This window comes from Canis lupus, chromosome X, assembly GCF_048164855.1.
Source record: "Canis lupus baileyi chromosome X, mCanLup2.hap1, whole genome shotgun sequence".
Taxonomy (NCBI): domain Eukaryota; kingdom Metazoa; phylum Chordata; class Mammalia; order Carnivora; family Canidae; genus Canis; species Canis lupus.
The window spans coordinates 72,422,501-72,710,858 of NC_132876.1; the positions used below are offsets into that span (position 1 = coordinate 72,422,501).

Genomic DNA, 288,358 nt, shown 5'->3' on the forward strand with positions numbered 1-288,358 from the left:
GAAGGGAAGTTGTGGCATGAAGAAATGGTGGCAGGAGATTCTGAGAATTTGAATCATCTGCATCTGCCTGTTAACTCAGAAACCTATTTTGTCATATTTTGTCATTTAAAATTTTTCTCGTGGCTTCTACAGTTACTTCTCCAGCTTTCCCAATAATTCTCTCCTTTTCTCATCCCACCCTCAACAATGGCATGAAGAAAACCTCTTGGAGTGGATGGTAGGTGAAGTACGTGCCATGGTTGGAATAGAGATCCCTGAACTGTATACATGGGAAAAACAGATGAGAAGCAGAGGCTCTCTCATCAGGGGTCTGAACCAGTGTGCAAAGGGATGGTAAAGATTCTCAGGTGCCCTGCCACCCAGGCATGCTGCCTGCAGGCATATGAAGAGACGGTAAGCTGGGTGTTTTAGGGCTTGTAACCTTGCCAAGGGTCCTAATTCGCAATAACATTCAATAATTTTTTGGCCTGGCCTCATGTGAAGAATGTTTGGGCTAGTTGCTAAAACCCCTTCTAGTTTTAAAAGGCAGCAATTATCAATGAAAGGTAGCTTAATCTTGTCTGAGGGACGGATGTGAGAAGGCTGGAAGTTAGATGTGATAAGTTAAAGCCCCAGACTGGCCTGGCGTAAGGCACTTAATAGGCTGTAAACTCACTGAAAGCATGGACTGTGGCTTACTTAACTCCTAAGTATCTCTGCTACTTATGAGATCATCTACATGGTAAACAAATTATTTCACTTTTGAGCCCTTTCCCGATCAATCAAGGGGTTGACAGCATCTGTAACACAGGACTCAAATGTTGTTTTGACCCTCTTCTCTCCAGGTGTTCATTAACTTTTTGTTGAGTACAAATATGGGGATTTTAGTTCCCAAACTATGTCTCTTGGGGATAATGAAGAGCCATTCCTTTCCCCTTTTATGTCATGATTAACAAAGGTGTTACTACTGTAGTTTGCAATAAGCACAATTTCGATATTGGAAGGGGCTTCCCATTTCATTCAGTCTTATTCTACATTTTTAGATACACTCATTTCATAGATGAGAAAACTAAGATCTGGAAAAGGGCAAAGAGTTGCTCAGTACCATATAGCAAGTAAATCAGCAGGTCAGAATCCTATCTATACACTAGCTATATGACTATGAGCAAGTCATATATTGGACCATATATTGGAGCCTCTGGGCTCCCTTTAGTACACCAAATATCCTTGTTCCCCTGACCTCTGTGTTCTGCTATCCCTTGGAAAATGTATGGTGGAAGCTAACAACCTTGTTACTTTAGGCAGGAACTGAGTGGTTAATAAAACCAAGTAGGGTGGCTGTTAGACCACTCTCTGTGGGTACAAAAGAAGAGTACCAAACAATGGTGGTCAGAGGGGTCTTATAGAGGCAGGCTCTGACACACATAACCAACCCACAAGCATACACATTCTCTATTACTTAGACACACACATCAGCAAAATCTCTTGTTTTCTTCTTCTCTCCATCAAGCACTGTGTTCAGGAATAATTTGAGAAAGCTATCCACTCTGAGGTGGCCAATGACAAATATATCTCAACTTGGGATCCTGTTCAGGGGTTCTCACATTTTAATAGGGAACAAAGCAAGAGCAATAGTCTCACCAGCTGGGTCACACACATTCTCAGTGAATCCCTAGCCTGGGCCCATTGAGAGACATGGTGACAATCCCTGTTCTAGGGAGGACACTGAGGCACAGGGAGCTTTCATATTATTCCTTAATGCATCTGTCACACCTCATTGATGGTCTATATCTTAAGCTCAGAAATTCAACCTGGGATCTCATTTTGGTATCCAAGCTGGGAGGAGACAGGAGGCCACCTTGCCTAAACCCTTAAAAACATCAAAGAGAGCTGGTTCAGATTTTACTTGGGTGGTCAAGGACGATAGAGCTCTGGAAAAACAGTGAGAATATGAACATGCCCATTCCTTATCTGAAGCTTGGCAAGAACTGGGCAGTGAAGCTCCCAATCATTTTATGTTCCCATAAGGATGAAGATGAGGGTTAACAGCTGGGTTTTGTGTGTATTTCCACTGGTTGACAAGCTCAGGGTTTGATGCAAGGTTGTAATGGGTCATCAGGGTCCGTTTGTGCTTTCTTAGCCCAGACTCTTTGATATTTTGGTGGTCTCAGTTCAACTTATTCTAGGGCCAACTCAGGGCATATTTATAACCCTTGTGCAAAGATTTTTTAAAATATGTGAAAATCAACATAGCATAAAAGGCCACTGGGCATGGTACCAACTCTTGACTTCAATAAAGACAGCCAATAAAAAAGAGCTAATTAAAAATCTCTGATGACATTCCCCTGAAATTTTAGATGGTTTTATGTTTTAACAAATTAACAGTAATGATAAGAGGACATTAGCAGCTTTTCTTGAGTCTCTTTGTTAATAATAACTTGAGCCTGCAGCCACAACAGGGGCCGTGGCCAAGTTTTAACTGGCAGACCAGCAAGCCAGTATTTTACAAATGGATATTATTTCTGAAAGCAGAGACAGAGACAAACCCAGAGTCACACATGTATTCCAACAAACAAGTTTCTGCCATTTTTAATTGTATTTAGAGCCACAAAAGATTCCAAGATTACAAAAAAAGAACAGAGCACTAGAGCTTGGGGCTGGTCCTGCTACCCAGTGGAGGCCAAATGCCGCTCTAAGAACCAGTCAAAAGAACTTTTTAAGCCCCATCAGAACTTTCAAGCAAAATTAATGTTTCTTTTTAAAAACATCTTTATATGATGCTTTCTTTTTTTCTTTATTTTTTTCCCTCAACATTGAAAATTAATTCTTACATCTGGTTACATTGTCTGCTCCCTCTTGCTGCCAAATTAATCTCAAGGACAGCACAAGAATGTCACATCTGAGGCACTCCCTAATCAACGTTCCAGTCTAGGGGAAAGCAGAAAGGTGTCACTGAACGGTGAGGGGACTCTTTTGTTAGCTTGGGTTATCCCAGTGGTGGCTACTTTCAGCACCTGAGGAGCTTATGGGACAGGACAATCCCACAGGCACTTCACTGCAGGACAGTTAGCACCAAGGGCTAAGGTTGGGAAAGACTGCAGGCCTGGCCTGCCTGCAGTGCAGGGGAACAGAGTCCCAAAATGTAAAGCAGCAGCCAGGGAGGGCACCACCCGGGCAGCAACAACATTAGGAACTTCTTTCCTTTGGGGTATGTGTGTGTTTCAGTTTTTGGGGGCCCATGGAATCTGCAGCCATGAGATAGACAGCCTCATCAATTAGTACATGTGGGGACTGTTCTAGCCTAGCAGGACTACTCAGTCCATAGCTTTGCATTTAATTCCATAAAAGGCTAAGAGACAAGTGAGGTAAAGAAAGGGTTCAGTACCCCCACTATACTGAATTGGGGCTGGTAACCCATCAATGCATATTACCTACTTTCTGGCTACATCAAATGGGGATAAATCAAAACTGTGCCAAGGCTGCTTTTCCCTTTAAAATGATGTCTACCTGCTAAATGGGGAAAACTTATCACTAATTTCTGGGGGAAGGAACATTCCAAGTGGCTTGGTACCTCAGCTTAAGCATCTGAAAAGCAGGAGTGACTAATGTAGAGTTTTCTGCCTTCACCTAGAAATGGTTTATGGTTGGGAGGCTCTGGGCAGCAGACCCCAGTGTCAGTTTCTTAATTGAAGCCAAACATCCCTACCCAGGGGCAGAGATGGACCTGCATCTACAGAGATACAACTTCTAGTAAGTACACTGACAGTTTTGTAACAGATAAAAACATATTTTCATTGTCAAAATCTTTACAGAACATATCCAAAACCAAAATTAGAGCACACAGACACCCAGTAGCAAGAGCACCTCAATCATAGGTGAGTGAATTGTGTAAAATTCGGAGCACTTGCTCCAGGTTCCCAAGTGTAGGAAACTGCCCTTTTCTCACAAGGATGTTGAAGAACAAAGAATGTTCTTCCTTCTTCGAACGCTCAGGTCCCATTAGGGGTCTACTGGTTAGTCATTCGGGTGGGCCTTTGGCCCCAAGCCTGGGCCTTCCCTATGGGAAATCCCAGTTGATTCCAATGAATCTTCACCACCCTTTACACATTCATCTGTCTTGGGCTAGTAAAGTGCAGTACATCATGTACCCTATCCTGTCCTCCCCTATGGGTAAGGCCCCAATAGAGGCAGAGATCTCTTAGCTATCTGATCAACCCAGGTATCTTGTCCATTCTGAGAGGGCTTCCAAAGTGTCATTGTAGCCTCTCTCATAAGTACATGGTATCAGTTATGACCTGGAACCAAATATAAAGGTGCAGAGAAAGATAAAGCTGTCAGAACACATTATATCTATACATATATAATTCAATTTTGAAACATGGATACAAATACTAATTTACAATATATTTCAACCTTCTGCCTTAAACCCAAGAGAGCTTTTTGTGTCATCCAAAGTGGGCAGAAATGAGAATTTCTGCCTGCTGTCCCTTTAGTGCAAAATCTAGTCCTTTAAATGCTCCCCTTCTCATCAAGGGCTTCACATCTTCAGATATGCTAACATGGGAACTAGCAAACACAGTGGCCAAGACAGCTCCATTTCCAACCATGCAATAATGGAGCTTTAAGAATTTGCTCAGCAACTACTAGAGAAAAAGAAAGCTAGTTATGCTTATAAAATCACTTAGTGAAGGACCTATAAACTCAGTTTTTTTCAAAATTATCTTTCACTTTGCTAAACATGTATATCGTTTGGGGGAAAACCCACAAACTCTTATAAGTCAATGAACAACAAAGTCCTTTAGTCTGTCTTTGGATAGTTTACCAAAGAGGCACTAATGTTTGCTCCCTCCATGCTCTTAAATTTTGGTATCTTAGCAGATACAGTGTAATCTTTGGTTACATAATGTGATGTTTTCATCTCTTTGTCTTTTTTTTTTAAATGCTTTCAAAGATTTTCAAAGAGATTAGTGGTGAGAAACAGACCTGCCTATAAAAGGCAGCAGGGGTATAAACCTCCTTTTACAAGAAAATGCACATGCTAAATGGCTTATTTTGATTTTCAGTTTGGGATCTGATCCTGTGCTTTAGCATTCCTGGTTCCCATGACCCCTTAAGGGGGTTGAGCACAAAGGCCATTCTTTTGGTCCAGTGCCCTCTCACCTGGGGAACTGGCACAAGATAATTAGTAGTCAGCCTCTTGTTTCCCCAGAGCCACACAGGGATAGTTACAGGGCTGTCTGCAGAGTCTTGTGAAGTGCAATCCTGGCACAGGGATGGGAAGGGGTCGAGGGGAGTGGTTTGGGCTTTGGAGCCCCACAGAATATCAAGAGAGCAAAGAGGGCAAGGCCATGTCTGTACTGTGGCTAATGAAACAAACTCTTAGAAGCTACTCGAAGCTCAAAGTTAGGTCATTCGTGTAGTGTCACTATCATGTGTATGATGAAACTACTTTCTCTTAAAGTGCAAATAGAAATACCTCTTGCTATATATGCATATATGTATTTAGAAGTAGAATATGGACAGGGAGGGACTCTAGCATCAGCACATTATTTCTCAACCTGAAATCACCTCAGCAACTATCCAAAGGACAAAGCAAAGCTTTTTTCTCTTTTTTTTTCATGCCAGTGAACATATATAAAAATATATGTATTACTGATTTTCTTTTTCAAAGATAAATGACAGAATTCTTTGAAAAATTCCATTCTCATTAAAAAAATAACGAACTCTCCAAGAACAATGGTATTGTCTGTGGCACAGATAAGCTATGGAACAAAGAACCCAACCCTCATCTCAGCTCAGAGGCCAGGCCCAGAAGAGCTGCCAAATGAACAAGAGCTGAAACTGCCACAAGACTGTTTTCTTTGACCACAGAGTTTGTGACTCTCTGGCAGCACAGATGGGGCATTCTCCCTGGTGCTCCTTCTTTTTCTCTTCCTCATTCTATCCCCATTGAGCACTGCAGACTTCTTTGGAGATAGTTACCATTACTTGTCTGGGAGGGATCCTCATCTTTCCATTCATCAGGTGAATGGATCTAGGTGGCCAATCCTTCACAGGTGAGTACAGTGTACCAACCACATTAACTCTGTACAGCAGAGTGCATGCAAAATGAGACTTCTGTCAATTACACTGGCTAGAACATCAATGGCCAAAAGGAAAAAAATCCCCTTTTTTCTGTGGGAGAACAAAGCCAAACTAAGATCTCCTTCACTCACTGAAACCCCAGTGCAAAAAAACACTGGGCCTAAACCCTGGTTCAGGCTGTTTTTTCCCTAGTCTCGCCATTTGGAAATTCAGCATAATTTAGTTGTTGCTGCTTTTAATTACACTGCTGTTTCACTGATTTTTGGCTTTCACAAATACAAAACATATATATTCATAAAGACAAGAGTCACAATTGGGAAATCCATAAAGGTGAAAAATTTGGTAGTCAACAGAAATAAAAAGGAGAGCATCCAGTATTTACAAGGAGAGATATTAGAATGATATAATCAAATCCATGTACCATAAAAGATGAAAATCATTTTAAAACAGATGTAAAAGAACTATTAAACTATAACCTAGTGTAACTAAAAACAGTGATGGGTTGTTTTTTCTTTGATTTGTTTTGTTTAAAACAGCCAGAAGTAATCTCATGAGCTTACATAAGCCAAATGATGATGTCCTAAAAAAAAAAAAACAAAAAACAAACAAACAGAATTCATCTATCCTACCTCAGAAAGAGAACCTGTCAGCTTTAGTTTTGTCCAGCAGTCTTGGATTGGTGTATCACCCATCTTAGGTTCCCCTGTCTCTTGTTATTTAAAGAAGCTGTTTTGCAAGTTCATTTTGCTATTAATATCAACACAGAAACCAGGGGAGGAAACCCATGTAGATAGTAACATGTCACTCAGAAACTACCTTCTCAATAAGTAGAGTGAAATGGGCAGCTTGGCAACTGGCCCCTAATTTCTTGTGTTTAGCAGATGAACATAAGAGCTAAGTGAGGAAGCAGTTGCCAAGATGAGAAAGTAGGTGGACATTCCCCCTGAACTCAGGACTGGGGGCGAGGGGCAAAGTCAGCAAAACAGAGGTGTGCCAAAGGACCATATGAAACCAGTGTTCCAGGAGCACACCCTGAGTTCATGGATGGCAGCCCATTGGAGCCATGCCAACCAGACCTTTCCAAAGGAGGTCATGGTTCTGTAGTATAAATGTTTCAGTCTCCCTCTGGCTGAGAGGCAGTAACAAAGGTGGGGGGGGGGGGTCTGAGTGAGTATGGCCAACGTCAGAGCCCAGAATCAGCAGTGGAGGAGAATGATGCATAAACTGACCAGATGGTGCCCATCTGGCTTTAGATTTTGCCTTTGAAGACTTTAGTTTAGTAGTCAGTCTCCTCTTATTTCTTCTCTCTTCTTCCCAGGACTTCTGCAGGTGGACACGCTAGGTGGCAACAACAGCATATACAGGGTTTCTGGTTCTAGCGCCTTCATTCTTCTCACCCTGGTAATTGAGTTTTCTCTTTAACCCTGACCTGCATAGCCCCTTTAGCTGCTCTGAAGGAAGAAGTAAATATTTCTCCACTTGGTGGGAAGGTATCATCTCTAGGGTACAAGGGCAAGATGCCCAGCTTGTCCAATCCCATCGATGCCTTCTTTCCAGTTTGTCTAAGGGCTCCAGAGATCTAAGAGTTGATGAAAGATATCTGGTAAGAAGTCTTTGAGCCTACTGGCATCTAGAGATAGATAAAGACTGCTGGCTTGCTAGCTTTCTTGGTGGTAGCAGCTCTTAGCAGAGTCTGTGAACGTGCCCAAATAAATGGACAAGTATCACCAATATGGCTGTAATACAGTCTGGTGAGGTCCAGGCCCACAAACCACTGAAGGACAGGTAAGAAGGAGCTCTCACAGGTGCATATGGAGTCAAGCGGAAAACATTCAGGTCTTTTAAAGGTAAGAGAAGAGAGTGATCAAATCTTCAGTGTCCTAAGCAGGAAAACAATCAATGTATCGATTCTTTTTCCTCTGACTCCAGCCCCAACCTCTTCCCTGACCCACAAATGGGAAAGCAGACCTGGCTCTGGAAAAGGCCTTCCAAAGGGTCAGATCTCTCCTTTCTTTCTTACTGGTCTGACTCTTCAGTGGAAGTGGCCAAGTTGTGGCAAAAGAGAACATTCAATTCAAAGCTCTTAGAAAAGCTTATTGAAAGTCAATTTGAGGGTGGAGGCAGAGGGTGAGAGAGAAAAAGGCTTGGTTGGAGGGGAGGCGTTCACATGCAGACACATTTTCAAACAAGAAGCACATTTTCAGTAAGATGAACTGGACTGCAGTTAAGCAGTCTAGCCATCAGGGGCCAACGCTGTGGGCAGGTACTGGTGATCCACCTCTCCTCTTAGTCCTCTCTTAAATCTGTCTCTCCCCTCCTAACTCATCTCTGGGGTCATCCTGCCCTCTAACGGCAATAGCCATTGGCAGAAAATAAAGTCTCTCAGGGAGGCTGAGCTGGGGGTGGGGGGCGCGAGAATAGTGACTCCCTATGGGCTTGCGATTTTCACCTTATTCTAGTCACACTGTTGGCCTCTTTGGGGGAATTGTGTTTGTCTCTTTAAGAGGAAAAGAAACCCTACAGGATTTGGGGTTTCAGGATGGTTGTTTGTTTTCATTTTTGTTTTCCCAGATACTCAGCTCTCTAAACTTCCCGTGGCATTAGGTGAGTAAACGTTTGTGTGGCTGGCACACAGTGCAGTGCTATAAACAAGCACAACTTGACACTGGGCCACATGAGGATCATCACAGAATTAAAGAAATACAACACCATTCACAACACAGATAAGAGCCATGGCAGGGAGCAGAGTCTGAAAGTGCCATGGGAGGATCAGACAGGGAGGTAAAAAAAAAAAAAAAAAAAAAAAAAAAAAAAAAAAAAAAAAAAAAAAAAAAAAAAAAGGAAAAAAAGGAAAGGAGGAAAAGAAGGGGGGAAAGTACAGCAAATAGAACTCAAGAACACCTTCATGACAGACTGTACATCAAAAGAGGAAATTCCCCAAGGCACTGCAGAGTAGTAGTGCAGAGTTATAACAGGCAGAAGATATCTGAAAAGAGGAGCGGGGGTGGTGGTGGTGGTGGTGAGAAGACAGGGGCTTCTAAAGCTTCACTGCGTGTGGAAATAGATGGGCTTGACTTTCCCAGAAAGAATCTTGGGCACTTGCACGGAGATGATTTCTGCCATCATTTCTGGAAAGTCCACGCTCACCATGTGGGACTTGATTAGCAGGTCAAAAGTGAACTGATGCAGCTCTCGAGCAATCTGGAGCAATAAAGAGGGAGAAAACAGGCTTGACAAGGAGTTGGCTTCAGTCAGGCTCTTCCCCCCACCTTTAATTTCTTCCTCCTTCCCTGGCCCCGATCCTCCCTATCTCTACGTGTTTGTGTTTGCGCATGCATACACTAAATGGTCCCCAGGGAGTTACTGGGGGCTCCCAAGAGATCTCTTACACAACTGCAAGCTCTCTGACTCAGGACTGTGTGTTCCTCCTTCCCAGCATGTGCATGAGAATGCACACATGTGCACACCTACATTCTCTTCCTCCCTCTCTCACACAGACACACAGACACACACACATACACACACGCGTACAAACATACAAAAGTGATTCAAGGAAGAGGGGAAAAACATTTAGGTCTGTTTTGTCTGCCTAGAGAACTTATCTGCTCTAAGCCCTTTCCCTGAGTCCCAACTGCTCTGTTCTCAATTCCTCCACCTCTTTCACAACATCCAGGGGCATTGTGACCCATGTTCCTTTCTTCTCCATTGCATTTGCTTCCTGGGCCACATTCATATTCAGAGGAGAATGGAAGCACCACCCAACAAGAGGTGCCAGATCCTAGAAGAGTATATGATCACTTAGCTCTATCAAGTTGCTTCTCCCTGACAAAGCACCCTCCATCATTTGCTTACAGGTTGCACAGAGTCCAGGAGCTTGGTGAGCTGGTAGAAGCGCCTTGAGCAGGATGTGGGATTTTTTCTCTTGCAAGCAATGATACGATCAAGTTCCTTGATGTAGTTCATTCGAAGTTCATCAAAGAATTTTTGATTTTTCAGCCCATCCACTGGAACTGATGTGGGATGAAGACAGAATGGGGAGGAGAAGCATGCCCACAAAGAAGCATTAGACAAAGCACCAAGTTTTCTGACCACAAACTTGACCCCCACCCCCACAGGGAGGGAACCATCTACTTGGTTTCCTGTCAGTTGAAGTCTGTACGCCTGGGTCCTTCAGTCAGCCAAGAAGTTCTAGACAAAAGGCTAGCTGGACCCAATTGGAAGGGCATCAAGTAAATACAATTTACTGAGCCTTTCTTTTTTCTAGTCTTCTTATCCACACCTTTCTTTGAATCTGTGGTTTTACAATGTCACAGTCCAGCTCTGACTTAGACAATTAAAATATATAGCTTTGAATATCAAATGTGGCCTATCTTTTTCCTTATGGGGGCTAAGACAGCACTCCGTTTAGAAGAGACAGTAAAGAAAGATTACTTGCCTGCCTAACAAACCCTATCTGGGTTGCTTACATGGAACTCCTACTACTGGCAGAAGAGGACATTCCTTTCAGGAGGCAATACCTTCTGCTCTGCAATAAATTTAAGGTGATCTTTGCCTGTTTCTATGGGAGATGCTATGGAAAATTTCAGAGACCTGCTACAGCCAGCCCCAAAAGCCTTGTTCCAAAGAGAGGCTGGAGGTAGGTAGGGATCTAATAGACGTTGAGTTCTAGCAAAGAAATTAGTCTGTGGTCATGAAATTCATACCTGGTAGGAAAAAAGGATGCTAAGGGAGCATGGAGGAGGGAGGGTGAATGAAGAAAGAAAATGCCTAGGAGCTGGCTTCTCCCCGATAAATCTTTAATGGTAAAAGTGGTTCCCCTTTGAGTGCCTATGACCTCAGGGACATTTTATTTGTATCTCTCCAAGCACTTACTAATGCTGAATAGCAGCAGCGCCTTCATGCACAAAAATTCCTGCGGGGTGATTTGGAGCCATCCAAATTCTTGAGAGAGGTGCCTCATTCGGACACACTGGCTGTACATCCGGGACTTGTGCATGCGGTACCTGAAGAGGAGACATCCAGAGAAAGGAAAGGAGTAAGAAGGAAAGGCTTAACAATAAGCTGTGAGAGAATGTCTTTGGTTGCCCTCCCCTTCCCAGGTTCTCCAAGAAGAGCTAGCAGTTTCTCTGGGTGGTGCTTTATTGACAAGGAATGAGGTTGTTCTTTTTTCCCAAAATCCTGACATCCTGGTAACTACTCATCTTCCCTGGTCAGGATATGGGTTAGCACATGGAATTTCCAGGTCCCTGTGCCCTCTTATTTCCTGAGACAGAGACAGGAAAGCCTAACCAAATGAACACAATGGGCCAGGCACATGGTCTCCCTGACTACAGTTCTAATATCCCAGCTACAGCCAAAGCCAGAACCTGCCTCCCAGGCATCCCAATATGGAGTATTTCTAGGAGATAAGTTTTAGAAATCAAATCCTAACATAAGGACACCAGGATCCCCAACTGGCCACAGTAATTTATCCTGTCAATTCCCCTGTCTTTTGGTATAAGTGTCATTTCCCTTGCTAGAAATTTTGTCACTTAAAAAAAAAACAAAAACAAAAAACCTCCCAGGGAAGAAGATTCCCCACTGTCCCTTCAAAATGAGTTCTAATGCTTATCAAATCAGCCAGGAAGTATTTCTGAATGTCCAATCTAAATGTACCTTGAAGAGGTACTCCTCATATACTGGTGGTTTCTTATCACAGTTCAGGAGTAGTAAACACATGTGAGTTGTTTTTGTTACAGTGGCTTGTCAACAGATCATCACATTAGCACCTATAAATTATAAAGGGAAATGGCCAAGGTTTGAGCAGTTTCTCAGGGGGGAACAATCTTTCTGTCTTATCACTGGCCATGGCAAGCCTCTATGAAGATAACAGCATCTTCCTGCTAGTTGGCCTTCCTGGTTTTCAGCACTTCAGAAATCGTGTGTATGTGTGTGTGTGTGTGTGTGTGTGTGTGAGAGAGAGAGAGAGAGAGAGAGAGAGAGAGAATGAGAGAAAGAAAAAGACCTACAAAAACTGATTTTATATCTTGTGGAGAAAGGAAAGGGAATTTGACATCCACTGAAGTGGTGAGGAGAAAGACCTCCTAGAGCAGTAGGCTTGAAGGCTGTGGTTTGACATTTTGGTCCCCAAGCCACTAGCCTGTTCCCCTGTTCCATAGGCTAAGAAGGCCTGGTACTGGTTGGGTGGAAGGTCAGCATCCTATCTTAGAGAGATCTTGGCTGGCCTGGAGATAAAGGGAAGGCGGGCAGATGGTATATTCAATTCAGGTTGGAGACCAGCTAGAAAGAGGAAGTATTTAAACAGTATCACAAGTCAACTGACCAAAGCAGTGTTGCTCCAAGGTCCTTCACCCTAGAGAATTTTTGAATAAGATCTGCTGACCCTGGGACCTGATCCAGCTCCAGTCTATACTGTACTTGCAAGCCTCTGTTGGTGATAACACTGCAGTATTTTTACAGTTGAAATCACAGCCCTAATATGGAGGATTGATCTAACACTCCTGCAAGTCCCAGGGACAGAGAAATGTGGAAAAAAGAGAAAGAGAGGAGGAAAAGCAAGGGAAGGAATTCAGAGGGGAAGGGAACAAGAAGGAGAAAGGACAAAAAGAGTAGGGAGAGAGTTAGTGGAAAGAGAGAAGAGAGTGGAAGATAGAAAACAAGGAGCAGGAAGGGATCCCTGGGTGGCGCAGCGGTTTGGCGCCTGCCTTTGGCCCAGGGCGCGATCCTGGAGACCCGGGATCGAATCCCACATCAGGCTCCCGGTGCCTGGAGCCTGCTTCTCCCTCTGCCTGTGTCTCTGCCTCTCTCTCTCTCTCTGTGTGACTATCATAAATAAAAAAAAAAAAAAAGAAAACAAGGAGCAGGAGTGGAATTCAGGAAGAGAGCAGAGGTAGGTGAGAATAAAGGAGAGTGGTAAAAGAAGAGATGAACATTGCAAAACACCAAGCACAGTGCTTGGCATATGGTGAGTGTTCAATAAATGACAAGTAGGAAGGTGCCATTATAATGCTACTCATCATTCTACAGACCCGAAGACTGAGGTTCAGAGACATTAGGTAATTTATTCAGGGTCACATAGCTGGGGTCCCACCTATTACCCTCACAACATGAGTTCTCCCCAAAGATGTTGACGAGGAGAGAGGAAAGCAGGCCTGATGACAGGCCTGATGTCAAAGAGATCAGGAAATGGGTTGGCTCAGAGTCCTTCTCTCTCCTTTTGGTCTTCAGCTTCCCTATGAGTATCTTGAGTAGGCTGGCCACAATTAGTGGCTTTCAACTGGAGGGGACTACCTCCCTAGGGAGCACTAGATGTATGTGGGAAAAACTTGGACTATTACAGTGACTGTGATCCTATTTGGTATTTAGTTGGCAGGTGCCAGGCCTGTTGAATATAAACATATTCCCATATGCAAGAACATCCTACACAATGAAGAATTATTCCTCTGAAAATGTCACCAGCATTCCTGTTGAGAAATACTGGTTTAGATGTTTCTAGAGACTTGAAGAGCTCTACCATAGTGGTTCCTACAAGAGGAACGGGAGCACTGTTGTTTCAGGAGCTCTGGGGCTTGATTGGTCTAGGACCCTGCCCATGTTAGGAGTCTTGTGGTGCTTTCTTTATTTTAAAGATTTTATTTATTTATTCATGAGAGACACAGAGAGAGGGGCAGAGATATAGGCAGAGGGAGAAGCAGGCTCCCTCTGGGGAGCCTGATATGGGACTCAGTCCCAGGATCCTGGGATCAGGACCTGAGCCAAAGGTAGACGCTCAACCACTGAACCACCCTGGCACCCCATCCTGTGGTGCCTTCTGAAGAGATACGTGGGAGTGGGCCAGAAAGCTAAGGAGTGCCCAATTACTCATATCGAGGCGGAAAAGGAAATGAGGATTTAGAAAATAATCAACACCTTGCAAAGATTCAAGGGTCTTAGGGCTCTGGATGGGAAGGGTGGTGCAGGATGTTAATTCAATCACTGGAGGGTAGGGGGTAGGAGTGAGAGTTACACACAAAGAGGGCTTTTAGAGGCCTACTACCCCAGAAGATGGCATCATAGGTAACTCTTTGGAAATCTGGAAGCTATAAAGCAAGTTGTGCCAAAAGCCCAATGGTTATTCTTAGCTCCTGGCTACCAGAGTTAGCTGGGTTGGAAGAGGGCAGCTGGGGATACTCATTTTCCCCCATATGGCCCTGCTGTACTGGAAGGAACCAGTAGCCTGTACATTTTATTTTAAGGCTCTTCTGGGTTAGAGGGCTGGAGGGGAAGGAAGGTCAATTCCTGCGCTGACCAAAAGGATTCTCTGTGGTGAGACTGGCTCCAGGTCCTTGGGGAGAATTTTTTGGGCAGCTCCACTCACAATGCTATCAGGGGACCTCAAACAGCAAGCATAGAGAAAATTATCACTATTAGGGAAAGAGTATCAGAAAGGTACTTCTTTTTTATTTCTTGCCTATTATGGGACAGGCATTTCACATCCAGTAGCTTTCATTTTAGTCATCATAACAAACCATTTAAGAAAGTTGTATTTTATTAACAGACCGTGAAATTGAAGGTCAGAGAAGTCAAGTCTTGCCCATAGATAGTGACACAGGAAATTATAGAACAGAGATTTTAGTTGAGAAAAGTGTAATTCCCGAATCTCAGCCCTTGGCCAAATTCATGAAGTATAAATAGAGCTGGTGGGCAGGCAAGCATAAATCAAATCTCTTTTTAGTATTTTTATTTATTTATTAAATTTTATTTAAATTTAATTAATTAACATATAATATATTACTAGTTTCAGAGGTAGAGGGAGGCGATTCATCAGATGCATATAACAACCAGTGTTCATTACATCACGTATCCTTCTTAATGCCCACCATCCAATTACCCCATCCCCCTACCCACCTCCTCTCCAGTAACCCTCAGTCTGTTTCTTTTTTTTTAAAGACTTTATTTATTTATTTATGAGACACACACACACACACACACACACACACACACATACACAGAGACAGAAAGACAGAGAGACAGAGAGACAGGGAGAGGGAGAAGCAGGCTCCATGCAGGGAGCCTGACATGGGACTCCATCCGGGTCTCCAGGACCACACCCTGGGCTGGAAATCTGGAAGCTGGTGGCACTAAACCGCTGAGCCACCCGGGCTGCCCGCCTCAGTCTGTTTCTTGTAGTTAAGAGTCTCTCACAGTTTGTCATCCTCTCTGATTTCATCTCATTTTATTTTTCCCTCCCCTCCCCTATGATCCTCTGTTTTTGAGTTGGATGCTTAACCAAATGAGTCACCTAGGCACCACTTAAACCTTTTTTTAAAGAGAAAGGAAGTGGCTGGGCCAATGTCACATGGCCAGAGAGTGGTAGAGCTGCTCCTCCCTGTCACTTACCACCATGAGGCAGTATAAGAGCTGAGAGTTATACAGACATACTTTGAATTTTGTCACCAACATGCCTTGGGTGAGTCACTTTGTTTTGTTGAGCTTAATTCTTTTTTTTTTCTTTTTTTAAAGATTTTATTTATTTATGCATGAGAGACAATGAGAGAGAGACAGAGACACAGGCAGAGGGAGAAGCAGGCTCCATGCAAGGAGCCCGATGTGGGACTTGATCCCAGGATCACGCCCTGAGCTGAAGGCAGACGCCCAATCGCTGAGCCACCCAGGTGTCCCTGTTGAGCTTAATTCTGAGGGCTCAACGAGAATGGATTTAGAAACTATCTCCTATAGTCCTGGCACAGAGGAGCTACTACAAACTGTGATTGGCAGTAGCCTTCAGTGGTAGCAAAGGGACCACGGGAACTTCAACTTTCATAGCGAGTCTCTTTGTCCATTCCCTACATTGCTTGGAGTGAAGGAAAGGGACCCTGACATGACGTTGAGATAATCTACAAGGCAGGTCAGAAATTGGCTAAAATACTAGGTCTTGGGTGAGAAAGGAATGGCTCAACACCAATCCCCCATTGCTTCCCACCAGGTGGCCTTTCAGCAGGCCAAAGCCACCTCAGGTTGGGAAGTCTGGTTGGCGCCTCTACTGCCTAGAGGTCAAATGGGCTACCCCCCACTGTTGCTCCCATTACCATCACCACCCCCAGTCAGGTCTGGCCAGGGGTTATGTTTATGTGAGTTCTGGGCCCATGAGTACTTACTCATTGAAAACCAGGTCAGGGGCGAAGTAGAGCATCCTGGAGTTGACATTGGTGAAGGATCGCCAGCCCATGGCAAACACCATGAGCCCCATCCAGGAGTACTGAATGACTGCCATCTGGTCATCCACGTGCAGGTTGCGGAAGCCTGAAGATGAGGTACAGGCAGTGGTCAGACTGAGCAATTGATGAGCTGAATGAAGTCCCAGACCTCCACTAGGGTGAGAACCACTGGCACTCAGGCAGCTCCTGAGGAGCCCCAGGGGCCATTAATGCTGAGGAGCAGGGCAAGAACAAACTATATGGTGGGGATAATATTCCTTGCTCTTCCTATTTCAGTGAACTACTTAAATGAGATGATGATGGGAGGCAAAAGATGGTACTGTCAGTTGGAGGAGAGTAATAATCTAACACTGACTGCTTATAATGAATAACTCTTTAACAAGTATATCACTTATATTAACTCATTTAATCTTCCCAACAATCCAATAAAAAGTAGGTACAATTAGTAACCCCATTCTGTGAATCTGTAAAAGTGAATTACAGAAAGGTTAAGTAACTTGTCCAAGATCATAAGGCTAGTAATTGGCAGACCACATTCTAAAGCCAAGTAGTCTGACTCCAAAGAGCACAGGCTCTTGATTACTGGGCCTTCCTGAAGATGCAGTGTAATAATAATTTCTTCTATGTGAACAGCACTTTGCACTTTACAAAGACCTTTTCTAGCTATAATCTTATTTGTCCCTTCTGACAACACTGTGAAATGGATTTTATTACATATCAGCATACGTTGGAATGCCTTTGATAGCCACTGACTTCTCTACACCACCTTTGGGCTCTCTCTCTTTTCTCTGATTCTCTTTCTGACTCTAACTTCCTGTTCATTATTTTCTATTCAACAAATAACCAAGCTCTGCTAGCTTCCTACTCTGCCAATTCTGCCCTACTGCCATTATTATACACAAACAAGTTCTTTATGACCTGCCTTCTTAGACTAATTTCTTGCTACTTCTCAGATTTTAGGTTCTAATTGTTTTGAAATACTTAGTTTGCTGAATACACCATACTTTCTCATGCCTCTATAACTCTGCTATCTCTACACAGGCAGTTGCCTTTGCCTAGAATGCATTCCTCCCTCCTCAGGCTTTCCATCTGATAAATACCAATTCATCTTTCCAATATTCACTGAAAAGCACCTTTCTCTGTGAAGCCTTTACCAACTCATCTAAGCAGAAGATTTAAAGATTCTTCCTTTACCTTCTTACTGAACTTTGTATAGCCCTACCCAATTATAGCACTCATTACACAGTACTGGGGTTTACTTATGTACACATCTGTCTCCTCCATAAGACTTGTCGATTCCCGAAGACAGGAACCATCCCTTCTGTTAACTTTTCCTCCCTAGTACATAGCACAGTTCAGATATTTGAGTACACATCTTTGAAATATTAATTCAGTATTTATAATATTTATTAATTTGATATATTTATTAAATCAAATGGAATAAGAACCCCCAGTTTTTTTCATTTTATAAAATTAGAATTAGATGATATCCAAATTATCTCCCTTAGTCTCAGAGAACAGAGGTTCCTAGATGCTACTTCCACAATACCACACAGGTAGAACAGATGTAGCTATATTTTTCTGGAGGTTTTGAGGCAGCTGAATGTTTGGAGCATCACCTCAGAGCTCATCTCTTAACAGTATCCCATTTCTCCTTTCTCCAAAAGATCCAGAATTATCTGAAACTTTGCTTTGCTATATCTCGTTAGAAATGCTTTCATGAATTTAGGTAAAGCTTCTAACATTCCTTTTGATGACCTAATTTAACTCTCACAATAACCCAAGAGGATAGACAATGTGACATCCATTTTGCCAACAAAGAATCCGAGGGGCAGATAAGTTCACTGACTTCCCCAAGGTCACACAGTCTATATGTGGCTGAATTGGGACTAGAACCTAGGTGTTCTGATTCTCTACTTCAGAGCTTTTTCCACTCTACTGCTGAAGAACACAGCTCAAGCACTACCAAGGTCCTGAGTGTTTCTTAGCCACAGGCCCAGGTCTGAAGTCTACACTATCTAGACACGTTGTTCTGCTGGTTTGGTTCTTGCCTACCCTAAAACTCTATTTCCTCCTTCTTTTCTTTTAGGTCCCAAGCTTATTAGACATCAGGGACCACAGAGTCCCCATATCACCAGCACTGCAGCTCAATGAATTGGCTGCAATCTTAGCTCTCAGACCTGTGCCTCCCTTCTTCACTGTAGTGATATGCTGACAAACTAGCTTAAGTCTCAGACCCCAGAGTATCTCCTGCCAAAAGTCATTCTGTAGCACAGACCTCCTGGTACTGACTCTTCCCGGTAGGACACAAATGCAGGGACCAAGCATAGAACACCTCTTGGAGAAAAGGCCTGGGAGCTTGAAACCTGAACCTCTGAAGCAGAAGCAAGGAAAGACTTGGCTGCTTAGTGTGTGAATATGAGGGTGCGTAGGGAGAACAGGGATTAAACTATACAGGTACCAAAGAAGTCGTCAGTACTGATGATTTTTTTCCCTCCTTGAGATGCCAAGGAACTAACAAAGAAGAGAAAAAAGGGAAAGCTTAGTTTGGTTGTAATACTAGTTGTAATAATACTAATGGTCCTTAGTGAGACCTCCTTTGTGCTCAATCCTAATTACTGTGTACACATCAGCAACATAGCAGGCTAATTTTCCTACAGGTCTAATATGATTACAATACCTAACTCTGTTTTCTAATGCTCAGCCTTTGAAGTCGCCTGCCCAGATAGCATGACTATTAACTAAGGGATGACTTGAGGACAGTAGCCCCAGCCTCCAAGTTTCCTTTAGCACATCTTCACTTAACACCTACTTACTACTGTTCTGGAGAAATAAAGAGGAGTCATCGTCAGGTTCTGAAACACACCAAACAGGTTAGGGAGCAGAGAAAGTTTCACTGAGATTCTGTTTTCTCAATAAAATGTAGTCAACTATAATTTCTTAGCAATCTGCAGTGGAAACCTGTAGTCTCATATGTAGTCTGGAGCACACGTCCAAAGAAAGGCCAGTAGAGAAATTCTTTAGTGTTATAGTGCATCAGACAGCTAAGGTCTTCAAATAAGATAAATCATCCTTGGGATCTATGCATGAGCTTCTAGGCAAGGCTGGTGGCAGCTTAAACTGATTTTAGTGAAAGCAGTGGCTTAGCATTCAAGCCTCATAATAATGACCCATCATTTACACAGCATCTACTATTGTGTCCTCTTTCTATATAATCTCAATGTTACTAACAATTAGCAAGTTACTGATTGTTCTACCACCTCTGCAAATGTAAAAAACAGAAGTACGTGTAGACATGTGATTTGCTCAAGGTTGCACAACTAGTAGTATATAGCTAAGATTCCAAATCAGAAGCATCTGATTATAAATACACTGTATATAATCTACTCATACACCCTCAAGTGGTAGTTATTATTTATTAATGTCCAGGTACTATCCTAGGTGATTTACATATATCATAACCATCACAGAAAACTTCTGACAAAATTTATTTAAGTAGATGTCTAGCATAGTGGCTTGCAAAGGACAGGCAGTCAATCTGCTGAATGAGCAAATAACGTGAACTAGTAGGTAATTACTGATGATATGAAAAACAGTTCTTATGAATGTGGTAACTGGCTTTCTTTTGAAGCTACCATTTTAAATGACTCAGGGTCAGAGATCATCTCCTCTGATGAGCTAGATGGTGAACTGATACTGATTTGCAGACTTGTTAATATAGAAAGAGGGTTTCTCGGTTTGGGTGATGGGCTGAGGAAAGCCAGTGACCCCCAGGCATACAAACGTTGCCATAATGATTTACAGTAGGTTACTGTAAAGACCACCAAATTAGAAACCAGGCAACGTAAGCTCAAATTCTGGCTCCATTTGTTAAGTAACCCAAATGGAATGAGTTAGTTAACCTCTTCTCTCTGAGCCTTGTCATTTGAAATGGAAATCATAGCTCCTATGATTAACAGGGCTGCTGTGAGGATTAAGTGGAATCGGATCTACAAAAAGGTTCTCTATTCAAAAATAGGATGATTTAAGTGGTTAGCAACAGCTAGGAAGATTAAACGGATTCTCACACATGGCATTAAGACATCCAGCTGAATAAGTGATAAGAATTAAAGCAACTTTCTCTTTTTTGTGGTTTTTCCTCCCTCTGTGAACCCTCTGTTTTGTCACACTGCACACACAACCAGTCTGTGGGCCTTCTTCCCAGTGATCTTATTGTCTAACCAACCTCAGCTTCTCAAGCAAGGAAGGTGTTAGGATGGTCTGCTGGATGCCTGGGCCTTTTGAGTTAGAAAGAAAAAATAAAGGCTTGATAGCCAACATGCAATGTCTTAAAGGCAACAAGATCATATTATGATCCAGGTAGGCTCAGATGAAGCTCTGGCCCCTCACTGGAAACCCCAGGGCTCCGGAACTATAGGGGAACCACACAGACTATGGGTAGAGTGGGATGAGGAAGGGATTTGGAATCAGGAGGGGACCTGGGCTTAAGTTCTGCCCCTGCTACTTTCAGACAATGTAACTGTAGCCAAGTACATCACTTCTTAGAGCCTGAGTGTATTTCTCTCTTAAATAGGAAAAAGAATCCCTACTTTATAGTACTGTTATGAAGATCAAATCAAGTAATACAAATGAAACTGCTCTGTTCACTATCAATTTCCATCTGAATGGCAGCAATTCTTAGAAGGCAGGTTAATCTTTAACTCTGTAACAGGTTTAGGTTGCTGATGTTCCAAAAGAATCTTTGAGTCACAGAATTTTAGGATTAAGGCAACCCTTATAGAGTTTATGCTTCACTTGTCTCCAAACTGTGTTCTTTGAAGCCCTAAGATTCTGGAAGAGTGACCCAAGGCTTCTCTCAGGGTAGTGAGGGAGAGGTACTGGCTTAATTTTTTTTTTTTTTTTAGAGGTACTGGCTTTAAATCAACCAGCTCCACTTGGATCTGTATACAATGTTTTTAAGAAATAAAGACTTTGGCTACTCAAGGAAAGTTTGTGAATCCTTGGAGAGAGGAGCTCTAAGGCTTCCTCAAGCTCTAATATTCTAATAATGCAACTTGTTCAAACAACAGATAGCCTTAGGGAGAGACTGAGTTCTCTATTACTGGAAGTAACCAAGCAGAAGTTAGACAAACACTTTGTATTTCTTTCATTATCACCTAATATTTCTTCCCACTATAATTCCCAAGGCAGTTTTAAAGAGCACTAAAAGAGTTTCTTGAGGCAAAATTTGACAACCATCAATTTAGGCCCAACTATTCCTCACATAGTATAGGTGAAGAAACTGAGACCCAGAAAAGGGAAGGGGTCACACAATAAGGCACCAGTAGAGCTAAGACTAGAATCTAAGTATTCTGACTCCCAACTTTTTCTTTCTACCATACTGTATTCTTTAGATCTCCCATGGTATGAGGGTAATACTGAAGACAGAATATCAGTCAGGCTCAAGACTATCTTTGCAGGTATACCTGTGTGTGCACATATAGAAGAGTACCTTAAAGCATAGAAGGGTATGTCCGTGTGATCTCTGATTATGGGGAAATGTGCTATGTCTGTGGCTTAAACATCCAAACGTGATCACTGTGTACTGATTTGAGGGACATGGGATACTCTATAATGCTGCTCTTCTCTTTGATTTATGAACTTCCTTATTTTTAAAGTGGGCATTATACCAATCCCTCCCCTTCATAGGGTTATGGTGAGGACTGCATAAGTTAAGACATGGTGCGGGCCCATAGGAACAATTCACTAAATACGCTCTCCCTTATCCCATGCCCACACTTCTGATTTCCTTACCCGGCAAGGCCTTGGCCCACTTGACCACATGTACAAGCTGCCTTTCACCCAATTCATTAAGGCTAGAGAGCAAGGCTGCAAAGGAGTCGGGCTGGTTGTTGTCATGTCCAGCACACACCACGCCTGGCTCGATGGCTTCAAGGACATTCAGAAAGATGGGCTGACACTCATAGCCTTCAATGTGTGACACCGTCAGCTTCTGGGTTGGCTCCTCAGTGGGGCTGGTGACATTGGAAGCCTCTCCTTCCTCTTGCAGTTTCAGATTCCCCAGTTTCTTTAGCTTCCGGGCTATTGGGAAGGAAAGGAAACTTGGATTCATTTATCAATGGCCAAACACACAAATCACCTACCCTGTGAGAAAGGTTGCCTAAGCTAAGAAAATAAGGATATTCCTTCTCTCTGGTCACAGAATCTAAACTCCTTAAGGACAAGTGCTCAGTTTAAACACTGGCTGAATGAATGATTTATCGTTCTAAAATCCTACTAAACCCAAACTGTCATATCTTGCTTTCTCCTCAGTCCCACCTTGGATTTAAGAAATGGGAATTTCCTCGTGTTACTTTTTCTACTGAATACAGATAATTGTCAGACATTATGCCCATAGTTGAACATACGCCATAACACACATACTGATCTTATTCTTTAGAAAAGGGGAGATTGAGAAGCTAAAGAGCTGAAATCCTCAATATTATCAAGGGAGTAACAGAATATCCCTGACTCTGTCTGTAAAATGGGAACCATACTAAGAGGCAGCTATGAGAAAGGATGATAGAAATCACATCTTTTAAAAACTATAATAATCCCAAACTTAAACATTAAGAATCATCCTCACCCTATCCGCCCCATTCTTGCACACGCACAATTTAGAGGTACCTGGGTATCCTGATATTTACTTTGTGTTATTTTCCCTAGCATTTATATTGGCAGAAATATAAATAATTGAAAAGGTCATAACTTTGAGGCCTAGCACAGGCAGTTGCACTAGGGAGAACCATAAACCACTTTATATCTAATCCCTTTAAAATAATAAATAAATAAATAAATAAATAAATAAATAAATAAATAAAACAAAGAGATAAGTTTATTGCTCAATTTAAATGGATAATTACAACAAAATCTGTTGCTGATATGTTTCTGGGTCCTATAGAAAAAGATACTTTTCTGGAACTGATTTGCAGCTCTAATTAGAAAAATAAGTCCTGCAAACTCCAGTCATAGTGCAACTCAGTAAGTTAATGCAAAAATGGATCACATGTTGGATCAACTACTAGGATAGAGGAAGAGAAAATGGTGGTGTGTAAGAGGAGCACAGAGAACTCAGGACAAAGTAACAGGGGAGACTGGAAAATCAACCTGAGTGCAAGATGACACTGTTTAGCCACCATTTCTGTAGGGCTTGCACATTCTGTGATGAAGAGATATGCACACATGCTGTCAACTCCCACCTCCCACCTTCCATCAAGGGCATGGGATGGAAGGTATGGGCCCATCTACTACCAGATTTAGAGGCTTGGCCCCCAAAATATCATCTGGTGAACCCATGTCAGCAAGGGTTCCATAGACTGGCAGTGCCTCCTGGGTCTATTCCCTTGGTACAGTTTCTAAAGGTAGACCCCATCTTTCTCATCACTAGCAGTTTCTGGCCTTGAGCTCAGGAACTGAAAGACCATGTAGTTCCCCATTCCAGCCTGAAAGAGGACAGAGATGTAATTAGCCCTATGCCCAAAGCAACTAAGAAAAAGAAGGGTAACTATTTTCCAGGGTCTTCCATATGCCTCACTTCGTGAACACATTGCATCATTTAATTCCACAATGATTTTAGATCAGGAATAAATCCTATCCCTGTTTTACATGTGAATAAACTCAGGAAACACAGCTATCAAGAAAGAGAACCCAATATTCTAAACAAGTCTGTTCATTACAAAGGCTATGTTCTTTCTACTATATCATGCTGCCTCCTCAAGGTCTCTGAAGCCCTGAACCCTACTTCTAGCCAAACAGCAGAGCTGAGGAGTGGGGCTAGGGTTATATCTTCCCTGATTTCCATCCTCACCCTTGATTCCAAACTTCAGTAACTAGCATCAGATCCAGAAGACAAGAGGCAGGAAACTATGAACATACTCTAGTCATGTGCCCAAAGTAGAAACAGGTTTAGAGCATTATAGTGGCCTAAAAATTCACAGCATGACAAAGTAGAAAGGGTCTTTAGAAACCACCTCATCCAAGGGTCACAGATTCAATATACCTTCAGGGTGTACATAGATAATGCAGTGGTGTGTGCATGCGTGCATGTGTGTGTGTGTGTGTGTGTGTGTAGGTGAATGGCAGAAACTCTGGTGAACCAGAGTAAATGACTACTGGCCTTCCTGGCTTTGCCATACACATGCATGTGCACACACACATACACAGAACCCTAGAAGGCAACTGTGTAATATTTAAAAATTTTCCTGGAACTCATCTGTATTTCAAAGTTAAATTCAGTCCTTAGCTACCATTTTGGGACTTCTGACATTAATCCACCCTTTCAAGTCAAAGATGGGGATGCGGAGGCCAGAAAGAGTGAGGTCACCTAGTGGCAGAGCTAAGAGTAAAACCCTGGGGTTTTATTCCTTTTTTTTTTTTTTAAAGATTTTATTTATTTATGAGAGACACACAGAAAGAGAGGCAGAGACACAGGCAGAGGGAAAAGCAGGCTTTATGCAGGGAGCCTGATGTGGGACTCAATCCCAGGACTCCAGGATCACGCCCTGGGCTGAAGGCAGACGCTCGACTGCTGAGCCACCCAGGCATCCCTTATCCCTTTTTTAAAAAAGATTATTTATTTATTTATTTATTTATTTACTTATTTATTTATTTATCTATTTATTTATTTATTCATGAGAAACACACAGAGGTAGAGATATTGAAAGAGGGAGAAGCAGGCTCCCCGTGGGGAGCCCAATGTGGGATTCCATCCCAGGACCCCAGGATCACAACCTGAGCCAAAGGCAGATGCACAACCACTGAGCCACCCAGGTGCCCCGGGGGTTTCTATTCCTAACCCAGAGTTCCCTGTGCTACATCAGCTCTCTTTTAGTTAACTTGTTTTTTGTCTATCACAGTACTTACCTTTCTGAGCTCCTTCTAGATATACACTGTCCAACACACTAACTACTGGCCACATGTGGCTACTTTAATTTAAATTAATTAAAATTAAAGAAAATTAAGAATCTAATTCCTTAGTCTGGCCACATTCAAGTGCTCAGCAATACAGATAGAACATTTCCATCATCTCAGAAAGTTCTATGGAATAATGCTGTGAATCTAGACTATTCTCTGGGGCAGTTGTCTCATTCGTCATGCCCTACTCATGCTATTGATAAAAAAGAAAAGAATCTAAATAAATTTTATACAGATGAATCCATGGGCTTTTCTGAAAGGTACGGGGACAAAGCAATTGGTGCTGGTGCAATCAGTGCAGTGCACTCTGTCACCTCGACTCTCCCACCAATGACTCAGATCTCACTGGGGTGATGACTCGTGGACCTAAGCAAATTCATTACAAGCAAAATCAATATGTGTAGAGACTGTGGGGAGAGTCCATCAACATGAAATCACTCCCCCTTTTCTGCATAGTGCTAATGAGAACTTTGCTGATATTTTCACATCCTCCTCCTCTAGATATATATGATACCAGCTTAAGGCAAAGAAGCTGCATTCACACTTGACTCTAGGACCCAGGTAATGTGCTGTCCCTGCAGTCACAGTGGCCCAAGCTGCACCAGGTGTTCTGGCCTCTCTGCCTGAAGAGGGTGACTATACTGGACGTAATTGAAATCAGATTCCATTCATTCTACCAGGGGATCCTCTGTTCTCTTTCTGCAGCAGAGGCCAGCATGTTGCTAGACTACTTGGAATGCTGGACAATGAGGCTTGCTAGTCTCAGCTGTTACTCAATGCCCAAGGCCTTGTTTTCTTCCATGAAGGCCACCCCCACACCCCTCTTTCCTCCTGCACCTGAGCCCCAGAGTCAGATCTAACTCTTTCATGTGAGGCACAGGCCTGTCAGTTCCTCTTATAGGAGAGACCCATTGGTTTACATAAAATGAGTGGTGAAACCAGGAGAAAAGGGAGTAAAGGTGGATACTCTAAAGGTGTTTGAGTTGCTCTGCAGCTCTTCCCTGTCTTTCAGTCTCAGGTCAGATCAGTGACAACAAAGGGCCCCTGTCAAGTTCCTTCCCTTTCCCTACCTGTCCCCCCTCTTTAAGGGACCAGAGCACCTGACATGATGTCTGGATCCTGCTGCCTGGATCCTATGGAGAACTCACTTTTCAGCCTGGTGGCATTAGATTCCTTTGAGGGCTGTCTCTATAGTACCAGAGAAAGATTTTTCAATTCAGGTTCCATGGTGTATCCCTAAGGAGAGGTAGATGTGATTTATATGTAGCTTCTATAGCCACTGTGACCTTTAGGTACTATTCTAGCCTCATTTCTTGCCACCTCAAGATAAGAGGCCTTCTCATCCATGGACAGGGAAGAGGCAAGTGAGGTGAATCTCCCCAAGTTTTAGAAAACTTGAATCAGGGACACCTGGGTAGTTCATATTGTTAAGCATCTGCCTTTGGCTCAAGTCATCATCTCCAGGTCCTGGGATAGGGTCCCATGTCAGAACTCTCTCCCCCTTCTCCCTCTCCCTCTCTGCCTCCTCACTGCTGCCCCTCCTACCATGCTCATGTTCTCTCTGTCTCAAATGAATAAATAAAATCCTAAAAAAAAAGTAAACTTGAATCATTCTCCCTATGTCAAAGATGTTTCTCTTCTTCATATCTCACCTTAAAATTGGGAGCATAAAAGAATCGCTTTCTCTGGTAGGTGGACTGCTGAGATGGCAGCCAAGAGTCCTGATCCCTGGTTATTCACACATCTTCTTCCACTTAGTCAAACACTAATCTACTTGTGGCTGTGAAAGCACTGGATAGATGTAATTAAAGTCATAATTCAACTGAATTTTAAGGTTGGTTATCATCAATGGGCCTCGGCTAATCAGATGAACCCTTAAAAGGGACTGGGCTCTTTCTGGAAAGACATTTATGGAGTCAGGGGGTACTCAATATAAGGCAGATTCTCTGTCACTGGCTTGGAAGGTGGAGGGATCAATGTGCCAAGGAATGAGGACAGCCTCTAGGGGCTGAGAGCAGCCTCTGGATGGTAGCCAGAAAGAAAATGGGAACCTTAATCCTACAACTGCAAGGAACTGAATCCTGTCATAATCACATGAACTTGGACGAGAACCTTGAGCTCCAGATTAAAATGCAGGCTGGCCAATACCTTGATTTCATACTTGTGAAACCCTGACCTGAGAAACCAGTCAGGCTTTGTCAGACTTTTGACTTATAGAACTGTGAACTGATAAATAGGTACTGTTTGGAGTTGCCAAATTCGTGGTCATTTGTCATGCAGCAATAAAAAATAAATACAGTCCTCTTACAGAAGTGTGGCATTGGGCAAGATAACAGGCTTCAGAGTCAGATGATCTTAAGGTCAAATACAGCTATGTCAATTACTTGCTTAATATCTTTGAACTCTTTGCTCTCACAGCTTTTCTGAGATTCCGTTTCCTCATTTGTAAAATGGGGGTTCCATCACCTAGTTCTTGGGACACTCATGAAAACTAAATGAGAGAGAATGCCTGGCACATAATGAGCCTCCCAAAATGATTCCTTCCCTCTCCATCCATTTCTAATGAGTAGAGAGTGAATGGTTTGCAGGTGACCAAATTCAGGCACAGGGAAGAAGGAACAGCAGGATTAAGAAAGCCAGATACAGCAGAGAAGAGAAGAGTAACACATTATAAAATGAAAAACAATGACTGAGTTTCTTCTGCACATAACTGCCTGTAAAACTGAATTCAGTTCTTAAGTGTAATTCTAAATGCTAAGTAAACATAAAGACATGTTTGCTGCAGGGCTGCAAATTCTTTGTGAAACCAGCCTAGGCCATACTTCTATGCACGTATAGGAGTAAGTGTGTCTGCACAGGTGCCTGGGTATTCCAGTGCTTAAATAAAGGGATCATGAACTCAAATATCTTCACTAGTCAGGCACATATGTAAATAAGTAAAACTGCCTAGCACACAAAAATAAGGTAGGCTGGGGACAGTGAAAGTGATTGATACCCTGGCTGGGGGCAGTCTACGACAATTTTCTAAACAAAGGCTGTGCTGGGCAAACAGAATGTTGTCAGTGAATACTGGCCTGGGGAAAGCTAGTTTGTGGCCTCTCGCTTACATCACCCTGGCAGACCATCTTTTCACCCACTGAGACTGTAGTCAGGGGATCTAATTGTGCAACTTCAGGCTTAGAAGATCAGATGGACATTGCATTGGGATCCAGGGGAGCTCAGTGTATGACCTTGGGAACATCTTTTTCCTTCTTTTGCACTTGGTTTTCTCATATGTGCATAAAAGGCAGTAGTGAAGAGCAAAGAACGTGGAGCCAGACCATCTGATGTAGAAAGCCTGGCTCTATACTTACTGGCTGTGTGACTTTGGATAAGACCTAGCCTCTCTGTGCCTCAATTTACTCATCTGTAAAATGGGGATATCATTAATACCTAAATAATGAAGTTTTTAATGAGGAATATATAGATACTGTGGCGGCACCTGTGAGTAAAGAGATGATTCTACACCACTAGAAGGACCCTCCAAGACTGAAGCATGATGAAAAAATGCACTGAACTTAAGGAGACACAATGGAATGAGGACATCAAAGTTCTAAAACATTATTTACAATTAAGGGCTTTTTATTATTGTGGTGGTTAATTCAGAGTCTTATGGGATACATGACCTCTAACATATCTTTTGACTTCTCTTGTACTTCAGTTTTCTCATCTGTATATTGGCTCCAATCTCACCTGACTACAGCGTAGGACAATTATTAGGAAGAAATAAAATGATCTCAGTGAAAGTGTTATACTGGTAAAAGTATATGCCAATGGGCAGGCTATGATGCTTTCCAAGAGTGGATCTTTGTTTTCCAATAGTGGATCTTCCAATAGTGGATCAATAGTTCTGAAAAACTACTTAGGGTGGCAACGTATAAGAAGCATTGCCTCCCACCTTGGGCATCTGGTCTCAGGCCAGAGGTTGAGGGCCAACCTGACAGGTTTTGGAATCCTAAAAGAATAATAGGATCATCTCACAGGGTTGTTGTAATTTGCCCCAAGAGAAAGCATGCTAAGACAAAGGTGCTTAGAACTGAGTAAATTCTGTAAGTCAATAGATTATGCCTTTTGCTAGCTCCTAGGCCCCACACTGCTCTGTTTCATCCCCTTTATTGGAATCAGGTAAACTTCTTTCTGAATAAGATAACTGATGAAACATACAGAGTTTCCACAGGGATTGAAATCAATTAGGAGTGAGAATCAGAATTATAAGACCCCCAGACATCAACTCTACTATGAAAGTGGAGCCTCAAGAGGTCTACAAATTCCACTAGGGCCCCCAAGAGGATGCAAAGTGAGTGTAAGCATCTGGCTTCTTCTTTCAAATCAGAATGCCAGTGCTTTATTCCGTATCTACATTTGGGCCTCTTCATCAGATTTTGAAGAAAAGGTTACATTGCCAAGAAAATGCTTGAGGGCCCCAGCTCTTATCTATCCCTTCCTCTCCCATTCAAACCAATCCCTGTTTTAAAGAGGAGTAGACTGAAGGCCAAAGCCGTTTTGCCCCAGGTCACACAGCTAGATAGTAGCAGATCACAAAACAGACACAAGTATCCTGACTTCCAGTTGGAGATGAGTGGGGAAGAAGTAGGACAGGGACAAAAGACAGGGAACAGAGCCAGTCTCTGGCAAGCATGGAATGAAAGATGAGTAAGGGGTGCATACAAATATAAGTGTACACTAATAAGTATAGGCCAAACTTTCTCAGGCAAGACGCCCTCTTGGTCCTCTCCCCCATGCCTCCATTCTCCTCCCGGTCCCATTTCTGAGTCAGAGAAATAGCCTGCAAAAGGAATATCAAATTTTATCTTTCAAGGTTTATTGTTGGACTATTTAGTCTAATGGTTTTTAGTTCATGGAGGGGTAAACGTAATTAATAATAAAATGATATGCAATGCTGCATAGCCTTGCCAAAGCAAAGGATCTGGCAGAAACTATTTCCAAGTCTCTTTATGACTAGTGAGCCAAAAGAAAGGGGGTCACTGTCCAGATGCCATCCTGGGTGAGGGGCACAGAGTCATTACCAAAAATCTGCTCATGTGAAATTGTAGAGCCTGGAAACGCTTTCACATACCAGGCTTTTCCACTGGAAAAAGTAACTACATGAATTTAGAGCATACATGCTTTTACAATTACATTTAAACTGACATTAAAAACAAATGTGAAACAGCCCAAGCTGAACAGGTCAGCATGACCTGGAAAGCAAACGAGAAAAAAAAAAAAAAGAAAAAGTAAAAAAGGCTCAAAGTTAACAGCATTAATTCTGTCAGTCTGTTGTAAATAAGAAAATACCACTGATATATTATTAGTGGCTTTATTAAGGAAAATTCACTAGCAGAAATATGCAACTTTCAAACAAATAGAAAGCAGTTAAAAAATAAACTACATTAGCCTTTCAATCCACATTAGGGAACCTCTTGTTGGCCTGGAGATTAAAATTCTGTCCCAAGGAGTGGGAAACTCCCCTCCCTCCTGAAGTCCTTCTTTGGCTTTTCTCCAGAATGTTGCTGAGTCAGGAGAAAGAAAGAGAGAGAGAGAGAGAGAGAGAGAGAGAGTGAGAGTAGGTGGAGACAGGAGAAAGAAGAGGGTGGAAATGCAGGCTCCAGGCAAGCCACAGACAGTGCTCTGACTCTCATATTTGTCTGCCTCTAGTCTCAGGACTCCACATCCACCAGAAGGAAACTGGATTCAACATGGAGCCTTTGGGGCAGAGACCAAGAACAGTAAGATATTACCAACTCCAAGCACTTCTCCTCTTAGAATAATGCAAAGTTTGAGGCTGGCTTGAGAGAAGAACAAGACCTCATACCTGATGGAGAGGCAAGTGGATGAGGAGTACTGGGGTACTGTGGGGGAACTAAGGCTAGAAGTAAGGGGTGGAGTCTGATCTACTTTCCCCCTTCATTCTAACCTAACTCTGGGAAACTAGGGGTGGTAGAAAGGGAGGTGGGTGGGGGGTAGGGGTGACTGGGTGACGGGCACTGAGGGGGGCACTTGATGGGATGAGCACTGGGTGTTATTCTATTTGTTGGTAAATTGAACACCAATAAAAAAATAAATTTATAAAAAAAACAGGAAATAAGAGAAGTTGGCGCTGTTTTTTTTTTTTCAATTTTGAGTTCCTCCCTCTTTATGAAAGGGCTAAGAGTATGTGTTTCTACAAACAGAATCGCCTTGACTTTGGGAATAAGGCAAAAATAACTTACTCTGGTCTCTTGTTCTGTTTGGAGAGAGGGGCCAGCTGGCTTCTTAGGGCTGCTCCTCCAGGAGAAGCAGAAATCTGGTCCTTGTTCACTGCACTTATGTGGATCAACTACTGCCTTCATCTAGGTGATGGGGCCTGAGGTTAAAATCTAGGTCCTTGGCAATGGTCCAGCAAAATGGAGGTAAGGGAAAACTCACAAGTTGAAAAGCAAGTAAAAATGGCCACAGAAGCTGCAGATAGGCATAGTGGCTTCCTGTTCCAGGTAGCACTTGGAGTCCCATCAGCAAAGCTTCTTCCTGGCAGCACACTGTAGAAAGCCAGCAATCAAGCCAGAGCTTCACTTCATCCAACCACCTGAGTGCCATCACATATGATCAAGAATAATCAAAGGGCACAGTGCTAATGCCAAGTCGTATTACAGAAACTGACAACTGTGATAGTACTGCATGAATGATAATTGATTATTCTAGAGCTAGTCCTCACAACATCCCTGTGAGGTAGGGAAATGATTGGTCCCACTGTGGGGAGTCGTTAACCAAGAGGGCGGCCCCCAGCTCCAATGTTGACATCTGCAATTGAGGAGCAAACACTTGACACCCTAAGTCTCATGTTCCAAGGTGTTTTCAAGTTATCCATTGGAACCCACTAGAATCCTTTTTCTGAATGAAGCTGGTCAGCCTTCCTTCAGTGTCTGGTTGTTTTGAGATGTTTGCATTTGCCAACCCGGAATTTTTCTAATATGAAAATAAAGAGACAGGGTGAAATGTGGCAACTTAAAGATGGCTTGTACCCAGCAGTCTCCATAATCAGATGCCTGAGTGAGGTCCTCTGATTTAAGAGGCAGCATGCAAAACTGGGCAAAGGGAGTGGCTGCCATTTTAGACTGGGGCTTCTTTTCTCTTTTCCTACCTCCCTGTAAGACAGGCAAGGGGGAGAAAATGGAAAATTCTTTCCTTAGATTTGTTTTCTTCCTCCTTTCTTTTCTGCCTTATTGACAAATATACTAAGGAGCTTATGTATATGCTTGTGTGTGCCTCCTTGTACACAGCGGGCAATAATTAGTTTGTGGGGGTGGGGGATGTGGAGGAAAAGAAGAAGGTAGAATTTAACAGTCTCATTACAGCTACTCAGAGCCCAGCAGAGCCTCCCTATTTGGTCTTCTGAATTTCTTGCAGCAGCGAAAAAATCCCATGATATTAAGAGCATTATTACTCAGCCTGGAGATGGGAATGCTTCGAAACTAATGTCTCTGTGCCTAACAGCTCACTAATCAAAGTGTCTATGCCTCATTTTCCACCCTGGGAAGAGTCCTCAGTCTCACTGTGGCCAGCATGACACACCACCCTGTGCAGGCCTGGGCTGGTGACCTTTTTATCTTGGTCAAGATCCAGATTTTCTTCTTAGTTCTAAATGCCAGTCCAAGTTTTGTGCAGGTGATTTCTTCAGGATTTGTGCTTACATTTTTAAAACTGCTGGCTGCTAGAAGGCTGAAATATCCCTCAACAATCAATTTTCACTTCAACCACAGAACCATTGGTCCAATGGTGTACTCAGCAGGGGAAAGAAACCCATTTCTATGCCTGGCTTAAGAGATCTAAAAAGTACAGCTAAGATTGAGTAGACTGAGGAAAGTGGAACCTGATTTTAGAAAAGGTGATCTAGAGTAGTGATGCCATTTTGTTTACTTCTAAATACTTGTTGTCATGGAAACCTTTTCAATAAAAGACAATCTGAAGGCTCTACTGATTTCTGGGTGGCCATGTACTTTTCCCCTTAGTTCTATTCCATATACATATGATCTCAAAGGATGTGCAAAATGCTCTAAAAAAGCATCTTGCTCAAGTAAATTGTATGTATAGGTTGAGTTCAATAAGAAACTATTTTAAACACTTTTTTATCTTAAGGCTACATCCTATAATTTGTAAAAACAGGTGGCTATCTTTTTAAATCAAAAGTTTTCAAACAAGCAGTTATTTCAAATAATTTGTTTCTGAATTGTTATATTTAGAAAATACTTGCCTTTGTATATATGACCTATTGTGTTCTGTGTACTCTTAGCTTTCTGCCTACTGCCTTTGAAAAATATTGCCTATGACATCATTTTACTCTCTCAAGAGCAACTGAGGGATTTTAGAGCACTTACAGCAAAAGTAAACAACAATAAAATCTTTCTGCTCCTATTACACTTTAAAAACTCAAGCATTTTAAGTGGAAATTTTACAAGTAAGATACTCATTCAAGTACCAGACACGGGTATCATCAATTTTCATGACTTGAAAAAATTATTTACTTCTAACCATAGTTCTCTAAAAGCAAAGACTCAAAGATAGACTACAACATATATGTGCTGTCCCAGATAATTTGGTTTGAAGGAATTATGAGACACAGACTCTGGTTTCTCTACACACAAGTTCTCTTGGGAACTATAATTAGAGAGAAGTATATACCCTCTTCCCTACAATGTGTCACCAAATATGTATGTAATCAACAGGAGCACGGTGATCTAGACTACAGAGAACAGATTTCAGAGTTGATTCGAAGGTGATACTGAGAACAAAGAACCAGGGAACTAGTACCAAAAGCTACACTGTAATAACAGTGGTGACTGGGAGCACATAGGCTAATTCTCATTGATAAAAGGAGTGGAGGGTACAGTGATAAACGTTCTGTGCCTACTATGTACCAGTTTTTTTTTAAACAAACTTACAACATTTCTGTAAGGACAGTTTTATTATTCCCATGGTACAGTTGGGAGAAAGTTAGGTTCGAAAATATCTACTGATTTGTCCAAGGCCATTAAGATAGTAAGTGGCAGAGCCAGGACTAGAAATGAGTCCTGTCTATATCTGAGTGCCTTACACTATTTCCACTATATTACAGGATCTCTCAAAACAAAACCATGCAAAAGAAAGAAAAACAGAGGTTGTAAGTACTGAGTCACACGTTGTGCATATTGATATCAAAGTCTGTAGGGCAATTCTGCTTCTTAGTTATGCAGACGTGTAGGAGCACTCCGGTCTCTGAGAATTGTGTGTGGGAGCAGCATCCTTCTTAGAATTGAGACCTACAATTTGTATCTCCAACCTGGAGACTTTTAGGGCTCTAATTAGAGTCAAAGGAGAAGGGAGAAGTTCCCAGTGACTGAGTTCCACATTATTGATTCTTTATGATACTCTGTAGCTGCTGAACAGGGGGTAGAGGGGAATGAATCACTGGGTGCAAAGTGGGACTCAAATTCTACAACTCTGTGATTTCTAGGCCTCTTACTTTATCAAAGAGGTTATGTGGTAGCACCATAATGAAGGTCTGGGTAGATGTTGAAATGCTGGTTAGAGAGTGCACAAAAGGATTATTAAAATTTTTAGGAAATAATATCTGGATATTCTTCACCAAAATATTTAGTGATAATTCTGTACAATGCTGGAAATCCTTATATTTGTCAGAAATAACTGGTCTAGCATCTATCTTTCTTGAGTCAGGAATTTCTACCTGTGGCCATTAGATGACTTTGACAATAATGCTACTTTGGCCTGGATTACATCCTGACCTTTATGTATGACAATAATGTTACAGACCCCACATGGTTTACTTCAGTGATTTTAAAGGCCTCTGGTGTGTCCTCTTGAGACGTGGTGAGGATGGTCTACCTTTGGTCATGAAGCCATTTATGATTGATTATCCTGGTGAGCAATGGCATACATATCTACAAAATGGAAGAACTGGGCTAGAGGTATTGTCTGCCTATCTGTACCCAAGTTTTCCAAAGTTTATTCCACAAAACAGTGCTTAACAGGTATTAAATGAAAAAAAGTGCTTCTGTGGTTGAATTAAATCTAGGAATCCTGAGTTACCAAGCTCCTCATGTTACTTTATTGCAGTACTTGCCAAAGTCTGTGTTATGCTAACATACAATAAATCTTCCTGAACAGAACCATAATATGTAGGTTTACATAAATTATTTGACCATAAAAATCATTTTTCATGGACCATGTCATGGAACTAATTTTCTCAGAACCCATGCCAGGAAACACTAGGCTAGACAAAGGCAAGAAGTTTGTTTAGGGGACAGACTTATGTACATACATGGCTAGTACTTGCAGGTATCAATCTTTTTTTTTTTTTTTTTTTTTTAATTTTTATTTATTTATGATAGTCACAGAGAGAGAGAGGGGCGCAGAGACACAGGCAGAGGGAGAAGCAGGCTCCATGCATCGGGAGCCCGATGTGGGATTCGATCCCGGGTCTCCAGGATCGCGCCCTGGGCCAAAGGCAGGCGCCAAACCGCTGCGCCACCCAGGGATCCCCTGCAGGTATCAATCTTAATGGAGGCAACTAACCCCAGGAATCAAGGCTGTAATCTTAGGTGTTAAGCAAAATTTGGTGCTAGACTTTTTTCCCCCTCCCTCTCTCCCTGGCCTACTATGTATTTTTCTAAAGTTTAGGTCTTCCCCTCTACCACACTCATGCTGCCAGTAATTGTCTTAAAAAGACCAAATGTAAAAATGCAAAAAATGATATATGAATATGTCTAGCCCATGTCATAGATCCTTCACTGCCTGAAATCCAAACATTTTAGCCATAATAACTAAGTCTGTTTTCCATGCAGTTTTAACTTACCTTTCCCATTTCCCCAAATCTGGTCATTTTAATGACTTGCCATTCCTCAAACCCTCCATACATGTTTACTTATGTCTCTGTGCCTTTATTCTAACTGTGCCCTGTGCGTTGAATGCCCCCTTCCCTTCTGTCTCACTCAACTTCTTCCCAGTCATTTCCTCTTTATCCTTTAAGATTAAGATGTATTCATTATCACTGTCTGTCTCCTAATGTTTAACCTTTTGAGGTCAAGGATTTCATTTTATTCATCACTGCTCCCCCACAATGCCTACCAGAGTGTCTGGTGCATAGCTGGTACTCAATAGATATTTGCCAAATGAATAAATAGATGAGTGAATGGATGGAAAGATAAAAGGACTAGCTAGTTGACTGGTTGGAAGGATGAACAGATAAATACATGGATGGATAAATGCTATGAAACTCGTCTCCTGAAGAATCATGCTGTGAATAGTGTTTCAGCATTGGAATCACCCTCTTGCATCTGGACATGTGTGGACATGTGATCCAAAAGTACCAATGCAGGGCTGCTCTTGAGCATGGAGAATGGTAAAAGAGCTGGCATCAAGACAGTCTTCAACACTGGAAACCACAAGGATATTCATAGCATCCATGGTGATATCAGATCGTGGCCATGGGCTCTCTGAGCCATCCTCCCAACTAAAGAATCCTGGAGGTTAAAACCTGCAGATCTGGGGCAGCCCCGGTGGCTCAGCGGTTTAGCGCGGCCTTCAGCCCAGGGCCTGATCCTGGAGACCCGGGATTGGGTCCCATGTCGGGCTCCCTGCATGGAGCCCGCTTCTCCCTCTGTCTGTGTCTCTGCTTCTCTGTCTCTAATAAATAAATAAAATCTTTAAAAAAAAAAACCCTGCAGATATGCTAACAGTTTTGAGTCTCAGGTGTAAAGCTCAGTCTCGTAGTAGGACAGAGATTTCTCAAATATGTTAAAGTAAACCACTGAGGAAAACGCTGAACATTTTAAACTCTCACATGTTCTAGGTTTCTTTTCCTTTTCTGGGGTTTGGCTGCTACATGAAATTCCTGAAAGGCCTACCATCTTCCATGGTCCAGGAAAGGCAAGAGTAAAAGCAGGGACTAATGTCATTTATTAAAAGCTAAGAACTCAAGAGTTGCTTAATGCAAAAATAAAACAAACAAACAAACAAACAAACAAATAAATAAATGTTTGGGGAGTAATAGGAGGGAAAGTGAGAAGGAGGAAAAGGTTAGAAGAGAAGATGACAGCTCAGGGCAATTCTTTCTTTCTTATTACATCTTGGAAACTGGAAGTATATCCTTGGGAAATACAGAGAAAAGTGAGAGATGGCTGTGCACTTATATTAAAATTATAGGCTGTTGAAAAAGCCATAGTTAATTCACCAGACGGAAGGTCCTTTTTTGGATATATTTGTAAGTGTGTTTTTACATTAAAATTAGGCAAGGGGTGGTATATATATACAATGGAATATTATTCTGCCATTAGAAACGACAAATACCACCATTTGCTTCAACGTGGATGGAACTGGAGGGTATTATGCTAAGTGAAGTAAGTCAATTGGAGAAGGGCAACCATTATATGGTCTCTTTCATCTGGGGAATATAAAAAATAGTGAAAGGGAATAAAAGGGAAAGGAGAGAAAATGAGTGGGAAATATTAGTGAGGGTGACAGAACATGAGAGACTCCTAACTCTGGGAAATGAACAAGGGGTAGTGGAAAGGAGGAGGGCGGGGGGATGGGTGACTGGGTGACGGGCACTGAGGGGGGCACTTGACGGGATGAGCACTGGGTGTTATGCTATATGCTGGCAAATCGAACTCCAATAAAAAAACATACAAAAAGAAAGAAGAAAGAAAGAAAGAAAGAAAGAAAGAAAGAAAGAAAGAAAGAAAGAAAGAAAGAAAGAAAGAAAGAAATAATTAGGCAAGAGGTTCAGATTCCTGAAGCAATTAGCAATGTGTTTTTCAAAAGCAGCCAGAAATGAACTGTGTATAAAGAAAGGCCTATCCCTGTTGTGAATGGGCAGTTCATAGCCTGAAGGTAGTCTGTAAGTGATCCACTCCGAGACTCCAACCACCCTTAGAAACACCAAAAAACACCAAGAGCTGCTAAGAAAACAAGCAGTGAGCATGTAGATAGGGCTAGAAGCACAAAGGTAAAAAGTTCTGTGTTTTAAATATCTCTGAGTTAAGGTGATCCCATCACCCAACAGTAGACGGAACACTACAGACGAAGCCAGTTAGAAATCTTGAGGCCTCAACACTAAGCAAGCATCAGCTGTAGAGTACCAGTTCTTAGAGAACTAAGATACAAGGATAACCCTTCTGCCCTCTACTCCCTCAATAATCTGTGCATCCAGTCTACTTTTAGACACATAATATATCTTACTTCATTGTAACTGAGATAGCTAAAATTATTATGCAAGTCAAAACACTCAATTCTAGACTGTTTAAACTTCTGAAGGCAGTGGATACATAATCAAAAGAAAGCTGGTAAGCTTTTTCTGTGACTTTAGACCCAGAATCACAAAATGAGAGTGTCAGAAAGGTCCTTGGTAAATCTCACTGTCCCAATTTTATGATGGAAAATTGCCATTTTAGAATATATTATACTGTTTTGAGTGACAGAAAGAATAAAACAAAATTATAAGAATTCTCCTTCGGTATGATCAGAATGTCTATGTTAAACCCAAATCTTATGAAAAGGGAAGTCTACTACTAGAAGAAGTACATTCTTCTAATGTAGAAGGGCCACTCTACATTTATGTTTTCTTTCCATTGTTTTGAGTAAAGGTGTGATGTACACTGAATTTGCAAGTTAATCATAAACTTGAGAAGGGTTTGCAGCAGAGAATCGGGAAATGTGGAGATAAGTTTAGCAAAATGAAAAAGTTTGTTTTTCAAACAATGGTTTTTAAGTGGGCATATACTTGGGATGCTATTGACATGGTACTTGAATACAATATATGATTCCCTTAACTACTAGAATCAGCTTCTTTAAGTTTGAGGTGATCAAGAGTGATTTCTGGTGATGTTCTCCCTGCCTGTTAGAATAGTTAAATATTATAGGGCACGCAAGTAACTCAGTGCAAAAGCCAACTGGGAAGTGCTTTAACAGCTTACCATTTAAATTACTAGTGACTTCACTGTCATAGTAAGCCCTCACATTTGTCTAGCACTTTGTCATTTACTAAGGATGTTCATGTTCATCATGCCTCTGTGAAAGTGATATCACTAAATTATAAATGAAGAAATTGAGGCTTAGAAGGGGCACAGTAAATAATGGATCTGGGCCTTTAACTTAGATCTGTCTGACTCCAAAGGCAAGGCCACATACACAGTATCAAGAATCGTTGTATCTTGTAGACATTTCTTCAAGTTTGCCAGCCTGAGCTCTATTGCCCAGTATGGTGCCTTTGTACACAATTGACATTCAATAAATATCACAGAAGTGAAACTGAAACAAAAGCCATTCACAGTGCTTCTCACCTTCTTTTCATTGTGTTGACTAAGCCCATTTAAACTTGAGCATTCTATCCAATAAATCAATTTGAAAACCTACTGTACCACTCTCTCCATGAAATTAAGTGACAGATTTATGCTGGACTAATATATGAAGTAGTGAAATTACTCCTTTTGAAAAGGGGTTCACTATAACCATGTCATGAGTGTTTTATAATGGAAGATATTGGGGCACCTGGGTTTCTCAGTGGTTGAGCATCTGCCTCTGGCACAGGTCATGATCTGGGGGTCCTGGGATCCAGTCCTGGATCAGGCTCCCTGCTAGGAGCCTGCTTCTCCCTCTGCCTATGTCTCTGCCTCTCTCTGCGTGTCTCTCATGAATAAATAAAATCTTGTTTTTTAAAAAAGAAAGATGTTGGCTAAAACGTGAAACTAATTTTTAAGATTTGAACTCAAACTTTATAAGGACTTTTTTGTTTTACCATAAATCTTCACCTATGTTAAAGCAGGCTTATAATTCATATCAACAGATGGAAAGCCGAGGGGCTTCTGTACCTGGGAGCCCCCATCACTAAATAATTGAGGGCTAAATAATTGAGACCTGAGTGCATCAGAACTCTCACCATAGGGTTGTAATATTCATATGAAGAAAACTCCCTCCTATCAGTCCCTTGTCACCTTTCTTGGCTTCCCTTCTGCATTTCACCCCAGTCCTCCTCCTTCCTCCCAACAGTAGACCATAATTGTAGGATTTCTCCATAGTACACCAAGCAAATAAGAGCATGGTTGGTCTTTGAGTCAGAAATTTGAGTCTCATTTAATGCGGCTGCCTGGGAAACTACTCACAGAGCATCTGCCTGCAAGGTCTGGGAGTACTAGACACTACTTGAGATGGCTCTGTTGCAACTGTCTCAAATTGAACCTGAGTCAATTCATCTGTAGTACTTTGGTCTGTTTAAAGACTATTATTGCCCTGTAAGGAGGGGCAGACACAGTTATCAGCATGAATACCCACACAGAGTTAGGAAACAAGTTTGTTTCTGTAACCATGTACACAGGCAGACAAGGTACTGAGCACCCTAAAAAAACCAGAGATGCACAAGTGCTCTAAATTAGCCTTGAGAAAATAAATAAAAAATAAATAAATAAATAAATAAATAAATAAATAAGCCTTGAGATGTGGAGGAGAAATGGCAGGATTCCAGGAACTCAGGTTTTCCAGGCTGATAATGAATAATCAGTTAGGAGGCTATAGTTTCAAACATTCAGAAAAGGGCTTTTTTCAAGTTCCATTTTCAAATCAAAGTAGACTGATGAGCCTGCTTTTCTCATGAAAGATGCCTCTTTTTGGAAGCTGCAAGAAACACCCTGCCACTGAGCAGATGTGAACATGAAGAAGTGAGGAATTTGGAAGGGGAAAATATACAAGTAAGCCAAGCCTTTCTGGAATGGTGACAGTGCTCACGGTAGACACAGGGTAGGGGACAGAGAGCTTATGATGAATGGCTGCCCTCAAAAAAGCTGTATCTTCCCTCTGTCAAGCTATTGTGCTCCTGAAAAAATGCTTTTGGAAGTTATCAATGGATTTGCAAAGAAAAGAAAATGATTAAAAGGCCTGCTCAACCCTGGGGAGAGATGCAATAGGAAACTGGTTCTGCTTGGCAGCCTAGTCATAGCCTCCAAAGAGAAGCAGCTTCTCATTCCAGGTGGCCTGCCCTACAATATAGAAATAGTTAACTGAGATTATTCCTGGGTGTTCAGGGCCAGCCTGTGCCTGGGTCATCCTGCACCTGTGATTATTCTGGATTCTGTAGTTCTTTCATCCTAGCTATCATTCAACACATAAGGCCAGTATCACTGTGTCCTCTGGGGACTCCAGAGTCCACTCCACACTCACTCACCACCCCCTGATGGGTCCTGATCCCTGCTTCACACCTTCTGTTCCTATGCTGAGCCCCAGAGTGGGGTGTGACATGCTTAAGGATAAAGAAAGCCATTAGCTGGGTGATGGCCACATAGGATATGAAGGAGTCAGTCTGTATCTAGAGCAGAGCTGGCCACCTCAGAAGTACCAAAGAGGAAAATCTGGTTTAAAGAGAGAATGAGAGAATGAAAGAGGGAGAGGGAGGAGAAGGAGGAAAAGTATCATACCTCCCAGAGTCATCCCTGCTTCATAGCATTTCCGGAGGCGACAAGATGGACAATTTTTCCTTCGGAATTTATCGATGGTACAATCATTTCTGCTGGCACACAGGTACTTCTGTTTCCCTGGAAGAACAAACAGAATAGGAGATGCCCCATTAATGCACTTCCAGACTCTCTCTCCTTTAGTACTTCTAGGCAGAAAGGGCATAAGGATATATCCTGCCAGATGACAGAAGTGAACAGAGAATGGCCATTAACAATTTGATCACACAGAATCACACAACCTGGGTTAATTCGATGCTTTTTTGTTTGGTTTTCATAGGTGTTTTTATAGAGATGCACAACTGAGGTCCTGCTGATACTTCCTTTATAAGGACCACTCACTGGTTTTTAAAAATAAGATATTCTACCTGTACTAAAAGCCATGAATGTCCATGGGAAAGTGATCAATGACAGAAATTACTGCTCCCTTAGCATAACACAGCAGAGACTTGGACTTAGGCAATGTTTCTAACTCCTGACCTCTGTAATCATGCAAAGGATCATACTCAAGCTAAGATGGTGCCTGTTTTTCACAATAAAATTATGGGTAAGAATTCTATGAAAGAGAACTCCACAAGATTTCTCATTGTTTTTAAATTGTTAGTGATTTAGAGGGAAGGGCAAGATGGCAGAAGAGTAGGGGTCATCAACTCATCTGGTCCCACAAACTTACCTAGATAACTTTCAAAACAATCTGAACACCTACGAATTCGACCTGAGCTTTAAAGAGAGAACAGCTGGAATGCTACAGAGAGAAAAGTTTTAGATTCTAACAAGGTAAGAAGGCAAAAAAAAAAAAATTAAAAAGAATAAGGTGGGGGAGGGGAAGTGCAACTAGCAGGGCTAAAGCAGAGCGGCAAAAGCCTCCAAGGCAGGAAAGCCCAGCCCTGGAGAAGCGGGAACTTTAAAAATCCATGCCGGAGTTTTCTCTGACATAAAAGTGCTTAGCAGGGAACCTGGGCAGAATCGCAGGAGGGACAGTGAAGCCTCAAGATTCCTGGAGGGGCACCGGGGGTAAGCTCACTGCAAAGCGCAGTCCCATCATGGTAAAGGGCTGGAGCACCACCGCCCTTGGGGCATCTGGGAGAAGCCAGTTAAGTGGGCCAGCTCTGGAGCTGCCTTTACCCTAGAGCCAGGCAATGGACCGGAGGTGGCTGTACTCCATTTCCTTCGGGAGAGGCAGTCCCCGGGAGTGTGGGTCAAGCAGCACAGCTCCCCGGATCCCAGGGCGCCCAAGCAGACAAAGCCAGAGATCCTTTGTTCCCCCTAGGACAGGCAGAAGTGTGGAGGGCACAGAAAAGTGAGAACTCTCCTGCCACTGGGCACCCGGGGAGGCTGTGCAGATCAGTGCACCTGCGCCTGCCCCCAGGAGCATCTAAGGCCAGTGCAGACTGGGAGACTGCGGTTAGTTACTTGCCGGGAGCTCAACTCCAGAGCTGAAAATCTGGCCACTGGCCATTTTTGTTTTTCCTCGTGCCTGGGAGAGGCAAGGCCTCTAGGGAACAAAGGCCTCACAGGATAAACCGCTCACACTGAGCCTGGCACCTGGCAAGGGGCAGGGCATCTCAAGCCAGGCACAGATACCTGAGAATCAGCACAGCAGACCCCTCCCCCAGAAGACCAGCTGGAAGAACAAGGGAAAAGCAAGTTTACTGAACAAGCAGTGCTGGAAAGCTCCAGGACCGAGGGAAAATAGTATATAGAACTAGAGGTTCCTTTTTTCACCTTTTTTTCCCATTATGACTCATTTTTATATCAAACTAAAAATTCCCAGTATTTTTTTCTTTTCCCACCTTAACTACAATATTTTACCAACTCTTCATTTATGTTTTTTCCTTTTTGACTTTCATATCTCTACAATTACATGTCTTAGATATATTTTTCACTTCTGGATTCCCTTCAACGTATTCAATTTAATTTGGTAGATATAAGAGACATGTGTATTTGCTTTTTATTTTTTTCTGCCTCAGTTTGTTTTACAACGGTGGAAATTAGTACCTTCTAAAACACGACCAACATACACCCAGAACCAAGTAGAATACAGTGTTGGTTCATTCTCTCTTCCTTCCAATTTTTCCCCCCTCTTTTATCTTGTTTATGTTTCTGTGGTCTATGTTGGGGCTTTCTAGAAGTACTGCTGGTTTATATAAATTTGGGATTGAACATCTTCTAACATACAGAACAAAATACACTCAGAACCAAGAGGATCACCCTCTAGGACCCCTCAGGTAGATTACATTCTTTCTTCTCTACCACTTCACATCCCCCCATTTTTTCTTTTTTCTTTACTTTTTTTTCTTTTTTCTTCTTCTTTGTTTTTGGCTTTTTATTTTTACTACTTTGTTTTAAAATTTGTTTTTCACTGTAGTGGTCCTTTTGTTTTATTTTGTTCTGTTCTTCTTTTTCTTTTATTTTCTGGTCTCTGACCTCTTCGGAATCATTTAGGGAGTATCTTACTTAGGTCGTGGATATTTTTGACTCAGCTCACTCATATAGCCACTCTGCACTGGACAAAATGACCACAAAAGAAAGAACCAGAAACAATACTCTCTGCCACAGAGTTACAGAATTTGGATTTAAATACAATGTCAGAAATTCAATTCAGAAGTACAATTATAAAGCTACTGGTGGCTCTGTAAAAAATGAATAAAGCACTGTAGAGACTTTATAGACAGAGTTGAGTGCTCATTTCTGGGTCCCTATTCTGTTCCATTGATCTATCTACCTGTTTTTGTGCCAGTACCATACTGTCTTGATGATAAAGAAGATGTGGTGTATATATATATATATTTATACACACACACACACACACACACACAATGGAATATTACTCAGCCATCAGAAAGAATGAAGACCCACCATTTGCTCTGACGTGGATGGAACTGGAGGGTATAATGCTGAGTGAAATAAACCAATCGGAAGAAAATCATCATATGGTTTCACTCATATGTGGAATATAAGAAATAGTGAAAGGGGTTTTAAGGGAAAGGAGGGGAACTGAGTGGGAAAAATTAGAGAGGGAGACAAATCATGAGAGACCCCTAACTCTGGGAAACAAAAGGTTTCAGAAGGGGAGGTGGACAGGGTGTTGGGGTAACTGGGTAACAGGCACTGAGGAGAGCACTTGATGGGATGAGCATTGCGTGTTATACTATATGTTGGCAAATCGGACTTAAATAAAAACAAATGTAACAAAATTAAAAAATTAAAAAATAAATTGTTACTGGTTACATCCCCAATCCTACAGGTTATAAAAATCAAATGGAGATAAAGCTCACTCTTTCTGAAGTGAATCACACCAGGTGAAAGGAAGTCTTCTGCAGCCAGCAGAAGAAAAACAATTGCTGTCATGCATGTCTGTGGAGTTTTTACAGATACACAGACACATACTCACACATGTACACACATGCTCAGACCCAGAGATTCTCAGGATCACAGCTGCTCAAGAAAGGCATGAAGGTCCACTCAAATCACTGATTTTACTCAATATTTTGCCTCCATGCTCCTAACACAGGCCTGGCATACAGGTATACAGCAGGCCCTCAATAAACACTGATGAAATGAATACACTAGTGGAACAGGGATATCCACAAGCACACAGAGTCAGCACCAGATGTAAGCAGACACACACACCCTGCTGCTCTGAAACATGCAGAACTTCTCATGCTTGGGCCCTGTGACAGACTAAGCTTGTGCATCCCCTTGCTCCACCCCTTTTTCTATTCAAGTCCCTCTTATTTACTGCTGCACTTTAGTTTATGGGAGACAGTGGGATTATAGGGAGACTTCTTTTGGCAGAGGAGGCATATCTGTGGTAGGGAAAAGGAAGAAAAATTGAAGAGCAATTGCTGTTGGGTAAACAGGGAGAAAAACACATACATTTAGCTATAGCTTGTCTCTTCTCTCCCTTTTCAGCCTAACATGTACAGATGAAGCACGGAAAACACACGGATATTTTATGTAGGAGATTCAGTAGTAGCCAGGTCAGCAAAACCTTTGTTTTTCTCCCTTCCTCTCTTCCTTCCTCCTTTTCTCCCTTCCTCACCCTGCTCCTTCCCCTCTCGTTCCCTTCTCTTTGTCAAAGAATTCCAAAATGCTAGGCTTAAAGAACTGTTAAAAACCATACAACATAACCTTTTCATTCCAAGAATGAGTTCTGGGACAGTGACTTGCCTGTAGAACACTCAATTGGAGCCCATGATGGAAGAATATTACTACTTAATAGGTACCTAGTATGAACTAAGCCTCTGTTGGCAAGTTTACACATGTCATTTAAATTAATAATCTCAGCAGTGTTTTGAGGCAGACACTACTATTACTTTTACTTAACAGACAAGAAAACCAAGGCCTCTAAGCCAGTACTCCTTCTACCATCCCACAAGATTTTTTAACGATTTTATTTATTTATTTATTTATTTATTTATTTATTTATTTATTTATGAGAGACACAGAGAGGCAGAGACATAGGCAGAGGGAGAAGCAGGCTTCCTGCAGGGAGTCTGATGTAGGACTCGATCCCAGGACCTTGGGATCAAGACTTGAGCCGAAGGTAGACACTCAACAACTGAGCCACCCAGGTGCCCCAATACCACAGGATTTTACTTTTATAAACAGAACACATAATTTACTAACAGTCTTTTTTTTAAAGTAGGCTCCACATTCAGCATGGAGCCCAGTTTGGGGCTCAGACTCATGACCCTTAGATCAAGACCTGAGCTGAGTTCAAGAGTTAGACAGTTAACCAAATGAGCCACCCAGTGCCCCATGAACTGCCTTTTCCTGCTGCAAACTGAGGATTGTTATATGTACACAGAAAGGAGAGCTTATGAGTGTCATTCAGTTTAGGAGTATCAACTCCCAGAAGGGAGGCTCTGTATCTAATTTCAGTGGGTTCACATCTAGTGCCATGGGTACTCTAGAACAGGCACATCCCCAAAGTTTTGGTGCTTCTGCAACCCTCCGAACTTGTTTTCACATTAATTAGTTATATAGGATCATTACGAATACTTCATTGAAGAATCTCTTCTTCCACAAGAAAATACTCGCTCCTGAACCCTAGTTCACAAAGGAATTGTTGCAGAGCCACTGGATTAGGGCTTCCAGAGGAGTTCTAGATTCCACTGCTAAAAGTAAATCACCCTCTGAATGAGGAAAGTTACTGTCGAAAAAGTATGAAAAAAAAAGTATGAAAGCACTAGCTATAGTTTTTACTTAGTCCCAGAGTGTCTTTTGGCCTAAATCAATGTGACCTAAAACACAGATAACCTTTATAATTTACTCAGGAACAAGGGCAAAGCTCAGCACAACCAATGCCACCGTACATTTAACATTCATTGAGCATTTATTATGGGCCAGACCTGGTATTAGCTGTTGAGGTTACAGGGGAAAATCTCTGTTAAACAAAAATGTTTCAGTCCCTGATAACAGATAGAACACTAGGCTGGAAGTCACAAGATTAGAATCCTTGTTCAATCTTATTACTAACTCACTATATGACCTTGGACAAGTCCTTTATCCTCTCTGAGCTCTATTGATAACATGTAATGGTTGAACTGGAAAATCACTAAAACTTTTTCCCAGCTCAAGAGTCTTTATTATTTTATTTTATTTTATTTCTAGTGTAGTTAACATACAGTATTATAGTAGTTTCAGGCATACAATACAATTCAACAATTCCATATCCAGCTCAAGAAGTCTCAAATGATACCTGGATTTTAACCATAATATATTTGTGGAGGCTTTCATATAAAGGTCACAAGTATTACCAATAAGTAAGACATTAAGCAAAACAATGGTCTCTTATCCCTCAACTCTCTTTTTCTAGGATAGTAACTTAATGTAACACTGCCTCTTATATCTACAGTTATTCGGTCTTTTCTCTTTGTTTTCTACAGTCCTTCAAGAAATCAAGGCATTTAACAGTATCAGAGAGGCACTGTTATTGCAAGTCATATGCAACATTATGTAAAAATAACATGCTTATACATGTGTGTACCGATGTATGTGTGAATGCACATGTGTATGGGTATACACTCACAATGGGGTTCCTGAATTCTATCTTTGTATATATGTGTATGTGTGATCACATGAAGTATATAACATATTAAATCATATGAATGCATATATATGACACCTGTGTTTCTTTTCATCAGAATAGTAACTTTAAAGTTTTAAGTGACACTGAATGTTGACAGAGTAGTTGAGGGTCCCAAAGATAGATATGGAAGGAATCTCCTGAAAGTGGAATTGTGACTCATCTGTACAGTTTGGATTAGGAACAAAAACAGATGGAACAACCTCTCAAGTTTGCTTCCAAACCATTTCTCCTGCCTGAATTACCAACTTCCCCAAATGATGGCAGAGCCAATGTACAATCACTGGGTTGCTGTTACTTCTTTTCTATTTATTCTACCTCTCCAATATGGCTGAAGTTAACAACTTTCTTAATTATAGCAGTTAATTAAAATATAATACATATTAACATAATTATACATATTTATTTATATATAGTAACTATAAAACACATAACATTTAGTAACAATAAGTGAAAAGTAGGATATAAAATATAATAATATAAGGTTAAAAATGTCTCCCATTAGCTTACAAAAGTTAATCTTGTACAAAGTGGTATAATAAGGATTATTGTACACCCTATTATATAACTAACGAAAACGATGCTAAAACAAAACTGATCTTCCTGGCATCACACTTAGTTTGCTCCAAATCACAGTCCATAAGGCTAAACATCTCCCAGATTGGAAAGAATTTTAAATAGTATTTCGTCACAATACATCCACTCCTCTGTACAAGGCTTGAATCCCCTTTGTAACATCCCTGTAAAGGGTTGCCCCACCCTTTCATGAATTGCAGCCCATTCCATTTCTGGACTCTGTCATAAGGCTGCTCCTTCCAGGAAACTCAGTATTTGCCTCCTGGTAGCCAGAACCCCACTGGGTCTAATTAGAACTACAACATCTTTGGACTGTAAAAGATATTAAAAGTCTTATAACAAAATGCTACAGTGTGATGCCTGACTCTTCGTTTATGAAAATGGACACTAAATATTGAAATGATATGTCCCAAGACATAGGAAGTTGGTGACACAGCTAGAGAAAAATCTGGCAACTGCATTCAATGGAAATGTAGTATGGGTGGGTGTAGCCTCAAGACAGAGCACTCTGTTGGTGTTAGGTATCTTTGTTCATTGTCTAGTAAGTATATGGCCCTGTGAATGCCTTCTCAGTATTCAGTTGACAGAAGTATAAGTGACATCTGCACCTGCCTGCTCCAGGTTGGCCCTAGAAAATCCTCTATTCCCATGCGGTAGCCTAGGTGACTGAATAATTAACACAGACAACACAAACTCTTATCTATCTCCTCCTTCTCAGATTCTACAAATATTGTACCTAGCTCTTTGACACTGTTGACCTCCAACAGCAAGGTTATATCAACAACCTATAATCAGTCTCACAAGAAATGTCATTGTGAAATTTTTGGCAAAATACAAAAATCTCCTCTTGCATTGAAGGAAGTAAGTCTACACTCTAGAATTGCAAACAAGTTGCACATTTAATGCTTGACAAATCTCCTATTAGAACAGCTGCAAACCCTTGACTACCCTTGATTACGAATGATCACATAATGGGATAGCATGAGGTCCTCTGCATGTCAGCTGGCTCTGAAATCCTTGACTGCCTGATGGTGTTCTGCATGTTTCTTCGTTGTCCTATTCTTCCATCATAAAGCTTAAGTAAGATCCAAAACTCCAGCAGTAACAGAGGTCATGAGACCAACTTCAGATATTTTTTCCATAGACTTCCCACTTCTATTGGTTTTTGTCATCCCCATTGGTGCTGCCATGCAGTATGAATTGAGGTCAATGTTTGACTAGGCTTCTTTTAATACGTTCATTTTGAAAAATCCTACTTAAAGTAGATCAAGTAAGGCAAGGGAGTTACCCACCACCTGCAGTATCATATTATGCAAATGAGAAGATCAAATCACCATGTTCATCATGAAGCTACAGAAAAGACTGAAGAACATAGGACTTCTCACACTTAGCATCAGGTTAGTGTGAATGTGGGACTTACATGAACAAAACTAAAAAAATATTGAGGAATATAATATAAGATCTGAATTAAATGGAAAGATGTACAGTATTCCTAGATAGGAAGATATAATATTGTAAATATGTTGGTTCCCTCCCCCTCAATGAAATATACAAATTAAAAACAAGTAAAACAAAATCTCAACAAAATAGTCTCAAAGTTTACCTGAAGAAGTAATATGTGCAGTATTGCCAAGACGCTTTTGATAAGGAAGAGTAGTAAGACTTTTCCTATCGAACATTTGAAGTATTATAATGCCATAGTAATTACAGCAGCTTGATAATGGCTCCAGTATAGATTGATCAGTGGAAGTGACCAGAAAAGACAGAAACAGACTCCATATATATGTTATTTGAATCAGTGAAGAAAAGATGACTTATTCACTAAATGGTGTCAGAACAACTGGCTAACCATTTAGGAAAGAGAATAAACTTAAATTACTAGTTGAAACCAAAATAACTCCATGTAGATTAAGTATGTCAATGAAAACAAAAACAAAAGGAAATCATTAAAGTACTATTAGAAAATATAGGTATTTTTTAACTTTTAAAGGTAAAAAAAGGCCTTTTAAAGGACAGCAATAATGAAACATAAATGAACATTTTAATAGACTTGACTCGAAAACATTTAAACTTTCTTATAAAACTTAAAGACAACCACAAACTAAGGAAAACATATTGACATCAGATATGCAAAAACAGCGGTCAATTTCCTCGGATATATAAAGATGAACAGTGCAATAGAAAATGGACAACAGACATGAAAAATAAAAGAAGAAATATAAATGATCAATAAAATATGAAAATTGATTTCAACTTCGCTAGAAACCACAGGAATGCAAATTAAATAAGATATCACTTTCATAAGTCAGATTGGTAAAGAATAAATAACAAATATTGGCACAGAAATACTACTGGTGGGAGTATAAACTTTTAAGAGAGTGATTTTGAAACATATCCAAAAAAAAGGTTAAATACACATAGCCTTTAAACAGTAATCCCATTTCTTGGAATCTTTTTATAAGAAAAGCACAAAATAGAAGTTCAATATAGCATTATGTAAATAGGGACTATTGGAAAAATTCAAATGTCCAACATTAAGGGGATGACTAAATTATTCCATATTTATGAAGTAGAATGCTGTGCAGTTACTTTTTTTTTTTAACTTGGAAAGGTGTTAACAATATTCTGTTTTGTAAAAACAAAAACAGAAATGAAGTTACCAAACAAGCTATTTTATTGAATCCCACCTTTAATACCTAAGGCTTCAAAGCACATCTATTCAAGTTTTTAAAAATTTTATTTATTTATTTATTTATTTATTTATTTATTTATTTATTTATTTATGAGAGAGAGAGAGAGAGAGAGAGAGAGGCAGAGACATAGACAGAGGGAGAAGCAGGGTCCCTGCAAGGAGCCTGATGTGGGACTCGATCCCAGACCCTGGGATCACGCCCTGAGCTGAAAGCAGATGCTCAACCACTGAGACACCCAGGTGTCCCACGGTTTTTTTTTCTTTTTTCTATTGCAGTAAAATCTTTTTACAAGTGAAATATTACATAAAGGCACTCTACACAGAAAACAGATAAAATTAAACTTCAGCTGCCTGAAGAAGGCATAGGAAAAACTTAGAACTCATCCTGCTACACACACCTCTCCTTTTCTCTCCTCTGCAGCCTTAGCATTGTGGTATACCTTAGAGAAACTCTGTAGGAGTCCCCAGAACTTTGAGAAAAAGTTAACCCATCCCCCAAGTCTCCTATTTTATGGATTAAGAAACTGAGACTCAGAGAAGGAGGAGGGGGAAACCTTGCTTAAGTCTATAGCATGAGTCAATGTCAAAATAGGGACAAGAATCCAGGCTTTCGTATTCCTAGTCCAACAGTTTAATGCTATTCTCATATGAGATAATACATGTGAAAATAGCATAAAAAGCATAAAGCATTATACAGATCTTATCTATCATTATTTGAATAATGAACTCCTTGAATGTCAGAAGAGACAAGGACCTCTGCAGAGATCATCTAGTCCAACATTCTCATTTTGCAGATGGGGAAACCAAGATTCAGAAAGCAGAATGGACAAGACCAAGATTAAGTAATCAGTCAATGACAGTGATGAGATTAAAACTCAAGCCTCTTGCCTACTATATTCTCTGCACATTTGCTTTATTATTTCAAAATAATTTTCATATTCATTATCTTGCTGAGCCTTTCTTCAAAGGAGGGAGGGTACAAACTATTACCCTCAATTTATATATGAGGAAACACGAGATACGAAGCGCTTACTGATACCAAAGAACATAGATCAGTTTCAATCTAGGGTACATATACTTTCTATTTAACCACTATAACTGAGAAAATATCTTATTTGTCTCTGTCCTCACTTATGTGACCCGAATGTTCTACATCTACCCATACTACCTCTTCAAAGTGTGAAGAATGAGTAACACTTGACTTCTTGGGGAGAGTAATGGAAAGAAGGGGGGAATCCCACTGTGTTTTGGTTGGGTACTATTCAAGGTACCTTCAAAGATGCCACTTCATTTAATTCTCATCAAAACTCTCTTTCTTGTAGCTACTATTCCTATTTTAGAATTGAGGAAAGTAAGTCTCAGAGATGCGGAGTGACTCACCTACAGTCACCACCTAGTAAGTGGCAGAAGCAAGATCAGAAACCAGGTCTGTATGACTTGTGATGTTGATGTTTGCTCTTGTCAATGCATTATCTCTTCTCAGATGGATCCTGACACTATGCTTCAAAGACAGAGGCAGGGCAGAATAGTAAAAAAAAGAGGAGGAAAGAGGAAGAACTGAGGACTAGCCTTTCTGTTACACTGAATCACTATGTAACTTGGTGCATTATCTCTACTTCTCTCTTGACCTTGGTTCCCTTAGTTTTGAAGGGAATGTGGTAGGCACTAAGAAAATAGTAGCAACCTAAGGAAGGGTGGGTTCAGAAGTCTTCTACTCATAGTGGAATTTATGATGCGTTTCTCAGAGTTCTCTTCAGTGTGATACAAGGAAGACTGGAGTCAGTCTGCATTCTTATCTTGTTTTTTTAATCTCAACTCTTGACTTTAAGGGCTTCCCCTGAAAAACAACACTACTCTATAGAAAAAAGGAGCTAAGTGCTTTCTCCCCTGAGTGACCTACATAGACTGGAATAAGCCCAAGTCCTGTTTAGGGTCATGCATCCTATAGATATAACTTTTTCTGGAGCCAGGACAGCCTAGAACCGCTGGCCTAATCATCCAAGGACTTCTCTTCTTTGAAAAGCAATTTCAAGCATTGTTAATGCCTTGTAAATTTTTCCCCCAAGATACTGCTTTTGGGCCTGTGGAACTGGCTAGACAACACCAGGCACACAGTCTGGACCTGCCAAAAGGAAATTCTTCTGTGAAAAGGACTTGAAAGGTAGCAGAGTCCCTTTGATTCCATGGATGTGACCATCTTCCCACCTGCCCTACCCACTCAGAAACACGGTATCAGTTAACCCAGTACCATGGATGGGCTCTCAGCCAACGCTTTATAGGGAGGTTTCTTAGGAATGTTTATAAATAATAAAACTTCTTATTTTTTTGAACTAATGGTTAACTCTAGTGATGGGGAACAGGAATCAGGCCCAGATTTATCTCCTTTGCCCAGATTGCTCTCCTTTGCATAATCTGTCCCTAACTCCCTAAAATGGAAGTGTACAGACCTGTGGACTGACAATCAGAAGAGCAGGAGTCAGGGCATCTGCCTGGCTCAGTTGGCTGAGCCTCCAACTCTTAGTATCGGCTCATGTCATGGTCTCAAGCCCTGTTTGGGGCTCTGTGCTTGGCACAAAGTCTTCTTGTCCTGCTCTGCTCCTCCTCCTATGTTTGCTCTCTCTCTCTCTCTCAAAAAAAAAAAAAAAGGATCTTAAAAAACATAAGAAGAGCAGGTGTCAAATCCTGGCTCCAACTGCCCCCAACAAGTCCGAGCTTTGTATTCTCATCTAAAAAATGAGAATAGGGATGCCTGGGTGGCTCAGCAGTTAAGCATCTGCCTTTGGCTCAGGACGTGATCCTGGAGTTCTGGATCGAGTCTCACATTGGGCTCCCTGCAGAGAGCCTGCTTCTCCCTCTGCCTATGTCTCGCCTCTCTCTCTCTCTCTCTCTCTCTCTCTCTCTCTCACACACACACACACACACATAAATAAATAAAATCTTAAAAAAAATAAAAATAAAAATTGAGAATAAACATAATGGCATTATCTACTTCATAAAGTTATGCAAAACAAATGGTACAGAATACACGTTCAAGTGATCTGTAAAAGGAAGAATGTTAGATACATTAGAAGAGTTATAGGTCATGTTACTGAACTTGTCTTCTATTTCCCTCCATCAGCAGCCATCTTTTGATCACGCTGCTCTCTTCACTGGCCCCTGCCATGGTCACAAACATTCCAGCTTCTCCCTGCTCTGAACACACACACACTCTCCTCTGCTAAAATGAACCTTTTAGTGTTCAGTTCCAAGCCATCTTCCCTAACTGCTGCCATTAACATGGGCCTCCTGCTTAAAGAAGACCGGAAGCCGAAAAAGGAAAAGCTGACAAGTTAGATGGTGGCTAGATCATGAATAGGCCTCAATGCCATGCTATACAGTTTATATTTTCACATAAGGAAGTATTTGAATCTATCCAGTGAGTTCATCCATAGAAGGTATTTAATAACTATCCTCTGATGGTCAAATAATTTTTGAGTGTACACTTACTATGTTCTAGGCACTATCCTAGGCAACCAGGGAAACAACAATGCATAATACAGTCAAAGGCCTTGCCTGCAAGGTAGGTGATATTTTGGTGAAAACAGACAAATATTGAATAAATGGTAAATAGTAAATCAAATATTCTCCAATGGTGATACATGCAATGAAGGAAATAAAACAGGGTACTGTGATAGAATGGAAAAATTAATTGAGGTAGAGTGGGGAAAGATTCAATGAGGATGTGGCATTTGAGCTGACAGCTGAATAATTTAAGGAGCCAGACATGCAAAGAGCCAGAGGAGGAACAGTCTCAGAAGAAGGAGCAGCAAACGCAAAGCCTTACTGCCATAAATGAATTTGGTGTGTTCTTGGAATAGCAAGGTGGCCAGTGCAGCTGGCATATGATAAGGGAAGGGATGTGGTAGTTGATGGGTGGCAAAACCAAGTTGCACGGGGTAGTAATTCTCAGCCTTGAAATACCTGCAGAGATTTCAGTCAGAAATACCTGCAGAGATTTTACAGAGTATTGATGCCTGGTTTCACTCCCAGCTGTTCTAATGCAATTGACTGGGGGGAAGGGTGGGCACTATGATTTTTTAAGATGTCCCCCCACTGCTTGTAACATGCAGCTAGGGGAGGAAACTGCTGATGTTGGACCCTGCAAGTGAGTTAATACCTTATGCATTTTTTTTAAGGTAAAGGTCCAATGTTATTCTTTTTTTTACATTTTAAATTAATTAATTAACGTATAGTGTATTGTTAGTTTCAGAGGTAGAGTTTAGGGATTCATCAGTTGCATATAATATTCAGTGCTCATTACATCAAGTGCCTCTTTAATGACCATTACCCAAGCTGCCCCATTCCCCCCACCAACCTCCCCTCCAGTAAACTTCAGTTTGTTTCCTATAGTTAAGAGTTTCTTGAGGCACCTGGGTGGCTCAGTGATTGAGCGTCTGCCATCAGCTCAGGGCGTGATCCCAGGGTTCTGGGATCGAGTCCTGCATCGGGCTCCCTGTGGGGAGCCTGATTCTCCCTCTGCCTATGTCTCTGCCTCTCTCTCAGTGTGTGTCTCACGAATAAAATCTTTTTGAAAAAGTCTCTTATGGTTTGTCTCCTCTGATTTTGTCTTCTTTTTCCCTCCTTTCCCTTCCCCCATGTTCATCTGTATTGTTTCTTAAATTCCATATAGGAGTGAAATCATATGGCATTTATTCTTTCTCTGACTTATTTTGCTTAGCATTAATACCCTGTTAGTTCTATCCACGTCATTGCAAACAGCAAGATTTCATTCTTTTTGATGGCTGAGTAATATTCCATTATATACAGAATTATGTATATAATGGAATATACATGTATGATTATATATAATATATATTTATGTTATATATATAAAAGCAATGTCCACAACAGCTAAAATATGGCTTATGGATTTTTATAGCTAATGCCAGATTAACAACAGGACAAATGCTTGACACTGGAATAACATTTGACAGTTTACAAAGCCCCTTGCTGTTTTTGTTCCACTGGAGACTACTAAGAGGTTCAGGCCACTCAGATAAGTACTTTGGGGAGCCCAAACAGATGATGATCTTCAGATGGGATTTGGAAAGATCATCTGGGAGAAGTACAGGCTCCAAACTCACCAAAGAAAACACACCACAAGGAATAGCCAGCTCACTTCTGCCAAGGTCATTTGACATTTGGTCAGACCCAAGTTTTATGTTCTCAAGCTGTCTTCCCTTGAGCTCTGTCCAGTGTTGTGCTGGAGTTGGCTTATCATGACTCATAAAAACCGAGTCTGAACATCTCTTCCCAATTTCACATTCAGTGCTATAATATTGGTGGCTTTAAATCAGCCCTGATAGAGGAGTATCTACAGCATGGAAATTAGCAACCACTACAAAATCAAGGCTCCCCACTGACCTTTACCCCTTCCAGGCAAAAATCCAGTTAACTGACACACAACTGGTTCTGCCCTAGTGGTAGTTTCACTTTGTTCTAGTTGGATCTGAACCCCTTGTGCTTTTCTCCTGATACTTTTACCTGAGCACACCTCTGGGGTTTGGTAATATAACTGCAACCACAGCTTGTATAGATTCATTTGCATTTCAGAGAAATTTTGCCAGCTTCACAGGCTTTACCCAATAGATGTGTATAAATAACATTTCTTTAAATGGAATTCACATTTAAATGTAAAGATTGAACATTCTTAAAAAAACTCTGTATTGAACAACTTAAGGTCAATAGAATAACTTTTTTGGAAGATGAACAGTAACTATTTCATTTATAAATTTTATCAGATCCGAATTTTGCAAAATGGTCATCTTACAACATTTGTGGAGGAAAATTTGGCAAAAGCCTTCAAAATTAAAATATACACATGCTTTGACCCAGCGCATGTTTACACGTGTGAGATAACATTTATACAGGAACATACACTACAATATTGTTTATAATAGCAGAAGACTGGAAACAACATAAATACCCATCAATATAGTCATACAATACAGCCATTAAAAAACAAAGCAATTAAATATGTATACTGATGTGGAGCAATCTCCAAGATACATTATAAAGTGAAAAAAAAAACAAAGATGCAAAACAATAGAGAGCACTAGTTCTGTGAGGAATACTGACATACTGACTGATATATTGATACACTTAACATCCATATTTATATGTTTATAAGTACACATACTATGTCTACAAGGGTACACAAGAAACTAATGAATAGCGGTTATCCCTCAGAAAGAGAACTGCATCCACAACAGCCAAACTGTGGAAGGAGCCTCGGTGTCCATTGAAAGATGAATGGATAAAGAAGATGTGGTCTATGTATACAATGGAATATTACTCAGCCATTAGAAATGACAGATACCCACCATTTGCTTCAAGGTGGATGGACCTGGAGGGTATTATGCTGAGTGAAGTAAGACAATCAGAGAAGGACAAACATTATATGGTCTCATTCATTTGGGGAATATAAAAAAATAGTGAAAGGGGAAAGGAGAGAAAATGAGTGAACATATCAGTGAGGGTGACAGAACATGAGAGACTCCTAACTCTGGGAAACGAACAAGGGGTAGTGGAAAGGGAGGTGGGCGGGGGGTTGAGGTGACTGGGTGATGGGCACTGAAGGGTGCACACGGGATGAGCACTGGGTGTTACGCTATATGTTGGCAAATTGAACTCCAATAAAAAAAAAAAGAAAGAGAACTGCATATCTGAAGGATGGGGGTTCAGAATTATCTGTCACTCTTTAACCTCTTCTGATTTTAAAATTTTGTATCATGTACATGTATTTCCCATTCCAAATATACATTTAAAATCAGCACAGCTCTGTTATGAATTTCCCTATGACCTTGAGACAAATCATTTCTCCTATTCGGGCTTCAATATCCCTAACTGCAAAAGGGAATCATATTCCATAATACTTCAGACAGAAAACCAAAAAGGGTTCCCAGCACATTATACTTCCCAGTTTTAGTGTTACCATTCACAACAGGTGTGTTGCCTGTCATGACACTCACACTGTGTAATTAGGGAAGCTGCACTTCTAATAAGGTCAGAGAAAGTACATCTGTCATTAACAACAACAAAATTGGTCAGTTAACAAATGCCCATTGAAAACTCAGTTGTTCAGCCCTGTGCTGACTCTGTAGAAGAGAAACAGAAATCACAGCTCCTGACTTTTAGAAACATTAAATAAATACATAAAATGAATACACATGAAGCAGCAATAATACAAAAGAATATAAAGGAATTCTGGAATGGGGCAAAAAGGTAGGTCATGTCTTAATTTAAGTGACTCACTGTGATGTGTTGGGCAAATCACTACTTTCTTTTGAGCTTCAGTTTCTTCATATATAAAATGATGGGGGAGGATTATCAGGATTCAATACTTTCAATAAATTAATATTCAGCTCAGACATTCAGAGACCATTTGGCATAGACTGTGAAGCTTCTTCTATTACATGTTCTTGGCTACTTGTTAAGTGGCAAAGAAGTATGGTGTTGTGGCAGGATCATGGACTTAGGAGTCAGAATGACTGGATTATGAATCCCAACAATGTCATTTAGTAGTTAGAGCAAATAGCATAATCTTGGGTAAATAGCATATTCTCTCTTTATCTGCTTCCTCCTTTGTAAAATGGGGATCATATTATCCATTTTTGCAGAGCAATGACAGTTCAAAATAATGTATATGAAACATCTGGCAAATTTTAGTTACTCAGTAAACAAGAGCTGTTTGAATTGTGGGCATTCTCACGCAATAAAGTGGAACACAGGAAGAAATGTTTAAGTCTGAAGTTACTGCTGAAATCTTTATTGCATAGCATTCAAGGACTGTGCTTAATGGCCTTTCTTTATCAAGTGTTCCACAATAAAGAGTTTTAATCACAATATTTATATTTTCTTTCCTATATAGTTTTTAAAAAAGGGGTCATCCAAGATCAAATTTGAAACCTGAAATATGATCATCTATAGCTCAGACACACATCTGCACTGTGCTTTCCTTCTGGGTGCTATTCTGATTTGATGTCCTGAAAATTCCAAAGCTACATATCAAGATGCTTATCATGGTAGGTGTCAAAATATTTACATGCTTCTTGACAAGACTAAAAATGAGAGCAAGAGAATAGGAGAAGAAGGAGGAGAGGAGAGGGAGGAGGGAGGGGTAGGGGTGGGAAGGAGTAAGGAAGGAGGTGATGAGGAGGAGAAAAGATGAAAGGAAAATAATACAAAAAGTAAAAGGAAAGGAAAAGGTACATAGAAAGAAAAATCCAAGCTTGGACTGCATTATGGACTAACTGAACTGTATGACAGCTTTTAACCTGGATAAGCTTTGAGTGCTTCCCCTATGTGCTGCCTCACTGAGGGTCAAGGTTGCCTGTGGTATCACTGCCATGACTACTGAGGGCTGATGCATTACTGATTGGAGGAGGGGAGACATAAGCCTGCATCCCAATTACTTCACGGCCACCTTCTCCATCCAAGTCTCTCTCCAGGACTGTTTGTGAGTGCCTTCCCCTTAGGGGAGCCATGCTGTGATGGACTCATAGTACTAAGAAGACAAAATTTCTTTCTGACTGTAGGAAAGCCCCACAAAGGCGCTGAAGGTTTGAGATGGGGCACTCATAGAGGAGTTAGTGGAAACTACAAAGAAAGGAGCCTGTGTAGTACAGTAGGGGAAAAATGGGGCAGTATAGTTCCACAGACTGCACTCAGGTCCTTGCACTGCCTCTTACTAGCTGGAGCCTGGAGCAAGTCACTAGGCTTCTCTGGATCTCAATTTAGCTTACTGTAAAATGGAAGTAATAACTCATAGGTCTGCTATGACATTTAGATGAAATAATGTGTGCAAGACAACTAACACAAGGTCTGGACCTCGTGGAAGTCTATAAATATTGAAAGAAAAAGAGAAACAGAGTGGAATAAATAAGTAGGATTTTACAAATAAGACCCAGGAGGGGTGCCTGGATAGCTCAGTTGGTTAAGTCTGACTCTTGATCTCGCTCAGGTCATGATCTCAGGGTCATGAGATTGAGTCCTGCTTGGTCTCTATGCTCAACAAGGTGTTTACTTAAGATTCTCTCTCCCTCTCCCTCTGCCCCTCTCCATGCACTCACTCTCTCTCTAAAATAAATAAATAAATGGATGGATGGATGGATGGATGGATGGATGAATCAATCAATCAATCAATCAAGCAAGCAAGCATTAAAAATAGGACCCAGGAGAAGACATACAATGAAGTGAACAAAAGATAATATCATCAGGAGAAAAAATGATAGTATGATAATAATTTGTATAGCAAGAGAAATGCTGACAGCCTACAAATGTTAAGTCCAATTCCAAAGATGGCAGGTAGAGCATGTCAGGCAGAGGAATGACATATTTGAAAAGGCAGAGAGGTTGGAAAGAGCCACAATTGATGAATTTAACCAGCTGTAAAACTGATGATTTCTTGGCCATCAACATCTAAAATATCACAAACACATTGACTCCATCTATTTTTCTCTCCCTTTGTACCAAAAACAAAGGTTTTTCTTTTTACAACTACCTTAAGACAGCCAAACAGGTTTGACTGTTCATACCCCCAACCTCTGTTTTGGTCTGCTCTTCAGTGATTAATATCTGAAAGAACAGTTACTGTAACTGACCAATAGGCATGGCTAGGAAAAGGACTTCTGGAGGCTAGTGGGGTGGTAGAATGAACTAACTGTTGGCATGTTGGCTGCTTAGTTAAAGTGCTCCTAGGCTTTACCTTCCAACCATCAGAGAATGAGGCAGGGAAACTGCATCCACTGAGAAAGGCCCACCCATACCATCCATTTGCCATAAAGATAACATATTGTCCTGTTATACATTTGAATTCCCCAAAGGAATGCTCACCAAAAATGTTTAAACCACTGAATTATGAACAGGAATAACGGTTACTGACAAAATGAGAAATCAATCATTAATCTTACAATTCCTCTATAATGTAGAATCCAAAAAAGTGAATAAATTACTCCTTTCCATTTGTGATTAGGAAAGTCAGGAAAACTCAAAAGTACATGTTGCTAGGCTTTCCTTAATGAAAAACAAAACAAAACCAAAAAAACACCCAGGCCAACTGGAGGAACATCAGCTGACAAACAGGTCTAACTTCATCTGTTCTTTTTTCACTGTCCCAAGGGTCCCTAGGTATTTGGGTGTCTATGCACTTTGGAGCACATTTCTAGCACTAAGGGGCAAAATAAATTTTCCTAAAAACACAAGAGTCATCCTTGGATCTAAACCATGTAAAACATCAATAATTATTAGTAATCCAGGACCACAAGACTTGCAAAATTCCAGTTTTGAAAGAGATTCACTTTGGAACATGAGGAATATAAAATTGTCTTCAACAAATGACAGGCAACGCCAACATTATTCAAGCTTAGCAATTCTCACATTGAAGGTACCCCTTCTTTGTTCCCTAAACACCCACCAGGAGGAATCTGCTCATATATATCCAGCATCATCCCAAATCATAAACATTTATATAACTTCGATCTTGCATTTGTAGGCAGTTTTACAATTTACAGATAGTGTTCCCATACACTGTCTTCTCTGAACCTCACAACAATACATGAGTGATTCAAGGCAGTTATTATCATATTACAAACGATAAAACTGAAAAAAAAAATAAAAAAACAACAACAACAACAAAAAATGATAAAACTGAGGTTCAGAATGTTAACAGAATTGTCCAAGCTTGTGCAGTTAAGAAATGATCATTGCCACAATCGAGTATTTTAACTCTTACTCTGGCACTTTTCTTCAGTTTTCCAAATGGCAACATTTCCAAAAAATGTTAAATTATAGTCACTGTGCTATGTTTTGGAAGGCATGCAAACTACTTTACTTATTCTATTAAGAGATATATAAAAAAATAGTAAAACTTAGACTTGCTGAAGATCAGTTATCTGGAAAGTTCATTTAGGTGGAACATTTCATTTACCTGATATACTGCATAAACAAGGGCTGGTAATGGGGCATAATATTCATTATGTCATTCAGCAAAAAATTATTAAAGGCCTATTAAGTGCCAGAATCTATACTAGGCACTGGCTTCTATTCCATAAAAACAGATAAAATATTAAGAAAAATCTGAGCAGAATTAAGAAATTAATTAATTAATTTTTTAAAGATTTATTTTATTTTATTTTATTATTTTTTTTAATTTATTTTTTATTGGTGTTCAATTTACTAACATACAGAATAACCCCCAGTGCCCGTCACCCATTCACTCCCACCCCCCGCCTTCCTCCCCTTCTACCACCCCTAGTTCGTTTCCCAGAGTTAGCAGTCTTTACGTTCTGTCTCCCTTTCTGATATTTCCCATTCATTTGGGAATATAAATAATAGTGAAAGGGAATATAAGGGAAGGGAGAAGAAATTAATTAATTTAATACATATTTATTACATATATATTCCTTGGATGTTTAGAATATGTAAGTGAACAAATAATAAAAAAATCATTACCTTGACTAATATTCATTTTAATGTGTGTAAGGAAGTGCAGGAGGGAAGGAAGTAGACAGTAAACAATAGACTCGATCAATTAAAAAATTAAGTAGTATGTTAGGAAAAGCAACAAGTGCTGTGGACAAAAAGCATGGTAAAGGGGATGAAGAATGCTGGGACAGACTGATTTTAAATTGAGTGGTGGAAGCAGGCTTCATTGAGCTGATATTTGGGAAAAAAACTTGAAGCAAGTGAGTGACTAACCCACCCATATCTCAGGGAAGAGCTTTCAAGACAGAGGGAATAGCTGATGTAAAGGCCCTGACGTGGGAGAAAGCCTATCACGTTTGGAGACTGGCAAAGAAGCCCGTGTAGCTATAGCAGGAGGCAATGTGGTGGAATATGAGGTCTTAGAGGTAATAGCAGTACAGATCATATATGAACTTACAGGCTAATAACTTTTAGGTCAAGGACTTTAATTCTGAATGAGATGGAGAGAGGCTAGAGAACTTTGAGTAGAGGGGGAAACATGGCCTGGCCTACAGCTTTATAGGAGTCACATGTGAAAACAACATTTTTCCTCTTGCTTATCGGAAACAACACTGGGGTAAGTGACCTTAGGAATGACTAAAAGGGGATGCCTGGGTGGCTCAGTGGTTGAGCATCTGCCTTTGGCTCAGTGTGTGAACCTAGAGCCCTGGGATCGAGTCCCACATTGGGCTCCCTGCATGGAGCCTGCTTCTCCCTCTGCCTATGTCACTACCTCTCTGTGTGTGTGTCTCTCATGAATGAATAAATAAAATCTTTTAAAAAAAGGAGTAACTAAAGGATCCTGAAAATTCAATTAACTTTCAGGATCATTTTTCCTGGACACTTTAGATGTGCACTTTTTTGAAGGTTGGGAAGTTCTGAATCAAAACATCTTAGATTGGGGTAATGTCAGAGAAAATGATGGAATGAGGAATGCCTAGAATTCTCTACTCCATAAAGGAAATTATAAAACTGGCAAAAAAAAGAGGTCAGAATAAACATTTTAAGAACTCTAGAAATTAACCAAACACTTGTAGCTAGGAAGCATTTATTCAAAACTTTGCAATGTTTAAATTTACCCTTATTCCCTATCACTCCTTCCCCAGTCCCATAGTAACCATGAAAAATAGCCTGAAGTAATGGTGAAAACCACTCATGGTGAAAACCAGCCTGGTAACCACCAGAGGAGACAAAATGGTGTTGGGACACCTACAAAGACTCTTAAAGAACTGCAATCATTTGACCTGTCTGGGGGTTCCCTGAAACACTACTCTCAAGACCGTTTATTTAACATGACTTACAGCCTGCTCAGTATAAATAGCTTTTTCCTTGGGGGTGATTTCTAGAAAATAAACAGAGGCAAATGCTGGACATCAGCCTGGCTAGGTTGGTAGATAACAACTGTGGCAACCAATGAGCTAACTAAAAAGCTTTAAAAAAGTGGGGAAATTATGGGATTCCTGGCAGGTTCAGCTGGTGGAGTGTGCAACTCTTGATCTTGAGGTTGTGGAGTCAAGCCCCAAGTTGGGTGCAGAGATTAAAAACAAGACCTTAAGGGGCCACAAAGTGGCCCAGTCTGTTAAGTATCTGACTCATGATCTCAGCTCATGTCTTAATCTCAGGGTCCTGAGCTCAAGCCCCATGTTGGGCTGCACTTAAAAATAAACACACAAATAAATAAAACCTTTTTTTAAAAAGTGGAGAAATGAGATGTTCACAGGAGGCTTTGAAAAGCTTCAGAATATTCCCAGGCATCTAGAATGAGTTCTAAAATGTCACTAAACAAGCAACAACAGAAGCAACAACAAATACCAGCAACAATAAACCATGACATTTGGCAGGTGTAAATTCTACCTTATAAGTTAATTATGTTAAATGTAATTGGAGTAAATATTGCCATTAAAAAACAGATATTTGCAGAATGGATGGAAGAAACAAGATGTAACTATGCTGTTTAAAGGAAACACTTTAAATCTTGAGACAGAAATAGGGGCACCTGGGTGGCTCAGTTGGTTGAACGTTCAACTCTTGATTTCGGCTCATCTTGATCTCAGGGTCATGAGATTGTGCCCCGTGTGGAGCACCATGCTCAGCATGAAGTCTGCTTTTCTTCTTGTCTCTCTCCCTCCTTTGCTCCTTCCCCTGCTCATGTTCTCTCTCTCTCTCTCTCATAAATAAAAAAAAATCTTTAAAAAATAAATTCAGAGGCAAAAACAGATTGAAAACAAAGGGACTAAAAAAATATTTCATGTAAACAGTAACCAAAAGAGAGTTGGAGTGGCTATACTAGTATCAGGCAAAATAGACATTGAGACAAAAAAAATGTACTAGAGACAAGAATGGACATGTTATAATGGTAACATGTTGAATCCACTAGGAAGACATACAATTGTAAACATATGCATCTAATAACAGAATCCTCCCACCAACATAAAGTGAAAACTGGCAAAATTAAATGGAAAAATAGATGATTCAACAATAAAAGTTGGAGACTTAAATACCACACTTTCAATAAAGCATAGAATAAATAAGAAGAAGATAAGAAAAGGAAAGTCATGAACAACCTAAACAAATTAGACCTAATAGGCATCTATATAGCACTCCACTCCAAAACACCACAATACATATTCTTTTCAAGTATACATGAAACATCCTCCAGGAAAGACCACATTCAAGGCCATAAAATAAGTCTCAATAAATTTAAATTGATTGAAGTTATACCAAGAATGTTCTCTGATCAAAATAAAATAAAATTATAAACCAATAACAAAAGAGAGTTTCAGAAATTCATAAATATATAAAAATAAAACAATGCCGTATAAGTAATGAGTCAAAGAAGAAAACGTAAGGAAAGTAAGAAAATATAAAATGAATTGAAATGAAAAGACAACATGCCAAAATTTATGAAATTCAATGAAAGCAATGGTTAGAGGGAAATTTATAGCTGTAAATGCCTACATGAAAAAAAATCTCAAATAAACAGTCTCACTTATCTTAAGATGCTAGAAAAGGGAGAACAAACTAAAAGAAAGCAGGAGGAAAAAGTGATAAATATAGGACAGAAGGGGCACCAAGGTGGCTCAGTTGGTTAAGCATCTACCTTCAGCTCAGTCCAAAAAGGACTCCCTGTTCAGTGGGGTGTTTACTCCTCCCTAAGCCCCCCCATCCCTGGCTTGTGCTTTCTCTCTCAAATAAAGAAATAAAATCTTTCTTAAAAAAAGATTAGAACAGAAATAAATGAAGTAGGGGTGCCTGGCTGGCTCAGTTGCAAGAACATACAACTCTTGACCTTGGGGTAATGAGTCTGAGCCCCACACTGGGTGTAGAGATTACTAAAAGAATAAATTATTTAAAAAAAATAGAGAATGTAAAACAAAAAAGAAAATTAACAAAACCAAATCTTGGTCTGTTGGAAAGATCAACAAATGGATAAACCCTTTATTTATTTTTTTTTAAATCTTTATTTATTTATGATAGTCACAGAGAGAGAAAGAGAGAGAGGCAGAGACATAGGCAGAGGGAGAAGCAGGCTCCATGCACCGGGAGCCCGACGTGGGACTCGATCCTGGGTCTCCAGGATCGCGCCCTGGGCCAAAGGCAGGCGCCAAACCGCTGCGCCACCCAGGGATCCCCAAAACCCTTTAATAAATTAACCAATATGAAAAAGAAAGAGAGCTCAAATTATGAAAATCAGTAATGAAAGAAAAGACAATACTACTGAAATAAAAACAATTTATTAAATCATCTTAACTGAAATAAATCTTACTGAAATAAAGATTATCAGGAAATACTACAAACAATTGTATTCCAACACTGATGAAATGAAGAAATTACTGGAAAGATAGAAACCACCAAAACTGACTCAGATGTAAAAAGAAAATCTGAATATAACTGTAACAAGTAAAGATATTGGGCAGCCCGGGTGGCTCAGCGGTTTAGCGCCGCCTTCAGCCCAGGACATGATCCTGGAGACCTGGGATGGAGTCCCACATCAGGTTCTCTGCATGGAGCCTGCTTCTCCCTCTGCCTGTGTCTCTGCCTCTCTCTCTCTCTCTCTCTCTCTTTCATGAATAAATAAATAAAATAAATAAAAAACAAGTAAAGATATTGAACTAGCCATAGTAGTAATAATTACTACTACTAATAATTATTATTTCCCACAAAGAAAAGCTGAGGAACACATGGTTTTACCAGAGAGTTTTACCAAATGTTTAAAGAAGAACTAATACTTATTGTTTACAAACACTTCCAAAAAAGAAAAAGATATGGGAATGCTTTCCAGTTCATTTTATGAAACTATTATTACCCCAATAACAAAACAAGACAAGACAGTGCAAAAAGAAAACTAAAGACCACTATATCTCATGAATATGAAGATACAATCTGAACAAAATACTTGCAAACCAAATCCGGCAATGCATAAAAAGGATTATACCCCATAATCAAGTGAGATTTATCCCAGGAATGAAAAGCTGGTTCAACAAACAAAAATCAATCAATGTAATATTACAGTTTAATGAATAAAATACAAAAACATGGTGATCTGAATAGACACAGGAAAATCATTTGACAAAATCCAAAAAGTTTTCATGATAAAAATACCAGGACTACATAGAAACTTCCTCAACCTGATAATAGGTACCAATGAAAAGCCCACAGCTGGTGGTAAAAGACTCAAAGCTTCCTCATTTCCTCCCTAAGACCAGGAAAAATGTCTGATCTCATTCATCACTACGATTCAACATTGTAGCAGACGTTTTAGTTGGGACAATTAGACAAGAAAAAGAAATAAAGGCATATAGATTGAAAAGGGAGATGTTAAACCGCTTCTTTTCACAAATGATATCTTGTATGAAGAAAATTCTAAAAAATACACAAAATAACTATTAGAGGTAGTAAATGAATTCAGCAATGATGCAGTATAATAGGTCACTATCCAAATATTACTGTATTTCTATAGAGTAGCAATTAATAATCCAAAATGAAATTAAGAAGAAAACCTCCATCTACAAAAACATCAAAAAGAATAAAATATTTAGGGGTAAATTTGACAAAAGAACTGTCAAGACTTATACACTGAAAACTATAAAACATAACTGAAGTAAATTAAAGTTCAATTGAATAAATGGAAAGTCATTTTGTGTTGATGAATTTAAACACTTAATTATTATTAACATGATAGTGTTACCCACATTGATCTATAGATTCAATATCATATGTGTCAAGAAACCCAGCTAGCACTTTTCTTTAAACTGAAAAGTGATCCAAAAATGTATACGGAAATGCAAGTGTCCTAGAACAGACACAACTATCTTGAAAATGAAGCACACATTTGGAGCACTCACTCTTCCCAACTTCAGACCTTACTACAAAGCCACAGTAATCAAGATAGTATGGTAGTTGCAAAAGGTTAGACAGAGAGTTCAGTAGATTACAACTAGGAGTCCAGATATAAGTTCACATTTATGATTAATAGTTTTTCAACAAAGATAATAAGACAACTCTATGGAGAAAGATATTCTTTGCAATAAATGATGCTAGGACAGCAGGATATCTATATGGGAAAGAATGAGATCAGACTCCACAAAAATCAATAATAAAAAAGGAATAATCCTATTAAAACATGGATAAATAATATGAATAGTCATCTAAAGAAGATATGCAGATGCTGGACGACCACATGAGAAAATGCACATCATAAGTCATTAGCAAAATGCTAATTAAAACCCCAATGAAATACCATTTCATATCAACTAGGATAGAAATAATAATAATAATAATAATAATAATAGTAACAATAAAGTAACAGATAGTAAGGTGTTGGCAAGTATGTAGAGAAATCTGAGCCCTCATCCACTGCTGATAGGAATGTACAACAGTGCAGTGTCTAAAAAAAAAAGAACTCTGTCAGTTAAACATGGAATTACCATAAAACCAAGCAATTATTACTTGGCCAGAAAATTAAATGACGTACTGATACATACTAAAACATGGATTAACCTTGAAAATACTATGCTAAATGAAAGGATCCAGATTAAAAAGCCACATACTGTATGATTCCACTCATAAAAAATGTCCAGAATTGATAAATCCACAGACAGAAAGTATTTTAGTGGTTGCCTAAGTCTGAGAAAAGAGAAAATTGTGAGTAGGTGCTAATGGGTACAGAGTATCTTTTCAAGATGATGAAAATCTGGAATTAGCATCACTGAAGTAATTGCAAGTATCACTACTATCTGGAATTAGATAGTACTGATGCTTGCACATGACTTCTTGAACATACTAAAAACCATAGAATGGCACACTTACAAAAGGTAAATGTAATACATTAAATATATAATAATATATAATATATAAAATATATAAATTCTACCATGCCTTTTGTTGTAATTCTTAGTCTCTGAGAGAGGAGTCCAGAAAGGAAATCAAGAGTACCCTGTAAGTTGTAGCACAAATGATTTAATTTAAAAGCATGCAAAGGTCTTTAAAGACTCCAAGTCCCTAATAAAGAAAGGTCTACCTACATAAGATCTCAATAACAATCTTTGTAAGATATGTTAACATTAGTAAATCCCTTCACACACATCATCTCACAACATACCCATGAAGTAGAAAGGACAAAAACCATTAACGTCTTTGCAGATGCAGAAGCAAAATTCCAAAGAGTTTCAGTGACTTCTCTTGGGTCACATGCTAGCTTTCTCTTTTCTAGCATGGTTTTGCTCTGCCATGATGCATGAGTAAAGTAGACTCTTTTATAAAAGGAAATGAACTCTCTTTCCAATTTCTAATCTCATTCATCTTCTTCTGTCACCCATTTTCTTGCCTCCGGTGACAGCAAGCTTCTATTGTCTGCAATGTCATGGGGTAAGATTACAAAACAGTTCTTTGAAACAGCAATCCCAGTATTTCAAAATGGAGCCTTGAGAGTAGGTAGATTCACACTCAGTTCTTCCCTATCCTCTCTCCACTTTTCAATCATTCCCTTGAGTCATTACCACATGAAAATATCCAGCAATGATGTAGGATACAAAGTCAGAAGGAAATGTCGATAAAATTAAATGTCCTATATATAACCGACAGCCCATTGACAAATACTTGAGGCAGGCAGAAGATGTTCCTCCAGGAAGCTCCTGTCTTTTTTTTTTTTTTTTTTTGGAAGCTCCTGTCTTAATGTTAATGTCTTACTAGAGGAAAAAACAACCTTGGTTTGACAATAGCAAGACCTCTGGTATCCTGTGTCTTCTTTAGCATATTAAGATCCTTTTGGATTCTCCCTCATCTTTACTTCCTCCAATCCCAAAGTATATAATCTATATAATCATTTGATCCTCATTACCCCAGGGGAGCAGAAGCAGCAGGCAGCAGCAGCTCTTTCTGCCCATGGGTCCTATCCCCATGCTTTTTTTTTCTTCCCGTGCTTTAATGAAACCACCATTTTGCACTGAAGACTTCTCAAGAATTCTTTCTTGGCTGTTGGCTCCAGACCCCACAGAACCTCACATGTATATTCCAAAACTACATCAGCAGTATATTAAATGTGATAGATCATTATAAAAATGAAATAACAGATATCTTCCTCATTAGATTATGAGGGAGACAAGGATAAAACTTACTCTTGTTTGTCATTCCAGACTGGAGTGAATGGAAAAATCTCCTTATACATTAGTTGAATGCATAAATGAATAAATGATTGATTTTTAAGTTGGCCAAGAGAGTTCCCTGTAATATGCTTCTTAAGGAAGCAGTCCAGGCCATAGAAGATTGTAAGGGTTCCTTTCTTTTTTTAAAATTGTATTTATTTATTCACGAGAGGCAGAGACATAGGCAGAGGGAGAAGCAGGCTCCTCACAGGGAGCCCGATGTAGGGACTCGATCTCTGGACCCGGGATTACACCCTGAGCCAAAGGCAAACACTCAACCGCTGAGCCACCCGGGCATCCCAGATGGTAAGGTTTCGATTGCTTCCTAAAGAAGAGTAATATCTTTCTGGAATGGAAATAATCAACAAAGAGAGTACCATAATTTTACAAATGTTAAGTCTCATTCCTTCTTTCTGTAATGACTGTTTGAAACCATGGTTCCCCTTCAGTATCAGTGAGTTTCGTGAGGCTGCTCTGTGGAATGCTGGCTTACAGCCCTCTGGATGATGGATGGAATGGGTCAAGGGAGACCAGAGGACAAAGCTCAGCTTACTGCCACATTATTGTCAGCCCACCACAGACACTACTGACCCTGGCAGTTTGAGCATCAAGAGAAAGGGGAAAAAAAAGAAAGAAAAAAGAAAAGGATCTTGGAATCAGTTTCACAAGGTTCATGTGTTAGCCAGGCAAGAACACCCAGCACAAAGCAAGTATATTAAAGGCAGAGAAACAGCTCCATTGGGGAAAACAGACACAATTTTGAGGGTGATGGAACTAAAAAGCCTATATATTTATAATTTACAACAAATAAATTTGTTTCAATAATATCACTTCTTTTCCCAAATTTGTATACAGCTTAGGAAGTTGCCCTGTTGCCAAATGCCAGATCAAAACTATGTCTGCTGGGAATTAAGAACATTAGTAAAGAAACAAGGGCTTGCTCTTGGAGCAAGTTTTCTATAAACCCTGCAACTTATCTGCACAGGATTTTAGTAACGTTGCAACTAAGGCTGAAAGCTGAGCTCTGATGGGAAGGCACTCTTGGCCTTTCTTGGCTATTTTCTGGCTAATGCTCACTTGCTGGGAGACAGTATCTCCATAAATAAAACTATATAACTGCCTATCCCTGTATCATGCAAAAGTGCTTGGACATATTGTCAATCAATTTATAGGCTATCTTTATAATAGACTATTTTGAGGGAGTAGGTAATTTCATTTGAGAAGCCCTGATTCACAAGTAATTGTGATGTGACTGCAGATTGGAGGAGATATGCTTTATCTGTTAATAACCTATGTGCCTAAAAAACATGCAAGCCAAAAAGAAAGAAAGAAAGAAAGAAAGAAAGAAAGAAAGAAAGAAAGAAAGAAAGAAAGAAAGAAAGAAAACAGGCAAGCCATGAGGTGATCTGCAAGTAAAGCTGTTTCCCCTACAGGTAACTAACTCTCTTTACATAAGGTTCCAGGGTGGTCAGAGGCAAGTATCTATTTAACAATAGCCATGATTGTCCTGAACAATGGTAAGGAAATCCCCTAGAAAATATAAACTCATACTCATATGACACTTTACAAATTTATAGAATGATTTTATAAGCATCAATTTGTTTGGCTTTTCAGCCACTGTGTTATCTCCATTCTATAGATGAAGAAATTGAGCTTAGAGAGATATCAAATAAATTTCCTAGGGCCTACTCTACCATATCCTAGCTCATTTAAAATCTCTAAAGCTAAACAGAGGAAGGCTTATCTGCAGGATTGTTTGTACATATTCCCTGATGTGAGTCAGCAAACTCTGGATTATATTTCCTAGAACACTGAGGGTCTCCTTGAAGCAATAGTCAGGTCACTCACTAGTGTTCCCATCAACATAGGTGTCAAGTACTCACAGCATCATATAAGGGCTTGCTATGAGAAAGTGACCTCCCTCTTGCTAGGTATGTGTTTAAGTTTTTGGCATTTCCCTAGGACATTTAGGAGCATAGTAGATGGGTTAACAAACAAGGAAGAATGTTACCAAGGAAAGATTGGGCCAAAGTGACATGGCTTAAGGGAGAGCCACTTTATGAAAAAACATCTAATGGCCAAAGAATTTTCTTTACTGTTTTAGATGGGATTCCAAGGACCAGATTCCTACCTTTATTTTCTATACTGGATATCCAGTTTGTTCTCCCTAAGTATTGACTAATATGCATTGTGACAAGTATGAGCTCATTTTTTTTGTTTTGTGGGAACCCAAAGAATGTGATCTATACTTATACTCAGGGTGAAGAGGCCAAGAACCGTGAGTGGTAGCACCAGGAACTAAAGTAAGAGAAGCTGAGTCCCAAGGGGGGGCAAAAAAAATGCTGGGGGATAAAACTGGAAAATGCAGTTTGACTTCATATAGAGCCCCTCTATCCTCAAACACAGAGGGTGCCATATTCTACTATAACTTGGGGAGCCTGTTTTTTTCCATATAGAATTTATAGTTTGCAACAGACTTTGCAGTCTCCACCAAAAAAGAAAACTGGAGTTATCTGAAAGCCAGAACCCCCAAACCACATCAGTGATGTCAACTGATTGGTGACTATAGCCACCTGCCTCCCTCCAAATCCTCAAAGGCATCCATCATTTCTAAAGATTTTCCTATCACAAAAGGTAGTGACAGCTGGCCTCTAGCACACATTAGTAGTTGTAATCGTGTGTGATGGCTGGTTTGAACTTACTTGCATGTATTGAGTCTGCCCTGAGTTGCATGTATTGAGTCTGCCCCGAGTTTTCTTGCCCTGCTGCTTTTCCGATGTCCAAAATCCTCATGGTTTTCTAATGTTTAAAGATGTTAATTTGGGCCTGGATATCTCCTCAGGCCATCACCCCTACAATTATATCTAAAGGCAGATACTGGCTGCTCAGAACTCATTCATCTCTCTCAAGTATAAAGTGATTTCACTGCTTCTGTTGTACTCACAAATCTAACATAGTTCCAAGCCCTGTTAAAGTGAAACATATTTATCTCTCTCCACAACCCTTCCTCTGTTTCCCTCTTCCCCTTCAGTTCTTTCACCCTACCAAATGCTCAATGCCTTCATTTGACCCTTGGCTCCTCAGAGCTTGCCACTCTTGATGCCTTATCTAAGCCTTCCTGTTCCATAATAAAAGATAACAGAATCTGTTCTGAATCCCCTACGCCTTTCAAAATATATGAGACTGGTGTTTTATGCTTCCAGAGTCCTGTCAATGATATACTGATAACCTAATTCCCAATAGTATTTCCTGATAATAGCTAAATGTGTCCCAGAGAGTAAAGTCTTCCAAAACAGATCATGGGGGTATCAGACATGGTAATAGATCATGCATGGCAAGATACTTTTAAGCAGAGGGGCCTTTCATAATTTTTTAACACATAACACATGATTTTTGATGTTTTTATAGCCACCTGCCTCCCTCCGACTCCTACAATGAGTCTACCACTCCTAAAGATCTGCCTATCACATGCTCCCACTTCCCAAACCCTGCTTTTCTTTTTTTTTAATTTTAATTTATTTATGATAGTCACACAGAGAGAGAGAGAGAGAGAGAGAGAGAGAGAGAGGCAGAGACACAGGCAGAGGGAGAAGCAGGCTCCATGCACCAGGAGCCCGACGTGGGATTCAATCCCGGGTCTCCAGGATCGCGCCCTGGGCCAAAGGCAGGCGCCAAACTGCTGCGCCACCCAGGGATCCCCCAAACCCTGCTTTTCACCCAGTATTTCCACTGGTAGAAAGAGGTGCCAAAGGAATTTTATTTTTTAAAGATTTTATTTATTTATTCATGAGAAAGGCAGAGGGAGAAGCATACTCCATGCAGGGTGCCCTATGTGAGACTCGATCCCGGAACTCTGGGATCACACCCTGAGCCAAAGGCAGACGCTCAACTGCTGAGTCACCCAGGTGTCCCCCAAGGGAATTTTAAAAAGAAAAAATGTAATGCGTGTGAATTACAACCTAAGTATATGTAAACAATGTAAATATCTAACAGTAGATGCATAAGGAAAAAAACCTTTTATTCTAGAAATTATGCATACATGAGGACAAGGCCTAAAAGAATGGGATACATTTTAGTCCATTGTTGTGTAAAGGTGGTGGGCATTTAAAAAAGCCATGAGTAGAAAGTATAAATCTCCAGATAGGTGATATAATTTCACATGTTTAAGATTGAAGTCTAAAGCCTATGAGGCACAAGACAACCCAAAAGAGGTTTCCAGTGCATCTATAATAAAATCATGGTTTCATCAACGTGAACCTTCTATCAAGGAAATCAGTCTAGCAGAGGGAAAAATATCGATAAGTACATCACTGAAAGGTAAAGAAAAAAGTGGTAAGAACCACAAGAGACTCATGAAGTGCCGTGGGAGTACAGACAAGGGTTTGGTGTCTTTTGATGGGGTGGAGGCTTCATGGAGGGGGAGGCATTTGAGTGAGGCTTTAAAGGAATGTAGGATTTAAGGATATGGAGATGCAGAGAAAAAGCACTTGTGGCAGAGGGAGTAGCCTGAGTAAAAGTGAGGAAGAAGAAAGTGTGGGTATGCAATGGAATAACAGAATAGTTTAACTACATACATTGTGAGTGCAGCCTCCTGCAGTATTTTGTTATCCTTGGAAGCAGAACAAATACTGATCATCCATTTTAGGAATAGAATGAAAAAATGGAACACAAATGACCAACCTGGAATAAAATTAGATTAACATTCTTTGGGAGGGGGTTTGATTTAAATCAATTGGTTTCTCTTTAATTCTTTTTTTTTAAAGATTTTATTTATTCATGAGAGACATAGGGGGAGGGAGGGAGGGAGAGAGAGAGAGAGAGAGAGAGAGAGAGGCAGAGATACAGGCAGAGGGAGAAGCAGGCCCCATGCAGGATGCCTGATGTGGGACTTGATCCCGGGTCTCCAGGATCACGCCCTGGGCTGAAGGCGGTGCTAAACCGCTGAGCCACCCGGGCTGCCCTCTTCAATTCTTTTTTTAAAGAATAAATAATTCTTTAAAAGAATTTTAAATTCTTTAAAATTAAATATTTTTAAATTAATTAAATTAAATTCTATTAAATATTCTTTAATTTTTTTAAAGAATAAATAATTCTTTAATATTCACGAGGGATGCCTGGGTGGCTCAGTGGTTGAGTGCCTGCCTTTGGCTCAGGTCTTGATCCCAGGGTCCTAGGATCACATATCGGGCTCCCAGCAGGGAGCCTGCTTCTCCCTCTGCCTGTCTCTGCCTCTTTCTCTCTGTGTCTCTCATTAATAAATAAATAAAATCTTTTTTTAAAAAGAATTATTTATGAAAGAAAGAGAGAGAGAGAGAATCTGAGTGAGGGTGAGGGGCAGAGAGAGAGAAAGAGAAACCCATGCAAGCCTCATGTCCACTGATCCCATGACCCCAAGATCATGACCTGAGCCCAAACCCTCTCCATAATTCTTAATAACTTGGTTTCTTTTGGCCTTTGATTTAAAACAACCATTGCTGTATAATCTATCCCATTTTTTACTTATTCTCTCTTATGACATTTATCAGAGCAGTATTGAATTTTTGTTTCTACATTGCTATCCCCTACTAAACTTCGAGATATTTGAAAGGAGGACTGTGTCTCATTCACCACTGAGTTTCCAGTACCAAGTAGAAGGCCTAGAATATGCTTGCTGTATGCTTATCTGCTGCTCCTGTTGGACTGAGATGTTTTACTCATCTCTCTATCCATACTTCTTAGCACAAGGCCTGACACATAATAGAGGCTGAATGTATGTGGAACTGAGATGAATTAGTTCCCTTCCTACTCTCTTAGTCCTCTCTACGTCAGTTTCCTCATTTGCAAGTATCTACTACCACACAGAGGGGTTGTAAAGATTAGGTAAGCACTTAGGGTAATGCCTAACACAGAGAAAATGTTCAGTAAATATTAACTGCTATGATTATCATCACCATTATTGTTTGTTGCTGTTGATAAGGCTTCCAGACCCACTGATGGGGGATAAGGCCCCTCTTGTTTAGAGTTGTCTTAAAACTTAGCTGACCTTGGAGGGCATGTCCACCAGATTAGGAACTCCCTGACAGCAAGGCCAACTCACACTCATCTCTGGGCCCACACAGAGCCTGATACAATACATGTTTTTTGAAAAAATGAATGAGTATAAGCTGCTCACCTCCAGCCCTTCTTCTCTAGCCACTCAATCATGAGAATACAAACGCCTAAAATCTAGTTCCATCTAACTAGGAGACAGGACCCAGGGAACTCTGTGCTGCCCACCATTGCTCTAGCCAATTCCTTTTGGGTCCTTGATATTTAGGAATGTACACATCTGAAAAACTATTATATTCTGAATTTTGTCTGAAATATGCCATCTGTGTGAAAATAATTACTACCAAATTATCAATGTAAATAGCAACAGGTGAATTAGTTAGTTCATACTAGCATTTCTACAGTGAAATCATGGGACCCCTAGAAACATTCTATAATTTGATATGGGGCTGATTTTTCACTCATGTGCTAGGAGGCATTGTCCACAGTGTTTGGTTCATTTTATTTTTGAAAGTCTGGCACTATGCAAGGAAACTTCTAATTGTCTTACCTCATGTAATTCCTTTTTTTATTTACTTATTTATTTATTTGAAAGAGAGTGAGAAAGAGGAAGAGGGAGAGAAACCCAAGCAGACTCCACACTGAGCACAGAATCAGACGGGGGGCTTGATCTCATAATCCTGAGATCATGACCTGTGCCAAAATCGAGTTGGATGCTCAACCAACTGAGCAACTCAGGTGCCCCCCAACCTCATGTAATTCTTATAATTACTCTGAGGATGGTCATTTTACCATCATTATCCTCATTTTATAGGTGAGAAGACTAAAGCTCAGGGAGGTGATGTCATTTTCGCAAGGTCACGCAGTTAACAAATGTTGAACTTAAATCAAGTAGTTTACCTGTATATCATCAGGGCTTCTAGGTAAAGAGCATTTTAGTATCTTTGTAGGGCTCTTAGGTAGATGAGAAGTCGTTCCACATATCCAAACCCCTTTCTTTTGCTTTCTGCATCTATTTCTGCTCCCATGTAATCATAATCTGAACCGAAATTTGCTGGCTAGTCCTCATCAAGTTGTAAAATGAACAAAGAAAAATATTTTCTAAGTAATGTGGGCTACAGAGGTGTTTCTGGGGAGTCATGGAGGCTACACAAGTGGGGTGGCAGAAGAGGCCTTTGTAGGACAGTGGGAAGTAGGAAGACTTTAGTCATAATCAACCCAAATAAAGGACCAACCCTGTCTGTATTTGGAAGATGAGCAGAGCTAAGGAACCTCAAGGAATGGATATGTACCTACTGATGGGCACTGGGGGCCCTTGGTAGGATACTAACCATCCCCCAAAAACATAGGCTTTCTGATAAGATCTGAAGGTGATTCAGGTAGGAGTTAAAGATAGGCAGTATGCTACACATTGGTTTTGGTTGGATCATTTTTAAAAGGATCAGCACTGAAGAGTGAGCGGAGGTGGAGGGATGTACAGCCAATCTATGGGAAGCAGACAGTGAATTTCAGCATATCACCAGTGTTTCATTTTAAACACAGTAGAGTCAGAGGTCATACTAAAGCATTATCCTGTTTTTGAAAGAAATGCTCCTTACCTCAAACAAAGACAACAACAGCAACAATAACACCACAACTAAACCACATTCCTCCAAGAGGTCCAAAGCACCAATAATATAGAAGGCAGTACTCTACATAAAAGACATTCTGGCTTGGTATCAAAAAATATCCATCTAGCTTCAGGAAAAGAAGCCTTAAAATTTATTTACACAGGTGCTGGCTCAGGTTTCTATTGAATCTGGCCTCAACATACTTTAAAACATGCCTCTGGCAGGACAAGGGAAACCAATGGCTGAAGAGCATGAAGGATAATTTATGACCTTTGTTAGCTTTTCTCCTGGACTGTGGCTGTGGACTTGCTTACCAGGGAGGTCAGACAATTCTTGGGGCTGAAGACACACAGAAAGCTCTGACACCTTCAAGTCCAAAGCCTGGAAACCAGGAAAGGCAATGACACATATGCTTGCTGAGCTGTCTGGGGAATGTTACACACAGTGCCCTGGAAGGCAAAGAAGGAAAAGGAAGAGACTGACCTTTGCTATATTCTTATACAAATACTACTGGCCCTGCTGATCAGTAACATTAACTAAGTAACACTGAAGAGGGGTGTGTGTGTGTGTGTGTGTGTGTGTGTGTGAGAGAGAGAGAGAGAGAGAGAGAGAGAGAAAATTACATTAACCAGGGGACTGTCACATATACCATTTCACATCTTTCCTTTCTGTCTATGCAGGGGACACCCTAAGTCTATGTGTGCCAATGACTAAGACTTCACTCCAGGAGAAGGAATCAAAAAACTTACTGGGCATCAGGAGCAGTGTCACACATCATTTATTTCTTACAACAGCCATGTGAGCTATTACTGTCCCCACAGAAACACAGAGAAGTTAGGTGACTTGGGATTGAACTCAGGTCTACCTATTTCCCATGGCCAATGCATAATAAAGTGAACCACTGGCAAATGGAGACACATCTGAAATATCCATAAAACTTCAGAGATTCATTGTTAAATATTTAGATTGTTATAGACTTACTGCTAAATTCTGCAAAACCATATAGCCCAGCTACTTTATTATTCAGATGGAGGTTTTGTGGTGCAAAGGTGGAATGAGACATGCTTATGGCCACATGTTAAGTCAATGGCAGAACCAGAGCCCTCTTTGGTGCTCTTGCATTACATTTTGTTCCACTATCTGGACAGCAGCCTACTTCCAAAAAGCCCAGAGATTAGAGTAGGACAGGACTGCAAAGCTCAGCATGGGGTAGGGCAGGCACAAAGACAAGCACTGCATGTGATAAGGGGAACTCAACCATCTCTGCACTGCATAATGTTTCCCAAACAAGCCTCTTGCATTCATGAATCCCTTGTCTTTGGTTGGTCTGTCCCCTCTTCCTGAAGTTCCCTTCCTACCTTTTTGTACCTAGCAAATTATCATACATCCCTCAAGACCCAAAGCAACCCTTAACTTTTCTCCGGAGCCTTCTCAAACTTCCCAGGTAAAACAACTCATCTTATTCTATATATGTTCAGGGGACTGTGTACTTTTTTCTAGTACAGCACTAATCTCTTTGTTATATTGAGAACTCTGTGTCATATTCACTCCACAGCCACTAAATAGTTGTATGACTTTGAGCAAGTCACTTTAACTCTTCTGTGCCTTGGTTCCCGTTGCAAATTGGGGATAATATACCCTATGTCATAGGGTTACTGTGAGGATGGAATGAAAAAAGTCTATCAAGCAGTATTGGGCCTACTGAATGCCCAATTAATCGTTTTTGTTATTATCTCTTATCCCAGTGCCTGGTAGAGATCTGGTGTCCACATTAAGTAAGCACCTATTGTTGAATAAATAGACACCACATGAGGAAAGTGCCAGTCATCAGCCATTTTGGATATCCACACAGTCAGGCTACTACTTTGTGAGTCCATAAATTCCTTATCAAAGACTAGACTAGACTAGTGTTCTGTAAACTTTTCTGTGTTATAGAACCTCTGACTATCACGTGAAAGCTATGAAACTCTCCCTAAAAAATCCATACATGTTTATACACATGAAACCTTGCAGAATCTTCATATCATTAAAAGTCTCATAGAGCCCTTCAACTATAGATTAGCATTAGTATCCATTCCCCTGCTAAAGAGAAAAACTACACTTACGGAAGATGCACTCACACATGGTGGAAGCAGAGGGGATTCAGATAGGTTGAGCACGTTTTAGGAGCCAAAGGCTGCTCTAAATGTTTATTATGCTGTCTCACATAATTCTTGGGGGTTTCAAGGTAACAATCTCTGTGGTTCTGGTTGCTAATTGGCAGTGAGGCCAGAGGCTCCTCAGACAAGAAGTAAGAAATTTTTAGCAAGCCCTAATTTCTACCAGTTATATGTTCTGTGAACATGGAAAAGCCATTTCCTTTCTCTGAGCCTCAGTTTCCTTATCCATAAAATGGCTTGGTCAGATTTTTAGATTTATAGGTTTTAAAAGATCCAAGTTTTGAAAGATTAGCATTTTAAGAGCCTGAGACTCCAACCACTGCAAATCTTTTGTCTTTTCATTAAACAACTCCTGGCTGAATTAGCTGTCCACAAAGTGAAAGGCTGTAGGAATGCATTTATGTAACTTATGGAACTGTAAGAAGCCCAGCATCCAGGGCCCACAAGCAGATACTACAATGAAATCAAGGTCTGTCCACAATATGATGCATCTCAGGAGAGAAAGGAAGATCAAAATTTTAAAAGACAACAAGACGTTGTAACTTTTTACCTCCATCCTAAAATACAATATTTTCTGTTATTGACATCAAAGAGGAGAAAAATACATTTCTCTAGCTCCTAGCCCCATGGAAATCATTCTGTGATAAACTTTGAGAAGGCTCAAAGCCAAGGGTCAAGGAACCAAGGTTGTACCATTTGTATGCATTTGCTATGTCTCTGAGCTCTTACATTAGCTTGGTAATGAGCAAAATTTGCTTGAGAAAAAGTGTTAAATTATGCTTCTGTTCTGTGACTATATGAAGAGAGCGAATTAAAAGCCAGCAAGGCTGGCTGTATCAGAATCAGAATTTTCCCTATGGAGAGTAGGAAGTGGTGGAAAGACTATGGCTCACATGTCCCTGGCCCTACCTAATGAAGAAATTGCTGATGAACCACCAGCTCTTTTTTTTTTTAAAGATTTTATTTATTCATGAGAGACACAGAGAGAGAGGCAGAGACACAGGCAGAGGGAGAAGCAAGCTCCATGCAGGTAGCCTGACATGGGACTCAATCCCAGGTCTCCAAGATCACACCCTGGGCTAAAGGCAGCGCTAAACCACTGAGCCACCTGGGCTGCCCGAACCACCAGCTCTTAAGTATTTGGGGCTTTCTTAGGAAGACAAACTTCCTGTCAAATGAGTGCTACTCAGTGGCTTCTTGGTTTATCCCATAGTACCTGTGTCTTTCTTAACTTCTGTCATTTCTGACTCTATTGTTCCTCTTCACTATTTTTCTTGTTTGCCTAAGCATAACTCTTTTTTTCTACTTTGGTTAGTATATTTATATATTTGAGAGGCAGCTGTGCTATACCAGAGTGACTATTACTTTCAAATCAGAACACCCGGGTTCAAATTCCAGCTATTCCATTTACAATCTGTTGATTAACTGGCAAAACCCTTGATCTACTTATGTGGAAAACCACAAGGATGACTTTGCCTTCTGTCCCAGATGATTGTGAAATTCAAATGAGCAGTGGATATAGTGGCCCTGCATTCACTGAAGATATTTAAAGATGTCCAGGATTGGGGCACTTGGGTGGCTCAGTCGGTTAAGCATCAGACTCTTCATTTCGGTTCAGGTCATGATCTCAGGGTGATGAGATGGAGCACCATGGCAGGCTCTGGGCCAGATGAGGAGACTGCTTAAGATTCCCCCCCTCTCTCTGGCCCTCCCCCCACTTACACACATGCTCTCTCTCTCTAAAAAAAAAAGTGTCCAGGATTATGATCGCCAAGCTCCTTGAGGCAAGCTCTTTATCTTGAGAATGTGAGCCCAATACCCCACATGTAGTAATAAGCAACCAGTAAATATTTATTGGCTGAATGGATGTGCAGATTACTACCAGGCCTGTTCTTGTGAGGTATTCAGTAGAGGACAGTGCCTAGTCTAGCCAGGAGCTAAGGAGATTCCATTGGGGGGTGCCCCAGGAATTGCAACAAAGACTGGAAGCAAAGCGACTGAGAAATCTAATCCTTATTCCCTTTATAAAGACTCATTCACCTCTAAATCTCAGGTTTTTCTTTTGTATAAGAGGAAGTTTCCTATTCTGTACACTCTTTTGGCAGGTACAAAGCTCACCTGCCTCTATGGAATACTGAGAGCAGTTGCTTAGCCATGAAAAGGAGTATGAACACCTGAATAATTGGTTCCAGAAGTATGCACACATAGTTACTATAACTGAAGAGACTATTTTTTGAAATAATGGCTCATCTCAGAGTCCGATCATTCTGAAGGATAGTGTGTTTCTTGCTATGGGACTAGAGCCCACAGAAGTAAGAAATCACTCCTGCCTTTGGAGAAAAGATGGTTCTGACATTTACCCTTACAATAGAAGCCAGCTGCAAAGATCTATGAAACAGAGTCGCACAATTACCAATAGATTCTTTGAAGGACTGAAAAAAAGTTCTGGCTGCAGTATATGGCTTTAAAAATTTAAATTTGGGTACTAGTAACACAAGGTGGAAGCAGGCAACAGACTCAGAAGATCTTGCAAGTGACATGGCAACTTCTTTTTAATCATTGCTTCATAAAATGTACATGCTAAAACTAAGCAGGCAGAGAGCACTATACAGCAGCAATGGCAAATTCTTGACATGGTTCCCAAATTGGGCACTAACAAGAGACTTTAGTGGGTATCAAATACAATGGGTTACAGAGCTAAATTATTTATTCTGAAGGCCTGTGGTCTAGTCTCCTTATGGGGATAACCAGAATTAAGCCAGCAAATGTGTAAAGAAACAGAATTATGGGCAGATTCATAACTCAGCTGGCCACCTGGGACCTGCTTTCTATGAATAGAGTTTTTCCATATCACTTAGTACCAGATATTCCCCAAAGTCCTTTCTCTTTACCATCTGGGTTATACATGGCATCAAGCAAAACTCATTCACATATATTTCATAGTTATCCACATGCTTACAGTGCAAAAGTCTACAAAACATATAAAATGTTTTCAATTTTTCTGGATATTGCAAAGGGGAATGAACTATTAGATCATTAGAAAAAATGTGCCCTCTTCTAGCATTCTTCTATTAATTTACTTTTTCCTGTTTACTAAAAAGGCACCAGACCAGGCATTCTGGACAAGCAAGACATGCAAACTTTGGCCACTGAAGAAGAATGTTTAAAATTAAATAATCTAAAGAGTTACTAAAATACCAGGAGACTGGAAAAGGTGAAATTTACTATGCCGATTTGCAAGCACAGGAGTGATCATCTAAAGGGGGAGTCCACAAGCTAAATCCAGTGTGCCATTTGTTTCTGTGTGGCTTAAGAGCTGAGATGATTTTTTTTTTAATTTTTTGAGATGATTTTTAAATTTTAAATGGCTAAAAAGAGAGAAAAGAAAAATACACTGAATGGCATGTGAAAATTAAATGAAATACAAATTTCAGTGTCAAAGTTTTACTGTAATACAGCCACACCCATTAGCTTATGTTATGTATAGTCTAGGGCTGCTTTCAGGCTACAAAAGCAGAGTTGAGTAGTCAAGTCAGAGACCATATGGCCCACAAAACCTAAAATATTTACTACCTGGTCCTTTATAGGAAAATTTGGCTGACCCCCTGATCTAAAGTTTGACATTTAGAAAAACCAGAGACAGATAAAAAGATAAGAGGAACTTTCGGAAAAGCTATTTAGGATCAGTGCAATCAGGATCAGTCAATTCCTTGGCCAAAGATACCTATCAAGGCTCTGTTGAAGCTGCAAGCAGAACCTCCTAACATTGTTAACTTGCCCTTGGGAAATGTTACTCAAAAAGCCAGGGAGTGAAGAGGACACTGAAAAGCACGAAAAACTCTCTGCAAGACTCCAAACAAGAAGTAATATTCAATTCCACATGAGTCGAGGTGGGAAAGAGTGGATTTAAAGGACAGAAAGAGTTCAATTTGGGTTCACTTAGATTTCTTCCCTCACAAAAACCTGGGGTGAGAGAGGGAATCAAAGCCATACTTATTTAAAATTTGCCAGGAATACTAAATTGGGACATATTGTAAACATCAGTGACGATGCTGTAATTCTTTGAGTCCAGAATGTAAACTACAGTTTCAATTTTATGATGTGTACCAAACAGCACTCCATGTGTACAAAACAAATGGATGTACAATCTCCAATGTTTTACTAGAAAATGTCTGAAAAATAGTAAATTCTTGAGCACACAGTGCACATGATGAACTAATTAACCCTCTTTGAAACATGATGTGATAGAGATGGAGATTTACGTCCTGATTTTCCAGATGAGAAAATGGAAAAGAAAGGAAGTTATCCAACTATGGTCACAATGCTGGGGGAAGGGAGAATCTCAGAGTCCTGAATTTTTAACCTAGCCCATCCACCATGCATTTTCTCAGCTAGCTCTATCCTTATCTGAAAATTGATTTTTAAAATACGATCTAGGATTCACCAATCATTAGGAAGGCAAAACCAAAAGTGCATATAGGTATGTATAAATGCATGTTTGTTTGCTGACAACATAATAGTTTTGACAGTGATGATATTTGTAATTTGTAGAACCATCATAAAAAGTCAAAGCCAGAAAAGCATATTAAAAATACATAGGGGTGCCTGGGTGGCTCAGTCTATTAAGTGTCGGAGTCTTGGTTTTGGCTCAGGTCATGATCTCGGGGTCATGAGATCAAGCCCAGCATTAGGCTCTGCACTGGGTATGGAACCTGCTTGGGATTCTCTCTCTCTCCCTCTCTCTCTCTCTCTGAAAAAACTCTAGTTTAAGTCCCTTATTTTACAGACAGAGAAAATTGAAATCCAAAGAGGAGAATTGATTATTCAAAGCCAGACAACTAAAACCCCTTGGAGCCCCTGCTCCTGTGTATGGGCATCACCTTCCTTTGACTTCCTGGTCTTTTAGATAGCATTCAATATGCCTTCCCCATTACTTCCCTGCTCATTCCAACACCCCGCCAGCTAGCTGATTCTCCTTGTGCCTGTTTCTTGCCCATAGATCATCCCCCAACTGCATGTGCCCACATGCACACTCGCACGTACATGCACTCATACACACACAAAGTTTTTATCAACCAGATTTTAGTGATTTTATCCCTATGGCCTACCACGATTACTCTTTTAATCTCACAATATATAGATACTTCCCTAACTAGCCTAATTCTCACCCCAAACTCCCAGAATTACTGACAATGAGAAAATATGAAGATCCTTCCTCTTCTTCCTCCTCAATAGCAAAACCTGGCTAGATTACAATTGACTCTGTGCTGAGCCTTGCACCAATGACAGCATTAAAGTCTCATGCTTTATGAACTACCAAAGCTAGAAATGGATTTCTGTCTGACATGCCAGGCTTTTAAGTTTTGTACCTGTGCCCAGTCCAGAGATTTCTGAAACCATGAATAAAGTGGTAATCAACACTCTGAATACTCAGTCTGACTTAACTGACAATGACAAACAAATGAGGAAAAGAAAGATTTGTGCTCCCACTCTCTCCAAAACAGGTGGAATTTCAAGTTTCAACAAGGCAGATTCAGAAACACTTTCATGAAGGCCATTCGGGCAATAAGGACACATTGTAAAAATGAGGGAAAAAAATCCAAATCAATAAATGTTCTCTGTGGGTAATAAGACAGCCCCCTGCCTTCAAATAGAGATAATGACAGCAGTAAACTCCAGCCAACAAGCTTTATAGATGGGAGAAGAAAGAAAATGCCTTTTTTTTGGCTTTGTTTTTTGTGTGTGTGTGTGTGTGTGTGTGTGTGTGTGTGTGTGTGTTTTAACCACTTTCTTCTATCCCTCAAAGGACTCAGGACTGGAATGTGGGGTTCATATCCTAAAGGAGCCAAGGGGCTCCACAGCTTTCTAAGAAATCCATTTGTGATTTTCCATACTTCAACAGTCAAGAGTATTTGGTTCCATGAGCTGATGGAGGCTCATTTTCTCAATATTACCAAGTTTCCCTAACTTATGTGATTCTAGGGTCTAGAGCATTTTGAGACCTTCCTGGATTTCCAAGTGTTCTGTAAGTTGAGTGATTAGCCATCTCTGCTTCCTTGTTCTCAAACAGCCCAAGATCCACATCATAGCACAGCTCTTTCCAGGTAGCCCCTGCCAGTTGCCACTGTGCCTTTCTCCCTCTTTCAGCCCTAACTTCTGCAGAAAGCTCCTATGTGGAGTATGTTATGACAGCAAATTTTCCCTTTTACAATATGTCTTATCACTTTCCCTGTTTTCTAAAAATAGCAATATTGTGACCCAGATTTAGAAAACCCAGAGGTAGCATCATATAAAATCTAATCTATTGAATTTGCTTGTTCAGTTGCTTACTTAAACTCTTTCCTCATCTGATCACACCATCTCTACATGAGTGCTTGGTTTATTCTATGCTCTACAGACAAAGCCTACAGGATAATGGGGTAGGGGAGGAAGCAAATTCTCACTGAGGAAACTGGGGGTGATCTGATGTCTTTGGGCTGTTCCCCACTTTCGTTTCTGACAGCCATCCTTCTGTAAGTATCTTAAGAAAGGCAAGAACTGCTCTCTGTGTCTCTTCCTAAACTGCCTAGGTCTAGGTACTGGGGCTCTGGACCTTCTACTAGCCCAGCACAGGCAGTAGCAATAGTCTACTTGGGGGTATGGACGGAACATGCAGCATATTTTCAGTAATACTGAAAGCTAGCTATCTATTGCTTTGGGGACTGGAAGAAAACAAGGTAACAGTTTTCTGTTTTATAAGTATTCCTGCCACCTGCCTAAAATTATAAAAATGCAATCATCATTTCAATTGACGGTCAATTGGAAAACCAGTAAAGGACACCTGCTTTGCATCTTTTCTCTAGATGCCAAGAATTCTCTGGTGCTTCTGCTGTCCTCTGGTGGGTGCCATCACATTTCTAGTGAAAGGGGTGGCTTATATACCTGCCACTTTTAAGACTGTCCTCAGGGGTTTTAGTCTTTACCTAAGGCAAGACTGTTTTGGTTCCAACTTGGACCTCAACACTTCTAGGCCAGTGAGAGCAAAGGAAAAGTCTGGCAGGAAGTACTTCCTTTGTGGAAAATGGAGATAGGAGTAGATACTGGTGTTCAGCAACTGGGTCCACCTCCAGAGCAGAGCATTTTGGTCTAGAGGCTGCTTATCAGTGTCCCTTTGAGAAAAGAAGCCATTAGTACAGGATGAGGAATGAAGTGGATGAGTAGGAGGTTTGAGCCCAGGTCAATTGGGAAGAAAGGAGTCACTAGCATCTATAGGAGGTCTGGAAATGGGAGTTCTTGCTGTAGGATGTGGGCTGAGTACCTCTGAGACTTGATCAGACATGAACTGTTCTAAGCTCAATAAGACTAAGAAGCCAGGGTGTAGCCCACTTAGCCAAATGTAAGATGCAATTTAGCGTGAGTGCTATACCAATGGACTGGCCCTGAGGGCAAGTCTATGGAGAAAATAAAAGTGTTTTATCACTCTGTATCCCTATTTACCTAGAGGCCATTAATATAAAAGGCGCCCCATGAAGGCAGCAGCAGGAGGGAGTAGGAGCAGGGAACTGATGGTCTGCTGAACAGCAAAGAACACTACTTTTCTGGGGCTGAGGCCAAGGAGACTTTGTGAAGAGCAGTCCCATATACACTATAGTGAATGGGTGGGGAACACAGTTGGGGTTTCTCCATTCATAACTTCTCTAATAAAGACAATTTTTCCCTCACTACACAGCAGAGTGGAACACAAGCACAGAAGAAATTAGATCTTTTCAAATCATTAACTATCTTCTATCCCTAGGACTGCCCCAGGCTCTAAGCACCAGACAGAACCACCTTCATCGACTACATTGCCTGTACTACCAAGGTGGCAAAAGCCAGGGGACCAGCAAATATAAAAACTTTCTTCTTTAGGTTCTTAGGTTCTTTGAGAGGGTCCTACCAGTGACCTTGCCTCCAAGATTATAAAGTCCTGGGCTCTGAAAGACTGGTGTCCCTATATATAAGATAAAGGAGAAAGGGAGAAAGTAGTGTGTAAGACCCCTTACCTTCAGCGGCTCTTTTAAAGAAGACTTTGCAGCTTCCACAAGTGAGAGCTCCATAGTGACAGCCAGAAGCTTCATCACCGCAGATCAGACAGGTCTTCTGAGGTGGAAAGTAATAGTCAATGGGTAGAACATGGTCCCTGGCAGTCTCCAAACTGGAAAGACACATGAGAAACAATGCAATACATGTCAGTGGCTGGCAGAGATAAGAGGACAGAAGTCTGAGGTCTTCAGGAGCAAACTTACACGTGTAAATTATTGTTTTTTATAAAATAAAATTACTCCTTACTTAATTGAGTGTGAATCTGATTTCCTGTCATGCGGGCAGAGCCTTTTTGGATCCTGATAAGGAATTCGAGAAGTTCTCTGGAACCAGCCACTCTCATGGGCTAAGTTTATATGAGGGAAGGATGAAGACAGAAACCCGAGGTTAAGGTATCTAACTTAAAGTGGTTCTGGCAACAATTTCAGAGCAGTTAAGTGGTATGAACACAGCTCTATGGCTTTACCTTATCCAAAGGGAGATCTAAGGCAAAAAAGTCTAAACAAAGCAGTCTGGTATGCTTTGCTCGAGTTCTCTGAGCCTCACTCTCACCTGTCAATAATATTGCTCATCCTATTGAGCTGTTGAGAGTGGCAGTATGAATTATATAAAAGGATAAAAAGCCTTTAAAATGAATACACAAGTGAGGGATCATGATTAGTGTCATCATACCAGTCTTAATTGTTCTATATTTCCCCCACTCCTTGACTTTCCTTAGTCATCTCTGTAGATCACATGGGCATCCTCTCACCTCCATTCTACAACACTGAGTAGCAGAATCCTTATGCCTGAGGGTTTTGTTGGGAAATGATACACAGTGATGCTGGAAATTTCTCAGATACCATCCCAACATGTGGCCATTAAAATACTCATAAGGTCCTTAGGCTAGGATGGAGCCTCAGGGGTCACCTAGTCTAAACTTCCTATCTCTAAGAAGGTCTGTGTCTGAGTCCTATCAGATGGATATGAAGGAGAGGGTCAGAAAAGCCAATCCTGTTTCATTTGAAACAAATGAAACATGGTTCTTCTAACCCAAGGTCAAATTTTTTTCTCTCCTATGCTCTCTGTCTCAGCATTCAGCAAAACCCAAGTGACATCCTGGGTTAATCTTCCAAAAGTAGATGACAATTGCCCATATTCTCATCTACAGGAATGCAGCCATACTTTTTATGAGCACTTCTTCCTTACTAAGAAAGGAAGGAAGGAAGGAAAATAAGCCTTAATGGCAGCCTATTTGCTGTGTTGGGTGATTTCTACACTTCAAAACAACTCTGGGAAATATTTTTTCCTCATTATTATATCATATGAAGAAAGACTCAGAGAGGTGAAGCCCAAAATGATTTGACAGCAAACCCAGGATATCTGGCTCCAAATCCAACACAGTTTCCATTACCCTATCATCTTCCTGCTACTCTTTCACTTTCTACACATGTCTCTTTGATTACCATGCTAAGCATAGTCATCAGAATTCAAACAAGCATGAAATGTTATCCTCCCTTGAATAATCATGGATCAGCCCTGGCAGGGCAAGAGCAAAGAAAATTTTCGCTTAGGCTATAGTTGACAAGTACTTTACCTCTAAGACACAAATATTAGCATTTATTCAAGTCCCCCCAAGTACAACAGAAGTCACTCAAAAAGTCTGGCTGATATGCAAACCCAGCAGCTGGCTATGGTGGCCTATCTTTTTCCTTCACAAGCTCTCCAGTTCCTAACTTGACTTTGGAAAGCCAGCAAGACTAGCAGAACCACAAGTTCCCCAGGAAAATAGCTCACTTCCCATATGTAAATGGGCCAAATGCTAAGAGCATCATTCCTTTGGCTAAAAATGTCATTTCCTCGGGTAAAAAATGTATCATTCATGAAGCAAGGAGAAGCAGCAGAAGTTTTTTGTTTTTATTTTTGTAAGTGTATTCATATTTTTCTTTTTTTGACTTCTGAAACTAATGTAAGCCATTCAAATAAAATAAAAAAGACATGTATTTAGGCACATTATGTGCCAGGCCATTTCATATGTATCAGGTTATTTAATCTCCCCCAAAGCCTTGCCAGGTAACTCCGTATCATCTCTGTATTGTAGGAAAGGAATTGATGTTAGGAAAATTGAGCTGGTTCAAGATCACTCATCTCCTAAGTGGAAATGCCAGATTCCATCCTAGGTAAGTCTGACTCCAAAGTGCCTATGACTAACCATGTTATAAAATTAAAGGTTGAAATTAGATAGACTCAACTCAACTCCTAGCACCTAGCCCTATGAACCAAGCAAAGGGCTAGGTGCTGGGAATATCATGATAATCAATATATTATTCTTGCCTCTAAGAAACCTACTATCTACCAGAGAAGACAGGAAGCAAGAAACTGTAAAATAACATAGTAGATAAAATAATAAAGCAGAATATAGGCTGCTACAGATGAGAAAGCACCTCAAAGACAAGAATGTTTTTTTAAAGGTATGAAGGTATATATGGGTAAATGAAATGATGATGATAATGACAGTAATTTTTATCATATAGCTGGAAAATAAACACTAGATATACAGTATAGAAACCTGCCTAAACAAGAGGTAGTTTTGAAAAGAGCCTTGAAGGAACAGAAATTTTCATCCATATTAAAATTTAAAATACAGTTCAAATTGTACAAACTAATTCAATTAATCAAATTTATGATCAATGCTTAAAGACTGAAAAAAGTCATCAATATTTTGGTTATAGATATGTTTAATAAAATGCACCATTTATGGAAATAACTATAGAAAAGGAGAAAGAAGGGGAGAAATAATAAAGACAGTTTGAGAATCTGAACTTTTCCTAATTACAACCCACTTTTTAAAAAAAGATTTTATTTATCAATGAGAGACAGAGAGAGAGAGAGAGGCAGAGGGAGAAGCAGGCTCCATGCAGGGAGCCCAACGTGGGACTCGATCCCGGGACTCCAGTATCACGCCCCCGGCCAAAGGCAGGCGCCAAACCGCCGAGCCACCCAGGGATCCCCACCACCCACTTTGACTAAAGGCCTGAGTACTTGCTAAGTTCTCCAGGCTGGTCTCCACCCGCCTGCCCCTCTTCTTTCTGGAAAAATATGTTGGATAGCGCTCTTACTGACTCTGACCTAGTGTAGACAAAAGGCACATTTCAATTCTGCCTCATGGGCTGACCTCTGGGCATTGGTAATGAAAATTGCAACAAGTGTCCCTATCCAGGTGTATATCCTAGAGAAACTCATGCACATTTGTACCAGGAAGCATGTGTGGGAATGATCATATCACTTTTATTTATAAAAGCAGAAAAGATAAACATCCGCTAAGAGGTAAAAGGATAAATTACAGTGCCCTCATTCAATAAATTACAATAAATAAATTCAGCAATGACAAGAAGAGAATACAACTACACATATGTAAATCCTACAAGCTAATGTTGCATAAAAGACATAAATTACAATAGCCTAAATATTATATGATTCCATGACATACAGTCCCCAAAAAAAGTGCAGAAGTAAACAATACATAATTTGGGAATATATATATATATTATATATAATATGTTTTAAGCATTTATATATATATATATATATATATATATATATGAAAATCATATACATCCAAGGGACTAATAAACCCCAATGTAGGATAGTGGTTACTTCTAAGGGGAGACTATGGTTAATGATATAAGGAAGGAGGATACAAGTTGATTTATGCATGCATTCAAAAATGTCTACTACATACCAGGCACTATTCTAGGTTCTGGAGTTAGAGCAATAAACAAAAGAAATGGTTTTAAAGTTCTTATTCTTTAATCAGGGCTCATGAGCTTTCATTTTATTATTATGCTGTATATCTAACTTATACAATGCATGCATTCATGCTTTCTATGGCTCTAACAGCACATTGTGAAAGAAAAAATAACCTGAGAAGTTTCTAACATCCTCCTAAATAGCAGCCTAAGCCCAAGTGCAAAAGTTTGCTTTGAGAACAAGTAAGTTCAGAATTTGCATGCCACATTTATATTTCTTGCCTCCCCTAGGTTACGTGCTCACTTATTATCCCTATGATGGACATTCAGTTTTGAGTCTGAAGGAAAAGCACTGCCACATAAAAAGGAACTTTCCCAAACCAGAATACCACTTGCTTTTCTTCAACAGTTTCACAATTAATTAAATAATCACTAGATTATTTAATTCTGGATCACTAGAAGCTAGGGGACTACAAATGCCAGCTCAACTATGGGGAACTTAGGCTCAGAAATTTTCAGCACCTAGCTATACTCAGTTTGTCTGTCTCTCAGACTTGAGAATACCTTAAAGGATCTGACTACTTTAAGCAAGTTCCCCAAGGACTGTGGAACCAAGATGAAATGCAAAAGTCACAGACTAGTTTTCCTTGTATGGAAGCTGAATGTCAGCTCAGCAGGGCTTTGGAGCCTGGCAGAGCTGGGCTGAAATCCTGTATCCACCACTGAACCTTGGTCCCAGTCATTAAGGCTCTCTGAACTCCATTTGTCTCATCTGGAGATGGGGCATACTTTCTAACCAAAAGGGCCTTTGTGAGAATTACATTAAATAGTACCTATCAAGCCCTTACTCCTGTGCCTGCCATATGATAGCTGCATTGTATATATAGGGTGCCTTCACCTTTTGCCTTATTATAATAAAGGGGGAAATGTCTAATATCCTTAAAATGAAAAAGATCATCTTTCTTGGCTATACAGTGCATTTAGAAAAAGGTAAATACAAGTGGAGAGATCAAGAATAAAAGGCTAGATGTGTAAAAGTGTTGTTTCCTGAGTCATTAATTTTAGCCATTCTGACTGGTGTGAGGTGGTATTTGATCATGGCTTTGATCTGTATTTTCCTGATGTTGAGAAATGTCAAGCATCTTTTCATGTGTCTGTAAGCCATCTAGATGTCTTCTTTGGACAAATGTCTGTTCATGTCTTCTGCCTATTTCTTACCTAGAATTTTTTTGTTTTAGGGGTGTTGAGTTTGATAAGTTCTTTATAGATTTTGGGTACTAGTTTTTTAACTGATAGACATTTGCAAATATCTTCTCTCATTCTGTAGGTTGCTTTTTAGTTTTGTTGACGGTTTCCTTTGCTGTGCAAAAGCTTTTTATCTTGATGGAAATCACAGTAGTCTTTGCCCTTTTATCACTTGCCTTTGGAGACATGTCTTGCCAGAAGTTGCTATGGCCGAGGCCAAAGAGGTTACTGCCTCTGTTCTCCTCTAGGAGTTTGATGGATTCCTGTCTCACAGGTCTCTCATCCATCTTGAGTTTTTTTTGTGTTTGTGTATGGTGTAAGAAAGGGGTCCAGTTTCATTCTTCTGCATGTGGCTGTTCAATTTTCCCAACACCATTTGTTGAAGAGACTTTTTTTCCAGTGGATATTCTTTCCTGTTTTGTCAAAGAGTAGTGGACCATAGAGTTGAGGGTCCATTTCTGGGTTCTCTGTTCTGTTCCATTGATCTATGGTTTCTTACTGTGCCAGTACCATGTTGTCTGGCTGATTACAGCTTTGTAATATAGCTTAAGTCGGGCATTGTGATGCCCAGCCTTGGTTTTCTTCTTCACCATTCCTTTGGCTATTTGGTCTTTTCTGGTTCTATTCAAACTTTATCATTGTTTGTTCTAGCTCTGTGAAAAATGCTGTTGTTATTTTGACAGCGATTGCACTGAATGTGTAGATTGCTTTGGGTAGTATAGACATTTTCACAATGTTTGTTCTTCCAATCCATGAGCATAGAAGGCTTTTCCATTTCCTTGTGTCTTCTTCAATTTCTTTCATAAATACTTTATAGTTTTCAGAATACAGATATTATACCTTTCATTAGCTTTATTCCTAGGTATCTTATTGTTTTTGGTGCGATTGCAAATGAGATCGATTCCTTGATTTCTCTTTCTGCCTCATTGTTATTGTATAGAAAGGTGCTTAACTTCTATCTATTGACTTTATATCAGGCGACTTTGCTGAATTCCTCTATCAGCTCTATTAATTTTGGACTGGAGTCTTTTTGGGTTTTCTACATGGAGGATCATGTTGGGTGCAAAGAGTGAGAATTTAACTTCTTCTTTGCCACTTTAGATGTCTTTTATTTCTTTTTGTTGTCTGACTCTTGAGGCTAGGACTTCCAATACTCTGTTGAACAACAGAGATGAGAATGGACATCCCTGATGTGTTCCTGATCTTAAGGGAAAGCTCTCAGTTTTTCCCTGTTGAGGAATGTATTCACTGTGGGTTTTTCATATATGATTTTTTATAATATTGAGGTATGTTCCCTCTATCCCTACACTGCAGAGAGGTTTTATCAAGAAAGGATACTGTATTTTGCCAAGTGCTCTTTCTGCTTCTATTTAGAAGATCATATGGTTCTTGTCCTTTCTTTTATTAATGTAGTGTAAAACATCAATTAGTTTGTGGATGTTGAAACACCACTGCAACCTAGGAAAAAATTCCACTTGGTTGTGGTGAGTAACCTTTTTCATGTACTGTTGGATCCTATTAGCTAGTATCTTGGTGAGGATTTTTGTATATGTGTTCATCATGGATATTGTTCTGTAATTCTCCTTTTTGGTGGGGTCTTTGATTTTAGGATCAAGGTAATGCTGCCCTTAGAGAATGAGTTTGGAAGTTTTCCCTCATTTCTACTTTTTGAAACAGTTTCAGAGGAATAGATATTAATTATTTAAATGTTTGGTAGAATTCTGCTGGGAGGCCATCTGGGACTCTATAAACTTGTTTCTTGGAGATTTTTGATTACTGATTCAGTTTGTTTGGTGGTTACATGTCTGTTCAGGTTTTCTATTTCTTCCTATTTCAGTTTGGGTAGCTTATATATTTCTAGGAATGAATCCATTTCTTCCAAATTGTCTAATTTGTTGGCATATAATTGCTTATAATATACTCTTATAATTCTCTTTATTTCTTCAGTGATGGTTGTGATCTCTCTTCTTTCATTCATGATTTTGTTAATTTCGATTTTTTCTTTTTGATAAGTTTGGCTAGAGGTTTATTGATCTTATTTATTCTTTCAAACAACCAGCTCCTAGTTTCGTTGATCTTTTCTACGTTTTTTTTTTTTTAATTTCTATTTCAGGTCTAATCTTTATTATTTCTGTTCTCCTGCTGGATTTAGGCTTTGTTATTGTTTTAACAGCTCCTTAAGGTTTAAGGTTAGGTTGTGTATTTGAGACTTCTTATTTCTTGAGAAAGACTTGTATTGCTATATACTTCCCTCTTAGGATCACCTTTGCTGTATTTCAAAGGTTCTGAAGTATTGTGTTATCTTTTTCATTTGATTCCATGTATTTTTAAAATTCTTCTTTAATTTCCTGGTTGATCCATTCATTCTTTAGTAGTATGCTCTTTATTCTCCATGTATTTGTACATTTTTTCTTCCAGTTTTTTCCAATTTTTTTTCTTGTAGTTGATTTTAAGTTTTAAAGCATTGTGGTCTGGGTTCTTGGGTGCCTCAGTCAGTTAAACCATCTGCCTTTGGCTCAGGTCATGATTTCAGGGTCCTGAGATCAAGCCCCACATTGGGCTTCCTGCTCAGCAGGGAGTCTGCTTCTCCTTCACCTCTGTCCCCCACCCCCAACTCATGCTGTCACTCTCAAATAAATAAATAAAATCTTTCAAAAAATAAAGCATTGTGGTCTGAAAATGCACGGAATAATCTCAATATTTTTGTACCTGGTAAGACCTGATTTGTGACCCAGCATGCGATCTATTCTGGAGAATTTTCCATGTGCACTGGAGAAGAATGAGTATTCTGTTGCTTTGGGAAGAACTGCTCTGAATATATCTATGAAGTCATTTGCTCCAGTTGTCATTCAATGCCCTTGGTTAGATCTGTCCATTGCTGTGAGTGGGGTGTTAAATCCCATATCATTGCATTATTATCAATGAGTTTCTTTTATCTTTGTTATTAATTGGTTTATATATTTGGTTGCTCCCAAATTAGGGGCATAAATATTTACAATTGCTAGTTTTCAATTGTTAGACCCTTTATTTATCCTTTATTTATTATGATATAATATCCTTCGTCATCTCTTATTACAATCTTTGGTTTAAAATCTAGTTTGTCTGGTATAAAGATGGCTGATCCAACTTTCTTTTATTTTATTTTCTACTAGCATGATAAATGGTTCTCCACCTCCTAATCTTCAATCTGGTGGTGTCTTTGGGTCTAAAATGAGTCTCTTGTAAGTAGTATATCTTGTTTTTTTAAAATCCAATTTGATACGCCATGTCTTTTGACTGAAGCATTTAGTCTGTTTACATTCAGAGTAATTATTGAAGGATATGAAGTTAGTGTTATTGTGTTCCTATAGATTGTCTCTGTTTCTTTCTGGTCTTTGTTATTTTGGGCTCTCTCTTCCCTCAAAGAATTCCCTTTAATATTTCTTTCAGGGCCCATTTAGTGTTCATAAATTCCTTTAGTTTTTGTTTGTCCTGGAAACTCTTTATCTCCCCTTCTGTTCTGAATGACAGCCTTGCTGAATACAGTATTCTTGGCTGCATATTTTTCCCACTTAACACGTTAAATATATCATGCTAGTCCTTTCTGGCCTGCCACGTCTCTGTGGACAGGTCTGTTGCCAGCCTAGCCTTAAGCATCTACCCTTGTAGGATAAGGACCACTTGTCCCGAGCTGCTTTCAGGATTTTCTCTTTATTTTTGAAACTTGCAAGTTTCACTATTATATGTCAAGGTGTTGACCTATTTTTATTGATTTTGGGGGGGGGGTGTCTCTGTGTCCACTGAACTTCTATGCCTGTTTCCTTTACCAGATTAGGGAAGTTCTCAGTTACGATTTGTTCAAATAAACCTTCTGTCCCTTTCTCCCACTATTCGTCTTCTGGGACCTCTATTATTCAGATATTATTTTACTTTACTGAATTCCTGATTTCTCGAAGTCTTCCTTTGTGATTCAATAGTTGTCTTTCTTTTCTTCTTCCTTATTCTCTATTATTTTGCCTTCTACATCACTGACTCTCTCTTGCCTGTTTTATCCTCAATGTTAAAGCCTCCATTTTTTACTTCATCTCAGTTATAACATTTTTAATTTTAGCCTGATTAGATTTACTTCTTTGATTTCTACAGTAAAGGATTCTCTAGTGTCTTCTATGCTTTTTTTGAAGTCCAGCTAGTACTTTTATAATCGTTGTTTTAAATTCTAGTTTAGTCATCTTACTATTGATTATATCCCTGGTGGTGACTATTATGTCTTGTTCTTTCTTTTGCAGAGAGTTTCTCTGTTTAGTCATTGTTTTCAGAAAAGAAAGGAAGAAAAGATTAAAAAAGGAAAAAAGAAACCACCACCAACCTCAGAACGTATTTCTGGTATGCTGTGTATACTCTGCTGTTGTGTGTTGGCTGCTCTCTTCCACTGGTCCTTTATCTACAGAGTTCCTCCTAGCTTGTTGTGGGGAGTATTTGGACCTTTAAGTAGGTGTACTTCGATTTGTTTGTGAAAATAAGCTTTGCATCTGCCACGTACTTTTACTCCAACTAGTAGACTCTTTCCTTAATCCTCAGATCTTCTCCCTAGCTGTTCAAAATAGTTGAATGTTGATCTAGCTATACTCAAGGACCTGGTAAATTTAGGGTACCCCTGATACTCCACCATCTTAACTCTAGAAGCCCTTTAATCCTGTTTTATTGTTTTAAGGTAGGTGGTGATGTCCTCACTTGAATTACTGATTTTGCCATGAGTCTTCTCTCTTTTTTTAGTCAGTCTAATGGTTCATCAAGTTTGTTGATATTTTCAAAGAAGTAACTTTTGATTTCATTGATTCTTCCTATCCTCTATCCAATTTATCACCCCTCTAATCTTTTTAAATATTTCTTCATGCTTTGTTTTTATTTTGCTTTTTTTAGTTTCCTAAAATGAACAGTTGTTGATTTGATATTTTTTTCTTTGTTAATATAGGTGTCTTAACCTGTTCTGGCTTTTACAACAAAATACCACAGACAGGGTGGCCTATAAACAACATAAATTTATTTCTCACAGTTCTAGAGGCAGGAAGTCTGAGATCAGGGTGCCAGCATTGTTGTGTGAGGACCCTCTTCCAATATGCAGACTTCTCCTTATGTCCTCACATGGTAGAAAGGCAAGCAAGCTCTAATCACTTTCTTTTATAAAAGCAATAATCACATTCATGAGGATGCCACTTCATGATCTCAGTACCTCCCAAAGGTGTCACTTCCTAATACCATCACATTGGGCATTAGGATTTCAATATACGAATTTGCAAGGAGACTACATTCAGGCAGCTGCATTAAGCAATTATAACTATAAATTCCCTGTAGGTACTGCTTTAACTTATCTGTATCCCATAAAGTTTGGTATAGTATATTTTTACTGTTACTCACCTCAAGAATTTTCTCATTTCTCCTTTGATTTATTCTTCGATCCACTGCTTATTTAGTAGTGTGTTATTTAGCACTACATACACATTTGTGAGTTTGACATAGTTCCTTCTGCTATTGATTTCTAATTACTTCCATGTGATCAGAGAACATATAGTAATTTTTCTTGAGTAAATACACTTCACTTCAGATTGTTGCTGACTTTGTTTCCTTTCCAGAGCTCTGGAGAGATTGATTTTCACAATTTTTGCTAGTATGTTTGTTGTTCTTATGAAAAGAGTTTTATGACAGTCTTCATTCTACCATTGTGGAAGTCTTCCTTACATTCCAAAAGCCATGTTATGTTTCACATGCTACAAAAATCACTCCCACCCCAACACACGCACACACACACACACACACACATACACACTCATCATGTGTCATGAAAGGAAGAAGAAACATCACTTATACCATTCATTCATCCATTCAAAAAATCATATCATTCATACATTATGAAGGGAGAGCTCTGCTAAATGATGGGTCTGTAGAGAAAGGCACAGCCCCTGTTTGGAAAGGAGTTTTCACAGGCTCTTTTTGGGCTAATATAAGTGCACAAATGGTTAATGCAATGTATAGGAAGGAAAATATTATAAAAGGGGCCAAGATGGTTATTACTATAGGAAGAGAAAATTGTGTGCTTTGGTGGGGTACTATAAAATAATGCCTACCAGGTACTAAAATCTTAATACTAATCTAGCTAGGTGTCTTACATACTTGTCAAACATACTCTGGAATAGGTTGGATGAGGATGCCATGATTCTAATGTATTCTTGAGCCACAGACCTGATATGAAGAGACAAGTATGAATAGAAAAATTACTTATCGCTATGTATCAGTTATAGGCCTACTGGTGATTTACATTTTCCTGTAGTTTATATGAACTGACAAACATGCCAGGACAGCTTGAAGGGTGGCAGTAAGACTGTTTTAATCAGTGTGCCTTACCAAAATGACCAAGCTGTCCTTTTCTCCTGGAACCACTTTCAGAAATGGGGCTGAACAGATGAAGGCTTATTACAGTCATGTCCTTACATCTCCCAAGCCACATCTGCTGTATTCTGTGAGCCAAAATCTTTCCAATGGCTTCTTAGTCATCTTAGTCAATCAGCCACGCAACAACTAGCCAGATTCCTTTCTGCAGTGTCATCTAATCTGAGGGATGAGAGATTTTTCCACATTCTTTGCTTCCAGAATCCATTACCAAAACAAACAAACAAACAAAACAAAACAAAAAAGCAGGAAATGAGAAAACAGGTTGTTTTTAATTTACATGTTAAATCTTACTGGACCAATAGTTTCTTCACATCCTCCATTTGAACTTCTGATACTAGAGACTGAGGGCTTACTGTGTAATGGGCGGTACTGTCAAAGATGCTTGATCCTTACAACTACTATTGCAGGATATGCAGATTATGTCCATTTTATAATGAGAAGCCAGAAGTACAGAGACATTTAATAATTTCTTCAAGATTACAGAGCTAGTTAAAGTAGAAGATCAAGGATTTAATGCATGTCTGGCTAACTCAAAAACCTATGCTTTATCTACCATGCTTTATAGCATTGCACTGTCATTGACTGTCAAGGCTGGATGGTTCTCATAGTTCATCTAGCCCAGTATTTTTCACCTTTGGGTGCATGGTAAAATCTTTAGGGGAGATTCCACATCCCCCTGCCATTCTGATTTAATTGAATTTTTAAAAAAGATTTGTTTTTTATTTATTTATTCATGAGAGACATAGAGAAAGAGGCAGAGACATAGGCAGAGGGAGAAGCAGGCTCCATGCAGGAAGCCTGATGTGGGACTTGATTCCAGCACTCCAGGATCACGCCCTGAGCCAAAGGCAGATGCTCAATCACTGAGCCACTCAGGCGTCCCTGATTTATTGAATTAAGATGGGATCCAGGCATCCAATTTTTTAAAAAAGTTGATGTTTATGATGATAATGTCCAATCAGGGATTAAAACCACTGCTTTAGTCTCTTTTATTGTTCAGGGAAAATTTGGGAACCAGAAAATGAGAGAATTGACTAGAAGAAACAGTTTCCTAGAGTTAGGCCTGAGACTAGAAGCCAGGTGTTATAACTACTATACCAGAGTTCTGTTGAAGAGCAATTATTTACTCACATTCTGTAGACTAAATTTTCCAGTGCCTAGAATATGCGAGTCAATGGGTGGAGACTTGGTGGCTCAGTCAGTTAAGCATCTGACTCTTGGTTTCAACTCAGTTCATGATCTTGGGGTCCTGGGATTGAGCTTCATGTCAGGCTCCTCCTTCAGTGGGGAGTCTTCTTGTCTCCCTCTCTCTCTGCCCCTCCCACCACAACTCTCTCTCTGTCTCTCTCTCTCTGTCTCTCTGTCTCTCTCTCTCTATATATATATGTACATACATATATATACACACACGTATGTACATATATATCCAAGATAAAAAATAAATCTTTAAAAAAAAGAGTCAACCTATGAAAAATCTATATGATGACCAACATCAAATTGTCACTCGGCTATAGCCCAGAAATCTCTGAGAAAATACTAATAGCATTAAGTAGCAACCACAAAAATGGATCTCATCCATTATGGAACTACTCTCTTGCTGGAAAGAAATAAACAAATATTTATTGAGTGTCCCACCATGTGGGAGGCACTGTGAAGCACTTAGAATGCATTAAGAAACAAAGACACAAATATCGCTGTCCCTTATCCAACATCTGGTCTGAGGAGATTTACTGCTATACAGAGCAAAGGTTTCAGAGTCCTATTTTACACAGAAGGCCAATGAAGCTCAGAGTTAAAGGCATTTTCTAGTAAGTTGCACTGCAGTATTACAAAAGGCTTTGGGAGAAGAAATACTCAGTTTGAACCCTACTACTACTTATCACTAGCCATGTAACACTGGGCACAAGATGAACCTAGCCTCCTTACCATCAGTTTTTTTTTTTTTAATCTACAACATGAGGAAAACAATGTATCAGCCTCAAAGGGGTTTTTTGACAAATGTATGAGAAAATGCATAGAAAAAGGTCTAGTACAGTCAAAATAAATTGTCATTTCTCCCCATTTTCCTCATTCCATCGCAACTTTCAATTGGGACTAGAGTCCAGGGCATCTGACTCCCAGTCCAGTAAGCTCTGCAATACACCATACTGCCTCTTCCTCTGTCTGACATTGCAAATGAAGTCAGAAAATCAGCAGCCACTACTATCACTTGTACAAAATTTGTGAAAGCACTAAATAAAATACAATTCTATCTTTAAAGTCACACAATAGGGCAGCCTGGGTGGCTCAGTGGTTTAGCGCCATCTTCAACCCAGGACCTAATCCTGGAGACCTGGGATCAAGTCCCACGTCGGGCTCCCTGCATGGAGCCTGCTTCTCCCTCTGCCTGTGTCTCTGCCTCTCTCTCTCTCTCTCTCTCTCTCTCTCTCTCTGTCTCTCATGAATGAATAAATAATTTTTTTAAAAAAAATAAAAATATAAAGTCACACAATGTAGTTTAAGAAATGTGAAAAGTGTTCAGTCAAGTGTCTGAGCACTTCACAAACCAAGAAAAGAAAGATAACATCATGTGAACAGACATAACTCAGGTAGTAATGAAATGCTGATGAGATTCCAAGTTCCGTCCACAATCTGAAATCCAAAATGAGACATTTTATGTTGGTTCAAAGAACCTACAGAAACTAGGAAAACAGCCTCAATGATACTCACCAGCAATAGGGTTTACCTTGTTTCTTAAACACACCAAGAGTAAGGCCTGATCCAAGACCAAGTACTAACTTGATACTTAGGAAAAGTGTCCTGCTCCCCAACATGTGATATTGATTTTGACTGTGGGGACAGGGGGCTATTGGCAGAAAATAAAAATCCCCTATCCCATGTCACTGCAGTACATATCGTAACATATGGCCCAATAATAACTGATATTTACTATGCAGCTGTATGTCCCAGCTACTATACTACATTCTACATAACTTAACCTCATTTAATCTTTACAACAAATTAATGAGGTATGCACCATCACTCCCATTTTATAGAAGAGAGCACTGAGGTCCAGAAACCTTAAGCCCAAAATCCATAGGCAGCAAATGATGGCTATAAGATCTAAACTCAAGTCTTTCTGATTCCACGATCAATTTTTTTGATGAGTTTCTCACAGTGGATAGCAGTTCCCAGTGACTCAATCCAGAAAGCCATGAATTATTCTGGATATAATGTAATAATATACTTCCTCAATGTGTTTCACCTACCATCACCATTAAGTCAATCAGTGACTAGTATCCGTTAATTTACTGCCTAAATAATACCTGCCCCATCCCCACACACAACCTTACCTTCAAAATAATGGCAACATTCTTATTGAAGTTTTTCTTTTTGTCTGATCTTCTTCAATCCATAAGTTACACAGGACCCCAGAGGAATTCTTTCTAAAACATCTGCTCCTGTAACTCTTCTCCTTAAGACTTTCAAAAAATAATTCCCTATGGTCTACAGTGGTGGCTAATTCACAGATGCCTCAGAATCCCCCGAGGAGCTATAGAGCTCTGATCCCACCCTAACTTAGCTCAGAGTTGTCTGAATCTGAAGCTACAGGTGAGACCTGAGTATCCATCATTTTATGAAATGCTTAAGTGATCTTAGGCAAGCACTAAAAATCTCTTGGCCAACAGGATACAAATTCAAAGCATTAGCTTGGCATTCAAGGCCTACTTATAGCTCCTTACCTCTTCAACAAACTTTCTCATGTGCCCTTCGAGCTGTACCACGCTGTTTCAGTTCTTTAGTCTTAATTCTATTTCACTCCTTTGTATTTCTGCTCACATAGTCATTCCCTCTAACTGAAATGACCTTGCACTGCTCCCAACTATTTGTCTCCCTTACCACATTATCTCATAACTCAGGTCCCAGCCCAGGACACCATTACCTACTCCATGAAGCCCTTCTTGACTCTGTATCTCTTAGCTAGAATATGATCACCCCCCCCAACTTGTACAGTTTTCTTTCAGAACATCAATAATGTCTCATATCACAAAAAATCTATGTATGTATCTGTTTCCCATCCATCATGGGGACTTCATAGATGAATTTCCAGTGTCTAGCCTAGATACTGCCTAAGTACCTCCCACTAAACTCACCTTCTTTCTTTCCTCCTTGATTTACTCTTGAGCCTCACAACAAAGTTTGAAAACAGCCATCTTACCTTTTAAACAACATCTCAATTTGAAGGCCAAGATAGATCCTAAACAACTTTTGAGTCCTAATTAGGACATTGTTAAACTATACCAGATAAATGAAAACCTTTCTATAAAAATACCAAATATTGGTACGCTTGGAGGTGGCTCAGCGGTTGAGCGTCTGCCTTTGGTTCAGGGCCTGATCCCGGGGTCCTGAGATCGAGTTCCATATCGGGCTCCCTATGAGGACCCTGCTTCTCCCTCTGCCTATGTCTCTGCGCCTCTCTCTCTCTCTCTCTCTCTCTCTCTCTCTGTGTCTCTCATGGATGAATAAATAAATTTTTTAAAAATACCAGATAGTTAATATCTATTTGATCATAGTATCTCCCACTTCCTGCCTACAAGTTCTTCCTCATATCTAATCCAAATCCCTGAGATTATTGTTTTCCTTTGTCCTCAATAGAAATGGTGAACAGCTCCTTGACATACTCTTACCTTGCCTTACTTTCTTTCTATATTACAGTTAAACACAGAGTCAAACAAATGTATTCTAGGATAAAGCCTGAGAAGGAAAATGTGTCATACTTGGCATCTTTTTGAACTAGGTGAAAGTGAAGTGGTAAAGAGCTGATGAAACTGTCATTGTTAGATAAACATAGACGAATCATTCAACTCTATGAACAAGCTCCTTCCATTTTGCAAAGTGATCATGTGGACTCTGACACAGTACCTTCCTCGTTCCCCTTTCCTATTATTATGAACGGATAAGCTGCTGTCAGACAGAGCCTGCTTTCCCTTATCCCTGGCCACTGTTTACTTTCTTCACAGTTTCTGTTCTGGAATATGCTTTTGTATGCTAGTCTAGGAGTTGGAAGCCTCAGATTCCATCATAAATCGTGATACTAACTTGCTGCCATAACCTTGGACCAAACACTTTTTATTTTGACCCTTAGTTTTCTCATCTTATAAAACCTGCATTAGCAGAGCACTTCAAGTACATAAAGCACACTGATACATGTTTATCTCATGAGATCTGCATAACCATTCTATAAGGCAAACAAATGAGCCAGAGAAAGTTTGGGGAGGTTAAGTAAGTTGTCTAAGGTAGAGCAGCTAGAAAGTAGTAAGGTTGTAATCTGAACTCTGGTTTTAATTCCTAATCTGGCACTCTTTCTATTATACCAAACTGCCCTCTGGTAGCTCTATATACCATAAACCAGGCACCTTTAGATTAGTGATACAATGATGAAAAAGTCAGATGCTTCCATTTGGGGGGGGGTGCATGAAACAAGCATAGAAAGACTAAAAAATAAAAATACATAAATAAATAAATAAATAAATAAATAAATAAATAAATAACTAAAAAATAATTTCAGATATCAATAAGTACAGCAGAGTAAGGAGATACACAGTTGACTGAGAATTATCTTATTTCATCTCCCCCACAACCCTGCCATATAGAAATTTTCATTAACCACTATTCTCCAGATGATCAAAAGAAGACAGAGGAGCTAAGCTAAGCCAGTGAGTAACAGAGCTGAGCCTAGACACAGTAACTTCTGACTGTGTGCTCCATGCTTCTTCTATTTTGCTGCTTTACTCCTGGTACTAGATTTCTAGGCCTCCATGATTCGGTCTCCAAATGACTGACTCTTGAGTACTTGGTTCAATAATGCCCTATCTCTGAAGGTGGATGGGATATAGGCTAAATGCTCTGTGATTGCGAGATCAGGAGCACCAGACAGCTTTCAAAGCAGAACCAGGTTGTTAGTTGATTCACTTGTATATCTCTATCAATTCCTTGAGAGTAGCATAATTTTTTTGTTTACTGTTCTACCCCCAGTGCCTAGCACATGGCTTGGCTCCTAAGTAGTGTTTGTTAAATATTTACTGAATCCAGTGGTGCCTCTGTGGCTCAGTTGTTTAGGCAGCCAACTTTTAGGCTCAGCTCAGGTTATGATGTCATGCGTTGTGGGATCAAGCCCCGTATGGGGTTGCAAGCTCAGGAGGGAATCTGCTTGAAGACTCTCTCCCTCTGCCCCTCCTTTTACTCATGCGAGCACTTGTGCTCTCTCTTTCTCTCCAATAAATAAATAAACCTTTGAAAACTATTTACTGAACCTGTAAATGAATGAATGAATGAATGAACTAATGAGAATACAAATTAACATAGCTTAAAGAAAACTAGGTTGGTGTGTTCCTGGCAAAGGAGCTAAAATACCCTTAACCTCCCCTGAGAAGCAAGCTTCAGCTGCTTTCTCCCAGGAATAAACAAGGCATGACAAAAAGCCAGGTAGGAGCTGACATCAGAAGGTGAGAAAAGGAAACAACCAGCATAACCAGATAACTTGAAAATGAAATGCCCCCTCTAAGAAGTAGTTAGGAGAGGACAGTGATAGAATTTTCTTCCTCTCTCAGCTCTGGAAAGCTATATTTTGTTCTCCATACTTCTTAGGCAATGAGGATTAGTGGATCTGAAATGTCGTTCTTGCTTCCTGCAGTTTGGAAATTGAAAAGGGCAGTATTCTATCTGATGAGGACTGGAGTGGTCTGGAGACCTTTCACAAGGTTATGTAATACTTGGCTGCCTGGGGCCCTGTGCTCCTCTTTCATTAAATGTCCTAAACACAATCAATCAATCAATCAAGCAATCAATCTTCTAAACACAATTTGCCTAGATGCTTGTGCTATACACATATAAAAACAGAGTGTTCTCGTGTTCACTTCAGCAGCACATATACCAAAATTGGAACATTATAGAGAAGATTAGCATGGCCCCTGTGCAAGGATGATATGCAAATTAGTGAAGCGTCCCATATTAAAAAACAAAACAGGGTAGCCTGGATGGCTCAGCGATTTAGCGCCACCTTCGGCCTAGGGTGTGATTCTAGAGACCCAGGATCGAGTCCCACGTCAGGCTCCCTGCATGGAGCCTGCTTCTTCCTCTGCCTGTGTTTCTGCCTCTCTGTGTCTCTGTGTCTCTCATGAATAAATAAATAAAATCTTAAAAAAAATAAAAAAATAAAAAACAAAACAGTGGTCTCTGGACATCTACAACTGACTTGAATAGAGACAAAAATTACCCATGTAAAGAAAGAAAGCTAGTATTTGCTTAACACCATATGCCAGCACTGTGATACCTATAGTCACACATATTGAGCAACTACAGTTCCCATCTATGAAGTGGAGATAGTCACAATACCTACCCACCTGGTTGTTATGTCGATTTTTAAAAAAAGATTTATTTATTTATTCATGAGAGACACAGACTGAGAGATAGAGAGGCAGAGACATAGGCAGAGGGAGAAGCAGGCTCCTCACAGGGAGCCCGATGCAGGACTCGATCCTGGATCCCGGGATCATGACCTGAGCCAAAGGCAGGCACTCAACCACTGAGCCAGCCAGGCATCCCCGTTATGTGGATTAAGTGAGCTAATTCACATTAGATGTTCTGCAAGTACATGTAATATGCTCTGAGTAACAAAATAAGGTGCTACAGTACACCATCACTATCATAATCATCATTATTATCATTGTCACCATCATCTATGTACAGTGTATATTTTAGGTGCTTCCATATCAATTATCATAATGTATCCTCTCCACACCCTTGCCTGGTAGAAATGATAGATGAAGAAAACTAAAGCAAGCTGAGACCATAGTAACTTGTCTAAGTTTCTGCAACTGGGAAGAAACACATCAAGACATAACAGGTAGGGGCACCTGTGTGGCTCAGTCAGTTAAGCGTCCAACTCTTGGTTTTGGCTAAGATCATGATCTCAAGGTCATGAGATCAAGCCCCGTGTCAGGCTATGCATTTAGCATGAAGTCTGCTTAGGATTCTTTAGGTCTTCCTCTCCCTCCTCCTCTACCTCTCCTCCCTCACTCAAATGAAATCTTAAAAAATAAAAAGAAAAAAGAACTAACAGGTATATCCATTTGATTATTCCTTCACTGTATACACACAAGGTCAAAATAAACCCAAATAAACCACAACTAATAATAGATATTCAGAAATCCTGGATGTTTTACATTAATACCATTTGTACACCAGTGTTGGAAGAAAATGTAATTCTATCTTAAAATTCTGTCTTTATTCCTAGATAAGCAAACAGTTGTGGATAAAGCTGAAAAGAAAAACCCAATAAGAATATTGTTTGGGATTTGGAAGGGAAAAAACATGCTTTTATAAAAGTGTAAGCAAAATTAGAAGTTTTAATATAAGATATGCTAAAGTTCATTTATGCTTAAGGAAGAAGCACATTTTTATAATGAGCCCCTTTAACCATGGAACTGGTTTCTTATAGATTTGTATATAGGTAACAAAATTGCCACATTATATATTTGCTATAGCTCATTGTCTTTATCAAAGCCTTCACGCTCATTCAAAAGGTGGCAACTGAATTCTTCTATGGGCCAGGGATACAGATAGGAGGCAGCAGACCCTGTTTCTTAAAGTCACCACAGGCTAAAGCAGTTATTAAAACATAATTTGAAAAAATTCATAATGAGAATAATACAGAGTGATGTAAAAACATGGTAGTGGGGGATAACACAATCTTTAATGGTTTCATTGAGCTGTAATTTACATCCATAAAGTTCACCATTTAAATAAACAATAAGTATACATATAATTTAATGTTTTTTTAACATATTTACAGAGTTGTACAAATGTCATCACTACCTAATTCCAGAAAATTTCATCACTCGAGAACAAAGCCCCATACTCACTAGCAGTCACTCCCATCCTCCCCTTCCTGGTGCCTCTGTGAACCTCATTTACTTTATGTCTCAATGAAATTGGCCTATTCTGGCCATTTTATATAAATGAAATCATAAATATATGGCCATTCATGACTGGCTCCCTTCATTTAGCATGATGCTTTCAAGATTCATCCATGTTGTAGCAAGTATTGATACTTCATTCCTTTTAATGAATGAGTTAGATTTTATCACAAGGATATACCACCTTTTGTCTATCTATTCATCAATTAGTGGACATTTGGGTTGTTTCTACCTTTTGGCTGACATTAATAAAGCTGTCATAAACATTGAGAAGTTTTTATGTGGATATAATGCTTCCAATTATCTCGTATACAAGGTCATTTTTAGATATGATTTTCAAACATGCTCTCCCTTTCTGTAGGTTGGGTTTTCACTTTCTTGACTATAAAATTTGCAATACAAAAAACTTGGTCTACTCTGGAAAATGTTTAATGTTCACTTGAGAAGACTTTGTTTTCTCCTACTGTTGAGTGGTATACTCAATAGATATCTATTAGTTCTACCATAATACTTCTTAGCACCATCCATGCCACTGCAAATGGCAAGATTTCATTTTTCATGGCTGAGTAATGTTTCATTATATATATGTACCACCTCTTCTTCATCCATTCATCAGCCAATGGACACTTGTGCTCTTTCCATAATTTGTCTACTATAGGTAATGCTGCTATAAACACAGGGCTGCATATATACCTTTGAATCAGTACTCTTGTGTTCTTTGGGTAAATACCTAGTAGTGCAATTGCTGGTTCATAGGGCAGTTCTATTTTTAAATTTTGAGTAACATCCATACTGTTTTCCAGAGTGGCTGGACCAGTTTGTATTCCCACCAAAATTGTAAGAGGGTTCCCTTTTCTCTGTACCCTCACCAACACCTGTTGTTTCCTGTGTTGTTAATTTTAGCCATTCTGACAAGGGTGAGGTAATCTCATTGTAGTTTTGATTTGTATTTCCCTGATTATCAGTGATGTTAAGCATTTTTTCATATGTCTGTAAGCCATGGAGGTATCTTCTTTGTAAAAATGTCTATGTCTTCTGACAATTTTTAACTGGATTATTTGGTTTTGGGGTGTAGAGTTTTAGAACGTCCTTGTATATTTTGGATACTAACCCTCTATCAGATATCTTACTTGCAAATATCTTCTATTTCATAGGTTGTCTTCTAGTTTTGTTGCTTGTTTCCTTCAGTATGTAGAAGCTTTTTATTTTTATATAGTCCCAATAGTTTATTTTTGCCTTTGATTCCCTTGTCTCAGGAGACATATCTAATAAGAACTTTCTGTAGCTAAGGCCAAAGAGGTTACTGCCTGTGTTCTCCTCTAGGATTTTGATGGTTTCAGGTGTCACATTTAGGTCTTTAATCAATTTTGAGTTTATTTTTGTGTTTAGTGGTCCAGTTTCATTCTTTCGCATGTTACTGTCCAGTTTTCCCAAAACCATTTGTTAAAGAGACTGACTTTTTCCCATTGGATATTCTTTCCTGCATTGTCAACTATTAATTGACCATATAGGTGTAGGTTCATTTCTGGGTTCTCTAATCTGTTTCATTGATCTATGTGTCCATTTTTGTGCCGGTATCATACTGTTTTGATCACTACAGCTTTGTCATATAACTTGAAGTCTGGAATTATGCCTCCAGCTTTTTTTTTTCTATCTCAAGGTTGCTGTGAGTATTCAGTCTTTTGTGGTTCCAACAAATTTTAGGATTGCTTGTTCTAGTTCCATGAAAAATGTTGTTGGTATTTTGATAGAGATTTCATTAAATGTGTAGATTGCTTTGGGGAGTATAGGCATTTTAACAATATTTATTTTGCCAATCCATGAGCATGGAATGTTTCTCCATTTCTTTGTTGTCATCTTTAATTTTTTTCATCAGGGTTTTACAGTCTTCAGAGTATAGGTCTTTTACCTCTTTAGTTAGTCCTAGGTATCTTATCATTTTGGTGTAATAGTAAATGGGATTGTTTTCTTAATTTCTCTTTCTGCTGCTGCCTTATTGGTGTACAGAAATTCAACAGATTTCTATATGTTCATTTTGTATCCTGCAACTTCAGTGAATTTGTTTATCAGTTCTAGTGGTTTTTTGGTGGAATCTTTTAGGTTTTCTGTATAGAGAATCATGTCATCTGCAAACAGTGAAATTTTTACTTCTTCCTTCCTGATTTGGATGCCTTTTATTTCTTTTTGTTGTCTGAGTGCTGGGGCTAGGCCTTCCAATACTATGTATAATAACAGTTGAGAGGGTGAAAATCCCTGTCTTGTTGCTGACCATAGAGGAAGAGCTCTCAGTTGTTCCCTATTGAGGATGGTATTAGCTGTGGGTTTTTCACAGATAGCCTTTACTATCCTGAGGTATAACTCAGTCGGAGAAAGACAAATACCATGTGATTTCACTCATATATGGAATTTAAGAAACAAAACAAATGAACATAGGTGGAGATGATAGATAGATGATAGATAGATAGATAGATAGATAGATAGATAGATAGATAAATAGAAGATAGACAGATGATAGATAGATGATAGATAGATAGATACCAAGAAACGGACACTTGTTATAGAGAACAAGCGTATGGTTACCATACATGGGTGGGGATGGGTAAAATAGATGATAGGAATTAAGGAGTGCACCTGTTGTGATAAGTACTGGATATCATATGGCAGTGGTGAATCACATCTGAAACTAGTATTACATTGTATATTAACTAACTACAATTTAAAACAAAAAAAGATGTCTATTAGGTGTAGCTATTTTATTTTATTTTATTTCATTATTCAAGTCTTCTATTTTATTGCTGATCTGTCTAGCTGTTCCATATAATGAATAGAACTTCCCAACTATTATTGTTGGGAACTACTTCCCAACTACTTTTCTATATTTTGTTGCATATATTTATACCTGTTATATCTTCTTGATTGATTGATCCTTAATTATTACAGTATGTCCTTTATCTCTAATAATAGTTTTGTCTTAAAGTTTATTTTGATTAAAATTAATAGTAGCCATTTCAGGCTCTCTTTTGGTTACTGTTTGCATGAAATATCTTTTTCCACTCTTTCACTTTTAACCTATTTGTGTCTTAGAATCCAAAGTGAGTCATCTATAAACAGCATATATGTATACCTTGTTTTATTTATCTGTGATGAAAATCTCACTTTTTTATTTATTTACTTATTGTCATTTAATGTTATTGTTGCTATAGTTAGAATTACCTCTTCCATTTTCTTGTTTTCTGTATTTCTCATTACTACTTTGTTCTTCCATTATTTTTTTGCCACCTCTTTTTGCTAAAGTAGGTATTTTCTGGTGAGCAAGTTTAACCATGTTTTTAATTTTTGTAAACTATACAAATTTTTTTTTTCTCAGTGGGGGCACCTGGTGGCTCTGTCAATTAAGCATCTGACTCCTGATTTTGGCTCGGGTCATCATCTCAGGGTTGTGAGACTGAGCTCTGCATTGGGCTCTGCACTGGACATGGAGCCTGCTGGGGATTCTTTCTCTCCATCTCCTCCTGCCTCACCTTCTCTCCTTTTCTAAAAAATTTTTTTTCTCAGTGCTTGCTCTGAGGTTTCTAACATGCATTTAATAATCAGAATCTACCTCAGGTTTATACTAAATTCCAAGAGGTATTAAAAACTTAATTCTTCTATAGATCTATAGTCTCCCCTTGTATAACTGTTATACATAATTTGTCTATATTATTACCAAACAATGCATGTCTTATACTTTTTGCTTTATATAATCATATGTGTATTAAGTAAGCTAATAAAGGAGAGCACAGTTTATAGAGATTTTTATGTTAATCATCATATTTACAATATTTTTTTCATTTCTTTCTGTGGAGTTCATTTTCTATCCGATACCATTTCCATACTCCATTTTAGCTTAATTTCCACTCTTGTTCTTTGCACTTTATTATATTTACATCTATTTTACAGATATATTTCTAGATGTGACAGACCCAAGAATTCAATTGTACTGATAGCGTTTCATGCAATTAATTTTTATCAAGAAAAAAAGCAATATGAAATTCTTTTTAAAAAGATTCACTTATTTTAGAGAGAGAGCATGAGCAAGAGGGGCAGTCGGAAAGGGAGAGAGAATCTCAAGCAGACTATACGCTGAGCACAGAGCCTGATGCAGGGCTTGATCTCAGTACCCTGAGATCACGACCTGAGGTGAAACCAAAAGTCAGATGATTTAACAATGAGGAACCCAGGTGCCCCTGTAATTCTACTTTTTATCATTATCTATATAATTCCCTCTACTATGGTCTTTATTTTTTCATGTGGATTTAAATTATCGTCTGGTACCATTTCTTTTCAGTATTTCTTCCAAGGCATGTCAGCCAGCAACAAATTCTAGCAGTTTCTAATTATATGGAAATGTTTTTATTTCACTTTCACTTCTAAAAGATAATTTTAATGAGTACTGGATTATTGGTTCACAGGTTTTTTGTTAAGCACATTGAATATGCCACAACACTGTCTTCTGCCCTCCATTATTTTTGATGAGAAGTCAGTAGTTAATCTTATTGCATTTCCCTTGTCATTTTTCTTTTGCTAATTTCAAGATTTTCTCTTTACATTTGCCTCAACATTTTGAGTATGGTGTGTCTGGGTATCAATCACTTTGCATTTTTCCTGCTTGGAGTCTGTTGACCTTCTTTGATATGTAGATCAATATTTTGGATCAAATTTGGGAAAATATTACTGTTTCTTGAAATAATCTTTCTGCTCTTTCTCTTCTTTTCTTCCGATACTCCCATACACATATGTTGGAACACTACTAAGGTATCTTACATTTCTCTGAGCTTATTAATTTTTCTTCATTCTTTTCCCCCTTTCTGTTCTTCCAAATTCATACTTTCTATTGAACTATGTTCAAGTTTGCTGATTCTTTCTTCTGCCAACTCAAATTTATTCTGGATCCCCTCTAGTGAATTTTTCATTTTAATGATTATACTTTTCAACTCCAGATTTACCATTTGATTCTTCTTTATAATTTCTATCACTTGACTGTTCTCTGATGAGAAATTTTTCTCATGCTTTCCTTTAGTATTTTAAAAATTATTTCCTCAGCCCATTGAATATATTTAAAGTAGATATAAATATATTACTTTGTTTAGTAAGTCCAACATCTCGGCTTCCTCATGGACAGTTTTTGTTGACTACTTCTATTTCCTGTGTATGGGCCGTACTTTCTCTTGTTTGTACGTCTCATATTTTTTTATTTTTAATTTATTTTTATTTTTTATTTAAATTACAGTTAGTTAGCAGTGTAGTATTAGTTTCAGGTGTACAATATAGTGATTGAACACTTCCAAAGAAGAAAGCTAAGAACCACATATCATAATTTTTACTTGAAAAGTAGATATTTCAGATACTATATTGTAACAACTCTGGATGCTAATATGCCTCTTTCTGGAGCTTGTTCTTCTTTTCTGTTTGGTCACTTGTCTACTTAATGACTTGGCTGAATTAGTTTTGAGAGGTCTATTTCCCCCACATTGTAAAGCTTCTGATGTCTCTGCTTAGATATGTTTCCTTGTTTTTAATCTTTTAGATTTGTTTCCTGTATGTCAAACCCAGATCTACAAAAACCACTTTTTAGTTAAAGTGTGTGCTTTAAGCCTGCTTAGCCAGTTACATTTTTACTCTTTACCACTGGATGTGCATGTGGTTTGAAGGCTACTTTCATAGTTCTGGGAGTTTAGAATTTTCCCCACATTCAGATAGGGCCAAGTCTCTCAGAAGTTCACTCTCTTTTCAGAGAGTGTGGCTCTGGGCACAGCAGAGGGAGAAGCAGGCTCCATGCAGGGAGCCTGATGTGGGACTCAATCCTGGGACTCCAGGATCGTGCCGTGGGCCAAAGGCAGGTGCTAAACTGCTGAGCCACCCAGGGATCCCTTCAATATGTATTTTTTTAAAGTCAGAAAGCTCTTTTTATAAAACAAACTGGTTAAACTAAATTATCACTGGAATAGGCCTCAGGAGCACAGAGTCCCAGTCTGCATTTTTACCATTAGCTTGCTGTGGTACTTTTATAGTCCATTCCCTTCACTGGGACTTAATTTCTTTTCCTCTGCAAGAAAAAATGAAAAAGATATGAAGGGAGGAAACTTGGGTTATGCAATGCCTAAAATCCCTTTTAGCTCTTACATCCATAATTGAGCCTTTTGGCAAAAAGATTTCTAATATATGATTTAAATAAAACCCATCTAGAAAGACCTGCAAAGCACGGATCTCCAAACTCAACAGCCATAATGGGAAAGAATGATTAATTTAACTATATAATTTAAGATTGCTCGACAGATCCTTCACTCGCCTCCAACAGCCTGCCTCACCACCCGCACGCTCTGCCACTATCCCGCAGATGCTTCAACTACCTGCAGTCCTCCACCAAATTAGGCCAGTGTCCAGAGCACTGTTTCTCAGCTCATTCTCTGCCAAGGATATAAAATTTGGTGCAGATGCCTGAGCCTTAATGCTTCAAGGTGTAGATCTTTTAGCTGATGCCGTAGCCGTTACTATGGAGCCAAAGGGAAGAAGAACAGTGATTATCAAACAGAGTTGGGGAAGTCCCAAAGTAACAAAGGATGGTGTGATCGTGGCAAAGTCAATTGACTTAAAAGACAAATATAAAAATATTGGCGCTAAACTTGTTGAAGATGTTGCCAATAATACAAATGAAGAGGCTGGGGATGGCACCACTACTCCTACTGTCTTGGCATGCTCTATTGCCAAGGAAGACTTCAAGAAAATTAGCAAAGGTGCTAATCCTGTGGAAATCAGGAGAGGTGTGATGTTAGCTGTTGATACTGTGATCGCTGAACTTAAGAAGCAGTCTAAACCCGAGACAACCCCTGAAGAAATTGTTCAGGTTGCTACGATTTCTGCAAATGGAGACAAAGAAATTGGCAACATCATTTCCGATTCAATGAAAAAGGTTGGAAGAAAGGGTGTCCTCACAGTAAAGGATGTAAAAACACTGAATGATGAATTAGAAATTATTGAAGGCATGAAGTTTGATCGAGGTTATATTTCTCCATACTTTATTAATACATCAAAAGGTCAGAAATGTGAACTCCAAGATGCCTATGTTCTATTGAGTGAGAAGAAAATTTCTAGTGTCCAGTCCATCGTACCTGCTCTTGAAATTGCCAATGCTCACTGTAAGCCCTTGGCCATAATTGCTGAAGATGTTGATGGAGAAGCTCTGAGTACACTCATTTTGAATAGGTTAAAAGTTGGTCTTCAGGTTGTGGCAGTCTTTGGTGACAATAGAAAGAACCAGCTTAAAGATATGGCTGGCTATTGCTACTGGTGGTGCAGTGTTTGGGGAAGAAGGATTGACTCTAAATCTTGAAGATGTTCAGCCTCATGACTTAGGAAATTTGGAGGGGTCATTGTGACCAAAGATGATGCCATCTTTGGAAAAGGAAAAGGTGACAAGGCTCAAATTGAAAAATGTATTCAAGAAATTATTGAGCAGTTAGATATCACAACTAGTGAATACGAAAAGGAAAAGCTGAAGGAAGGCCTGGCAAAACTCTCAATGGAGTAGCTGTGTTGAAGGTTAGTGGGACAAGTGATGTTGAAATCAATGAAAAGAAAGAGTTACAGATGCCCTCCATGCCACAAGAGCTGCTGTTGAAGAAGGCACTGTTCTGGGCGGAGGGGGGTGGGGGCCTGCTTCGGTGCATTCCAGCCTTGGATTCAATAACTCCAGCTAATGAAGATCAAAGAATTGGTATCAAAATTATTGAGAGAACACTCAAATTTCCTGCAATAACCATTGCTAAGAATGCAGGTGTTGAAGGATCATTGATAGTTAAGAAAATTATGCAGAGTTCCTCAGAAGTTGGTTATGATGCTATACTTGGAGATTTTGTGATTATGGTGGAAAAAGGAATCACTGACCCAACTAAGGTGGTAAGAACTGCTTTATTGGATGCTGCTAGAGTGGCCTCTCTGTTAACTACAGCAGAAGATGTAGTCACCGAAATTCCTAAAGAAGAGAAGGACCCAGGAATGGGTGGAACGGATGGAATGGGAGGTGGTATGGGAGGCAGCATGTTCTGATTCCTAGAATAGTGCTTTACCAGTCTTAATGAACTGTGAGAGGAAGCTCAAGGCTGTGTTCCTCAACCATAACTTCAGAAAAGTCAGTTGAAGGAAATGACTGAAGAAAAGGCTGGCTGATGTTTAAGAAAATCGCTATAACCATCAGTTGCTGGTTTCATTTGACAACGTATAATGGATGGATTATGGCTGTCATTATCCATGCCTACAGATAGTTTATTTTGTATTTTTGAATAAAAAGACATTTGTACATTCCTGATAACTGAGTGCAAGAGCCATGGACCAATGTACTGCTTTCAACTTCAATCACTGAGGCATTTTTACTACAATTTTGTTAAAATCAGGATTTTAGTGTTTGCCATCACCAGACGAAAAGTTAAGCAGCCTTTCTGTGGAGAGTAAGAATAACTGTGTACAAAGTAGAAAAATATCCAATTATGTGACAACCTTTGTGTAATAAAACCTTGTTTAAAGTTAAAAAAAAAGATTGCTGGACAGAGAAACATAAAGCTGAAAGATAAATTGGGAAAACTATTTGTAACACATATGACAAGGAGCCAAATTCCTTGATATACAAAGAGCTCCATAAATCAATAAGAAACAGATGAAAAGCTAAACAAAAACAACAACAGATGGGCAAAAGCCAAGAACAGTCAGTTCAAATGGAAAGAAATACAAATGGCCAATAAACATGTGAAAAGATGCTCATGCTCACTCATAATTAAAGAGAAGAAACTTAAACTATGATAAACTTTTTTTAACCTGTAAGATTTACAAAGATTTAAAAGTTTCATAGTATCCAATGTTTGCAGTTTCTTTGGCAAGGTGAGAAGTAGTATCTACCAGATTTAAAATGCATACATTGTTTTATTCAACTATTTAACAACTAAGAACTCATATTTTTCAAAAGTATGCTAATAAAGATAATACAATCATATTAACAATTGTTTTATTTTCTATGTGCCTGACACTTAAAGTATAAACTCTTACATTCTTAATATATATATCATTAAGAATCCTTATAATGGCCTTATACGATACAGACCATTGGTATCTCAATTTCTTTATAAGAAGATATTCAGGCCCAGAGGAATTAAGTATTTTGCCCAAGGTCATACAGTAAGAAGATGGTGGCACCAATAGTTGGATGAAAATACTCTGGCCTTAGAGGCATTTCCCTTAAACACTGTATATATTGCCCCTTGAGGATGTTAACTGCAGCACTACTTTTAATACCAAACAAGTCAGGGAGAAAAACAAAATATCAGTAGCGGGAAGTTACAAAATAATTAGCAACTGGCTAAATCTAAAAATATATAAGATCCTGAAATTTCTAAGTCTCGGTCAGGGATTTTTAGGAATATACAAAATCGCTCCTTCCTTTCTGGTCTGTAGAAATTGATCTATCTTCTGTATGTCCCGTAAGTTAAAATGCCCTCTTATTGAAAATAATTTAATTGGGAGAAGGGCGGGGGGTGGGAGTGAATGGGTGACGGGCACTGGGGGTTATTCTGTATGTTAGTAAATTGAACACCAATAAAAAATAAATTAAAAAAAAAGAAAATAATTTAATTCTCATGATCTCTTTTTATGACCCTTAAATGAACATTTAAAAGTAGTCTGAATAGACATTTTTTTTCAAAGAAGACATCCAAGTGGCCAAGAGACACATGAAAAGATGCTCATCATCACTAATCATCAGGGAAATGCAAATCAAAACAACAATGAGATGTTACCTCACACCTGTTATGTTACTATCAAAAAGACAAGAATTAAGCATTGGCGAGGGCATGGAAAAAAGGGAACTGTCATGCAATGTTGGTGGGAATGTAAACTGGTGAAGCCACTGTAGAAAACAGTATGGACATTCCTCAGAAAATTAAAAATAGAAATAACATACAATTCAGTAACTCTACTGTTGGGTATTTACCCAAAGAAAATGAAAATATTAAATCAAAAAGACATATACATCCCTATGTTTATTGCAGCATTATTTACAATAGCCAACCTATGTAAGCAACCCAAGGATCCATCAATAGATGAATGGATAGAGAAGATGTGGTACATACACACACACACACACACACACACACACACACACACTAGAATACTACTCAGCCATAAAAATAATGAAACCTTGCCATTTATGACAACATGGATGGACATCAAGGCTATTATGCTAAGTGAAATAAATCAGAGAAAGATAAGGACCATACGAATTCACGTATATGTGGAATCTAAAATATAAAACACATGAACAAACAAAACAAAGCAAAAAAAAAACAGAAACAGACTCATAAAGAGAACAAACTGGTAGTAGTCTGTTTTGGGGTGATGGACAAAATGGTAAAGGTGGAGCACCTGTATGGCTCAGTGGTCGAGTGTCTGCTTTCGGCTCAAGGCAAGATCCCAGAGTCCTGGGATCAAGTCCCACATCTGGTTCCCAGTAGGGAATGTGCTTCTCCCTCTGCCTATGTCTCTGCCTTTCTCTCTGTGTCTCTTATATGAATAAATAAAATCTTTTACAAAAAGGTAAAGGAAATTAAAATGTACAAATTTTCAATCATAAATTAAGTCACATGGATGAAATTACAGTATGGGGAATATAGTCAATAAAATTATAACATTGTATGATGACAAATGGTAACTATACTTACCATGGTAAACAATGCATAATGTATAGAATTGTTAAATCACTATCTTTTATACCTGACAGTAATATTTTTTAAAGGTTTATTTATTTATTTGAGGGGGTAGGGGCAAAGGGAGAGGCAGAGAATCTCACATACATTCCGCACTGAGCACAGAGCCTAACATGAGGCTTGATCTCAAGACCCAGAGATCATGACCTCAGCTGAAATCAAAACAGACACTTAATTGACTGAGCCACCCAAGTGCCCCTCCCCTGCCTGAAACTAATAGAACATTGTATATTAACTAAACTTCAATTTTAAAAAACCATGAGAAAAAGTGGTATAAAAGCAGTCTTAAAAAAATGTCACTTTGGTGTCTATTTAAATTTTTCTAGCATTTTAGAGGATACATTGGGATACGTCATGTAAAATTTTTTTCTTGTGATGAAAAATTCTAAGATTTATTTTTTCGCAACTTTCAAATATGCACTGCAATATTATTGATTATAGTCAACATGCTATACATTATGTTCCCATGACTTTATTTTATAACTGGAAGTTCGTTCCTCTTGACTCGTTTCACCCATTTTACCACTCCCCAATCCCCCATTCCCTTAGCAGCCACCATTCTGTTCACTATTAGTTTTGTTTTGTTTAGTTTGCTCACTTATTTTCTTTTGTAGATTCTACATATAAGTGAGATCATATGGTATTGTCTTTGTGGACTTATTTCACTTAGCATAACATCCTCAAGTCTTAACAGTTCACATCATAAGGAAAAAATGTAACTTTTATGGTGATGAATAGTAATTAGCCTTAACGTGGTGATCATTTACTGATGCATACAAATTTCAAATCATCACATTGTACACCTGAAACTAATATAATGTTACACGTCAATTATATCTCAATAAAAAAGTTAAAGATATATTGGGCACATACTAATATACTGTATGTCACCACTAAAGACAGACATATAATAATTTAAAATGTGGGGGAGGGAGAATTAATTTTTATTAAAAATATTTTGGTAAATTATTTTTTTCTTTTTGTCAACAGCACTTGGTGATTTTTGGTAACGTATAAATTCTGAACTGATGTTCAAAAAACAATGGTTAGCATTTTCTTATATATTAGGTGCTTCATCAAAAATAATCTTGTATAAGAATATATAGAGCTGCCTATGTTTCTTGAAATGTAAAGGAATATATGACATATGTCATACATTATATTATTCCTTTAAATTTAAAACCAGGTAAAATTAAATTTATTCTAGAATTGTTAAAGAATATATTGATGGAAAATTTGATTTATGTTACATATAAATATGTTATTCATATTGATAAAGAAAATACTAAGGAATCAAAATATAAATGAGGAAAGATGTAAATATACAATACCATGCAATAAAAAGTAAAACTAGGTAGGAAAACACATCATCACCAAAACAAAAGGAAATGCAAACTCAAACATAAACTATATTTTTAACATAAACTATCTTTTAATGAAAACCAGAATAAAATAAACTAAAATTGATAAGGTCCAGTGTTGTGAATGCAATGAATCTAATATATTTATATGCTACATAAAGCACTTAAAATTGATATAAACCTTTTTGAAAGGACTCTGATAATACACTATAGGTTTTTTATTATTTTTATTTTGATTCCACTTAGTTAACATACAGTATATTAGTTTCAGGTGTCAGTACCATGTTTTGATTACTGTAGTTTTGTAATATAACTTGGAAGTCTGGAATTGTGATTCCAGCCTCCAGCAAAGCCTCCAGCTTTGCTCCCCCACTCCAAGGTTGCTTTGGGTATTTGTGTCTTTTGTAGTTCTATACAAATTTTAGGATTGTTTCTTCTAGTTCTGTGAAAAATGCTGGAAGTATTTTGTTAGGGCTTGCATTAAGTGTGTAGATTGCTTGGGTAGTACAGACATTTCAATATTTGTTCTTCCAATCCATGAGCATGAAAAGTCTTTCCATTTCTTTGTGTCCTCTTCAATTTCTTTCATTAATGTTAGTTTTCAGAGTCAGGCCTTTCACCTCTTTGGTTATGTTTATTCCTTGGTACTTTATTAATTTTGGTACAACTGTAAATGGGATTTTTTTTCCTAGTTTCTCTTCCTGCTGCTTTTAGTATATAGAAATGCAACAGATTTCTGTACATTGATTTTGTATCTTGAGACTTTACTGAATTCATTTATCAATTCTAGGAGTTTTTTGGTGAAGTCTTCACAGTGTTCTATATATAGTGTTATGTCATCTTCAAATAATGAAAGTTTTACTTTTTCCTTATTCATTTAGATGACTTTTACTTAATTTTGTTGTCTGACTGCTGGGCTAGGACCTCCAGTACTATGTTGAATAAAAGTGGTGAGAGTGGAATCTCCTTGTATTTTTCCTGACCTTAGGGGAAAAGCTCTCAGTTTTTCCCCATGGAGTATGATGTTTCCTGTGGATTTTTCACATATGGCCTTCCTTTATTTTATTGAGGTATGTTCCCTCTAAACCGACTTGTTTAGGGGTTTTATCATGAATGGATGTTGTACTTTACCAAATTGTTTTTCTGTGTCTACTAAAAAGATTATGTTTTTTATTCTATCTCTTTTTTTTTTTTTTTTTTATTTATTTTTTTAATTCTATCTCTTTTTGATGTGATGTATCCTGTTGATTCATTTACAGATATTGAACCACCTTGCAACTCAGGAATAAATGCCACTTGATCGTGGTGAGTCATTTTTTTAATGCATTGTTGGATTTGTTTTGCTAGTATTTTGTTGAGGATTTCTGCATCTTTGTTCATCAGAGAGACTGGCCTGTAGTTCTCTTTTTTGAATAAGTTACAGGCTTAAAAAACTACATCCATACTCTCTGACCTAATAACTCAGCTTTTCAAATTAACCCCAAAAAATAACTCAACCAAATCAAATAGCTACACACATAGTTATATTCACTGACAAGTTATCCATAATATTTAAAACTAAAAAAAAACAATTCGCTGTCAAACAAAGAAAAAATGCTTTAGCACATTATGGCACATTTACTCTATGGCTGTGCTCTCCAAAATAGAACTTTCTCTGTTGATGGAAATGTGCTAGATCTACACTGTCCAAAACGGTAGTCACTACACACATATGACTACAGAGTCCTTGACTTGTGGCTAATGAGACTGAGAAATTGAATTTTTCTGTACTTTAATTTTAATTAGTTTAACTTAAATATTCATATATGTAAGTACAGTTCTTTGTTTTATCAAGAAGCAATTAAAATGAAAATATTATGCCAAGAGAAAAGCAAAATATAAAAAAACGAGCCATGATAGAAAACCACATTTTATATAAACCAAATATAAAAACATAGGCATATGAATAAATATAAAAAATAATAACCATTAAATATGCAAACATGAAAATGAATTTTGATAGTAACTAGTTATACTTTTTACTTGTTTAACTTTGTAAATTTTTATTTATTTTTAAAGATTTTAAAGATTTTATTTACAGAGAGAGAGAAAGAGAGAGAGAGAGAGAGAAAGAGCACTGCGCATGCCAGAGAGCACAAGCAGGGGGAGCAGGAGAGGGAAAGAGGGAAGCAGGCTCCTTGCTGAGCAGGGAGCCCATTGCGGGGCCTGATCCCAGGACCCTGAGATCATGACCTGAGCAAAAGGCAGATGCTTAACTGACTGAGCCATCCAGATGCCCCATGTTTAATTTTTTAAATTACTTGTTCAAGGAGCATCTGGGTGGTTCAGTTGATTGGGTGTCTCCCTTCAGCTCAGGTTATGATCCAGGAGTGGGGCTCCCCACTCAGTGGGGAGTCTGCTTCTCTCTCTGTCCCTCCCTCCTGCTCATGTTCTCTCTCTCTCAAATAAGTAAATAAAGTATTTAATTACTTGTTCAATATTAAACACTTTTAAAAGATTATATTAGAGGCTAGAATTTCAACTTTAATGGTACAAATTTCTCAAATATACAATAGATTCACTAATAGCAATTCATCAACTCAGTCAATAGAGCATTTCTTCAAATGATTTTAATCTTCTTTGCCAAGAGGAAAGAAATAAAGAACCAGGCTCTTCCTAATCATCTTGTCCTCAAAAACAACACTTTGAAAACATGACAAGGTCCAGGAAAAGCAAAAGTCTGACCATCTTAAGCTGGTTCCACTTTAACTAAAATAAAAGGCAGTGGAGAGAGAATAAGTAGGTAGGAACATACTTCTGTTGATGAAATAAAAGAAAAAAGGATAGAAAGATCTGAATACTTCTTAATCTGAGAATTTTGAGGGTAAGGGTCAGAACTGCTCTAATTTCTCACTTCTGTCCTATTTCATCGATACCAAAGGCACAACCTTCATACAACTACCTCCACTGGAAGCAGCAAACTGTGGTGGGTTCTGCCTGCTAGGTTGTCTCCACTAACCACAAACAATATGAAACTTTATTTACATATCACACCTGGTTTCATGGTGATGACTGACCTTTGAAAAACCTATGGCTCTGCTGGACATAGAACTCGAAGACTGGTTTGTCTGGCCAATTTAAATAAAGGGAAGCTTGGGGATTCTTGTTGGATCTGAAGGACTGTGCCCAAATTCAGCATGCTCATGGGCAAAATAACATAAGGTTGTTGACAACTTGGGTTAAATGGGTGTTCTTTCAGTCCTAGAGCCAAAATTTGACAGGGGAGAAGCCAATGCATAGAACTTTTTTGTCCCATTTGATTCTGTTACACATGGGAATCCAGCCTGAAAAAATTAAATGGAGGTTCATCTGCACAGTTCCAAATGAGTACATGAGTCATGGTAGAGAGAGAACATCTGGATGCAGAATGAATTGTTCTTTTATTATTATTATTAATACTTAACATCTGAATCATGTTTTAAAGTTAACAAAATGATTTCAAATCCATTATTCCATTCCATGCTCATAACAACTCTGTGAAGTAGACACAATACTCTAAACATTAAATAACAGCTGCCTCAAGAACCAATATTTGTATAGCACATTGTCTTTCCTGTGTATTATCTCAACTGTTCTCTATGACTCTAGGAAGTAGCCAAAATGTTTCAAATTCCCATTTTTATAGTTATGGAAAGCAAGGTTCAAGAACAAGTACACTATGGATTCACAACTAATGATGCAGTAGCTCCAGGGCCTGAACCCTAGTGTTCTAATTCTAAACTACAAGATTTTTCAAAAACACTAGGTAGTCTCTTTGTATTCACATATATTAATGATATGCACAAAGGGCCAATCGAAGGCCTGAACTCTTTCATTCAAATTTTGTGTATTTGCAATCCTTAGGAGCATCCAATAAACATGGTGCTCATCCTTTTCTGCCATAGCCTTTTCTCCCCCTGCAATAGTCTCCTGAATGCTCTCACTACTTCTAGGTTCATCACTTTGCATATCACTCCCAAAGTCTTCATTACAAAATACAAACCCTCTGGATCATAACCCTTCTTAAAATCCTCTAAGGACAAATGACTGTCAAGTCTTAATGGGGAAAACATTTATATTGTTGGCAATGGCGCTACTTTTTCATGTACAGTGCCTGGTATATAAGAAGTGCTCAGTATATAGCAAACTAATATTTTAAATCCTTCTAAGACTGTTCACAGGACAAAGTTCAAAACTTTCAGAATGACCTTCAAGGTTCTTCATAAACTAACCTAATATTACCAACTACTTTCATTCTGCTTAAGCAACACTAGACTATTTTGCCATTCCCTCAAACTCAATGTGTTCACATGCTTCTGTGCTAGTCTCTTTGTCTGGACTGCCTTTCTTCCCTCAACTTAACATCCTCTGAGAACATTTCATTACCATTCTTTTTCCTCAGAATTAATCACACTTCCAGAACTTTATATTCACTATGCTACGACATCTTTTAAAATAGCAATTTGCTTATATATTTGTGTTTCCTGTTAGACTTCAGACACCTAGAGGACAGAAATTTGTGTCTCCTCTCTTAACATAATGCTTAGCACAGCGTCTGGTACATAGCAAGTATTAACATATACTTATTGTATATGTATATGTTAACATATACTAATTCACTTTAATGAAAGGGTACCAATGATCTATTATGTTACCTGAAAACCAGAATATACAGTTTGGGGCACATACAAACCAGTAAGCCTTAGATTTGATGTTCTTGTCCAGTTCCTGAACAGACGAAAGGAAATCATATGGTTTCCTGGAATTACGCTTGTGCTGCTTGGCAGCCATGAAGCTAAGAAGGGAAAAATTGCTTTTCTCAAACAAATAAAAAGGTCAGATGAGGGATCCCTGGGTGGCGCAGCGGTTTGGCGCCTGCCTTTGGCCCAGGGCACGATCCTGGAGACCCAGGATTGAATCCCACGTCGGGCTCCCGGTGCATGGAGCCTGCTTCTCCCTCTGCCTGTGTCTCTGCCTCATTCTCTCTCTCTCTCTGTGACTATCACAAATAAATAAAAATTAAAAAAAAAAAAAGGTCAGATGACCATTTCATAGGTTGCAGAGTGGCTATAAAACAAAATGCAAAGGACTGAACAAATGCTTTCTCAGATCAAATGCGCCAGGATAGAATGAACACACACACCAAGCTGGCCCTCCAGAGAGTCTGTCACAATGAAGGTGGAACCATCCAAACAAAAAGGGTGGGCCATCCCACAACCACGCACATATCTCCTCTAAAACCTACCAGGCAATTCCAACAGTGTCCTCTATAACACAGGCCACTTGGAGAATCCTTTGGGAATGTCTAAGGCTGAGACCTTGGCGCTTTCCAATGTGCTGAGATTCCTAATGACCCACTGCCAGAAAAGGAAGCACTGCCTTGATTATTTTTGGATTTCACTTAACCAGCTCCAGACCATTAAGTTTCCTTTTTCACACTGGTCACTGAAAGATCAAAGTGAAGGGGACTGTCTCAATGAAGTCATGACAATCAACTTTGCAAAGTTTCAAAAAACACTACAGTTACCATCACTAGGTCAGGCCGCCTCGTTTGGAGGCACACAATGGTGCCCTGCAGTGAAAACTACTCTAATACCAGAATAAAAGATTTACAGAAAAAAAATTCAAATAATATTTTTGTCAATTTCCTTTATGAGGAACAAACTTCTTCAGGCAGTGCTCGAGTATACTAATATTAAAGCTCACTTGGTGTAATCTTGTCATAGTCACACACACAAGTTGTGTAGAGTCAAGAGAGAATTTTCAACAATATTACAGACCTCTAATTTCATTCTTTAGGTAAATGATCCAGACTGGTAATTATCAAACAGGGTGAATACAAGGATTTATCAGAATTTCCAGGAGAAGGTGTCATTTAGAGAAACATTCAATACCATAATTGCTTTGATTATTCTGACACAATGACTAATTTACTTGAGGATTGCAAACACCACATAAATATAAATAAAATAATTTTATGTTTGTTGAAAAATGACCCATGCTTATTAGAAATATCAACTCCTGAGCCTCAATAAATCTGAAGTAGCCCATTAATCTGCATTTGCAACAGGTATCCTAGAGGGACTCCATATAGGTAGTCCTGGATTCACACGTTGAAAATCCTGCCCTAGACTATCTGAGAAGTCTCCCAAATCCTTATTCTGTAAGTGCTACACATTTCCCAATGGATCATGCTGTACACACCAGGGACCAGAAAGAGGGACAAACAGAAAATTAGCAAATCTTTAGAACAGATTCATAACAAATGCAGATTCCAAAAGTTACATGCAGACATGAGACAGAGTCACTTTATTCTCTCAGAGGACATTGAGTATGTAGAATGTGGTGTTGCCTGGTCAACTTATCCAAACCTCTCAGGCCTCTTCTTGGAGCAGGTGAATGCTGGTGACTCACAAGGCCCACTGCAGTAACCTGGCCTAATCTGTACCCCATTTTTATTCCCAGAAGCAGCATATGCGCACATACACATACACACACATCCATCCCACCCCAACTCCTAACCTTCGATCAAAGAGCAGCTGCAGGGTAGATGGGATGCTGCTTGTTCCTGTTACATCACATATGAAAAAAGCTTTTGTTTCAGACTTTTTTTGTTGTCCACCCTCTCACGAGTGAACAATAATGATTAAGCAAGAGCTCCACAGCAGGCTATCTGGGTACTAATCCTGATTCTGATATTTCCTAGCTGTGAGACTTCTGTTGATCTCAGCACCTTACAAACATCTTGAGCCTTGCCTCATTGATCTACTATGTTCATTTTTCTCTGTGACTCCCCTATAACACCATCCCTTTTGTCCTTTCCCAAAACCACTCTCCTAAAGTCATGCCTTTGTCATCTCTCACTTTCTTTCCTTCCTAAATTGTCTTCCTACCTCAGTCTCTGCCTCATCACTCTCACACCTCACCATCAATCATTATTCATATTGCTAAATATGATTTAATTCTAAATCACAAATCTGATTATTTCACCCTTCTGTGCAGAAAATGATGATGTCCAAACTCCTTAACCTGGAACTCAAAGTTTCCTATGACCTGGCCCCAATCTATTCTTTTCAACTCATTTCCTATTACACTTAGGCAATCTTACAATTCAGTTATACTGAACTATTTGTTATTTGTCCACAAGACCTTCTAGATCTTCAACACTTTTGTTTGTGCTCTTCTAACTGGAATGCCTTTCCTTCTCTGTCTCTTGCTATTCAAATCCTTACTATTCTTCAAGGTCCAGTTCACAGGCAACCTCCTCTGAACTTCTACCAAGCTTTATTTATTCATCATAAGACATTATGCACTTCCTATGTTGGAATACCATTAACGTGACCCCATGTTTTGTCTTTCTACTATATTATGTGTTACTTGAAGCCAAAGACCATGTCTGACATTTTTTTCCCGTTTGTACAATCCAAAGAGATACCAGAGATACCACAGAGCTAGGTACAGAGTATGCAATACAAATGGTACAGTTTTCCAACCTCCATATTTTCTCTGCTATAGTAAAATGGCAGGCATATGGCCTTAGGTATTCTAAGATCACATTGTGGAAAAGCCTACCTAGGGCCAAATTACATTCCTTTACTTTCTTATTCCTGTGTGAAAAGGATTTTTATAGGTATAGGAGAGTCGAAATCATTAATATTAATACTACCAAAATGACAAATGTTATGTCTCCTCTTACTGTGAAAGCCACATTTCACAAACACAGTTTCAAAGCAGTGTAGGTCACTTCCATTATGACATGGAAAAGGAAACTGAGGCATAAGAGATTTGATAAAGGGCTTATCTTAGAGCACATGGTAAGTATATTAGTATGTTTACTGCTGCATAACAGTCACCAACTTAGCAGTATAAAATGACACTCATTTATTATCTCACAGTTCTGTAATTCAGAAGTCCTGGTGGGTTCAGTTAGGTTCTCTGCTAAGGGAGAGAACAAGGTGTTAACCAAAATGGTTGACCAAAATCAAGGTATCAACCAAATTGACCTCTTATATGGAGGTACTGGGTGGAAGAATCCATTTCCAAGTTCACTGGCTCTTGACAGAATGCATTTCTTTGTAACTCTAGGTGTGAGGTGCCCATTTTCTTGCTGTCAGTTGGGGTTCCCTCCACCTTCAAGTCAGTATTGGTACATCAAATCCTTCTCAAGCTTCAGATTTCCTATTCTGTTACCAGGTGACAAAATGTCTCTACTTTTTGAAGAGCTTTGTGTGATTAAACACTTCTTAAAGACAACCATGCCATTTAACATAACCTAGTCATGGGAATATCCTATTCACAGGTTCTACCTACATTCAAAGGTAAGTTATCACACAAGGACAAAGATCACTGGGGTAATTTTAGAATTATGCCTACTACAGTATATTATTACTTAAGCTAGGATTTTAACTATGTGGGGCAGACTTTAAACATTCTGAAAAAAAAGTCAAAATTCAATCTGGGTAACAAAATTTTGTATTAGAATGGAATGGGTATAGATAGTTTAACTTGTTATTCTGAAACAGAAAGATAAATTTGAAATAAGGATTATCCTTCCTAATTATTTATTATTTATGTTCATGTGAAAGGTTTAGAAAACATTTTAAAGAGATCATGGTCCTATCTTCAACTTAATTCATTGTTATATTTTCCAGGACACATAACTGTGGTCAAGCCATAACAGCAAAAGGGAATTTGACACTGGTGTGAATATTAGTACAGGTAACTCACTAAAATGGAAGGCAAGAGACTGAATTAGGTCCTCTGCTGACTTGCTGTGTGACTCTGAGCAAGTAAAATGAGAAGACTGGATTGAATCATCTACAAGCTCCCATTCATTTGAAATAGTCTATGGTTCTACTTCCCATTCATCTCTTTATACTATCCTTCTGCGTTAAAGAGAAACCTTTCAAGAAACTACATTTGCTGATAGGAGTTGAAAAAAAAAAGTGAAACCAACGTAGTAGTCAAGCCCATAAAATTAGAATCTGAAAAAGACTTTGGTTTTTATAGTTATCCGCAGGCCTATAAAGAATAAAATAATAAATCTAAAAGTACCTACTATACAGTGAGACTCAAGAACCCCTTCTTTCTGAACTATTATTTAACTACATTGTTGACTGCCTACTCTGTACTTAGTATTTCCCATTGCAATGGGATTTCTCAAGCATCAGAAGACAGACTGGATTGAGTACAGGGCATTTAAGCTTCTTTTAACCCTGAAATACTAAGATATAAACTCTAAGATACAAGATATGTAGACTTTACCATCAATCTACTTACAACTGTACTGGAGAGAGAGAGGAAATTATTTGGGAGAGTAAAAGGGGCAAAAATGTGTTGTTCTTCCTCAGTTTATTAATAAACAACAACAAAAAAGTACACACTGTTAGCTGCTGCATAACCCCTTATCCCATGTGCTTTCATGATGATCTTGATTAAATCATCAACTTATTTTAAAAGCACAATATACATGTGAAATTTTAAATACCTAAAAATATGAAAGTACATTTTTCAGCCAAAAAAATAAATGTGCTATTAGAAAAAATCATCAGAAAGAACAGAATTTGTTGAAAATATTCAAGTGACCATTGCTGAGCTAACAAATTTGTCCCCAGAATATTCAATTTAATTGGAGATGGTTTTTCTTGTAATCACTTTTGTTTTGTTTAGAATTTGTAGTGACCAGCTCTATTGTATCTGAATTTTATTTTATTTTTATTTAAAGATTTTTATTGGGCAGCCCAGGTGGCTCAGCGGTTTAGCGCCGCCTTCAGCCCGGAGCAGATCCTAGAGACCCGGGATCAAGTCCTACACTGGGCTCCCTGCATGGAGCCTGCTTCTCCCTCTGCCTGTGTCTCTGCCTCTCTCTCTCTCTCTCTGCCTCTCGTGAATAAATATTAATTATTAATTTATTTATTAAAAAGATTTATATAATAATTTTTATTTTATTTTATTATTAATTTATTTTTTAAAAGATTTGTATAATAATTTTTTTTATTTTATTTATTCATCCCAGTAACTGGAAGACAAGTATAGGCTGTAATAACCAAACATAACATAGGTAATTTAAAAATTTCCCAAAATGGGCTTTCTGAACTAAGTGACCTGAAGCATATTTCCTAACCAGCCATTTTTTAAAGATTTTATTTATTTATTCATGAAAGACACACAGAGAGAGGCAGAGACATAGGCAGAGGGAGAAGCAGATTCTCTGAGGGGAGCCTAATGCAGGGCTCAATCCCAGGACCCCAGCATCGTGACCTGAACCAAAGGCAGATGCTCAACCACTGAGCCACCCAGGTGCCCCCTACACACCCATTTAAAGCAAACCCATTCTCAGAGTCAAATTTCAGTCATTAGCTCACTATGCCACGAATCTATTCACTGAGCATGAAAATGCACTTTTCATGTAGCGAAAGAACAAAATTATCCCCCACTGTCCTGTACTCTTATGGATGAGTAGATACTCAGTCTACACTGCCAAACCCAAATCCAATATCTATATAGCAACATTACCTATATAACTTAGAGCCACCAAAGCTACAAAGAGGTAAAGACTATATAGGAGTAAGTAATGCCACACAAACTACCTTTCTGTTTAACTATAAATAGCCTTTTCCCTGCCCTTCTTTAATTAATACCAATTTCTAGTCTGAGTACCTTCTTCTGGATAATTTCCTCCACCTCCCACTACCTCTCTCACGTTTCTATTTGAATTTGTGACATTTCATGTGTTCCACAGCCATGTCACTAGAGGCTATATATTGGACAGCATGGATCTAGACTGCACTCTGTAAGTCCAAGGATACCACCCTGTTCATTACACAGGGAGACACTCAGGAAATGGTAGGTAAGTAAATTATCATCATGCTTGTCATTGGATTACAAGAGAACATTCTTTGCTTCAAACTTTGCCTTGAGCAAAAGAAAAAAAAAAGTGGAAAAAATGTCGATCCTTTTTGGACTGCTATCCCAATGGCCTAATCATATCAGTTCTTTCCTCATCTTTACATGTGGCAGTACAAGGCACTTTCACCTCCATTATCTCCTTTAGTTCTCAAAACCCTGAGAGATATTTGTGATTATTATCCTCGTCTCAAAGATGAATAACCTAAGCCTCACAGATGGGAAGTGACTTGCCCTAGGCCATAAACACTAGCGTAGTAAAGGCAACTAGGACTTCAAAATATTGTCCACATGATCTGTGCCTGCAATAGTATATTTACCAAAAGTGTATTTGGTCTAAGATTATTTTCCTCCAGAAAGAATCCATACTACAAAATGGTAGTTGGAAAGCTCTAGTTCTCCTCTTTCCTGCTGAAAAGCATCTATCTTTAAAATAAGAGAGGCCTACAATGTTTATTCTGTAACTAGCAAAAAACTCTGTAGAAAGGGTAGGGCACATACTCACCTGGAAAAGTTACCAGGACAATGAGCAGATAGTTATAGGCCATTATGAGCCAAACATTCTGCATTGAGTATCAAGTAAGGTTCTGGAAAGCCTGAGTGTCAGCTTTTGTGAAAGGAGCCAAAGGTGAGGCTAGAATCCAGCCAATTAGAGCAGTGACCAGACTGTTGTAAAAGAGTTAAGGAGGTTAGTTTCTGGTCATCTGAGGATTGCTGTGTACTCTTACTACAAATACATAATGCAATTTTTCATTTAGTTATTTTTAATTTTTTACTTAAATTCAATTTGCCAACATATAGTGTAACACCCAGTGCTCATCCCATCAAGTGAATTTTTCATTTAGTTATGTTTCCAAAGGATGAGAAAGAGGACTAATGGACATACCAAGCAGGGTCATGGGACTTTTGTTCAAAGGCAGGAATGGGCAAACTACAGCCTGCATTCTAAATCCAGCCTGCTACCATTTTATGTAAAATTTTATTGGAATACAGCCATTTATTTACGTACTGTCTACAGCTGCTTTTGTGGTACAACAGCAAAACTGAACAGTTGTAACAGACCTACATGACTCACAGAGCCTAAAATATTTATTCTTTGGGCTACTGCAGAAAAAGTTTGCTGATCCCTGCTCAAGAGAGATGACAGAAACTTTTCCTATACTTCAGTTAAATAACTTTTTGAAGAAGTTTCCACACTAAGCAAACTACTTCTTAGGTATGTAATTTAGGGCCAGTCCGTTCCTCTGTTTCTCTCCCTGTAAGATGGATAGGATAGGAAGACTGGGTGGCTCAGTGGTTGAGTGTCTGTTTTCAGCTCAGGGCATGATCCCAGATCCTGGGATCAAGTCCCACATTGGGCTCTCTGCAGGGAGCTTGCTTCTTCCTCTGCCTATGTCTCTGCCTTTCCCTTTCTATGTCTTTCATGAATAAATAAATAAATAAATAAATAAATAAATAAATAAATAAAATATCTTTTAAAAAAAGTTGATATGAGGCATTACCACTTAAAGAAGAACCAGAGCTTCTGTCCAACTGTCAACCTTGAAAAACTGTGGACCTTGGTCAGTGAGCAGACACAGGTAAATGCTGCCAAAATCAAGACTGGAGCTGCTCCCAACATTGATGTGGTGTGATTGGTCTACTACAAAGTTTTGGGAAAGGGAAAGATCCAAAAACAAAATGTCATCTTCAGTAGAAGAGTTGAGGCCAAATTCATTAGAAGAGCTGAGGAAAAGATTAAGAAGGATGTGGCAGGGGATGGTGTGTGCTGTGTCCTAGTAGCTTGAAGTCATCTGGAGGAAAGTTCATTAAACACTAACAAGTGCTTTTCAAAAAATAAATAAATAAAAACCAGATGTTCAAAATAACCTAAAATGAACTTTAAATTTCAACTGCTTTTCATAAAATTGATTTTTAAATGTTTTTAAGATATAATACATATATTTGTTTAATTAATTCAAATATTAAAATTAATTGACCTGAAACGAATATCATACTACATTAACTATACTGGAATTAACATTTAAAAACTTAATTAAAAGGAGATTTTTTAAAAAATTAATTAAAACAAACTGAGGGCTACTGGAGGGGAGGGGGTGGGGGAGTGGGGTAACTGGGTAATGGGCATTAAGGAGGGCACGTGATATAATGAGCACTGGGTATTATATGCAACTGATGAATCACTGACTTCTACTTCCAAAACTAATAATACATTACATGTCAATTAATTGAATTTAAATTTAAAAAACACAAAAATTAATTGAAGCAAAAGCAAAGTACATAAATACGTTATCTACAATGCTACACACACACACACACACACACAAGTGGAGTCACCAAGGAAATTCTTTCCCTTATAGGAAAGAGTCCATCATGCCATCATGAGGCTTCATAGGTCTATAAGTTTTTGATGCTGCATAATTCTTTAAAGATTATGTAATTTAATCTCTCATTTTGCAAGGAGACTGAGATCCAAAGAAATGTTAAATGATTTGATGGTTGGTGGTAGAGTTAAGACTAAATTTAACCAAACTCTTGGAAGGAGGGGGACAAGACTGACCTCAGTGAGAACCACTGAGCTACCTTATGCTAGTAGTAATTTTTCCACAGGTTTATTTAGATGTAACTGACAGACAACACTGCATATGCTTAAGATGTACAACTGATGATTTTGATATATTTTATACATTATGAAATAACTACAATAAGGTGGGTTAAGACCTCCACCACTTCATATAATTATATATTTTGTGGTGACACTTAAGCTCTACTCTCTTAGCAACAGTATTGTTAACTATAGTCACCACACTGTACATTAGATTCCTCAGAACTTATTCAACTTATAACTAAAATGTTGTACCCTCTGAATATCTATCCATTTCTCCCAGCCACTGGTAATCAGTAATCACTATTCTACTGTTTCTATGGGTTCAGCTTTTTTAGATTCCGCATATAACTGAGGTCATAGAGTATTAGTCTTTATCTGACATAGTTCACTTATGCTGGTAGTAACTTCATAGTGTTTTATTTCTCATCTTTATGTTTTGGAAAAAAAAGAGATATTAAAAAAAGAGTACTCAAGGAAAAGAGTGAAGGTTATCCAGATCCCTAGGAGTAGTAAAACACAAGAAAATATATGATTTTATATACAGTAATTAAAATAAATTCTTTCACTGTTTGAATTCAACACCAAATCCTCTGTGAAATCCATCACTAAGTCAGAAATTTTATGACCTAATGAAGTCAAGAGTTCTTCTCATGAATTTTGAAAATTCCATGAGAAACATACAATAAAGTAATAAAAGAAAGAAAAGATGATTTAGTTGTAAAATAATCTTTATCTGAGTTAGACTGAAATATAAAGATAATTTTACAAAACTAAGATTATACCTTCGATCATACATTTTTTACAGATACTATGGTCCTATAACTTTTCTAAAATGTTTTTAAAGCAGGCTGTGGCAGACCATATTCTGTTTTTTCAAACTCATTTTACTGCTAATATTTTCAATATTCAGTATGAGAGTTTTGTAAATATTTACTAAAAAAACAAAAACAAAAACAAAAAAAGCCAGCTGTGACACAGCATTCATCAAAAATCCTTTCTCAATACATTCTTAAGTGTTCAAGCTAAGATCTTTCAGGTAATCTATTTTCTCAGAATGCTTTGAGAGAGGCAAGTTTAAGTACGGGTGAGACTCACTTTAATTTAGCAGATATTCTAGTCTAAATCAAAGCCACAACTTGTTATCATGACAAGAGGCATTAGTTGTTAGTATTGACTCAATGCAACACTTTGTACAGGTAACTATTCTCTTTAGGGTATGCTCAAAGCTTTACCATGATAAGAATATCACGAAAATCTTTATAAGTAGTTGATACTGACATCATTTACATAGATTCATCTCCAGTCTTTCCCATTATACCTACTAGATTAAATTTATTTTCCCAGAGCACCTGGGTGGCCCAGTTAGTTAACTGTCTGATTTTTTATTTCCACTCAGGTCACAATCTCAGGGTTGTGAGATGGAGCCCTGCGTAGGGTTCCATAATGGGCATGCAGCCTGCTTAAGATTCTCTCTCCCTCACCGTCTACCCTTCCCTTCCCTACAAAATATTCCCTAAGAATATTGCTAAACCAAGGAAAGAATTCAACAGAAACCATCATGAGATAGGCAATGTATTTTATAATCACTAAAAAAAAGGTCAACTGTATAAAGGGAAGCACTTTTCCTCTATTATAATTATGGTTTTTTTTTTTAATTATTTATTTATTCATGAGAGACACACAGGGAGAGGCAGAGTCATAGGCAGAGAGAGAAGAAGCCTCCCTGTGGGGAGCCCGATGTGGGACTTGATCCCAGGATCCCGGGATCACCACCTGAATCAAAGGCAGATGCTCAACCACTGAGTCACCCAGGTGCCCCTTAGAATTAGGTTTTTATACAGTTGCTAGAAAGGTAAATGTATATAAATCCAAATGCATTTGGAATGTATTCAGGGAGCTTCCTATTTAAAAGTAAACTTACACAAAATCCATTAAGGAAATAAAAGTGAGAATAATGGCTTCCTAATTAATCCTTTGTAGAAATTTGGATTTTCCTATATTGTGTTTGTTTAATATGAGAAATGTCTGTAGAGTTTATATTCTGACTTCTTGGCTACATCATGTCTCCACCAGCTCCAACCTGCACTGGTGGCTGCAGTTATGGACACAAATCTTTACATCTCTACATAAACCTAAAGCGGTTGCTTTCAATGAACACCCAAACAAAAGTTCTTTATTAATAAACCTATCTATAGTCTGTCAAACAGAACAGTATGGTTTCTAATGGGCTCTACATCAGCAAACCATCACTCTTGAATCCATCACCTTAGTATCATATTTCGGTAGGATATGATTTTTAAAGATTTTATTTATTTATTTATTTATTTATTTATTTATTTATTTATTTATCAGAGTGAGCAAGCTCGGGAGCTGAAACAGATGGAGAAAGAGTATCTCAAGCAGATTCCCTTTTGAGTGCACAGCCTGAAGCAGGGCTACATCTCACAACCCTGAGATCATGACCAGAGCCAATATCAAGAGTTGGTCACTTAACTGACTGAGCCACCCAGCTGCCCCTTGATATTATGTTTTAAATTCAGGATATATATCCTTATTACTTAATTATGTCTCTTCCCAAATCTTCTACTCTACCTCTGTAAGAGAATCACCACTTAAATGAAGAAAATTCTTCCACTAAAGTTTCTTCCAGAAAGCTTTTTTTTTTTTTTTTTTTTTTTTGGTGATTTACAGGATTCTATGCCTCATTTATTTAAGAGAAGAAACTATTTTACAAGTGCTGTCAGCAGTGGAAATAAAGTGTGGGACCATGAAAACTCAGAGGAAAACTGAGGAGTGCCACCTCTGTAAAGCTGCCTTTCCAGCCTGGGGTTTTCATCTCATGGTTCTTCTTAAGGTATCCCATCAGGCCCCTTGGAAGATTTTGTTTGGCTACTCAGTTCCAAGAGACAATTTCCCTTACCCATCTTCATTTACTAGACACATATCCTCAGAAGCTTGCCTCCTCAGAAAGCCCTATACTAAGGTTGTAGAGAGGGCACAGTGCTGACCAAGGGGCACAAAACACCCAGTCAAGCCCACTCTAAGGATTAAACTTTCATCTGCCATGGAAGCATGAGAAGCATGAGAAGGGAAACAGCCTGCTGCATTTGGCATCAGAAAGGAGTACTTTATACAAAAATATAATTCAGGACAAATCAAACTCTCCAATTTATGTCTCATATTCTAGCATGTGATAGTTCTGTTACCTCTAAACTCACTTCTATGTGTTTTCTTTTATTTCACTTTCTTTTTTTTCTCATCTTAACAGACATGTATTCTGACCCTACTCTCTCTATTCTCTTCCACCCAGCCTGCCAGCAAAAAGTTCCACCAAACCATCCCACACTTATTGGTGTCAACTGTGACAAGCTGACAGATTACTTTCCAAGGCCCAGAGCTGTGGTCCCAAATTCTGTTTTTAGTAGCATACTTGCCTCTTGCCCCCAGCTCTGACTTTTTTCCCCTCTCAGGTTAATTTCCTTTGGGCCCACTGCCCATGCAAATACACATGGCTGGCCTAAAGTTTAATCTGATACCTGAAAGATACTCCAACATAAAATGCAAAAGCAAGAAAATTCTGTGATAAGTGCAGGGTTGCAGAAAGGTCAAATCAAAGGTCACTGTGACCATTACAGGCTTATTGTTACCTCAAGCAAAAAAAAAAAAAAGATTCAGAACCCAGGCAATTTCCTGTCATTCGCATTTTACTATTTATTTGAACAATGGTCAGACACCAGAACTAAATGGCGGAATTAAATGGAGGAACACCATCTCCAATTACACTTTAAGAGACATTATCAAGACTGATGAGTTCCAGGTTTCTACTCTGCCTTAAAAGATGACTTTCCTACTTGGGATAATCTGGAATGGTGGGAAGAAACATATTTTACAAATCCCTAAACTGGAAGAGAGTTTAAAAATTAGCTACATCCCTCTGTCTAGAATCACATCTAAATCATCCATGCTGTACAAAAGGCAAGAAAATGGAAAGGTTGGGAGAATAGACTATGAGAGAAAAATAAGCTTTTTATATCTTAGTATCATTTCCCTATCTACAAAATGTTTCCTTGTTCTTTATCTGACTTCTCTCCCTACTGAGATAGTTATTATCATCAAACTCTGTGAGGGAATTATTGTTGCCTTCATTTCCATTTCACAGAATAAGAAAACTGAAACTCAGAAGAGATAAAATCACATGTCTGTTATCATTAAATGGTGTATCCAGACCTTGAACCCAAATCTTCACATGAAAAGATCTGTGCCATTACTGAAAGTTATCCTTTGCCAGTGATACATGTGACAATTCAAGGCTTTTGCTCTGAGTTCTAAGTTCTCTTTTCTGCTTAACCTTGAAAGGAAAAAAGCTTTTACTTCCTCCACCTCAACCTAGTCCTTGGGTTTCCACATTACTTGTGACGTAAATGAAACGCCTGGCTCCATATCTGGCCAAGGGGAGCAATTGTGAGGTTCTTGCTGATCATCAAATACCTGAGAAGAGGAAGGAAAGGAAATAAGAGAAAAGCACCTGAGTTTTGGTAGTTTAGCAGCTGTAGCTTTAAAAAGCACAGAAATCAACTTAAGGGTGGAGGGCAAAAAGGTCCCTCCCTTTAAAATGTGAAACTTCAAAAGAGGGTGCCAACCCCCATGTGTTCTAAGCTTCTCTATAGGACTATCATATGTCAGTAAGCCAGAGCATGGAACCACCAGGCAGGCTTCAGGATCAAGCTCCTCCCCCAGAACCTCAGCCCCACCCCCTAGCTGTGTAAGCAAGAAAGGAAAAAGGAGAAACCGGCTGCTTGTATCCTACCACCTGAATACCAAAAACACAACTACCATGGCTATCTGATTTTAGGCTTCTCTCCCTTGAGAGCACTCCTATAATTCTCTTTTTAGAAAGGCCACAGGCAGAGAACTCTAGGAGGCAGATAGGAAGGTTGCAACCTACTCAGATTAAGCCTGCCCTCAAAATGTGTATCAGTGGGATGCCTGGGTGGCTCAGTGGTTGGGCATCTGCCTTTGGCTCAGACGTGATCCCGGGTCCTGGGATTGAGTCTCACACCAGGTTCCCCGCGGGGAGCCTGCTTCTCCCTCTGCCTATGTCTCTGCCTCTCTCTGTGTGTCTCTCATGAATAAATAAATAGAACTGGAGGGTATTATGCTGAGTGAAGTAAGTCAATCGGAGAAGGACAAACATTATATGGTCTCATTCATTCAGGGAACATAAAAAATAGTGAAAGTGATTATAGAGGAAAGGAGAAAAAAGGAGTGAGAAATACCATAGAGAGTGACAGAATGAGAGACACCTAACTCTGGGAAATGAACAAGGGGTAGTGGAAAGGGAGGAGGGTGGGGGGATGGGGTGAGTGTGACAGGCACTGAGGGGGGCACTTGACGGGATGAGCACTGGTTGTTATGCTCTATGTTGGCAAATAGAACTCCAATACTCCAATAAAAAAATACAAATAAAATAAAATAAATAAAATAAAATAAAATAAAATAAAATAAAATAAAATAAAATAAAATAAAATAAAATCTTTTTTGTAAAATGTGTATCAGTGACAAACACTCTCCTGTGGGACTCTCAAGGGACAAATAAGTGAATGCAACAGGAAAAGAGAACTCTATGGGCAGTCTGAACAAAAGCCATTCAAGTCTAGTCTCAAACTGAAACCAATTAGAAGGCCTAAGGGAGGGAAGTACACTTCGTTTTAACACAGTGCAAGGCCTTAAGCTAAATTTGTTCTGGGGGATATGGAAATGAACAAGGTATGCTACAAATGGGGGAGTTGCTTATAACCAATGCAGGAGTTAGATACCAGCAAGGAAGTTCTTAAATACTAACTTACAGTTAAAACACTTTTTGAGGGTTTTCTGTGTGTGCCTGCCAAGCATAAAGAGGTGAACAAGACAGACACTGCCCTTGCCTTCATTAACCTTAGTGGAATAAGAAAATTTGAACAAGTAGTTACAAGTGTATTGAGTGTTACTAAAGGGAAAGAAGCCCAGGGTGCTATTGCAGCTTCATTACTGAAACTTTCCTTGTAAAAGAAAAGGTGTGATGGTGAGAAATAAGAAAGGTGGACAGAATAGGGATTGCCTTAAAATTACACACTATCCCCTTCATGGCTAACCTCTTCCTGAGAACATGCTGGGGATGAGAGGGGTGAAGAAAAATAAAGGTGGAAAAAATAGAAGGAGGAAAAAGGTGAGGACAAAAACCAATCGTGAGGGCCATGCTTATTTGGTCAATGTCCTGAGGCATCACCCTGGCTTGGCACCGTCTTATTCTGCTTTTTAAGAGAGGCAAATTTGCCTGAGCTGGTTATTCAGGTGAAATTTGAAAAGCCAAGGGCACGTTCATAAAGGGTACATAGGGAAACTGCCAGCTAACATTCCCTCCCTTTCAGCTCTTCCAATAAAAACAGGCTTGATGATCCCAGGCTAGGCATGACTAATTGTGAAGTGTTGGGTGGTGGCTGCTGCACTGGTCTGTGTGGCCTCAGTGCTTGTCACATTGCCTTGCAAAATGCTTTAGGATATCTTGACAACAAAAGACACCACCAATCACTCTGATTCTAGTCCATGTAAATAAATCCCAGTAAGTTTAAAGTGCTCCTCTTTTAATAAAATGGTAAGGGCACAAGGGCAGCTTGGGAAATCTATTCCCTGGACAAGTCTGAGCCTGGTCTTTTCACCCTTACGATAGATTTGGGTACAAAAGGCCGTGCAATGCATGATGCATATGTGGGTTCCAAGACCGGGAGTGCGCCTTCATATGAAGCGTGCGAAGAGGAATTGTGAGTGCTGGCCAGGAGATTGAGTAACAGCCTCTGATACCCTACAGAACATCCTGTACCTGCCCACTTTGGAAGCCCCCAGAATTAGGAGGGAGCAAAACATAGGGGGCCTTGGAAGAAAGAAAAATAATTAGTTCTTGTAAGAGCTGTGGATTTCAGCATGGAGTAGGAGCAAGACTTCTAAATGCATGTTTGTGGGCAACTGGCTGGGGTGCAAAGAAGGAAAGAAGGAATATTTACTGAGTGGTTTCTGTGTGCCTGGTGCTGGATTTCATTTTCACTGTCACAATAATCAGGCAAAATGGGGTTTTTAAATTCCATTTCAAAGGGTAGAAAAAGTCAAGTTCAGGGAAGTTTAATTTGCTTAGGGTCACACTGTGAGTGACTATAACCCAAATTTAACCAGTTCCAGAATTCACTCCTTTTTCCATTATACCAGGCAGCCTTCCCAGTAGCATTCTAGTAAAGTTCCCTACTATGCCAAATGTGATGATGCTCACGGGTGTGTCTAAATCAGAAAATATTCTGGAACCCACATACATTTTCAAAGATATTTTGGAAAATACCCATCCATGTAAATGCAGTCATGAATAAGATCTATACAAGAGCTGCTTTCTATCACCCAGAAGTGTGTTTTTCAAATAGGCAACCCCACTATGAAGTAAATTATCCAAACTTTATGGGTGTTTGTCTGCACTTGCCCTAGCTTACCTTCCTCCTGGGAAGCATATATGTAGCCAAATAAATGAAACAAACATTACTGAATACTTATCCAGCATAAATCATGACTGTCTTCCAGCAAAGATGTACACATTTAGGCAAACATCACACATGGCATTCCATTCCACACCTGATTTTACTGCCTGATTCAATGTGGTCCAGTATAAACAGCAATGAACTGGGAGCTGGGAAGACCTGGGTTAAACTCCTGCTCCCTCCACTTCCTAGATGCATTATTTGAAACAAGTAATTTAACCCAGCTGAACCTTAGTTTCCTCATCGAAAAAAATAAAATACCTATTTTACAGTGCTGTCCTGAGTATTAAATATGATCATGGGTAAGAAGAGATCTTGTAAGTGACAGTACTACGGAGAAGTGAGGAGTGTCAATATTTTCACCAGGCAAGCCAAGGAAATTAACAAATAAAGTGAATTTCACACTGGTGAATCCCCACCTTTTGACAAGGCATAAAATAGGGCAGTGACATTTTTTAGACCAGCCTTAAAGAGAAGGAATTGTTACCGATCTGTAACAACTGATCTGGAATGGGCTTTACTATGTCTAGGACCAGTCTTACACTGCACTCAACAATAAAAGAATTATGTAACCCCATAATGCCTTAATAAAAAATGGTTTCTGCGTGCACCTTTTAACCATCTAACCTCATCCTCTAAAATTAGGAGCTTTCATTTGGCTCTCCTTTTCAGAGGGAAAACTGGGAGCCTGAAAGGATGAAGGTCATTCATTAATTTATTCACTCAAGCTTCAAACATTTGCAGAGTGCCTACTATATGCCAGGGCCATGAGGCTCAGAAATGGAGAAGGCAATTTCTTGCCTTGTAGAGGTATAACAGATAACTGAATATATTCAACACAACAAAAGGTATGATGAAGTATAGACAAAAATATTATAGATATGTAATGTTACACTGAGCTGGGATTTTGGCAGGTGAAAGAGAAATCTATCTACGCAGAAGAAACAAAACATACAAAGCTACACAGAAGTGAAGGAAACAGAAGTTCTGTGTGGCTAAATAATAAAGTGAGTGTATGTTTGGGTTTATGGGCAGGGCGGAGTAATTGGCAGGAAATGAAATGCTCTTATATGGAGGTGGAAGAGGCTAACACCGCCAGCCATGATTTGAGGGGTATATACAAGATTCCCCTCTCCCAAAGTATCTCCCTGCACACACATGCTGTACTGTTGGCTGATCACTGCCCATGGGATGCCTTGATCCATTCACATCATCTCCCCATCTCTAAGCACTTGGGACCCATACCGGAATGTGCTTTCTAAAGCTTCTTACTGGTGGCAGGACTAGGCTGTGGTCACAGAGCACAAGAGAAGTAAGGGGTCTCAGGCAGGACTCAAAGCCTTGAATGATCCTGGCCTCATTAAGTGTAACTTCAATGCTAGGTAACCTCAGTCTTCTCATTTCGGGGACATGTCTTTCCACTGACAATGAAAAGACCAAGCCAGTCATGTGAGTTATATTAATGCTCACCATGGATTGCCAACTGATTATTAGAGTTGAGGTATTTGATAATATTTATAAAAGAAGCCAAATGTCTAGTTATAACATGGTGTTTTGTTGTTCGACCCCATAGGAACTCACTTCACAGTGCTTATTGCTGTTGCCAATAATGTTGATATTTAATAATAAAGAATTTGAAGCCTGTGATATGGATAAATGTTTTGCTCTCAACTCCTCTTCTTTATCATAGGGGAAGTAATTTCTCACTGTTAAGTTTACCCCAGTGACACTCTGCTTTTTCTTTGCTTTTTTTTAGATCCCACATATAAGTACAATAATATCATATTTGTATTGCTCAGTATGATTTATTTCATTTTAGAATAATATCCTCTATGTCCACCCATGTTGTCATAAAAGGCACAATCTCAACTCTTTATGGCTGCATAATATGCCATTATATGTATATACTACACCTTCCTCATTCATAAGGAACCTCTACAACTCAACACCAAAAAATTAATAGTCAGATTTTAAAATGAGCAGAGGACCTAAACAGATATTTCTTCCAAAGAAAACATACAAGTGGCCAACAGCTATGTGAAAAGATGCTTAACATCACTATGAATGGATAAAGAAGATGTGGTTTATGTATACAATGGAATATTACTCAGCCATTAAAAATGACAAATACCCACCATTTGCTTCAGCATGGATGGAACTGGAGGGTATTATGCTGAGTGAAATAAGTCAATCGGAGAAGGACAAACATTATATGGTCCCATTCATTTGGGGAATATAAATAATAGTGAAAAGGAATAGAAGGGAAGGGAGAAGAAATGGGTAGGAAATTTCAGAAAGGGAGACAGAGCATGAAGACTCCTAACTCTGGGAAATGAACTAGGGGTGGTGGAAGGGGAGGAGGGCGGGGGGTGGTGGTGAATGGGTGACGGGCACTGAGGGGGGGCACTTGACGGGATGAGCACTGGGTGTTATTCTGTATGTTGGCAAATTGAACACCAATAAAAAATAAATTTATTATTAAAAAAAACATCACTAATCATCAGGGAAATCCAAGTTGAAACCATAATGAGGTATCATCTTATACTTGTCAGAATGGCTACTCAAAAAGATAATAAACATCAAGTGTTGGTGAGGATGTGGAGAAAACAGAACACTCATGTACTGTTGGTGGGAAGGTAATTGGGTACAGCCACTGTGGAAAACAGTATAGAGGTTACTCAAAAAATTAAAAATAGAAATACCACATGATCAGGGGAGCTCGCGTGGCTCAGTCAGTTAAGTCTCTACCTTCAGGTCAGGTCATTATTCCCAGATCCTGGGATGGAGCCCCACTTCTGGCTTCCTGCTCAGTGGGGAGGCTGCTTCTCCCTCTGCCCCTCCCCCAGCCATGCTGGTGCATGCTCTCTCTCTCTTTCTCTCAAACAAAATCTTTAAAAAATAGAAATACTCTATGATCCAATAATTCCACTACTGAGCATTGACTCAAAGAAAATGAAAACACTAATTCAAAAAAATATATTCACTCCTATGTTTCTTATCCAAGTTCTTTTAAGTGGTAAATCCGGGAGTCAAATGCAGATCTGTCTGAATTCAAGTCAGGCACTCTTTGAACAGAGACAACAAGAGATTCCTCTGGTTCAAGATTCCAAACTACTCTCCTATAATGCTACCCCCAAAGGTCCTTACTCAAAGTCTCCTCCAGAGCCTACCTGATTCATTTTCCTCTATAAAGACCATGGCTAGTCTTGCTTTAAAATTCAACTCCATCCTGTAAGATTTAGCTCAATTTCTCTCTTGGACTATGAATGTGAAGAGTAATATAGATAGGAGTTTTTGAGTGGGGTTGAGGTTTGCATGAGCTGTGCACAGAGACACTATGTCTTCTTTTCCAGGACTCCAAATAAGTAGCATTTGCTATAGAGTTATTGAACATTCAGCTAATATTCACAGAATGACTAGACAAGAGAACTGGGCCCCATTGCTATTTGTGTTGTATCTATTAAGTTACTCTTCCTTCATCATGAAGACATACTAATCCTATGTCTTTTGGTGCTATAAAAATAGGCAGAAATTAGCAACAATCTGAGAGCATATCCTAAACTTCAAGACAAAACTAATACAAGAAAAATTCCACCAGGATTGCCTAGGGGTTGGGCAATACCTCAAAATGTACAAGTCCCATATGCATTCCTAAATTCCACCCATCAAATGTAGGAAATGGATACTTAATAATGTACCGTTCTCCTATTCTTCCTTGATTTTGATGAGTTATATACGACCAATGACTACAGTTTGTCACACTACTTGAGCCTTAATCATTTTCATTGTGGTTATTCAATATATCTGGTATAGATGATGATCATGCCACAAATTATATAAAGATTTGAATCTGATAGGGGAGGGCAAGATGGCAGAGGAGTAGGTGCCTCAAATTAACCTGGCCCCACCAACTTACTAGATAACTTTCAAATCACCCTGAAAACCTACATTTTCGACCTGAGATTTAAAGAGAGAACAGCTGGAACGCTACAGAGACAAGGGTTTTCACTTCTAACAAGGTAGGAAGGTGGAAAAAAAAATTTACAAAGAAGGGGGAGGGGCACCGCGAGAAGCCAGGCTAAAGCCAAGGCGAGAGCCCCCAAGACAGGGAAGCCCAGACCCGGAGAAGCAGGAACTTTAAAAATCTGCCCCAGATTCTTCCTGGACAGAAAGGTGCTTAGCCGGGAACTCGGGCCAAATCGCAGAAGGGGCAGTGGAGCCTCCAGTTTCCCAGAGTCACTAATAGAGGAAGTACAAACCGGAAAGTACAAAGCGCGCCACAGACTGTGGGCCAATCTCAGTAAAGGGCTGAAGCGGGCACCCAGCAGGGCCTCAGAAAGAAGCCAGTCGGTCAGGCGGGGGCTCCGGACCGAGGGGTCTGCGCCCTGTTGCCATCAGGAGCTGCGACCCCAGAGCGCAATTCCAGCAGCACAGACCCCGGATCCCAGGGTGCTGGGTGGACAAAGCCAGTGATGCTGCACTCCCCCTGGGACAGGCGGAGGCTGGAAGGGCACAGGACAGAGATGACTCTCCTGCCGCCAGGCACCCCCGAGCTGTACAGATCACTGACCCCACCGGTCAGGAGCACCTAGTCCTGTGCAGACTGGGAGACTGCGGAAGTTACTGCAGGAGCTGACTACAGGGCTAGAGAGCTGGCCGCAGCCAGTGTTGTTGTTCCTCCTTGTATCACCCTGTGCCTGGGAGGGGTGGGGCAGCCAGGGGACAGGGGCCTCACAGGATACACAGCTCCCACTGAGCCGTGCACTGAGCCGGCAGGGGGCCAGAAAGCTCCCCCAGGCACACACACCAGAGAATCAGCAAAGCAGGCCCCTCCCCTCAGAAGACCAGCTGAAAGGACAGGGAAAGAGCAAGTTCTTGACCAAGCAGCACTGGAAGGCTCCAGGGAAGTCAAGGGATTTACAGTATATAGAAACAGAGGGTATCCCTCCTTTTTTGTTATTCCTTTTGTCAATACAACTTGTTTTTCTTTCTTTTTAAAGATGTTATTTGTTTATTCATGAGAGACACAGAGAGAGAGGCAGAAACACAGGCAGAGGGAGAAGCAGGCTTCCGTGCAGGGAGCCTGATGTGGGACTTGATCCCAGGACTCCAGGATCACACCCTGGGCCAAAGGCAGCACTAAACCACTGAGCCACCCAGGCTGCCCTCATTTTTATATCAGACTGTAAATTTCCAATTTTTTTCTCTTTTCCAGACCTTAACTAAAATATTTTACTACTCTTCATTTTTAAGATTCTTCCTTTTTGACTTTCATATTTCTACAATTACAGATCCTAGATATATCTTCCATTTCTAGATTCCCTTCAACATACTCAACTTAATATCGAGAGATATCCAAGATATGTATTTTTGTTTTGTATTTTTTTTCTCTGCCTCATTTTGTTCTACAATGACGGAAGTTAATACCTTCAAAAACATGACCGCTATGTACCCAGAACCAAGTGGTATACTGTGCTGGTTCATTCTGTGAGATTCTTCATTTCCGTTCTGCCCCCTCTTTTATCCTATTTATGTTTTGGTGGTCAATGGTGGGGCCCTCTACAAGTATTTCTGGTTTATATAAATTTGGGACTGAGCATCTTCTAACATACAGAAGCTAATGTACTCAGAAACAAGAATATCATCCTCTAGATCCTCTCAGGTAGACTACATTCTCCCTCCACTACAACTTCATCACCATCACCATGTCCCAGCCCCCCCCCCCCCGGTTTTTTCTCATTTTTTCTTTTTCTTTTCTTTTTACTTTTATTTCTCTTCTTCTTTACAATTCCTGGCCTTTTATTTTTTACTACGTTGTTTTAAAATTTGTTTTTCACTTTAGTGGTCCTTTGGTTTTAATTTGTTCTAATCTTTGGTTTCAATTTCCAGTCTCTGACCTCGGCAGAATCATCTAAGGTGAAATTTACTTAGGCTGTGGTTGATATTCTTGGTGCAGCCCGCTCATACAGCCACTCCGCACTGATCAAAATGACTAGAAAGAAGAACTCACCACAAAAGAAAAATCAGATACAGTACTCTCTGCCACAGAGTTACAGAATTTGGATTACATTTGATGTCAGAAAGCCAATTCAGAAGCACAATTATAAAGCTACTCTAGAAAAAAGAATAAAGGAAATCAAGAAACTTCATGACTGCAGAATTGTGATCTAATAGGGCCAAAATTAAAAATCAATTACATGAGATGCAATCTAAACTGGAGGTCCTAACAACAAGGGTTAATGAGGTAGAAGAACGAGTGAGTGACATAGAAGACAAGTTGATGGCAAGGAAAAAAGCTGAGGAAGAAAGAGAAAAACAAAAGACGATGAGGAAAAGCTAAGTGAAATAAGTGATAGCCTTAAAAGGAAAAAAATCTGCATTTAATTGGGGTTCCAGAGGGCACCAAGCAGGACAGAGGGCCAGAAAGTTATATTTGAACAAATCATAGCTGACAGCTTCCCTAATATGGGAAGGGAAACAGGCATTCAGATCCAGGAGATAGAGATGTTCCCCTAAAATCAATAAAAACTGTTCAACAACTTGACATTTAACAGTGAAACCTGAAAATTCCAAAGATAGAGAGAAAATCCTTAAAGCAGCAAGAGACAAGAGATCCCTAACTTATATGGGGAAAAATATTAGATTAACAGCAGACCTCTCCACAGAAACCTGACAGGCCAGAAAGGGCTGGAAGGATACATACAGGGTCCTAAATGAGAAGAACCTGCAGCCAAGAACACTTTATTCAGCAAGGCTCTCATTCAGAATAGGAGAGATAAAGAGCTTCCACGATACACAGAAACTGAAAGGATATGTGACCACCAAACCAGCTCTGCAAGAAATATCAAGGGGGGCTCTGTAAAAGAAACAGGAAGCCCAAAGAAATAATCCACAAAAACAGGGACCGATTAGGTATTATGATGACACTAAATCCTTACCTTTCAATAGTAACTCTGAATGTGAATGGGCTTAATGATCCCATCAAAAGATGCAGGGTTTCAGACTGGATAAAAAAGCAACACCCATCTATTTGCTGTCTACAAGAGACTCATTTTAGACCTAAGGACACCTCGAGCCTGAAAATGAAAGTTTGGAGAACCATTTACCATTCAACTGGTCCTCCAAAGAAAGTAGGGGTAGACATCCTCATATCAGATAAATTAAAGTTTATCCCAAAGACTGTAGTAAGAGATGAAGAGGGACATTATATCATACTTAAAGGGTCTATCCAACAAGAAGACTGAACAATAATGAATATTTATGCCCCTAATGTGGGAGCTGCCAAGTATATCAATCAATTAATAACCAAAGTAAAGACATACTTCGAAATAATACACTAATACTGAGAGACTTCAACACACTGCTTTCCACAAATGACAGATATTCTAAGCACAGCATCTCCAAAGAAACAAGAGCTTTAAATGATGCACAGAACCAGATGGATTTCACAGATATTTACAAAATTTCACATCCAAACGCAACTGAATACACATTCTTCTCAAGTGCACATGGAATTTTCTCCAGAATAGACCAGTTAATGGGTCACAAATCAGGTCTCAATCCATACCAAAAGATTGGGGTTGTCCCCTGCATATTTTCAAACCATAATGCTTTGAAACTTGAACTCAATCAAAAGAAGAAATTTGGAAGAAATTCAACCACATGGAGGTTAAAGAGCATAAAGAGAGATGAAAGGGTCAACAAGGAAATTAGAGAAGAATTAAAAAGATTCATGGATACTAATGAAAATGAAGATACAACCGTTCAAAATCTTTGGGATACAGCAAAAGCAGTCCTGAGAGGGAAATAAATCGCAATACATGCATCCCTCAGAAAATTGGAAAAAAACTCAAATACACAAGCTAACCTTCCACCTAAAGGAACTGGAGAAAGAACAGCAAATAAAACCTACACCCAGCAGCAGAAGAGAGTTATTAAAGATTCAAGCAGAACTAAAGATTTAATAAAGATTTGAGCAGAACTCAATGAAATGGAGACCAGAAAAATTGTAGAACAGATCAACAAAACCAGGAGTTGGTTCTTTGAAAGAATTAATAAGATAGATAAACCATTAGCCAGCCTTATTAAAAACAAAAGAGACTCAAATTAATAAAATCATGAATAAAAAAGGAGAGATCATAACCAATACCAAGGAAATACAAACGATTTTAAAAACATATTATGAGCAGCTATATGCCAATAAATTAGGCAATAAGGAAGAAATGGACGCATTTCTGGAAAACCACAAATTACCAAACCTGGAACAGGAAGAAATAGAAAACCTGAAAAGGCCAATAACCAGTGAGGAAATTGAAGCAGTCATCAAAGATCTCCCAAGACACAAAAGTTCAGGGACAATTGGCTTCCCAGGGGAATTCTATCAAACATTTAAAGAAGAAACAATACCTATTCTACTAAAGCTGTTACAAAAGATAGAAAGGGATGGAATACTTTCAAACTCATTTTATGAGGCCAGTATTAACCTTGATTCGAAAACTAGACAAAGACTCCACCAAAAAGGAGAATTATAGACCAATGTCCCTAATGAACATAGATGCAAAAATTCTCAACAAGATACTAGCCAATAGGATCCAAAAGTTCTTTAAGAAGATTATTCACTATGACCAAGTGAATTTATCCCCGGGATGCAAGGCTGGTTCAACACTTGTAAAGCAATCAACGTGATATATCATATCAACAAGAGAAAAAACAAGAACCATATGATCCTCTCAATAGATGCAGAGAAAGCATTGGACAAAAGACAGCACCCATTCCTGATCAACACTCTTCAGAGTGTAGGGATAGAGGGAACATTCTTCAGCATCTTAAAAGCCATCTATGAAACCCTACAGCAAGTATCATTCTCAATAGGGAAACACTGGGATCCTTTCCCCTAAGATCAGGAACACAACAGGGATGTCCACTCTCACCCCTGCTATTCAACAGAGTATTAGAAGTCCTAGCCTCAGCAATCAGCCAACAAAAAGAAATAAAAGGCATTCAAATTGGCAAAGAAGAAGTCAAACTCTCCCTCTTCGCCAATTGTATGATACTGTACATGGAAAACACAAAAGACTCCACCCCAAGATTGCTAGGACTCATACAGCATTTTGGCAGTGTGGCAGGATTCAAAATCAATGCTCAGAAGTCAGTGGCATTTCTATACACTAACAATGAGACTGAAGAAAGAGAAATTAAGGAATCAATCCCATTTATAATTGCACCCAAAAGCAGAAGATACCTAGGAATAAACCTAACCAAAGAGGTAAAGGATCTATACCCTAAGTACTACACAACACTTCTGAAAGAAATGAGGAAGACACAAAGAGATGGAAAAATATTCCATGCTCATGGATTGGAAGAATTAATATTGTGAAAATATCAATGTTACCCAGGGCAGTTTACACATTTAATGCAATCCCTATCAAAATACCATGGACTTTCTTCACTGAGTTGGAACAAATCATCTTAGGATTTGTGTGGAATCAGAAAAGATCCAAATAGCCAGGGGAATATGGAAAAAAACCAGAGCTGGGGCATCACAATGCCAGATTTCAAGTTGTACTACAAAGCTGTGATCATCAAGACAGTGTGGTATTGGCACAAAAACAGATCACATAGATCAATGGAACAGAATAGAGAACCCAGAAATGGGCCCACAACTCTATGGTCAACTATTATTTGACAAAGCAGGAAAGACTATCCACTGGAAAAAAGACAGTCTCTTCAAAGATGGTGCTAGGAAAATTGGACAGCCATGTGCAGAAGAATGAAACTAGACCATTCTCTTACACCATACACATAGATAAACTCAAAATGGATGAAAGATCTAATGTGAGACAAGAATCCATCAACATCCTAGAGAACTCAGGCAACTCCCTTTTTGAACACCCCTTTTGAACTTGTACACAGCAACTTCTTGCAAGATATATCTATGAAGGCAAGGGATAAAAAGCAAAAATGAACTATTGGTACTTAATCAAGATAAAAAGCTTTTGCACAGCAAAGGAAACAGTCCACAAAACTAAGAGACTACAGATGGGAGAAGATATTTGCAAATGATATATCAGATAAAGGGCTAGTATCCAAGATCTATAAAGAACTTCTTAAACTCAACAGCAAAGAAACAAACAATCCAATCATCAAATGGGCAAAAGACATGAATAGAAATTTCAGTAAAGAAGACATAGACACGGTCAGCAAGCACATGAGAAAATGTTCTGCATCACTTGCCATCAGGGAAATACAAATCAAAACCACAATGAGATACCACCTCACACCAGTGAGAATAGTGATAATTCACAAGACAGGAAACAACAAATGTTGGAGAGGATGTGGAGAAAGGGACCCCTCTTGCACTGTTGGTGGGAATGTGAACTGGTACAGCTACTCTAGAAAACTGTGTGGAGGTTCCTCTAAAAGTTAAAAATGGAGCTACCCTATGCCCCAGCAATTGCACTGCTGGGGATTTACCTAAAAGATACAGATGCAGTGAAATGCTGAGACACCTGCCCCCCCAATGTTTACAGCAGCAATGTCCACAATAGCCAAACTGTGGAAGGAGCCTCAGTGTCTATCGAAAGATGAATGGATAAAAAAATGTAATATATATATATATATATATATATATATATATATATATATAGACACACACACACACAATGGAGTATTGTGTGTGTGTGTGTGTCATTAGAAATGACAAATACCCACCATTTGCTTCAACGTGGATGGAACTGGAGGGAATTATGCTGAGTGAAGTAAGTCAATTGGAGAAGGACAAATATATGGACTCATTCATTTGAGGAATATAAAAAATAGTGAAAGGGAATAAAGGGGAAAGGAGAAAAAATGAGTGGGAAATATCAGCGAGGGTGACAGAATATGAGAGACCCCTAACTCTGGGAAACGAACAAGGGGTAGTGGAAAGGGAGGTGGGTGGGGGGGATTGGGTTGACTGGGTGACAGGCACTGAGTGGGGCAAATGACGGGATGAGCACTGGGTGTTAATCTATATATGTTGGCAAATCAAACTTCAATAAAGAAATATACAAAAAATAAAAAAAATTTCAACTGTCTAAGCAAAATAAAAAAAAGAAAGACTTGATTCTGAGTAGGCATCTGTCTAAAGGAGAAGCAGCATGGTTAGCAGAGTCTACTGGCAAACAATATTCAAAACCAAAATCTTGATTCATGGTGGAGACCTATTTCCCAAGTCATTCCACCTGCATAAGCACAGACTCATCAGCAAGCAAAAGATCAAGCACCCATACAGTATTGTATTCCTATAGTAATGTAATGGCTATACAAGGACTTAAGAGTTTTTGTATCTCTTTGTTGTAGAAAATGCACAATTTTTATTCTATGACTCCTGACTGCAACAGTACTGGATATCACTGTCTTGTAAAGGAACACCACTTGAGCAATTAGGTGATTTTTACATAAATCAAACTTAAATGGATCATTTAAGCAGAATGTGTTTCTTCTGGAGGTATCTGGAATTTAAAAAACTAGTAAGTGTCTCTATTGAAAAAACAAGTAATTTTTTAATAATTCTTCAAGGCCTCCAGCTGAGGACAGAGATTCCACAGTGATCTATGGCTCAAGATTAACTCACCATTATATTAAGACATTTTTTATCAGCAGAGAGGTATATCAAAATTTCTATATGAAAGAATCCAAAGTTAATAGCACCACTTCTTTCCTTTATCTATAAATAAACTCTATTTGTTATGTCCTAAAATAAAGCTTCCACTTCTATCCTTGGCGAAGGAAATCCAAATTCTAGCTGTTTCTTATATTTTTGCAAATTCCCTCTCTGTGGGAATCATCTTCACTTTCTATTCATCTTCGCATATTCACATTTTTATGTTTTCTTCAATATCAAACTTAAATGCCAACTTGGAGCAGTATAACAAGGGGTGGAGGAGTAGACAAGTTCAACTACAGGTTTTCAATTACAGCTATCTGTCACAATCTCTAAGTACACTTAAAAATATAGATTCTTGGCTTTTGTGTAAGACCAAATGAATCAGAATTTCCAGGGACAGGAACCAGTATAATTACTTTTGATTCCCTAGATTTTGAATCAGTCATGATGCAAAACCAGCACCTTCAGTTTTGTTCAATTAACCACAAAGTGGTTTTCAGGTAAGGTCTAAAGTGTCCATGTCTTCAGGAGGACCTGGATGTGAACAATAACAGAAACAGTTGAGGTCAAATATTCCTCTGTCTACTTAAAGCTGAGTCTACAAGCTTTCCCTTTGCTGAAGTGCTAATCAAGCACTTTTTCCTATACAGAAAATAACACGTACTAATATCCTTGATAAGCAGGAGACAGTCCACATCCCAGGGCTCTGGAGACACTAGGTCCCTTGATCAAATATGACACAGAAATAATGTTACAGACAAAAAACTCTGGTCATCAGCTAAGAGTCAGGGACAGAAGGGAGGAAGCAGCTCTTGGATTGGTACATATATTGTACCTTTACTTCAAAGAGCACATCACATTTGCAAAGCCAAAACATTGTAAGAAGAGCAAGAAAGAAATGTCATGTGCAAATGTGCACACATTTACCACTACAGTTTTACAAATGTAGATGTGATACCAAAAAATTTTAAGGAAAATAAATTTTAACTGAATCTGATCTGGACTTAAACTTGACTTATCAACATTTGGGATGGCAAAAGGGTTAAGATGAGTAGGCTAACCTGCAAGGTAAGCTAGGTACTGGTACTCAGGCCCTCACTTCAGTAGCTAGGAACTATACGCTTCACATTCTCCCTTCCAGGAGTCTTGTAAAATTGGGCTATGTCTTTAACAAATCATTTCCATTATCTCTACAGTACATGGCAGAAAAAGAGAAAATTTTGAGGGTGCTTTTTTATTTACACTCTTTCACCTCCACCCTCACCCCTGCCTTTAATCCAGGGCTTAGCCACTTACTAGCTACATAAACTAACCTGAGATAAGTTTTCTCATTTATAAAATAGGGATAACACTATCACAAAGATTGATAGATTGTGAGGGGAGGAGTGATTTTCATTGTTTGACACTGATACCCAGTGAGTGCCTGATATGTGCCAAACAAATCAACATTGAAAATTATTATCATTTCCATTTTACAGATTAGAACACTGGAGGTGATTTGTCTAAAGTGAAATTAAGTGATTTGCCTAAAGTCAGCCAGCCAATAAGTTTATTTTACACTGTTTAATAAGTGATTCTTAGCCTTAGCTATGCATTAGAATCATCTTTTTTAAGGCTTATTTTTTATTGAAGCATAATTAACATACAGTGTTATATTAGTTTCAGACATACAATATAATGATTCAACAATTCTATACATTTCTAAGTGCTCATCAAGATGATCCTTTGAAAAAATATACATGCTCAAATTTAGACCTGGAGATTATAAATGAGTAGATGTTTACATTGTCTTCAAGTTCCATTAATGATTCTCCCATGCAACCAAGGGAGAGAATTTCTAGCTTAGACTTACTAAGAGTTAGAACAAGAACTCTTCCTTATAACTTATTCATTCAACAAATATTTACTAAGCATCTCCTATGTACCAAGCACTCTGATAGTGCTGGGAATGTATATATCAGTGAACAAAAGGTCATAGTCTCTACCCTCACAGAATTGACAGTCTAGTGGAGAAGACAGAAAATGAGCAACTGAACAAACAGATTTATAACAAGAAATTCTAACAGGTGCTTCAAAGGAAACAAATAAGATGCTGTGGCAGGGATTAAGAAGAGATCCCGTTTATAATAAGAGTGGTCATGGAAGGCCCCACTGAAGACGAGGCTTTTAAGCTAGGATCAGAGTTAGAAGACTAACCATGGGAAGAGGTAGGCAAAGATGCTGTATTTAGATTCGGCAAAGAATATACTGAACATTCAGGTTATAGTTTAATAACTAGAGAACAACCCTCCATCCCTTGGCCAGAATAATAGTAACACTTAAAGGCAATTTAATGAGTTTCAAAATTATTGAAAATTTATTACAAAATTAAATCTTCTTAGCTGTTCTTAAACTATCATAGAGCAGTTTATAATAAATACAAAGCTTTGTATATTTTGAAAAAAGATATTACTACTTGTTAAAGTATTTATTGTGTGCGTTATAATCATTATCATTATATCTCCCCTGTAAACACAATAAAAGGCAAATAGAAGGAAAGGGTTGTGTGGTTAGCATTTGGGGGGAAAATACTCTACTTCTCAGGATGGTGAAGCACTAAATTTTCCCTGAATATGCCTTTTTTCCCCTTGGGGACCTTTAGAAAAAACGCAGACATCTATCTGCTTAAGATAGATGTATCTATCTTAAGCAGATAGATGTCTGTGTTTATTAAAAACTTCTGTGAAGTTGGGGAAGCAGACTCTAACAAATATGTGTGGGAACTGCTGAATGGTGGCTTGAGAGAAGGTGAAAAAGACCAGTAATGGCTACTCAGGGTCACTGGACAGCTAGAAGAAAGAGCAAACTGACACATATGGCACCATTCACAGAAGGAACTAATCCAACATTTTCAATATCCTGGGTGCTGCCATTTTGTTTTGCAAGGGGCTGAATTGACATGAAAAGTTACAAATGTTTGCACTGAGGATATCTGAAGGAAAACAACCCTATTTATTGCTTTAACCAAAAAGAAAAAGAGCAAGAGAGAGAAAGAGAGCACCAGCACACAAGCAAGAGCAAGTGCCAGCTCTAACCAGATTAAATATGTTTTGTTTAATAGCTACAGAGAAACCTGAAGCTCATAAATTTTCCTTCATGTGCCTAGGAGGACAGATAATTGCAGATTTATGAGCTTCGTGTTGGAAATCTGTAACAGTATCTTCTACATTATACAAGGTTTGTTGAAATTGCATTCCAAAGACTGTTTGCTGGACATTAAAGAAAGTAATTCAAGACAATCATCTACCATATTTTTCACCCTTGATCATAGTCCTTCCTTCAATCAAAGTATCTCTTCTTTTTAAGATTTTATTTATTCATGAGAGACACACAGAGAGAGGCAGAAACATAGGCAGAGAGAGAAGCAGGCTCCCCGTGGGGAGCCTGATGCTGGACTCCATCCCAGGACCCTGGGATCACACCCTGAGCCAAAGGGAGACACTCAACCACTGAGCTACCCAGGTGTCCCTCAAAGTATCTCTTCTGATCTCACAATGCTCTTCTGACAGTACTTTTGGGTCATACAAAGTAACCTTGCAAATAGCTTCAGCAGAAAGTCTACCAGCCCCAAACATTTCTATGCACCCAATCTTCTGCAGTCTTGTGCACAATTTTCAGTGTCCTTCTAAGGCAAAGCTATTCACTGGGACTGCCTGGAGTATCAAGATATTAAATGACAATGCATACTGATAGACACTGAACCATGAAAAATTTTGCCCAAGGTAAACTACTGAAAGGACCTTCAAGATAACAAACTGACAAAAGAATATGATCCCACTATGCATAGCATAATGGGGAGAAAAAGCTACCTTGGGTAATAAGAAGTGGGCTGTGGCTCAGGCTACCACTGAACATCTGTGTAAATTTAGACAACTCACTAAATGTCTGTGGGCCTCAGCTGTCTCATCTAAAAGATGGAATTGATACTAACTGGCATACCTGCTTCAGAGGTTATGAGCAGACAGTGAAACAAAGGACATTAAGTGCTTCTATAAAGACACAAAACAGTCTATAAGAGATTGTTGCTACAAGAAATTTCTGCTGAGTAGCATTCTCTTCAAAAAAAATTCAGATATCCAGGAGAAAAAAAAACTATCAATAGCTACCAAGCACTATGCCTAGATAAATCAGGAAATAAATACTTAAAGTCCTTTCATTATCCCAGTCCAAACTGTCTATGGACTCTGATAACAACCCAGATTAAACTGTACCATTAGTGTATAGTTTCCCATTCATAAACTCACTTGTCCTTATCCTCAAATACAAAAATAGTAGCTAGTTTATGAGCACTTATGTGCCAGACACTTTAGTACATCATCTTATTTAGTCCCCACAACAGTTTGAGAAGTTGATTTTCTATATACCTCTCTAATAAAGAAATGGAGATTCAGAGAAGCAAAGCAACTTGCACAAAAGCACACAACTAAGAAATAGAAAAAGCATCTGAAACTCGAGGGATTTTAAAACCTGTTCTTCTAAATTTTTTTTAAAATAAAATAAAACTTCTGACGTTGGGTTCCATGAATTTCTACTTTGGGTTATTTTATTTTTAAATCATTAATATAAATTGCTAAAACAAAGTGTGGGGGGGGCTATTCTTCATGTCCATTGTTTCATATGAGTACATAGAGCCCATGCATAAAGGGGATACACTTTTGACTAAGTCTTAACAAATACTTCTAAATATCGCAGAGCTTATTATTAACATGAGTGATGTATTCACACAGGCCAATGAGTATATGCTGATGTGAATAAAATTTACCAACTTTTCTATCAGTTTCATGTGCCCTTCCTCTCCTGTCCCTGATAAAATCTGCATAAGGCAGAACAGAAAGAAAAGGTCCCAAACCCAGTCAATCTAAAGTAAAAAAAAAAAAAATCAAAACAATAAAAAATACAGACCTTTAAATATAGATTCTCTTGTCCCAGATAAGAGTGGGAGGGGGGTTAAATGGTAAATTTCTGATACATTTCTGATAAATTTCTGTTCCTAGGCCGCATTCTCAGCAGAGAAGCCAAGGTCACTCAGATTCTGTTGGCATTTGTACCCAGCAAAGCAGCTAATGCAGCTAAAATATGTAACACCAATAGAACTAAACAAATCCTTGCTAGAAAACATCATGTAACTTTAAAGTATCATCCTTAAAAAGACAAACATATCCAAAATATATTTAACAATTTGACAACTCAATAAGATATATAACCCAATTAAAACAGAGCATGGGATCTAAATAGGCATTCCTTCAAATGGCTTATTTCTTCAATAGACCTTTAATTTCAATACATGAAAAGGATGCTCAAATCACTAGGCAAGGGAACTGTAAGTCAAAAGCACAATGAGATACCACTTTTCATCCACTAAGATAGTTCTCATCAAGAAAAAAATCTAAACTAAACTAAAAGGGACAATAACAAGTGATGTCCAGGATGTAGAATAGTGAAATTCTCATATACTGCAGGTGGGAATATAAAATGCTGCAATTGCTTTGGAAAAGTCTGGCAGCTCCTCAAAAGGTTAGACATAGAGTTACCATATGACCCAGCAATTCCATTCTAGGTATATACCTAAAAAAAGATGAAAACGTATGTCCAAACAAAAACTGGTACACAAATGTTCATAACAACATCACTTATAATAACAAAAGAGTGGGAACAATTCAAATCTCCATCAATTGATGAACAGATAAACAAATGTGGTAAATCCATACAACAGAACATCATTCAGCCATAAAAAAAGGATACGTGGTACAATGTGGATAAACATAAAAATGTTTGTGCTATGTGAAAGAAGCCAGATGTAAATGGCCACATATTGGATGATTCAATCTACATGAAATGTCCAGAAGAGAAAAATCTATAGAGGTTGTCTAGGAGTGGAGAGGATAGGGGGAAATGGCAAATGACTGCTAGTGGGTACAGGGCTTCTTTTTAGGGTGCTGAAAACATTCTAAAATTTATTTCGAGAAAAATAAATAAACAAACAAACAAATAAATAAATAAAATTGATCTTGGTCATAGTTGCACAACTCAATATACAAAAAATACTGAATTGTACACTTTAAGCAGGTGAACTCTATGATATGTAAATTTTATATTAATAAAGCTATAAAAGGGCAATATGCTGCATGTGAAAAACTTAATCAATTTTTCCCAGAGAGAGAAGAAAAACAGAAAAGAAAAAAGTTATGAAGCCAGGTGTCATAAGAGTAAATTACAGAAGGAGTCTGCCATCGCCATCATCAACCATCTGCCTTTAACATAGCTGCCTGAGAAGAGCCCTCTCTACTGGGTCTCTGCACAACTCCAGAAACCAAACCCTGTAAAATAAAATCCTTCACTGCAATGGGGGCATTCTGCTGAAAACATGACTTCTGAGACTGAGATCAGGGTATCCCAACTTGAATAAGTAAGTATACAGAGGAGGGTGCTTGTCAGCCTACTTTCCTACCTTTATGTGTTTTTCTTTTTGAAAAAAGAAGTTTCATTAAGTGAAGGAAATAACAAATATTTAAACTGTAGCTCCCAAGGCACCAGATCATTAATTTATGAACACAATTCTCTGGCCTTGTTGTCCACATACACATTCAATATGGTAACTCATCCATAGGCACAGCAGAAGACGAGTGTAATGCCAAGGAAGTTACTGCTGAGTTAAATTAACAGTGAACTCTATTTATCAGCTACACAATGGAACCAAACAGGGACATGGCTGTCACTGCTCTTAGCACCAATAATTAAAGGGAAAAATAAAATTTAGAGGAGTACTACTGAGAGCATGAATTAAAAGCCTGCTCTAACCAGTGATTACAAAATGGCCATATTCCAACTTGCCAGCCATGAGGACTTCATGGTCTGCAGCCATGTTGCTAACATGGGAACACAATCATTCCTTTTTCTGAAGAAAGCACTTTTTTATATGCATTCTAAGTCTCCTGGCTTCTGTCATTTAGCAAATAAATGACAGAAAATCTTTCCTGTGCAACATACATAAAACCCCACAGGTTTCCTAGACATTTCAAATATATTTTCATGATTCTATTTTTTAATACTGTTTCTGACTGTTCCCTTCCATTTGCCTCTTCATATGAAACTTAAAAGTTTTAGTTGCAAAATAAACTAATATTTACCAAAATAAAACATACCAGTTTCCTATGCAAACAAAAGAAAAATAAACAGATTGGTTAGTGGTTAGTGCCACAGCACATCCCAAAGAGACACCCAAAATGTAATGAGCAAAGGAGAAAACATCTGAAGTTACTAGTATGCTAAGATGTTAGCAATTGCATTTCTGAAATGCTAATTGCAATTTCTATATTATTTTTATTTTGATTTACAGGGAGGGAAGAGACAGTGGTTCGTCCATATTTTCTCTCCACAACCATAAGCCTTTCTCAGTATATCAATATAGCACTTAAAGTTAGGGTTTCTGAAAGTTCTTATTGCCTTCCTTAGGTATCTACCACAAGCATTTCATTTATTTATTTTTTTAAATTTTATTTATTTATTCACGAGAGACAGTGAGAAAAAGAGAGGCAGAGACACAAGCAGAGGAAGAAGCAGGTTCCATGCAGGGAACCCGACATGGGACTCAATCCCAGGTCTCCAGGATCACGCGCCCAGGGCTGAAGGCGGCGCTAAACCTCTGAGCCACCGGGGCTGCCCGCATTTCATTTATTTTAAACAAAAGCACTATTACTTGCAAAGCTGTTCCATTCTGATAACCCATGGACTCTCTGGTATAGCTACATATTGTAGCTCCAAACAGATCCTAAATTTCTGACCACAGCCAGAGCTAAGCTACCTACAATTATTTCTATAACCTCTCAACATTTTGCAATAGAAAAGAGAACTCTCTGACCCCTACAATTGTCAGGGGGAAAAATCCAAACAAACACCACTTTTAAGAACTCAAGGATTTCTAAGGATTTTGGGATCTCTTTCAAGGTTTCTTTTAACTGGACAAAATAACCCAGTTTTGCCTTTTCTCACTCCCTCTCCTTTTAAAAAATAATTGCAAGTACTTCCTCACCATCCTTACCCTGCCCTGCTCCACTGTCCAGTATGTTACTTTATGGAACTTTGAAAATGTGTTCATTCTTGGACCAATTCTCATTCCCTTGAGCAGACCTGTCTTTCTCATCTACACACATGCATTCAATGCACTGGAGAGTAGACTCAGATCCCATAAGGGCCCTGTGAATGCAATGAGTAGAGATCCTATATGCTGTCCACATTCTTTAGATTAAAAAATATATCTCCCTAACCTTTTCCAATGTCATTAGCCAGAAATCATCCTCAAAAAAAGAAAACTAGCCTTGTTATTGGGTTTATCTTTATGGTTTTCTTACTTTGCTTAATATTGTCTAGTACCACCAGAAAGTCAGAAACTTAAGCTTGTAGTCTTTACACAGTATTAAGAAGTAAAAAAAAAATCAGCTCTGAGTTTTTATTTTAATCAAATGGCCTCAGGCTAATTATTTCCATCCGAGCAATTGCCACCATCTATACCAAGAAGGAAAGCCCTATTGACATCTCTTCTTTCACTTGGATTAATTGTAGCACTTCTCTAGGAGAGTTTATCTTATAAATCTGAGAAGCATTTGGGAGATATCTAGAAATACTACATTTGATTGAATTTTTAAAACTCAATAATACTGCCAAGGTTCTAGAGATGAGAGCCTCTGCTGCAAAGCCAGTGAAGGAAAACAGAGAGGCAAGAGAGTGAAGTATGATGGCAATCATCTCTCCAGGTTTCAGGGCTGGGTGATATAAAAGTCCCCAGCAGGTTAGGGAGTGGGCTTACGCAAAAACTGAGAGCCCAGAGCACATACATGTCAAAACTAGCCCAATTAGGGGATTGGGCTAGCCCAATGACTAATGACTAGCCCAAACTAGTCATCAGGGGATTGGAGTATACTTCCATTTTGACAAAAGGTGTTTTCAGAAATATAGTCTGAATGGAAATTATACAAATCGGTGCTACCTCTGCTGTTTGAAAGGGTGGGTAGAGGAGAATGAAAGAGAAATCCAACTCCGAGAAAAATATGGAACTCATTTACCTTCTAGAAGACAGGAAGAAACACACTTAGTCACTGGTATTTTTTCATACTCCTCTTTCTATGGATGGTGCCTTCCATATGGACCTTCCATAGCTGAAGTGAACTAAATCATCACTTAGAAGAATCCTATGTCCTGATATGTTGGCAAAAGCCTTAGAGATCATCTACTCTTATCTTTCCTACATTTCCATCATGTTTTACAGATGAGTAAAATAGGACTCAGAAAATGGAAAGGAATGTTATCCTTTTCAATAGCTGTAAGACTCGGAAGAAGGTCTCTGCAACTGCAAAAAGTATACTGCTAGTGAGATGATGAGTTAATGTAACCCTGCAGTAAATTTTTTTAAGCAGTTATGCATTTATGAGTACTGGGTGTTATACTATATGTTGGCAAATCAAACTCCAATAAAAAATAAACAAAAAATTAGCATTTTAAAAGTACTGGTTCTCATAGACAGGGTGTAAGATAATATTTGCAGATTATTATTTATTTTGGTGGGGTATAATGGTGACTTATGATATGTTAAAAAGAGAAAATCCTTACTTGTTAGTGATATGCACTAAAGTATTTGCAGGTTAAATATGTCTGGGATTGTTTAAAAACACCGCAGCAAGAAAAAAATGAATGGGGAAGAGATAAAACATTCTTGTTTTTTATCAAATGTTGATCATTATTGAAGCTAGAAAGGGGCACATGGAGGTACATTAAGTTGTTCTAATTTTGTGTATTTCTAAGATTTTCCATAATAATTTCTTAAAATAGGGAGGGAGATCTTGGTTTCTCATGTACAATACTGATGTGAATGTTTCTTTTTAAAATAAATGTGTCCTGTTGGTGGAAATGCAAACTGGTGTAGCCACTGTGGAAAACAGTATGGAAGTTCCTCCAAAAGTTAAAAACAAATACTCTACAAACTAGCAATCACACTACTAAGTATTTATCCAAAGGATACAAAAATACAGATTCGAAAAGGTACATGCACCCCATAGCAGCATTATCAACAATGGCCAAGCTATCTAAAGAGCCTAAATGTCCTTTGACTGATGAACAGATAAGTAAGATGTGATATATATACAATGGAATATTACTCAGGCATCATTAATTGCAACAACATGGATAGAGCTAAAGTGTATTATACTAAGTGATATAAGTCAGGCAGATAAAGACAAATACCATATGATTTCATTCATATGTGTTTAAGAAACAAAACAGAAGAACATATGGGAAAGAAAAAAAGAGAGGGACGCAAACCATAAGAGACTCTTAACAGCAGAGAACATACTGGGTTAATGGAAGGAGGTGGGTGGGGGATAGGCTAAATGGGTGATGAGTATCAAGGCAGGCACTTGCTATGCTGAGCACTGAGTGTTACATATGAACCACTAAATTCTACTCTGGAAACCAATATTATACTATATGTTAATTAAGTAGAATTTAAATACAAATTTGAAAAAATAGAAAATGCAAAAAAATAATAAATGTATTAAGTATAAACAGCAAGTCAATATAAAGACAAACATTAAGTATGGAGCAGTAGAGTAGAGCAGTAGAGGTGGTATGTAAGAGTAAAAAATTGTGAAGGTGAAGTTCATTAGGAATGAGTAAAAGTTGGGGAAACACTACCCTAGATCAATAGTCCCAAGACAATTGAAGCAGGATACTGACAAGTACTATGGAAATAGTTGACAAGTGTTCCTCAAAACACTCCTAGATGGCAAAAACTAACTTTAACTAGATCTTCAGGGGACACCTGGGTGGCTCAGTGGTTGAGTGTCTGCCTTTGGCTCAGGTCGTGATACTGGGGTCCTGGGATTGAGTCCCACCCACATCAGGCTCCTGGCAGGGAGCCTGCTTCTCCCTCTGCCTCTGTCTCTGCCTCTCTGTCTCTCTCATGAATGAACAAATATAATCTTAAAAAAAAAACCTAGATCTTCAGTCACTAGTTGGAACAATTATATTTTAAGTGATACTTATCTTTTAAATTTATTTTAATTCCAATATAGTTAACATAAAGGGTTATTTTTTCAGGTGTACAATATAGCGATTCAATAATTCCACACATCACAAGTGCACTCCTTAACCCCCATCAACTATGTCACCCATATTTCCCTACCCACCTCCCTGATGATAGCCATCAGTTTGTTCTCTATAATTAGGAGTCTATTTTTTGGTTTGTCTCCCTTATTATCCTTTTTAAACTTTTACAATAAACTACAATGCCAGAGGTAAAACCACCTATTCTACAAATTCAAAAGAGATATTTATTCAGGCAATAACTAGCTGTGTGACCCTTGAAAAGTCTCTTCACCACTCTCAACCTCAATGTTCCCCTATATACAATGAGAGGGTGTAAATGACAGGGCAGGAGCCTCAGTCACACATCCTTTGGGTCAGCTCACAGCCTCGTTCTGTTAGTCACAAAGGTAACAGAGATGGTATTACAAAGGAATGCCTGGGATCAGATGATCCTGAGAAAATGTCACAGATTTGAAGAGTTGGGAGGGAATTTTATAAATCAGTCAGTACAGCCCTCTACATGATACCTCGGAAACCCAATCCATTCTTGCCAAATTTGCTGTCCTCAAATGGAGAAACATGATGAAGCTATACAGAACAAACAACTGTTGGCCCAGGCTTCAGAGGAGCAAGATAAATAAATACTGATCCAGAGGAGAACAGGTTCCACCATCCTATTCCACCTTTCTTACTCAAAGTCAAATTATTTCTGGTTAAATGTTTCATATGTACTTTCTGAATGATTCAGTATTTCAGTTGTCTCTGTTTGCTTTTCCTAGATGTAAGCATTGCTAAGGCTGAGCCTCTGAAAATGTAGACAATTCATTAGAATGGCCTTCTAGTCACTGCTTTCTAGAACAGTTAGACTCAGAGAACAGAGACTATAGTTGGTCAGCAGACTTCAGAGGATTCCTGGAAATAGAAAGTAATTACTTCCTCATTAGCCCAGTTAATTTACGTCTCTGAGTCTCAACTTACTCTTTTATAAAACAGGCATTAAGATTCCTACTCACCTCCCACTGGACTGATGTGAGGATTAAGATGTCAGAGTACTTTACACATACATAATAACTTTGCGATATATAAGGTAGGTTGGTCTTGAGAAGGATGTAAGCACAATGCAACAAGTCTTAGAATGTTGATTTGGATATTTAAACTATTTTGGGGGATGCCTGGGTGGCTCAGTGGTTGAGTGTCTGCCTTTGGCTCAGGTTGTGATTCCAGGGTTCTGGGATCAAGTCCCGCATCAGGCTCCCTCGGGAGCCTACTTCTCCCTTTACCTATGTCTGCCTCTGCCTTTCTGTGTCTCTCTTGAATAAATAAACAAAAAATCTTTAAAAAATAAACTGTTTTTGACTGTCTATGATATATTAAATGAGCCAAACACATGGCAGCGTTTCCCACTTGAAAAGTGATTTGATAGACTGGTTTGATCGCTTTTGTTCGTACAATAAATGGGCGAACATCTACGACCTCCATTCTTTTATAGGATATAAAAACTATCTTTATAATACATTTGTTTTAATGAGATTTTACTTAATATTCTGATTTGGATTTCTTTCTTTTACAAAGGATTAAAAAGAAAATAAAAAAGTCTCTGCATACCTGAGGTCATAATTATAGCATGTAAATATTTCTTGACTAACATAAGTGGACACTTTATGCCACATGTATAAAACAGTATTTTTATCATGGGTATATTATCTCAGAAAAGTCATGAGTCCCCCTCAACCCAATAATCACTCTCCCTTCCCAGAAAAGGCAGAATCAAACCTGATCAGTAACTTCCCAAACAAAGCAGAATGGCCAGGAGTTGCTGCAAAAGACAATCTCAGAATATTTCCTTAACCAAATAAATTTTGTTTTATAAAAAATCTACCATTGTCCTTATTTTTAAAATTTACCCCTACACAAGTGAAAAGTTTGCCATATCCAATAATTTGGTAGCTACTGAGAAAGGCTTTATTATGACTATTATACAGATGAGAAAACTTAGGTTTGAAGTTATCAAGGTGGGATAGAATGTGAAACCCACATACAAAACTCTATCTTCTGATTGGAATCCAGCACTACAGATTAACAAAAGAAAATTTCAACTCGATTGTCTGAATTACAAAGTATGATAGATTTTACCTATTAGTTCTGTTATTCGTAGTATTTTATATTCAGTAATTTAAATTGGGAGTCTATTTCTTAAATTCTAAATATGAGCGAAATCATACAGTATCAGTATTTGTCTGACTGACTTATGTCACTTAGCATTATACTCTCTTGCTCCATCCACATCGTTGCAAATGGCAAGATGTCATTCTTCTTTGTGGCTAAAATTCCATTGTACATATATACATATCTTCTTTATCCATTCATCTGTCAATGGACACACACATAACTGTCTTCTTTTAAAAATGTTATTTTATTTATTTTATTTATTTATTGGACAAAGAGAGTGAAAGAGAGAGGAAGCACAAGCAGGGGGAGTGGCAGGCAGAGGGAGAGGGAGAAGCAGCTCCTTGCTCTGTAGGCAGCCCCATGTGGGGCTCATCTCAAAACCCCAGGACCACAACCTGAGCTTTAGCTCAGGCATACCCTTTAGGCATACCCACTGAGCTATCCGGATACCCCACAATTGTTTTTTTTTTTTTTAAATAGAGATACAACAGGTACAATTCTTAACTGACTCTCTAGACATCACACATGAACAGTTATGCACAACTAAGTGTCAGCACACATCTAAGTACCCTGGTGGCCAGGAAACCAGAAAATGAGCAGGAAGTTCAAGACATCTGAGGTATCTCACAAAAGAATCCAATGGGGGGCAGCCCGGGTGGTTCAGCCCAGGGCGTGATTCTGGAGACCCAGGATCGAGTCCCATGTCAGGCTCCCTGCATGGAGCTTGCTTCTCCCTCTGCCTGTGTCTCTGCCTCTCTCTCTCTCTGTCTCTCATGAATAAATAAATAAAATCTTAAAAAAAAGAATCCAATGGGTTCCTAGAAAGCAGGTTCTTGTAAGATACACAGGCACATATGCACAGACATACAGTCAACAACACCAAAACAGAAGCTGACACAGAGAGAGCTACATGAAAGTATCTTGTCCAAGTACTTTGTCCAGGTTGCAAACATAGACCCCACACTGATGCACACAAACTTAAAGGAAGACATGTGCACAAGAAAGATGAAGAGGCCAATTACAATGGATGTAAATAGAAACATAAATAAGCTAAAAATTACAAGGCCCAGAACAGCAACACACAGGGATACCCAGAGAACTAGGAACTATGGTAAGTAGGCAGATGCATCAAAATATACACACAGAGAAACACATGGAAACAGACAGTAAGGGCAAAGAAAAAGATACACAGAGAAGCAGACACACACAGAAAAGCAATTAACACACAGGCATAGTCATCCCAAAATGAGTTTGCATAGGAACACAAATAAAGGCCTAACCAGACGCAGAAATCCATACATCAACAGAAACAAAGAGCTGTACACATAGACACAGGGACACAGAGATTCGGAGTGAAAAATGTTCATAAACATAGAAAAATGCCCAAACCCAAAGGAAAATAAGATACAGGAAAGCACAGAGACGTAAGGACAGAACAATGGATAGAAAGAGACAGGGACACAGTGACTTAATAGGATGCATGATTACATAGAGGCACAGGCACAGAAGAAGACACGTGATATCCCATCATCAAAGCACATGGAATTAGACCCTGTTTTTAGGTCTCTGTGTCACAACTGTTCAGAAAGAGATCCACATAAACAGACACAGAGAGTCAGGTATACAATTACATAGAAACGTCAAGCCAAGATATGTGTGTAAAAACCACAGCTGTGCACAAGGGTTGAAAACCTGAGGACACCAAGTATGTTGCTCAGTGTCACTAGGGATTTTTCAGGTAAGTGAACGTGCGTGAGAAAAGCAGCCTTGATTTAGTGGATTAAGTACTTTGTTCATGTTAACAATAATGAGATGCTCAAGCCCCCCAACAAAATCTCCCATCCATACCATAGTCTGCCCCAAGGCACTAAACACTAGAACAGCTTAACAAGCAAGATGATCTACAGACCTAATAGCTAGAGCTGTAGTTGCATCCTATACACCACAGTGCAAACCTTATAACACTCACACTGAGTTCTAAGTTTTCAACCAAAGAACCTGCCACCTGTGAAGCCAGAGTATCATTGGGAAAAGGCAAGGAACGTGAGGAGCACTATGCATGCATTTCCCTGCTGTCCTGTACAATTCCTATTCAAAGCAGGCCTCCAGCATCTTGGAGGCAGGCTTTTGCCTAGGCAAGAAGATGAAGCAAAGACTTCTGAGGAGTCCCTCTCTGCTCTCAGTGCCTATAGTAGAATAGAGCAGCTGGATGAATCAGAGTTGATAGACCTTATTGCTATGTACAATGGGAGTGAGAAGGGGCAGAGAAGCAAACATGCTGTCCCCATACTAATATCTTCTTTGTTAATTAGCAGAATTCACAAGTGATTCTATTGACAACAGTGGTATGAAAGGATTACAAGTGGTAATCACACTCCCTTAATCCACCAGGGCCCTAAAGACTAAAAAGCAGGGGGGAAGGCACATATCCCTGCTTTAGACAGAGCTGGGGTCTCAGATCCCTTGTCCCCAGTGTATAGTAGAAAGGGTCAAGATCATGGCCATCCCAGAACATCTGAGCTGAAAGGGGCCTTAAAGAGCATCTAGTACTGACCTGGAAGTCAAAGCCCTTGACTTCCAATATGAATGTGCCATGATAGATTTTTGTGACCTTGGTTTCATCCCTTTTCATGCCTGGGTTTCAACTGTTGCATTTATACAAGGGAGGACTGACCTCCAGGGTTCCTTCTAAATCCTGATTCTTTGGCATAAGCCTGCCTCCTTCCAACTTGCTGTTTGGAATTGATGTCTAGAGGAGAAGTCCAACTAGTCCTTGGAAATGGAAAAAAGTGTTTTTCACCAAGTCCACAAACGCCTGTTATATATGCAAAAAAGGGTAAAAGCCCGGATGCAGACATGCCTACTTGAAACAAGCCTCAAATGTTAAGTTTCAATAAATAAGAGTGGCCTTTAGGGAGATTAGAGGGGGACTTTTTGCCTGTCATCTGCTGACCCTGGAATGTGTAATCTTCTTTTCTTTCATACTTGCTCAGTGCAGAAGCAGTCCACTGATTGCCCTCAGCCCATAGGTGCTACCATCATAATGGAGTCGGCACAGGGGCAATGCCCCACTCCTTATGCTATGCATGTTCAGGCATTCAGGAAAAACAGGACAAGTTTCATCACTGAAGCAGAGCATTTACTCTGTGATCATAAAAAAGCAGTGCTTTAAATCTATAAGCCCCGAGTTTGCAAAACACTTTTAGACTTATCCTTTCATCTATAAAATTTGAATTTATGTCTTAATTTACAGATGAGGAAATTCTGACTCACAACTGTTAACCTGTCCGAGGTTACACAGATAGTAGCTAAAAATGTCTGGACACAAACTCTGGTATTTTGAGCTTACATTCACTGTTCCTTCCCGTACCCCAGTCTTCTTCATTCGGGATCCCCCTGGTAGTCATTCAACTTCTCCTCCCACTTTAGTTCAGCCAGAGGGAAAGAAAACCCTGGCATGAACTCAGGGCTGAAAAGAACTCCTGTCTAGCTCCCACCTTTCACGTCTGCACACACACACAGACACACACACAAAGGGAAGCAGGAGGGGGTATGGCACATGGCTGAAAGGTTCTTAGAAAGAAAGGAAAAGAAGACTTTCTCCCCATCATCCTTATTACTCCCAGTTCTCAGGGAACATTGTGGTTAAGTTTATGAAGCTAAGGAAGTAAAATAAAGATGACAAGTTGCCCAGAATATTCATATCCCAAATTCATTTTTTCTAAATTAGCTATGACTTTGATTTTCCATTTTATAGTTAACCAAGGCACTTAAGAGCCTGGATTAAGGCTGGGCCACAGTACCCATGAAGGTTGTAAAATCTTTTCTGAGGATTACTTAAGAACATGCTAGAGAAGAATGATGTTAAAGGTAGGCAAGAGGCTTTTGGCTAATGGAGGGTACATTTAATGGCCTATATGAAAAATAAAGCTCAAGTGGTACAAAACAGTGAAAACAGCATGAGGCCAGAGGATCAAAAGTCAAAAATCTAAATTAAATCCCAAATCTACCAATTACTCACTGTGTGACTTTGAATAAATCATTAACCTCTCTGAAGCTTAGTTCCTCACCTACAAAGTGAAACTACTAAGAATTGCCTAGGATTAAATTAAACAAGAAAACACCTTGACAATATCTAACACAGTACCTAGCACTGAGAGGTGGATGCTCACAAAAATATAGTATTTGATCAGAATCAGTTTACCCATGCTAGGAAAAAGGCTCCGGTGTCAGATTTTCAAAGCAAGTAGAATAGTGATGCTATAGATTTGCTGACCATTTATTTGGAAACATCTAAGATCAGCTCTTATTCAACAACCCTTGTCACCCTGATCCTCTACACAATATATACATAAAGATTTGGACCTCACTAGGACAACCTAAGTCTCCCATACCTCCTATTAGTAATCCCTCGGCTCCCATCCATCATCACACACCCGATCCTTGCATACCCCCCACCCACACACAAACATAGACACACAGAATCTGAAACATTTTACTTATGTTCTTAGAAATAAAGGATTATGTTGAAAGGCAGTTATTCATAAGGCTGCATATTCATGTACTCAAAATAAGAGACATTCCCACTTTTAGTAGTGCCATACTCACTGCAAAAAAGGATATGACTTGGGATTTTGGTAATGGCATTCATAAGCAGCTGCTTTTATGTATACTATTGATATGTTACTCTCCAGTCTGTGAGATCTCTGAGACCTGAGATGATGTCTTATTACTTTTTGTATCCTCAGAATCCAGTAAAAGGTCTAGTACCAAAGTTGGCACTCAGGAAATGTATTAATGAATAAAAGAGTGAATTAGGGGATAAATGAATGATATGTTTACCATTTAAACAGACTGATATCGCTGAGAATGAAAATGTACCACAAAGGACAGATCAAATCCTTAACACAAAGCTGGAAATAATGTTACCAAATCAAATAGGTACTCATTCATTCATTTATTCAATGATTCATTTAATTTATTATAAATAATGAAAATAATTCATTATAAATAATGAATATAAATATTCATTTATAATGAATGAATATTTCATTATTCATTATAATGAATATAATATTCATTATAAATAATGAATTTATTCATTATTCATTTAATCTGGGCAGTGAGCTTGAAAAAAATTAGACCTACAATCAAAAATTTGTGATCCCGATCCTGGTTTCTCCAGTTATTGTCTGAATTACCATGGAATATCCCATAATTGCCTCTAGTCTAGGTTTCCTCATCTGTAAAATGGGGATGTTAAGCCATGCTGTGCCTACCTCTAAGTTGGTTTTGAGAAGCAGAGGAGATAATGTGTCTGAAAGTACTTGGGGAACTTTCAAGTGCTTCATACCTCCTAGGACTTGGAATCATTTAGTCTCAAACAGGTCCAGTATCTCCACTCTCATTTTCCAATCGTCCACCATTTTTCATATCAATTGGAGCCTGCCACCATACCTTCTGAAAACTATCTAGAAACGAATGCAAAAGGGAAAGGGCTACAAATATCAAACCATTATGTTGTACACCAAAACTCACATAATGTTAAATGGAAATTATACCTCAATAAAAAAAGAGGGAGAGAGAAAGGGGAAGGAAGGCAGAGGACTAGGTCTCTTATTGGCTTTAAGCAATTTTTAGCTTACCTGATTTCTTCTAGGTCCTGGATATGGTTGTCCAAACAAGTCACTGCCGCCACTGATAAAAAAATCTTATGAGACCTTTTAAGGTCATCCAATAAGCATCCTTTCTGGATTCACTCTGGCTTCTCTGTCCAAGGCGGTTTCAGCCAGGTGAAGAAGATGACATGGTAGAAGTTGAGTGGGAGGCTGTGCCAGTCATGAGAGAGAGACAGGCTAAGGAACTAGACATGGCAAATGTTGAAAAGAAGGCAGCAATAGACAAAGACGGGAGCAGTTGCCTTGTAAAAGAAAGGGACTTGGAGTCTGTGGAAAAGAGTTCAAAGGGACCAGGACCAAGAAGCTCAAGGCTTTGTCAAATTTTGGAACTACCAACCTACAGGATGAAAACCAGAGGGATAACTGCCTCTAAGGAAGCCCCAACCTGTACCCACAATGAGCACTTGCTAGCTGCTAACTTCTCCACTTATAAATTAAGAACGGCACTGAAGAATAAAGTAGAAAAAAGTATGTATCATTTTCTAGCACCTGGCATGTGCCATGGTAACGATGCACATGACCAGAAACTAAAAAGGAAAGAGGGAAATGAATATATCAAACTGACACTTTAGTGCTACTCTCAGCTACCAAATGCAGGAACATTATAACTCCAGACAGCTGACCTACTGGAGCCAGAGCTCCTTCCCTTTCACTCTTACTCTTTTAAAAACTGAGAAGGAAACCAAAAGTGATAGAACAAGGAGTCTTAATAGAGGCTCTCTAGAATTGTGGGGGCTAGAAGTGGGTCACCTTGTCCTTCCCCATGGGAGGAAGCCAAACAGATTTCACCTATCAACTTACTCCCCCATAGACTGGAGTATAGTCCTTGTCTCTTGTGATTGGCCAGCTTGCTCTTCAATGACTCAGCAGATCTTTAAATATACCAAGGCAAGGAGCTGCTCTGAGACATAGTTTTAAAAAAAATGTTTTAAACTGTTTGGGGTATTCAGAGGCAGTGAGAAAGGTCCTTTGTAAACATGAGGTTCCCAAGCAAATTTCACACTGCTATGAAGCTCTCTCTCTATGCTAAGGTGCTTGTTTTCATTCTGCTGACTGCCTTTTGCCAGCTGTGTGGAGCACAAGGATGAGAAAGAAGATGGTTCCAGGCCATGGAAGGAATCAAGTAAATTCCTGCCCAGTGATTTTGTAGGGGAAGGGGACCAATGTATATAATGGAGTGACTAGTTTAAACTTTGTTGGGCCTCACACTCACCAAGGGCCCAGACACAATACTGGGTCACTCTGTTCCCTGTGGAGGACCATGATTTCTGGCTGAGAGGAAGGGTCTTTTCACTCTCCCACTCTTCTCAGACCAGCTCAGTCTTGCACTCTGAAACAAGTATCAACTAGTGAAAGATTTCAGCTGAGTTGAGGGAAGTAACTTAATAACTTGCATTACCAAAGCAAATCACACTCTCTGTTATCTGCAATGACCTCACACTTACATTCCAGTCAAAGCATTTTGGAGACTTGGAGCTTGCATAAAGGGGAGGAACAGGCAGCAGTGGCCTGGGGAATGGCCCATGCACTTCAGAGTCTAGTTGTGCATTTTCCCAAGCTCTGCTTGACTGGTATAATAATCATAACAATAAAAGCCGTAAAACAACAATAACAGGTACTATTTATCAAGCTTTTATTCTGGGCCAGGCACTAGTATGAATGTTTTACATTCATTATGTCACTCCTCCTCATAAAAACCCAACAAAGGAAGTATTAGTATCTTCTTTTTAGAAATGAGGAAACTGAAACTAGGAAAGATTAAGTGGCTCAGAGCACGCAGTTAATAATTGTCAGAGACAGGATTTAAACCACGCAGTCAGATGCCAAAGCCTATGTCTGAATCCCAGCACATTATACTTTAGCCCTGACCCCAACCTCTCTCCCAAGAGCCCTCAGCCTTTCTGTTGTTTATTAAAAATCCGTAACTCTACAAGATGCCCCAAATCATCAAGATGGGAATTTTGGAGTATATTTATAGGTTTTCAATTATTAGGAACCAACTGTGGAAATCACCCAATGTGAGTCCAAACCTCTGCCCTATATACATAGTTTTGAATGAGTCCATGTTCTTTCTGAATGTATTCAGAGGGTTAATTTACTACTTGTGTAATACTGCCAGTAGACAGAAAGGATGTGATGAGTAAGGAGGGAACAAATATTTCAGTACCTACCAAGCAACATCCCCTTTATATAAGTTGTTTTATTTAATAAACACAATGACATTGTGAGGAAAGCATTCTACAGATAAAGAGGTTGAGGCTCAGAGATGTTAAGTTACTCACTCAAGGTCACACAGTTGGTTAATGGCTGTGTCAGAACTGAAAGCCAGTTTTAATTCTGGTTGCAGGGTTCTCCAGACTTTTCCTTAGGCCCCTCCTCTAGGAGGAACAAAAGCCTTTGGGGTCAGGAAGGCTCTCAGGATTTGCCTGAGTCCCAGATGTGACAGGGATGGCAAAATCAAACACCTAGAAGTGTCGAGCAAGTAACTTAGGTGAATAAAGCAGGTTACTGGTGTGTGGTCAAATTGCAAAGTACACACCCCATCCAGAGGAGTGATTGATTGCTCCTTGCTTCTGCCTGGTTATTGCCATGCAGGAATATAGGGGCAGTAAGGTCAGATGTTCATTCCCAAAGCTGGATATATGATTTTTTATGTGAAATGACATGAACTAATTTGACAAATATATATACGAGGCACAAAGAAAGCTCACCTGGCCTATCTTCACAAATTCTGATGTAGGGCGAAACTATCCTGAGAAAGCTTTCTTATTATCAAACTGTCATCTATCCTCATTGATTGTGCCCTTTGGAGTACTAGAGAAAAATACCTAACTCCTTTATTCCATAACAGTCCTTCAGATATATTCAGACAATGTTTACGCCTACTGATCTTTTCCTCCCTTTACACACCCAACCCGGCATCCCAGTTTCTCCATGTTTTCCAAGAGGAGATACCCCATGTATAGTGGATTGACTACAAATGTCATCTAATCAGAATTTAACTGAGCAAGACTGTCATTTCCTTTGTTCTGAATCTCCTATTTCTATTACTGGAACTTGTGCCCCATGAGCTGTTTTTAGCGATCACTTAGTAATACTGACCCAGAATCACTTAATAAAAAAATACTTATGGAAAACCTACTATGTGCTAAGTGCTAAGCTATATGTTTTGGATATCTTACACAAAGATTCCATGAAATAATTTTAACCCTGAAAGAGGGTACAGTTTAGGAAGATATATAAGACATGCACATAAATAACTATGATTTAAGGAACTAAGTACCATATATATGGAGAAGAAAAAAAGGATACATCTAAAAGGTATAAACACTGACCCTTGACTTGTACCTAACATCCATCATGTCATTTGATCCTCTCCTGCCCCAAAACTTAGAAACTAGAGATTTCTAGCCCTAGTTTACAGATGAGGAAAGTAAAGCATACACTCTTTCAATCATATTATGTCATAGAGATCACTTCTTGATGAGTTGGGGAATGAGAAATTTTATCTTGTAGGAGACTGTCTTTGAGCTAAGTTTCAAAGAATAGATGGTATTAAAATTGGGATAGCTTCAAGGCCAAAGAATGAGAGAAAGAACATCAAGTTCAAAAAATAAAAGAGTAAGGATGGTTTAAGGTGACAGTGACTAGATCCATCTGGCTGGAGCTGAAGATTTTTGTGAGGGAAGTATAGGACCCGAGGCTAGGACAATAAGCCAGATCACGAAAAGCCTTGGACACCAGACTTCAAGAATTTGGACTTTAACCTATAAGCAACTAAAGGGGAGATGCAATTTCAAACACATATTACCTAAGTTTTGTAGCAAGGCTTCCTCTGTACTGAGTATTGGGAATAAACAGATAAATTAGAATTTCAACCCTCAAGGAACTTATAGAGTGATGGATGAAAGAATACTTATAATACTATAGCTGAATTTTGAGAAGGTTAACCTGGTGGGATGAATACAATATGAGAGGAACAGGGAGGACCAGAGAGAGCAGGCAAGAGGTCACTGAACTAATTCAGGTAAGAGGTGCTGAAGATCTTTTAACTCAGGTAGAAGGAATGACTGAGAAGGCTCTGGGAAACAGCAAAACATCATTTCACTACCCTAATTCCCAAAGACCTTCATGCAGCTTTTCCTGGGCAGTGTGGGGTCATCTCTGATGGAGAACTCTGAACTTGGAAGAGTAGCGATGTTCCCAGAGAAGAGCTTACTCTATCCAACCCCGTATCTGACCTGGCATATTTTGAGCCAAGCCAGCACCTCAGCGAGGTCTAGCAAGTTTTCAAAGCAAACTACCTACCATCTGAAAATATGAGCATGGTTACCATTTTTGGTCTAAAATTAGGTCGTTGATGACTGAAATGTCTCAGTCAAATTTAGTCTTTTTTATTTAAAAGGCTAATCAAACAGATTTTTCAAATGAACAACTGGAAACTTCCAGGCAATACACACTTGTTAACCTTTGTATTTTTAAACAAAGATGAAAAAGAGGAGGAGTAGGTAGAGTAAACAGACCCAAAACATGTTTTGGAATTCTTTCTGCACCCAAACGTCAAATATCAAGGGTTTCCATCTTTTTACTACCAACTCTCAGTTTATGTGACCTCTTCATCCAGTTAGATATTAGGCAATGCTTTCAGAAAGGTGACCCAATACAACAGGTTTGGAAAAATGTTTCCTCTTATATACTGCCAACTTTCAAAAGAAATGGCTAAGTAGTTATCCCTTATTATGAGTGGTAAGATTGTATCTTCTTTAAAAAAAAAATCTGGAAAACAAGACATTTGTAGTACGCTCTTTCTTCCTTTCTTTCTTTTTAAAGATTTTATTTATTCATTCATGAGAGACACACAAAGAGAGGCAGAGACATAGGCAGAAAGAGAAGCAGTCTCTGCTTCTTCTCTGCTTCCCCCTGCGGGGAGCCTGATGTGGGACTTGATCATACGACCCTGTGATCATGACCTCAGCCAAAGGCAGACACTCAACCACTGAGCCATTCAGGCATCCCTGTAGTACCCTCTATTTTCACAACAAAAATGTTATCTGACAACCATATTCAGGTCTTCCTAGGTATCCTGCTCAAGTCATTTGAGCCTAGAAGGACAGAAGTAGCATCTTGTTGTGTACTGTGAAGTTCTTTTTATTTAGGGCAAATTCCATAGGCTATTTTTTTCCTGACATTTGTGTTCCATTTGTCCAATGTCTGGAAGGAGATGGTCTGATCATTTCCCCCTTTCTCTGTCCAATCTTGCTGATGCGTAAGTTTTTTTTTTTTTTTTAAAGTAAGGGGTGGGGTGCTACAGAAAGGAATAGAGGGATACAAGTTAGTGTGAGAAGAGAGCTAGAGTTAGGGAATGCAAAGAAGTCTGGCAGTCTGGAGTCTCAAATTCAAGCTCTGGTTCTGCTACTTACCATTCGACCTTTGGTAAGTACCTTTCCTCCTAAGAGCCCTTAAAAGAGGCTGGTGTATTGTAAGGATGAAAGGTACACAGTGCTTGAAGTTCGGGCACTATGTTTTATATTTTAAAAAATTCAGTATGAGTAGTACCCCTTTCCCCAAATGTACTGAGAAAGAATATAAGTTCTGTAGAGCTGACCTGCCTAGGTTCTAACATAGGCTCTTCCACTGAGTTGTTCTATCACCTTGGTCATGTCTTCCCCTTAATTGTTTTGTGTCTCTTTCCTCATCAGTAACATGGGAATGATAACAGTACCTACCCTAGGGAGTCATTTTGAGGATTAAATGAATTAACACATGTAAAACACATAAAAACAGTTCCTGACTCCAAAAATTCAGCTACTTTATTTTTTTCTTAACTTGGTAGCCCTCCTATTTAAGCAGACAGTGAATTGCCCAGGTTTGTATTAGGCTTTGGGATTTTCAACTACTTCAGTATCTCTGGGCCTTTTTCAATAATTTCTATAGTTCTGCTTTCCAATTCCTAATGTATACGATCAACTTCCTTCCACCACCTTGTGTCTCTCCACCTCCACTTTAATCCCCAGTCATTTACCTACTTGGTGAGGATCAGAAGACTATGGTAGAAGCGGTACATAATTAGGTCATCCCAGTAACCAGTCTTTGGGGATGGTAGCAGTAGATGGCTGGCTAATCTGAGAAGCTGCTGGTATTACATGGTGGTTAGAACCTTGTGGTTTTAAGCCAGACTTCCTGGGTGTGGACACAAGCTCTGCTACTTCCTAGCTATGTGACCTCTCTGGGCCTATTTACCAAGGTTGTTGTGAGAATGAAATGAGTTAATCCATGTAAGGCACCAATATTTGGCACACAGTAAGTGCTATCATTATTATTGCTGTTATTATAATTATTTGTTCTGAGTGGGGAGTCACTTTTCTAATAAGACTTTTACAATGAAGCAACATGGTTAACCCTCAGAACATGCTATGACTAAAAGGCCCAAGCTTCCTATGAGAGTTTGGTCAAGTTCCTTTCCATCTCTGTGCTTCAGATACCATAAAATCATCTGGCTCCCCAGTTCCATGAATTGTAATACTCTATGATCTCAGGCCATTTCTGTTCAGATTCTCTGTAGGTTCCAGATGTGATCAAAGTTCAGTAGCCTTTAAAAGTCTGCTTACTGCGTTTTTCATAGATAAATTATTTTGTTATATAGTCGGGCAAAAACATGATAATATTTCAGTTTGATTGTAGAGGCAGCAGCCAATTTGTTGTGGTGTTCTGATTTTTTATTCACTACTTAGTTTAATTACCTGGTTTAAGGTTTGGGTAAGAAGAGACTCACTCTCTCCCCGAAATGAGGTTTCAGAATAACACTAAGAAAAGAAGTATCTGGTTGGGATCCAAGAGAACTGAATTTATGCTCCAACTCTATGGCCAGCCTGCTGTTTCACCCTTTTTTAAGCTTTCATAAAGTAAAAGGGGAGAGAAGAGAGGGCATCAAAGGTGTAGGTGATCTCTAAAGTCCCAATTAATCTTAAAGAGCAGGAAAGCTGGGAGCACTGTGTGAAGAATGAGAGGAAGTCATCCAGATGTTCACCAGTTAAATTTTATAAATCCAAAATCAGGCTTTTGATTCCTACCCCCCCACACACACACACAATACCTGTTTTCCTTTACAATCTTCATCATCTCAGTAAATGCTCATCACATTTTTTCAAATTGCTCAGATCAAAAGTTTAGAAATCAGCCTTGACGCCTCTCTTTTTCTCACAATGAATATATCATCTGTTAGTAAATGCTATTGGCTCTACCATCAGAATACATCCAGAATCCAGCCACTTCTCATCTCTTCCACCAATACCACCCTGGTCTAAGTCACCATCACCTTTCACCTAGATCACTGTGGTAGCCCCATCTCCCTGATTCTGCCTTGCTCCTACAGTCTCTTCTCCACAGAGACAGTAAGTAAGCAAACAAATGCATATGTTATGAAAAAGTGGTAGATGTTATGAAGAAGGATTCTGTTAAAATATAAGTCAGATCATACTACTTCTCTGCTCAAAACCTTCCAATGAATCCCCATATTAGAGTAAAAGCCAAAGTCCTACTGAAGACCTGTGGTGCCCCTCATTAACTCTGATCCCATATGACTCTCCACTTACTTAAACAGCCATACGGGCCTCCATGCTCTCCTCCATCGCACCAGGTGTGCTCCTATCTGAGGCCCTCTGTACTTGTGGTTGCTTGTGTCTGGAATATTCTAACCCCATATATCTCTGTGGCTCACTTCTTCATCTTCCTCATATCTCTGCTCAAATATTACATTCTCAGTGAGGCTTTCTCTGATCAAAAAATATAAAATAGTCTCTCACCCAATGAATCTCTCCCACAATCTGTTAAGCTATTCTTCAGGACACGTATGTCTTCTCTCACTGCACGGTAAACTCCACAAAGGAAGGAGTTTTTGTCTGTATTGTTCATTATTGTATCAGTGGTCTCTATTATGGAACTTGGCACATAGTAAGTGTTCCTTAAGTATTTGTGGTATCAATGCAGATTATAAAGTAGGATGGTAGGTTACTGACACTCAGAATTCTTATACAAACCAATCCACCAAACTCAATCTAGTGAGTAAATAAGAGACCCCAAGTTTTACCAGTGTCTATTATTGATACCAATTAAGGTTCCTTTGCCTCTCTGAATCTCCTACTTCTTACATATGACATGAGAGAGATGTGGAATTCGAAAAAAGGAAAAATTTGAGGAACAGAATGAGACTGAGATCCTAGCTCTGTCACTTTGAGGCTGTTTGACTTCAGACGCATTACCTAACCTCTCTGAACATAATATTTACAGTGGGAGTAATAATAGTATAGGAATATGAAAAGTATTCTACCTAAAACCTGCCATATATATATATATATATATATATATATATATATATATATAAAAGAGGATGAAATGCAAGAATAGGATATGAAAGTGCTACTGAAAAATACCCAACGTCACTGCTCCCAGCTTCACATTCAGAAAAAGGTATTAAGGGATCAGCGTTACTAAAAACGTTTTGTGCATTGGGAAGGGACATCCCAGATAAAATACTAAGTACCTCAGTAACTTATTTATTGTCTGGTAGTAGGTGGCTCTGGCCCAAATTATCCTGTAAGGTGCTGAATCCATCAAAGGAGGCCAACCATTCCCAGGGAATTCCTGCCACAGGACACTTGCAGTCCCCCTAGCGGCCAGATAAGTGGGACTACACTTCCACAAGCAAAGAATCTACTCAATCAGCAGAAAAAAAGAACCCATGATTAAAAGGGTGGGCCATTTCTAAAAGCTGCATCATCTAATTCAACAAAGCCCTTATATATATATAAGGCTCCTGAATGGAGCCTGCTTCTCCCTCTGCCTGTGTCTCTGTCTCTCATGAATAAATAAATAAAATCTTTAAAAAAGGCCTATAATCCATTGCTAGAATTCAATCATGTCCCCACTAAATCCATAAAGGATAAGAGGCAGTCACAGGTATTACTGCTGACCAATGCAGCTTACACTGATCCATCCTTTTTCAAATGTCTACATTTAAAAAATATGTGCCATACAATCCAGCATCTCATTATACTGGCATCATATTAGAGTGTTGCCATCCTGTTTTGTTTTTGTTGGTTTTTTAATAGCTATAGACTCTTTGAGGGAAGTGAACTTAAGATTCTTCTGAATTGTGTCCACTTTACCCTCACCTCCACACACAGGTAAACATATGGCAGTGATTAAAGAAAAGTGGTTGATTGATGTGTAGTTTTTATTTTAAGATTTTATTTATTTATTCATGAGAGACAGAGAGAGAGATGAGCAGAGACATAGGCAGAGGGAGAAGCAGGCTCCTCTGGGGAGCCTGATGTGGGGCTCGATCCTAGGACCCCAGCATCATGACCTGAGCTGAAAGCATATGCTCAACCACTGAGCCACACAGGTGCCCTCTGATGTGTACTTTTGAAAAATCACTTTAGTAGGGTCATCTGTAAAGAGAGCAAGGTCATGATAGGACCTGTTAGTGGCCTACCTTTATCAGGACACGATAGCTGCAGCTGATTAGATATGACCCTTAGCCTAGAGTATTAATGAAGCCAAAGCTCAGTCCCTTTATAAGTATATTGTATCTCTGCTTCATGGTTATAGAGTCCATCCCTGAAAATAAGCCCAAATTATATGAGAGTAAATGAACCATTTCCTCATCTAGAAATATACACCAGAAAGAATGGTGGCATTTACTTTATCCAAAGGACAACACATAAAAATATAAAATTATGACTCCAGCTATTTACACAAATCTAAACATAAGCCAAATACGGCTAGTTATTTCTTTGGCCTAGTTTGCATTTGTTACCTCTTCACGCTAGTTTTGTGTGTAGAAATTATTAATTCCTCATCTCCTTGCTAGGAGAAGCAGTAGGTTTCTTTCCTACTGTTCTCTAAAGACCTGATAATTTTAGAGACAATCTTCTATTCATTCAGAAAAGGGCTGGCATTACCAATTTCAATTTACAGCTGAGGAAAATTGAGAACAGTGTCCCTATGCAGCCTTCATATAGGATGAGACAAACTATGCTTTAACTTTAGTACAGCAACGGAAACCTTCTGCTTCTTAAATCCCAGAGGTGTTCCAAACTCAGGTACTTTCAGCACGGTTGTAGGATCCTAGGTCAATAAACAAAAATCAATTCTAACGCTATACGCTGGCAAGGAACAATTTAAAAGGGATATAAGGAAAATTATTTCATTTATGGTAGCATTAAAAATTAAAATATTTAGGAATAAGTCTAACAAAAGCACAAAAGTTATACTCTTAAAAACATTCTTGAAAAAAGAGCTAAATAAATGAAAAGACATCCCATGGTCACAGATCAGAAGGTTTAACATAGTTAAGATGGCAACACTCCCCAAATTGATCTATAGGTTCAGTGCAACCTCTATCATAATCCCAACGGGCTTCTTTGTAGAAATTAGCAAGCTGATCCTACAAATCAATACAGAAATTCAAGGAACCCAGAATATCCAAAAAAAAAAAAATCTTAAAAAAGAACAAAGTTGAAGAGTTCACACTTCCTCAATTTCAAAACTTACTAAGCACCTACAGTAATTAAGACAGTGTGGTACTGGTAAAAGATCGGTGGAATACAATTCAGAGTCTAGAAATAAAACTTCACGTTTATAGTCAACTGATTTTATAGGGTACCAAAACAGTTAAATAAGGAAAGATTCCACAAATGGTACTGTGATGACTGTACAAATGGTGCTGTGATGACTGCACCATTTGTTGATATCTACATGCAAAAGAATGAAGTTAAAGCCCTACTCACATCTTGAGTTATATAAACACTCAAAATTGGTCAAAAACCAGTTAGGAAGGAAACCTAGGTGTTAATCTTTGTGACCTTGGATTAGGCAAGGCATTCTTATATGTGACACCAAAATCACAAGCTGTCTAAGAAAACAATAGATTGGGCTTTATCAAAATTTAAAATGTTTGTGCTTCAATGGATAACATCAAGAAAGTGAAAAGACAGCTCATAGAATGTGATAAAATATTCACAAATCATAATTTGTTACAGGACTTGTATCTAGACTACATTAAAAAACTCCTACAACTCAATAATAAAAAGACAAATAATGCAATTAAAAATGAGCAAAGGTTCTGGATATTTTTCCAAAGAAGATATACAAAGAGCCAATAAGGAAATGAAAATATGGTTAATATTACTGATTATTAAAGAAATGTAAATCAAAACCATTTTGAGATAACTTCACACACATTCAGGACAACTTATAATTAAAAAGACAAAGGCAACACATATTGGCAAGATGTAGAAACAGGGAACCCTCATATATTGTGAGTGAGATTGTAAAATGGAGAAGTCAATTTTGAAAACAGTTTGGGATTTCCTCAATAGGTTAAACACAGAGTTACCACAGGATCTTGACACTCCATTCTCAGGTATGTACCCAAAATAATTAAAAATATTATGTTCACACGCCCACAAAAAATTTGTATGAATTTTTATAAATGTTCATAGCAGTATTGGTCATAAAAGTCAAAAGGTGGTAACAACTATTAATGTTCATCAATTGATGCATAGGTAGATAAAATGTGATACATCCATTTAATGGAACATTATTTAGTTATAAAAAAGAATGAAGTACTGATAACTGCTTTGACATAGACGAACATTGAAAATAATATTCTATATGAAGGAAGCTAATCACAAAAGATCACATATAGCATGATTCAATTTAAAGGAACTATTAAAGAAAATAAAATAACTGTTAAAATCAGCAAACCCATAGAGACCAAAAGATTGATGGTTGATAGTTGCTCTTTTGGCAGGAAGGATAACTGCTAAGTGATTAAAATATTATAGAATAGTGATGACGGTTTCCCGACTCTTAAAAACCACTTAATTGCACACTTTTTAAAAAAAGATTGTATTTATTTGAAAGAGAGACAGTAAGCATAAACAGGAGACTGCACAGTGGCAGAAGGAAAAGGAGAAGTAAGAAGTAGGCTCCCCACTAAGCAGGGAACTGGACTCTGGGCTTGATCCCAGGACTCTGGGATCATGACCTGAGCCTAACAGGGACACTTAACAACTGAGCCACCCAGGCACCCTGAACTGCACATTTTTAATGGATGAAATATATATATATATATATATATATATATATATATATATATATATATATTTCTCAAGTAACTAGCACTTTAGAGCTATAAGTTTATCTGGATGAGCCACTCTCAACTCTACTGTGGCCTGCAGGTTGGCAGCAGGAAATGGTTTAAGGAAGAAAGGGTGGCAGCACCCATGAGTGTGCAAGGGATTGTGCATAATTCACAGTCCTATCATTTCTGTGTAACAACCACTGAAAGTAGCCCTTACTGAGCAAAAATCTAAAACATTTTCTATCGGGTGGGAAGCCTGGAGGAAAAAAAAAGCTGAGAAGTGCTGCTCTAGAGAAATTTTTCCACAGAGTAAACAAACATTATAGGAAACTCCACTATTTCTATACCCTCAACTAGCAAAGGTTTGTTCACTAAGCATCTTCCCAGCCTACTCAAACTTACATGAGTGCTAGCCCGTAAACTATAAGACATTGGGTCTTTTCTTTTAAAAAGGTGCTAGTAAATTTGAGATTTCATAATTCTCTTCAATACAACAAATGCCAACCAATACTGATAACTGTAGAGAAAGTTACGAGCAATGAAAAAAAAAAGTCAGCTTTGTGTTTAGGATGAGGATCACTAAACTCTGAATCCAACATTTCAGAACTTGATGAAATGCTGGTAGGGGAAGCCTCAGGTAGAATAGTTTCTTCAATATTTTTCTTTGTTTTAACTTTTTAAAAGATTTTATTTATTTATTCATGAGAGACAGAGAGACAGAGACAGAGATACACACACACAGGCAGAGGGAGAAGCACGCTCCATGCAGGGAGCCTGACATGGGACTCTACCCGGGTCTCCAGGATCAGGCCCTGGGCTGAAGGCAGCAGTAAACTGCTGAGCCACCCGGACTGCCCTCTTTCTTTGTTTTTAAATGATTACATAGCATCAGCATATTTATCCGTCCAGCCAGACACTTCTAACAAGCACACACACACACACACACACACACACACACCCAGATTTAGGTCTTGCTTGTCAAAGTGTGGTAGATGTCTGACCCAGCATCATCTCAATGAGGGTCCAGTTATTTTCAGGCTTTGAGAAAAAGGTTACCAAAATGGCCAGTAAACAGAGACAGAGATCAAAGGAGAGAGAGTGAGCAGCTGGCAAAATACTTCATTAAGTCACCAAGTCCTCACAACATCTAGTTCAGCTTCTCAGCAACTACTCATTCAGGCTCTAACCTTAAGCTAAAAAAGCCCAGCTACTAATTTTGCAATCCCCTCAAGTCATCTAGCCTTAAAAGAGAGGTGCTGAGGTTGATCTGATCGGTTACTCTCCAGATTAAAAAAAGAAATCTTTAGGAGGATGCCACAGGTGTAAGTGAGGAAAATATCCTGAAAACAAGAAAGAAGTGTCTATGTTTCCATTTAGCTAAAAGCATGAAAGGAGAGAAATGAAAGAAAATCTGGGACAAGGCAGCACTCGATGAAGCTGCAGACAAAGAGAAAATGGTGGAGAGGTAGGGGGGTGGGGAGAGGTTTCCTTTTCCCTCTCTGACCAACCTCAAAAAACTTGATTTTTGTTTGCTTTCTATTTTTCAGAATAATGATTTCAGGTTTGGTTATAAGATAAGTCCCTTGCTTGCCACACCCAACCTACATTTTGTTCCCTGTTTGAGCAGATTTACAAATTGATATCATCAAGGGGAAAAAAATAACAAAACTGTCCAGTCCTTAATTCCAACTCATAATCCCATGAAGAGCAGTCACAGTACAAGTAAGAGTCAGAGACCTAAGGATTCATTGTTTTGAATGTGTATATGTAGACCAGAGGAGAAAATTATTACAGGGAAGAAAAACACTTTAAAAAAGAAAATTAAATGCACCAACAAATTCAATTATTATTAAATCAAGGTTTGCAACTCAAAGAATGAAAGTCTGATCAGGTAAAATTAGCACTGGCAGAAAGTGTCCCAAAGTGACCCTGCAATTGGAAGGCTTCAAACTTCTTGGAAAATAGCTCTTACTGATGTTAACCTTTGGCAGAGCTAAAAGAGATACTCTGAGGAAGACCAAGAGGAGCCTTCCATCAGCACATCTTACATATATTTCCAAATGAGATATCACCTAGTGTGGCTATTTGGTTCTCTGGTTCTGATCACTGGTACCCAAACGTAACTCACTAGTTATTTGCTGACAATGGAGAAAGGATGCTTATTTACAGCATACTGACTCTCAAGAACTATGGACAGAAAGCATCAGACTATCTTGGTCCCAAAGCAAAATTCTGCATTACAAAACAAACTGCTCCTTGCAAAATAGTCATAAAAATGTGTTTTGTGTTTGATAACTAAAGATGAGAGAGGAGATGGAAAGGGGAGTAATAAAATGCCTTCTTTATAATAAGAGGAAAAAAAGCAGAATTTGCCGATCTCAAAGCACTAAAGAAATAATAACTGTTATAAAAATCAGAACAAATTACCAAGAGAAAAATTAAAATGTTCTTTTTGCATCTGGATAATTAATATCTAAATCTCAACTTTAATTCCTGCACAAGCTTCCTTGGGTCTCTACTCCCATCACTTTTTATTATTCCTTCTGTTCAAACTACATGCTAAATTAAGTTTTTTTTTAAGGTCCACCTTCAGTTTCTCTCCTTCATCCTTTCTCCTTTCAGCAGAAACATTGTAGATATATAAGAACACAGAGTTATTCCAAAGGTTACTAAAGTTAAAGCCCCCCCCCCATTAACTAATGTGTATGAACACACACACACACAATTGAAAAAGGGAGGAATCCAACATTATTGGAAGCCTCTAGAATTCTTAGATTTTTTAACTCAAATTTGGCATATAATGCATGCAATACAGACTGGAAGTTCTGGCTTTGGCTTTAAAAAAACCCTTGCCTTTCACCAAATTGTGCCCCAGTAAAGTGAGAAAGAAAGATAAAGTAGGAAAAGGTCAACTTTTAGACTGCGATTGGTTGCATTCTGATGAAATTGATAAATCTTAAAAAAAAAAAAAACTGACTCAATGATTTTCTAAGACCTGGGATAAAATAACCTAGCTTACTGCCCACCTGATGGGAAGAACTTTTTGCTTTCTATGGCTACTGCCTAAAAATCTCAGGTTATGTTTTCAAGGAAACACATCCCTTAACAAATATGTGGAATTGTTCATTTCCTATTACTTGAGTTAATTGGCGGGGGGGGGGGGGGGGGGGGGGGGGGGGGAGGGGCAGTGCAGAAGAGAGAAGGTTCCAGTTTAGCATCATGGTTATGTCAAGAAGTACCTTAGACATCTCCATCCCTCAAAAAACTTCACAGTAGAACTAACTGCCAACAACACTAGGGGAAAAAAAAATTAACCCTATCAAATAAATCTGTTCTTATAAAATGAAGAAAACCTTTTATACCATGGTATAACCAAATTGCAAAAATAATTTTTAGAAAAAACCCAAACTAACTGGAAAACGTTTTGATGATATAAATAAACCCTTTGAAAATCCTGTAAGCCAAACATTAAAAATCTAATAGTAGGATGTAAAGGCTGGTAACAAGCTGTTTCTTCAATAGCCCAGAAAATAATATTTTACAAAATCCTATCCTCTTTTCTTCCCTAACACTGTTCTATCAATCTTCCAAGAACAAAAGCATCGGTGAAAGGAGGCAAATTGTTGGATTTAAGTCACTAAAGATGCTAATAAGGCTAACAAAGAAATTTTGGAAAAGTCACAGATAAAAAAATAGCTAAAGAAAAACATAACAAGACAACTCCAAGGGGACATCAGCACCCACCACACCTGAGGAGTTAGTTCCTTGGTCAGTATTCCCTCCCTCACTGAGATAAATTAGTATCTTTGTTTGGAGGGGGGAATCTTCAACATGATCTCCTCAAATATGGGAGGCTCAACAAATATGGGAAGAATCTTTAATAAGGCAGATGAACTTGATCACCATTTTTCTCATTAAAAGTCATGGGCAAGATTATGGCTTACAAGTCCCTAACAGTTCTTACCAAGTTTTTTAAAAGTAGCAGCTCATATCTTAAAATGCAAGCACATCTACTATAACATTGTGTGTCAACTATACTTTAATTAAAAAATGCAAGCATGTTCTTAAAATGAAGGAATATATTAAAGAGCCTCACTCCTCCCTCCCAAAAGTAATTTCTGAGCACAATGGAATAGCAGAAAAGTCCTTTAAAAAATTTCCAACACTTTATAAGTCAGACTCAGGTCTCGCTAAATTATCTATTAAAAGAACATTCTCCTCTTTTGTGGATCTGATGCAAACTCGAAGTGGGAGGCTGTGAATCTGCTGTACTCCAAAGAGAAAATAAACACTTTACAAGAGAAAACCGACCCAAGTAGCTATTTCCAACATGGTCAACCTGTGAGAGCAAATATTGCCCAGTGTTTACGAAGAAATGTTGTCTGCTAGTTTTCCTCTACCTTTGCTCGCTCTACTCCTGCCCGGTTGGATTCTCTTTGCTGACTTCCAACCCTGGGGCAAATCCTCAGTTGTCCCAGAGGAAGGAACTTCATCCTATCTTCACACAGCGGTCCTCAGAACTCAGAGAAAAGACCTTCTTCCCCTAATCCGGGCACCTCCATTTTATCTCTTTGGAGGAGGCGGGCTCAGAAAAGTTTAGGCCAGTCCTTTTGCCTCTAACCTGCCAAGAACAGCCACAGGCTGGGAGGCAAACCCTAACACACTCTTAAGAGGTGAAACTGCCCATATTTCCTGTGCAGGTTCTCAGATTTGGGAAGAGGGAGGAGAAAAAGTACTGGAGAGCTTAAGAGCTTGAAGGTGGCCCTTACTATTGGATTTAAATTTGGAGCCTTTGGGACCTGGAGCACCATGAGGATTTTAAGAGGCTGGAGGTGGGGGAGGTGTTGTTAAGGTATCTGGAAGGGCACACAGCAGCATCCAGGGCTCTTGGTTGTGGGGAGTGGGGCACACGGTGGGGATTCTGAGCACAAAGGTCTTCTCTTTGGCAGGCTAGAAGTACCCAGAAGGCTCCAGATTCAGGGCGGCCCTTTTTATGGAACACTGTTGAGCTCTCCCAGGGGCAGAGTGTTCCGGCAGGTAGAAGAGTGATACCCCAGAACACCGACTAGGGTGATTCAAAGATATGTGGAGGAGGAGAAACTTACCGCATGTCCCCATAGGGTCCGGAGTAGCTCTCCATCCAAGAGCCCATCTCGCTTTTGACACAACTAGGACTTGGAAAGGGCACTCTGCTCACCACACCGCCCGGATACCACACATCAGGTGGAGGGAAGTCACCTTCCTGGCCCGCCAATCCCTGAGGTGGCCGAGTGTAGCCATAGGGGGCTACAGATCCCCCGTCGCCTGCACTGCCGCCTCCACTCCCGCCGCAGGGCCCATACAGCTGGCCTTCTTCTGCTGTGAAGAGAGTGTGCCAGGAAGAGGAGGTGGTGGCCGAAGGTGAGCCCGAGCTGGGTCCTGCTGCACCCGCTCCGTGCAGGCTCGCCAGATCCCCGTAGCGGCATTGTGCCGCTGCAGCCGCCCAGGCGCTGCCATAGTCCAGAGGGTTTTCCAGCTTGATGCGGGTGTGAGGATGGGGAGGTGGTGGATGGGGAGGCGGCCCGCCTAGGGAGAGAGGAAAGTTGTAGTAGTCTCGACTTTGATAAGCTGCCGCTTCATCTAGTGCTCCAGACTTGTAAAGAGACAGGGTGGATGGCATCTCAAGTGTTCCGGAGCCCCCTGCTTCACTGCTGCTCGAACAGCCCAGGCTGTCCCCATCCAACCCTTTCGCATAACCTGCCTTGAAAGGGGAATATTCAGCAGTTTCTTCGGTGCCCTTGCCCGGGCCGTCATCCAGCAGAGAACCTTTGCATTCGGCCAGCGGAGCGCAAGGACGTACGGCGGGTGGACCTCCCAGGAGCGGGGCGTACATACAATCCCCCCGAAGCTGTTCCCCAGGGCTCAGATGTTCCAATGCCTCCACACCCAAACCCATGGACACCGACACTGCCTTACACAACTCCTTGGCGCTGTCCGAGATGGTCGAACTGCCACCTAGGTAACTGTCCTTGGAGGAGGTGGAAGCACCGGCGGCCTCCCTTGCTCTCCCGCTGCTGCTACCTTCTGATACTACCTCCTGCTGTTGCTGCTGCTGCTGCTGCTGTTGCTGTTGCTGCTGCTGCTGCTGCTGCTGCTGCTGCTGCTGAAGGAGTTGCATGGTTCCAGCCTCGCTCAGGATGTCTTTAAGATCGGTGGAACAGCTACTTAAGCCCGGGAAAGTGGGGCCCAGCAGTGACAATGTGGATGGGGCAGCTGAGTCATTCTCGTCCGGTGGTGCTGGCTGCTGCTGCTGCAGCCCCTTGCCGGTGGCCGAAGCCACTCCAGGCTCTGGAACGCAGGCACTCTCCGGATGGCCCTTGGAGGCTGACCGCTGTTGGGAAGGCTGCTGTTCCTCATCCAGAGCCAGGTAGCCTGTGGGGCCTCTGCTCTGCGCTTGGGGAGAGCCATCGTCACCCTGCTGTTGCTGCTGCTGCTGCCGAGGACTGGTCTCCTGCTGCTGCTGCTGCTGCTGCTGCTGCTGCTGCAAATGGGCACCGGGAGGTGCTGCGCTCACGGCCTCAGGGTGCCTGGGGCCCGGGTTCTGGATCACTTCGCGCACACTCTGGAACAGGTTCTGGAAAGCTCCTCGATAGGTCTTGGACGGCGGCCGGGGGTAGACCCTCCCTAGCCCTAACTGTACCTCCATCCTTGGGCTTGGCTGACTCTTCCACCTAATTCCTTTAACCCGTTTCCCCTTCTCTAGCCTAGAAGAGTTCAACAGGCTGCGATGCGGTCGTCGCTGCAGCTAGCTGCCCACCAGCGGGAAGCTCCTGGAAAGGAAACTTGCAGGAATAACCAAGCAAAAAGCACTCTGACAGCCTCAAAGTCTCCTGCACAGTAAAACGCGCTGGGCACGATCTGCCGTGCTAGGCTCACAGTCTGTTCCTGAAATCTTGGGAGGGTAGATTCAAAAGATGCCCAAGTCTTGAAGGAAACAAAAGAAAAACAAGGGAAACCCTCTACCTTCCAAATTCAGTGTCCACTGAAGCAGGTGCAAATAGGAACCGGATTATTTTTCTTTTTGTTTTATCTTGGGTTTGGGGGTTTGTTTTGTTTTGTTCGGATTTTGTTTTTGTTTTGAATTGTCTATGGAAGCCCTGACCGCCTTTTCATTGTTTGGTCTCTGGCCCTGCAAACTGGGGGGGGGGGGGGGGGGAAGGAAATGAGCTGCTGGTACAGAGGAAGAAGGTAAAGGAATGAGGGAAAACTGGGGGCCAGCCCCGCGTACCGCCTAACTAGCCCGGTCCCAGCGGCAGTGCTGAAGCGGCTCACTGGTAGTCTGGCTCCCCAGAGCCGTCTTTGCAACGTGCAGCTAGCTCGCCTGTTCGCAGCCAAAGGGAGTTACCTCTCTGCAAACTCTGGCCGGCCTCGCTGGGCCGACTTGGAGGGGGGGGGAGTAGGAGGACGGGCCGAGAGAAGCCGGCTGAGGCAGCAACAGGAGAACCGTGTGTGTGTGGCGGGGGGTGGTGGAAAGGAGGAGGACAAAAGCAGCCGTCAGTCCTACCCGGCACTTTCCTCGCTTCCTCCGAGTCTCTAGCTGCTTTAAAAACTTCACCGAAGAGGAAAGGGCAGCTCTGGGGCGGCGGCTCCAAGCCGCGGCGCTGCAAGAAGCGTTGGCTGCTGCGGGAGCCCAGCTGGGGTTGACGCGGTACGTCCCTTCAGCTCCTGTCCGACACTGGAGCGGGGAGTTCGGTCGCTTTCCTCTGCTGCCTCTTCTGCCTCCCAGCTAGTTTGGGACCCTCCAGCTCTCCCCGCACGCTGGTTCCCTGGGATCTCCGAAGGGGCGCTAGGAGGTGGAGAGCAAAAGCAACAGTTTGCTAGTCGGGTCCCGCCCCCGCCGGGCCGGCCTCCTAGCCTTCCCACCTCCTTTCTCGCTCCCCTCCCCTTTTCTTTTCTCCCCTCCCCTCGCGGCGCGCTATTGCACCGTGGCTTTGGAGAAATGAGTGCTGGCGAAGCGTGGGTGAAAGCAGGAGAGGGGAGCTTTAGCCCAGGAGGACCCTAGCTCCCTGGATACCTCTTACTTTTCGGGACCAGGCTTTACATGCCAGAGCTGAAGCTTTAACCCGGAGCTTTATTTTGAGGACAGTGCCAAGTGGAGCTCCCTAAGGCCAGCACTTACAGATTTGGTTCCGAAGTCCAATCTCAAAACAGACTCTGCTTGTGTGTGAGGGGGAAGGGAGAAGGTAGCGGCGACAGGAGTACCAGCGTGTCAGACGGGGGGCTATATGTTCAAAGCAGACAGAAGCGCAGATGGGAGGGTCTCCTCCAAACTGAGGAAGAAGCTATGGACAAAGCAGCTGATACTTGCTGAAACCTTCCGAATTTTCCTTAGGGGTATATTGGCCTTGTGGCATGATGTCAATTGCGCTAGGAACCCTCTGCCTAATAACCAGAGGACAACTCTACCCTCTTCTCTTCCTGTGTGCCTATTTGCCTCTAAACATACACTTCTCATCTATCCAGACACGCAAAGGCAAAATCACCCAGATAAGCAGGCAAACACATAAACACTAGAAACACTAGTCATGTGCACAGGGACCTCAATTTTGTCCAGGGTTTTGCAGACGTTTGCGCATATACTGGTACTTGCTTTTCCAAGTTGTCTTTGCATATTTTAAGCTTACAAACTGCACTATTCAAGGGATGGAAGCTACATAGGACTGCTTTTCTTCCTCTTGGTGGACAGCCAGGAGTAGGGAGTGAAGTGGCATCTTGAAATTGTTCCTTTATGGAGGAGACACCATAGTATCTCTCTAAAGATGGAGAAGCAGGTGAGGATGGAAGAGAGGAAGAAATGGCAGGGTAGACCTATGGGAAAGGAGGTTTCCCTTTGTGTCAGCGGGGGCCCTTGGCCTTCCTAGCTTTTAAATTTCTTACAGCTCTAGATTTGGGCAGGGTCTGTCTCTCCCAGAGGCTGGTGGAGATTTTTTCATGGATCTCTTCTACTTTTTACTGGGTAACAGAGTCTTATCTTGTTCACAGCCAAGCATCATGGACATTTACTTACCCTCACCAAAGAAGGTAACTTGATCTTAAGGGAAGGAAGAGTGGGCATGATCAGCTCTGTTTTCCAGACGAAGACATTGAAACAAGGGCATAATTTATTCTATGTTCCCACATTAGTAGAACCTAAACTAGTCTTCCATCTCATTACTATTTTAGCTAGATTAATCAATGTCAAGGGCACTTGGGCAAGAGCTATAAATGAACCTTCCAGAATGCAAAGGCCTGAGGCGCTTTTTACCTGATGTGGTGAAAATTATCCCTTGGTATTTTAATGGCTTCAGCCTTGCCTGGATATATCCTAAATATACCCCTTCCTTGCCCTTTTTAGTGAGGAATCTCACAAATCATCCCTTATGGTAAAGAAGCAGTCTATTCTTAGAGATATCAAATTGTAATAAGGATAATTTTCAATTCCTCACTGTAATAGCTAACAGGAATATGTAATTGAAGTGCACAGATATTTTGAAAATTTTATTTGAATAATTATTACAACCTCTAGTTCCACCAAAGCTTTTAACTAGGGTTGCTCAAAGAGAATTGAGTCAGCTGGGCTGATGAGAAAGCAACATGGAAATAGCATAGGTCTCAGAGCCAGAAGAACTGTCTACAGACTGACAATGAATCTCTTCCTATCCCTCAGCTTCCGTTTCTTGCCCTGTGAAGTGGGAAGAGGAGAACGCAGAGCCTGAACTAGATGGTCTTTCTGACACTGACAATTAGAGTGCTATGACTGACTGGATTTTTCTTCTTATTTACACCCAATAGGGGGAGGGTGTTGGGGGGTGCTAATCTTAGTGAAATGCCCAACAGATAGGGTAAAGAAGCCTCAGAAAATTAAGTTATGAAATAATTCTCCAAAGTTGCCCATTCAATAAATGGCAGCCCAACAGACATTTAAACCCAGATCTGAAGGACTCCAAAGTTCACATTACTTCTAGAATGCCAAAATTGTCTTCATGGTTTTGTCATCAGAAAATTGTGGCCAATAATACTTACCTTAGAAGACTGAAGTGGTAGTTAAAGAAGATGATGGCCCAGGGCGCGATCCTGGAGACCCGGGATCGAGTCCCACGTCGGGCTCCCGGTGCATGGAGCCTGCTTCTCCCTCTGCCTATGTCTCTGCCTCTCTCTCTCTCTCTCTCTCTGTTACTATCATAAATAAAATTAAAAAAAAAAGAAGATGATGGGACAACTTAGTAAACAGGAAAGCACTCTACAAATCTAAAGAATCACATTGCTATGTTTTAGTTTTAAAGGGGTGCTATCAACATTTATATCATTGTCAGGAAAAGCTAACTACTGTGAACATAATAGGGTATCTACTTTATTCTGAATTTTAAACTCTGATCTCCCATTTCATCTTATTTTCCTTCTATGCCTTTAAAAAAGATCAAGAGACACTGTTGAATATTATATAAATTGTGTGCTTGTACCATCTTTTTTCTTCTTTTTCTTCTTCTCCTTCTCCTTTTTCTTTATAGTTTCTTAGCAACCAGATTAGCAACCAGAGGTGTCCTCTCAGGTCATGTAAGGTGAAGGTCAGTTTTTGCCATGGGTTTCCTCTGTAATTTCAAGGGAGTTTTGTTAATGTAATTCTTCCTAGCTCCTTGCTTTGGAAAGCCAGGATGAACTGACCTTTGGAAAATGGTGGACATTCTCCAAATCCTGTAGGTTTTATTTCCTAAATAGCTCACAAATCTGCCCAGTTTTCTTCATCTATGCTACTGCCAACCTAGTTCAAGGTAGGTATTTTCCTTTCTCATCTGTACCACCATAAGTGGTCTCCATCTTTTTTACTCTTACTTTCATACAAGTCAGTCCTGCATTGAGCAGCCAGAGGAGTTTTTAAAATTTAGAGTTAAATTTTTAGGGGATCCCTAGGTGGCTCAGTGATTTCGGCCCAGGGCATGATCCTGAAGTCCCGGGATTGAGTCCTGCGTCGGGCTCCTTGCATGGAGCCTGCTTCTCTCTGTGTCCCTGCCTCTCTCTCTCAATCTCTCTCCCCCCTCCCCATGTGTCTCTCATGAATAAATGAATAAAATCTTTTTTAAAAAAGAGTTAAATTTTTAGAGCAGATTAAGGTTCACAACAAAACTAAAAAGAAGGCTCAATGATTTCCCATATACTTCCTGCACCCACACATCTATAGCTTCCCACATGATCAAGATTCCCCACCAGAGCAGTGTATTTGCAATGACTGATGAGCTTACATCAATACATCATAATCACCCAAGGTCCCTAGTTTATATTAGGATGAATTCTTGGCGTTGTACATTCTATGGTTTTGAACAATTGTATAATGACATGTACCCATCACTGTAGCATCATACATAGTATTTTCACTGCCCTAAAACTCCTGTCTCCAAATATTTATTCCCCCTACCACTCCCTGACAACCACTGGTCTTTATACTGTCTCCATAGTTTTACCCTTTCCATGATGCCTTACATCTGGAATCATATATGTGACCTTTCATATTGGCTTCTTTCACTTAGTAATATGAACTTAAGTTTCCTCCATGTCTTTTCATAACTTGATGGCTCCTTTCTTTTTAGTATCAAATATTATTCCATTGTCTGGATGTACCACAATTTATTTATCTAGTCATTTTACTGAAGTACATCCTCATTGCTTCCATCTTTTGGCAATTATGAATAAAATTGCTATGAGCATTGTGTGTAGGCTTTTGTATGGACATTGGTTTTCAACTCCCTTGGATAAATACCAAGGAGCATGATTGCTGGATCATATATTTTAAAGGTAAGCTTAGTTTTGTAATAAACCACCAAACTATCTTTCAAAATAGCATACCTTTTTGCATTCCCAACAGCAATGAATGAGAGTTCCTTTTGTTTCACTTCCTTGCCAGCATTTGGTGTTGTCAGCTTTCCAGATTTTGGTAGTTCTGGTAATGGTATCTCATTGCTGTTTTAATTTGAATTTCCCTGATGACATATGCGGAGTATATCTTTTCATATACTTATTTGATATTGAATATCTTCTTTGGTGAGGTGTATGTTAATGTCTTTGGCCCATTTTTTAAGATTTTTTTAAAATTTTTATTTATTTATGATAGTCACACAGAGAGAGAGAGATATAGAGGCAGAGACACAGGCAGAGGGAGAAGCAGGCTCCATGCACCGGGACGTAGGATTCGATCCCAGGTCTCCAGGATCGCGCCCTGGGCCAAAGGCAGGCGCCAAACCGCTGCGCCACCCAGGGATCCCTTTGGCCCATTTTTTAATCTGGTGTTTTCTTATTGTTGAATTTCAAGTGTTCTTTGTATGTTTTGAATAGCAGTCCTTTATTGGTGTGTATTTTGCATATATTCTATCTCAGTCTGTACTTGTTTTCTCATTCTCTTAACATTGTCTTTCACAGAGCAGAAGTTTTTAATTTTATCCAGTTTATCAATTCCTATTTTCATGGACCTTGCCTTTGGTGTTGTATCTTTTTTTTTAATAATAAATTTATTTTTTATTGGTGTTCAATTTGCCAACATACAGAATAACACCCAGTGCTCATCCCCTCAAGTGCCCCCCTCAGTGCCCGTCACCCATTCACCCCCACCCCCTGCCCTCCTCCCCTTCCACCACCCCTAGTTCATTTCCCAGAGTTAGGAGTCTCTATGTTCTGTCTCCCTTTCTGATATTTCCCACACATTTCTTCTCCCTTCCCTTCTATTCCCTTTCACTATTATTTATATTCCCCAAATGAATGAGAACATATAATGTTTGTCCTTCTCCGATTGACTTACTTCACTCAGCATAATACCCTCCAGTTCCATCCACGTTGAAGCAAATGGTGGGTATTTGTCGTTTCTAATGGCTGAGTAATATTCCATTGTATACATAAACCACATCTTCTTTATCCATTCATCTTTCGATGAACACCGAGGCTCCTTCCACAGTTTGGCTATTGTGGCCATTGCTGCTATAAACATCGGGGTGCAGGTGTCCCGCGTTTCATTGCATCTGAATCTTTGGGGTAAATCCCCAACAGTGCAATTGCTGGGTCATAGGGCAGGTCTATTTTTAACTCTTTGAGGAACCTCCACACAGTTTTCCAGAGTGGCTGCACCAGTTCACATTCCCACCAACAGTGTTAGAGAGTTCCCTTTTCTCCACATTTTGGTGTTGTATCTTAAAAGTCATCACCACACCCAACGTCATCTAGGGTTTCTCCTATATTACCTTCTAGAGTAGTTTTGCATTTTGCATTTAGGTCTGTGGTCCATTTTGAGTTAATTTTTGTGAAGAGTGTAAGGTCTATCTAAATTCATTGTCTTTTGCATGTGGATATCCAGTTGTTCCAGCATTGTATTGCCATTGCTCCTTTGTCAATAATCAACGGATTATATTATGTGGGTCTATTTCTGTGGTTTCCATTCCAGAGGGATTTCCAAAAATAGCATAATTAAGGTATTTTGAATATATAATAAAATATATATATTTAAAGTTGTACAAATTGATAACTTTGGGCATAGGAATACACTTGTGAAACCATCACCTAATCAAAATAGTGAAAATACTCATCAATCCAAAAGTTTCTTTTGTGCCCTTCTTTACTTTCTCCACACTCTTCTTCTGGCAATCAGTGATCTGCTTTCTGTTACTATAAGTCCTCATTTTTCAAAATTCATATCAATGAAATATTTTTTTGGTCTGATATCTTTCACTCAGTGTAATAACTTTGATATTTATCTTATATGTATCAGTTAACTTTCTACTTTATTGTTAAGTAATATTCCATTGTATGGATATACCACAGTTGTTTATCCATTCACTTGTTGATGACATTTGGGCTCTTTAAACTATTTGGCTATTAGGATAAAGCTGCTATGAATATTTATACATGTCTTTATATGGACATATGCTTCATTTCTCATATGCCATATTGCCTTCCAAAGTGATTGTATCGTTTTACATTCTTACCAGCAGTTCCTCCATACCCTCACCAGCGCTTGGTATGGTCAGTCCTTTTAATTTAATGTGCAGGTATTTCTCATTTAACTTGCATTTCTCCAGTGAATAATGATGTAGAGAATTTTTCATGAGCTTTTTTCCCATTTGTATATTTTCTTAGATGAGGACTTCACTCAAATTTTTTGATTATCTTCCAGATTGTGCTGCTTGTATTCCATTATGGAGTTTTTAGATTAATTTATATATTGTAGATACAAGTTCAGTATCAGAAATATGATTCATTAGTATTTTCTTTCAGTTTATAGTTGTCTTACCAGGATCTTTTTAAGAGCAAAAAATTTAATTCTGATGAAGTCCATTATATCAATTTGTTCATTTTCAGATTATGCCTTTGGTGTCAGATCTAAGAAATCTTTTTTGCTTATTTACTTTTTTTAAAAGATCTTATTTATGTATTCAGGAGAAACCCAAAGAAAGAGACACAGGAAGAGGGAGAAGCAGGCTCCCTATGGGGAGCCTAATGCAGGACTTGATCCTAGGACCCGAGGATCACAACCTGAGCCAAAGGCAGACACTCAATCACTGAGCCACTCAGGTGCCATCTAAAAAATCTTTTTTAACCCAATATCTCAAACTATGTTTTTAAAAGTCTTGTGTTTTGATTTCTAGAAGCTTTATAATTTTAAGTTTTACATTTATTTAGATCTATAATCCATTTTAAGTTTTATATATGGATATCCACTTCTTTTGTATAGAAATGTCTTATTTTTTCAGCACTACTGAAAAAGAAAACTATCCTTTTTCCTCTTAATTGCCTTTAGATCTTTGTTAAAAATCAATTGTCAACATATGTTTGTGTAGAAGATTTTTTTAAAATGTTGAATCTGGTCACATTATTCTTCTACTTAAACTCTGTCTCTAGCTTTCCATTGTTCTTAGTATAAACATCCAAATCTTTAAACATCAAATCTACATGATCTAATATCTTTCTACCTTTCTTTTCCTCCTGCTTTCTGAACTCCACTCACTGGCTTTTATTCAGAGTTCCTCAAATGCCTGACAGTCCCCCCTGCTTTTGCATATGCTGTTCCCTGTACCTGAAATGATGATTCATTCTCCCTCCTGTTCATTTAGTTAATGCCTATGCATACAGAACTTCCAGGAAGATTTCCTGGACCTCCTAGGCTAGCTCAGGTTCCTTGCCCACCTTTTTATATGTTTTAATAGTACCCAGTATTTTTTTGGAGGACTTCTCACAAAAAATTAATATTAATTGTGCATTTACTTAATATTTATTTTCTTTAGATTTTTATTTATTTATTCAGGAGAGACACAGAGAGAGAAGCAGAGACACAGGCAGAGGGAGAAGCAGGCTCCATGCAGGGAGCCCAGTGTGGGACTCAATCCCTGGGACTCGATCCCTAGGACTCCAGGATCACGCCCTGAGCCAAAGGTAGACGTTCAACCGCTGAGCCACCCAGGCGTCCCTAATATTTATTTTCTTCACCAGACTGTAAGTGTGTTTCCTGAGAACATTGACCTTGTGAATTTTGTTCATCATCAAGTCTTTAAGACTTAGCTTGGCATGGCACATGGCCAGTGCTCAATAAATACCTGTTGAGTAAAAGGATGGATTCTACTTCCACAGAATTAAAATTCTATTTCCAAACTAGGAGTTTGGCTTGGTGTGGGGGTGAGGGGTGGGGAGAGGGTTACAAAAACCCCTGTGGTTTCAGCATGCTTTGGAATGTAATAAACCTTTCCTCTACCTACAAGTAAAATAGAGAATCCCTCTGATTTATACATCAAATGAGTATTTACAAAGCACTTATTGATTGCCAGGCTCTGTGCTAGGCACTGGGTTTCACTGATAAATAAGACACTGTGGACTCTGTCTTTGGGAGTTATTCAGTCTCAGAAGGAGAGTGAAGAATCATCTTAAAACATTTGAGTTGCATTAGAAATGAGGAGTGGAGCTTATGAATAAACCCTTAGAGTTCTCTCTGCCGCTTTGTGGATGATTGCTACTTCTTCCACTTAGAGGATTATAAAGGTTTATTTTCGCAGCTCATATGTTTTTCCTGCTCCTCAGTGTTGGAGCCTCCATTTCATCTTATCCTTTCTTTCCACAACTCCAGCCCTAATTCCGCCCCTGATTACTCTCTTCCAGGCTATCTTCAACAGAGTCAGAATCATCAGAATCATCAGGTCTTCGTCTAATGAATAACTCTTATTATTCCTCTGCTCTATAACCTTCAAATGCCTATTCCAGGTTTTTTATTTTTTTAAGATTTATTTAATTATTGGAGAGAGAAAAAAAGAGAGAGCATGAACAGAAGGAGGGGTAGAGAGAGAGGGAGGGAGAATCTTTTTAAAAATTTGTTTTATTGGAGTTCAATTTGCCAACATATAGCATAACACCCAGTGCTCATCCCACCAAGTGTCCTCTCAGTGCCCATCACCCAGTCACCCCAACCCCCCCACCACCCCTTGTTCATTTCCCAGAGTTAGGGGTCTCTCATGTTTTGTCACCTTCACTGATATTTTCACACATTTGGGAGGGAGAATCCTTGAGCAGACAGCCAGCTGAGCAGGGAGCCCCATGCTTTGGATCCCAGGACCTTGACCTGAGCCACAATCAAGAATTAGCTGCCTTACTGACTCAGCCACCCAAGTGCCCCTGTACAAGGGGTTTCAAGCCCACATGCCTCATATGTAACAAAAGTGAGTGAAGAGACCCTGGTAGGAGATACACAAAGGGTAGGGTGGTGAAGACTGTGGCCAACTAGAGAGTAGATGCTCCATCTAAAAGAGGTAGCCATCACTTAACTCCAGCTGGTTGCTGCCAGGCAAGAATGCAGTTTCAGTATTTCAGATATTCAATCATTTTTAAGAACAGCATTCTAGACTTTATTGTAAAATCTGAATGTCTTTAAAAGTTGGCAACTAGGGATCCCTGGGTGGCGCAGCGGTTTGGCGCCTGCCTTTGGCCCAGGGCGCGATCCTGGAGATCCGGGATCAAATCCCACGTCAGGCTCCCGGTGAATGGAGCCTGCTTCTCCCTCTGCCTGTGTCTCTGCCTCTCTCTCTCTCACTGTGTGCCTATCATGAATAAATAAAAATTAAAAAAAAAAAAGTTGGCAACTAATTCATTTGGTTTAAAAAGATCATGCAAGCCAATTCTTTTTGGCACACCCCCACTCGCCCCCCCCCCCCAAAAAAAAAAACATGTCTGTAGACAAGAATTAGTTTGTGCCCTGCCAATCTGCAAACTCTGGCCTGCAGGTTCAAGTCCAAGCTCCATCACATAGACTTTAAAGTCTGTCACAGTTAGGCCCTAATGCTTCTCTGTGTCCCTTTCTCCCATCTTGTTCTCCTATCAACCACCCACATCTTTAGCCACATCAGACTTTTTGGGCTCCCTCTGAACATATCGTACACTCTCAGGTCTGCCTATCTTTGGGTCATGCTGTTTACTTTTACTGAAATGTTATTCCCCCCCTTCTCTCATGACCAGATTCAATGTTTTTTTCATAACACAGATCAAATATTGAGTGTTCTGGGAAGCATTCCTGGATTTATTAATCATAGTTTACATAACATTTTATTTTTACCTCTTTCAAAAACACTTATCATAACCAGATATTTTATATAGATCTTATAAATCTTCCTGCTCTACCAAGCAGTATTCCCCACTTTGTGCATTGCCATTAATTAATTTTTCATTTGTTTAGCAAATGTATGGAACTCTTACTGTATGCCAAGCACTCTACTGGGCATTGGGACTAAGAACTTTACATGTTCCAATTAACCAAACTATAGGGATAGAATGTTACATGCAAGGAGATTACAACAGTGTTATGAAAGAGAGATTTGTCCACACTTCTGCTATTTGACTGCTAACAAAGATAATTATCTAGGAGTCCATTGTGATACACTGGTATTACAGGTCATTAACAATTACTTTTGTACAAGAAACCAGGTGAATTGGTGTTATCTCTATTTTGTAGAGGGGGAACAGAGGCTCAGAAATACTAAATAATTTGTGCAAGGTCAGACAGCTGATAGGAGGTAGGTCCAGTGCTATGAATCTAAATGTTTTATCACAAAACAACTAACCTCTTACCATTATGCTTCAGCTGCCTCTCTGATGCTCTGGTGAGGTGCTCTGCTTATCCATAACTTACAGACTAAACATTAGATGAAGAAAAGCAGTGTTGAATTTATGATATAGAAAGACATTTTGTAACAGATTTTACGGTTATATTTGATGAAGAATAAAAATACCTTCCACTTCCATTTATGTGTTATATGAGCTCCGGCTAATCTCCCAGTCCAGGACTTTTTACGTTTTTGTAAAATGGAGATAATAATAATTTCCTTCTTGACAATTTGTTGTGAAAACAACAAACAAATAAAAAAGAATGCAAAGAAAATGTGTAATTAAGATCATCATAAAAATTTGTCCATTGTGTGCCAATTTGTAATGCTTATAACCGTTCTCCAAGGAAAGTATCATTATTTGCCACTATTCCCATTTTAAAGATGACAATATTGAATTGAAACAAGAACTTGAAGCCTGCTGTGTTTAATACAAAACAGGTTATACTGCCTCTTAGGCGTTAGGCAACAGTTAATTACTGGTATCATCTGTATGGTGCTATTTACTTTTCAAAATGCCTAAGGATATTTGACCCCAAGTTCAGGTGCCAGGGTAACATTTGAGATTCAAAGTTTAAACTCCACATTTAAAAGGTTTCAAAACATGTGAAGGAAGCAGAGGTCAAAAGTTGGAAATCGTTTCAGCAAGACCTCTTTCTCCCCCCACATCTTACGTTTCCCTTGCAGAAAGGCCTTATCCCATCCTACTCTTGGCAGCATTTGTTGCTGAAAAACACATTTTAGATGGCAATGCGCGGGGAATCTTGGCTCATATTTGTTTTGGCTTTACCAGGTACTGAGGGGGGAATAAGAAACTTCCAAAAGGGAAAATGACCATCAGTAAGAATATGCATGTCTCTTATGGACCTTTAAGAATGCATTGTTCTGGGGATATCAGAGAAAGGCCAAAAGACACACTTAAGATCAATGTTATCATTCATAGTAGCGGAGTCTCCCTGTAGAGTTCAAACCTAAGAGAGGTGAAGCGCTAAACAATTGCCATCATATCCATGTGTTTTCTCTGGATTAACCAAAAGTTTGAGTGATGATGCCTTCACCCTATCTCTGTGATGTTTCTACAGCTTCAGGCTCTGACAGCAGTGACCTTTGCACAGGACACTGTGGTTCACAAAGAATATTTGCATATAATATCTCAGTTTTCAGAGCAACTTTTGGAATTAAGCAGAATGTGAATGATAAGCTCTGTTACACAGAAGAGGAACCTGCCCTCTGAACCTGATGTGACTTGCCCAAGGTCATTCAGCTATTCAGATGCAGAAAAATGTGGGGCCATTATTCTTCTTCATTATAGTTCTTTCTTCCACGCAGAATTTTCAGTGATCAATCCTCCTCCACAAGTGATCTCCTATCCCTAGAGAAGCAGGTTTTGTGCAGCTAACTGAAAACTTCGCTTAGGGTTGGACTCGCTCTACCTGAAAATTGGGATAAATTCTCTAGATTCATTTCCTGGCAGCTGCTTTTGAGCATGGGTGACAATGAAGCCATAAGAGAGTAGAGCTGAGGATCTGTAATAGATGGATTCATACAATCCCTTGCTACTGCCCCCCTGTACATCACTTTCCCTCAGAGAAGTATGACCTATATCACAAGTCTCTGAGAAAAGGCCCCCACCCCTTAGGGGTTCCACCCTGACCCAGAGCAGCTAACTCCTTAGAATATTAAAAATTTTATTTAATTTCTGGCTGAGTTAAAATGTAAATTAACAAAAGAAAGAGGCATCATCGTCATACCTTGGAAAGTGGAGTCATTAGTAGAAATTCTTATACTTTACCTGATGAATCACAAATAGTGTTTTGATATTTGTCAGTTGAAAATCTCTTACTTTATTTAAAAAGATGATTCAAGCTTGTGTATACTGGAATTGTGAATTATTATGATCAAAGCCATAAAGAAAAGAAAACATTATTTTCCAACAGACCAAAACTGATTACATTCTTATTGAAATGCAAAAGATACCTGATTCTGGTTGTTTTCCTTCCTGAATCAGCCTAAACTGGGACTAAAGAAGATTCAAATACAATGATCAATTAAATACTAGCTTATTACCAATAACCCCTTTGTCTCCTATATAACATTCCTTAGTCACCTGCTTTCCAACGCTGGCCAAATTGCAATTACATGTGCTATAGTAATGCCCAGAATACTTGTCTACAAAGCTGTTAAAAGCAGCTCCTGTCACAGATTGCAAACCAGGACAGGGACATGAAAACAAAAGTAATACAGTATTACAAGAGCATTTGTATTGTATCATCAGATTGAAATGAAAAGACTTTGTGTAGAAATAGCTAAGTTGTGGTTCTCTTATCACCAGAGTCTATGCAATGGATTATAATAGCAGGTAATATTTATTACAAACTTATTATGTGCTTTCCATCCTTTTAAGAGCCATATATAAGCTAACTTATGTAAGACTAGGAGTGCTTACTCTGTGCTCTGGCATTTTCCTAACAGCTTTATGCAAATTCACTCATTTAATCCTTAAAGTAATCTTTTTTTTAAGATTTTTTTTTATTCATGAGAGACACAAAGAGATCCAGAGACATAGGCAGAGGGAGAAGCAGGCTCCCTGTGGGGAGCCTGATGTGGGACTCTATCCCAGGACCCCGGGATCATGACCTGAGCCAAAGAGAGACACTCAACCACTGAGCCACTCGGGTGTCCCTCCTCACATCAATCTTATGAGAAAAATACTGTTATCACTCTTATTTTGCAGTTGAGGAAAAAGAAACTCAGAGAAATACAGCAACTTGTCCTAGATCATAGAACTAGTAAGTAATAGAGTCAGATTTGGAACCCCTGAAACTTATGGGTTATAGCTTATGCTATCCTGACTACTGAATGATATTTGCATATCATCTGCATAATCCTTTTCTCATTGACAAAATGTCAGAAACTTTCAATGAGTAACTTGACCTTTTTTTCAGCACCTACTATGTACTACCCTAAAAAAATACACAATAGAAAAAGAATCAAGTCCATTCTTTCTTTTTGTTAGAAATCAAAACAATTAGGACATGTTACGCATTTTAGAGTTTTCAAAGAGTTTTCCCCATCTAATCCTAACAAAAACTATGAGTTCAGCTAAGAAGGTATTTATATCTTCATTTTACAGATGAGAAAACTGAAACGCAGAGAGATTAAATTATTGCTCAAGACTACACATTTCAAAGTTATAGAAACAAGATTCGAACATCTGCTTTCATAACTACTGTATGCCATACTTCATGGAGTGAATGTATCAACCACCTTGGACTCAGAATGACTATATTCAAATGCTGTAACAGTGGCTTTAGGTTTGTAGGTTTTGTCACCTAGATTGTTACAGAAAACGTGTTGTCTTTTTAAATTTGCCATCTTTATTGGTGAGAATTACCAGTATAAAGCCAAGAGACTCCATCTAGGGCTGAGACAAGAAAGTTCATGGATAATCCAAAACCATAACACCTTAATATGTTTTTCTGCTCTGATATTGACCCTTGATAAGTCTTTGTCTTGCTTTGTGCCTTGGTTTCTGTAAGTCTCTTAACCAGGCAAAAAGCACATGGACTACAATTTTGTCATTAAAAAATCATATGTGATTAAGTAATAATAGAAATAAAAGCAAGGACGCCTGGGTAGCTCAGTGGTTAACTGTCTGCCTTTGGCTCAGGTCATGATCCTGGGGTCCTGGGATAGAGTCCCAAATCGGGCTCCCCATAGGGAGCTTGCTTCTCCCTCTGCCTATGTCTCTGCCTCGGTCTCTGTGTCTCTCATGAATAAATAAATGAAATATTTTTTTAAAAAAGAAATAAAATAAAAAAATACTTCTACAGTGGTAAGATAGTGTGAATATAAAAGCTCACTAATGTATTGTCTTTAGTTTTGGTAAGTATGGGGCTTTACTAGTTAAGAGTTATGGTTGCAAGTAATGGAACCCAGTTGAGATCACTCCAGCAAAAAGAGAAATTGAATTATTTCACCTACCTAGATATTTATAATTAAGCTTATAGGGATGTCTCACAAAACCAGAATTCTGCTCAGCCTCAGTAGAAATTATAACAATGTACTCAATGCTGTCAGAATTCTGTCTACCTGTATTGTGTGTGCTTCTCTTGGCGTGTCTCCTTCTCTCCTCTTCTACAGACCACTTTCTCCATTCTCAGTCCACATGGGAAAAAATGGCCACTGATAACATCTATACAGTTCAAGTTAGAAGCCAGACTGGGCTGGAATCTCTTGATTCAAAAGCCCAGATAAGGACTTTGATTGTACAAGCTTGGCTCACATGCCCATTGTTTGGCCAATTAATTATTGCCAGGAAAAGATCACACTGTAGGAACATAGTAGTTCTCAGTAACCATGTGAATAAGAGGATTTCTTCTGGAAAAGTTGAAGGATAGCTGTCCTCAAAGGGGGTTTCAGGGAAGATAATAAAATAAATAGGTTTGTTGAAAATAGGCAAAGAGTATATGCATTTTCACCAATTAATGCATGCTGAGAACCTTACTAGTGAGATTTGGAGATGGGTTTCCCTGCATGTACCAACAGATCTATGCTCTCCCCTAACCCTAATAATGATTCATAAAAGATCTATGCTTTGAAAAAAAAATCTATGCTTTGAAACTACTGGAAAAGATTTCCAGGGATATTGGTCATTATATCATCCACTTCCTTTTTAGAAGAATAGATGAATGATTAATGTTCTAGTGAACATACTTTGAGAAATTTTTTAGCTCTGACATTTTATGGTTCTATTATTGTTAAAGCTCCTACAGGTTGGACCAGTCTTCATGTACTTGGTATAATTTCAGAAGAAACTGAGCTTTATTAATATTTCCCAGAATTTTAACATTAGTGTTATTTTCTTTATCTTAAGGCAAAGCCCCCAATTCAATGCCCCTTTCCTTGGGAGTGGTCATCCATGAAGTGTTCAGTCATTGACACATTATTATGAATAAGCTGACCAGATCATTTTCTTAGAGCAGATTTACTTACAGATGTGAAAAAGGGAAAAGTTAAAAAGGCTATGGGAATAAGTGCTTCCTATCTGGGAAGTGAGGAAGTTGAGTACAAGAAAGAAAAACTAAAAAAAAAAAAAAAAAAAAAAAAAAAAAAAAAAAAAAGAAAGAAAAACTAGAAGTCCAAAGACTTTCTCTTTCAGTGTCATAGATAGCCAGACCTTCCTGGCTGTATAAAGTGCCTTGATACCTCCCATACCTGGGCCTTGATGTTGACAATATTCTCATATTCACTCCAGTCTCGGCCATACTCCTGGCCAGGATTCTGTGATAATATGCTTTTTGGTATATACAGCTAAAAACTCATGATTTTTAGCCCTTCTTGCAATCAAATAGGAATATAGCTGCTAATAATTCCATTGGTAAAGTAATTTACAGTTCACAAGAATGTTTCTATGTTCATTATCTAATTTGACTCTTGCAACTTCCTGATAAGGAAGTCATTTGGGCAATGACTATTATTCCATTGAGCAAACTGAGGCTCAGCGGAATTAAGTATTACAGACATACAGCTAATGTCCGTCAAAAAAAAAAGGCCTGGCTTGTACATTCTACAAAAATTAAGCTCTTGTTTGACGTGTTTGCTTCTTTGTCTCTGGCCCCTGGCACTGAGCCTGGCACTTAAGAGAAACTCAATTGCAAATTGTTGAATAAATTTACTTTAATTGGGTCCATATATTCTCTGACTCTCAAACCTATGCCCTAAAGTGCCAGGGAACCAAACAAGAACTGATAAGTGAAGAACATTCCAGGTCATGTACAAATTTTCTTTGATCCTCATGAGAATTTTTAAAAGTAAGAATTATTCTTTCTCTCTGAGACTCAGAGAAGTATAAGTTCTCATAGCTAGGAAGTGATAGAGCTGAGATTTGAAACGAGTCATCTTGGCTCCAAAGCCTTCAAAATTTCCTGCATATATAAGTATTATACCATTTTCTTATTTCCCAGAGTCAGAGTAAAAGGAAGATGAGTCCACAAAAGTCACTGAAGAGATCAAAGTGCTAGGCAAAGTGAGAAATGATAATTTGTATTGTTGGTAGATTCAGTCAAATTGTACTTCTTAAAAAATCACTTTCTCCAAAACTCATTTCCTCCAAGAATCTCACTTTAAGTGAGAGGGATAAACAGAGCCTGAAGCCACCCACCTGCTGACCCAGGTCCTTTTGAACTTTGAATAAACTCAATATGCTGTGAAAAGAATGTTTCCCATTTGTATAGTGTCTTCCTTTGTCTTTCTTGGTAAGATTTATGCCCTTGTTTGGTATACAGAAATAGCCACCACTCAATGATGAACTCAGCAATGATTAAATCAAACCATTTATTGTGCAGTAGAATAGCAATAACAAAAACAATAGTAATTTTAATCATTTTGTGTGCATTTTCATTTACAGTTTGAAAAGTTCTCTCACTTCCAGTAATTCATGTCAGGGCTTTGGTCTTCCACTTTCATACTTTTTTTTTTATCACTTTCTTCCAATCTTCAAAACCAACTGAGTTTTCATTTATCACATTTTGTGCAAAAGTTTATTTCTTACAGTTGGTAAAAAAACAAAGATACCCAACCTGATCTTGAAACACCTTGGAAAATTTTGCTCACATTATTTCCTCTTCTTGAAATGCTCTTCTTCCTCCTCCTTCTCTTTTTATCAAAATCTTGCTTATCTTCCAAGGCTCAGGCCAAAGCTTACTTTTCCTCCAAAGTTGGGTCTACAGCAAGTCACAGTGCTCTTGTCCTTCTCAGAAATCCCTGGACACTTCTACCAGTCACTTAACAATTAGGGCATGGCTAATGTTATTTGATGTATATATCATTTTTACCCAGCAGATAATTGGTGCCCAATAAATGTTTCTCGATATTATTGTTAATGCTTCCAATAGTAAGTATACCAAGAATTCTCCCAAGTGCTTAAAAATAAAATGTATTTTATTTCAGACAATAAATACTGAATTCTTGCTCTAGGGGAGATATAACATGTAATAGAGAGAACCTTGGATGTAGAATGATAAGCCTGAGTTGGAGCTCTAGATTAGTCATTTTTCAGCTGTGTGAATTTCAATAAGTCCCTTTACATCACACATCTTTCAGTTTTCTCACCTGTAAAAAAAGGCAAGAAACGTCTTCCCTGTACAGTGCCTGGCAGGTAGCAGATACTCAAAAAATATTTTGTAAAATAGGGAATCAATACTTATTTCATAGGGTTAGTGTGCCTGTCAAATGGGATCATGTATTCAGGAATGTTTTTCCAACTATCTCTGCAAAGAAATTAATCAGTAATCATAATTACACAAATGAAGAGGATTTGGTCTGGGGCCTGGCAACCAAGTTACTGACAAACTCCTCTGGGGAGATGAAATAATCACACAAAACATAACACCTAGAAAAATACTGGATGGGTCAGAGTAGCATAAAAAGACTTCATGAAGTTGTGAAATGTGAGCAGAGTAGGGTGGAGAGCAGGACCCAACATAAAGAAAAGTTTGAAGGAATGCTGAAGAAGGCATGGATGGGTTACAGAGTGTGAAAAAGACACCCTGGCTAGAGACAAAGATGTGTAAAGGAAGGCTGAGAGAAAAAGTTGGCTGGATATGACAGGAACAGATTATGGAGGGTCTTGTAGTGTTTGGGAAAGACTGATGTGGAATTTATATGGGGAAGGACAGGAAGCTATTGTATATTTTTGAGCTGTGGAGTGATGTGTCACAGGTGGTCTTTAGAAAGATATGTTAGACAAAATTGGGAGACACAGGAAAACTGGAGTAATGCACAAGACCATTTAGTCAGATCTTGATATGGTCCAGGGCTAAGGTCTTTTTATTTCTACCATATAATACTATATTCCAATTGTTAGCTTTCTGGTTTCATGAGAAAGGGTCTTAGTTGCCAACAGTTTGAGGTATTGGGCTTTGTCCTGAGACAGGCAACCTGAGACCCAGGTAAGGAGCATTACCACTCACCAATTTCCACCAACTCCTGTCAGTGGTTTTCTGTTCCTTCATTTACCACTAATTAGGGTCCAGGATCCTGATGCCATCATAGCCTGCAATTGTCACCTATGAGGGATATTAAAGTGAGGGTGTTTCTGAAATCTTATGGTTTTCTCATCTGCAAAAGAGGGCATTGTAGGATAGTGAAAAGAATACCCATTTTGTAATCAAGGAGACCTAGGCTCAGATTCAGACTGCTGCTTTCTACCTGTGCATCCTTGGGTAAGTTATTTAACCACTTTGAACTTCATCTGTAAGGATGGGGAACATAATGATTTTTTCAATAAATAGTAATTATACACATAATATGTGCTAGACTTTGTGCTGGAGGTTGAAAATATATAATGGGAAATATATTAGTTAGGGTAAAGTAGCTGATATAATAAACTCCTCAAATTTCTGTGGCTTAACAGAAGTTTATTTCTTGCTCACATGAGAGCCCAATACAGGTATTCCTGCTCAGCAGATAACCTGTCTCCACAGTTTTTCAGGGATCCTAAAGTCATCCCTAGGCAGTGGTCCTTAACTTTGCCTACCCATTAGCATCTCTTAAGAAACTTTAAAAAACTTGATGCCCGGGTGTCCGAGATTTTATTTTCTAGTTTACAGCAAAGGTATCAAAATTTTTTAAGTTCCTAGGCAATCTTAACATGCAGTCAAGTTTGAGAACCACTCCCCTAGTGCCTCAGAAGCCTCTGAACGCAGGCAAGAGAAGTATAAAGACAGGGTAAAGAAGGCACAACTGCTTTTTAAATGTAATGTCCCAGAAATGACACATGTTACTTCTGTTCATATTGCATTAGTAAGAACAGGTTATATGTCACCTTTCCTTTCCCTGACATATAAGGAGGGCTAAGAAATATAACCTATGGCTTGGCAGCCACTTTTTTTAGCAGCACTTTATATCATAAATATATCATAGTTAAATACTCATGTCTTCTCATGTAAATTGCAATTATGATAAGACAAAGAAAGGTTTCCATGCCATGAGTATGTAACAGAAAGACTTGACATAGGCAGTGACGTCAGGGAAGGATACCTTGATTAAAGTAATCAGTGAGCTAGGATCTGAAGCATTAGAGGAACTAGGCAAAGATAGGAAGAACTGTCCATAGAGAAAAGTACATGCAAATTCCCTGAGATTCATTAGACCATGGCTATTCTAAGAATTAGTTAAGATGATTTATGCAAGAAGATTATTAAAAAAAGCAAAACATGGGAGATTCCTAATTCTGGGAAATGAACGAAGGGTAGTGGAAGGTGAGGCGGGTGGGGGGATGGGGTAACTGGGTGACGGTTGCTAAGGAGGGTACATGATGGGATGAGCACTGGGTGTTATATTATATGTTGGCAAATCAAACTTCAATTAAAAAAAATCCATGGGGGATTCCTGGGTGGCACAGCGGTTTAGCGCCTGCCTTTGGCCCGGGGCGTGATCCTGAAGACCCGGGATCGAATCCCACGTCGGGCTCCCGGTGCATGGAGCCTGCTTCTCCCTCTGCCTATGTCTCTGCCTCTCTCTCTCTCTCTGTGTGACTATCATAAATAAAAATTTAAAAAAAAAAAAATCCATGGGAGAGCAGCTCAGGCAGAAGCTTAGGCAGTGGCTCAGTGCGGAGGGGGCTGCGTGGCCCTGGGAGCACGATTCCAGTGGCACAAGCCCCGGAGCCCAAGGGGCGGAGGTACACAGCCCAAGATCCAGCGCTCCCCCCAGGACAGGCAGAGGCTGGGAGGACACATGGCAGCAAGGACGATCCTGCTGCTGGGTGCCCCTGAGGTGTGCAGATCAGGCCCCCCACCCCAGAGCATCCAGGCCCCTGCAGACTGGGAGATTTCGGTGGTTACTGAGAGAACTGACTCCAGGGTCAGAGAGCTGGCTGCCACCACTGTTGTTGTTCCTCCTGGTGTTACCTTGTACCAGGGACTGAACAAGGCCGCGAGGGAACAGGGGTCTTGCAGGATAAATGGCTGCCACTGAACCGTGCACCTGGCAGGGGGCAAGGCAGCTCCCCCTGGTGCACACACTTGAGAATCAACACAGCAAGCTCCTCCCCCAGAAGACCAGCTGGAAAGACAGAGGAAGAGCAAGTTATTGACCAAGCAGTGCTAGAAAGTTCCAGGGAAAGTCTAGGGACTTACAGTATATAGAATCAGAGGATACCCCTCATTGTTTTCTGTTTTCTGTTTGTTTCCCTGCCTTTTTATGTCTTTTTTTCTCCTTTCTCCAGTACAACTTGTTTTTAGCCACTCTGCACTGAGCAAAATAACTAGAAGGAAGAACTCACCACAAAAGAAAGAATCAGAAACAGTACTCTCTGCCACAGAGTTACAGAATTTGGATTACAATTCGATGTCAGAAAGCCAATTCAGAAGCACAATTATAAAGCTACTGGTGGCTCTAGAAAAAAAGCATAAAGGATTCAAGAGACTTCATGACTGCAGAATTGAGATCTAATCAGGCCAAAATTAAAAATAAATTAAATGAGATGCAATCCAAACCGGAGGTAGTAACGACAAGGGTTAATGAAGTAGAACAAGTGAATGACATAGAAGACAAGTTGTTGGCAAGGAAGGAAGGTGAGGAAAAAAGAGAAAAACAATTATAAGATCATGAGGAAAGGTTAAGGGAAATAAATGATAGCCTCAGAAGGAAAAATCTATGTTTAACTGGGGTTCCAGAGGGCACTGAAAGGGACAGAGGACCAGAAAGTATATTTGAACAAATCATAGCTGAGAACTTCCCTAACTTGGGAAGAGAAACAGGTATTAAGATCCAGGAAATAGAGAGGTCTCCACCCTAAAAATAAAAAAAAATACATTCAACACCCCGACATTTAATAGTGAAACTTGCAAATTCCAAAGAAAAATATCCTTAAAGCAGAAAGAGACAAGAGATCCCTAACTTTCATGGGGAGAAGTATTAGGTTAACAGCAGACCTCTTCATAGAGACCTGGCAGGCCAGAAAGGGCTGGCAGGATATATTCAGGGTCCTAAATGAGAAGAACATGCAACCAAGAATACTCTATCCAGCAAGGCTCTCATTCAGAATAGAAGGAGAGATAAAGAGCTTCCAAGATAGGCAGAAACTGAAAGAATATGTGACCACCAAACCAGCTCTGCAAGAATTATTAAGGGGGACTCTGTAAAAGAAAGAGGAAGCCCAAAGAAATAAGTCACAAAAACAGGGACTGAATAGGTATTATGATGATACTAAATTCATATCTTTCAATAGTAACTCTGAACGTGAATGGGCTTAATGACCCCATGAAAAGGCGCAGGGTTTGAGACTCCATAAAAAAGCAAGACCCAAAAAAAATAAAAAAAATAAAAATAAAAAATAAAAAAGCAAGACCCATCTATTTGCTGTCTACAAGAGACTCATTTTAGACATAAGGACAGGGATCCCTGGGTGGCACAGCGGTTTGGCGCCTGCCTTTGGCCCAGGGCGCGATCCTGGAGACCCAGGATCGAATCCCACATCAGGCTCCTGGTGCATGGAGCCTGCTTCTCCCTCTGCCTGTGTCTCTGCCTCTCTCTCTCTCTCTCTGTGACTATCATAAATAAATAAAAATTAAAAAAAAATAGACATAAGGACACCTCTAGCCTGAAAATAAAAGGTTGGAGAACCATTTACCATTCAAATGGTCCTCAAAAGAAAGCAGGGGTAGCGATCCTCATATCAGATAAATTAAAGTTTATTCCAAAGTAGTAAGAGATGAAGAGGGACACTATATCATACTTAAAGGATCCATCCAACAAGAGGACCTAACAATCATGAATATTTATGGCCCGAATGAGGGAGCTGCCAAGTATATCAATTAATAACCAAAGTTAAGACATAATTAGATAATAATACACTTACACTTGGAGACTTGAACATGGCGCTTTCTACAATTGATAGAACTAAGCATAACATCTCCAAAGAAATAAGAAATTTAGGGGCAGCCCGGGTGGCTCAGCAGTTTAGCACTTCCCTTCAACCCAGGGCCTGATCCTGGAGACCGGGGATCAAGTCCCACGTCGGGCTCCCTGCATGTAGCCTGCTTCTCCCTCTACCTGTCTCTCTCTCTCTCTCTCTCTCTGTATGTGTGTGTGTCTCTCATGAATAAATAAATAAAATCTTAAAAAAAGAAAGAAAGAAGAAAGAAAGAAAGAAAGAAAGAGAAGAAAGAAGAAAGAAAGAAAGAAAGAAAGAAAGAAAGAAAGAAAGAAAGAAAGAAAGAAAAAAAGAAACTTTAAATGATACACTGGACCAGATAGATTTCAGAGATATTTACAGAACTTTACATCCAAACGCAACTGAATATACATTCTTCTCAAGTGCACATGGAACTTTCTCCAGAATAGACCACATACTGGGTCACAAATCAAGTCTTAACCGATACCAAAAGACTGGAATTATACCCTGCATATTTTCGCACCATAATGCTTTGAAACTAGAACTAAACCACAAGAATAAGTGTAGAGGGTTTCAAACATGTGGAAGTTAAAGATCATCCTGCTAAAAGATGAAAGGGTCAACCAGGAAATTAGAGAAGAATTAAAAAGATTCATGGAAACTAATAAGAATGAATATACAACCATTCAAAATATTTGGGATACAGCAAAAGCAGTCCTGAGAGGGAAGTACATCGCAATACAAGCATCCATCCAAAAACTGGAAAGAACTCAAATACAAAAGCTAACCTTGAACCTAAAGGAGCTGGAGAAAGAAGAGCAAATAAAATCTTCACCTAACAAAAGGAGACAGTTAATAAAGAATCGAGCAGAACTCAATGAAATAGAGATCAGAAGAAGTGTGGAACAGATCAACAAAACAAGGAGTTCGTTCTTTGAAAGAATTAATAAGATAGATAAAGCATTGTCCAGCCTTATTAAAAACAAAAGAGAAAAGACTCAAAATAATAAAATCATGAATGAGAAAGGAGAGATCACCACCAATACCAAGGAAATACAAACGGTTTTAAAAACTTATTATGAGCAGCTATACGCCAATAAATTAGGCAATCTAGAAGTAATGGATGCATTTCTGGAAGACTACAAACTACCAAAACTGGAACAGGAAGAAATAGAAAACCTGAATAGGCCAATAACCAGGGAGGAAATAGAAGCAGTTATCAAAAACCTCCCAAGACACAAAAGTCCAGGGCCAGATGGCTTCCCTGGGGAATTCTAACAGATGTTTAAAGAAGAAACCATAGCTATTCTACTAAAGCTGTTCGGAAAGATAGAATGAGATGGAATACTTCCAAACTCGTTCTATGAGGCCAGCATCACCTTAATTCCAAAACTAGACAAAGACCCCACCAAAAAGGAGAATTACAGACCAGTATCCCTGATGAATGCAGATGCAAAAATTCTCAGAAAGATACTAGCCAATAGGATTCAACAGTACATTAAGAAGATTATTCACCATGGCCAAGTGGGATTTATCACCAGGATGCAAGGCTGGTTCAGACTCATAAAGCAATCAGTGTGATAGATCATATCAACAAGAGAAAAAACAAGAACCATATGATCCTCTCAATAGATGCAGAGAAAGCATTTGACAAAAGACAGCATCCATTCCCAATCAAAACTCTTCAGAGTGTAGGGATAGAGGGAACATTCCTCAACATCTTAAAAGCCATCTACAAAAAGCCCACAGCAAATCTCATTCTCAATGGAGAAACACTGGGAGCCTTTCCCTGAAGATCAGGAACACAACAGGGATGTCCACCCTCACCACTGCTAGTCAATATAGTACTAGAAGTCCTAGCCTCAGCAATCAGGCAACAAAAAGAAATAAAAGGCATTCAAATTGGCAAAGAAGAATTCAAACTCTCCCTCTTCGCAGATGACATGATACTGGACAGAGAAACCCCAAAAGACTCCACCCCAAGATTGCTAGAACTCATACAGCAATTCGACAGTGTGGCAGGATAGAAAAATCAATGCCCAGGAATCAGTGGCATTTCTATACACTAACAATGAGACTGAAGAAAGAGAAATTAAGGAGTCAATCCCATTGACAATTGCACCCAAAAGTACAAGATACCTAGGAATAAACCTAACCAAATAGGTAAAGAATCTATACCCTAAAAACCATCAACACTTCTGAAAGAAATTGAGGAAGACACAACGAGATAGAAAAAATATTCCATACTCATGGATTGGAAGAATTAATAGTGTGAAAATGTCAATATTGCCCAGGGCAATATACACATTTAATGCAATCCCTATCAAGATACCATGGACTTTCTTCAGAGAGTTGGAACAAATCATCTTAAGATTTGTGTGGAATCAGAAAAGACCGCAAATAGCCAGGAGAATATGGAAAAAGAAAACCAGAGCCGAGGGCATCAGAATGCCAGATTTCAGGTTGTACTACAAAGTTGTGATCATCAAGACAGTGTGCTACTTGCACAAAAACAGACACATAGATCAATGGAACAGAGTAGAGAAACCAGAAGTGGACCCTCAAGTTTATGGTCAAGTAATATTCAACAAAGCAGGAAAGACTATATACTGGAAAAAAGACAGTCTCTTCAATAAATGGTGCTGGGAAAATAGGACAGCCACATGCAGAAGAATGAAACTGGACCATTCTCTGACACCATACACAAAGATAAACTCAAAATGGATGAAATATCTAAATATGAGACAAGATTCCATCAAAATCCTAGAGAAGAACACAGGCAACACCCTTTTTGAACTTAGCCACAGCAACTTCTTGCAAGATACATCTATGAAGGTAAGGGAAACAAAAGCAAAAATGAATTATTGGGACTTCATCAAGATAAAAAGCTTCTGCACAGCAAAAGAAACAATCAACAAAACTAAAAGACAGCCTACAGAATGGGAGAAGATATTTGCAAATCACCTATCAGATAAAGGGCTAGTTTCCAAGATCTATAAAGAACTTATTAAACTCAACAGCAAAGAAACAAGCAATCGAATCATGAAATGGGCAAAAGACATGAACAGAAATTTCACAGAGGAAGACATAGACATGGCCAATAGGCACATGAGAAAATGCTCCGCATCACTTGCCATCAGGGAAATACAAATCAAAACCACAATGTGATACCACCTCACACCAGTGAGAATGGGGAAAATTAACAAGACCGGAAACCACAAAGGTTGGAGAGGATGTGGAGAAAGGGCAACCCCCTTGCACTGTTGGTGGGAATGTGAACTGGTACAGCACTCTGGAAAACTGTGTGGAGGTTCCCCAAAGAGTTAAAAATAGATCTGCCCTACCACCCAGCAATTTCACCGCTGGGGATTTACCCCAAAGATACAGATGCAGTGAAACGCCGGGACACCTGTACCTCTATGTTTATAGCAGCAATGTCCACAATACTCAAACTGTGGAAGGATCCTCGGTGTCCATCGAACGATGAATGGATAAAGGAGATGTGCTCTATGTATACAATGGAATGTTTTTCAGCCATTAGAAATGACAAATACCTACCATTTGCTTTGTTTTGGTGGAACTGGAGGGTATTATGCTGAGTGAAATAAGTCAATCGGAGGACAAACATATGCTCTCATTCATTTGGGGAATATAAAAATTAATGAAAGGGAATAAAGGAAAAGGAGAGAAAATGAGTGAAAATATCAGTGAGGGTCACAAAATAGGAGAGACACCTAACTGTGGGAAACAAACAAGGGATAATGGAAAGGGCGGTGGGCAGGGGGTTGGGGTGACTGGGTGATGGGCACTGAGGCGGGTATTTGGCTGGATGAGCATTGGGTGTTATGCTATCTGTTGGCAAATTGAACTCCAATAAAAAAAATAAAAAAAAATATCCATGCCCCCCAAAAAGTTCTATGCAAGTGCTATCATTTTAAATTGTTATGATTAATTTTCATTCTCTGTCCTGAAACCCTGACACTTATGTCTCTTGTCTCAGCCAACCTTGGAAGAACAAATAAGCCAAGGCTATAGAACTTTGGAAATAGTGATAAAGGAATCAGAAAAGAACCTGGGTTCTATCTTCATATTATTTTAAAAATGCAAATTATTCACTGACTGATACATTGTATTAGCCATCTTTTTGTAGATGTTGTAAAGCTTTCCTCCTTTGCTGCCAGGCAGGTAGGAAACATCCTGTTAATGTGTTTAATTACTTTATTTTTCTTACCTGGTTTGTGTTATTGTAGCTTTGGCTTTACAGCAAAATTCAGGGAAACACCATTTTTCCAAGTTTTTATTTAAATTCCCGTTAGTTAACATATAGTGTAACTTTAGTTTCAGGTGTAGAATCAAATGATTCATTACTTACATACAACCCCCAGTGCTCGTCATAACAAGTGCCCTCCTTAATATCCATTACCCCTTTAATATCTGACAGCAGATCTCTTGGGGTATAAAAGCTGCCAATGAATGAGTATGTATCCTATGGAATTTAACTTGAGAGGCTCACTTTGTGAAATATTTGTATTAGCTGCAATGGGCTATTAGGTCTCGGCAGAGTCAAAGCAATGCAACTCTAAATGTCACCATTCCCCATTCTTTAAATATGAGAGAATGAGAGAGAGAGAGAGAGAGAGAGAGAGAGAGATGGAAAGATTTCCATTCTGAGTGAGGAGTTCTGTTAAGTGTCTCTTAGAGACCTTTCCTAGTATTCATCTATCACAGGGACTTGGTATTTTTTTTTCTTTTAGACAAGTGCTTCATATATACCCTTGCTATATCATCTATACACCTCTAGGAGATAGGAATATGGACAATACGAATAATATAATCCTAAAGAATTGGATCTGGGATGAGAGAGAAATTGATAACCTTTTAGGAGATTAGTTGGAGTAATGTATAGCTTGAGACATTAGGGCACAGTACTGACTGCAGTAAGTCAATGGCAGGACATGGTCTAGAGTGTCAAATCATGTCTCACCCCCTACTCTTCAGCTTGATTTGTGCTCTTTCTACTACATTCCACAATTAAACTCTTCCAGTACCAAAATGACTAAAGTGGTCTGATTTCAACCTTATATTTCAACCAGTTGATTCTTAGATTATTTTAACCAACTTTTATTTATTGTTATGTGAAGTGTTAGTGATGTAGAAATAAATGTATCTCTTTGTTTTCAAGAAGCTTATGTCAAATGGGGAATATTTAGGGAATCAAAGATGTTACAACACTGTGTGATAAAAACTATAAGGCATGAACAGGGTGCTATTAGAAGACAGGAATAATAATTAGGAGTAAGGGATGGCTTCTCAGAGAAAATGATAATTGATCTTGTTCTCAAAAAATTATTATGGATTTGTCAAGGAAGGGAAGGAGAAAGGGACTAATTAGGAACAGGGAATTGCATGAGCTTTAAATGAGTAGAGAATTGTAAATTTTATCTGTGGCTAGAGAATGGAGTGAGTTGAGAATGTAAGTTTAGGTTGAAGCAGCTAGAAGAGAATAAAACCAATGAATTCTGACTGTATTCTGTAGGCTTCTGGAAAAAACATTTGCACATTTTAAAATAGAAGTATGATGTAGATTCATTTATTCATTCATATATTCACTGCACTCCAAGCGATCTTTCAATTGACCAATCTTACCTGCTTAAGACTCTTAAGGCTCCCCAATGGCTTTAGGATATGTGATAATCTCCTTAATATGTCATCTCGAACTCCCATGACTACTTCTCTATCTACCTCCCTTTCTACTCTCATTTCTCCCCATCACAACTCTTGTATTTTAAATTTTGATTTTCCTGACTCTTCATAGTTTCTTGAGCATAGAGTGCTGTTAGACTCCTTCCCATTTGCTCTTTTTCATTCTTTGACACTTATTTCTCACTGGTTTACCCCAAACTAACTCCTTTAAACACTACCTGTTGACCCCTCCTCCAGGAAGTTTCCCCTGATGCCCCTAGGCTGGCTCGGGTGCTTCTCTTCAGTGCTTTCAAGACATAAAGTTCTCATCCTTTGCCTATCATTAATCACATTATATTGAAATGATCTGTTTACTCCTCTGGCTTTGTAAACAGACTGTGAACTCCTGAAGGGCAGGGACCAGACCTCAGTCCACTTTGTACCCCTAGTTTTTAGTACTGGCCTGGCACAGAATTACTGGCTTTGTAAATACATGTTCAACTGAACTAAGAATTGATCAATTAGAAGCTTTTGGTAGCCTATCTAGGTTCCCATGACTCTCAAATCAATTCAGGTCTCCTATGCCCCAGAGCCAAGGGCCAAAGTCAACAAAGAACCTTAAGCCATGCCTGAGGGGCTCCTGAAATCAGATTATTTTAAGAGAGTCAACTGGTTATGGTTAAGGTGAGGCTGGTAGCTAAATTTCAACAGTATGCAGTCAGCCAGACACAGCTAAAAGCCAGGAGTTGAACATCCTCCCTCCCTTATTCTTGCTCCCTGACACAAGTGTTGAGGTGGCCTGGTTTAGCCTGGCCCACAATCCACTCAGGAGGCAGGTCAGAGGGTGGGATCAGCCAAATTGACTGGAGATGTTCCCAGTCCCAGGTTTAGGCTAAGGCTGGAGCCCCAGGCCAAGCCCTAGCTGGCTTACCCTGCTGTAGCTCCTTGTTGTCAGAATGTTACTGCAAAAAGGAATGTTCTAAGCAGTCCATAGTTATATCGTTTGTGGAGTTAAAAACATTGACCACCTAAAAAAGTCCCCTCAGAAGCTCTGGGGAAAATAAGCTCCAAATGAATTTCTTTATTTCTCCACAACTTCCACTTCTAGGTAAGGCCTTCATGGTACCAGAAAAACATAATAGAAAATGCTTTTAAAAATAAATTAAATTAGTTATTTAGCCCTAAAAACAAAATATATGTGTAAAACTACTGTGATTATTATTTTCCACCTGTGTCTGTTTACTTATTCCAGATTTCAGTCAAACCGGTTTCTGTGTATAGACAAAGTCTAAATGCCAGCCCACAGACAAGGTATTGCTGAGCATGCTTCTCTCTTAATAATATGAAATGGCCCCTTGCTAAGCACTACCTTCAGAGTATGGTATGTGTATAAGGGCCAGAGAAATGAAACAGCCAACACTTCTCTTCTAATGCAACCCAGGCATTCAGTATTGGAACTGGGAAAAATCCTACCACATGTTAAGGCTATATAGCTTTTGCTATTTCATCAAAAGGAAAGTACAGCCACTCAGCTACCGCAAATCTGTCAAAGATCACATTGTGTGGTAGTGGCAGTTCTGAGAGAAGGCTCAGACCCAACAACTCTCTGTTCTATTCAAGCCCAGTGTTTTCTCTACCCACCTAGGATTTCATCTTCAAAGTATTTTTTATAAATATTAACCAGTGAAGGCTCTGACCCAACTGTGTGGGATGTGAGCAGCAGTCATGCACTGGTCCAGTGAATAAATGTGAAGTGGCAAAAAGCCAATACAGGTTGTTAATTTTGGTCAAGAAAGAGCCTGGACTTTTTTAGGGAAGATCAGTGAGAGTCACAGAAATTGTATCCTTTTAAAAGGCCATCTAGTCAATTCCTCTGTCTCTATAAAGTCATCATGTAAACTAGTAAAGTCTTTGAATGGTTCCTTAGCATCATTATGAGACTTTTATTTTCTCTTTCTGCAGAATTCTACAATGTGATCATCACATAGGGGGTTATAGTTTAATAACCATTCAATTTATCAGGTTTTCTGATAAGGGGCAGTTTGAATTTGAGAATCATCAATGTGTTCTGGTCTCTCTATAAACAGGGAACAGGGATGGCTTCATGAGCATGTGACCCATGCAGTCTCACAGAGCCCCATAATTAGAAGTAACTGGTGTTTAGCTTAATTATTTTCTAAGCCCATCAAGAAATTTTAATAATTTTAACAAGGAGATATTTTAATATATCCTTGTTATATAGAGATATAACAGAGATTATATCTCTATATATTATAGAGATTAACACAATCTCTATAATATAGAGATTAAAATATGAGATATATATTTAAAATATCTCATATTTTAATTTCATACTGGGCTCTGCAAATCATATAGCCAAACCTGGCAGTTTCATATCTTCCCTGACCCTATGCATGTCTCCATTTCTGAAAACATACACTCCCAATTTTGAGTACATCTAGCATGGGAAATATAGGAAGTGGTATAAAATTTTAAAGACATGTCTGAAGACATTGCAAATCTGAAACTCCTCTCCCAGAGTGTATGCTGCAGAGAGAACAGGTGTTGGTGATTTCCATTTAGGCATAACCTAAGGAAGTTATGGCCAGAAGAGATCATTTAAAACAGACAAACAAGCAAATAAAAACTACCCCAGTGCCTCATATTTAACCTCTAGCCATTCTCACTTTGAATCTATAGAGGGTACATGTTGAAACAAGGAGAAGTACTTAAGTGCCAAGCTTCGAGGCTCTGCCAGGCCTGTGAAAAGCACACATGACTCCTACCCTTTGTACTTTCATTGGTGGGAAAAGTTTTAGAAACTGATGTTGGCATAGCTTTCAAGTGGTGCAGGGGGCAGAACAAAATCACTCTTTTCACAGCTGTCCTGGCTCCTTCCTGACAGCTGTAAAGGTTAGTTTTTGTCAACGATGAAGTTCTAACTCCAAATAGGTCTCAGAGGAAATGGGGCCCTAGGAAGCCAATTGCACAGTGTTTAGTTCCTGACCACAAGGCTTCTTGATGGTTCATAGTTCTTCATCAGAAAATGTTCATTCTAAACTTGACAATTAAACTAGTACTGCTTGGCTTGTTCCCTAGGGTAACAAGGTAGTAGCATGAGAGGTAACAAGGTAAAGCAAGAGACAATTAACTCTTGTGGAGGTGTGAAGTCATTTTTCCCATAGAGTGTACTATCCAGGCTTTAGTCCATATAGAAGAAAAGGGGAGGTGAGTCAGCCAGCACTTACACAACTTTTACTTTTTATCAGTCTTAATTTATATCTTTTCTATTTACGAGTTTGTCCTAGATGACCTTGAGACTCTTTTCTGGCCATGAAACCCTGATACTAACTATAAAAAATAATTCTGAGAAATCACAATCTGGCTTGAAAAGTTCCTAAATCCACATCTATGGTTTTCTGCTTGAGTTTCAATTTGTATTTCCAACATTTAAAGAGCTCTAAGATAATCTTGACAAATGTTATGTTGAAGAGAGAAACCTTATTTCTGTTCATCTTCCAGATAGAGTAAAAGGGAAAAACAGATGACCAAGCTTGGGTCTGGTTTTTGACCCATAGCAAACATGTGACTCTTCATCTCTCAAAACTTCAACTTTATTGTCTGTCAAATGGGAATCCTTGGGACCCTTGTTCTATATACTGTATCAGCTGTTATAAGATCAAATACTATCATCAATTTTTCTTTTTTTTATAGATTTTATTTATTTATTCATGAGAGACACACATAGAGAGGCAGAGACATAGGCAGAGGGAGAAGCCGGCTCCATGCAAGGAGCCCAATGCGGGACCTGATCCTGGGACTCTGGGATCATGACCTGAACCAAAGGCAGATGCTCAACCACTGAGCCACCCAGGGGTCCCTCATCGATTTTTCAGTTAATGTTTATAACTAATTGTACAAGATACTATCTTATAAATAAATGAGAAAAAGCTAAAAAAATTATATGAGAAAGAGCTATATAAAAATTCTACAAGAAAGAGCTTGGGAAGCTTCACAAGAGGCAGAGCTTACTTCCAGTTGCAAGAGATATAGAAGGTTTCATATATAAGCTAACATTATGACATTGGAAAATGGTCAAATTTATCCATAAGGAGATGAGATCAAGTAGGGGCTGTGGGAAGAACAAATCTAGCATCAGCAAAGACAAAGGCTTCAGGAAATCACGGACTCCTTGTGTGTGTGTGCATGTGTGTGTGTGTGTGTGTGTGTGTGTGTGTGTGTAAAAGAGTATTTTGGATTGAATAACGTACAAACTAAACCTACTCAAAGTTCCAAAGCAAATACATCAGAGACTATGCAAGTGCCCATTTTTTTCTGTCTTGCTGTATGGATATCTCGCTCTAGGAAAAACGAAGCAATAGTAATTTTGTCCCATCCCATAATTCTTATTGTCATCAGGCTTTTCCCTTGTCTGTTTTTCTCAGGCCTGGCAGAAGTAGCTGCCTTGGAACCACCGTTTTTTGTGTCCATAAGGAGACACAAAGCAAGGTTGGGTAGTAAGATCTATAGTTTCTTAACATCAAATGAAAAATGGACATTCAGTTGTGAACATGATGGGTCCCAGAGAAGCACTCGTTTCTTTTCATCATGGTTGGATCAAATATCACCTTTTGGCATTCTCTGCAGGTGTTAGCACTGTGCAATTAGTCCCAACTCTGCCTCTAATTCACCCTGATATCTTGGCTAGGACACTTTGACTTTCTTGGTGTTTGTTTCTCATCTGGAAACCAAGCCTGTTACAAAAATAAGAGAATGGTTAAGAAAGGAATTCCATTCACATTTAAATGCAAAGAATCTGTCAGTATATAAGAATGTAATACAAAACAAAGTTGAGGCAACAGCAGTAGAAATATGGAGTTTAGTTCAGTCTGTTACAGTTGGCTTTTGGACAAGTCCCTTCCCCACTCTAAGCCTCATTATCCCTTTTGTAACATAGGAGTGGGGGTGAGATGTGGTTGAACTAGAAAACCTCTATGTACCTCTAAGCACTAAACTTAAAAGAAGGAAGCAGATCATAAATTCATGTATATGAATAAGTCTGTAAGGTGTATGTGTGGGCACTGCCTAGAATCAGAGGAATATATACCTTTGTAAGTTTTTAATACCTCTTCTACCCTGAATTCCTTTTACTGTTAGATTTATAATAAAGCTTTTAATGAAATAGTCAAGAGATCGGCAAACTCTTTCTGTAAAGGCTCAATAATAAATATTTTAGGCTTTATGGGATACTTGGTTTCTGTTTCAACTACTCTACTATGACGATGTAATGCAAAAGCAGCCAGAGACAATATGTAAAGAAATGGATGTGGCTGTGTTCCAATGAAACTTTATGTATGAAAACAGGCAGTGACTCAAGGCTTCTAATCCCTGAAATAGTCGATAATAAAATCTAAAATATGGAATAGTTAGGAAAATAGACAATATTTATAAATACCATCTATGCCTTTGAGTTTTAAACATTTCAAACAGAAAATATCCTAAATGTATAGTTTAATAGACAATTCTACATTGTAAAAGAGTTCTCTTCTGACTAAATTTCCCAATAGCTCCAGAATGTAATTTACGGTAAAGTTTGCACAGCCATATCTGGTCTTGCCTGGTGTGTCATGATCTTTCAGCTATTGCAGGATTTGGCATATGTGAGTTACACAGAATGCCAAATGGAAGTAGAAGGAAAAAATCATATTTAAGAAGCCTCTGGCATTTCCTGGTGCCCATTTCAGGCAAAATAGCAATAACACACTTTATGTTTCCTAATGAAATATTTCCCTGGGTCAATCTCAGCAGTGACTTTTGAACTTATCCCCAAATTAGTTAGAACAGGATTATTTGGGCATATGTGTGTCACCAAAGTTCTGTGCCAAATTGGATATGGGAAAAAAGAGTTGATGTGTAATTTGAGAGATATAGTTTAGATAATAAAATATTTGAATTTATGACATATTTAAAAGGTCTACAGGGACATTAGGACAGATGATTTTCAATCAGGATTAACCTGATTTCTAGTATCCTAGTAACACTGTTATCTATATATGTTGTTTTATATGTGTTAGTCTTTTCTCCTTTTGTAGGCTGTAGGATCTTTGAAGACAAAGATGCTGTCTAAGGCTTCTTTTACTCTTAATGTAATAATTAGCACTGTGTGAAGCCCATAGTGGGTGCTCAATATTTATTTTAGTGACTGATGCATAGTTGGGGAAGTTTACAGAGACAGTAGTTGAGTACAGTCACTAAAGCCAGATAGGAAATGTTTTCATCTTAGCTGTGTGCCCTTACACAGTTTATATAACCAATCTGGTGCCTAAGTTTTCTTACCTTTAAAAGAAGGATAATAATAGGGGTGCCTGGGTGCCTCAGTTGATTAAGTGTCTGACTCTTGATTTCAGCTCAGGTCTTGATCTCAGGGTTGAGAATTCAAGCTTTGAATTGGGCTCCACACTGGGTATGGAGCCTACATAAAAAAATAAAGCCTTATGAATGAAACCATATAATGTTTGTCTTTCTCCGATTGGCTTACTTCATTCAGCATAATACCCTCCAGTTCTATCCACATTGAATCAAATGGTGGGTATTCATCGTTTCTAATGGCTGAGTAATACTCCATTGTATATATACTACATCTTCATACAGGGAATATAAAAAGTAGTGAAAGGGATTATAGGGAACAGGAGAGAAAATGAGTGGGAAATATCAGAGAGGGTGACAGAACATGAGAGACTCCTAATTCTGGGAAACAAGGGGTAGTGGAAGGGGAGGTGGGCAGGGGGGATGGGTGACTGGGTGACAGGGACTGAGGGGGGCACTTGATGGGATGAGCACTGAATGTTATGCTATATGTTGGCAAATTGAACTCCATGATGGGCACTGAGGGGGGCACTTGACAGGATGAGCACTGGGGGTTATTCTGTAAGTTGGCAAATTGAACACCAATAAAAAATAAATTTATTATAAAAAAAATATATATACCATGACTGTAAAATATATATATGTGTGTATATATATATACCAAAAAAATAAAGCCTTAAAAGAAGGATAACAATAGTATTTTTCTCTAGGGTTGTTGTAAGGTAAATGAGTCAATATGTGTGAAGTCCATAAAATGATGCCTAGAACATAGTAGGTGCTATGTGTATTAAATATTATCATTAATGTTTGTTGAATAAGTAAAAGAATAGATTAATGAAGTCTCAAGTACTTATGGACTTAACATTAACCCTATAGAAATTCATTATATGTTGAAGAGTGTAGACTAGCAATGATTTGAATAATCTCTAAATTCATCAATTGGAAAGATATATTAGCCCAAGAATTCCTCAAGACTGACTTACACTTCCAAAACCTGAGCTGCAGCATATTGAGAAACAGCAGGTCAACTGAGGGGAAAATAAAAGTGTGTGTGTGTGTGTGTGTGTGTGTGTGTGTGTGGCTGGACCAAGAAATAGTCTTCCCATGCTCTCAGAATACAAAAAACCTCCCAGTTGCTCAAGAGACATTTTCACTCATGAAAGGCAGTGATTCTTGAAAGTGCTGTAAATTTATTTGAAGGATGAGGGATAGGTGAATGTGTTCTTCTTCCCCCTCTTCTTAATGGATTTCTAAATGTCTATATCTTCCAGGGAGATAGGGTGTTCTGGTGGAAAGTCCAAGGACTTTTGAATTGGGTTCAGATCCCAGAGCCATCACTTACTGTCATCAGAAAGCCCATGCGTTTTTTGATCTTCAGAATAGTGGTTAATAACTTTAGAGTTAGTCAGGCACTGGGAAATGTGCTTTATAATCATTATCTCATTTAATCATCATAGAAACTTTATGGAGTGCTATTATTATTGCTATTGTAGAGAAAAAAGATATAAAAATCTTAACTTGTAAAAGTAACAAATTAGGCAGTGATTATTTGCTTTCCAAAAATAAGTCTATTTTTATGAATAACTGTAGCTTCCCAATCATGCAATTTTCTTCTTAGAGGGCAGGACCAAGAACTAAGCATGTAATGCTGGTATGGGTAGATTAGCACAGAAGATGTAGCTGTCAGCTCCCTCTTCATGGAAACTCAGTCTCTGTTGAAGTGGGCTAATGTCACATTATGTTTGCTGGCAACAGCACATTGTTGATTAGCAAGGAGTTTACCATAATCAACTAAAACCACTAAGTCTTTTAATATGTATTGCTGTAAAGCATCATCTCTCAGCGATCTCATGCAGTTAAGGACATTCAGTTATTCTTTTAAATTTCATCTTATTAGATTTAAATTTATGTTTGGATTCTCATTTGGTGATATAATATTTGTTCATTATCTATTTAACTGTCATCTATCATTTATTTAGATGACTATACTCCTTTCTTCTTCCTATTCATTAATCTAACTGTATGTTAGACATTCTTTTTATATTAAATGAAAGACTTCTTTCTTTATATGTTAGATATTCTTGATGTGAATATTAGAAATCCAAGCATGAATTAAACATGTTTTGTCCTCAAAGACTCCCCATGTTCTTGGGCAAAACTCATTATACATAATAAATTTGGGAGCACAGAGTTAGTAACAACTAAATCTGTCCAGCATGGGTTGTGAAATCAGAGATAACTTCATAAAGCAGATAATGTTTAAGTCAGAATTTGAGAATGATAATAATAGGTATTATATATTCCTTTAATATTTATTCAACAAATATTGACTTATTCATCTAATCAATTATTGAATATTAACTATGATTCTGGCACCATCTTGGGCATTGGGAGAATCACACAGGCCTTGAGCTTATATTCTAGTGTAATTACATAATTATAAGCTATTAACCAATTTATCAAAAGTGAGGGGAAGCATGTATAGTGCTTTGAAAGCATGGATTCTGGGGCCAGACTGCCCAGGTTCCAATCTCCAGGTCTAGATTGTAATGAGCACAGGGTGTTGTATAAGATTGATGAATCACTAAACTCTACCTCTGAAACTAATAATACACTATATGTTAATTAGTTGAATTTAAATTTAAGAAACAAAAAAAATAGATGTATGACCTTGTGTAAATAACTTAACTTTTCTGTGCTTCAGTTTCCTTATCTGAAAAATGGGAGTAAAAATAACACCTGTTTCACAGGATGGTTATGAGAATTACATTGAACAACAATATAAAGTGCTTAGAACAGTTCCTGGCACACAGTAAGTGCTATATAAGTGTTTGTTGTTATTATAAGTGCATAATATGCAGCAAAGGAGGAATAATAGGGCCTTGGAAGCATACAGTAAATAACAAGAGGAGAGTCAACCTGGTTTGGAGATTCAGGAAAGGCTTCCTGAGGAATTTGACAATTGGGCTAAGAACTGGATGAGAGAAAGTGTCTCAGAAGAAGGGACATCAGAATTGACACATCTGAAAAAATAGTAGGAATTTGTGATGCCAGGTCCTTGAAAAATGGTTTAGAAGAGACTGGTCTTTGTCATAAAGAAGTTGGGAAGCCATTGACATGTTTTAAACAAATGAATGATATGATAAACTTTGGATATTGGAAAATCACTTTTGCTGTATGAAATAAAAATAGATTAGAGTAGGAGAAAACTACAAATAGCAATGTATTTGTTTGGAGGCAATGGCAAGACCCAGGTGAAAGATGATGATGCCTGAGACTAAGGTCTTATCAATTGGAATGAAGAGGTGTGGATAGATCCGAAAGATATTCAGGAGGTAGAAATTGCATAAAGAACTTAAGAACATTATATTGTCTCATTCATTTGGGGAGTATAAAAATTAGTGAAAGGGAATAAAGGGAAAGGAGAGAAAATGAGTGAAAAGGAGGTGGGTGGGGGGTTGGGGTGACTGGGTGATGGGCACTGAAGGGGGCATTTGGCAGGATGAGCACTGGGTGTTATGCTAAATGTTGGCAGATTGAACTCCAATAAAAAAATTTACTGTGGATTTTAATTAGTTTACTATCTGATATTTTCTAGAACCTGTGTATTTTTGCCCTACTTGAAAATAAAGGTAATTGCTCATAAAAAAAAAGAACTTCAGAACTAAGTAATCCATTGCGTGTGTGTAGTGTGTGTGTGTTTATCAGTGCTACAGTAATAATAGAGAAGGAGAAATTAAGTATGATATTCAAGTTTTTTGCTTTGAGTAACTAGGTGAATAGTGACATCATTCACTGAGGAAAGAGAACGTGATGAAGAAGCAAATTCATAAGGTAAAGAGAAGAATTCTGTTTCTTGAGTTCTTAATATGTGCTAGATATCATGTTATACACATTATATGCATTATCTTATTCAATATTCAGTAACCCTGTTAAATGAGCATTATTTTACATTGCTATTTTTCAGATTAGGAAATTGAGGCTTAGAAAGGTTAATATAACTTATCCAAGATCACACAATTTAAGAAAATGGTAGAACTGGGGTGTGAATCAGGGTTTGTCTGACCCGTAAGCTCATTCTTTCCACATTTCCCTCTAGTCTTGGAATGACTTATATCAGCCTATTCAACTCTAATCAACACCAAACATCTGACCTCTTTCCCTCCTTTTTCTCAACCTCTGCCTCAGTGACTAAAATAAAGTCTTTAAATGTAGTAAACTGTCCAAGATTATTGTCAGCTCTGATTTTACAGCCTAGAAAGGGTTGGAAACTTGAGAAACAAAAGTAATGATTTCTCTAAGCAGAGAACTCAACATAGTTTTCCCTCCACCCAACATTACCCTATCACTGCTAGCAGAGTCAGTTTTCTTGTAGGCACTTCTGCTTCTCTGTTTTTTTTTTTTTTTCCTTTCCATACACCTGCTGGCACAATAATGTTCCTTATGAATGATGATATTTTCCTAATCTTGAACTGGCATGCACATTCTGTCAAAGAGATTTTGTGTTGTGTTCATTTGTATAAGAAGTCTAGTAGATGTCTTTTGGATGCCAAAATATTGTAATTTGGGAGATTTTTTGACTATTTTGTTGGTGCCTGGAGACATTGAACCACAATATCTGAAATCAGGACTGCTCTAAAAAAAGTCCAGATCATTTGCTTTTCCTTCCCTATATCTATAACTTCAAATTTGAATAGTATATCTTCTTAATTTTCATCCAGATCTTTGTTAAGTTAGTGAAAGGAATAAGGCCAAGTCTTTTAAGACAGATTCATGTCAGCATGTTACTTAATTGCTCATCACCTTTCAGGGTTGGCCCTCAGTTGTGAATCCTAACAGTGTTTCCTTGTAGCCTCTATCTAAAAAGATTACCATGAGAGAGTTTGCCAAATGCCTTACTGAAGTAAGGCACCATTCTCTGGCATGGGTACCTTTGTTAAAAACACAAACAAAAACAAATGAGGTTGGTTTGTTATCACTTGTTCTTACTGAATGTTGTTCAAATATATACTTTTTCTTTTTTTAAATCCTTAATGATCATTGAACGATCTCACCTGAGATCAGGAAATTCATTTGTGGTTTATCAAAAACACCCTCTTCCCCTTTCTAATAATTCTTTTTTATTTTTTTAAAAAAATTTAATCTATTTATTCATGAGAGACACGGAGAGAGAGAGGCAGAGACACAGGTAGAAGGAGAAGCAGGCTCCATGCAGGGAGCCTGATGTGAGACTCGATCCCAGTACTCTGGGATCACGCTCTGAGCCGAAGGCAGACGCTCAACTGCTGAGCCACCCCGGTGTCCCCCCTTTCTAATAATTCTTGTTCTGTGGAATTATACTCAGCTTTCAAGCTTCTCTGACATCTCCAGGGATGCTTAATACTTACTGGTTTGGCCTTTACTCACAACTTCCAAATTCTTGATATATGACTTTTCTGATTTAGGAGCCTTGTATTGATTTAAAGCAATTACATCCTGTTTTAGAGTCTCCTCATGTCATTTGTATTTCAAGTACTTCTCACCAATGTTCATTTCACTGTGTTTAGTCCTGAGAACAATTCTCCTTTTCACTTACTTAATACTTGATAGTAGGAATTAATTTATCAGGTTAGATAGTTGTCTTCCAGAAGAGGGCAATGCCCCGAGAGATGAGATAGTGTAACAAGTATGTAAAAGCTCTGAGAATGGCCTGTAATGGTCTATTAGCAGGGCAGCTGCTAGCTCATGGAGCAACTTTGTGTGAATTAGCAAAATTCACTCTCACACTCTTTCCCATCTCTCACACCCCAAACAGTCCCAGCTCTTCAAGTTACTGGTTTGGTGAGTAGACCACGCCTTTCTACAAATTAACAAAAGATGCCTTTTGCAGAGATGCAACTTAAACCAGGGCACATGGGACAAGTGGCAGAGCTGAATTTCAGCCCTTGTACTCACTACCAGGCCCTCTTGTGCAGTGGATAACCTGCAACACTGTACATGGTGGGTTCTGCCTGTGAAGGTAGAAACACCAATAGATTGACTAAGGCTACGGTCAAAATTCCCCCACATCAATGTTGCTAAAAGTTGGATTGGGGCACAAAATTTAGTTCCCATCTTAATTTCTTAAAATTATATATTTGCTTCCAGAGAAGTTTCTCTATGAGAGATTTGTCTTAATGAAACTTATAGAGACAGTAATTTCATGTAAAATGGATGAACTGATCTTGATTTCAAAACAACTATTCAGAAAAGGACTTTCAGACATTAAAAAAAAGAGAAGTTATTTAATGGAGCTATATTATCCTGTCTGAGCAAGATATCTCCCATAATTTCTCTGGCAAATGACTTGAATGGAAGAGATGGCCCACACTAGTGGGCTCAGTGGTTCAAACCATGGGATCCTCAGTCAAATTACCTGTGTTCATAATTGGTGTCTGCCACTTCATAACTGTGTAAACTTGAGCAAGTCATTTGATCTCTGTGTCTCACTCTCCTCATGAGTCAAATGAGGATCATCATAGCACCTACTTCATATTTTTGTTGTGAGAATGAGATGAAATAATACATGTAAACTGTTGAGTACACTGCCTGGCATATGGTGAGCATGTAATAACTGATAGTTATTAATATTAGGCAATCATTTTTATAGAAGTACAGATTGTTTGACTTGGAACAGAATTCCGAGAAGTTTAGTCTACCCTCTATATGTAGATTGAATGGAATTACAGATAATCTGAATGTCTGAATGAGAAAAATCACCAATTGTATAGGAAGCTAAGAAAAGAGATTTACCCTAGGTCAATCAATAGAACTAAACTTTCCTGCCTAGGACCTGACTCAATATGTATGCCGTTACATGGTTCTGAACTGGAATTGCAGATTTGGAGGGGAGATGAAGGTGATTATTTAAAAACTATAAGCTAATGGGCCTGTTCTCCTTTCCCTCTAACAACTCTCATTCCCCAAAGGAAGCCACAACTACTAATGATTTAGTGATTTCACTGACTAGAGGTGAATAGCAAAGAAAACATGGGGTTTTATGTCCAGAGTCTTGAATTCTAGTCCTGATTTTGTTACTTAAATAGCTGTGTGACATTGGGGCAAGTCACTTGCCCACTTAGAGTTTCAGTATCCTCATATGGAAAATGTGGATAAAAATAGCTGTGCTGTTTTCTTGACAGAATTCTTGGAAAATTGAATGCAATAATGTGTGTGTATGCCAAGTGCTACCCAAATGTTGATTCATATTTTTATTGATTATCATGTTAAATCTGGTTGTTTATGACATTTCCCAGAAAGTGTTATTTAAAGTACCTTCATAGGGAGGAGTAGGGAGGTAGTTAGCTTGCTTTTCTAATAATATAAATGTCTTTCTCCTCCTTAACTTGGAGGGACTATGTTTGCTTTTCCCACTGGCTATATCAGTCACTGGAGATATGTGTTCCCAGTTTTTGTGGGAGATCACTGAAATCTAGTCTCTCTCTTTTTTTTTTGGCTGGGTACAGTATACTTTATTGATGGTACATGACAAGGTAGGGCTCCCCAAGCCCCTCCCCTTCCTTGGGGTCTAGGATGTAAATTGGAGGTCAGGAGATTCTCAGTGTGTTGGGGGATTAAGTTGGGGCAGGGACTCCCCAGCAGCTGAGGGCCTCTCTCTTCCTCTTGTTCTTGCTGGGGCTGGTGGTCCAGGAGGCTCTTACTCCTTGGAGGCCATGTGGACCATGAGGTCCACCACCCGGTTGCTGTAGCCGAATTCATTGTCATACCAGGAAATGAGCTTGACAAAGTGGTCATTGAGGGCAATGCCAGCCCCGGCGTCGAAGGTGGAAGAGTGGGTGTCACTGTTGAAGTCACAGGAGACCACCTGGTCCTCAGTGTAGCCCAGGATGCCCTTGAGGGGTCCCTCCGATGCCTGCTTCACTACCTTCTTGATGTCGTCATATTTGGCAGCTTTCTCCAGGCGGCAGGTCAGATCCACAACTGATACATTGGGGGTGGGGACACGGAAGGCCATGCCAGTGAGCTTCCCGTTCAGCTCAGGGATGACCTTGCCCACAGCCTTGGCGGCGCCAGTGGAAGCAGGGATGATGTTCTGGGCAGCCCCTCGGCCGTCACGCCACAGCTTCCCAGAGGGACCCTCCACGGTCTTCTGGGTGGCAGTGATGGCATGGACGGTGGTCATGAGGCCCTCCACGATGCCGAAGTGGTCATGGATGACTTTGGCTAGAGGAGCCAAGCAGTTGGTGGTGCAGGAGGCATTGCTGACAATCTTGAGGGAGTTGTCATACTTCTCATGGTTCACGCCCATCACAAACATGGGGGCATCAGCAGAAGGAGCAGAGATGATGACCCTCTTGGCCACGCCTTTCAAGTGAGCCCCAGCCTTCTCCATGGTGGTGAAGACCCCAGTGGACTCCACAACATACTCAGCACCAGCATCACCCCATTTGACGTTGGCAGGATCTCGCTCCTGGAAGATGGAGATGGACTTCCCGTTGATGACAAGTTTCCCGTTCTCAGCCTTGACTGTGCCGTGGAATTTGCTGTGGGTAGAATCATACTGGAACATGTACACCATGTAGTTGAGATCAATGAAGGGGTCATTGATGGCGACAATATCCACTTTGCCAGAGTTAAAAGCAGCCCTGGTGACCAGGCGCCCAATATGGCCAAATCCGTTCACTCCGACCTTCACCATCGTGCCTCGGGGACGCGCCTGGCGCAGCACCAGAAGACGCGGCTGTCTGTCGGGCGGGGAGGAGCGGAGAGCCCTAGTCTCTCTTTGTATGGTCTTCATAAAAATTTTGGATTCTGGGATCCCTGGGTGGCACAGCGGTTTGGCGCCTGCCTTTGGCCCAGGGCGTGATCCTGGAGACCCGGGATTGAATCCCATGTCGGGCTCCCGGCGCATGGAGCCTGCTTCTCCCTCTGCCTGTGTCTCTGCCTCTCTCTCTCTCTCTGTGTGTGACTATCATAAATAAATAAAAATTAAAAAAAATTTTTGGATTCTGAAGCCCAGGGATACAAATATTTTGTTGCAAATATGTGTAAAAGCATTTTCCTACATATGATCATGTTAAGAGGTTGGAATATTTTCTTGAGGCATATTTTATTCCTAAAATATATATCTATGTATTGGCCTAGATAGCATTTCATTTTTACAAGAATGGGATTATACCATTACCATATTTTGTCATTTCATTTGTTCACTTAATGAATCTGAATACTTTTTCATTTGAGTGCAAAAGATTGGCTTTTAACGATGGCATAGTATTCCATTTCGGTGGCGTAGAGTTCCATAGTATTCCATAGTCTCTTGATTTATATGTAGGTTGTTTCCAAGTTTTTATGACATTAAACAGTTCTGCAACCAGAGATTATGTTGTGTTCTTCCTTCCTGTGTGTGTTTGTGTGTGTGTCTTCCTGCAATTATCCAGATATTTCTTTTTTTAATTTATTTTTTATTGGTGTTCAATTTGCCAACATATAGAATAACACCCAGTGCTCATCCCATCAAGTTATCCAGATATTTCTATAGGATAAATCCCTATACAATTTTTGAGTCAAAAGGTGCAGATATAGCAATTTTTGATAGAGACTAGCATATTAGCTATCATCCAATTTTCAGTCAGTGGGAGAACTGGATTCCACACACATTCTTAATTCTATGCATCTAATAGGTAAAAATATCACTGCTGTTTTAATTTCAATTTAAATAGATGAGCTGAGCATATCTTCCTATATTTAATTGCTATTTCTACTTCTGTCAAGTTCCTGTTTCTACCCTTTGTCCATTTATCTTTAAGAGTATTAACCTTATTTGTTATAGAAGTTGCAAACATGCTAAAACCAAAATGAGGGCCTATCCATGTGAGAGAAAAGTGACCCAGACTCAAAGTGAATCAAATAAAGAGGCATGGATTGTAAGCTCCATTTAAACACTAACTTACTGTGCAATCTTGGACAACTTAAGTAACTTTTCTGTGCCTCATTTTCCTCAACTCCAAAATGGAGTAATAATGACTATTTTATTCTCTGTGGCTAACAACATTTCTATAAAGTTCAAATGAAAGTATTTACAAGTACTTTGTAAACAGAAGAGCCCTATGAATGTATAATTGGCCAATGAGGCAGCCAGCTTTAAAATTAACAGAATAAACAGAAAATACAATTAAGCCTAAAAAAATAACATTTTAAAAATATTACTTATGGGGCACTTGCATGGGACAGTCGGTTAAGCATCTGACTCTTGGTTTTAGCTCAGGTCACAATCTGAGGGTCCTGAGATCAAGTCTCATATTGGGCTCTGCACTCAGCAAGAGTCTACTTGTCATTCTCTCTCTCCCACTGCCCCTCCCCACTGTACTCTCTCTCTCAAATAAATAAATAAATCTTTTTAAAAAATTATTTAAAACATCTATGAATGAAAAGCAATTAGTTTCTATAGAAACATTTGCATAAGTTCAAAATCATATATATATGAATGTATACACGTAATAAAGATGTTTAATGTAGCATTCATTCTATTTGCTAAAAATTTGAATCCTCATATTTATTAATATCAAGTTGATTGAATATATATTTCCACACAATGAAATACTCTGCAGTCACTAAAATGGAATAAGATCAATCTATATCTGTTGACAAGGAAAGGTTTCAATATTTATTATTAAGTGCAAAAAGTAAATTATAAAACATTAAGTATGTATGATCATACATATGTAAAATAAATAATAATAATATGTGAATAGGCATATATAGTATATGTAAAATATATAAGAATTACATAAAATATTATATAATTAAATACATATTATTTGTCTATATTATTATATATTACATATATTATATTTTGTACTTAATCTAATTCAGGGCTCATCAATTGATAGCCCATGGGCCAAATTCAGCCCCACCTCCTGTTTGTATAAATAAACTTCTACTGGAATACAGCCGTGACCATATGTTTATAAGTTGCCTCTGACAACTTTCATGCTATGGCCCTCAAAACCTAAAATATTCACTACTTGATTCTACAGAAAAAGTTTCCTGATGCCTGATCTAGAGAAATGTATGCGGTAGCATTAGCAGTTTTTGCCTTGAAGTGATGAAACAATGAGAAATATTCACTTTCTGAGGCATGTTTATTCAAGGGAAGACTGTACCCTTCATCTGATTTCCTCAAATTGTTTTATCTTACATAATTAGAGTATTGATATCAACCTGAGAATTTGATATTGGGAAGATGTATTATATAGTTCTATATTTTTTATTGCATGTGTAGATCTGTGTAATCATTACTGAAACCAAGATACAGAACTTTTCCATTACTACAAAGATCTCCTTTATATTTATACCCAGCTCTCCTCTCACCCAATTATTCCTAACTCCTGGAAATCACTAATCTCTTCCCCATCTCTACAATTTTGTTATTTCAATAATGTTATATAAATGAGTACTACAGCATGTAACCATTTGCAACTGTCTTCTTCCATTCAGTATAATGCTTTTGAGACTCAACTAACTTTTCGTGTGTATCAACAGCTCATTATTTTTATTGCTGAGTAGTATTCCATTGTATGGATGTACTATAGATGTTTACACATGGAAGGACAATAGATAAACTTAACTGCTCCTGTGTATTCAGAATTAATTTTTTACATTTTGAGTGCAACATAGAAAACTTACCACCATATAGGTCACTTTATCCTTCCATTTTGCATTTTAGTTATCACATGTATTACATCCACATACATTGAAAATTCTGACAGATAGTGTGATCACTTTTGCTTTCAACCTTCATGCCTATTTTAAAGATTTAAAAAAAGAGAAAAATGTTCTATTATATTTACACAGATATTTATCTTTTTTTGCTCTTTCTTCATTCCTGATGTTTCAAGTTACTCTCTGAAACAATTTTTTTTTTCCATAAAGAGCTCCCTTTATCAATTCTTTTAGAGCAGGTCTGCTGGTAATTAATTCTTTTATTATTATTCTTTTATTTTTCATTCACCTGAAAATGTCTTTATTTCAACTTCATTCCTAAAAGTTACTTTTTACTGTATATAGAATTCAGATTGACAGTTGTCTCAGTACTTTAAAGATGTCTTCTGACCCCCCTGGTTTTTGATGAGAAATTTTCAGTCATTTGACTGTATTTCCCCATATGAAATGCATTGCTTTTCTCTATCCGATTTTTCAAGATTTTTGTTGTTACTTTTGGTTTTTATTAGTTTGATTATGACATGTCTAGATGTGTATTTATTTGACTTTATCGATTTGAAATTTAGCTGAGTTTTTTGAATCTATAAGTTTATGTTTTTCACCAATGGAATTTTCAGCCATTATTTCTTCACATAATTTTTTTCCATAACATTCTTTTTCTTTTCTTCTGGGACTCTGATAACTGATGACTGTTAGACCTTTCAGTATTGTCCCACAATAGCCAAAATTTCCACTCATTTTACTTTTCTTTTTCTCAGAGTGGACAATTTATATTGTCCTGTTTTCAGGTTTATTAACTCCTTCTTTTTATCTCCAATCTGATATTGAATGCTTTCAGTGAAAGTTTTGTTTTAGTTATTGTATTTTTCAGTTCTAAAATTTTTCATTTCATTCTTTATAGCTTCTATTTCTATGGCAAGAATTTCTACCTTTCCATTAATTTTCAGTGTTATTTTAGCTTCTTGGTTATAATAGCTATTTATAATAGTGCTTTTCTGATAATTGTAACATCCAGGTTATATCAAGTTTGACATATTTTGATTGTTTTTCTCTTGAGAGTTGAGATTTTCCTAGTTCTTTGTATGTTCAGTGATTTTTATTGTAAGTGGGACATTTTAAATACTATGTATGAGACTCCAGGTCTTGTTCTAATTCTATTGAGAACATTACTGATTTTTTGTTTGTTTTGGTAGGCTTCAGTTCTCAAGTTCTAATCCACCTTCTGTGGATTGTTGTTTGAATATCAGTTTGCTTTTTTAAAGCTTTTAAAATGCTATTCAGATCTGTTGCATGTGTCTACTACCTAGTCCATGGGTGCACGGCCCCAGAGGCCAATCTGGAACCTAAGTAGTATACTCTGTAGTTAACTCTATAGTTAAGTTCTGCATGCCTTTCATGTGCTTTTTAGCATCAAATCTTCACATGTACAGCTTGAGATAAGCCCAACAAATTCATAAACATTTTTATGTCCTCCATTTCATAAACTTTATCTTCTTTGTGATCAACTGGACATTCTCTGGGTCCCAGAGACTCCTTGGTCTTCTGGCTAAAAAGCCAGGGTTTTTTAATGTCTTCACTAAGCCACATGTTTCCTGTGATTGAACCTGCCTTCAAGCTAAGCAATGGGAGAAAAGGCAATAGAATTTCCTTCCACATTCTTTTGACTACAATCATCTTGCTCAAAGAAAAGGGGTCTTCCTCCTAAGAATTTTAGTTTCCTGCCTGGGTGTCATTGCTGTTACCTCCACCATGACTTTGCACCTTAGATATTGAAGCTTGCCTGAAAGCTGGAGATAGAAAGAAAAATAAAAACAACAAGGGATTTCCTCTACTTTATCTTTGTAGGTGTTATGATTTCTGATCCTTGAATTAAAAATGAGGACTTTTCTTGGAGTTTTTTTTGTCTATACTTGAGCAGTTTTGGGCTTCATGATGCCTTTGAGTTCAGAATAGGGGCTATATACGGAAAAATACAGGAAATTCACTGGTGTATTGCTTATACATTAATTTTTGTTTTTCTTTTACAATTTACCTGCTACCATTACTCTGCAGAGTTCTTGCATAGTTCCTCTATGCCTTCTGTACAGTAATTTTAGCTGCATCAGTGGGAAAAACAGATTGGAATGTGTTTCTCCATCTTAATCAGAATAAAACTTCTTCATTTTTTTCATCATTTACTACTACTACTAAAGAATCAGAAACAACCTAAAAATCCAACATAAATACCATTTGACATACCAAGCCAAGGAATAATATACAACTGTTACCATTTAAATTAGGAAAACTGCAACCCTATGGGAAATGTTTCCAATATGGCATTAGTTTTTTTCTTTAAGTGAAACAAAGTTACATATACACTAAGATTACAGCTCTATAAAATAGCTATAGACACACACACAATAATTTGCTTGGAGGTTTCACAGGATTGTGATTTTATGTATATGTTTTTCCTTTTGAAAATATCCTTTTATGTTGTTAGAATGATACGATTATCATTGAATGTCATAAATTATTTCATAATGTACCATAAACTATATTTATTTTAAAAATTCTTTAGATCTTGGGATGCCTGGGTGGCTCAGTTGGTTAAGTGTCCAACTCTTGATTTTGGCTGAAGTTGTGATCTCAGGATTGTGAGATTGAGCTCTGTGTCAGGCTCTATGCTGGATCTGGAGCTGGCTTAGGATTCTCTCTCTCTCTCTCACCCTGTACCCCTACCCCCCCCAATAAATAAATAATGAAAGTTCTTTAGATCTTTAGGAGAATAACATGTATTCAGTTGCTAGCCCCATAGGAACTTTAAAAAATTATATTTATTTATTCATTATTTCTAAACCTTAAATTTGTTTTTGTTTTACTTTTAAAATAGTCTGAGTTATATATATAGACTTAACATAAGTGACCACATCCATTCTGTAAATTCTGAAGCAAATCATGTATCATTTTGACAATATTCCTCTCTCTTCCTCATTTCCTTGTCAATCTGAATGAGATGGTTTGTGAATTTGACCAAAGTCTTCAGAATCAGGCCTAATAATTAATCCATATAACTTTGTTTGGCTTACTGGAAGACTTCATTTATTTAGTTGTTACTGTTTACTCTGAGCATTGGGAAGGCAATTGAGTCTCCTAACTAGAACAGAGAACCAGAATCCAGGGTTCCCATCTCCTCTCACCAGCTGCTTCTCCATCTTGATACTTGTCTTGCAAAAGACCATGCTCTCTCAGGGTCACATCTTCTGATAACTTTGGCAAATGATTTCCACACATATGCTGATGACTTTGTAAAGTTTTTGTGGGTGTCAATTGTTATTCACCACTGTAAGTATATTTTTTCTTCACTTCCTTCAAAAATATCCCATTTAAAGAGTATTACTTTGGACATATCCTGGAGAGACTTAGGAAGATGGTAGAGTGGGAGAATATTAAGCTCACCTCACCTCCTTGCACACTTACAACTAGATTTCACTCATATCTGGGTAAATAAACCAGAAAGCAATCTGAAGACTGGTAGACCAAACTCCACAACTAAATATAGAGAAGCCACATTGGGTAGATGAGGAAGAGCAGAAATGGTAGTCAGGAGCTGCCTCTGGAGGAAAGGAGCTGCAGTCATGAAGAGGGGAAAGCAACAGGGAGCCCACATGGGAAGATTAATCCTCCTAATATTTGCCTTGAAAACCAGAGGGGTGGACTACCAATGGAACTTGGAGCCTGGGGTGTTAAAAGTCAGCTGACTCAGCACTGACTGAGCCAGGAGGGTGAAGGATAGCTGGAGTGTCTCTCCTTAAAGAGACAAGAGCCCAAGGAGAGGTAATGTAGCTTGCACAATGGCAGGGAGATCTATTTATACTAATTTCAGAGCATGTTTGGGAATTTCTCTGAGAACAAAGGAGCTGGCAGGTGCCATTTTCCTCTCCCACCCTCTAGAATAAACACAGAGCCACCTGCAGGAGGCACCTCTGTGCAGACACTTGGTACTTAACTTGTTAGCAGGGTGCCCCACCCAGGAGTTCTGAGGACTCACCCACTCTAAGCCTGCTGGCCTTGGCCCTGGGTTTAGTGCAAATTTTGCTAATGCCATGCTTACACCTTGCCCAGCCACTGCCTGTACAGATGCTGAATGCTCCTAGTCACCACAACTGCTGCCATGCACCTTACCTCCCCTGGCCACTGGGCTATAAGAGCTCTAGCCTGAGATAGAGGCTCAGAGAAAATTCTGCTAACACAACCACCCTGCCCCTGAGCCTTTCTGCTGTCATGTCCCCTCAGAGCCAGCCTGCCTGGGTCTCACTAATATCACAGAGAGCAAACACAACCCACAATAGGCAGAGTCAGTGCAGACTTCAGGACTGAAAGGAAAAATGACTCAGATACAATATGTGTCTTAAAATAGTAAGACGTAATCAACACACATAGGAGACTCTTATACAGTGCCAGATTCTGGAGAACAGGGGATACTGCACTGTAGGGCACTACAGGACTTCTTCATAAAGTCACTACTTCAAGAGCAGAAGATATAGCTGACTTTCCTAACCTTCAGAAACAGATACAAAGAAGTAGACAAAATGAGAAGATAGAAAAATATGTTCCAAGTGAAAGAACAGGACAAAATTGTAGCAGGAGATCTAAGTGAAGGAGAGTAAGTAATATGCTTACCACAGATTTTAAAGAAATGATCATTGATCTTCAGAAAAGGGTGGAGGACATCAGTGAGACCTTTGATAAGGAGATAAAAATAACATATAAGACATGAATAAAAAAAAGACATGAATAACTCAATAAATGCAACTAAAAATATAATAGATGGAATAAATAGTAGGCTACAAGAAGCTTAGGAATGTATCAATGACCTGGAGGACAGAGTAATGAAAAGCAACCAAGCTGATCGAGTGAGAGACAAACAAATAATGCATAATGAGAGTAGACTTAGAAAACTCTGACTACATCAAGTGTAATAACATATTCATTATAAAGATGCTGGGGGCAGAAAATGTATTTGAATAGATAATAGCTGAAAACTTCCCAAATCTGGGGAAGGGAACAGACATCCAGATTCAGGAAGCACAGAGATCCCAAGGAGTTTCACATCAAGGCACATAGTAATTACAATGTCAAAAAATAGAGATAAAGAAAGAATTTTAAACATTGCAAGAGAGAAGATTATTATATACAAAAGAGAGACCATAAGGTTATGAGCTTATTTTTCAGCAGAAACTTTGCAGGCCATAAGAAAGACACATGATGTAATCAAAGTGTTGATAGGACAAATCTGCACCCAAGAATATTTTATCCAGTAAGGACACTATTTAGAATAGAAGGAGAGATAGTTTCCCAGACAAACAAAATTAAAAGAATTCACAACCACTGAAACCAGCCCTACAAGAAATATTAAGGGGCACTCTGTAAGTAGAAACAAAAGACATAACTAAGAAAAGAAAAATAGGAAGTGCAAAAGCAAAAAAACAAGTGTATATGTAAAAATCAATAAATAGAAGCATAAAATAAGAAGATGTGAAAGATGATACCAAGTATCTGCAGTGGGGAAGGGAAAGGAATAAAGAATGAACTCAAAATTAAATGACCATCAGTTTAATAGAGACTACTACATGCAGAAGATGTTATCTATAAACTGAATGGGAGCCACAAATCAAAAAACATTAAAGGACATGCAAAAAAGCAAGAAACACAAGTATATCATTAAAGAAAATCAGCAAACCATGAAAGAGAGAGAGAAGAAAGGATCAGAAACAAGCTATTTTTTTAAAAAAATTAAAGTCTATTGAAAAATTAAGCTTACATAAACTCACAAATGAGTTTTCTCCATGTAAACCTACATGATGTGCTCAGATTATCTATAGGGCAGTAAGATACAGTATCATGCTGAGGGTGCTTACATTAAAATAGAATAGAAACATGATGCACATAGTATAAGGCAGATTAAGAGAAATTCTAGGTGTCTTGATATTTGAAAATAATATGAAGGAAGTGTGAGATACATAGAATTTGAAAATGTCTATACCTCAAGAAAACAGAATGAGTCTAATATCTTGGACAAAGGGAATATAAAACTAACTAACAGATCCCTATTAAAACACAACAAGGTAAAGAAAATAAAACTAACAAAAATGTGTCTTGGGAAGAGCAAAAATTAAGTTGTAAACTTTAGTTTTTTTCAAAGGGACTATAGCATATCTCTAGAAAGGCTATTGATACCTTTTGTCTTAGTCTTCTTAATTGCCAAAGTCATACTCATTATTTTTAGAATAATTTTATTATATTTCCTTTTTATTACATTATAGTTAACATACAGTGTGATATTGTTTTCAGGTGTAAAACATAGTGGTTCAACAATTTCATACATCACCGAGTGCTCATCAGGATGGTGCACCCCTTAATTCCTTAATCCCCATTGCCTGTTTCAAACATCGCCCTACCCCCTCACTCCTGGTAGCCATCAGTTAGTTTAGTGTCTGTTTCTTGGTTTCTCTTTCTCTCTCTCTCATTTTCCTTTGCTCATTTATTTTGATTCTTAAATTCCACATACAAATGAATAGTATTTGTCTTTGTATGACCGGCCTATTTCACTTAGAATTACACTCCCCAACTGCATCCATGCTATTGCAGATGTGTGTGTGATATCACTTCTTTTTTAATTTAAACTTTACTTAGTTAACATACAGTACAATATTGGGTTTCCAGAGTAGAATTTGATTCATCACTTACATACAACATCCAATGCTTATCATAAAAAGTGCCCAGTACACTTTACCCATCTAGATGTGATACACACACACACACACACACAGGCACACAATGGAATATTACTTAGCTATAAAAAAGAACGAAATATTGCGATTTGCAATGATGCAGATGGAGCTAGAATGTATTATGCTAAGAGAAACAAGTCAGAGAAAGTCAAATATATGATTTCACCTATGTAGGATTTAAGATTGAAAAGAGATGAACATATGGGAAGGTGGAAATGGGAGAGAGGGAAATAAACTATATACCACTTCTTTTTTTATAATAAATTTATTTTTAATTGGTGTTCAATTTGCCAACATAAAAAATAACACCCAGTGCTAATCCCATCAAGTGCCCCATCAGTGCAAGTCACCCATTCACCACACCCCCATCCCCCGTCCTCCTCCCCTTCCACCACCCCTAGTTCATTTCCCAAAGTTAGGAGTCTTTATGTTCTGTCTCCCTTTCTGATATTTCCCACACATTTCTTCTCCCTTCCCTTCTATTCCCTTTCACTATTATTTATATTCCCCAAATGAATGAGAACATAAAATGTTTGTCCTTCTCCGATTGACTTATTTCACTCAGCATAATACCCTCCAGTTCCATCCACGTTGAAGCAAATGGTGAGTATTTGTCATTTCTAATGGCTGAGTAATATTCCATTGTATACATAAACCACATCTTCTTTATCCATTCATCTTTCGATGGACACCAAGGCTCCTTCCACAGTTTGGCTATTGTGGACATTGCTGCTATAAACATCGGGGGCAGGTGTCCCGACGTTTCACTGCATCTGTATCTTTGGGGTAAATCCCCAAAAGTGCAATTGCTGGGTCATAGGGCAGGTCTATTTTTAACTCTTTGAGGAACCTCCACACAGTTTTCCAGAGTGGCTGCACCAGTTCACATTCCCACCAACAGTGTAAAAGGGTTCCCTTTTCTCCACATCCTCTCGAACATTTGTGGTTTCCTGCCTTGTTAATTTTCCCCATTCTCACTGGTGGGAGGTGGTATCTCATTGTGGTTTTGATTTGTATTTCCCTGATGGCAAGTGATGCAGAGCATTTTCTAATGTGCATCTTGGCCATGTCTATGTCTTCCTCTGTGAGATTTCTGTTCATGTCTTTTGCCCATTTCATGATTGGATTGTTTGTTTCTTTGGTGTTGACTTTAAGAAGTTCTTTACAGATCTTGGAAACTAGCCCTGTGTCTGATAGGTGATTTGCAAATATCTTCTCCCATTCTGTAGGTTGTCTTTTAGTTTTGTTGACTGTATCCTTTGCTGTGCAAAAGCTTCTTATCTTGATGAAGTCCCAATAGTTCATTTTTGCTTTTCTTTCTTTTGCCTTCCAGGATGTATCTTGCAAGAAGTTACTGTGGCCGAGTTCAAAAAGGGTGTTGCCTGTGTTTTCCTCTAGGATTTTGATGGAATCCTGTCTCACATTTAGATCTTTCATCCATTTTGAGTTTATCTTTGTGTATGGTGAAAGAGAGTGGTCTAGTTTCATTCTTCTGCATGTGGATGTCCAATTTTCCCAGCACCATTTATTGAAGAGACTGTCTTTTTTCCAATGGATAGTATTTCCTTCTTTATCGAATATTAGTTGACCATAAAGTTCAGGGTCCACTTCTGGGTTCTCTATTCTGTTGCTTTGATCTATGTGTCTGCTTTTGTGCCAGTACCACACTGTCTTGATGACCACTGCTTTGTACTACAACCTGAAATCTGGCATTGTGATGCTCCCAGATATGGTTTTCTTTCTTAAAATTCCCCTGGCTATTCGGAGTCTTCTCTGATTCCACACAAATCTTAAAATAATTTGTTCTAACTCTCTGAAGGAAGTCCATGGTATTTTGATAGGGATTGCATTAAACGTGTAAATTGCCCTGGGTAACATTGACATTTTCACAATATTAATTCTTGCAATCCATGAGCATGGAATATTTTTCCATCTCTTTGTGTCTTCCTCAATTTCTTTCAGAAGTGTTGTGTGGTTTTTAGGGTATAGATCCTTTACCTCTTTGGTTAGGTATATTCCTAAGGTATATTATGCTTTTGGGTGCAACTGTAAATGGGATTGACTCCTTCATTTCTCTTTCTTCAGTCTCATTGTTAGTGTATAGAAATGCCACTGATTTCTGGGCATTGATTTTGAATCCTGCCACGCTACAAAATTGCTGTATGAGTTCTAGCAATCTTGGAGTGGAGGCTTTTGGGTTTTCTTGGTAGAGTATCATATCATCGGCGAAAAGGGAGAGTTTGACTTCTTCTTTGCCAATTTGAATGCCTGTAATGTCTTTTTGTTGTCTGATTGCTGAGGCTAGGACTTCCAGTACTATGTTGAATAGCAGTGGTGAGACTGGACATCCCTCTCTTGTTCCTGATCTTAGGGGAAAGGCTCCCAGTGCTTCCCCATTGAGAATGATATTTGCTGTGGGCTTTTTGTAGATGGCTTTTAAGATGTTGAGGAATGTTCCCTCCATCCCTACACTCTGAAGAGTTTTGATTGGGAATGGATGCTGTCTTTTGTCAAATGCTTTCTCTGCATCTAATGAGAGGATCATATGGTTCTTGGTTTTTCTCTTGCTGATATGACGAATCACATTGATTGTGTTACGAGTGTTGAACCAGCCTTGTGTCCCAGGGATAAATCCTACTTGGTCATGGTGAATAATTTTCTTAATGTACTGTTGGATCCTGTTGGCTAGTATCTTGTTGAGAATTTTTGCTTCCATGTTCATCAGGGATATTGGTCTGTAATTACTTTTGGTGAGGTCTTTGTCTCGTTTTGGAATTAAGGTGATGCTGCCCTCATAGAAGGAATTTGGAAGTACTCCATCTCTTTCTATCTTTCCGAACAGCTCTAGTAGAATAGGTATGGTTTCTTCTTTAAACGTTTGATAGAATTCCCCAGGGAAGCCATCTGGCCCTGGACTTTTGTGTCTTGGGAGCTTTCTGATGACTGCTTCAATTTCCTCCCTGGCTATTGGCCTGTTCAGGTTTTCTATTTCTTCCTGTTCCAGTGTTGGTAGTTTGTGGCTTTCCAGAAATGTGTCCATTTCTTCTAGGTTGCCTAATTTATTGGCATATAGCTGTTCATAATATGTTTTTAAAATCATTTTTATTTTTTGGTGTTGGTAGTGATCTCTCCTTTCTCATTCATGATTTTATTAATTTGAGTCTTCTCTCTCTTCTTTTTAATAAGGCTGGCTAATGGTTTATCTATATTAATTCTTTCAAAGAACCAACTCCTGGTTTTGTTGATCTGTTCCACAGTTCTTCTGGTCTCGATTTCGTTGAGTTCTGCTCGAATCTTTATTAACTCTCTTCTTCTGTTGGGTGTAGGATCTATTTGCTGTTTTTTCTCTAGCACCTTTAGGAGTAAGGTTAGCGTTTGTATTTGAGTTATTTCCAGTTTTTGAATGGATTCTTGTATTGCGATGTATTTCCCCCTTAAGACTGCTTTTGCTGCATCCCAAAGATTTTGAACGGTTGTTTCTTCATTCTCATTAGTTTCCATGAATCTTTTTAATTCTTCTTAATTTCCTGGTTGACCCTTTCATCTTTTAGCAGGATGGTCCTTAACCTCCACGTGTTTGAAGTCCTTCTAAATTTCTTGTTGTGATTTAGTTCTAATTTCAAGGCATTATGGTCTGAGAATATGCAAGGGACGATCCCCATCTTTTGGTATCAGTTCAGACCCGATTTGTGACCCAGTATGTGGTCTATTCTGGAGAAAGTTCCATGTGCACTTGAGAAGAATGTGTATTCAGTTGAGTTTGGATGTAAAGTTCTGTAGATATCTGTGAAATCCATCTGGTCCACTGTATCATTTAAAGCTCTCATTTTTTTGGAGGTTTTGTGTTTAGAAGACCTATCCAGTGTAGAAAGTGCTACGTTGAAGTCACCAAGTATAAGTGTATTTTTATCTAAGTATGTCTTAACTTTGGTTATTAATTGATTGATATATTTGGCAGCTCCCATATTCGGGGCATATATATTGTTGATAAGTCCTCTTGTTGGATAGATTCTTTAAGTATGATATAGTGTCTGTCTTCATCTCTCACTACAGTCTTCGGGGTAAATTTTAGTGTATCTGATATAAGGATGGCTACCCCTGCTTTCTTTTGAGGACCATTTGAATGGTAAATGGTTCTCCAACCTTTTATTTTCAGGCTGTAGGTGTCCTTCTGTCTCAAATGTGTCTCTTGTAGGCAGGAAATAGATGGGTCCTGCTTTTTTATCCAGTCTGAAACCCTGCGCCTTTTGATGGGGTCATTAAGCCTGTTCACGTTCACAGTTACTATTGAAAGATATGAGTTTAGTGTCATCATCATATCTATTCAGTCCTTGTTCTTGTGGATTGTTCCACTGGACTTCTTCTTAAAGGGAAATTTTAAGAGTCCTCCTTAAAATTTCTTGCAGAGCTGGTTTGGAGGTCACATATTCTTTTAGTTGCTGCCTGTCTTGGAAGCTCTTTATCTCTCCTTCCATTTTGAATGAGAGCCTTGCTGGATAAAGTATTCTTGGTTGCATGTTCTTCTCATTTAAGACCCTGAATATATCCTGCCAGCCCTTTCTGGCCTGCCAGGTCTCTGTGGAGAGGTCTGCTCTTACCCTAATACTCGTCCCCATAAAAGTCAGGGATTTCTTGTCTCTTGCTGCTTTAAGGATCTTCTCTTTATCTTTGAAATTTGCAAGCTTAACTATTAAATGTCGAGGTGTTGAACGGTTTTTATTGATTTTAGGGGTGATCTCTCTATTTCCTGGATCTGAATGCCTGTTTCCCTTCCCATATTAGGAAAGTTTTCAGCTATGATTTGTTCAAATACATATTATGGCCCTCTGGCCCTTTCGGCCCCCTTGGGAACCCTCGTCGTTAGGACTTCTAGTTTGGATTGCATCTCATTCAATTGATTTTTAATTTCTGCCTGATTGGATCTAAATTCTGCAGTCATGAAGTCTCTTGAGTCCTTTATGCTTTTTTCTAGAGCCACCAGTAACTTTATAATAGTGCTTCTGAATTGCTTTCTGACATTGAACTGTAATCCAGATTTTTTAACTCTGTGGGAGAGAGGACTGTTTCTGATTCTTTTGAGGTGAGGTTTTCCTTCTAGTCATTTGCTTAGTGCAGAGTGGCCAAAAACAAGTTGTATTGGGAAAAGGAGAAAATGAGAGGAGAGAAAGAAGGAACGAAAAGAGTAAAAGAAAAAAGAAAAAAGGAAGGAAAAAAGAAAAAAAGAGAAGAAAAAGTGAAAGAATAAGAAAGAAAGGGAAAAAAGGTGGGGGAAGCAAACAGAAATCAAAAACAAAATAAACAAAAAAAAGACAAAAAAAAAAAACAGAAGCAAAAACAAGACAAAACAAACAAAGAAAAAAACACGGGGGAGTATCTTTTGATTCTGTATACTTTAAGTCCCTTGACTTCCCCTGGAACTTGTCCTTCTAGCTGGTTCTGGGGGAGGGGCCTGTTGTGCTGATTTTCAGGTGTTAGCACTTGGGGGAGCTGCTCTGTCCCCTGCCTGGTGCAGGGCTCAGTGGGGGTTGTTTACCCCGTGAGGCCCCTGAAGGAACAACCCCAGTGGCTGCGGCAGCTCTGGAAACCTGAATTCAGCTCCCACAGTAACTACGGAGCTCTCCGTCTGCAGGGCCTGGAGGCTCCGGGGGCGGGGCTGCTGATCTGCTCAGCTCGGGGCAGGAGCGTCCTTGCTGTCCTGGGCCCTCCCGGCCTCTGCCTTACCCGGGGGAGGCCGGATCCTGGGCTGTGTCCCCGGTGCCCTGTGCTCCTGGGCCTGCGCTGTTGGATTCGCACTCACGGCCGCGCAGCCTCCTCTCCGCATAGCGGCCGCCGGAGCCCCTCTGCGCTGCTCCCTGGTCAATGCGTTCGCGAGCTGCAGTCCTTTAGGGAGCTCAGCGCACTCTCCCCGGTGCCCAGTTGCTCTGTTAGTGTCCCAGGGAGCCTGAGGGCATCCCCGGCCCTCCTGGGGTCCTGCTCTAACTCCCTGCGAGAGCCTTTCTGCCCTGTAAGATTGGTGCAGCTCCTGCTTCTCCCGGACGGGGCTCTCCTGTCCTGGGGGCACTGGCCCGGGCCTTTGCCAGGCTCCTCGCGGGCCCCTCCCCCTTGGATGCCTTTTGTTTCTTTATTTCTTTTTTCCCCGTCTTCCTACCTTGATAGAAGCATGAACTCTTCTCACTGCAGCGTTTCAGCTGTTCTCTCTTTAAATCTCAGGCCGAATTGGTAGATTTTCAGGATGATTTGAAGGTTATCTAGGTAATTTGGTGGGAACAGGTGATTTGGGGACCCTACTCTTCTGCCATCTTGCTCTTCCTCTATATACCACTTCTTTATCCATTCATTGATCAGTAGACACTTGGGCTGCATCCACAATTTGGCTATGGTAAATAATTCTGTAATTAACAAAGTGCCTGTATCCCTTCAAATCAGTGTTTTTGTATTCTTTGGGTAATACCTACTAGTGCAATTGTTGGATCATTGGATACTGCTATTTTAAAATTTTGAGGAACCTCCATGCTGTTTTTCAGAGCAGTTGCACCAGTTTGCATTCCCACCAATAGTATAAAAGAGTTCCTCTTTCTCCATATTCTTGCTAATATCTGTTTTTTTTTTCTAGTGTTGTCAATTTAAGCTATTCTGACAGATATGAGGTGTGAGGTGATAATCTCATTGTAGTTTTGATTTGTATTTTCCTGATGATCAGTGATCTTGAGCATCTTTTCATGTGGCTGTTAGCCATCTGTATGTCTTTTTTTGGAAAAATGTCTATTCCTGTCTTCTGGCCAGTTTTAAATTGAATTTTTTGGTTTCTTGGGAGTTGAGTTTTATATGATTTTGTATATTTTGGACACCAAACCTTTATCAGATGTAATTTGCAAATATCTTCTCCTCTTTCATAGGTTGCATTTTAGTTTTGTTGATTGTTTCCTTCTCTGTGCAGAAGCTTTTTATTTCGATGAAGTCCCAATAGTTTATTGTTTCCCTTGCTTCAGGAGACATATCTAGAAAGAAGTTTGTACAGCTGATATCAAAGAAGCTACTGCCTGAGTTTTTCTCTAGGACTGTTACAGTTTCAGGTCTCACATTTACATCTTTAATCCATTTTGAATTTATTTTTTGTATATGGTGTAAAAAAGTGTTCTGGTTTCATTCTTTTGCACACAGATTACCAGTTTCCCAACATCATTTGTTGAAAATACTGTCTTTCTCCCATTGAATATTCTTTCATACTTCATCAAAGATTAACTGAGCATATAACTGTGGGTTACTTCGGAGTTTTCTAGTCTGTTCCCTTGATCTATGTGTGTATTTTAGTGCCAGTACCATACCATTTTTATTACTACAGCTTTGTGATAGAACTTAAAGTCTGGAATTGTGATATCACCAGCTTTGCTTTTTCTTTTTCAAAATTGCTTTGGCTATTAGAGGCCTTTTGTGGTTCAATAAAAATGTTAGGATTTTTTGTTCTACTTCTGTGAAAAATCATGTTGGTATTTTGATAGGGATTGCATGAAACCTGTGGATTGATTTGGGTAATATAGACATTTTAACAATATTCTTCCAATCCATGAACATAGAATGTCTTTCATTTCTTTGTGTCCTCTTCAATTTCTTTCATCAGTGTTTTATAGTTTTCAGAGTATAGGTCTTTCACCTCTTTAGTTAGGTTTATTCCCAGGTATCTTATTATGTTGGGTGCAATTGTAAATGGAATTGTTTTCTTAAATTTCTCTTTCTGCTGCTTCATTATTAGTGTGTAAAATGAAACAGACTTCTTCACATTGATTCTGTATCTTGTGACCTTACTGAATCCCTTTACCATTTCTCGCAGTCTTTTGGTGGAGCCTTTTGGGTTTTCCATATATAGTATCCTGTCATCTGCAGAGTGAGAGTTTTACTTGTTCCTTGTTTCGTACTGATCTGGATGCATTTTACTTCTTTTTGTTGTCCAGTTTCTGTGCTATGGCTGACTTCCAGTATTATGTTGAATAGAAGTGGTGAAATTGGATATCCTTGTCTTGTTCCTGACCTTAGAGGGACAGCCCTCAGTTTTCCCCCATTGAGTATGATGTTCACTGTGGGTTTTTCAGATACGGCCTTTTATTATGTTGAGCTATGATCCCTCTAAACCTACTTTTTTGAAGGCTTTAATCATGAATAGATATTGTACTTTGGCAAATGTTTTTCTGCATCTGGTGAAAGAATCATATCGTTTTTATCGATTTTTATTGGCATAATGTGTACTATGGATTGATTTGCAAATATTGAGACATAACACCAAGCCAGGAATAAATCCCACTTGATTGTACCAAATGATTTTTGTAATGTGGTTTTTTTTGTATATTTTTTTATTGGAGTTCAATTTGCCAACATATAGTTTAACACCCAGTGCTCATCCCATCAAGTGTCTCCCTCAGTGCCCATCACCCAGTCACCCCAAACCCCGGCCCACCTCCCTTTCTACCACCACTTGTTGCTTTCCCAGAGTTAGATGTCTCTTATGTGCTGTCACCCTCACTGATATTTCCCACTCATTTTCTCTCCTTTCCCCTTTATTCCCTTTCACTATTTTTTATATTCCTCAAATGAATGATACTAAATAATGTTTGTCCTTCTCCGACTGACTTACTTCACTCAGCATGGTACCCTCCAGTTCCATCCACATCAAACCAAATGGTATTTGTCAATTCTAATGGCTGAGTAATATTCCATTGTATACATAAACCACATCTTTATCCATTCATCTTTCAATGGACATGGAAGCTCTTTGCACAGTTTAGCTATTGTGTACATTACTTCTATAAACACTGGGGTGCAGGTGTCCTGCTGTTTCCCTGCATCTGTATCTTTGAGGTAAATCCCCACTAGTGCAATTGCTGGGTCTTAGGGTAGCTCTATTTTTTAACTCTTTGAAGAACCTCCACACAGTTTGGCAGAGTGGCTGCACAATTTCACCTTCCCACCAATAGTGCAAGAGGGTTCCCCATTCCCACATCCTCTCCAAAATTTGTTGTTTCCTGTCTTGTTAATTTTCACCATTCTCACTGATGTGAGGTGGTATCTCATTGCAGTTTTGATTTGTATTTCCCTGATGGCAAGTGATGCGCAGCATTTTCTCCTGTGCTTGTGGGCCATGTCTATGTCTTCTTTGGTGAAATTTCCGTTCATGTCTTTGGCCCATTTCATGATTGGATTATTTATTTCTTTGCTGTACAGGTTAATAAGTTCTTTCTAGATCTTGGATACAAGCCCTTCAACTGCTATGTCATTTGCAAATATCATCTCCCATTCTGTAAGTTGTCTTTTAGTTGTGTTGACTGTCTGTTGCTGTGCAGAAACTTTTTATCTTGATGAAGTCCCAATAATTCATTTTTACTTTTGTTTCCCTTGCCTTCATAGATGTATCTCACAAGAAGTTGCTGTGACAAAGTTCAAAAAGGGGGTTGCCTGTGTTCTCCTTTAGGACTTTGAAGGATTCTTTTCTTAAATTTAGATCTTTCATCCATTTTGAGTTTATCTTTGGGTATGGTGTAAGAGAATGGTCTAATTTCATTCTTCTGCATGTGGCTGTCCAATTTTCCCAGCACCATTTTCCGAAGAGACTGTCCTTTTTCCAGTGGATAGCCTTTCCTGCTTTGTCAAATATCTGTTGACCATAGAGGTGAGGGCCCATTTCAGGTTTCTGTATTCTGTTCCATTGATCTATGTGTCTGTTTTTGTGCCAGTCCCACACTGTCTTTTTTTAATAAATTTATTTTTTATTGGTGTTCAATTTGCCAACATATAGAATAACACCCAGTGGTCATCCCTTCAAGTGCCCACCTCAGTGCCCATCACCCAGTCACCCCCACACCCTGCCCACCTCCCCTTCTGCCACCCCTATTTCGTTTCCCAGAGTTAGGAATCTTTCATGTTCTTCTCCTTTTCTCATATTTCCCACTCATTTTCTCCTTTCCCCTTTATTCCCTTTCACTATTTTTTATATTCCCCAAATGAATGAGACCACATAATGTTTGTCCTTCTCCGATTGACTTATTTCACTCAACATAATACCCTCCAGTTCCATCCACATCGAAGCAAATTGTCCCACACTGTCTTAATGATCACAACTTTGTAGTACAACTTGAAGTCCGGCATTGTGTTGCCCCCGGATACAGTTTTCTTTTTCAATATTCCGCTGGCTATTCGGGGACTTTTCTGATTCCACACAGATCTTAAGATGATTTGTTCCAACTCTCTGAAGAAAGTCCACAGTATTTTGATAGGGATTGCATTAAATGTGTAAATTGTCCTGGGTAGCGTTGACATTTTCACAATATTAATTCTTCCAATCCATGAGCATGGAATATTCTTCCAACTCTTTGTGTCTTCCTCTATTTCTTTCGGAAGTGTTATGTAATTTTCAGGGTATAGATCCTTTACCTCTTTGGTTAGGTTTACTCCTAGGTATCTTATGCTTTTGGGTACAATTGTCAATGGGATTGACTCCTTTATTTCTCTTTCTTCAGTCTCATTGTTAGTGTATAGAAATGCCACTGATTTCTGGGCATTGATTTTTGTATCCTGCCACATGGCCAAATTGCTGTATGAGTTATAGCAATCTTGGGGTGGAGTCTTTTGGGTTTTCTCTGTCCAGTATCATGTCATCTGCAAAGAGGGAGAGTTTGACTTCTTCTTTGCCAATATGAATGTCTTTTATTGCTTTTTGTTGTCTGATTGCTGGGGATAGGACTTCTAGTACTATGTTGAATAGCAGTGGTGAAAGTGAACATCTCTGTCATGATCCTGATCTTAGGGGAATGCCTCTCAGTTTTTCCCCATTGAGAATGATATTTGTTGTGGGCATTGCATAAATGGCTTTTAATATATTGAGGAATGTATCCTTACACTTTGAAGAATTATGATCAGGAATGGATGCTGTATTTTGTCAAATACTTTCTCTGCATCTATTGAGAGGATCACATGGTTCTTGTTTTTTCTCTTGTTGATGTGATCTATCACGTTGATTGTTTTACGAGTGTTGAACCAGCCTTGCATCCCAGGGAAAAATCCCACTTGGTCATGGTGAATAATCCTCTTAAAGTACTGTTGGACCCTTTTGGCTAGTATCCTGTTGGGAATTGTTGCATGCTTGTTCATGAGGGATATTGGTCTCTAATTCTCCTTTTTGATGGGGTCTTTGGTTTTGGAATTAAGGTTATGCAGGCTTCAAGAAATGAGTTTCTAAGTATTCCATCCCTTTCTACCTTTTGTAACAGCTTTAGTAGAATAGGTATTGTTTCTTCTTTAAACGTTTGCTAGAATTCCCCTGGGAAGCCATCTGGCCCTGGACTTTTGTGTCTTGGGAGGTTTTTGATGACTGCTTCAATTTCCTCCCAGGCTATTTTCCTGTTCAGGTTTTCTATTTATTCCTGTCCCAGTTGTGGTAGTTGTGATTTTCCAGAAATGCATCCATTTCTTCTAGATTCCCTAATTTATTGGTGTATAGCTGCTCATAATATGTTTTTAAAATCATTTGTATTCCCTTGGTATTGGTTATGATCTTTCCTTTTTCATTCATGATTTTATTTATTTTTTTTCATGATTTTATTAATTAGAGTCTTTTTTTTCTATAGGGCTGGCTAATGGTTTATCTATCTTATTAATTCTTTCAAAGAATCAACTCCTGATTTTGTTGATCTGTTCCACACTTCTTCTTGTCTCTATTTCATTGAGTTCTGCTCGATTTTTTATTAACTCTCTTCTTCTGCTTGGTGTAGGTTTTATTTGCTGTTCTTTCTCCAGTTCCTTCAGGTGCGAGGTTAGCTTATGTATTTGAGTATTTTTTCCAATTTTTTGAGGGATGCTTGTCTTGCAATGTATTTCCCTCTCCGGACTGCTTTTGCTGTATCCCAAAGATTTTGAACAGTTGTATCTTCATTTTCATTAGGGTCCATGAATCTTTTTAATTCTTCTCTAATTTCTTGGTTGACCCTTCATCTTTTAGCAGGATGTTCTTTAACCTCCACGTGGTTGTTTTTCTTCCAAATTTCTTCTTGTGATTGAGTTCAAGTTTCAAAGCATTATGGTCTGAAAATATGCAGGGGACAATCCCAATCTTTTGGTATCGGTTAAGACCTGATTTGTGACCCAGTATGTGATCTATTCTGGAGAAAGTTCCATGTGCACTTGAGAAGAATGTGTATTCAGTTGCATTTGGATGTAAATATCTGTAAATATCTCTGAAATCCATCTGGTCCAGTGTATCATTTAAAGCTCTTGTATATTTGGAGGTACTGTGTTTTATCTGTCATTTGCAGAAAGTGCCGTGTTGAATTCTCCCAGTATAGGTGTATTATTATCTAAATATGTCTTTACTTTGGTTATTAATTGATTGATATACTTGGCAGCTCCCATATTATGGGCATAAATATTCAAGATTGTTAGGTCTTCTTGTTGGATAGATACTTTAAATATGATATAGTGTCCCTCTTCATCTCTTACTACAGTCTTTGGGATAAACTTTAATTTATCTGATATGAGGATGCTTACCCCTGCTTTCTTTTGAGGACCATTTGACTGGTAAATAGTTCTCCAACCTTTCACTTTCAGGCTAGAGGTTTTCTTAGGTCTAAAATGAGTCTCTTGTAGACAGCAAATAGATGGGTCTTGCTTTTTTATCTTGTCTGAAACCCTGCATCGTTTGATGGGATCATTAAGCCCATTCACGTTCAGAGTTACTATTGAAAGAAATGAATTTATTATCATCATAATACCTATTCAGTCCCTGTTTTTGTGGATTATTTCTTTGGGCTTCCTCTTTCTTTTACCGAGTCCCCCTTAATATTTCTTGCTGATCTGGTTTGGTGGTCACATGTTCTTTCAGTTTCTGCTTATCTTGGAAGCTCTTTATCTCCCCTTCTATTCTGAATGAGAGCCTTGCTGGATAGAGTATTCTTGGTGCTTGTTCTTTTCATTTAGGACCCTGAATATATCCTGCCAGCCCTTTCTGTCCTGCCTGGGCTCTGTGGATTAACAGATTAATCTGTTAATGGATTAATCTGTTAATGGATTAACAGTCTGCTGTTAATCTAATAGTTCTTCCCTTATGAATTAGGGATCTCTTGTATCTTGCTGCTTTAAGGGTTTTCTCTTTATCTTTGGAATTTGCAAGTTTCAATATTAAATGTCAGGGCGTTGAACAGTTTTTATTGATTTTAAGGGGGATCTCTCTATCTCCTGGATCTGAATCCCTGTTTCCTTTCCCAAATTAGGGAAGTTCTCAGTTATGATGTGTTCAAATATGATTTCTGGTCCTCTCTCCCTTTTGGCGCCCTCTGGAACCCCAATTAAACATAGATTTTTCCTTCTGAAGCTGTCATTTATTTCCCTTAACCTTTCTTCATGGTCTTTTAATTCTTTTTCCTTTTTTTCCTCAGCTTTCTTCCTTGCCATAAACTTGTCTTCTATGTCACTCACTCTTTCTTCTACCTCATTAACCCTTGTTGTTAGGACCTCCAGTTTGGATTGCATCTCATTTAAATGCTGTTTAATTTCGGCCTGATTAGATCACAATTCTGCAGTCATGAAGTCTCTTGATTCATTTATGCTTTTTTCCAGAGCCTCCAGTAGTTTTATAATTGTGCTTCTCAATTGGCTTTCTGACATCAAATTGTAATCCACATCCTTAACTCTGTGGCAGAAAGTACTCTTTCTGATTCTTTCTTTTGTGATGAGTACTTCTTTCTAGTCATTTTTCTCAGTGCAGAGTGACTAAAAAGGAGTTGTACTGGAAAAGTAAAAAAAAAAAAAAAAAGAGAGAGAGAAAGAAAAAACAAAACTAAGAAACCAAAAACCAAAAACAAAAAAAAGGAGGGGTATCCTCTGTTCTATTTACTGTAAATCCCTTGACTACCCCTTGGAGCTTTCCAGTGCTGCTTGGTCAAGAACTTGCTCTTCCCCTGTCCTTCCAGCTGGTCTTCTGGGGGAGGGAACTGCTGTGCTGATTCTCTGGTGTTTGCACCTGGCTGTGCTGCTCCTCCTCCTGCCAGGTGCACGGCTCAGTGGGAGCTGTTCATCATGTGATGCCCCTGTTCCCTGACGGCCCGCTCCATCCCAGGCACAGGGTAACACAAGGAGGGACGACTACACTTGCCACAGCCAGCTCTCCAGCTCTGGATTCAGCACTCCCATCAACTACCACAGTCTCCCAGTCCTCACTGGCCTGGATGCTCCAGGGGCAGAGGTGCTGATCTGCACAGCTTGGGGATGCCCGTTGGCAGGAGAGTCCTAGCTGTCCGGTGCCCTCCCCACCTCCTCCTGTCCCAAGGGAAGTTCAGGATCCTGAGCTGTGTCTGCTCGGTGTCCTGGGATTCCGGGGTCTGTGCTGCTGGAATCGCGCTCCTGGTGTGTGGCTCCCCAAGGTAGCAGGGCTCAGCCCCCTCTGATCGGAGCCACCACATGAGCTTATCCCGAGGCCCTGTCGCATGTGCCCTCGGCCCGTGGTGTGTGGCGCGCTCTCCCCCCGGGGTGCACTTCCTCTGTTAGTGACCTCGGGAACCTGGAGGCTCCAGTGCCCCTCCTGGGATCCTGCCTGAGTTCCCTGTGGGTGCCTTTCCTTCCGCGAAGAATCTGGTGCAGATTTTTAAAGTTCGTGCTTCTCTGGGACTGGGCTTTCATGTCCTGGAGGCTTTTGCCCCCCGGCTTTAGCCCAGGTCCTTGGGGTTCCCCTTCCCCACTTGTTTTGTTTTTATTTTATTTTATTTTATTTTATTTTATTTTATTTTATTTTATCTTATCTTAATTTTATTTTATTTTATTTTATTTTATTTTATTTTATTTTATTATTTTATTTTATTTTATTTTATTTTATTTTATTTTTTATTTTATTATTTATTTTTTATTCTGCCTTCCTACCTTGCTAGAAGGGAAAATCCTTTTCTCTGTAACGTTCCAGCTTTTCCCTTTAAATTTCAGGCCGAATTCGTAGGTTTTCAGGGTGATTTGAAATTTATCTAGGTAAGTTGGTGGGGACAGGTGACTTGGTGACCCTACTCCTCTGCTATCTTCTTTAACCTAGTAATGTATTTTTGGATTCAGTTTGACAGTAAGGATTATTACATCTAAGTTAATCATGGATATTGGCTTGTAGTTCTCTTTTTTACTGGTGTCTTTATCCAATTTTGGTATCAAGATAATGGTGGCTTGATCAAATGGATTTGGAAGTTTTCCTTCCTTCTTTAATTTTTAGAAGACTTTGAGAAGAATATGTATTAACTCTTCTTTAAATGTTTGGTAGAATTTGCCTATGAAGTCATCAATTCCTGGACTTGTTTGTTGGGAATGTTTTTGATTACTGATTCAATTTCTTTGCTGGTTATTGGTTTGTTCAAATTTTCTATTTCTTCTTGTTTCAGTTTTGGTATTTTATGTTTATAGGAATTGATCCATTTCTTCTAGGTTGTCCAATTTGTTGACATATAGGTTTTCATAAATACCTTGTATTATTGTTTGTATTTCTGTATTGCTTTTTGTTATTTCTCCTGTTTTGTTTGTGATTTTGTTTGAATCACTTTATTATTGTTCTTGTTGATTTTTTTTTCTTATGTGCCTGACTAGGGGTTTATCAATTTTGTTGACCTTTTCAAAGAACCAGCTCTTGATACATCATATTGTTTTTTAAGTTATTATTCATTTATTTCTACTCTAATATTCATATTTCCTTCCTTCTGTTGGTTTTAGGTTTTGTTTGTTGTTCTTTTCCTAACTCCTTTAGGTGTAAGATTAGGTCATTTATTTGAGATTCTTCTTGCTTCCCATGGTAGGCCTGTATTGCTATAAACTTCCCTCTTTGAACCACTTTTTCTGCATCCCACATGTTTTGTACCATTGTGTTTCATTTTCATTTGTTTCCATGCACTTTTTAATTTATTGTTTTATTTCCCGGTTGTCCCATTCAGTGTTTAGTAGCATGTTCTTTAACCTCCATGTATATGTGGTTTCTAGTTTTTTTTTCTTGTGGTTGACTTGTAGTTTGTGACCAGTGTCACAAAGTTTTGTGCACGGGGACAGCTTACGGAAGCATTGTGGGCAGAAAAGATTCATGGTATGACTTCAATTCTCTTGAATTAATTGAGACTTGTTTTATGGCCTAATATGTGATCTATTCTGTAAAATGTTGCATTTGCACTTGAAAGGAATGTGCATTTTACTGTTTCAGGATGGGATGTTCTTAATATATCTGTTAAGTCCATCAGTTCCATTATGTCATTCAAAGCCATTGTTTCCTCATTTATTTTCTGTTTTGATGACCTGTTCATTGATTTAAGTGGGGTATTAGCATCCCTTCGTATTATTATATGAGTATCTATTAATTCCTTTATGTTTGTTATTAGCTGTTTTATGTATTTGGATTCTTTCTCTGATGGGTGCAAAAATATTTACAATTCTTATATTTCTTGTTGGATTGTCCCCTTTATTATTATATAGTATTTTTCTTTGTCTTTGTGTTACAGTCTTTATTTTAAATTCTATTTTGTCTGGCATAAGTATTGCTACTCTGGCTTTCTTTTGACATTTATTTGCATGATAGATATTTCTCCATCCCTTCACTTTCAATTTACAGGTGTCTTTAGGTCTAAGATGAATCTCTTATAGGCGACATATAGATGAGTTTTGTTTTTTCATGCATTATATCACCCTATGTCTTTTTGATTGGAGCTTTTAGTTCATTTACATTTAAAATAATTATTGATAGATATGTATTTATTATCATTTTATTTGTTTGGTGGTTGTTTTTGAAGATTTTCTCTCATCCATTCTTGTCTTTGTTTCTTGATTTTCTTGTTTTTCTTGTGATACATATTTGATTTCTTTCTCTTTATTCTTCACATATTTATTAGTGGTTTTGATTTCTGGGTATCATTAGATTTGCATATAACATCTTCTGCACATAGCAGTCTACACTAAGTTCATGGTTAAGTTTGAACACATTCTTTACTCCTCTCCTCCTCACGTTTTAGGTATATGGTGTCATATTTTTTTTATGAACATTTGGAATTTTATGAAAAAAAATCGCAACTATTAACATTGTTATAGTTTGAGGCCCTCTTCGTTCTCCACAATGATACTAGCATGCTCACAAGGGGTTCTCATTGTTTAGTATTAGTTAAGCTACCATTTTTAAAGGAAGGATAAAAACTCAGCACATTACCATTTAACTTGTTTCAATGTTTCTTCACAGATAGTAGAAAATACTAAAGTGCAGACAAGCAATAATCATAATGTTGTGATCAAAATTATATATATGGAATTATAAATCTAAAACATTTTTCTGTTTAAAAAATATAAATCTGGTACTCAATGTAGTTCTGCAGGGATTCTGCATGTAGTCGGGCTTTTCTCTGCTTTCCTGGCATTGCTTGCCTTTATCCATTTTTCCAGGTCCTTCATGCTTTCTTCTTCTTCCTCCTATTTGTTCCATCAAATGTCCAAGGAGCCCACCAGGGCCACCTTGTGTTCCTGCACCAAAGTCACCTCAGTCCATGCCCTGGCCACCATGGAAGCCACCTCTATCTCCACAATGGCCACCTCTGAACATCCCACTGGGGTCACCATAGTCCATGGGGCTACCTCTCTCCTTCCATCATGCCACCAGGGCTACCTCTGCCACAGTCACCACTCGGGGTGGGGTGGGGCAGAAAGAGTGATGGAAGAAAGCTTTTAGGCTTTGGAGACTTACACTGGTTGCATCCTGTTTTCCGGGTAATGTTCTGGTTTCCACACCCTGGATTGGGACACTACCAGTCTCCAGCTCAGTGCTGGATGTTTCTTTCCCCCAGATGGATTCCTTTGGGAACCCTGGGGCCCTCTTGCGGGGAAGCCACCTCTGTCTCCTCTATAGCCTCCCATGTGACCCTGTGGCCTCCCGGATTTGTGGGTTTTCTGGACCTCCACAGCGTGGCAGCAGTATCCTTCTGCCTTCAGGGATGGCATACCAAACTGCTTGCCGTTCATTGGAGGCTTTTTGAGAGCAAGAGAAACCTTGAGTTCACTCCCTTGAAAATATTTCCCATCAATCCACTGCATGGCAGCCTTGGCAGTTGGTGGGTCTTCACAGAACACTTTTCTTGTATCCTTGTCCAAGTAGATATGAATCATGGATTGTCTGGTTTCCTTGAAGGAGTATGCCAGACCATCTAGAGTCACATTGTCACTTAAGCCTTGCACATAACTTGCACTGTTGTGAGAGTCTTCATCGGGATCTATAGATGGGCCTAGATCAAGATCTGGTCCTTCCTCCATGGGTCCACTAGGCTTATTGAAACTACCTTGCTCTCCAGAGCTGTTCTCCCACCATGTCCTCCTCCCTGCCCACCTCTGCTCATGCCTGTACAGTCAAATCCCCCTCTCCTCCTACCCCAGTTATCAGGCTACTCATACTCTAGTTTTCTCCTGATCTGAAAAATCCTCCAGACTCCTACCCATAAACACCCATGCTACTAGGGTGGTCCTGTTGGAATGAACTCTGCTGATCTTAGCTCGTACTCTGTTGCCTATATTGATTTGGAGGCTGGCTCTAAGATCCACTTTGTCAGGAGGTTAACTAGTGGATGACTGCTTCCTATAGCTGCTTTGTTGACCATAGCTACTCTGCTGTCCAGAGCTGCTTGGATGCCTATAGGTGTTCTTCTGAGAGTAACTTCATTGATCATAACTAGTCCATTATCTAGAGGAATAGCTGGTAGGAGGATAAGATGGTGCTGCAGCTGGCTGCATGGGGTAGGTCCCAGGTATCTGGGGATAACTGTAGTTACTTTGTCCATAACCTAGGCTGGGCTGGTTATAACCCCTTGCACTAGATTGAGGTTGACTAGTTTAAACACATTTGTTAACATCCTATGGTCTTGCAAGTATGGTGGCTGTTGGCTCCTACCGATAGGAGATTGGTAAACAGGCTGAGTACCATATACAGTGCCATACATAGTATCATAAGCACCAGTGCCATACCCCTGGACAGGCTGATTATACATCTGGGGGGTCAGTTGGAGAAGTATAACCAGCAGGAGGGTGTCCATAAGAAGTTGCATAGCCAGTCTAGCATAGGTTGCAATGGTTTGAGCCTGGGTATAGCTGACATCAGTGGGATGTCCATAAGTTCCATTAACTTTGCTGCCCATATGCCTGAGTGGTCTGTGCATATCTTTGAATAGACTGGGCGGTGTAAGCACTGTGGCCCAGCTGGGCTGCAGCTTGGCTGTAGGTACTCTAATCCATGGACACATCTTTCCTTCCTTCTTGTTCTCTCAATGTCCTCTCCCTCTTGCTTTTCTTATGGTGTCAAATTTTATGTCCTTTTATATTGTGAGTTCCTTGACTGATTTTATAGAAACATTCATTTTTATTGATTCTGTGCAATCTTCTCACTTTTGGCATCTCCTTTCCACTCAAAGTATCATCTTTATTATTTCTTGCAGGGATGATTTACTGGTCATGAACTCTTTTAGGTTTTGTTTCTCTAGAAAACTCTGTCTCCTAATCTGGATGATAGCTTTTCTGGATAGAATATTCTTGGCTATAGATTTTTCCCATTCACTGCTCTGAATATATCATGCTCTTCTCTTCTCTTCTCTTCTCTTCTCTTCTCTTCTCTTCTCTTCTCTTCTCTTCTCTTCTCTTCTCTTCTCCTCTTCTTCTCTTCTCTTCTCTTCTCTTCTCTTCTCTTCTCTTCTCTTCTCTTCTCTTCTCTTCTCTTCTTCTCTTCTCCTCTTCTCTTCTCTTCTCTTCTCTTCTCTTCTCTTCTCTTCTCTTCTTTCTCTTCTCTTCTCTTCTCTTCTCTTCTCTTCTCTTCTCTTCTCTTCTCTTCTTTCTCTTCCTTCCTTCCTTCCTTCCTTCCTTCCTTCCTTCCTTCCTTCTCTTCTCTTCTCTCTCTTCTCTCTCTCTTCCCCTCCCCTCCCCTCCCCTCTCCTCCCCTCCCCTCCCCTCCCCTAACCTCCCCTCCCCTCCCCTAACCTCCCCTCCCCTCCCCTCCCCTCCTCTCCTCTCCTCTCCTCTCCTCTCCTCTCCTCTCCTCTCCTCTCCTCTTCCAGTTTCTGTTGAAAAATATCCTGCTTGCACTTGGATTTTCCCTTCTAAATTACTATCAAATTTTATCTTAGTGCTTTTAAATTTTTTTCATTATCACTATATTTTGCCAACTTAATTATATCTTGCTATGGGTCTGTTTTTGTGGATTTTGATGAGAGTTCTCCTGGATCTGGATAATATGTTTCCTTACTCAGATTAAGGAATTTTTTAGTTATTATTTCTTCAAATAAATTTTCTGCCCCATTTTCTTTCTCTTCTTCTGGAGCTCCTATAATGCAAAGGTTATCATGTTTGATTGTGTCACTGAGTTCCCTAAGTCCATTCTTGTTTTTTTAATATATATTTTTCTCTATTTTGTTCACCTTGGTTAGTTTCCATTACTCTGTCCTCTAGTTCACTAATTCATTTCTCTGTTTCTTCCATCCTGCTGTTCATTTTGTCACCTGTGTTTTTCATTTTGTTTGTTGAGCCCTTTATTCTCTGCTATATGTTATTTCTTATCTCTGTGATAAGAGTCTGATTCATGTGTTCCACTTTTTTCTCAAACCCAGTGAGTACTCTTATGATCATTGCTTTAATTCTCCATCAGGCATGTTACTTATATCTGTTTTACTTAGACCTCTGATTGTGGCATTTGGGATACATTTCTCAGTCTCTTCATTTTGTCTGCCTCTCTGTTTCTCTGTGCTAAGAAAGTCAACAATGTCTTCTCTTGAAAGTAGTGACTTTATGAAGAAGAGGTCCTGGAGTGCCATGTATTGCAGTGTCCCCTATTCCCCAGAGCTTGGCACTTCAGTAGAGTATCCTATGTGTGATGCTTATGTCCTGCTGCTGTTTCTGAATCACTTTTCCTTTCAGTGCAGTCATCTCACTGACTCTCTGACTTTTGTGGGCTGTGCTTGCTCTCTGTGGTATTAGTGAGACTGAGGCAGGCCAGTTGTGAGAGGCATGCCCATCAGGGATTTTGGGAGTCAGGCAACCAAGTTAACAAAATTTGTGCTGGGCTACTATTCTTATTCTGTATCACCCAAAGGACTGTGGTGGCTGAGGGCTGTGTGCTTGGGCAACTAGGGGCATGAGGCTGGACACAGAGTGCAGTGATGACAAGGCATGGCTGGGCCAAATGCATGAAGGTGGCTGGGGGTGCACAGCTGTATCCTGTGTGATGGGTTGGTGTGGTGCATGGTGGCAGCCATGCACCCTGCTTCAGGGCAAGTACATGAGTAGCTTTAACAAAATTTGCCCTGAGGTCAGGGCTGAGGCAAGCAGGCTTGGAGTAGGAAAGTCATCAGGAGAATTTGTGGGCATGGCACAATGCTAGCAGTTTAGGTAGCAGGAGTTTGTGCAGCATCACCTCCTGCAGATGGGCCTGTGTTTATGCTGGAGGCAGGGAAGGAAAATGACACCTGCCAGCTCCCTCATTTTCAGAAGAGTCTCCCAACATGCTCCAAAATCAGTATGAACAGATCTGTGTCCTCTTTGTCCCCAGTATTGTGTAAACTCCCATTGTATGTTGCCTCTCCTTGCAGGCTGCTGTCTCTTTAAGGGTGGTGACCCAACTATCACTTGCCTCCTGGTTTGCCCTGTCCTGAGTCAGCTGAATTTCAAAGCTCCAGGCTCCAAGTCCCACTGATATTACAAACTCACAGAATTCAGCCCCTCTGGTTTTTGGAGTCAAACGTTATGGGGATTGGTTTCTCCTGTGTGAGCTTCCTGGTTTGAGTACCTGTTTCTCTGTCTTTTTTGGGTGCACAGATCCCTCCCTCCTGGGGGCAGCCTTTCTCCACCTTTCTGACATTTCTAACCTTTCAATGTAGCTGTTTCTTTTTTAAGTTTTGGAATTTGTTTCTGCCAGTCTTTAGATCATTCTCTATAGACTTTAATGTGGATGATATCTAGTTTTAAGCGTGGGATAGGGTGAGCTCAGGGACCCCCTACTCTGCCATCTTCCCAAGTTCCCCCAGTATAACTTTAAGAAACATTTTGTTTTGAAATAAATTTAAATTTATAGAAGAGTTGCAAAGGTAACATAGTGTTCACATGTGTATATTTCACTTAGCTTCTCCTCATGTTAAAATCTTTTATTACTGTGGTATAATAATCAAAACTAAAAGATTCACATTGGCTCAATACTGCTTACTTAACTAGAAACTTCTTGGACTTCTCTAGTTTCTCTATTAATGTCCTTTTCTATTTCACTATCCAATTCAAGATCCTACATTGCAATTATTCATCACATATCCTTGTTTTTCTCCATCATCACTTCAAAGAACTAGGTGGCCTGGGCTGCCCTCTTGCCACAATGAGCACATGTATGGAAAATTCATCATCTAGTTTCTTTTTGAGCTGAAGACACCTGTATCTGTAGTCTAAAATGTCACAATAAACTACTCAGACATTGAGAACTATGATTTGGGATCTGTTCAAGCAGGGATACCACAAACCCGGAGTACAAGTGCAAGGTCTGTGCACAGTGGGAACCTAATGTTTTTTTTTCCTTTTTCTTTTTTTAAGAGTTTATTTATTTATGAGAGACACACAGAGAGAGGCAGAGACACAGGCAGAAGGAGAAGCAGGCTCCCTGCAAGGAGCCTGATGCCGGACTTGATTCCTGGGATCACTCTTTGAGCCAAAGGAAGAAGCTCAACCACTGAGCCATCCAGGCGTCCCTAATGTTTTGTTTTGTTTTAATAAAAAAGTCCTAAACTATTTTCCAGAGTGGTTGACACATTTTACATTCTCATCAGCAATGTATGAATAATCTGGTTTATCTTCATTCTCATCAGCACTTTGTGTCACAACTATTTTATTTTAACTATTCTGAGTAAGGGTATGGTGATATTCTGTTGTGGTCTGTTTCCCTTCTGGCTAAAGATGTTGAACATTTTTTCCTGTTCTTATCTACCATCTGTATACCCTCTTCTGTAATATGACTGCTCCTATCTTTTTCCTATTTTTTAAATTGTATTGTTCAAGTTTTTTTTTTACTGTTGAATTTCGAGAGTTGACTGTATATTCAATATACTAGTCCTTTTATGGATATGTGGTTTGCCATTTTTTATGTCTCTTTGTAGCTTATTTTTAAGCATGGGCCTTCACAGAACAAAGTTTAAAATTTTTGATGTGGTCCATAAATTGTTTTTCCATTATGGACTGTGCTATTAGATATACATGGCATTATCTATGTTGTTTAATTTGAAGTGAGCTTCCTTTATTTTTTTAAGATTTTATTTAAATTTCAGTTAGTTAACATATGGTGTAATACTAATTTCAGGCATACAGTTTAGTGACTCAACACTTCCATACAACACCCAGTGCTCATCATAAGTCTGCTCCTTAATCCTCCTAAATCCTATTTAACCATCACTCCAATCACCTCATCTCTGGTAACCATCAATTTGTTCTCTATAATTAGGACTCTGTTTCTTGGTTTGCCTCTTTTTCTCTTTTCCTTATGATCATTTATTTTGTTTCTTAAATTCCACATATAAGTGAAATCATATAGTATTTGTCTTTCTCTGATTGACTTATTTCACTTAGCATACTTTCTATCTCCATCTATATAATTGCAAATGGCAAAATTTCATTCGTTTTTATGGCTGAGTAATATTGTTATATATATATATATGTATATATATGTGTGTGTGTGTGTATATATATATATATATATATATATATATATATAATCAACTTCTTTATCCATTCATCAGTCAATGGACTTTGGGTTGTTTCCAAAATTTGCCTATTGTTGATAATATTGCTATAAATATTGAGGTGCATGATCCATTTGAATCAGTATTTTAGTATCCTTTGGGTAAATACCTAGTATTAACAAGTGCTGGCTCCTAGGGTAGTTCTATTTTTAACTTTTTAAAGGAACCATCATACTGTTTTCCAGAATGGCTGCACAACTTTCCATTCCCACCCACAGTGCAAGAGGGTTCCCCCTTCTCCATATCCTTGCCAACACCTATGGTTTCTAGTGTTGTTGATTTTAGCCATTTTGACAGGTGTGATGTGATATCTCATTGTAGATTTGATTTGTATTTCCCAGATGATGAGTGAACAGAATATAGTTAGATCATGCTTTTCTATCCACCCTACCAGTCTCCATTTTTTACTTGATGTACTCAGATGATTTACATTTAAGGTTATCATTGTTATGTTAGCCTTGTCTGCCAGATTTTTCTTTGTTTTCTCTTTTTCTTTTCTTATTCTGAGTTACTTTAACATTTTTAAAGATTCCATAGTCACTTATTGATAATATTTTTAGTGTTTTGCTTTGTATAGTTTTTAAAATGATTGTTCTGAGTATTAAAATATACATGACTTATCATAGTATGCTTAGTCAAGTTGTTGGAAAACTTTACTTCCCTTGAGGTCATTTTACCCTACCCATTTTAAATATAATTATTTTGATTATAAGATGACATTATGAATTTTATTTTAATCATAACAAATGATTTAGAAAACTTATAAGGGCAAATGTAGACTCTTGTACTTTCCCATATTTTTGCTCTTTCCATTGTTCTTCCTTCTTTTGGTTCCAAGATTCCTTCTTTTATAATGTCTTTGTTTTTTTGTTTAAAGAATTTCTTTTAACACTTCTTTAGAGGTAGATGTGCTAGAGACAAGTTCTTTTAGGTTTCCTTCATTTCAGAATATCTTTATTTCTTCTTCATTTCTGAAGCAAAGTTTTCTTGGATATTGAATTCACAGTTGTCAGTTCTTTTCTTGTAGTACTTGAAAAATTTTGTGCCATTTTCTTTTGACTTTCATAGTTTTTGATAAGAAAGCTACTGTCATTCAATAATGTTCCTTTATAGGTATTGTATCTTTTCTGTTTGGTTGCTTTCACTTCTTTTTGTCTTTACTTTTCAGAGATTTAATTACAGTATGTCTAGGTCTGAATATCTTTGAGTTTATTCTGCTTTGAATTTGCTTAGTTTTTTTTGAATCTGTAGGCCTATTTATCAAATTTGTGTATTTTTCAGCAATTATTTCTCCAAACACTCCTTAAGCCCCACACTTTCTCCTTTCCTTCCAAGGCTCTGTTGACACAAATGCTGGATACTTTGTTATTGCCCCACAGGTTTTTGAGGATCTTTTTAGTCTATTATTTTCTCCATAGTTTTGACTGTATATATTCTATTGTTCTGTTTTCAAGTTCATTGATTCTATTTTGTCTTGTATCCACTACACTGTTGGGCACATGTAGTGACTTTATTTAAAAAATCTCAATTACTGTATATTTTTGTTCTATAATTTACAACTGGTTATTTTTAAACTCCTATTTGTTTGTTGATATTTTCCAATTTCTACTTTGTTTCAAAATAATTTGTAATTGTTTGTTGAAGCATTTTATGATGGCTGATATAAAAGCCTTTTAAAGTCATTCCAGGGGATCCCCGGGTGGCGCAGCGGTTTAGCGCCTGCCTTTGGCCCAGGGCATGATCCTGGAGACCCAGGATCGAATCCCACGTCGGGCTCCCGGTGCATGGAGACTGCTTCTCCCTCTGCCTGTGTCTCTGCCTCTCTCTCTCTCTCTCTCTGTGTGACTATCATAAAAAAAAAATGTAAAAAAAAATAAAAAAGTCATTCCAACATCGGATCTTCTTAGTGTTGGTATCAGTTGATTATCTTATGTTATTTGAGTCATAATTTTTCTGCTTCTTTTTATAATGAGTAATTTTTTTCTTGCATCCAGGACATTTTGGTTACTATATTAAGACACTGGGTCCTATGTATATCTTGTAGTTTAGCAGACAGTCACCCTGTTCAAGTATAGTATATAAATCCTGGTCTACTTTTGTGGGCTGTGGTCCAATGACATTCTAATTTTCTGAGCCTTTATAGTGGTATTCTGGACTGTTTGGTTAATCTCATAATCTCATAGTTGTGAAGCTTCTACTTGTTCCTGATGATGCTGTTTGATAATGTAGAAAGAGTTTCAATAATTTTATGTGTATAAGTGTGGGGAAAGACTCTCCTTACTTTGGGAACAAAGAATACTTTCTAGGCTAGGCATTTACTATAGTGGTTACCTATTGACTTTGGGTGACAGAGAACTTTTCTTGAGTAGGGGGCCACTATTTTTTGTATGAGCTCCCTTGCAGATGACACCACACACACACTTAGCACTCATGTCTCTAGGTACATGAGAGAAGCCAGATATGGGTGGAAAAGACAATTTCCCTGGCTAAGATAGATTTTTTTTTTGCCATTATACACTGTGCCCCTAGTCTTGTGTCTCTAGGTGGAGAAGGGCAAGTCAGGACCTGCAGTAAAGGAGAATGCTTCCTGGGTTGGCATTTGTGAAAGGATCACCCCTACTCTTATATACCCTCTCCAGGTGTTCTTTGTGTGAAGGAGGAGTCTTCATGTATTTTGGGGAAGGAGAGGAGTATCTCAGACCCAGCAGGTAGAAAGAACACTTCTATTTTGTTAGTACGGCTTCTGATTGATTTCTTTTTCCTGGTATAATAGGCAAGAATCCCTTTAGCTACGGGGGAAAGATATGCCTACCTGAACCACTTTCTATTACTAGGTTTGGGGTAGATAAATGCCAGGCCTAGGTTACCTTCTACTGTGTAGGAAATAGTAAGAAATCTTGTCGATGTATTTTCCTCTGGTACTGAGGTTTCTAATGAGTTCTCCTTCCTCTTTCCACATTTTAGCATTCTCTTTTTATTGTCTCTTAAGTTATTTCCAGGATTTATAGTTGTAATCAGTGGGAAAGGGAATGGAGAGAAGTTTATGCCATCATCTTTCCTGGATCAGAAGTATCAATTCTATGAGTTTTGGTAATTACATAGACCAGGGTGTCTACTATCACAATTCCATACAGAACAATTCCATCATTCTAAAAATCCTCTTGTGTTGCACCTTTGAAGTCAACTTCTTCTTCTACTCCTAACCTCTGACAACCACTGATATGTTTTCCATTTCTATAATTTTACCTTTTCCAGAATGTTATATAAAGGATTCTTCCAATAAGTAGCCTTTTGGATATGATGTTTTTCACTTAACAAAATGCATTTAATATTCACTAACCTTTGGATAGTATTCCATTATATGGGTGTACCACAGTTTATTTCTACATTTCAGATTAATTGTGTTGTTGTTGGAATTTTTGTGGCCAGTTCTTGGGAATGACATATGCCTTGCATCTTTATGAAGCTTTCAAAGTCATGATGTAGATATTGCTTCACTACTTTGTGTCCTTCAGATAGGCAAAACTCCCTTCAAATCCATATGCAGGGCAGACAGTATTAGCTTCACATTACAATTGGGAAAGTTGTGCCCAAAAGATTAAATAACCTCCCCATAATAACCCAGAAAAGTAGTGGTAGAGCCAGGATTTAAGCCCTCAATTTTCTGATTCCCAGACCATTCCTGGGAAGCATGCAGGGAAGAAAGAATATGACTAAAAGATTGGAAAATAGGACCTTAAGAAGACTAAGCAGAAGAAAGAGCTTCAATAAGATTTTGGAAAATCTCTTTAATCATATACAGGGTTCACAACTGAGATTAAAAGAAGATTGGAGATTCTTCAAGCAGTAGAAGAGTCCTCAATTAGACCTCAGGGGTAAAATAGAAGTCCTACACTTATTTTGCCTATTAAAGGAGCTTAGAGAAAAGCAAGGATATATTATAGAAAGTCATCTCTCCAGGCTTCAGAAAAGGGGCTAGATGAGTCCTAAGGATCTCCCTATACTTATATGCTACAGGATCTCTGGTTTACTGAGAAGGTTCTGAAAGAGAAATGAATGCTTCTGCTGAGCCACAACTGTATGTAAAATCATTGGGGTCTAGAATGTCAGGGCTAGAAGAGACATTAAAGTTATAGTCCAACCTATAATGAAGAAACTGAGATCAAGTGAAGGGAAATAACTTACACAAGGTTAAGTAGGGGCAATTGGAAGCAAGATATCCTATTTCTAAAATATTATATTGATTTGTGCTGATTCTCATCATCTGGAGATGCATCCAATTGTTAATCACTTTTTTATTTTTTCAAAATATTTTAATTCAAATTGCATAAATTATTTGAGTAGATAGTAAATTTAAAGTATTCAAAGACAAAAGTGGAAAAAGGTGTAAAAATGTACACTTAAAGTCCCCTTTCTTGTTTTTTTCCCAGACATCTAGTGTTTTTTTTCCCGTAGTAGAACCTATGTTACCAATATTGTAATTTTCCAGAGATCCTTAATGTACACCTGGGGAAATATGTGTATTTACTACCACCACTTTATGCACAGATATTCAACCATTGTCTATGCTGCTCTGCACATTGCTTTGTCTTCTCCCTTCCAAAGGCTACCCCATAAGTCCCTAGATAGTATCCTCATTATTTTTTAAAGCTGTTTAAAATTTCATTATGCAGATAGATCACATTTAAATCTTTAAATGTTTCCAATTGGCGGGGATGGTTTTTCAACATTTTCTCATTTATACTGCACTGGACATTTCATCACTTCACATACATATGAGCATGCCTTTGGAGTAGATTCCTACAGGCAGGGTTTTTTTGTATATTTTTTTATTGGAGTTTGATTTGCCAAAATATAGCATAACACCCAGTGCTCATCAGGTCATGTGCCCCCCTCAGTGCACATCACCCAGGCCCCCCCATCCCCCTGCCCACCTCCCTTTCCACTACCCCTTGATCGTTTCCCAGAGTTAGATGTCTCTCATGTTCTGTCACCTTCTGTGATATTTCCCACTCATTTTCTTTCCTTTCTCCTTTATTCCCTTTTATTATTTTTTTATATTCCCCAAATGTATGAGACCATATAATGTTTGTCCTTCTCTGACTTAGTTCACTCAGCATAATACCCTCCAGTTCCTTCCTCCTGAAAGCAACTGGTGGGTATTTGTCATTTCTAATGGCTGAAAAGTATTCCATTGTGTGTGTGTGTGTCTCTGTGTGTGTGTGTGTGTATATATATATACACCACATCTTCTTTATCCATTCATCTTTCAGTGGACACCAAGGCTCCTTCCACAGTTTGGCTCCTGTGGACATTGCTGCCATAAACATTGGGGTGCAGGTGTCCTGCCATTTCATTGCATCTTTGGGGTAAATCACCACTAGTGCAATTGCTGGGTCATAGGGTACCTTTATTTTTAACTCTTTGAAGAACCTCCACACAGTTTTCCAGAGTGGCTGTACCAGTTCATATTCCCACCAACAGTGCAAGAGGGTTCCCCATTCTCCACATCCTCTCCAACATTTGTTGTTTCCTGGCTTGTTAATTTTCACCATTCTCACTGATGTGAGGTGGTATCTCATTGCAGTTTTGATTTGTATTTCCCTGATGGCAAGTGTTGCAGAGCATTTTCTCATGTGCTTGTTGGCCATGTCTATGGCTTCTTTGGTGAAATTCCTGTTCATGTTTCATGAACAGAAACCCATTTCATGATTGGAAAGCCCATTTTATGATTGGACTCTTTGGTTCTTTGCTGTTGAGTTTAATAAGTTCTTTATAGAACTTGGATACTAGCCCTTTATCTGATAGATCATTTGCAAATATCTTCTCGAATTCTGTAGGTTGTCTTTTAGTTTTGTTGACTGTTTCTTTTGCTGTGCAGAAGCTTTTTATCTTGATGATGTCCCAATAATTCATTTTTGCTTTGTTTCCCTTGCCTTCATAGATGCATCTTGTAAGAAGTTGCTGTGGCCAAGTTCAAAAAGGGTGTTGCCTGTGTTCTCCTCTAGGATTTTGATGGATTCTTGTCTCACACTTAGATCTTTCATCCATTTTGAGTTTATCTTTGTGTATGGTGTAAGAGAATGGTCTAGTTTCACTCTTCTGCATGTGGATGTCCAATTTTCCCAGCACCATTTACTGAAAAGACTGTCCATTTACCAGTGGATAGTCTTTCCTGCTTTGTCAAATATCTGTTGACCATAGAGTTGAGGGCCAATCTCTTGGTTCTCTATTCTGTTCGATTGATCTATGTGTCTGTTTTTTTTTAATTTTTTTATTTATTTACTTATGATAGTCACAGAGAGAGAGAGAGAGGCAGAGACACAGGCAGAGGGAGAAGCAGGCTCCATGCATCGGGAGCCTGATATGGGATTCGATCCCGGGTCTCCAGGATCGCGCCCTGGGCCAAAGGCAGGCGCCAAACCGCTGCGCCACCCAGGGATCCCTATGTGTCTGTTTTTATGCCAGTATACACTATCTTGATGACCACAGATTTGCAGTACAACGTAAAATCTGGCATTGTGATGTCCCCAGCTTTGGTTTTCTTTTTTAATATTGCCCTGGCTATTTGGGGTCTTTTCTGTTTCCACACAGACCTTTGTTCTAACTCTATGAAGAAAGTCCATATTATTTTGATAGGGATTGCGTTAAATGTGTAAATTGCCCTGGGTAGCATTGATATTTTCACAATATTATTTCTTCCAATCCATTAGCATGGATTATTTTTCCAAACCTTTGTGTCTTCCTCAATTACTTTCGGAAGTGTTGTGTAGTTTTTAGGGTATAGATCCTTTACCTCTTTGGTTAGGTTTATTCCTAGGTATCTTACACTTTTGAGTGCAATTGTAAGTGGGATTGACTCCTTAATTTCTCTTTCTTCAGTCTCATTGTTAGTGTATAGAAATGCCACTGATTTCTGGGCATTGATTTTGTATCTTGCCACACTGTCGAATTGCTGTATGAGTTCTAGCAACCTTGGGGTGGAATCTTTTGGGATTTCTCTGTACAGTCATCAGCAAAGAGGGAGAGTTTGACTTCTTCTTTGCCAATTTGAATGCCTTTTATTTCTTTCTGTTGCCTGATTGCTGAGGATAAGACTTCTAGTACTATGCTGAGTAGTAGTGGTGAGAGTGGACATCCCTGTCATGTTCATGATCTTAGGGGAAAGGCCCCCAGTGTTTCCCCATTGAGAATGATATTTGCTGTGGTGTTTTCATAGATGGCTTTTAAGATGCTGAGGAAAGTTCCCTCTATCTCTACACTCTGAATGGTTTTGATCAGGAATGGGTGCTGCATTTTGTCAAATGCTTTCTCTGCTTCTATTGAGAGGATCATAGGGTTCTTGTTTTTTCTCTTGTTGATATGATCTATCACATTGATTGTTTTATGTTTGAACCAGCCTTGCATCCCGGGGATAAATCCTACTTGGTCATAGTGAATAATCTTCTTAATGTACTCTTGGATCCTATAGGCTAGTATCTTGTTTGGAATTGTTGCATCTGTATTTATCAGGATATTGGTCTATAATTCTCCTTTTTGGTAGGGTCTTTGTCTGGTTTTGGAATTAAGATGATGCTGGCCTCATAAAATGAGTTTGGAACTATTGCATCCCTTTCTATCTTACAGAACAGCTTCAGTAGAATAGGTATTGTTTCTTCTTTAAACATTTGATAGAATTCCCCAGGGAAGCCATCTGGCCCTGGACTTTTGTGTCTTGGGAGGTTTTTAATGACTGTTTCAATTTCCTCCCTGATTATTGGCCTGTTAGGTTTTCTATTTCTTCCTGTTCCAGTTTTGGTAGTTTGTGGTGTTCAAGAAATGCATCCATTTCTTCTAGATTGCCTAATTTATTGGCGTATAGCTGCTCATAATATGTTTTTAAAATTGTTTGTATTTCCTTGGTATTGGTTGTGATCTCTCCTTTTTTATTCATGATTTTATTAATTTGAGTCTTTTCTCCTTTCTTTATAATAAACCAGTAGGCAGGCTACTGGTTTATCTATCTTATTAATTCTTTCAAAGATCAACTCCTGGTTTTGTTAATCTGCTCCACAATTCTTCTGGTCCCTATTTCATTGATCTCTGCTTCAATATTTATGAACTCTCTTCTGCTGGGTGTAGGTTTTATTTGCTGTTTTTTTCTCCAGTTCCTTTAGGTGCAAGGGTAGCTTGTGTACTTGAGTTTTTTTTCCAATTTTTAAGGGATACTTGTATTGCTGTGTATTTCCCTTTCAGGACTGCTTTTGCTGTATCCCAAAGATTTTGAACATTGTATCTTCATTTTCCTTAGTGTTCATGAATCTTTTTAATTCTTCTCAATTTCCTGGTTGACCATTTCATCTTTTAGCAGGATGCTCTCTAAGCTCCACATGTTTGAGTTTCTTCCAAATTTCTTCTTCTGATTGAGTTCACGTTTCAAAACATTATGGTTTGAAAATATGCTGGGGACAATTCTAATCTTTTGGTATTGGTAAGACCTGATTTGTGACCCAGCGTGTGGTTGATTCTGGAGAAAGTTCCACGTGCACTTGAGAAGAATGTATATTCAGTTGTGTTTGGATGTAAAGTTTTGTAATTATCTGTGAAATCCATCTGGTCTAGTGTATCATTTAAATCCCTTGTGTCTTTTTTTTAAAGATTTAATTTATTTATTCATGAGAGACAGAGAGAGAGAGAGAGAGAGAGAGAGAGAGAAGCAGAGACTTAGGTAGAGGGAGAAGCAGGCTTCATGCAGGGAAGTTGACATGAGACTTGATCCTGGGTCTCCAGCATCAGGCCTTGGGATGAAGGCAGCGCTAAACCGCTGAGCCACCTGGGCTGCCCGAATCCCTTGTTTCTTTGGTGATGTTGTGCTTTAACTATCTGTCATTTGCAGGAAGTGCCTAGTTGAAGTCTCCTACTATTAGTGTATTATTATAGAAGTATGTCTTTACTTTGGTTATTGAATGATATACCTGGCAGCTCCCACATTAGGGGCATAAATATTCACGATTGTGACGTCTTCTTGTTGAATAGACACTTTAAATCTGATATACTGTCCATCTTCATCTCTTACTACAGTCTGTGGGATAAACATTAATTCATGTGATATAAGGATTGCTACCCCAGCTTTCATTTGAAGATGATTTGAATGATAAATGGTTCTCCAACCTTTCTTTTTTCAGGCTGGAGGTGTCCTTAGGGCTAAAATGAGTCTCTTTAGGCAGCAAATAGATGGGCCTTGGTTATTCATCCAGTCTGAAATACTGTGTCTTTTAATGGGATCATTTAGCTCATTCACATTCAGAGTAACTATTGAAATACATGAATTTAGTGTCATTGTAATACCTATTCAGTTCCTGTTTTTGTGGATTAGTTCTTTTGTCTTCATCTTTCTTTTGCATGATCCCCCTTAATATTTCTTGCAGAGCTGGTTTGGTGGTCACATATTCTTTCAGTTTCTGCCTATCATGGAAGCTATCTCTCCTATTCTGAATGATAGCATTTTCGATAAAGTATTCTTGGCTGCATGTTCTTCTCATTTAGTACCCTGAATATATCCTGCCAGCCCTTTCTGGCCTGCCAGCTCTCTGTGGAGAGGTCTGCTGTTAATCTGATATTTCTCCCCATATAAGTTAAGAATCTCTTGTCTTTCACTGCTTCAAGGATTTTCTATTTATTTTTGGAATTTGCAAATTTCACAATAAAATGTCGAGGTGTTGAACGGTCTTTATTGATTTTGGCGGGGGGGAACCTCTCTATCTCCTGGATCTCAATACCTGTTTCCCTCCCCAAATTAGGGATGTTTTTAGATATGATTTTTCTCAAATATGCTTTCTGGCCCTCTGGCCCTCTCTACGTTTTCTGGAACCCCAATTATATGTAGATTCTTCCTTCTCAGGCTATCATTTATTTCCCTTAACCTTTCCTTATGGTCTTTTAATTGTTTGTCTCTTTTTTCCTCAGCTTCCTTCCTTGCCATCAACTTGTCTTCTATGTCACTCACTCTTTCTTCTACCTCATTAACCCTCGTTAGGACCTCCAGTTTGGATTGCATCTCATTTAATTGCTTTTTAATTTCGGCCTGATTAGATCTAAATTCTGCAGTCATGACGTCTCTTGAATCCTTTATGCTTTTTTCCCAGAGCCACCAGTAGCTTTACAATTGTGCTTCTGAATTGGCTTTTTGACATTGAATTGTAATCCAAATTCTGTAACTCTGTGGCAGAGAGTACTGTTTCTGTTTGTTTTGTGGTTAATTCTTCCTTCTAGTTTTTTTGCTCAGTGCAGAGTGGCTGCATGAGTAGGGTGAGTGAAGAATATCAACGACGACCTAAGTAAATTTCACCCTAGATGATTCTGACAAGGTAGAGATCAGAAAATGAAAACAAAGATCAGAACAAAATCAAACAAAAGGACCCTAAAGTGAAAAACAATTTTAAGACAAAGTAGCAAAAAATAAAAGGCCAAGAATCCCAAAGAAGATGAATAAAAAGAAAAAAAGTAAAAAAGAAGAGAAAAAGCCAAAATAAAGAGAAGGAAAAAGTTGGGGGTGACTGGGAAATGTTGGCGGTGAAGAAGCTGTAGTGGAGGGAGAATGTAGTCAACCTGAGGCATGCTAGAGGGTGATCCTCTTTGTTCTGAGTGTAGTAAGTTCTGTACATTAGAAGATACTGAGTTTCAAATTTATGTGAACCAGCAATACTTGTAGAAAGCCCCAATATTGACCATGAAATCATAAACGAGATGAAAGAGGGGGGTAGAATGGGAATGAAGAGAGAATATAATCTCACAGAATCAACCAGCACGGTATTCCACTTGGTTCTGGGTGCATGCTGTTCATATTTTAGAAGGTATTAACTTCTGTCATTGTAGAACAAAACAAAAAACACAAAAGAAATAACATATCTCATATATCTCATGTATCTCCCAAAATTAAACTGAGTACTAGAATTAGAAAATACATCTAAGAGATGTAATTGTATAAATATGAAAGTAAAAAGAAAGAGACTTAAAAATGAAGAGGTGGTAAAATATTGTAGATAAGGTGGGAAAATAGAAAAATATTGGAAATTTTTAGTCTGATATAAAAACAAGTACTGGAAAAAGGGGGAAAAAGGGGGTTCCCTCTAATTCTGTATACTATAAATGCCTTGACTTCCCCTGGAGCTTTCCAGAGTTGCTTGTTCAAGAACTTGCTCTTGCCCTGTTCTTCAAGCTTTACTTTTGGGGGAGCAGTCTGCTGTGCTGATTCTCACATGTGTATGCCTGGGTGGAAATGCCTGCCCCTTGCTGGGTCCTAGGCTCAGTTTGAGCTTCTTCCTGTGAGGTCTTTGTTCCCTGGGGGCCCTGCCTCTCCCTGCTAGAAGGTGAAAAATGGAGGAAAAACAACAATGGATGTGGTCAGATTTCCAGCTCTGGAGTCACATCCCCACTAGTAATTAATGCAGTCTCCCAGTCCATTCTGGCCTAGATTCTCCAGGGGCAGGCGTGGGTGCTCTGACCTGCGCAGCTTGCAGGGTGTCCAGTGGCAGGAGAGTTCTCAATGTTTTATGCCCTCCCCACTTCCACCTGTCCCAGGAGTAATGCAGGATCACTGGCTTTGTCCCCTTGGGCACCCTGGTATCTGGGCCCTGTGTTGCTGGAACTGTGATCCAGGGGTCCGCAACTGCTTAAGGCAACAGGGCAAAGCCACCTCTGTCTGGGGCCGGCCCACCTAACCAACTGGCTTCTCCCAAATGCCCCAAGGGCTGTGGCGCTCCAGCCCTGTACCCAGATCTGTCCATGGTTTGTGGTGCACTTTCCCTGAGGTACACTTCCTCAATTAGTGACTCAGGGAATATGGAGGCTTCACTGCCCCTCCTGCTATTCTGTTCAATTTCCTTGCTAAGCACTTTTCCATCCAGGAAAAATCCAGTGCAGATTTTTAAAGTTTCCACTTCTCTAGGGCTTGGCTTTCCTGTCCCAGAGCCTTTTGCCTCTCAGCTTTAGCTCACCTTCTCGAGGGAGCCTTCCCCCATTTTATTCTTTTTTATTTGTTTACTTTTTTTCCATCTTCCTACCTTGCTAGAAGCAAAAACTTTTCTCACTGTAGCATTCTGGCTTTTCTCTCTTTAAATCTCAGGTCGAATTCATAGATGCTCAGATTGTTTTGAAAATTATCTAGGTAAGTTGGTGGGACTAGGTGAGTTGAGGACTCCTCTTCCGCCATCTTTCTTTTTATAATCTTTTTCTAGTTTCATACCATTGTGGTCAGAAAGGCTGCTTGACATGATTTCAATCTCGTTACATTTTTTTAGACTTGTCTCTCCTAATCCATAGATCTATTCTGGAGGACATTCCATGCGCATTTGAGAAGAATGTGTATTCTCCTGCTTTGGGATGGAATGTTCTATATATATGTTTCTTAAGGCCATCAGGTCTAATGTGTCATTTAAGGTGAATATTTCCTTATTGATATTCTGTTTAAATGATCTATCCATTGAAGTAAATGGGTTGTTAAAGTCCTCTACTATTGTTGTATTATTTCTATTTTTTCCCTTAGGTCCGTTAATATTTGCTTTATATTTTTGATGCTCTTTTGTTTGATGCATATTTATTTATAAATATTATATCTTCTTTCTTGATTGTCACCTTTATTATGTAATGCTCTTCTTTGTCTTTCATTACAGCCTTTGTATTAAAGTCTATTTTGCGTGATATAAGTATACCAGCTTACTCTCTTTTTGTGTCTGTACTTCTGAAGTTAATCTCTTTTCAGTAGCATTTAGATGCCTTGTTTTTGTTTTCTTTCTTTCTTTTTTATCAATTCAAACACTCTGTCTTTTGATTGGAGAATTTAGTCCACTTGCATTCAAAGTAATTATTTATAGTTATACACTTATTGCCACTTTGTTAGTGGTTGTTTTTGTGATTCTTCAGTTTTTTTCCCTTCTTTCTTTTTCTTGTTTGAAAAGTTTCTTTAGGGCAGCCCGGGCAGCTCAGTGGTTTAGCACCGCCTTCAGACCAGGGTGTGATCCTGGAGACCTGGGATTGAGTCCCTCTTGGGGCGCCCTGCATGGAGCCTGCTTCTCCCTCTGCCTGTGTTTCTGCCTCTCTCTCTTTCCTCTCTCTCTCTCTCTCTCTTTCTCATGAATAAGTAAATAAAATCTTTAAAAAAAAAGAAGAGAGAAAACTTTCTTTAGTATTTTGTTTAGATTCCTTTCTCATTTACTTTTGTGTATTTGTTATTAGTTTTTGCTTTATGGTTACTTTGAGGTTCACAAATATTTTCCTATAAAAGTCCATTTTTAGTCTATTGTAACATAGGATCAATCATAAAACTCTACCTTTTTTCTCCCTTATCCCACATTTCTTATTTTTGGCATCATATTTTATATCTTCTTATATATCTCTTCACTATTATGATTTTTGTTAATTTTACTTCTTTTGTCTTTAGACATTCATGCTAGGTTTATTGGTGATAAGCCCACTATCTTTACTCTATATTTTACTTTTCTAGTGAGATTTTTTTTTACTCTGTATATTTTCTTGTTATTAATTTTTTCAAGTTCTCCATTCCGTACAGTTCTGTGGTTCTCTTAAAAGTACTCCCCTTTGGTTTTCAAAACCAAATGTTCAGGGCTCACCTTTCTTGTGCAGGCCCCAAGGTCTGCGGTCCTCTTCAGCATAATGTTATTTATTTTTTAAACACAGGATGGCTATTTTGAAGTCTTCATTTGTTAGAATTAATATTTGTTCACTCCTGAAGGCAGTTTCTATTGCTTTTTTCCCCTTTGTATTGGTTAAATATTCCTGTTTCTTTGTTCATCTTGTTTTTCTTTTTTTTAAACTAGAGCTTATAGGCAATATGTTATAACAACTCTGGATACTAATTTTCCTACTATTTTCTCTGGGTCTTGCTATTGTTGCTCTTTGCTTTCTTATTTGTTTTGTGACATCATGAGTATATTTTAGTAAAATCTATTTCCCCCATGATGTGAAGATTTTGTTGTTATTTTTTTGCAACATGCAACCCTGGGTGTGTGTACTATTACTCCAGTATGACAGTAACTTTTAGGTGGGCTTTCTTGACTATTTCTTTTTCAGATACCTCTTTTAAGCTGTTTTTTCCAATTTGATATTACATTCTGCCCATTAAGCTCCATCAACTACTGGTTGATTGCTCTATCGTTTTTGACAATGCACTGAAACAACCTACTCAGTAGTTAAATCCAATTATGTTAAGGTGAGGGTAGATTTTGAGGCTGGTCTTTGATATTTGTTTTGACACCAAGAGGACTCTTAACTGTCTCTTTATCTGATTCTTTCTGGTGAATTTGCTGGCCTATGATTTTGCTTGTTGCTTTTAATGAAAAAGAATTATTTTGTTTTTAAAGAGTATCTTTACTTTTAAAGTTCCCCATATTCTGTTTTAAATAAAGCTCCATTCATTTAAGAGAACTTTGGAGATCTTTTTCCTTATACACTGTTTCTCCCCTAGGGCCAACTCTTTGAGTGCTCAGTGAGATCACAGTCTCTGATTATCTCAGTTTGTTTATATCAATGAGCTTGAGTGTAGGCAATTAAAACCCCAGTAATCTTGAGATTTCTTGCTTCTGGTGTTGGGTGGAAGAAGAGATATCCTAATTTCTTGGCCTTCACGAAGAATATAGCCTTTTCCACTTGGAATTAGAATGAATGAGAAATTCTGGCAGGCTTTACCGCTTGTTGATACAGTAAAAATTGATTGGAAGCTAATGGGAGAATTATTCTCGTGTTCTTGGCCACACTTGCCTAGTGGATGTTCCACAAAGATGAGCTGTGGGAGGACAGAAAGTAAATGGGTTCTAGCTCAACTGCTGCAGAATTTGGCTTAATTATTGGCTTTTCGTTGATTTTCATGACTAGATGTTTCCTCATTTAGCATTTGTCCTTAAGGAGATTACCGTGGACTTTAAATTTTTTTTAATTGATTATCTTTGCTTGTTCCACTGGAGAATGGGTCCATGGAGGACAATAGGTTGTCCCAAGTAGAAAAGACTAAGGAACTCCAATGTGGTTTTAATTTTTACTTCCTTAATGACTTATATTTAACATTTTATATGCTTATTAACCATATATATAGATACATTTGTGAAATGTCAATCCAAAATTATTGCCTAATTTTGAATGAGGTATTTTATGTTTTTTTTTTATATAGAACTATAAAAATTCTTTATATCTTCTGGATACCAGTTCCTTATTACATTAATGAATAGCAAGTGTTTCCTCCCATTATGTTTTTTAAATTATTTTTTATTTTTTTATTAGAGTTCAATTTGCCAACATATAGCATAACACCCAGTCCTCATCCCATCAAGTGCCCCCCTCAGTGCTCCTCACCCAGTCACCCCCCCCACACACACCTCCCTTTCCACCACCCCTTGTTCGTTTCCCAGAGTTAGGAGTTTCTCATGTTCTGTCTCCCTGTCTAATATTTCCCACTCATTTTTTCTCCTTTCCCCTTTATTCCTTTTCACTATTTTTTATATTCCCCAAATGAATGAGACCATATAATGTTCGTCCTTCTCCGACTGACTTATTTCACTCAGCATAATACCCTCCAATTCCATCCTCGTCAAAGCAAATGGTGGGTATTTGTCGTTTCTAATGGCTGAGTGGTTTAAATTTTTAGTTTCTTGATGGTGTTCTTTGAAGAATGAAAGTTTCTAATTTTGATGAAGTTCAATGTATCTATTTTTGTTTTGATTTGTAATCTACTTGTATATAAAGAACCATTGGCTAATACAAATGTACAAATATTTACTTGCATATAGAGAGGTGGGAAAAATGTCAGAGGAGTAGGAGTCCTCAACTCACCTGGCTCTGCCAACTTACCTAGATAACTTTCAAACCATCTTGAACACCTATGAATCTGACCTGAGATTTAGAGAGAGAACAGCCTGAACGCTACAGAGAGAAGGGTTTTCACTTCTAATAAGGTAGGAAGGCATAAAAAAATAAAATAAAAAGAATTAAGTGGGGGAGGGGCACTGCGAGGAACCCAGCTAAGGCCAGAGGTAAAAGCCTCCAGGACAGGAAAACCCAGCTCCAGAGAAGCAGGAACTTTACAAAAACCTCACCAGGTTCTTCCCTGACAGAAAAGCGTTTAGCAGGGAAATGAGGCAGAATTGCAGGAGGGGCAGTGAAGCCTCCAGCTTCCTGGAGTCATTAATAGAGGAAGTGCGCCCTGGGGAAAGTGCAACACAGACTGAACGATCTTGGTAAAAGGCTGGAGTGAGCACTTGGGAGGGCATTTGGGAGAAGCCAGTTGGTTAGGCGGGTGGCTCCAGATGGAGGTGTCTGTGCCCTGCTGCCTTTGGGGGCCGTGCGCTCTGGGAGCACGGTTCTAGCAGCACAGGGACCCCTATCCCAGGGCGCTTGAGCGGACACAGCCCACAATCCTGTACTCCCCTAGTACAGATGGAAACAGGGCACAGGACAGCAAAGATTCTCCTGTCACTGGGCGCCTCCAAGCTGTGCAGATCAGTGCACCCACACTGGCCCAGGGAGCATCTAGGCCCCTGCAAACTGGGAGACTGTGTTAGGGGGGAGCTAGGGAGGAGCTGACTCTAGAGCTGGAAATCTGACCACAGTCATTGTTTCTCCATCTTGTTTCACCTTGTGCCTGGGAGAGGCGGGCCACCTGGGAACAAAGACCTCACAGGATAAACAGCTCCCACTGATCCCTGCACCTGGCAAGGGGTGGGGCAGCTTCCACAGGTACACACACCTGAGAATTAGCACAGCACACCCTCACCCAGAAGACCAGCTGTAAGAAGAGGGGAAGTGCAAGTTCTGGATCAAGCAGGGCTGAAAAGCTCCAGGGGAAGTCGAAGGATTTACAGGATATAGAACTAGAGGGTAGGCGTCCTTTTTTGTTCCTTTTTCCAGCAAAACTCGGTTTCATATCAGACTATAAATCTCTGTTTTCTCTTTTCCCACCTTAACTACAATATTTTACCACCTCTTCATTTTTAAGTTTCTTCCTTTTTGACTTTCATATTTCTGTAATTACAGGTCTTAGATATATTTTCCACTTCTAGATTTCCTTCAACATACTCAACATAATTTGGAAGATACACAAGATATGTTTTTTTTTTAATTTTTGTGTTTTTTGTTTTCTCGGCCTCATTTTGTTCTACAATTGTAGAAGTTAATGCCTTCTAAAACATGACCAGCATGCACCCAGAATGAAGTGGTATACCATGCTGGTTCATTCTGTGAGATTATATTCTCTCTTCATTTCCATTCTACCCTCCTCTTTTATCTCATTTATGTTTTTGTGGTCAATGGTGGGGCTCTCTAAAAGTATTTCAGTTTTATATAAGTTTGGAAATGAGCATCTTCTAACATACAGAGCTTAATATATTCAGAACAAAGAGGATCACCCTCTAAGACTGCTCAAGTAGATGACATTCTCCCTCCACTACAACTTTGTACCACCACCATCACCCAGTCGCCCCTGCTTTTTTTCTTTTTTCTCTTTACTTTTGCTATTTTCTCTTTTCTTTTTTTCATCTTCTTTGGGCTTCTTGGGGTTTTATTCTTTACAACTTTGTTTTAAACTTTGTTTTTTACTTTAGTGGCCCTTTTGTTTTATTTTGTTCTAATCTTTGTTTTCAATTTCCAGTCTCTGACCTCAGCAGAATCATCTAGGGTGAAATTTACTTAGGTTGTGGTTGAGATTCTTGACTCAGCCAACTCATATAGTCACTCTGCACTAAGAAAAATGGCTAGGAAGAAGAACTCACCACAAAAGAAAGAATCAGAAACTGTACTCTCTGCCACTCTCTGCCAAATCCACAGAATTTGGATTACAATTCGATATCAGAAAGCCAATTCAGAAGCACAATTGTAAAGCTACTGGTGGCTCTGGAAAAAAGCATAAAGGATTCAAGTGACTTCATGACTACAGAATTGAGATCTAATCAGGCCAAAATCAAAAATCAAAAATTAAAAATTTAATTTTCAATTAAATTGAATGACATGAAATCCAAACTGGAGGTCCTAATGACGTGGATTAATCAGGTGGAAGAAAGAGTGAGTTACATAGAAGACAAGTTGATGACACAGAAGGAAGCTGAAGAAAGAAGAAAAAAAATTAAAAGACAATTAGGAAAGGTTAAGGGAAATAAATGATAGCCTGAGAAGGGAAAATCTACATATAATTGGAGTTCCAGAGAGCACCAAGAGGGAGAGGGGGCTAGAGAGCATATCTGAACAAATCATAGCTGAGAGTATCCCTAATTTGGGGAGGAAAATAGGCATTCAGATCCAGGACATAGAGAAGTCCCCCCCACCAAATCAATAAAAACCATTCAACACCTCAACATTTTATTGGGAAACTTGTAAATTCCAAAGATAAAGAGAAAATCCTTAAAGCAGTGAGAGACAAGAGATCCCTAACTTATATGGGGAGATTTATTAGATTACCAGCAGACCTCTCCACAGAGACCTAGCAAGCCAGAAAGGGCTGGCAGGATATACTCAGGGTCCTAAATGAGAAGAAAATGCAGCCAAGAATACTTTATCCAGCAAGGCTCTCATTCAGAATAGAAGGAGAGATAAAGAGCTTCCAAGATAGGCAGAAACTGAAAGAATATGTGACCACCAAACCAGCTCTGCAAGAAATATTAAGGGGGAGCCTGTAAAAGAAAGAGGAAGCCCAAAGAAATAATCCACAAATACAGGAACTGAATATGTATTATGATGACAATAAATTCATATCTTTCAGTAGTTACTCTTAACATGAATGGGGTAAATAATCCTATCAAAGACACAGAGTTTCAGACTGGATAAAAAAGAAAGACTCATCTATTTTCTCTCTACAAGAGACTCATTTTAGACCTAAAGACACCTCCAGCCAGAAAATGAAAGGTCGGAGAACCATTTACCATTCAAATGGTCCTCAAAAGAAAGCTGGAGTAGCAATCCTCATATCAGAACATTAAAGTTTATCCCAAAGACTGTAGTAAGAGATGAAGAGAGACACTATATCATGATTAATGTATCATCTATCCAACAATAAGACCTAACAATCATGAATATTTATGCCCCTAATGTGGGAGCTGCCAAGTTTATCAATCAATTAATAACCAAAGTAAAGACATACTAGTTAATAATACACTAATAGTAGAAGACTTCAATGCGGCACTTTCTGCAAATGACAGATTGTATAAGCCCAACATCACCAGAGAAACAAGGGATTTAAATGATACACTAGACCAGATGGATTTCACAGATAATTACAAAACTTTACATCCAAACACAACTGAATACACATACTTCTCAAGTACACATGGAACTTTCTCCAGAATAGACCGCATACTGGGACGCAAACTCTCAACAGATACCAAAAGATTGGGATTGTCCCGTGCATATTTTCAGACCACAATCCTTTGAAACTAGAACTCAGTCACAAGAGGAATTTTGGAGGAAACTGAAACACAAGGAGGTTAAATAGCATCCTGCTAAAAGATGAATGAGTAAACCAGGAAATTAGAAAAGTAAGAAGATTCATGGGAACTAATGAGAATGAAGGTACGACCATTCAAAATTTTCGGGATACTGCAAAAACAGTCCTAAGAGGGAAATACATTGCAA

General features: G+C 39.0%; 2 protein-coding genes, 1 non-coding gene and 2 pseudogenes across 3 annotated transcripts; 2 read left to right on the forward strand and 3 right to left on the reverse strand.

Moving 5' to 3' along the window:
- Positions 1-2,542: 2,542 nt before the first annotated feature.
- On the reverse strand, positions 2,543-192,290 carry AR (androgen receptor). The gene is made up of 8 exons (XM_072817957.1): positions 189,534-192,290; positions 88,044-88,195; positions 41,684-41,800; positions 22,053-22,340; positions 16,200-16,344; positions 10,936-11,066; positions 9,916-10,073; positions 2,543-9,264 (listed from the first exon to the last, which is right to left on the reverse strand). Exons 1-8 carry the CDS (start codon positions 191,111-191,113, stop codon positions 9,109-9,111), a joined length of 2,727 nt encoding a protein of 908 aa, XP_072674058.1. The 5' UTR covers positions 191,114-192,290; the 3' UTR covers positions 2,543-9,108.
- On the forward strand, positions 106,371-106,477 carry LOC140628861 (U6 spliceosomal RNA). Its single transcript, XR_012026795.1, has one exon. It is a non-coding gene; the product is annotated as a U6 spliceosomal RNA (small nuclear RNA).
- Positions 114,816-116,696, forward strand: LOC140628620 (60 kDa heat shock protein, mitochondrial pseudogene; annotated as a pseudogene).
- Positions 192,291-233,971: 41,681 nt separating the features above from the next.
- On the reverse strand, positions 233,972-235,257 carry LOC140628762 (glyceraldehyde-3-phosphate dehydrogenase-like). The gene has a single exon (XM_072818271.1). The coding sequence runs from the start codon at positions 235,184-235,186 to the stop codon at positions 234,185-234,187; it is 1,002 nt and encodes a 333-aa protein (XP_072674372.1). The 5' UTR covers positions 235,187-235,257; the 3' UTR covers positions 233,972-234,184.
- A 26,906-nt stretch (positions 235,258-262,163) lies between these two features.
- LOC140628496 (RNA-binding protein EWS-like) lies at positions 262,164-264,389 on the reverse strand (annotated as a pseudogene).
- Between the last annotated feature and the right edge of the window lie 23,969 nt (positions 264,390-288,358).

What these genes read in the sequence shown, in the direction of transcription:
- LOC140628762 (XM_072818271.1), bottom strand. Translation starts at nt 235,186, where the DNA reads ATGGTGAAGGTCGGAGTGAACGGATTTGGCCATATTGGGCGCCTGGTC.
- AR (XM_072817957.1), bottom strand. Translation starts at nt 191,113, where the DNA reads ATGGAGGTACAGTTAGGGCTAGGGAGGGTCTACCCCCGGCCGCCGTCC. An exon ending in AGCAGGGATGACTCTGGGAG is followed by an intron (nt 22,341 to 41,683) that starts GTATGATACTTT and finishes CCTTCCCAATAG; the next exon opens with CCCGGAAGCTAAAGAAACTG. An exon ending in CCTGACCTGGTTTTCAATGA is followed by an intron (nt 11,067 to 16,199) that starts GTAAGTACTCAT and finishes TCTCCTCTTCAG; the next exon opens with GTACCGCATGCACAAGTCCC.